At 41.7% G+C, this 266,361-nt stretch overlaps 3 protein-coding genes across 4 annotated transcripts; 2 read left to right on the top strand and 1 right to left on the bottom strand.

Annotated features, from left to right (window-relative positions):
• Positions 1-54,930: 54,930 nt before the first annotated feature.
• Positions 54,931-111,407, top strand: LOC134397854 (collagen alpha-6(VI) chain-like). Its single transcript, XM_063124843.1, has 37 exons — positions 54,931-55,021; positions 56,724-57,374; positions 59,456-60,076; positions 62,795-63,355; positions 64,423-64,986; positions 66,296-66,871; positions 68,509-69,066; positions 69,710-70,059; positions 70,354-70,432; positions 71,651-71,796; positions 71,985-72,077; positions 73,809-73,862; positions 73,945-74,016; positions 74,114-74,140; positions 75,440-75,484; positions 75,568-75,621; positions 77,744-77,806; positions 79,511-79,576; positions 80,487-80,540; positions 84,183-84,218; positions 86,905-86,967; positions 88,197-88,259; positions 89,311-89,373; positions 91,025-91,087; positions 92,226-92,276; positions 94,751-94,786; positions 95,895-95,957; positions 97,407-97,469; positions 98,987-99,022; positions 99,285-99,321; positions 101,303-101,314; positions 101,822-102,315; positions 103,609-103,705; positions 103,803-104,474; positions 106,489-106,585; positions 108,954-109,062; positions 110,982-111,407. Exons 1-37 carry the CDS (start codon positions 54,946-54,948, stop codon positions 110,994-110,996), a joined length of 6,780 nt encoding a protein of 2,259 aa, XP_062980913.1. The 5' UTR covers positions 54,931-54,945; the 3' UTR covers positions 110,997-111,407.
• Positions 111,408-126,448: 15,041 nt separating this feature from the next.
• On the top strand, positions 126,449-196,413 carry LOC134397680 (collagen alpha-6(VI) chain-like). 2 transcript variants are annotated; one of them, XM_063124553.1, is made up of 38 exons: positions 126,449-126,611; positions 134,383-134,478; positions 136,481-137,131; positions 140,593-141,213; positions 142,878-143,438; positions 145,103-145,660; positions 147,575-148,150; positions 153,239-153,808; positions 156,224-156,567; positions 156,801-156,879; positions 158,812-158,957; positions 159,116-159,208; positions 160,127-160,180; positions 160,262-160,333; positions 160,435-160,461; positions 161,672-161,716; positions 161,802-161,855; positions 162,727-162,789; positions 163,875-163,940; positions 165,556-165,609; positions 168,218-168,253; positions 168,867-168,929; positions 170,238-170,300; positions 172,674-172,736; positions 173,899-173,961; positions 174,974-175,024; positions 177,269-177,304; positions 178,508-178,570; positions 181,490-181,552; positions 183,637-183,672; positions 183,769-183,805; positions 187,058-187,069; positions 188,852-189,345; positions 190,572-190,668; positions 190,766-191,437; positions 192,275-192,368; positions 193,510-193,623; positions 196,324-196,413. In XM_063124553.1, the coding sequence occupies exons 1-37, from the start codon at positions 126,593-126,595 to the stop codon at positions 193,592-193,594; spliced, it is 6,777 nt and encodes a 2,258-aa protein (XP_062980623.1). In that variant the 5' UTR covers positions 126,449-126,592; the 3' UTR covers positions 193,595-193,623; positions 196,324-196,413. The 2 variants fall into 2 exon arrangements, with proteins under 2 accessions (XP_062980623.1, XP_062980615.1); XM_063124545.1 differs by lacking the exon at positions 196,324-196,413 and adding an exon at positions 195,509-195,912.
• Positions 196,414-196,472: 59 nt separating this feature from the next.
• Positions 196,473-226,897, bottom strand: PIK3R4 (phosphoinositide-3-kinase regulatory subunit 4). Its single transcript, XM_063124567.1, has 20 exons — positions 226,816-226,897; positions 222,991-223,753; positions 220,479-220,612; positions 219,739-220,321; positions 218,340-218,474; positions 217,223-217,444; positions 216,447-216,620; positions 215,491-215,636; positions 214,017-214,220; positions 212,022-212,223; positions 210,776-210,975; positions 208,241-208,451; positions 205,863-206,028; positions 204,274-204,438; positions 203,176-203,387; positions 202,476-202,607; positions 200,982-201,082; positions 199,766-199,854; positions 197,765-197,873; positions 196,473-197,058 (listed from the first exon to the last, which is right to left on the bottom strand). The coding sequence occupies exons 2-20, from the start codon at positions 223,718-223,720 to the stop codon at positions 196,888-196,890; spliced, it is 4,086 nt and encodes a 1,361-aa protein (XP_062980637.1). The 5' UTR covers positions 223,721-223,753; positions 226,816-226,897; the 3' UTR covers positions 196,473-196,887.
• Between the last annotated feature and the right edge of the window lie 39,464 nt (positions 226,898-266,361).

The following is a 266,361-nucleotide window of genomic DNA, read 5'->3' as shown; positions in this document are numbered from 1 at the left end:
ATTATCCTTCCCTCCCAGTGAGCAATGATCCCAATCAGAGTCATGCACACTTACTCTAGGCAGGTCTAAGGTAGGCACGGTAGGGGTCCCGCCAAAGGGCCCATACCCCAGCAGGGGCTGATTGCCAAGACCTCCCTGGACTTGCTCTTCCTCTTCACCATTGCGACCTGCCTTGCTTGTTCACCTGCCTCTCACCTGGTGGTGAGAAGGAAGAGCAGTAGATGCTACGTCCTACTTCCTCACTGGATTTCTACTTGTCAAGCAAGTAAGTGTAGCAATGATGTGTAAGAGGAAAAGGAGCAATAGCAGCTGGTGACAATAGCAGTGAGAAGTGTCATGCCTGCCTCACCTTGAGGAGATTCCTCCGAGGATGAAGAGGGAGAGAGCCAGCTCATTATGCCACAACCAGAAGCACAGGGAGGGGTGGAAGCTCCTACCGACAGCGTTTCTGAGGTTTCTCAATTGCAGGAGGCAGAAAAACAGCCTGGCATATCTAGCTACAATCCTGAGATGCCTCTATTGGAGGAGGCAGAGCTGGACATAATTCAGTCAGTGCAATGGAGAAGAAGCAAATGGCAGGAACAGCGAAGGGAGAAAAGCCAATCACAGCAGGATAGAGCACTTAAGTACCATACACAGCCTTAATGGCCCAGCTGTGCTAGTTAACAGCAAGCTATAAATCAGACCAGGCCCAGGCACAACTTGCTGAAGGCAAACTGTCTGTTTCCTTGGCTTCCTGACTTCATTGCATCAAGACTCAGATTCCTGGACCCTCGGCAATGTTTCTGATACTGTTTTTAGGACAATTCCTATCTGGTTTTGGCGCTTGGCTCCATGACCCCTTGGCAACAGACTACAGGCTGACCTGACCACGCTTCTGCTTTTCACTACACTACTGGAAATTCACTTAGAGGAACTTGACTGCCTGCTCTGCAAACCCTACTTAGGGTACTTACCATCTGTAAACAGGACAAGAAGATAGATTCACTGAGGAAGGGAGAGCTGAGGGTGTCTTGCCCAAAGGTCATCAAAACCTGAGGGCAGCACGGACTCTAGCATACAAAAAAAACCAAGAGAGATGTCAGCTTCATTCTACACTATTAACTGTCCGGACTAGCTAGGAGGCCTCCTAGGGGAAGCAGTGCTCGCTGTCTGTTCTGGGTTCCCTCAGGCAAAACAGATGTTGGATCAGGACCTTGGATTTCATTCCATTTCATTTATTACATTTCTATACCGTCCAATCACCAAGACTCTCTGGGCAGTTTACAAAGATTAAAAACAATTAAAAATAGTGGTGGAAAATCCCACCCATGCTGCCTGGAGGGAGGGAGGGAAGAAGCCCTTCTGCTTTCAATGGGGAAGACTGGTTTGCTCTCAAGTGTGGCCCCAATTCTACATAGAAATGAACTCAACTGCCTTTGTGAGCATGTGGGGAGCGGCACTGGAGTCAAGGGAGCTGCAACCCCTCAGCCCCGATCCTAGTGTCTAGTGGGGCTCTGAGGAAGGGAGTGGGGGGCTAGTAAAGGGGATATTCAGAGTCACGTGATGAGGGGAGGGGATCTCACCCACATAAGAAGGCCCTGCCGGGAGGCCCTGCCATAAGGAAAGAAGGGAAGCAAGCCTTGGGAGACCCAAGCTTGTGCTGTCTGCGTCACAACTCGGTCAGGAGGGAAGGAGTAAGCGAGCCTGCTGCCCGGCCACCACCATACCTATTATTTTGTGCCCCAATGGCCTCCTCCTTGTCCGCTGCTGCTGCTGCTGCTGCCATCTCCTCCTCATCCACTGCTGCCTCCTCATCCATCTGCCGCCTCATCTTCGAAGAAGCCACCTCCGTTGCCATTGCTTCTTCATAGCTGCTGCCGCCTCGTCCTCCTTCTTGCTGAAGTTGCTGCCACCCACTCGCCTCTGTCACTTTATGCTGGACTGGCGCAAAAGCACCCCTGCCTTCGTCTCAAATTTCACGAGACTCCAGGGATGTGGAAGTCTCGTGAGAGTTAGGACTTCCTGGGGAATGACAAGTTGGAACAACGCTTGAGAGGCCAGAACGGCGCTTGTGAGCCGGAACAACAAACGAACCTGAGCTGCCCCAGGCAACATACTGCCACTGGCATCATCTTCAGAGAAGGAGCCAGTCGGCTCCTCAGAAAACCCTGGCACTGCCCATGATGGTCTGGGACTGCCAGGGGTGATGTCTTCAAATCTGTCTCCTGGAGAGGCAGAGAGCTCAGCTTCTGATGCAGAGGGGGATGCTCAGCATCTGAGAACCCCGGCGGCCTGGCAAAGGAGTGACACTTTCTGAAGAGGACTACTTATGAGTTGGGCTCTTCTCCTGAGGATGATATCTGACAAACTGCTAGTATGATGCAGCTGAATGCTGGGTGGGGCTTTAATAGTTCTAGCTATGCCTGCTCTCGTTCGTAACTTGGAAACAGCATCTTCTCTTCAGCTCCAGTCTCTGGTATCTTGTTTTCTCCCTGACTTTGCTGTGCATTTGGACCTTCATGCTACTGAGCCATGGACTTACACCTGACCCTTCCTGTCTTTCTGCTTGATTGGTCTCCCAGCTTTTGACCTTGGCTGTGCCTCAGTCCACTTTCTGGAAGGAAAAAACCCCTACTGGGGTGACCATATGGAAAGGAGGACAGGACTCCTGTATTTTTAACAGTTGTTTAGAAAAGGGAATTTTAGCAGGAGTCATTTGTTTGCATGCAGCACCTGGTTAAATTCCCTCTTCATCACTCCCTCTTGAACGGTTACAAAAGAGGGCTGGGCTCCTGCAGCTTTAACTGTTGTGATGAAGAGGGAATTTCACCAGGTGCTGCATGCATACAAATGACACCTGCTGAAATCCCCTTTTCTATACAACTGTTAGAGATACAGGAGCCCTGTTCTCCTTTCCATAGGGTCACTCTACCCTACGTGCTTGACCATTTGCACCTGCAAAATTGACTTCTCTGTTGTATACATTCACACATTTTCTTGCTTAGCAAAGAGGCAAGGGCTCAGTTTAGAGCAGGACAGGTGATGATGTGGTCTGGAATCCCCCCCCCTAAAATTCTGTGAATGAGGCAGGACTTTTGCATGTTAAAGACCCCATCTGGAAGCCACCCACTATTCTCTTAAGTAGTATAATAATACTATTCCAATACCATATTACAGCTTTCTCTTCCTCACCTATTCCTTGCAAGGCACCTACTTCTGCTTTTCTTTCCTCTCTTATCTTTTTTCCTTCCTTCCTTTCTTCTGCCCTCTATCCTGCCCTCTTTCTCTGTTCATTCCTGTTGTCCTTCTGCCCTTCTTGTTCTTTCTTGTCTTTTCTTTACTTCCTACACTAAGAAAATGCTTTGTGGGGATTAATGCTCATGAACTGGGAACTAAGGCTGCACCAGCCATGTGTGCTATTGGGGTTGGGTGGGGATCGGGCGAGAGAGGGGTGAAGCTCATAAAAAACAAAACAGAAAAACAAGCAAGTAGCCTTCTAATTTAGATGCACTTACCAAGTGAATCTTATCATAAGTCCAACAAATGAGGAGAAACCAGGAAGATAAAAGGCCTGTGCCATGAGAGAGCAAGTAAATAAACTGGAGGAGATCTCTGGATGAACTGACTTTGAAGGGGAGAGAGAACTGACAAGCACCTTTCCCCTTGGAATAGTTGCTGTTGCATGTTGCTGGAAAATGCTACCCTTTAAAACAGCACTATACCCATGAATACAACTCATATCATTTCTCAAGTTACAGGAACAAAAAGGATATCCTGGAGCTATAGAACAGGAAGTATTGTACTTTTAAAATATTAAAATGGGGAGGGGGGGGGAAACAGTTTTGTCTCCGATTCACCTCACTGTTTTTTCTTTGATTTAATGTTTTTGGTAACTGTATATGCAAAAGAATGGAAAAGAAATGTTGAGAGCGGCTGAATGGTCCTCTTGTGGTGGTTAAGTAGTCATTTGGCCGACAGTTACGTGAGAAAGGACACAGAGATCTTGTTTTGGGAATAATAGTAGACCCCAATTCAGATATCCTTATGTGATGCAGAAGGCTGCAAGTATGTTGCTGTGTGTTCAAAGAGCTCCCTCAGCAAAATGATAGTTCATACTGTCCTGGCCTGGGCTGAACACTTTTTTGGATGTGGGGCAGCATCTAATTGAATGATCCATGAACTGTTTCCATATACAGACACTCCCCACTCTTATTGGATTGAAGAAACTATGGGCTGATTTCACATTTTCCTCCTTGTGTTTGGATATACATAACTGGACACAAATGGTAGCCACTTATGAATGGCAGCATGTGCATACAAATGACCACAGAGTCCATTATCCCTGCCCCTGCTGACTGCTCTCATGTGCTTAAATATGTGCTTCATTAACATGACCAGTCTGCATTTTATACCTGGGTATCCATTCTTGAGTATAGAAAGTTAAGTGCAAATTGGCCCTATCTCTATTTGTGATAGACTCAGATATATTTTTATATTTATTATAGAGCTACTGAATGGACCCAGCTTCACATGGGTTGGAATTGGCTTTAGATTGATTCAGAGAAGCGTTCAAGCAAACTTACACAGCTGTCACAGTTGGAGACATTCTGCCTGTCCCTCTTGAGTGAAGGCATGCCTGCTGGCACCCCTAGGCAAGGCCTCTGCCATAACCCAACCTAAAGGCCCCTGAGAGAGGGGTCTGTCATTCCATCCCCCTTAGACAGTGATGCCCCACAGTAGAGAGGAGGAGGCAGGTCTATAACTGGGGCCTCAGCTAGACCAGGCCTTATCCCGGGATGAGCCCCGGGATCGTCCCTGTGAGTCCAGATGATGCACAGGGGATCCTGGGATCAGGGAGGGATCATCCCTGATAGAGCCCTCCCCTTTGAGACCGCTTTTTCCACGGTCTCGGGCTGAGCCTGAGACCGCGGAACATGTGGCCTGTTTCTGCGGTTTGACCCGGCTCCGCACGATTATTTGCACAGAGCCAGGAGCTGCGCCCATCAGGGTTAGGGTGGGGGGAGCGGGGAAACGAAATTAAATTTTAAAAAACCCTTACCTTCAGTGCACGAGCATTCGTGTGCGCCACCTTCTTTTTAAAAAATGGCAGGCATGACGCCTCTCTTCCTGAGGTCGTCGTGCCTCACGTGTAAATGGAGGACAGATCTCGTGTTAATCACAATGCGAGATCTTCCCTCCTCCATCGCGGAACAAAAGGTAGGTCTAGCTAAGGCCTCAGTTTATTAATCTCCCCTGGTTTCAGATTGTGCTTGTTCTTTTTCACTCTCTCTCTCCATACTTCAACTCCCCCCCCCAACAATATTTGGGCCTTTTTTAATGTCTTAAAAACATAAAAAACCTTGATGTTGTATGGTTAAAATCTGCTGCAGTGCTGAAATGATGTGAAGTTTGGCTGAGATTGTTTAAATCGTATTGAAATAGTACAGTTTTTGCATCCATAAAAACTAATACTTCCTTTTATACAGGGAGAGAAGAAAAGAAATACTTGTAACATCACATCAAAATATGTATACATTTGATATTAAAATATTTATTGATGTTAAGCAGAGCTTTAATAGCTTAATAAGAAATAGAAATTTCTTTTTCTTAAACTTCCACTCTTAATACCTTAAAAAGGAGAGACCTCCCTAAAATTTATGGAGGGGTATTTGCCCATTGATCACAGTATGCAGACAAGGGTGATTTATCCAACTCACCCCACCACATGGTTTTCTGGATGGGGCCAAGCACCATCTGGCCTCAGCCTGGTTACAAGTCTGGTGAACCTGCTACTGATGGAAATTGAAAATCTGGAAAACATTTCTAGTGTGCAGTATGTTGTAGATACAAGTCCTTTCTGAGCCAAATATTGCTCCAGCTGCTTGGCTGAATTTGTCCCTTCTTCCTTAGAAATGTGTGTTCTGTTTAGCTATGTTGCCACAGACTCTCTGAAGAGTTTATCCTTTGTGTCATTGTTTCGTGGAAAGAAGAGGTTCAGAAAAATCAACTTTCCCCAATGAATCCTTAAAGCTTTCTGTAGAGCTGACTGTGCAGTGAACCCTGTCTGGGAGTGGGGCATGGATTTCCCGAGAAATTCTCTCAGTCCTGTCTTGAAAAGGACTTGGCTCTCCCTCCAGACACTAAGCTGAAGTTCAGAGATATGTTAAGCTCACAGAAGCATGTAGTAAAAGAACAACAACAATAAATGCATTAATAATGTTCATGCATAAAGCACCCGGTCCTGAATGCACGTGCCTTATCTGTGGTCAGTGGAATATAAATAAAAAATTAAGTTGCATTGACCATATGAATTGTCTCAACATCAGTTGTCTCATCATGTCACTTGATGGCCTGTAAACTGCCTTCATTGAGAAGTATTTGCGACAGCAGTTTCACTTAATGTTGGGTGACCATACCATGAAAAGGAGGACAGGGCTCCTGTAACTTTAACAGTTGTATTAAAAGGGAATTTCAGCAGGTGTCATTTGTATATATGGAGAACCTGGTGAAATTTCCTCTTCATCACACTGGTTAAAGCTGCAGGTGTCCTGCCCTCTTTTAAATCTGGTGATTCTAGTATCACTCATGCAGCTTTAACTGGTGATATGTGGATAAAAAGTAAACAAATGATACCAGGGAGTATGGTGTCTGCTGTGGCTGTTAGTACCACTTACAAGGAAGTGGATTAAACTATTTAACTTCATAGCCTGAGGTGGGGGGAAGGCAGGAGAATTTGTCTCAGCCTAATTACACTTATCTATAAGGGCACATCAAGAGGGTTCCTTCTTGAACTCACCACGGAGGCAGAAGCATGGAAACTGCCTCCAAGAAAGGCAGGTATTTTCCCCCCATTGGAAGAAGAATATCCAGCCCCACTTTCCTAGCCCAAGGATCTGTCCAGCACAAGTGTGGCACATCTGTACTGTGTGGACTGGATATACCGAAATACCCTACCAGAAACTAGAGCTATTGGACATAAGGCAATAATTTAAAATATCACTTTTGGTTATTGTAATGATATTGGGGCAGCAGACCATTAAGACATAAGCCCTATTTTGTCTGCTGACTGGAGCTTTTTTGTCTTTTCATTTCTAGATGGATGATCCTGGGCAATCTCAGATCATTAACATTCCTAGCAAGAGAGACTACAGGCCATTTGTTATGATGTAAAGTAAAATCTACTTATTATACTAGAAGACAGTTATATTTTATAATATTGGACAGTAAGCCTGACAGGGCTTGGCAGATGTCTCTAAGGTTTTAAGGAATCTCTACTGGAGTGTCTGTTTCTGGTCGGATTTTTATTTATTTTTAGGAAGTAGGAGTACCTAAATGAAGTGCACTTTCTCTTAAATTTTACATAAGTAGCAAATCATACAGAGATTACCCAACCTTTCACCACCATCATCACCACTTCAGAAAAGTTTCCCCCCTCAAAACACATTCAAATGCAAAACAAGACAAAAGAAAAAGTGGTGTAAAGTTGATATCCTATAATGGCAGAGGACATGAAGTGTTTGTACAGGAAAATCATGGCAGTCTTGCTCTATTGTATGTAAAACACCCTGTTAAATATTCAATTAGAACTGGAAAGGACAAGTTAGTATGATGGAATGCAGAGGCAAATTTATTGGTTACTTACTATTTATGAGCACTTTCAGCCCAAGCGAAACACGTTTATGTCCCATAATTTCAATGAGGAGAAATGATAAAATGATCTCCTTTAAACCCATAAGATATAAAGGAATGATTGGCTGTGTTGTGATCCTTGTGACTACAAATTTAAAATACTATCCATCATCTGAAGCTTCCCTGAAGGAATGTAAATTAACTGTTCTTTGGGGCCATGGCCAACATTTTCGTGGGAACATCTATGTTTCACTAGTAGCATGGGAGCCATTACAGTGCAGCTCCTTCCTGCACCCAAGGTAGGTAGGATCATAGAATAGCAGAGTTGGAAGGGGCCTACAAGGCCATCTAGTCCAACCCCCTGCTCAGTTCCCAGAGACTAGAGCAACATAGGGGGAAATTGCCACCCAGCCCAGGAGCTGGCAGGTTGGACCATACTCAGAATGAAGCTGGGAAAGGGCAGGGTTGATAAGGCACCATGGGGATTTGAATAGGGCAAAAGAAGCTGAAGCAGGAAGCAGACTGAAGAAGAAACCAGGCTGAAAGTTGTGATAGTCCAGAGAAAGGAAGGAAGGAGGTTTAACTAACTAGGAGGCTTAAAGAAGAAATAAGCAGAGGAACAAGAATGAAAAGATGGAGTGGGGCGAGGTGGAAGCAAAGTGGAGCTGGCTTGAGGAACATGCCTTAGAGAAGGAGAGGCAACCTCAAGTAAAGAAGCACCATCAGCCTGCCTTGGTTTAGATTGGGCAAGATCTAAATTCTGCCCATACATAGCTGGGATCGCAGCTATGTATGGGCAGGATGAGGAAAAAGGATATTCCATTCTAACACTGAAGCAAGAGGGCAGTTATTGAGCTCAGCTAGAGACAAAATTGTGTAACATTAACCTCCTCCATCCCAGCCACCATTTCGAAAGAGCTCTTCCTAGTGAATACCTGTCTACTGGGTGAAGATCTTCAATACCATGGGCAAGAGTGATAAATTTAAGTTGGGAAGCTAGACACAGCAGTGCGGGATAACTATTTATGTCTATCAATAAAGAAGGTGTAAACTTTTCATTTCATTTGTGTTAGCATATCATAGAAATAATGGACCATGGAGGGGGTGTTGAGGTGCCGCTTCTCCCAGAACACATCATAGGCCAAACCGCTTTCTCTCTGGACTGGTGTGCCTGGGAATGGAAAGCTCTCTGCAGTAACTGGTTTTCCTGGGAGTTCTTACCTTCCTATTTCTCCTCCCCTTCCCTTTCCTTTCACCAATGCTCCCATGTTAGGCCCATCCATTTTCTCTGTGGTTCTTCTCCCCTGGGCAGCTGGTGGGGAGGTAAGGGCAGAAGAAAGCCCCCAGGGTTTCATAAGCTAGCATGACAGAAATTGCCAAACTTGGATTGAGCAAACTGTCGGGCAAGCATACAATGTATCATTAAAATAAACACTTTCAGTTCAAATCTAAATGCAATTTAAACTGCAGGAACAGCTGTGATAATATACACAGCTTAATTTAATTACTTGTAAACTTCCTACATATGTTTCTACATTAATTCTTAAAGAATGCAAATGTGAAATTGTTGAACTTCTAACAAAAATATGCAACTTGTCCTTAAGATTGCCCTGTGTATCTCAGTACTAGAAGATGTCCTATGTAACACCAGTTTTTAAAAAGGGATCCAGGATTAGTCCAAGAAATGACAAGCTGGCTAGCATATTATTGCCTGTTCCAGTTAAATTAGTGGACGCCGCTGTTAAGTCCAACTGAAGAAGAATTAACATGGTTTCTACAAAGGAATGTCCTGTATCTCTAAACTTTGATTGTTCTTTAAGAGTGTCAACAAGTACCGGGTCCAAATGGGATCCATCCTACAGTTCTTAAAGAATTAAAATGTGAAATTGCTGATCTTATAACAAAAATATGTCCCTAAGATCAACCTCTGTATTGGAGGATTAAAGAATGTCCAATTTAATACCAACTTTTAAAAAGGGATTCAGGAGGACCTGGGAAATTAAAGTCTAGTTAGCTTAACATCTGTACCAGGTAAATTGGTGGAAAGCATTGTTAAAGATAAAGATATCAAGCATATAGAAGGACAAGTCTGACAGAAAAAGTATCAACATAGCTTCCTCAAAAGTAAGTCCTGTCTCTCTAACTTTTGACATTTCTTTGAAAGTGTCAACAAGAGCATTGATAGGAAAGACATTGTGTATCTGGTCTTTCAAAAGACTTTTGACAAAGTCCCTAACCAAAGACTCCTGAGCGAACTTAGAAGTCATAGAATAAGAAAAGCGCTTTTCTTATGGATCAATAAGCCCGATCCCCGCCCATCCAGAATGGCTTGGGGGGGGGTTGTGAGGGGGAAAAGGAGCCACAAATAGGAACGTATGCATGTGCGGCACATGTTCAGCATTGTGCGGGGGCAGAGCCAAGGCTATAAAAGGATCGCTTCACGTGCTTCCCAGCCTCTTGAGATTTGTTGTGATTTAAAATTCTTGGTGCTGTTTCCCACTGTGGTGGCAGTCTGCCTTTGGGCAGAGCTTCTCTCCAACTCAGCAGTCCATTTCTGGTCACAATCCACGTCGTGAATTCCTTGACATCTAGGAATCCTCGTGTAATGCACCTACTGAGGGCCATGACTTCACACTGCCTACAATACAATCTTACCTTTTTTGCATGACACGTACCGGGGCTGGATAATGGAATCACCAACGCTTTGTCTCGTAACCAGATTTCCAGATTCCGGGCATTGGCCCCTATGGCCAGGTTGCATTCAGATCCCATGCCCAGTTTGCTCTGAGATCTTGGAGAGGTGAGGCAGCAGAAGCCATTATGAAATCGGTGGCTCCCAGCACGCAAGCAACCTACGAGAGGGCAGGTAGGGAGTTCAGCATTTTTAGAACTGAGTGGCAGCTCCCAGCCCTCTGGCCCATCCCCTTGACTCCCAAATTGTATCTGAAGTGTAAATAAGGGCTGGATCTACACTACTGCTTTAAAGCACTTTAAAGCGCTTTATAACAGTTTTAAAAATGGTATATGGAGTGTGTCCTGGGCCCAAAGAGTTGTCAAAATTGTTATAAAGTGCTTTAAAGTGCTTTAAAGCAAGGCAGGATCTACACTACTGCTTTAAAACGGTTTATAACAGTAGTGACAATTGTTGGGGCCCAGGACACATGCCATGTACAGTTTTCAAACCGTTTTCAAAGTGTCATATCCTGCTTGGTGTAGATCTGACCTCTGTCTTTAGTTCATGCAGGCTTTTAAAAAACACTGCCTTCAAAGGTATATGCATGGTAGCCTTCAGAGTCAAGGTAAGATTATTTTTTTCTCGAGTGAGCATCTTTTGGGAGTGTTGTTTTAGATTATGCCATTTTGTAAGAGCTAATTAGGTATGTTTTTTATCCCCCAGTTTTTTTTTTGGAGACAGGAGGGAACGCCAAGTCCCCCGTCTTTTCTGGTGCATCTTCGAAGATTTATAGGAGCCAGTTTTTGGTAAAATAATTACTATTAGGTCAAATTCTTGGACTATAGGTGGGGATAGTACTAACAGGTATTTGGCAACCAATATTTTTGGTTTTGTTTCTGCTTTTCAGGTCCTATTGGTATTTGGGGCCAAAAAAGAGAGAAGTTTTTAAAAATCTGTTTAATCCCCCCCCCACACACACACACACTGTTGAAGACCATGTTGGTCAAAACGCATTTGAGATTATTGTTTGTTATATGTTTGTGGACCATTCTGTTCAAATTTTAAGTGTATATATTTGTTTTATGATTAAATATATTTTCTATGGAAACACGATTTTATTTTAACATTTCAATTTTACACATGGTTTCTAATCAGTTTCCTTAAACCTATTTTGTTCTTTGGATTGTTATTGGTTTAAGATAACACTTTTTTTTTTATCAGTTTCATGTACAAAACTTACACAAAATACATATAATTATACAGAAACTCAAAAAAACCCAACCCAACAATAACCATAGTATCAGGATGGTGGAATAGTACTATTTCATTAAAAGTTTGTAGCAAGCACTAGCAGGTGAACAAAAACTGCCCCCCTTATCTGTAATCTGAAAATCCTGATCAGAAAGAAGGACAGAAAGATAAAATTAATTTGATCTACCTGGCATTTTTTATAAAATTTGTGTAATAAAAACTGTGGGTTTTTTTTCAATAGAAGGAACAATATAACATGCCCAACAGTTTTCACTTCCCCTCCATCTCAGGGGCATGTACCTTTTCAATATCCTCCCACTAAAAGCATAGATAGTAAAATATTACATTGAGTTGTAAAGGCTTTTCTAGCATGGGAGATTGTTACATTGGCCAGATAATTTGCAGGCCCAAGTATGTTACTCCCAGAGAAGTGATATTTTGTGAAAGTACTTAAATAGTTCTGTTTCCAGTATTCGTTGTTTAATAGTAACTTTAGCTTCCAAATATCCAAGAGCTATTAAACTGCCACTTGTAAACCCACAAGTCAGCAATTTATCTGTCAACAACCTTCTCCATGTTGACTAAAAAGCATCTGTTAGGGTCAATGCAGGCATTATAGACAAAAAACCAAATTTGAGCCAAACATTTATCAAACAAATCCAGGCCCCAGGCCCCCATAGAAATTAGTTCCGCCTCCAGGTGCAAGGCTGGATTAGAAACACAGCATGGGACTCCACAAATTGCTCTCAGGAATTTGATTTGAATTACTTCAAAATGCCCATAATTATCATAAGTACATGGCTTAGATCCATACAATATCTGAGGTACAACCTTAGCTACAAATACCTGAATAGCCAAAGGAATGGAGGGGTCTCATTTAGCATTGAATAATTTAAGAAAAACTGAAACACTCCTCTGTGCATTTGCAGTGGCGTTTTTTATTTGCACTTTTCCAGGAACTGGAAGAGTGAAAAACTACTCCCAAGTACTATAGCTTGTCACCTGTTCAATAAGAGTTCCATTAATCTGCCATCAATATTTAACCGTCCTTCCAAAAAGATCATAATTTTAGTTTTGTTATAATTGATAAAAGCTCATTGCTACAGCAAGTGGCGAGTGTTCTTAGTAAACATCTCAAGTCAAGATAATCGCACCGCATCATCAACATAAAGAAAAACTGATGGAGCTATCATGTCCAGTTTAGAGGGAGGAAGCTGTTATTGTCTTAACCATCAAATTAACATAAAAAAATGAATAATTAAGAAGCTAAAATTACTCCATTGAAAGTTGGAAAAGGTCAGAAAGGTTCTCTATATGATCACAGGTTACCTGCAACCGAGTATTTTCATGCAGGCTATGGATAAGCATTAAGAGTTGACTGATCTTAGGGACATATTATGTATTTTTGTCAGAAGATCAGCAATTTCACATTTTAGTTCTTTAAGAATGTTATGATAGATATCATCTGGACCCAGTGATTTGATAGCTTACAATTTGTCAATAAGGTGAAGAACTTCATCTCTTGTCACCACTGTATGCCTCTGGTCCCCTGACCCCCTTCCTGGAAACAGCAGTTTAGGCATGGTTCTCGGCAATAAAGACAGATGAAATAATTCATTCAGATTTTTCTGCAGTACTGTCCTCCTTTAGTACTTTGTTAACTCTGCTGTCATCCAATGGTACACTTGCCTTCCTTTCCTACTTCTGATGTATTTAAAGATTTATTATTGGCCTTGATGTTTTTTGGATATGCTTTTCAAAATACTTCTTTGCATCTCTTATCCGTTTGCATTTCCTTTGTGCAAATTTGTGTTCCTTTTCGTTCTTATTTAGGCAAGATTTTTGTTCTTATTTAGGCAAGATTAAATCCAGGGTCACCTCCCCTCTGGTTGATTCCATGGCCAACTGTTCTATGGCACAGTTGTTTAGGGGACCAAGAAATTTAACCTCTTTGTCGTGACTGGAACATGTGTTTATTCAGTCAATGTGAGGGTGATTGAAGTCACCCTTACTACCACACTTCCTCATTTGGATGATTATACCCTACAAGTCAGTTCCCTAATGCATGTTTGAGATTGGTAAGTCTGTGGTGCTTAGAATGTTGACCTGAGTGGGTAGAGTTAGAATGTCTGAGGAAGGGAGAAGAGTGATATATAAAAGAATGAGGGGATTGAGAGAGACTTTTTAAGTACTCTTTAGAGTCTTTAGCCTTTATTATTATTATTATTTAGCTCTCTGTGTGTAGAGTACTATTGTTCTAGAGAGTTTGAGGTTCAGTATAGAGAGTGGTGTCTTTTGAGTGGGGTGTGCAGATAGACAGTTTGTGTAAAATAAACAGTACTGATAATAAAATTCAAGAGTGAATGTGTGTGTGACAGGAAAGCGTGTATATGAATGGGTGAAAAGATTGGATGAGAAATTTCAAAAAGGTTTTTAAATGTTTTATTTTGAAACAAAGCTTGTGAACTTTTAAAATAAATTTTAATTATTTTGTTTTAACTACCACAAAAATCCCACGTGTCTGTTTGGCATTTATCATCTGAAGTTTATTCATTTAACACCCACTCTGACAATAATTCATCTCAGCACATATAATTCACAGTGCATTATTTTATTATTGAAAGCCTTCTACATTTAACCCCTTTCTCCACATAGTTTGGAGAAAGGCGGTGTTTGTCCTCAGGCATATCAAGCGGTGGTGCTTAGCTTGAGCAGCAAGTGTCCGCAGCCGAGCCTGTTGTTCAGAGTCTGTGTCATAGCAGAGCGCCACCCCTCAATTTCATTTTCCATCTCAAGATCATCCTGAGCATTCTGGTCAGGGAGACAATAAAAGTTGAGAATAGCATAGGGCTGTTATTTTCCCTGGCGTTAGTACTTGTACAGCTACAAATAAATTCTGCAATCTGGATGTTAAAAAACGATTATCACTAAATATCAAACTATTTCTGTCATGTCTTGTATAATTGTAAATCTAAACAAAGCAATATGGCTATACATGTAACAACACTGTCTACCCCCATCCCTGGTTTATATAGATACAGATGATATAGATATAGATATCTTGTGCCAAATGGAATAAACAAGATTTACAATCAGCCAAATATTTTCTCAACTTTTCCACATTTTGAAACCCACAAGCTTGTCTATAATCCTTCCAAACTAAAATAAAGGAACAGCACGTTACCTAAAATAAACACATTTTATTAATTCTGGCCTGTCTCTGCTTAGTAATTTTAAAATCTGTGCCGGAATTTAATGGTCCTAATTGTTTAACAGCCATTATCTAACATCTGGCTCTGTAGCTTTTTTCCAACATCTGGCTGCTGCCGGTAAATAAAAAATTAAATCTGAATTCATTTCATCTAACTATGTCTTGAATATAAACTAATATCAACATCTCAGAAGAGTATAGAAGGGAATACACGTTAATTAAAATGTACAATTGTTCTAAATGTATATACATTCCCACTACATAGATGCATAAGTTTCCTTAGCATCATAGCCTTTCCAACATTTTGCTTGTTTTTGCTTTCAGAAACATTTTGGGCTCATCTACACCTGCAGCCCTTTGGGGAGTGGGGAGGGACAATCGTGTATTGTATTATTGTATTTATATCCCGCCTTTTTTTTCCTCCAAGGAACCCAAGGCGGCATACATAATCCTCCTCCTCTCCATTTTATCCTCACAACAACAACCCTGTGAGGTGGGTTGGGCTGAGAATCTGTGACTGGCCCAAAGTCACCCAGTGAGCTTCCATGGCTGAGTGGGGACTACAACCCGGATCTCCCAATTCTCAGTCCAACACTTTAGCCACTACACCACACTGGCTCCTGGAGTTTTCCACTTCTAGGATCGTCCCTCAGGGGCCACATGCTAGCAAGTTGTTCCAGAAGTAAAGAGGGACGGTCTGGGGCAACTTTTTTTTTTTTTTAAAAAAAAAGAGGAGACATTTTCACAATTGCGAAACACATCCTTCATCAGGAGCTACATGTAAAACAAGTATAACTACAAATTAGACCAGTGGTTCTCAACCTTCCTAATGCCGCAACCCTTTAATACAGTTCCTCATGTTGTGGTGACCCCCAACCATAAAATTATTTTCGTTCTTTTCTACACGATCCATTGTCATGGGATGGTTTGCTAATGAAAATAATACATAACAATAGCTTTAATAATACAAAAGATGATACATGACATAGTTCAGTCAATACAGTTTCCTAAGACCAGAAATATGTGTTTTCCGATTGTCTTAGGCGACCCCTGTGAAAGGGTCGTTCGACCCCCAAAGGGGTCCCGACCCACAGGTTGAGAACCGCTGAATTAGACAAACAAAAACTTAAAGATGAAACATTAAACAGTTTAAGATTAAACACTGAACAACACCCATATCAAATAATGAATGACCTTTTTAAAAACCTTTGCTAACATCAAACACTAGGGTGTAGAGGGCCAGGGAGGGGTGATCCTGGACTTACCTATTTCCGGGATCATCGCCCTCTGTCTACACATGGAGCATGACGTCCTGGGAAGACGGAGGATGTTGTGCCTGCCATTTTGTTTATTTTTTTATATCGAAAAAGAGCGCAGAAGCACTCCTGCACAAAGTTAAGTTTTTTAAAAAATTAAAAAATAGTCCTACTCCCCCCACCCCACCCCTGATGGGCACAGAGCTCCTGAGGAGCTCTGTGCCCAGTTCCTGGCTATTCACAGTTACTCACGAGGAGACGGGATGAAAACAGGATACCCAGCCACACATCCCGTGGTCTTGGGATCATTCTGGGACCATGGGAAAAATCAAGATAGAAGGGTAGAGTGATATCCCAGGGAAAGGGAGGGATCATCCCTCCCTGCCCCTGGGATCCCCTGTGCTTCATGTGGACAGGGCGATATCCCTGGGATATCGCCCTGTCTCGCCATGCCCTAGTACTAAACATTTGCCCATTCACCTGGAAATACAGCAAATGAACTAACCTGAGGAGAAAAGCACTTGGCTGTGATTTCACAAACCTTAGCACAATAATCAAAACAATAAAAACAATAAAACCTTAATGCAAAATAAAGTTGTTCTTGGCTTGCTGTGCGTCCCCCCAAGCTCTGTAGTATCTCAAAGAATCTCCTCCTTCTACTCGGAAGCCAAGGTTAGTTGAGAGCAATTTAAGTTGGCTTCTGAGTAGAAGGAGGAGATTCTTTGAGATACTACAGAGCTCGGTGGGGACGCGCAACAAGCCAAGAACTGCTGTCTTTTGTGTTAAGGTTTTGTTTTTTTGATTATTGTGCTAAGGTTAGTGAAATCACGGTCAAATGCCTTTTCCCTCAGGTTAGTTTGTTTGCTATGTTTTCAGGTGAATGGGTAAATGTTTGGTTCTAGTGTTTGATCTTAGCAAAGGGTTTTAAAAAGGTCATTCCTCATCTGATATGGGTGTTGTTCAGTGTTTAATCTTAAATTGTTTAATGTTTCATCTATAAGTTGTTATTTGTCTAATTTGTAGTTATATTTGTTTTACATGTAGCTCCTCAGGAAAGATGTGTTTCCAAAATGCATAGAGCAGATTGAAGAACTCATTAGACATTAAAGAAAAATATTGTTTTATAGCATCAGAGCTTGGCTCTCTTTTTTCTCCTTGGTTCACTGAGAATGACATTGCTTAAAACGGTGCTACAGTTTGCGCAAGCCAAAGTTGAAAAAGCCACATTCAGAGCAGTGTTAGTGCACTATGCAACACAGAGAACAATCACAGGCTTTACTTATAATGTTTTGTTTTGTAGCAGTTCCTATGTTTTGGTAAGCATTAGTTATTTTAGAATACTCATCATTTTTATCTTTAAAAATAATAAAGAAAAGTTATAAATAAAAAGGTTTCCAGCTGACTTCTTACAGCGTACTGCTTGGCTTTGTAATTATTTATGTAGTGTGTATAATGTTTACAGTATTCGAAGTGCTCAATGGCCTCAAAGAAAAGCTGTGTTCCACTGATTATTACCTACTACAAATGACATCAAAAAGGAAATTGAAAAAGAAACATACTTTAAAGCTAATTGAAGGAAGCTCATGTTTGTAGTTAATACCCAAATAACCTGTAGAACCTTATTTATTTATTTATTTATTTATTTATTTATTTATTTATAATATTTGTATACTGCTCCACATCCAAGATTTTGGAGCAGTGAACAGCAGAGAGGATTTTTTAAAAAAATAAACTTGAAGAAAGGTTACAGACACTTGTTTTTGCCAACCCAGCGCACTGCATAGTGCAGACAGTGGGCTCATCTACACCAAGCAGAATATTCCACTATGAAAGCAGTATGAAAGAGGTATATAAAAGGCAGGAGCCACACTATTGCTTTATAGCGGTATTGAAGTGCGCTGCAGGATCTACACTACTGCTTTATAGTGGTACTGAAGTGCACTGACAACTGTTGGGGCCCAGGACACATCTACACCAAGCAGGATATAACACTATGAAAGTGGTATGAAAGTGGTACATGGTATATGTCAATGGGCCCCAACAGTTGTCAGTGCACTTCAATACCGCTATAAAGCCGTAGTGTGGCTCTTGCTTTTTATATACGGCTTTCATACGACTTTCATAGTGGAATATCCTGCTTGGTGTAGATGAGCTCACCCTCAGCTTCGCTTCATGCTCCCCTCAGCTTGGCACTCTGTGTGACCTCCCAGCCTGTCCACCCCTAAGGCCAGCCCTGAAAATAAGCCTTTTCTATTGTTATGCATAGCAAAAGAGAATGATAACCCAATCGTCTGGGCATATTATCAGAGATATTCTTCTACTGGAGACCCCCATTCTTTCCCCATCTATTTAATATACATGATTTCCTTAGGTCCAATTTCAAGAAGAATTTTACAAATGAGGATCTACACTAGAGCCCGTTTCATGCATGAGGCACTGCTGTGCTGATATTTTCTTCAAAACTCACTGTGCTCTGGGGGGCACACACTAATGAATACAACACAGTATCCACAGTGATTATAACATGATCAAGTGCTATGTACATACAGTAGAAATGAATAGTGTTCTAGGAGTTCAAAAGGTGATGTGGGTTCTATAATTTGTGTTGAACTGATTAATGCATCTTCTACAAGGGGTTTTGCTTTGGTTTACGCTATCATCCTATGTCCACTTACATGGGAGTAAGGCTTACTCAACTTAATGAGAATTACATCTCAGTAGACATTTTATAATGGATGTTATTTCTCTATCCTGAATAGGGTCAGCTAACTTCTGCTGATAAAGGTTTTTTTTAAAAGCCGCTTAGGAAATAACTTAGAATCCTCTGATTTGAATTCACAGAGGAATAGAAGTTCTTATAAAAGAGTATCAGTTCTGTCAATTTTTCATTATGGATGTGAGTTATCACTCTGATTCAAGGCATAGTTCTGTTTTCCTTCTTGTGTGAAACAATCGTGACTAACCTTATATGGCTTATTGTGAATAACCTTGTAAGTAACCTTATCTGGTTTATTCCCTTTTTTTTTTTCAAAGTCTCTCTCTTCCAAAAACAACAAAAGTTGCTCAATTTTAAAAGCCCTATGTATTTCTTGGCTTTTCATAGCAACGTCCCGTTTTTCCACAGTTTCTCTTGTTTTATCTCTTTTATGTTTCTTCTTAAACTGTTCAATTCCTGAAGTATCTTAACTTCTTAATCTTTTTCTTTTCTTTTCTTCTGCATGTTTTTATAAAAGGGCCCCTTTCTAGCCTTCCTTATATCCAAAACTGTGTTCAAATCCAGATCTCTTGTGACATTACTTATTAATTAACTTTAAAGAATTATATTTATTTGCCTCAAAATATAATTTACATTATCTTCTGATCTTGTTACAATTCCCACATCTTATCATAATAATTTCTTTTCTCATTTAAATTTGTATTAATTTCACTAAATAATTATTATGGTCTGAAAGGTTTTGATCAGGTCTTCATCATTTGACATTTAATGGAAAAACAAAAGAAATCTCAATTAGCAAAGCCATGGCAAAGGGATTCACAGCATCCAGCTACAAGAATGCTTTTAAAAAAAAATTAAGTTGGCATAGATAATACTTACTTGAGTTCCAGCTCCAGTGACAAATTCCACACACATTGAGGGTGTGTGAATATTAATTTATGTTTTTAAATACAATTCTCTCTCCCCACCCGATTTTTCAAGGTTCAATGTAAGCACCACGGTCAATATTTTTCTTATTGCAGAATTTCTGTTCCTGCACTCCTGTTCATACATTTCTTCTACAATCTTTCTTCTTACTCTTTAAATTTATGTCCATCCCAGGCATCTTTCACAGAGGCTTTGAGAACAAACTGCCCTCTGAGGTAAAGCAGCAGGGTATGTGCTCTGGGGCACGCTGGGCTCATCTGAGCCTCCCTGAGCCTTACCTGCCACACCAGGGGTGACACTGGCAGATTTCAACAAAATCCAGAAGTCAGAAGCCCAACTCTTTGTAAGGCCCAGGCCACAGCCAGACCTAAAGTTTATCCTGGGATCATCCAGGGTTCGCCCCTGCCTGAGCACTGGATCCCCTGTGTGTCACCTAGATGAACAGGTTTGACCCCTGGACAATCCAGGGATAAACCATTGGCGTGCGCACAGGGGATTCAGAGGGTTCAATTGAACCCCCTAATGTGCTGCCACCGCCATGTTGTTTCCCCCGTCCCTGCTGAGCAAGCCGCCCTCCACCCCCGCCCGCTGCTGCTCCCAGAGCCACTCTAGCAGCTCTCTAGGGAGAAACGACTGGGCGGGCGAGAGATCCGCCCCTGCGCCTGCCCAGCCGAGCAAAGCAGGGAGGGACGCTTGGGGGGAGGGGCGGCTCCACTCGACACATGTTCATTCAGGCTTCCGGAACGCGCCCGGAAGCTGCTCGCCCCTCCCACAGCTGCAATAGCCGAGGAACACGAGGCGACAGGCGAGGCGAGGGCAGCCAGGAGCACCACGAAGCTACAGGCGAGTTCGTGAAAGTAAGCTATTTTCTTGGTCTGCTAATAGTAGCCATTGGTCCCCCTCACTTTGCCCGTGCCAAAGTAGCTCTGAGTCTAGGATTTCAGGCCCTCGCAGCCTCCTGCGCTTTGTCTCGGCTGGTGTAGGCCGAGAGCCCGGCCATGAGGCGCGGCAGTGGATGGGCCCACCCTCCGACAGCCCAATGTCACCTGGCAGCTCTGGGTTGCGCTGGTTGGGCTAGCAAGCCGGTCCTGGCTCCACTCTGCGAGCGTACCCGCCGCAGGCCGGGGGGAGAAGAAATAGAGTGGGCCGGGATGAAGCGGTGGAAGGCTTCCCGTTGAAGGCGAAGGAGGTAGGCCGTAGGCGAGGCGGTGCCCGGATGCAGGAGAGGAGGCGGGCCGGCTCCCTCACTGCACGTGTTCGTGCCGGAGCAGCTGCGCCCGTTTATGTGGCTCTGGCGCGAGCGGCTGGCAAGGCGGTTCCAGCCCCTCACTCCGGCCGCGACTCCTCTCACGTGGAAGGCTGTCCGCGCCTCGTGGCACGGCAAAGGAGCTTGGGCAGGCCGGGGAAGAGGGGCCGAAAGGTGTGGCCCGATGGAGGCCAAGCAAGGGAGAGAAAAGCCTACTCTAAGGTAAGGGACTCTCTCCCACGTGGGGCTTCCTCCTCCTCTGCCGCAGGGAGAGAGAGGGCTCGGATGAGGAAGTTGAGTAGGCCGATGGAAGCCGAGGAAGGGAGCGAAGCCTACTCTAAGGTAATGGGCTCTCTGCTAGGCTGTCCCGGGTGAGCTGGGCCCACTGAAACAAAAAAGGGGGGGCTCCGCTCCCACCCCAACCTCCAAACCTGTGGGCCAAAGCCCGTCTTTGTCTGAGTTCAGAATGATCCAGTTCTCAATGGGGAGATTCCCAGCTGCTGTTGATCAGCTCGGGATTCTAATACTGAGCGCGCTTACACCCGAGTAAATCCTGTTGAACCCAATTGGGCTTCTAAGTAGACAAAACAAAGTTGGCAATTTTTCGGGGGGAGGGGGTGAAAATAGCTCCCCTCGCCTAGGGCACCAAATAGTCTGGCACCGGCCCTGGGTTAGGGTGAAGCCACTCGGGTCCGTTTGCTCCGTGGTGATTGGGGTGTCTCCCGCTCCTCCCCATTGCCTCAGCACAGAGCGGCCACTATTATCAGCTCAGCCAGCAGCAGCTAGAGGAGGAAGCAGGAGCCGAGCGCGGTAGGGGCGAGAAGGTTTTCTCTCGTGTTGTGCTGGATGGGGAGAGGGAGGCTGGCGAGCGGGCGGAGGCATGTAGGGCGCACTGCGTTGGGGTGACTGGCTGGGTGGGTGTCGTGCTGGAGGCAAGTGTCACAATTTTGAAGCTGGAGTCTTCATCGTGTGTGTGTGTGTGTGTGTGTGTGTGTGTGTGTTAGCCAGCTGAAGCCCTTGGCCCAATTTCCTTTCCCTTCACAAGGCACGGAGGAACAGCAATCTGTCGCCACATACGTAAAACACACACACTGCAGCTTCCCTGGGGGTTGCTCCCTGCCCTGGCCCTGCCCGGGCCTCACCTATCTCCAGCCTCGGCGCACACCGCACACGGCTTCCCTGGGAGTTGCTCCCTGTACGGGCCTCGCGCCGGATGCCTCGCCTAACTCCAGCCTCAGTGCATGCTGCACACGGCTTCCCCGGAGATTGCTCCCTCCCTGCCCTGGCTTCGAACGCCTCATGTTTTCCTAGCCTCGGTGTGTGCTACATGTGGCCTGCCGGGGATTGCTTCCTGCGGGGGCTCAAGTGCCCCTCCTCTCTCCAGCTGCGCTGCACGAGGCTTGATGGGGTTGTTCCCTGCCCAGACCTCGCACCCCATCTTTCTCCAGCTGTTGCAATGCCCTCCTGCCCTGGCCTCAAGTGCAAATCCTTTTTCCAGATCCAGTTGCAATGTGCGTGCGTGCGTGCACGTGGCTTTATTTGTCTGCCCTGGGCTTTTTCATAACCTGCCAGGCATCCCCTTTCTCCCACCCCCCTTCCACCTACATAGGGAGTGACTGGGTGATCACTTACTTGTAGGGTGACCATATGAAAAGGAGGACAGGGCTCCTGTATTTTTAACAGTAATATAGAAAAGGGAATTTCAGCAGGTGTGAATTGAAGAGGCTGAAATTCCCTCTTCATCACAACACTTAAAGCTGCAGAAGCCCTGCCCTCTTTTGTATCTGGCCACTCTACTATAGCTAGTGTAGCTTTAACTGTTGTGATGAAGAGAGAATTTCACCCTCTTCAATTGACAGCTGCTGAAATTCCCTTTTCTACAGTACTGTTAAAGTTACAGGAGCCCTGTCCTCCTTTTCATATGGTCACCCTACTTACTTGCATAAAAATTTCCATTGGGTTCAGCTGTTTTTGCTAAAGTTGTTAAAGCCAAATGAACATTTTAGTTGCTTTTTTCTACACTGTTCCTAGCTCTACAATATTTATTTATTTTCAGAAAAAGGGCCTTTGGAGAAAAGGGAGTTGCAAGCCTGAGCACTCGGGACCATCAAGTGTAGCAACCTGTGCACTGAAATAGTGGGGTACAGTAGCAAATTTTAAATATGGATCGGTTTGTGGTTAAGATAAAGAAAGGAGCAGACAAACTGAACTATAATGAATGTGCTGATACTAGTGCAAATAGCTCTGACTCCTCACTGAAGAACTTACATGAAGATGAAGTTATTGCTGCCACTAGTTCTAGTGTGTGCAATGAACTGAGTAATGAACAACAGAAACAGACTTTGTCTGTTAGTTCAGGTCAGTGTAGTTCCTCTTCAAAGCCATCAGACATTTCACCTGATGACCCAGCCTGTGATGTTCCAAAAAACAGATTAGAACGCCAGTCCCGATTATCTAGAGGTCCTTATCAGCCTAAATTGAGCATATTTCCTAAAACTGAAATGGCAAAAAGTAAAAGAAGTTTTCATTCTGATTGGTATGAAAAGTATAGTTGGCTAGAATACAGCCCATCAAAGGATGCAGCATTTTGTTTTTTCTGCCGTTGCTTCTCCTCTAATATGCCAACAAACAAAGGTCACCCTGATTTAGCATTTATTCGTAAGGGCTTCAGAAGTTGGCATAAGGCTAGCAAAACTTTTAAAAACCACCAACTTTCAAAATCTCATGTGTTGAGCTTTTCTTCATGGTCAACTTTTAATGAAGGGAAACCTATTGATGCATTGTTGGATGAGGGCAAGCAGGCTTATCTGACTAAGCAAGAAGAAGAACGCTGCCATAACCGAAGAATAATGGAGCGTCTGATTGACATTGTTCTGTGTTTGGCAAAAGGTGGGAGACCATTCAGGGGTCACAATGAAAAAGCTGACAGTGCTGAAAAAGGCTTATTTCTAGATCTTGTCACTATGCTCCAAAAATATGATCCCGTAATGGCAGAGCATGTGCAACATTCTCCTCGAAATGCTACCTATCTGAGCAATCGCATCCAAAATGATTTAATTGTGGCCTGTCACAATGTTGTGCAACAACAAATTATTTCTTCACTAAATGGAAAAATGGTTTCAATAATTGCCGACGACACTACTGACTGTGGACACCATGAACAGATGTCCATTGTGGTGCGATATTTCGACAATGAAAAACATGGTCCAGTTGAACGTTTTGTATCTGTTCAGAGATTATTAGCAGTTGATGCTCAATCTGTTTTTGACCAGTTAGATCAGGTCCTTGGCATTCTTAAAATTGGCTGGTCTTCAGTGATGTCTGTCTGTTTTGATGGTGCATCTACTATGTCTGGATGTACTGCAGGAGTTCAAATGAAATGTAAACATCGAAACAGTGAAATACTCTATGTTCACTGCTATGCACATTGCTTGAACCTCGTCCTAGTAGATGCATGCACTTCAAGTCAACAAAACAGAACTGTGTTTAATTTTTTTGGTGTTATTCAGACTCTTTATGCTTTCATGGAGGGGAGTGCTGTGCGACATGCAGTATTGGAGAAAATTGCACAAGACGTAGGATCCCAGTTGAAAACTTTGAAGTCACTGTCAAACACAAGATGGGCATGCAGAGCAGAAGCAGTGGCTGCTGTAAAACAAAACTACCCCGTCATTTTACAAGCTTTAAAAGAGATAAATGAAACAACTCGCCTTGCTGACGCTAAAATAAAAGCCAAGGGCCTTATCCATGAACTAAATTCATTCAAGTTCATCTTTGCCCTTCATATGATGCACCCTATTCTCCAGATGGTGGTAAAAGTGAGTAAGGCTCTTCAGGCTCCAGAACTCAACCTACTGACTGCAATGACAGGGGTGAAAAGTTTGCGTAACTCTTTGGCTGCGATGAGAAGTGACCCAGAACATTTTAAATCTATTTTCAATGACAGCGTGAAAATATGTGAAGAGCGTGATATATCTATTCCCCCAGTTAAGAAGAGAAGAATATCTACTCGGATTGATGACATGTTTGAGTCCCAGCATCACTTTGATACAAAAGAGGAGGAGGAAAGAATAACTTCCTTTTACCCACTCCTAGACTCAATGATTACTTGCATTGACCAGCGATTTGAACAGGAGACTTGTGAAATTGTGACTGCAGTGGGAAAGCTGTTGAGCTTAGACATTGGCAGGGATGATATTAGAATCATTTCCAAAAAATTTAAAGTGTCCTTGGATGAGTTGGAAGCTGAAGTCAGACTGCTTCGGGGTTATGAAGGATCTGTTCCTAAAGGTAGCACTACAAACACCACCAGAGAATGGCTTGATTGGCTAAAGGAATTGGATCGGTCTTCCATGTTCCAGGCCTTTTACAAATGTATTCAATGTTTTGTAATCTTGCCTGTTACAAGCTGTTCATGTGAAAGAGCATTTTCGAAACTAACACATGTAAAAACCAAACTAAGAACTACAATGTCCCAACAGCGACTCGACTCACTCATGATTTTGTACATTGAACAAGAATTGGTTTTGTCAGTTAATTATAATGATGTTATTGAGGAATTTAAGTCCATAACACCTGGTGAGCGACGCCTCCTTCTTTAGGACAAGAAGATCAAGAAACTTGAATCTGTTTTAGTAAGTTTGGATTAGGTCATTATCTGATTAAATTTAAAGATGGTGAAAATTGACTGTATCTTTATATATGCCTGGTTATTACTACAGCAAAAAAAAGTATTCAGAGTCTCTGTTTCAAAATGTGTATTTTTAAAGTACATATTACTTGTTAATAACAAAAATACAGTTTACTTCAGTTTTCGTTTATTTCGTTTGTTTGATGAGTGAAAAAAGTCCTTTATTACTGTATGTTCAATCAATGTTTACCTTAAAAAAAACAACCCCTGGCTGAACCCCCAAATGAAATGTGCTGCGCACGCCTATGGGATAAACCTTAGGTCTAGCTATGGCCCAATAATATCTGGTAGTGTTACAACAAAACCCAGATTGCCAGGGTATTTTTCGGAGACCTGCTGAGCCCTGAGTGGGCTCTTTATATCCATACTAGTTATTATAAGAACTTTGGTGCCTGAGTTTGCTTCTTTTCCTCTTCCCTACCCACCCCTTGTTCCTTTTCTATCATATCTTTTAGACTGTAAGCCTGAGGGCAGAGATTGTTTTGTTTTCATTGATCGCAGGTAAGCATCTATGAAAATCCTTTCGGCTGATATGTGTTATTTAAAAAAGTGCTTTAAATTAGGGATGGGTGTTAAATATCATAACTGCTCAAGCAATGACATTCCAAACATTTAACAGTTAAAACAGTTAACGCGCTTTATAACTGTTATAAAGCACTTTAAAGCAGTAGTGTAGATCCGGCCCTAATTTCCTTGAATGAGTTCAAATCTCCAGGGCCTGATGAATTGCATCCTAGAGTAATGAAGGAGCTAGCGGAAGAACTCTCAGAACCTTTGTCTATTATCTTTGCAAAATCGTGGAAGACGGGTGAGGTGCCGGACGACTGGAGGAGGGCTAACGTTCTCCCTGTCTTCAAAAAGGGCAAAAAGGAGAAACCTGTGAACTACAGACCAGTCAGTCTGACATCCATCCCTGGGAAAATTCTGGAGCAGATTATAAAGAAGTCAATCTGTAAACACCTTGAAATCAATGCAGTGATTACTAGAAGCCAACATGGATTTGTCAGGAACAAATCCTGTCAGACTAATTTGATCTCATTTTTTGATTGGGTAACCTCCCTTGTGGACTGTGGGAATGCTGTGGACGTCATATATCTTGACTTCAGCAAAGCTTTTGACAAAGTGCCCCATGATATTCTGATTAACAAACTAGCTAAAAGTGGGCTAGATGGAACAACTATTAGGTGGATTCACAGTTGGCAACAGAATTGGACTCAAAGAGTACTTATCAATGGAACCTTCTCAAACTGGGGAGAGGCATTGAGTGGGGTACCGCAGGGCTCAGTCCTGGGCCCAGTGCTCTTCAACATTTTTATTAATGATTTGGACAAGGAGGTGCAGGGAACGCTTATCAAATTTGCAGATGACACAAAATTGGGTGGGAGAGCTAATACCCTGGAAGACAGAAACAAACTTCAAAGTGGTCTTGATAGGCTGGAGTGCTGGGCTGAAAACAACAGAATGAAATTTAATAGGGATAAATGCCAAGTTCTACATTTAGGAAATAGAAACCAAATGCACAGTTACAACATGGGGGATACTTGGCTCAGCAATACTACAAACGAGAAGGATCTTGGAATTGTTGTAGATCACAAGCTGAATATGAGCCAACAGTGCAATATGGCTGCAAGAAAGGCCAATGCTATTTTGGGCTGCTTTAATAGAAGTATAGCTTCCAAATCACGTGAGGTACTGGTTCCTCTCTATTCGGCCCTGGTTAGGCCAAGTCCGGTCGACCACCTGTGTGCTTGACCCTTGCCCCTCATGGCTCATTACTTCAAATAAGGAGGGGATCGCCGGCTGGGTCCAGGAGGTTGTAAATGCCTCCTTGAGAGAGGGAGTGGTGCCGGCCTCTTTAAAGGAGGCGGTAATTAGACCACTCCTGAAGAAGCCTAATCTGGACCCGGAGGATGTTAACAACTACAGGCCGGTGGCTAATATCCCTTTCCTGGGCAAGGTGCTTGAGCGGGTGGTTGCAGGACAACTCAAGGCACTCTTGAATGAAACGGATTATCTAGATCCATTTCAATCGGGTTTCAGGCCTGGTTTTGGAACGGAAACTGCCTTGGTCGCCCTGTGGGATGACCTCTGTCGGGAGAGAGACAGGGGGAGTTGCAGAAATTGGTCTGTGGTTCAGTCTGATGCTTTCTTTTTCTCAGAAACTACAACAGTTTTAAATAGTCACTGCAGTTTTCAACTGTCACCACTATGTCCCACTGCCATTTTTTCTTCCTCTTTTCAGTCGAACCACACTACAGGGATAGTTGGGACTCAAGGTGGGAATCTACACTATTGTTATTATAACGCTATGAATCAGCAACTGTGACGCAAAGCATCACATGACCCTCTCTATCTTCAGTTGTAAATGAGCTATACTTACCTCTTTGATTTCGTTGTCCCCGTTCGTTGTTGCTCAGTACTAGCGCTTATTTAGAAAGCATGTGCCCTGTTCTAACGACTTGAGTGATCAGCCAATTGCTACCCTGGGGGCATTTCCACATGTTGAATTGAGTGATCAGCCAGTTGCTACCCTGGGGGCATTTCCATTTCCGGTACCCGCCTTTAGTAACCGTTCTACTGAGCGTTTTGCCTCGTGGATGACTGCACTAGTCGATCCTATCCTCCTCAGTGATTATTGTTGTTTGATGGAGGGGGCATGAACGTCAGGTTTGTATTGCCTGGAGTCTATATATTGATGTTTTCTGAAGCTTTTTTAATGTGTTTTAATTTTAATAATTTCCTTTATGTTGCTTTCCATTGTTCCCCTTTTTTTTCTCATTTCATTTAAAAATTTCTAAGAATGTACTACCTCTCTGCTGCATACTGTTTTGTTCTGTAAGTGTGCTTTAAAACAATTCTTATAATTCGTCTTTCCTCTAACGTTGTTCCCTGCCTTGATGCAAACTGAGAGGTGGGTAAGAAAACTGGGCTAGGCTGGTTTGTGTCCCAATGATGTGCTGATACCCCATCCATATGTTACCAATCCCACGTTGGTGCCATATATACAACCATATCTACAGCATTCCCGAGCAACCATTCATGGAGGGGGTCACAGAAGCGGACGCTTGCGTCTCGTAACACCTGCTGAGAAACTGAGATGGGTTTCCCAGCTTGGAAACCATCCAACATACTTGGTTTCAAATCCCAATTGTGGGAATGAAGAGAAATCACAGGAAACAGGCAATATTCCCAAGACTTCCTTTGCTTACAAATTGCAGGATCTTTTTGGTGTTTGCTCCCTTTGGCTAGGAAATCTGAAGACTCAACCTCCCTCAACTTTCCCCACCAGCAGCTATTCCCACAGGCTGACCTCAGAGAGAGAGAGAGAGAGAGAGAAGGGAGAAACAAGGACATTCCACCAGCCCTGCTGAAAAATTCATTTTTCCTCTTCCCTCCACATTCGTCTTTCCTCTAACGTTGTTCCCTGCCTTGATGCAAACTGAGAGGTGGGTAAGAAAACTGGGCTAGGCTGGTTGTTCCCTGCCATGATCCAAATGGAAAAATTAATTGATGAGCATCATTATCATGATGATAAACTGGGCTAGGCTGGTTTGTGTCCCAATGATGTGCTGATACCATATGTACAACCCCATCCATATGGTACCAATCCCAGGTTGGTGCCATATATACAACCATATCTACAGCATTCCCGAGCAACCATTCATGGAGGGGGTCACAGAAGCAGATGCTTGCGTCTCGTGACACCTGCTGAGAAACTGAGATGGGTTTCCCAGCTTGGAAGCCATCCTACATACTTGGTTTCAAATCCCAATTGTGGGAATAAAGCATTTGCCTGGCATATCCAGGCGGGGGGTGGGGGGTGGAGGGGGGAACCAACTGCTGTTTTGCAAAACAAAAGCAACCACATTCAGAAACCTAGCATAGCTGAATATGGCAGCCATCATTGAAGATCATAGAGACAGAGTTTTCAGTCCCTAAAATTCCCACCACTGGCAATTCAAATTATGAGCATGAGCAAATGAGTTAACAAAGGGGGACAGGAAGGGAAGAAAAAAGGAAGTGGGCGGAGCAAACTCAGAAGCTCGCCTAAACACAGAAGAGGCAGGAACCAGCTACAACGGAAGAACAAACAGTGTGCCCTGGTTTAATGAATTAATGACGTAAAGGGAAAACGTAAGTAACGCTAGATCCCCATAGTGTGGCCCGTGATTATCAAAACCGACACAGATAGCAATGACAATAGCCACGTTATTAGACCAGTGTAGATCCGCCCAAGGTCGCTCCCTGTACATCATGGTCCCAATCCTACTCTTACCTACCCAATGCTAGGGTGACCATATTTTGGAAACCAAAAAGGAGGACAAAATGGCTGCCCCCAAAGGGGTGTGCCCACCAACATGTCCAGCTCCAGAGGGGCGTGCCCACCAACATGTCCAGCCCCCAAAGGGGTGTGCCCACCAACATGTCCAGCCCCCAAAGGGGCGTGCCCACCCAAACATGGCCTTGGTCACATGTCTGATTTTACAGTACACAATTAAGACAAATCTGTTCCACATAACATCTTAATGTTAAATTCACTGAAATAAAGCACAAGTGAGACATTCAAAGTATCCAAAATTAACTTCACTCAGTCCTACTTTTGTAGTTTTTGCTGTACTTTGATGCTTTTGCTATACTCTGTGTGATATGGTCTCCCCTTCCCTCAAATATCTTTTCTGACTGCAAAGACCATAGTCTCACCTTTCTTAACATTTAACAATCACAACATCTTAAATCTCTTAGGTTTAAAATTCATCTGAATAAGGCTGCCAGAAGATATTAGTCTTTATGGCTGTCTTAAACTCAGATAGAGTATTAAGCTGATGAATCTCCTCCAGCAGGCTATTCCACAGTCTGGGGGCAGCAGAAGAAAAGGTCCCCTGGGTGCCCTTTATCACAATGGATGCCCATTATCACAATGCTAGACAAAGATCTTTCCCTCCCTTTATCCAAATATATCCTGAATTTTCACTGTCTCAGTGTGCAGAGAACAGAAATCCTAATGAGGGACCCAAAGAAAACCCATTGATTTCAATAAAGCTTACTCCCAGATAAATGAATATAGGATTGTAGCCTCTTCACATCTGTTCACCTTACTCTAGCAAGTGCAAGCCCCTCCTGTCAAGGACAGCTATGCACTCACAGAACCTGGCCTCCTGGATCATGCATCCAGCAGGTGCTCTGAAGAAAGATGGTTTCAGAGCCTAGGAGATCCTGACACACTCAGACAAGTCAAGCCAAGCTACACTATGCTGGGACAGAACAATTCTGGGACAAGACAATACTTTGAAAATTACCAGACCTAACGTCATAAACAAAAAAGAAAAACACACCTACCTCATTGACATAGCAATAACTAATGGCAAAAGTGTTGCAGAAAAGGAAGAGGAAAAGAGAGAGAGAGAGGTATACACCACTACGTATGGAAATTAAAGAACTGTGGCAGTAAAGAAAAAGTTACAATTATTTTGTTAGTCACATCAGTAGCCAGCATCACATCATTTTAAAAAAAAAATCTTACAGAACACCTGCAGAAACTGGGCCTACCAAAATACATCCACACCAACATCCAGAAAGCAGTCATACTTAAAATATGTTCAATAGTCAGGGAATTTCTGAATCAGTAAAAGACAGCATGACTTGGCAAAGCCCATCTTGTTCATCTAGAAAAAAAACCAACATGAGCAAGAAAAGAGAGATAATAATTATAGCAACCCTGTTAATTTTTAAAAAGATTTTTATTTTTAAGAAGGATGAACAATTATCAGCAATTGTTACAAAATCTACGTCATGCCAAGTATTTCAAACAAATTGGAAAGGAAGATCTATGGGTCAAATAGATTATTAAAAAACAAATTACTATCTTTTAGCACTAGAGACCCACTTTTTCCTTTGTACTACAGAGCAAGTAGGCACAACTAACTCAAGCAAGTGAGCCAAACCACATGCCACAGAGGATGGCTAAAAACTACTATCACTGTTGAGAAATAATTTCCTTCATGATTCAAAATTTCTGATACCAAGTTTGATGACCCAGCAAAGGTTTTAGGAAATCTTGCTGATATCGGCATAGATTGTGATATTTTGCTGGTCAGAATTTTCCTCAGTAGAACTCCAATGGAAATGCCTTAATGGGAGACTTTCCAGTGAGATACTGTGGCAAGGTAGTTGTAAAGCCGAGGCCATACATATTTACTCAAAATTAAGTCCCACATAATTCATTGAGATTTAAGGCTCTTAAACACAAATCTTCAATTTCAAAGCTTGCATCCATTTCTAGTTTCATTTAGTTTAAGGCTTCAGAAATGCTTTTTTCTAATGCTTTTAAAATTAGTTGTAAACAAATCTACCATGTTTTTCTTGAATATTTAAACCCTATGCAAAAAACAAAAATAAAACCCTGTGGATTCTAACAAGACTTATACATTCAAAAATACTAAGAGTCTTTCTGGTGGACCTTGAATTTCTTGAAGGGGAATAAGAGGTAAACTGCCCGCTGATTGCTCCCACCCCAACACAGAGATACAGAGAAGAACACGCAATCAGAGCAGGCTAGGAAGTTGGACACTTAGCATTAAGTCTCCATGAGAGAAATGAGGAACTGTGTTTGACTTGTAACACAAACACACACATACCATATGACTTAATGCACCAGTCTTCCCCAGCCCATCTTGGCTGGCAATGATGGGAGTTGTAGTCCAACACATGTTGAAGGCACTGGGTTTGGGAACACGTAATACACAGTTGGGGTAACTGGACCCCCTGCCCAGATTATTTAACCTTTTAGGAAGGCAGTAAACACATTTTTTCTCCCCTACACACTCATCTCTCTCTCTGTCTCTTCCCCTAATTTTCTCTCCCCCTCCTAAATTCTGTGTCTGTGTGTCCCCTAATATATATATATTATAAAATCAGAAAATAGCTTTAAAAAAAATAAATAAAGAAAAGTCCAACTCATCTGGGCAGCATCAGGTTGGGTGGGGGCTGGATGGATGGAGAGAAAGAGAGAAGGGAGGAAAGGGAAAGAGAGATCTGTTCCTGCCTTGGAGTGAAAAGGAAGGTGTGTGTGTCGGGGAGAGAGAGAGAGAGAGAGGCAGCGGCAGCAGCAATCGCCCCAACTGACTTTTGCAGCGTCAAAGGCAAAAAGGCAAAATATTCAGAGGAAAAGGGGAGGGGGAGAAATAAAGAGAGAGCATCCTCCGTCACTTGGCATCGCTTACCTCCGCCAGGCTCCGCGTCTGCAGCCACGAGGGAGCAGGAAAGGGCTGCTCTTGCTCTCCCAGCCAACCGGCCGGAGCTGTTGCTACATTTCTAAGCCAGCTCCAGGAATTGAGAAACTCTCGAGAGGGGGTTGGGCTGCCGCTGGCCGAGTCTTCCTCCCGGTCTGCTTGCATCCAGACCAAGGCTGCGCTGTGGAGGGGGTGAGGGACGCATTCCTGGAAGCAGTCCCTCTGCAGTCCTTGTTTGTTTGTTCGTTTGTTTGCCGCCTTGGTTGCTGCTGATGTCCCCCTTCACTGCCTTGGTCATGCTGCCATCGCGCCAGCACAGCAGAAGGGGTAGAGAAGCCCTGGGGGGAGGCGGGGGCTGGGAGACGGCACCCCAGAAGTCCCAGGATCGTGTCCTCCAACTCCTCCCCCCAGGGCCAATTGCAACCTTCTGCTGCGCTGCCGCCATCGCAGCAGAATGGGTAGAGGAGCCCTGGGGGGAGGCGGGGGCTGGGAGATGGCGTCCTGGAAGTCCCAGGATCGTGTCCTCCAACTCTTCCTCCCAGGGCCGATTGCAGCGTTCTGCTGCGCTTCCACCAGCGCAGCAGAAGGGGTAGAGCGGCCCTGGGGGCAGGAAGGAGCTGGGAGACAGTGTCCCAGAAGTCCCAGGATGGTGTCCTCCAACTCCTCCCCCCAGAGCCGATTGCAGCCTTCTGCTGTGCTGCCGCCTTCTCCAATCGAGGCCCAGATGGATGAGGTGGGCGTGGCTTATGCCGGGCGTTTCCGCGTTTTGGAAATGTGCGGTTTAAGGCCCTCCAGGCTTCCATTGGGGCCTCTCCTTGGTCGCTGTAGTGACGACAACCTAGGAGAGGCCCCGATGGAAGCCTGGAGGGCCTTTAAAGCACATTTTTTCCCCGGGCAAAAGGGGGGAAATGGGCATTTCCGGCCAGACCCAGATTTGTCCCCTGTTTTCCTGGCGTGTCCGGGCAGATCCGGACGTTTGGTCACCCTGCCCAATGCTGCTCTTTTTAAGGAGGGGAAACAGACTTACTTAATTTAGACTTACTAGACTTACTAGGAGGAGGGCTTTCTCTGCTGTAGCACCCTGGGTGTGGAATGAGCTCCCCAGAGAGGTTCGCTTGGTGCCTACACTGTTTTCCTTCTGTCGCCAGCTAAAGACCTTTTTATTTTCTCAGTATTTTAACACTTAATTTAACTTAAATTTATTTATTTATTGCACTTATATACCGCTCCCATAGCCAGGGCTCTCTGGGCGGTTTACACTTTGCTATTTTAATCTCATATTTTAACCTATATCAAATTTTGCTGTGTGGTTTTATCCTGGTTGTGCTTTTTACACTGTATTTTGTATTTGTGTTTTTAAATTGTTGGTTGTTTTTATGTTCTTCATGGTTTTAATTTTTGTGAACCGCCCAGAGAGAGCTTTGGCTATTGGGCAGTATAAAATGTAATAAATAAATAAATTTCACGCATTTAGCATCATGTCAGTTTTTGACCCATAGTCAGACATCTATATCCTAGTGGCAGTGGGAGTACTTAAACCTCATGTAATTTTGTAAATTTTCTGTCACTGATAATTGACAACTAATGCATATTTTCAGCTCTCTTTAGATTTGTGATTCAAATGACACAATGTGCTTAGAAATAGCTATTTAGAGAACTGAAAATGGTTTGGAAAAGGTGTTGCTCTTCTGGTATACCACATGTTTCTTTTGCTCCATAGTTGCTTCTGGCCAAAGAGGTTTTACAGGATATTAAAGAAAAAACCTGCCTTGTTTGGTAGACCTTGTTCTCCACAAGTGAAAGTGGGTTGAGTGAACACACCAGGAGCATCCCAGCAGTCCAGAAACACAACACATGATGGCATTGGATGGTCTATAATTCCATGTGTTTACCTACTGCTTTAGTATTTCTCAGTTTACCATTTCCCTGTCCTTATGCAAAGTGCCGCTGTCCTACTGGCCAATGGGAGCAGCCATCTTTTCCCCCCTACATTTCATAGGACTGAAAAATGGGTCCTTCATTGATTGAAGTGGCATCAAAGCTTGTTCTGTAAACTAAGGGCCTTGTTAGACGAGGCCTTAGCGCGCTGTGAGGCCCGGTTTCCCTGCTGTGCGTCCAGATGACGCACAGGGGAATCCGGGGTCAGGCCGTGCTGAAGCCTCCCCTAACGCGCCATAAGCGAAGTCGCTTATGGCGCGCCTTTTCCGCAGCCCCGGCCTGAGGCCGGGGCTGCGGAATGTCTAGCAAGGTCCATGGCTTTTTGCAGCTACTCGCGAGTAGCTGCAAAAAGTCACGGACTGGGCACAGCACTCATATGAGCGCTGTGCCCATCAGGCCAGGGGGATCCCGGGGGGGAGAAAGGGGGCTTATTTAAGGGGGCAGGGGGCTTAATTAAAAGGGGGGGCCTAATTTTAAAAAAACCACCTACCTTCTCCGGAGTCTTCGGGGCGCACGTGGCCCCTTTAACAACAAAAAAATGGCCGACGCTGCAGGGCTTCCGCAGTCCCTGCGCTTCGTGCGTCTAGGAGGCAGGTCGGCGCGCGCTAAAGTTAGCACGCCGTCGCCCCGCCTCCCTGCCGGCTTATCTGGCTGGGTCTAGCAAGGCCCTCAGAGTGCCATCAGACGAGTGTTTTATCGTATGCTCGCTACTGCCCACTTATGGATGTTCGCGCTTCCTTTAGATGATGATGTCTGATTCCCGCGTGCCTCCTGCTCATTTTTCTGTCACAAAATTGACCCCTTTTAATCCATCCTTTATTTTTAAAACAGAATGTGTCTCCATTTCCTGCTGTGTGCAGGAGAAGTGGCACACTATAAACAGGCCCTGAATGGGCCATGTGGTTGTTGCTGCTTCCTCTTTCTCTCCCTGTGTAAAGAGACTGTCGCTATTGTGGGACAGCAGCAGGAGGCCATAGCAATGGTAGGGAAATGCAAAAATGACCGTTCTGCCATGCCCGGCACAGCCTGGTCATGGGGAGAGGATTGTGGGCAGTGAAAGGAAGGAGACATGCCCAATTATCATTGGGCAACTGGGTTTGGCGCCACAGGGATGGGAGGGGTTTATGACAAGCCAAAACCAGGCACTTACCCCTCCCAATTCCACTGACACTTTAAGAGAGAGAGAGAGAAGTTTTACCCTTTGCTACCATGTCATAATTATGACCCCCCCTAAAATTACTAGGATTTGCCCTCAACCCCAAAGTGAGACACATCTTTGCTTATCTTTTTTGCCCCCAATCCCCTCAAAAGTGCAAGAGAGCGAGCAAGAGAGCAGGGGAAAGTAATTCTGCCCAGCTGTACTTTTAATACAATAAACAGCAATTATTTAAAGTCAATGATCTGTCGATTAGGTTCAAAGATTGATGACTTGGATTTCCTGTTCATTTTCATGGTGCCAGAATAGTCTGGTTCCTATTTCAGTATTTTTTGGCAACTCTTTCATGATTTCATTCCTTATCTTTCATTCACCCAAAATATCCCAAGAGGGCAAAAAACCTATTCCTCCAATATTTTCATGCTTCTATTTCACAGTTCATTCCAAATTCTTATGTTCAGAGCTTTGCACCAAGAATACAAGATTTATAGTGTACAATGCTATAATCTAATTAGTTGCTTCCCATGTTTTGATTGACCACTTGGTGTAAACAAGTTCGAGCAGCCCTGTAACCAGGGTGGGGAAATGGGTGCACACACAGACAGACACAGACACACACACACACACACACACACACACACACACACACCCTACCTCGTAGAGCTATACTTCCCTCCACTCTGGATTTTTCTTTTTTGGAAATTGTCTTTTTACTTCATGACATAATGGACAATGACAGACTCCTCTTAAAGAGACAACTTGCTTTAAGGACAGGAGCAATTTAAGAATAGGCCCCTCTGAAAAATGCAATGAATAAGGCAAGGGGCGTGTGCACAACAAAAGCCTCATTAGGCTTTCTCTGACTGAGGGCTCATCTACACCAAGCAGGATATTGCAGTATGAAAGCGGTATATAAAAGGCAGGAGCCGCACTACTGCTTTATAGCGGTATTGAGATGCACTGACAACTGTTGGGGCCCATGTACTGCTTTCATGCTGCTTTCGTAGTGTTTATTTATTTATTTATTTTATTTATTTATTACATTTTTATACCGCCCAATAGCCGAAGCTCTCTGGGCGGTGTTATATCCTGCTTGGTGTAGATGTGTCATTGGCCCATTATCAGTGCACTTCAGTACCACTATAAAGCAGTAGTGTGGCTCCTGCCTTTTATAAACCGCTTTCATACCACTTTCATAGTGCAATATCCTGCTTGGTGGGAATCTGCACTGGTGTTATTCTAACGTTTTGAATGGGTTACTGTGACGCATAGCGTCACGTGACCCTGGGTCTCCCACGTTGTAAATGAGTCGTACTTACAGGTTCTGTTTCTTAGTTCCTGCGTGGCTGCAGATTCATGTGCCTCCTTATACCGGTAATTCTCTTCTCGCAACCCAGAGCTGCTGAGTTTGCTCCGCCCACTTCCTGTTCTCCTTCCTTCGCCCCCTTTGCTATTTTATCTGCTACAGCAGATAAATCACACCAGCCTTATACTGTGCAATCACTGACAATTGTATGCAAAGGACTCAGAAGTTTTCCACCTTAGAATCTGCTTTTATTGTGAAGTACTCCCATGCATCCTGCCTTAAAATTTGAATCAAATTGGGTCATCGGTTGATTTTTTATGATTTTTTAAAAAAACATTTCCCCCCTCTTTGCAAAGGAGCTGTAGCTCCCTGCAGGAAAATTAACAAGGTCCAAAGTCCAAAACTCATGACCAGCAGGGCTTAAATGTGGCTGCTGCTAAAACTTTTCAATTTGGTCTCCCATCCTAATCCTGACCAGACCCAACCCAGCTTAGCTTCAGCAAAGTGGCTGGCTTCTGTGTATTCAGGCAATTCCCTGGGACTTGTATTAAGATGTTTTGGGAGGGAGTGAGTTTGTGTTTGCTTATAACTTGCCCTGCACTGCTGACTAGGAATGAGGCAGGCAGTGGGCGGAGCAAACCCAGCAAGGAAAGGATTTAACAATGTGCCCTGCAGTAACGTTTCAGCTACAGAGAACCACGTTAGAAAGGGACACTACCAACGTTATAAGACTAGTGTAGATCTGGCCTTGGTGTAGATGAGCCCTGAGAGTGGATTTTTTTGATGATCATAATCACCTTAGAATTACTTAAGTGATCCTGAAAAAAACAGTTTGTATATTAACATGAGCCTTGAAGAGTTACAAATTAAAACTTTGTATTATGAATTAGAGTTACTCCTTGGACTTTGCTCTGCTTTTCCGTTTCAGTTCTCTGCCCAGGTGCAAGGCGGGTGAGCATCCATGGTGAACACAAGAGTCACCAGTGTTATGCCACAAGACAACTTGTTGTAAACAACCTATGCAGAAGTTATTATAACCCTTTGAAGAAGGCCTAACAACAAAGAAAGAGGCTGAAACATGACTGGCTTTTCATCAATAAAATGTTTACTGCAGCCTGAGGCAATTCTCTCTTTTTCTGTTCACTACCCAGCCAGCAATAAAGATGCATGTTTGTTTGCCTCCACTAAAGGAAGAAGTATCAGTTAGTTTATTTTGCGCTTACGATGATGAGTATAGCTGTTTAAAATATACAAGCAGAGAGGAAGCAAATATGCTTTGACAGTTTGCAGCACAGCCAATAATCCTGTCTCAGATTCAACTTCTAGGGGTCAGGGGGCTGCATGGTCCGCCCAGGGGGCACATCCCTGTCCCCCAAATTTGGAGGTGTGGCAGCAGTGGGGGGAAAGGGGCTACTTTGCTTCAAAATAGCCCCTTTTTGCTGCTGTTGAACTACCAAAGTTTGGTGGCAAACCACAAATATGTGCTATTAAAAGAAGGCCTTTTCCTTCTCCCCGCCATTGAATTTTAGCAGTGTGTGTGATGGTAGGGATACAGAAAAGGGCACATGCAGCTGTGGGTTACTTGTGGCCTACCCTTACTCTAAGGGAATAACTGCACTCCAAGTAGGGCTATCCATCACAGGGAAATCCAGTCCTTTTTGAGCCTGACGAATCTCTGCAATAGACCTAGTTCTGCTAGCATTGACAACCGAGCCATGGGAAGGTTCCAAAACCCTGGGAACTTTGCTGGGGCTTTCTGTGCAAAATCATGGGCCAATTGGTGCAAAATGGCAGCCGTAAATAGTGAAAGTTGTGCAAAACAAACCCAGAATATAAATTAGACCATTTATGGCCACTATTTTGCAGAAATTGTGCTTTTTACAGCTGCCGTTTTGCACATGTCGAGATTTGTGTAGAAACGAACCCAAAAAAATCCATGCTGAGATGGGCCAACCCACAGATGATCAAGCTGGAGTCCTGAGGGCTAAGCTGGCAAAAATGACATGAGCTCCACCCCACAACTGGATTCCTCTGACCTCCCTAACTACCCTCAGCCAGTTGACACCTCTCTCAGCTTTTTGAGGGCCAAAATAGACATTGCTTTAAATCCATATATAACAGTGATGTATTTTAAATTTTTGGTCTAAAGCAGGTGCAGTGGGCAAAGCTGGATCAGGACCCTAGCATGCTGGGCCCCCTGCACCTACTTTAGAGTTAAAAAAAAAGTGTAGCTCCTAGATGCATATGTAAATGTCTGTTTTGGGCCTCACTCTCTGTCTCTGCCCAAATTCAAACTGCAAAAGCTCCTAGTTGCCTCTGTGACACTCATCCGAGATCTGTTGGGTATTACCTTCCAAATGTTACAGCAATTAAGAAAAATCAGGCTGTTTGTTAAGTGCCTTGTAAGGTGAAACTATAATGATTCTCTTGCGTATAAGACCTACAATGTACATAACAGTGGATTCAACCCAGATCTAGGTGTGTGCAACAGGACTTCTCTACCCTGAGGACCCTGCTGAATGGGGTAGGCTGTGGTATGGGGCACTGCTGAACCCAGAATTCAACAACCCATACCACAGGTTAGCATTCTGTGCAAACCAGGCTGATGACCTACACACCCAATGGAATTAATTGTTAATTTTGGGTTGGATCCAAATTTATGCTGAATTAATTGTACTGATAGAAGTGGATTTCCCACTTCCTCCTTCCTATGGCAGCCCCTCCAACACTCTAAAAATGCTGCATAGTGGCTCAGAGGACCCTCTGTTGAATGAGGTAGACTGTGGTAGGAGGGCAGAGGAGTGCAAAGGGTTTTCCCCCCAAAATGGGCAAAAGCGCTTTCTGCCAGCCCTCTTGTACCCACCTAAATCTAAACCCAGTATCCCCACCCCTGCAAATTCCATTAGAAAGCTACTCCCTTCCAAATATTTATCTATTTAAAATGTTTCTTAGCCACCATTCAGGGCAGAGACCCTCACAAGTCAGCATACAACAAAATAGATAGTATAATCTTACTCATGCCATTGGTCTCCCTTTTAAAAACTTGACAGATATATGCTCCAGTGCAGGACAGGAGGATCACACCACTCCAAAGAATAACTCCTAACAGTTGAAACAAAACAAAACAAAAGATTAACAAAATCAAACTGGCCTGCTGTCCTCCCTGTTGTTTTTGTTGTTGATGATGATGTTACACATGATTTAATTTGTATTCCATTCTGGAGTTGTTAAGTTAAACACAGGACTTTTTATTCTGGTTGGACTTTCATATTGTGTTTTTATGTTATGGTTTAGGTTTTATACTTTAAATTGTACTTGATGGTTTTAGTTTTTGTGAACCGCCCAGAGAGCTTTGGCTATTGAGCGGTATAGAAATGCAATAAATAAATAAATAACTGCCAAAGGGTGGTTTCTTTAAAATAAATAAATAAATAAATCACAAAATGCTTTGGAAAATGGGTAAGGGGAAAGAAAGACGGAGGAGGAAATTCATCATGTCACAAGCAATATCCAGTAGAGGCCCAAGAAACCCAGGCAGGATCTACACTACTGCTTTAAAATGGTTTATAACAGTAGTGACAACTGTTGAGGCCCAGGACACACTCCACATACAGTTCTCAAAACATTTTCAAAGTGTCATAGCCTGCTTGGTGTAGATCTGGTCCCAGACCAAAACTAGAAATTATGGAGCACACAAGGCTGCTACCAAAAGCACCGCCCCTATGTCTCCTGCCTACCTAAGTATTATGACAAAATGTCTGACTTAACATGATTGCTGTGTTTGAGCTTCCTGTCCTTGCGAGAAATAGCCAATAAAGTTGATATGGGGAACAGAAAGCTGACCATGTGATGTCGTCACATGGCACATTTCGTAATAGTAAATGTTACAAGGAGAATGACAAGTAAGGAGATGACATGAAGCTGCAGGTTTAAGTGGCCTCCGTGTATCCTCCATAATGTCTAGGTGCAGCCTAACCCAGCCACATTCTGTGACAATTACGGTGAAACTAGCACATTTTCTAAAGTATACATCAAAGGTGAGCAACATGGAGCCCTATGGCTGCATGCAGCCCTTGGCCTAATTTCATATTGTTTGAAGCCCTGAATGTGATTGTGAGCAAATGCCCTCCGGTGAAAAGTACGGAAATTGCCTGCCGTGTGCTCTGACATGTACCAGACTTGCACAATTCCCCCAGTTCAATTTCATGCAAATTTCCCCCTGGAAGCCCTACTTTAGTCTATGGAGGAAATTTGGCACAAATTTCACATTCGATCTCGGTTTAATTTGCCCAATTTCCCCATTCGCGCACAGTGAACAGTGATCACAATCCCAAACAGGAATTGTGGAGGGGATGAGCAGCAAGATGATGTTCAGAGAATATGAGTGATTTCAAACATCGCTCGTTCCTCCTTCCCTTCTAGTCAGACTTATTTCAAGAGTTCTCTTCAAGTGATCAGTTCAGACCTTTGCCAAGGGGTCCAGTTCTAGGCACCACACTTCCAGAAGGATGCAGAGAAGCTGGAGTGTGTTCAGAGGAAGGCAACCAGGATGATCAGGGGTCTGGAAACAAAGCCCTATGAAGAGAGACTGAAAGAACTGGGCATGTTTAGCCTGGAGAAGAGAAGATTGAGGGGAGACATGATAGCACTCTTCAAATACTTGAAAGGTTGTCACACAGAGGAGGGCCAGGATCTCTTCTCGATCCTCCCAGAGTGCAGGACATGGAATAATGGGCTCAAGTTACAGGAGGCCAGATTCCGGCTGGACATCAGGAAAAACTTACTGTTAGAGCAGTTCGACAATGGAACCAGTTACATAGGGAGACCGTGGGCTCTCCCACTCTAGAGGCATTCAAGAGGCAGCTGGGGGGATTCTACACATAGTACTAAGGGCGCTTCCATGCGCCCCCAGTGCGGCCCCAAAGCGATTGTGTAACTTGCCTGGAGAAGAGACGAGGAAGAGGCGTCCTTGCCGCCGCCGCCGCCACCCACCTACTTCCTCGCCGGCCGGGACGGAGAGCTCAGTGGAAGAAGGCGGGGTGGAGAGCATCTTCCACTCTCCACCCCGCCTTCTTCCGCCGAGCTCTCCGACCCGGCCGGGTCGGAGGTAGGTGGGTGGCGGTGGCGGCGGCAGCAAGGACGCCTCTTCTTCGTCTCTTCTCCAGGCAAGTTACACGATCGCTTTGGGGCCGCACTGGGGGCGCATGGAAGCGCCCTCAGTACTACGTGTGGAATCCCCCCTGGACAGCCATCTGTCAGGTATGCTTTAAGGTGGATTCCTGCTCTGAGCAGGGGGTTGGACTTGATGGCCTTTTAGGCCCCTTCCAACTCTACTATTCTATGATTCTATGAGTCCCTCACCTGCCAGGTGAGGAGGAAGAGAAGGGGAGAGAGAGAGAGAAGGGGATGCTCATGCCCACATTTGGCTCTGATTTTGCTCATTGGTGTCTTTCCCACTGCCATCCTGCACACAGATTACTCTCCAGGAAATACAGCTCTCAACAAAAAAACAGGCTGCCCACACCTTTTATAAATATTGTTCTTTGTGTTCTGAGAAAATATGCTATGCCTTCGATCTTAAGGCAAGATATGAAGTTGCCATATGTTTTTGCTTCATTTTTTTATTTAAACATGTTTTTGCTACATTTTTCTCCCAATATTAGTGAATGTGATGAACTGCCAGTTTCTCTAGATGCTCCTTTGGGAAGAGCCATTGCCAGTGGGTTGCTGTAACTTGGCTAGTAAAACTGAGCTTGCGATAAGGCGGGGTGGAGGGCTAACAGATGTCAGAGAGTGAAGGAGAGGCGATATTAGCATCCTGACTAGCATTACAAACCATAGCAAACAAAGCCCTCTTCTTTCTGGCTATAAGCAGCATAATTGGGAGCAGCAGAGGGAGGGGACAATGTCACCTCTGAAAATGAAAGTAATTTTTAGTCTGGGGGCGGAAGAGGGCCCCACAGGCAGAATGCCATGAGCAATACAAGCTCTGTCTTTGCCACATTGGCTTTTGCCAGTGGATTCGGAACTGATGATGTAGTGGAAAAATGCACAGTGGGTTGGGGTTGATGCTGCTGACTTTGTGTAGCTTGGGACCCATTTCCAGGGAATTTACTCTGCTACATTGTTGCCTGCTGACAAGATTTATGGGATGCTGCTGACAGAGCTGTTCATAAAAAGCAGCCGTCTTTCTTGAGCCATTTTACAGGAGGTGAAATTATGAGCATCTTGTGAATTGGTAAGTGTCTTCATTTGTTGAAATGAAAGGTTGATGCAATTATTACTTAGATGACTTTGTCCCAGTTGTAAGTTATTGTTTGATAACTTTCATAAAGTGTAGTTGCTAAAAGGACATTTTCTAGAAGAGGATGATGTATTTGTGGAATGGTATATCAAATGATGGAGATTTGGAGGTATTGGTATTTAGTTCCAAATGTTGCAGACTATGGGTTATGAATTTAATTTTAGCTATTAATTCCCAATAGTGGTAATATTTGTGTCAATGATAAATACATCATTCTTTTGACATTATCGCCCTTTTCTGCTACCATGCTTTTTCCTTTCCCCCCATATCTTTCTCCTTCATTATTATTTTTAAAAACCTATACACACATTTGAATTACTTACTTGTTAATTTCTGAAAGTGACCATCTTTATTTTAAGGATAAATACATAATTCTTTTGACAGTATAACACTGTTCTACCACTATGTCCATTCCTTTACTTTTTCCTCACACCTCTCCTAAATATTTCATTTGCTTTCACACATACAGGAAAAGTATTAATTAAGTTAAATACCTTACAGCCCAATCCCATGAATGTCTGTTCAGAATCAAAGCAATGTTGAATTCAGTGAAACCCTCTCAGGTGACTGGTTATGGGATTGCAGACTTAGCGTTGTTGGGATGCTGTTTTTTTATTAGAAAATTCAGTGTGCAATGCTATACCCACTTACATAGGACTAAGTCCCATTCAACTCAATAGAACTTACTTCAGAGTAGACACATATAGGATTGTGCTGTTAACTCTTTCCAAATTACATCACTTGAAGCTACTAATCTTTGGCTGAAATGAGTTCAGTGTCACAGCAATCTCTGCACTGAAATGGCGGGATATCTCTACATTTTCCAGACTCTTAGTGGGGGAAATCAGCCTCTTGTTGGAACACAGCATAAGCGTGACAAAAATGTAGTTTTTTTATGTATGAATTTGCTTCTACCAAGCTTGTAGGCATGATTGATGCACATTTGTTCAGCAGTTATTGAAACTGCTGCAAAAGTATTAGTGGATGTTAGATTTTATTTTCCTTAATGTTCCTTACAATACAATCCTATACACGCCTACTCAGAAGTAAGTCATATTGAGTTCTAAAATGTTTATTCCTGGGTAAGGGTGTATAGGATTGTGGCCTTATCTTATGATCTCATTCCTTTTAAGCAAAGGCGAGCAAACTAGGCAAGCAGCAAAACATCCTCAAAAGTAGAGATGCCTGAAGAATCCACTTTTTGTGCACCACCCAGGCTAGTATGCAGACCAGAAAGACAATTGTCATTCAGATAGCCATCAAAATTCTTTGAATTTTGTGATACAGTTATCGGCTCGAAATTTGAGCATGTTAGGCCCTTTCTACACCTAAGGGCCTTTTGGGAGGGAGGGGGGACGATCCTGGACTTACCTGCTTCCAGGATTGTCTCTGGGCAACTAAATGGAAGCGCATCATCCTGGAAGGGAAGAGGGACGTCACGCCCGTCGCATCCACCATTAAAAAAAAAAAAAAAAACAGGAGCCAGAGCGCACTTGTGCTCCAGCAAAAAAGTTTTTTTAAAAAAGCCACAACCCTGCTGCACCCCACCCTTGATGTCCCTGGACTCCCTCAGGCCCAGCTCCTTCCTTCTGCTGACCCCCAGGGAGGAGGGAAGAAGTCAGGATGGGCGGCCACACCACCCGCAAGTAAAACTGAGGTCCTGGTTATCCCAGGAAAATGGAGGGATCATCCCTGCCTGCTCCCACAATCCTCTGTGCATCATTTGGATGCACAAGGATGATCCAAGGATGATCCCAGGGGGAAAGGCAGGTGTAGAAAGGGCCTTAGTAGCAAAATAAAAGCATTTGATTATTTTACAGTGCAGTACTATCCATGTAAAGTCTGATTGAGTTCAAGAAGTCTTAGGCCATGGCTAGACCAGACCTATAACCTGGGATCATCCCAGGATCATCCCTGTGTGTCCACATGATCCCTCCCGGGATTTCACCCTACCCTTTAATTCCGCTTTTTCCACGGTCTCGGGATGATCCTGAGACCACAGAATGTGTGGGCAGATGTCGCGGGTTGTCCTGGCTCCTTGTGAGTAACCACAAGGAGCCAGGACCCATCAGGGGTGGGGTGGGGGGAGGGGAGGATTTTTTGTTTTGTTTTTTAAAAAACACTCACCGGTTTTTGGATGAGCGCTCATACGCTCCGTCTCCTTTAAAAAAAATGGCAACCATGATGTTGCGCACTGCATGTAAACGAGGGCAAAGATCTCACAATCATAAAATTGTGAGATTGTCACCCTCCGACACCTTCATCTAGCCATGGCCTTACTGCCAGGAAGCTGGGTATAAGATTGCAGCCCTAGAGTTTAATAAACACATTTCCCCCTTTTTGGGGGGATGTAAGCATAAGTTCTAGCATTCAGTGACCACAGTGGCCAAATTAAAGGCCACAAACAGGACATGAAGGTTACAATCCTCCCTCATTGTTTGCCCTCCTAGGAACTGGCAATCAGTACTGATATGGCATCCTTCCCAATCTGCCTCTTTCCAGATATGCTGGACTGCACCTCTCCTAACTCCAAATCAGCGTGGCCAATGGGGATTATGGGAGTTGTAGCTCAACACCTCAGGAGGGCACCGCGTTGAGGTGTATGTCAGCCTGCAGAGACATCAATAAACCTACCATCATTTTGTCTGTCCTGAATCTAGTCCCCATTAATTTTATCGGTTGACCCCAGGTTCAAATATTATGGAATAGAGAGCAAAAGTGATCTCTCTCCACTTTCTCATCATAATATATAATTTTATAAATCTTTAGTGTGTCACCCCTTCCCCATTTTTCTTAACTTTAGTCTTTTCTTAAAGGAAATGCCCTCCAACCTCCTGTTCATTTTGATTTCCATTCTCTGCATCTTTTCCAGCTCTATGCTATCCTTTCAGAGGTGGGGTAATCAATAATATACAGTATCCCAAATGCAGCAGCAGCAGCTGCATCTTTTCATAGAAGCAATTATATTATTATTATTATTATTATTATTATTATTATTATTATTATTATTATTAGCATTTTAAATATTTTGAACATATAATATCTGATCCATCAATATTTAGCCATGATTAATTCCATTTGGGTAAAATCCAAAGTAAGTCCTACTTCAAGTAGACCTATTGAAATGAACGAGACTTAGTTATAACTACTTTTAGAATGTTTTAAGGATGTTTTAATCATGTATACTGTGTTTTTAATCAGTTTTTATGTGTTTTATATTCACTGTTGTTCCCCGCCTTGATCCAAGTGGAGAGGCGGGTAAGAAATATATTATTATTATTATTATTATTATTATTATTATTATTATTATTGCTGCTCTAAGTAGAACTGATGTTGGATTTTACTCACTGAAGCCATCAGAAGTTAGTCACAATCAACTTTAGCTGGATTGGAACCACCTGAGTAGTAGCATTCAACTTCATTAGTTTTATTTCAGCTAAGATATATTGAAGACAGGCCAGGCTCAAACTATTGCAGTGCCTCAGGCTTTCCCACTAGCATGTACTGATTACTGATGGTGCTATAGAGATGTTTTTTAAAAATAAAAATAAATAGGCAGTTGCTTTTAAAATGCTGAAAATGTATTTGTTCCAGAAAACACATTAACAAGAATTTTGTTTTGAGAAGACTGGGGGATTTGTGGGTTGCTGGGTGATTCTAACAACAACAGTAATAGGATCTGCCATTAGAACAATATTTATTTATTTATTTATTTAAGGATTTTTATGCCGCCATTCAGCCAAAAAAGGCTCTCACGGCGGCTTACAAAAGTATTTCTTGACAGTCCCTGCCCACAGGCTTACAATCTAAAAGACATGACACAAAAGGAAAGGGGATTGGGAGGGAGGAGGAGGAGGAGGGGGAAAAGGAAAGCAAATTCAGGCACTACAATCTTAGTTGGAAAGTTCAGCAGTTACAGTTGGTAGCAGGAGGGAGGGGTCTCTCAGCTGGAGCTGGACCCAGGCACGGTGGAGAGGTGCCTGGCTGCTGCTTCCTCCCTCACTGGTGGCCTCTGCAGAGACAGTTGGTAGCAGGAGGGAGGGGGCTCTCAGCTGGAGCTGGACCCAGACACGGTGGAGAGGTGCCTGGCTGCTGCTTCCTCCTTCACTGGTGGCCTCTGCAGAGACAGTTGGTAGCAGGAGGGAGGGGGCACTCAGCTGGAGCTGGACCCAGGCACGGTGGAGAGGTGCCTGGCTGCTGCTTCCTCCCTCACTGGTGGCCTCTCCAGAGACAGTTGGTAGCAGGAGGGAGGGGGCACTCAGCTGGAGCTGGACCCAGGCACGGTGGAGAGGTGCCTGGCTGCTGCTTCCTCCCTCACTGGTGGCCTCTGCAGAGACAGTTGGTAGCAGGAGGGAGGGGGCTCTCAGCTGGAGCTGGACCCAGGCACAGTGGAGAGGAGCCTGGCTGCTGCTTCCTCCTTCACTGGTGGCCTCTCCAGAGACAGTTGGTAGCAGGAGGGAGGGGGCTCTCAGCTGGAGCTGGACCCAGGCACAGTGGAGAGGTGCCTGGCTGCTGCTTCCTCCTTCACTGGTGGCCTCTCCAGAGACAGTTGGTAGCAGGAGGGAGGGGGCACTCAGCTGGAGCTGGACCCAGGCACGGTGGAGAGGTGCCTGGCTGCTGCTTCCTCCCTCACTGGTGGCCTCTGCAGAGACAGTTGGTAGCAGGAGGGAGGGGGCTCTCAGCTGGAGCTGGACCCAGGCACGGTGGAGAGGTGCCTGGCTGCTGCTTCCTCCCTCACTGGTGGCCTCTACAGAGACAGTTGGTAGCAGGAGGGAGGGGGCTCTCAGCTGGAGCTGGACCCAGGCACGGTGGAGAGGTGCCTGGCTGCTGCTTCCTCCCTCACTGGTGGCCTCTACAGAGACAGTTGGTAGCAGGAGGGAGGGCGCTCTCAGCTGGAGCTGGACCCAGGCACGGTGGAGAGGTGCCTGGCTGCTGCTTCCTCCCTCACTGGTGGCATCTGCAGAGACAGTTGGTAGCAGGAGGGAGGGGGCTCTCAGCTGGAGCTGGACCCAGGCACGGTGGAGAGATGCCTGGTTGCTGCTTCCTCCCTCACTATGTAATTTTAATTATGTGGAATAGTAATATGAATTATGATCTATGTTCTGTTTGTACATACACTTCATGTTTAAGTTTATATTTGTATCTGGAAAATTGATTACATGTTAATTTACAAAAAACACACACTATTGGGCTTGATTCAGATTTTATCATACTTAAAGCTCCATCCATCAAGCGTTTTACTGCACGCTCGTTACTGGGCACGCACGGATTACTCAGATGACGTCATCTGCCTCTCGCGCGTCTTCTGCCCGTTCTGGCCTTTGTTGCACCACAACCACCCCACCCCAGAGAAAGTCCGGTTGCTGCCCTCTTCTACTGGACTGACCAGGGGAGGATCTACACTACTGCTTTAAAGCGCTTTATAACAGTTTTGACAACTGTTTGGGCCCAGGACACACTGCATATACAGTTTTCAAAACGTTTTCAAAGTGCTTTAAAGCGCTTTAAAAGCAGTAGTGTAGATACCCCCCCGGGCCTCATTACTTTCTGATTTCAGGAAGCGACGTCGGAACGGCAACAGAGAAGCAACTGGAGTTGCGCGTTTGACCTAGATGTGATGGGGCTTTTAGGCAGAGCCACTGAAAACAATGGGTATTTGGTTGATCAAAACTAACCCAATAGAACTAAGTTCATTTATTGCCACCAGTCTGCTCTAAATATGACTAAAACTGGATCCAACCCATAAGCGGCAAAAGAACTCTAAGGGCCTTGCTAGACCAGGGTTTAGCCCGGTACGTGCCCCAGGCCGGCCCCTGTGCATCCAGATGACGCACAGGGGATCCCGGGCTCAGGCAGAGGTAACCCTCCCTTGGCCCGGGATAACTGGCACTGCTTCTGGCCCGGTATTTTCCGCGGTCTCGGGCTGAGCCCGAGACCATAGGCATGTAGCCCATTCTGCCGCTTTTCCTGGCTACCGCGTTTACTTGAGAGCAGCCAGGAAAAGCACCGGAGGCGTGCAGCACACCGCAGGAGCGCTGCAGCCATCAGGGCAGGATGGGGAGATTTATTTATTTATTTATTTATTACATTTTTATACCACCCAATAGCCGAAGCTCTCTTGGCGGTTCACAAAATTAAAACCATAATAAAACAACCAACAGGTTAAAAGCACAAATACAAAAAATACAGTATAAAAAGCACAACCAGGATAAAACCATGCAGCAAAATTGATATAAGATTAAAATACCAAGTTAGAACAGTAAAATTTAAATTTAAGTTAAAATTAAGTTTTAAAATACTGAGAGAATAAAAAGGTCTTCAGCTGGCGATGAAAGGAGTACAGTGTAGGCACCAGGCGGACCTCTCTGGGGGAAACGGAGCTGGGGGGGTTGGGGATCGGACATGGCGGGAGGGGGGCATCGAACATGGTTGGCGGGTGATCGGACATGGCGGGCGGGCATCGGACATCACGGGCGGGGGAAGGAGAACGGGGCCAGGGGGGAGATCGCGGATGGGGGGGAAGGAGAACGGGGCCAGGGGGGAGATCGCGGACGGGGGGGGAAGGAGAACGGGGCCAGGGGGGAGATCGCGGATGGGGGGGAAGGAGAACGGGGCCAGGGGAGAGATCGCGGATGGGGGAAGGAGAACGGGGCCAGGGGGGAGATTGCGGACAGTGGGGAAGGAGAACGGGGCCAGGGGGGGAGATCGCGGATGGGGGCAAGGAGATTTTTTTTAAAAAATAACACCCTACCGTTCCTGGCTCCTGCGCTGCTGCCGCCACTTTAAAAGTAAACAAAAATGGTGGCCGCGACGGCTCTCCTCCAGAGCTCATCGTGGCTCGCGTGTGAATAAGGGTGAGATCTTGCGTTATTCATAACGCAAGGTCTCCCCTCCTCCCCCCCGGATTTTCCACCAGGTCTAGTAAAGGGTTTGACCACAACAGTGCCCTTTTTGTATTCCATTGCTTTTGTTTCTCCTTTTCCTTTGGCTCTCATTCTTGGGATGTAATCCAAGCAACATGAAGATCATGGCAGGAACATTAGTATGTCCGATTGTAATGGCCCTGCAGTACAAAACCCTTCAGTCACACTTTGTCAAGCGCCCACATGGAACCAGATGCGGACTTGTCCAAGTAATATATTTATTGGCATAAGAATACATTACAATGTCAGATGCTATGAGTATTAACCGTGGAAATGCAGTTTAACACTGACAGGTGGGGGGGGCATGAGGGACTTCAAAATGTGTGGGGGTGAGGTGGGACCTGGGACACCAGGAGAAATCTGTAGCAGTTCTTTTAATCCAGAGCTAGAGCCAGATCAGCATTTAACACCTTGAAAACGTTTGGGAAACTGTATATGGAGTGTGTCCTGAGCCCCAACTGTTGCCACTGCTGTTATAAACTATTTTAAAACAGTAGTGTAGATCCTGCCTAGGTATGAGATCCTGTCTTGCTGTTCCTCCAAAACAATCAAGAAATTGCTGCAATGGAAGAGAGATGTTGTTTCGCCCTGTTCTAATCCACAGCTGCAGGGCTTTTCTCTGAAGCTGTTCCTTCCATCCAGCTAGATTTGCAGATAGATGCTGCTATTGCCAGAACACCTCTCCCTCAAGACAGCTCAGATATCCTTGCATCTTAACTTCCCCCTTTCCTACAGCTCTGGTGACCTGGCCTCTAGCTGCTCATCAGGTAGTCAGTTGCCCAGCTTTCCTACAAAGGGCTGATTGTGTAAGTCAGGCATGTAAGGAACAAGAGAATTAAGATGACAGAGTTAAGACAAAGAAGGGGGACCATGGGCATGTCTGCCAGTGTGGTGTGAGAGTCAGTGTGGTGTAGTGGCTAAAGTGTTGGACTGGGATTCAGGAGATCCAGGTTCTAGTCCCCAGTCAGCCATGGAAACCTACTGGGCAACTTTGGGCCAGTCACAGCTTCTGAGCCCAACCTACCTCACAGGGGTGTTGTTGTGAGAATAAAATGGAGAGGAAGAGGATTATGTACGCTGCCTTGGGTTCCTTGGTGGAAAAAAGGCAGGTGATAAATAAAATAATAAATAAATAAATACACCACAAGGGTGTAGGGGGAGGATTGCAGACTTACTGGTATCCACCATCCTCCCTGGGTGTTTGGACAGCCATGCAACATCCCGGAAGGACATCGCGGCCGCCATTTTAAAAGAACACACATGAGAGGAGCGCACTCATGCTCAAGCGCCAAAAGTAAGGGGGGGGGGAAACTGACCTCGCTCCCCTCCTCCCATCCCCAATGGGTATGGACTGCCGCTGTGCAGCTCTGTGCCCATTTTATACCCTTGTGAGGAGGACAAGACAACTTGGGAGCAGCAGCCACATGGCTGCGCTCCACAGGATGGTCCTGGAACCGCAGAAAAGTTGGGTTTTCCACAGTTCCTGATATCCCGGTGTGTGTGTGTGTGTGTAAGTCCTTGCTAGTCTCAGGTTGCCCCCAGAATCCCCTGTGTGTCATGTGGATTTATTTATTTATTTATTTATTATTATTATTTATTTATTACATTTTTATACCGCCCAATAGCCGAAGCTCTCTGGGTGGTTCACAAAAATTAAAACCACAGTAAAACACCCAACAGGTTAAAACACAATTACGAAATACAGTATAAAAAGCGCAACCAGGATGCATGTGGATGCATAGGTATGACCCAAGGACTACCCTGGGATATAGGCATGGTGTAGACATGCCCTATTTCTGTTTTTAAAATATCCCTTTTCCTGGTCTACAAATTCCCATAAATAGAGCACAGATGCACATCAGGATCTTTGCACACAAATGTTTTCAGTTGAGTTAACGGGAGTACTAAAAGGCTGCATAAGTTTAGAAGAGGGCTTGAGTTTATAAAACTTGAGAAACACCTTCATGGGTGAAGAGGTTTCATTATGCCGTTTTTGTTGTCCCTGTTCCCATTTTATGGAAAGCAAGGACAGAAAGCACACATCTGCAGGAACATCTGTGGCTTGCAAACAGCCTTTCCTGCAGAATGAAAACTGGCTTGAGTGAGGGGCTTTCAGTTTCAAAGAAATCTAATTAAAATTTGGCAAAAGAAAAAAATAATCTTCACATCTGACATGACATCATATTTTGAAGCTGGTGATCAAATGATTACCGTCAAGGGGATGTTTATGGATGAATTTCAAACTGAAATGTGTATGTTTGAAACAGTCGCTGGATATATACATTTTGAAGGTGGTGAAGGGAGAGAAAGAACATGACAGAACATGAGCCAGGTCAAAAGAATGTTAGGGTAAATAGAGTTTAAGCCTAACAAGGATGAGGGAAATGGAGAACAAGTTTTTAATTTGTCAAATTGTGGGAGAAATTCTGTTTCTTCCATGCTGTCATAATGGGCTTCTTCTTTGTTTACATGAATGACATGTGTGATAGTCCTGAGGTGAGAAGAAGGACTCATACTGTAAAATGAGTATATATGGTTTCTAAGTTCTGAATTTACATCTGTTTTCCCATCCCAGGGGAAACAATGGCATCTACTAATTATAGCCCATGGACCAAGAAAGACAAAGGGCAGAGATAGAGGGCAATGTATGTGACCACCACCAGTAGAATCGGCCTGTAAGCCAGGGGAATAGTATAATAATGGTGGTATGAAAGGAGAGCAGCAAGCCTGTTGTGATCAAGGGAGTGGCCTACTAGCTTGGTCAGGAAATGGAGGCAGAGAAGAATGCCAGTGGCCTGGGGCCTGAGAAAAGCAACAAATGGTGCCCCTGTCCTCCTGGTCCCCCCACCCCACAAGGGTACATAATACTTAAGGATGGACAAATCATTTTTGCACTTGTGGCATAATGTTAGGCTGACCATGGACAGGGCTCCTGTATCTTTAACAGTTGTGCTGAAAAGGGAATTTCAGCAGGTATCATTTGTATGCATGCAGCACCTGGTGAAATTCCCTCTTCATCCCAACAGTTAAAGTTGCAGGAACCCTGCCCTCTTTTGTATCTGGTCATGCTAGGCAGGGCTCCTGCATCTTTAACTGTTGTGATGAAGAGGAAATTTCACCAGGTTCTCCATATATACAAATGACACCTGCTGAAATTCCTTTTCAATACAAGTGTTAAAGATACAGGAGCCCTGTCCTCCTTTTCATATGGTCACCCTAATGTAACTAAAAATTTACTTCCTTTTCATGACACCACAAACCAGCTGTCTGAGGTGGCTGCCTCAGTCTGCCTAATGGTAGGGCCAGTACTGCAATGGCCCTCATGTTCAGAAGAGGTGGTAGAAGAGCAGGCCCACTAAGAGCAAAAGAATGGGCATGTCCTGAAGCAAAAAGGACAGAAGAAGTATAAAGGAGAGAGTACAGCTACCACAATCAAGAGGAGCTGCTGTGATGAATACATTATTTTCCCCTACTTAGTGACTTTAGTTGAACCTCTGGGTCCAGCTGACCACAAATACTTCACCTGCACTAAACCTTGACAGAAAGATTTGTCTGATTGTCATCACATTCTCGGATTCCATCCTTCTCATCAGAAGGTCGAAACAATACATCCTGATTGTCTTCTATTTCTTTTCATAAATCTAAGTGCAGTAAAAAAAATATATCACAGATTCTATGTCACTGGGCTCTGTTTTTATTGTTCTTTTTGTCTGCACAGTTGATCACATTATAAAATCAGCAAACAAAAAGGGATGCTAAAATGTACCAGATACTGGTGAGGATCCAAAGTACTGCACAATTAGTTCTGAACACTCAAAGCTTGTGTTTCTTAAATCATGCCACATGGCAAATTGCTTTTGAAATTGAGGGGAATCTCCAAAACAGCTTCTAAGGCCATGGCTAGACCAGGCCTATATCCCGGGATCGTCCCGGGATCATCCTTGTCCATCCAAATGATACACAGGGGATCCCAGGAGCAGGCAGGGACAACCGCTCCATTTGCCTGGGATAATCCTTAGGTTTAGCTAAGGCCTAAGATGTATGGGAGCTTGATCTTGATGTTCAAAGGTGGAAAAATATTTTAAGCCACTAGTTAAGCTCATGCCCCTGAGACTGCCTAAAGTGCCCCTTTGGATCCCAGTTATTATGTCATTTTAGCTTAATCGGTACTGGCTTGTCTACTTCAATGTGTATGTTTTCAGTTGTTGAATTCTCATCAGTTTCTTGTGGCTGAAAAGAGCCCATCTCACTGAATAAGATTTGCTTCCCAGAAGCCATTTCAACCCCACCCTCATTTTAGAGTCAGAAACAGGTAAGTTGTATCCTGTTGAAAGTCTTGGAGGCTATACATAACTGAATACTAAAAGAGTGTTAACTGGTTTCCTAAACCATTTGTAACCTGGTGAATGCATTTCATTTGAATGTATAGAGAAGTGGTATTTTTGGTGACAAAAGAATGGAACTTTTATATGTATATTTATTTCTAGATCTATTTCTTGGACCATCCATGTACAATCTGAAGATGTTTCTGACTTTGTTCCTCATTATTCTTGGGATACAGACTTCTCTTACACTGAAACCCGGTACTTCCGTATCCTTTAAAAATGATCATATTTTTCATTTCAATATGGGTTGTTCCATTGATGTGATCGTAATGTAGATTGTAAGCCCCCTCTGTTGCAGTCATGATTTTTTTAGCAGGTGAAACTTTATAAAACTCTACAGCTGTTGTTGATATTACCAATATTATTGTCAGCATTTAATTATTATTAGTGAGACAGGGATTCAGAAATTTGATCCTGTGACACATATCATTTCCAGAAGGAGACAAAACCAAACCAGTTTCAATTGAAAGTTATGTAAATGACATAATGATCACAGGGGAATATGATGCATCCTATATTTATTTATTTATTTATTTATTACATTTTTATACCGCCCAATAGCCGAAGCTCTCTGGGCGGTTCACAAAAATTAAAACCATCATAAAACAACCAACAAGTTAAAAATACAAATACAAAATACAATATAAAAAGCACAACCAGGATAAAACCACGCAGCAAAATTGATATAAGGTTAAAATACAGAGTTAAAACAGTATAATTTAAATTTAAGTTAAAATTAAGTGTTAAAATACTGAGTGAATAAAAAGGTCTTCAGCTGGCGACGAAAGGAGTACAGTGTAGGCGCCAGGCGGACCTCTCTGGGGAGCTCATTCCACAACCGGGGTGCCACAGCGGAGAAAGCCCTCCTCCTAGTAGCCACCTGCCTCACTTCCTTTGGCAGGGGCTCACGGAGAAGGGCCCCTGTAGATGATCTTAAGGTCCAGGTAGGTACATATGGGAGGAGGCGTTCCTTCAAATAACCTGGCCCCAAACCGTTTAGGGCTTTAAATGTCAATACCAGTACTTTGAATCGGGCCCGGACCTGGACTGGCAGCCAATGAAGTTGTAAAAGGACTGGCGTAATGTGATCTCGCCAGCCAGTCCCTGTTAGTAAACGGGCTGCCCTGTTTTGTACCAGCTGAAGCTTCCGGACCGTTTTCAAAGGCAGCCCCACGTATAACGCATTGCAGTAATCTTTAATATTTAATATTAAATATTAAAATTTAATATTTTAAATACATAAAATATTATGTATTTAGTTAATCTATTTTCATACTTCCTTCAATCCTATTTCTAGGAGAAGTCTCAAGAAGAAGCAAATTAATTTCAATTAATTACAAAGTATAAAGCTAAAAAAACCCACAAGATCACAAAAACAGAACAAAACATATTTCTGTATATATGTATTTGTAGATATGATAGGCATATCTGTTTACACAGGCTTTCTCTGACTCATAATGGATTATACACCCCATGAATTCCTTGTAATGTTTTTAGTGTATTTTATTTGTTTGTTTAATCTTTCATGGTTTCTATATTGGTTTTTCATCGCATTTTATATATGTATGAATTGTGAACCTCTTAGAAATCTTAGAATATTACGCATTATAATAAAAGTAGAATAAATAAATAAAATCATTTGTATAGATTTCCCCCCTTTACATCTTTATATGAACATTTCCACTTAACATTGTTTGTATTGCCTGAGTATGTTTTCATTGTTTTTACTGCTGTTTTTATTGTATTCTTACTGTTCTAATTGTGTGTTTTTACAGTTCTTTATATCATACCAGTTTTATGTGTATTATTGTTCCATGCTTCTGCCCTGAAAGGCACCCAAGAAATATTTTATAAAAACATAAATAAATAATGCACTAACTTTCTTTTCCTGCTTTTGCAGCCTCTGAGTCTGCAGACATTGTCCTTTTGATTGACAGCTCCGATGCCGTTGGCAGAAGGGCTTTTCCCTCTGTGAAATCGTTTGTGAACAGAATAATCAGCAGTCTTCCAATAGGCCCGAACAAATATCGTGTTGCACTTGTGCAATACAGTGACGATGTGCACATTGAAGTTCAGCTGGATGACTTTAAAGCAAGGAACCCCATGTTGACCCACATTAAAAAGAGCTTTACATTCAGGGGTGGATCTTTAAGAACCGGGAATGCCATACAAACGGTCCGTGAGACTTTTTTCAAAACCCCAAGAAAAGACAGAAACCAGATTTTGGTGGTCTCAACCTCAGGGCGGTCAGAAGATGCTGTGGAAGATGCTGCAAAGGTATTACAGGATGAGGGGATAAAGGTCATAGCTTTGGGAACACAGGATGCATCTCTGCAAGAGCTGGAAGCAATGGCTACCCACCCCTTCTACTATTATTTTGATACACCGAGGGATCTCCTAATGTTTTCCGCAAACATGTCTGATGTCATTAGAAATGCCATAGAAGTGGATATTAGCATGTTCATCTCAACGACTTCTCCACCTAGCACGGCCATCTCAACGACTGCTCCTCCTAGTCTAGTATTAAACGGAACAGCTTGGCCTTTAGCAGGTAAGGTAAACAATGCAGTAGAAAACCAGAAATATGAGCTGATGAATGAGTGAAAAAGCCCCTTCATCCCCAGTTGCTGAAATCTGCCAAATCTGGTGTGTTGCAGTTTGGATTATTGTGCATGGGATGGTGGAAGAATCCACATGCCAAATTATTTAACTTATCAGGTGCTTCCAGAAGAAGAGTTCCTGGCATTAGCAATGAAAAGGTTTGTGCAGCTATTTTGTCTTTTCTTTCTTAACGGATTATCTGCAATAAGAGAAAAGATGGAAGAAGCTGTGGGAAAACACAGGAGGGCTACAAATTGAAGATGACATCTGGACCCCCCTTGAAAAACAACAATCTAAATTAGGCAGCATGATGGAGCCACAAAAGCCTTCTCTGGAAGCACCCAACATCACCCATCATTTAGACATCTCTCCCCTCTGACAGATTTGCACTTGGCGTGTTACAATATGGGTTAGTGGGCTTGTGATGGTGCCAAAATAACCACCCAATTGTTCTGGCCACATTACTGGCAAATCTCTCCTGAAACTAATGTGGAAAAGTCAGGACATCCTCATTTAGCTCTTTCTATGGACACCAGAAGCTAAGCTTGCTTTGGTGACTGTGATCTCACAGATACACAGGTAAAGGATGAACCAAGGAGGCTTGGGACATTGCAATATATTATGATAAAGTAGATTCCTGATTCAAGAGCCCTTCTTACATTTGCTTGCAGTGTGGTACTCTCTTGGGCTGAGAAAGTAACATCAACAGAAGTCCGTGTAAGACATAAATGCCATGATGCCATTTCATGCATGCTCTCTCATGCTTCCTTTGATACTTTTGTCATTGATGACCAAAATATTTATTCTACATTTGTCTAGCTGTTTGTTGCCATCAGGTGGCTAATTCAAATTATGATATGAAAAATGCAGCTTTTTGCTGCATTTACACAAACACAAGCAAAATGCCCACAACATTTTTCTGGTACCATGGCCCTTCAGTTAGGCCATGGGTGAGTGAGTTGCAGTCTCAAGTTCCCCTCCCAGTTCCTTATGATTTTGCAGCACCTTCCTTTATCTTGCCTTATATTTCCCCCAGTAATCCTCAAACCCCTGTGTTCTCCACCATTTTCATTTGGGGCCTTAAGTTGATCTTGCCTCACTAGCCTTATCTTCATTCCAGCTTCCTCCACATCCCTGCCTAGATCATCCACTTCCTCCATTCCTTCTTCCTCCAGCATCCTTGCATTCTTATGTCCCTTCTTACAACCCCCTATCTCCTCCTCTTCATAGAATCATAGTGACTTCACTTCTGTCCTACTCAGCTGTAGATAATCCCTATGGCCATATTGCTGTACACATTCCCAAACTGGTCCAGGAGGAGAAGTTGGATGATGATGATGATGATGATGATGATGATGATGATGATGATGAATTTGTTGTTGTTGTTGTTGTTATTTTGAGACACCTTATAGCTTAGGGTGACCATATGAAAAGGAGGACAGGGCTCCTGTATCTTTAACAGTTGTATTGAAAAAGGAATTTCAGTAGGGGTCATTTGTACATATGGGGAACCTGGGGAAATGTCCTCTTCATCACAACAGTTAAAGCTGCAGGAGCTATACTAGAGTGACCAGTTTTAAAAGAGGGCAGGGCACCTGCAGCTTTAACTGTTGTGATGAAGAGGAAATTTCACCAGGTTCTCCATATATACAAGTGACACCTGCTGAAATTCCCTTTTCTATGCAACTGTTAAAGATACAGGAGCCCTGTCCTCCTTTTCATATGGTCACCCTATTATAGCTGAAGCACTCAGCACAACATATATAATAAAAACAAATGAAATTAAACTAGTGATAAAACAAAGAATTTTAAAAACAGTAACATTAATTTAAAATAGTTTTTAAATGAGAGATAAATATCAAAGCAGCTATTTTAAAATGCATATTTAAACATGGCATTAAAAATAAAGCATAGATGGATGCACAAATAAACAAGTGTGGAATGTGATGTGCTTGCCTGAAAAGCTTTATCAAATAAATGGCTGAAAAAAGCTGGCATTGCTAATATTCTCTCTCTGTGTTTTCCTCCTAGATCCAGCTTGTCTTGATTATTCAGTTGCAGATGTCGTATTTGTGTTCGATGAGAGCGTTTCAAGCACAAACACTAAACATATTGTATCATTCTTAGAAAACACGATAAAGTCTCTTGATATGAAAAAAGAATGCACAAGAATTGGCTTAGTGGCATACAGCTCTGAGCCAAAAGTAATATCTTCTCTGAGCACCGAAACAGAGGAAAGTGATATTCTGAAGGTAATTCAGGGCTTTTCCCCCAAACCAGGAAAAGCTCACCTGGGTGCTGCCCTTAATTTTACCAGGAAAGAAGTCTTTACTGAGGCTGCTGGAAGTAGAAAGACTTTAGGAGTGGAACAAGTAGTCACCATCATCACCCACAGACCCTCCGATGACAACTTAACTGATGCAGCTTCTCTCCTTAAAAGGGCTGGTGTGACAGTATTTGCCATAAGCATTGAAGGGGCGAATACCACCCAGTTAGCTCAGATAACATCACATCCACCAGGAAAGAATGTCATAAAACTGGACAAATTTTCAGACCTGCCAAAGCAATCCGAAACATTTAAGAAGAAACTCTTCAATGAAATATTCAACAAGCTCTTTGTCCAATCTACAAAAAAAGTGCAGCTCAAAGCAGGTAAAGCCTTTGATGTAATCCAGTTTGCGTAGAACCTGCTTAAATCTTTCCGCTTCTTGTTTTGATTTTGCAAAGACCACTCAGCTCTGACCAGCTTGTGAAAATGTTTTGTTTCTTACCACTCTCTCTCTCAGCCTCATCACACACACACACACACACACACACCCATTACAATAGGGATAACTTAACTTACAGGGTTGAAAGCACTAGACAAATGATGCTGATTCTGTTGATGTAACAGACACGCCAAACTAGACGCTTTTGACAAGTTGTCTTTTTCTTTCACAGCAGCTGTAGGGAGAGGTCCATTGGGATTGGGTACACTATGCATGAGGTAGTGGTGGGGTCCTAACAAATTTTGCCTCCCTGAAGCTGCTATTCTGGTCATGGGAAGCTGCCAATGGCACCAATAACCATTATTTTGTTTTACCAATATATAGGTAAGGAAAGGCAGCCTGTCACAGCTGCCCCAGGACATTTTGCCACCTGAGGTAGACCAGCAAATGCTGTCCAGCTGTCACTCCTGCTGCTGCTGCTTCTCCTCCCAACCTCCCCTCCTCCAGTCCTGAGCATATAACCATTATGCTCCCCATTACCTCACTCTGCTAAAGGATGCTAAAGTATTTGCCACAGCCAAGTATTTGACAGAGCTCATCGCTCCTATGGTTCTTCAAGGCCATCTTTCTCCATCCCCGTGTAGGGTATATCTTCATGTGTTACATCACTGTCTCTTATGTCCAGGCACTGTGTAGAACAAGAAGGTTGGCAACCCCACAGAGGAACAACTGTTATTAGGGTGGCCACATGTGAATTGCAAAAAAAACCAAAAAAAACAAAAAACGACATGCATCACAAAAAAGAGGACACCCATTTGCATAACATTTGCATGTGCTAATTAATATGTATTGATATAAATTTAGACCTAATTATTATAATTTAAATGGAAATACAGTACATTTCACCATACTGTGGAAGACTGTGACAAGCGGACTATGTGCCTTGTTCAGTCTGCTGCCCAGGTGCTGTTGATGGGCAACTTCAAGGCCCCTGGGCTCTTTCTCCTGAGCATTCTTGATCTTTAAACCCGACTGGACAGCCCTTTAAATAGCCTTCAAGTAGAGGATGGTCTTCTGGCAGCCATTCAAATAGGAGACTGTCATCTTCTATGACAGCCTCATTTGTGGTCTGCCTCGCCCCCTGTTGGAGGGCTGCCTGTGGAGAGCCAAGGCAGATATGCTGCTGCCACATAGTAGGCTGTTTGTGAGCAAGTTACTGAGGGAGTGTGCTGCCACCAAGTTGCTCTGCCATGGAGATACTTAGCTTCCCTCCATGTAGCATGTTGAAGCGTCCTCTTGATCCCACCATGGCCACTTTCATTTCCCCCCCATTCCGCCCACTTCTGCCTCCACCACAAGTTGAGTTATGTCGGTGATGGGGTTATGCCAGGGTAGGGACACCTGAGCCAGAGCATCCCCAAGATCCAGCCATGCAGAGGACTTGTTTGGAATCACAAAACTCTCCAGCTACACCAAGCAGAATATTGCACTATGAAAGCGGTATATAAAAGGCATGAGCCACACCAAGTAGAATACAGTGGTATGAAAGCGGTATATGGCATGTATCAATGGGCCCCAACAGTTGTCAGTGCACTTCAATTCAGCTATAAAGCAGTAGTGTGGCTCCTGCCTTTCCTTCTTCTCACATCAGTCCGTTGGTTTCTGTTCACCACTCTGCTGCTAAGATCATCTTCTTAGCTCGCCGCTCTGACCATGTAACTCCACTTCTGAAATCTCTTCATTGGCTTCCAATTCACTTCAGAATCCAATATAAACTTCTCCTGTTGACCTACAAAGCTTTTCACTGTCTAGCTCCTTCCTATCTCTCCTCTCTCATCTCACACTATTGCCCCGCTCATGCTCTTCGCTCCTCTGATGCCATGTTTCTCGCCTGCCCAAGGGTCTCTACTTCCCTTGCTCGGCTTCGTCCATTTTCTTCTGCTGCCCCTTATGCCTGGAACGCTCTTCCAGAACATTTGAGAACTACAAGTTCAATCGCAGCTTTTAAAGCTCAGCTAAAAACTTTTCTTTTTCCTAAAGCTTTTAAAACTTGATTTTGTTCTGACTTTATACTGTTAGTTTTACCCTACCCAGTGCCTGTTTGCCCTACCCTGTGCCTGTGCATTCTCTTCCCCTCCTTATTGTTTTATTATGATTTTATTAGAATGTAAGCCTATGCGGCAGGGTCTTGCTATTTACTGTTTTACTCTGTACAGCACCATGTACATTGATGGTGCTATATAAATAATAATAATAATAATAATAATAATAATAATAATAATAATGTACCCCTTTCATACTGCTTTCATGGTGCAATATCCTGCTTGGTGTTGATCAGGCAATAAACTGAGTATAGATTATGCTGCCAATTTACTAGCTTGCTGGCTGCCAGTCATAACATCGCAGGAACTTAATGATATGTCTTGGAGGAACTGTCTAAGAAAACTTACGGTCCACTTAATAGTTCCCTTTAATGCCTCTTTATATGACTCCTTTTCAACAACATTCTGATGTCAAGCTCTCCTGGTGCTACAAACATTCTACTCTACCTGTATCTGGCCCTCCTATATTGTTGACCACTTTGTTGCATTTCCTCATGCTTATCTTTTATCATGCTTATTATCAGTGCCTAATGTCATATAAAATCTCTCTGTTCTTGTAGGATGTGTAAGCACAGAAAAGGCTGATATTTATTTTCTCATTGATGGTTCTACAAGCATCGATTGGAATGATTTTGATGAAATGAAGACTTTTTTAAAGGAAGTGGTTAAGCTCTTTACTGTAGGACCTGATCATGTTCGATTTGGAGTTGTGCAATATTCAAATCATTATAGAACCGAATTTGAACTTGATGAGAACACTAAAAGCAGCAATTTAGAGAAAGCCATTAATAATATAAAGCAATTGATAGGAGATACATATACGGGAAAGGCTATAAGTTCCATGCAGCCATTGTTTGAAAAGGCAAGAAAGCAGCGTGACAGCAAAGTGCCCTGCTATCTCATTGTGCTGACGGATGGAGAGGCACATGACGGTGTACTGGAACCTGCCAGGAAGCTAAGGAATGAAGACGTCATCATCTATGCTATTGGTGTGAAAGAAGCCAATAAAACACAGTTGAATGAGATTGCAGGCTCAACGTCCAGGGTTTACTTTGTGCATCAGTTTGACTCCTTGAAAGATATAAAAAATGAGGTTGTTCAAGACTTATGCTCTGAAGAAGGTAAGAGAAATTCCCTTGGTAATTCTTCCTGTAAATTTATTTATTTATTTATTGCATTTCTGTATCGCCCAATAGCCGAAACTCTCTGGGCGGTTCACAAAAATTAAAACCATGAGGACTATTCAAAGTACAAACAACAGTATAAAAACACAGTGTAAAAGTACAATATCAAAGCACAGCCAGGATAAAACCAAACAGCAATGCAGAGATTTTTAGCGTCATCACACCAGCGTTATACGTGCAATCACTGTGAATTGTGTGCAAAGGACTACGAAGTTTTCCACCTTATAATCTGCTTTGATTGTGAAGTACTCCCATGCATCCTGCTTTAATTGTGCTTCTTAGCCAAAAGAAGTGTCGTATTTTAGTACCCCTTTAAGAGGAAATAGTTTCTTGTTTTCTGAGCGGCCACTGGAGGATGACTTGATATTTTTAAACTTCAAATTAAACAAATACTTACATCTACTTAAGTTTTAAAGATAAAGACATCAAAATTGGCACAATAATAGATATTATGGAGGGCTTTCAGCATACCAAATTTGAATTGGATTGGGTCATCTGTTGATTTTTTAAATCATTTTTTTTACATTTCCCCCCCTTAAACCTTTTTCCTGTTATGCAGAGGATCTTAGGAGCGCTGACGCCCGGGGTGTGATTTAGCTAACAACAACAACAATGACAGCTTTATACTATGGGGATAATTCGAGGGAAACGGGTACATGGGATGACGCTCTAATACAGATTTAAAATGCAGATTTAAAACAGAACTTTAGTTTCATAGATGAATGTATTAAACAAATCCAAGCAAACTTTGATGTTTCCATTAACATCTATTGCTTTCCAAGCCCATATTTACAATTACTAGGGCATCATGAAGGAAACATAAAGTTCCAACCTTTTTATTTTTCTTGTTACATTAACGCTGTGGTGAAGGGGATATTTACAGGGAGGATGAGAGCAGCTGGATGGATTCAGGATGGATTCTTAGATTTTCCTAAGATATTTCTGATGGACTCATTTAAGTGTATTAGTGTATAAACTGAATAATAATGTTTTTTCTCCTGTAGCCTGTAAAGAAATGAAGGCTGACATCATGTTCCTAATGGACAGCTCTGGTAGCATAGGCCCTGACAACTTTGAGAAAATGAAAGACTTCATGAAGATGCTGGTGAACAAAACTGACGTTGGTCCCGACCGTGTGCAGATTGGTGTTGCCCAGTTCAGTGACATAAATAAAGGAGAGTTCCCACTCAACAAGTATTATGCAAAAACTGACATCAATGAGGCCATTGGGAGACTGTCTCTCATAGGTGAAACTACGCTTACTGGAGGAGCACTGAGATTTGTTTCTGAATATTTTGAACCTGCCAAAGGGGCACGGCCTTCTGTCAACAAAATTCTCATCCTGATCACAGATGGGGAAGCACAAGATGAAGTCAGAACTCCAGCTGCAGCCCTGAGAGAGAACGGGATAATTATCTATTCAGTTGGAATATTTAATTCCAATAAAACACAACTGGAAGAGATAAGTGGGAAACCTGAGATGGTGTTTTATGTGGAAAACTTTGATATTCTGAAGCAGATAGAAAATGACATTATTTTTGGCATTTGCAGTCCATATGAACCTGAAGGTTAGTACTGCTTCTCTTGCTCCTATGCACTGTGTGTGTGTATTCTGCTCAATGAAAAAAAACCATAAGTGGTGTTTTAATGAGCCAGAAGAAAAGAGAAATTACACAAGCAGAAATATTTCAGTTTACGATTATTTTAGCAATGGACAAATTGTTGCAGGGATTGTACAACAACTACCAAATTTTATGGAAATTTTATTCCACAGTTCAGCCTACCAAGATGCTAATTCTTATTAGTCCTTCAAATGCTTTCTTCTGTAATTATGTTCAACCCCACCACTTCCATGACAGTTCAGCAAGTGAGGATCAATATTTGTCCATCTTGTTTTGTCTTGTACCAGTTCATTTATTTAAAAGAACACATTCATTCTCCCATCGTTGCGTGATCATCCCTTTTGCCACTCATTTCAATAATGACATGAGTGGCCTTGTTTCAATAATGAAATGTTTCAATAACAGCCTTGTTGCTTTGCTGTTATGACCCTTTACCTCCTACCCTACCTGCCCCCTCTCTTTCTATTTATTTAAAAGAGTTGGAGGCAGTTTGATGGAGAGTTCGCTGCTAATGTTTTGTGCACTCATCCAATGTCAGATTCTGGCAAGCAGGTTGGCAGGATTTTGTACTAGGTCAAAAACCTGTATTACCAGAGGTGACTGTAGGTGTTTCAGTTGGGGCTTTTACTGTCCAGTCACACTGCATCATTCATAAAATGTTATGGGGAATAACATATATTGGCCTAGTTCAGACAACACGCTAAACCATGCTGCTTAACCACAAAATGGTTAACGGAATCCATTGACCTTAATGCATTCCATTAACCATTTTGTGGTTAAGCAGCATGGTTTAGCATGTTGTCTGCACCAGGCCATTGTCATCTTCCAGTTGTAACCCTCCTGTGTTTTCAGACCACTTCTTACATCTTTTTTCTTACCAGAAAAAAAAGTAAAATGGGTGCTAGTGCTAGTCCTATGTATGGAAACACCCAGTGGAATAAAAAAATATGGTTATAACTCATGGGAAGTAAAACTCTTAACTTCTTTAAATTGTCTTTAAAAATGTTGGTACACAGCCTTCAATTTAAACAAATTTTGTTGGTTAGCAGCGTACAAACAAACGTTGACCATTTTGGGTGGTCCACAACAACCAACCCATTCCTAAAAAATACTGCACGATTAAGAAACGATACATACTTTATATTGTAAAGAGAAATGAATTTGCAAAGGGATATTTGAATATGAACAAACTGATTAATTATGTTTATATCGTCTCAGTTTCATTAATGATGTTTATATCTTGTTTCCTTTCCAGTGTGCAAAAGGATAGAACGTTTAGATGTTGTATTTGTAATTGATAGTTCTGGAAGCATAGGTGACACAGACTATAAGCTCATGAAGGACTTCATGATTGGCATTGTGAATAAATCAGATGTTGGTGAGGACTACGTTCAGTTTGGAGCTATGAAGTATTCAGATAATCCACAAACTCTGTTCCACCTTAATACTCATAGTAAAAAATCAGCAGTCATTGATGCTATCCAGCATGACGCCCATTTAGGAGGCAACACATACACAGCCGAGGCTCTTCAACACTCAGAAGGTCTGTTCACTGCGGTGCACGGCAGCCGCAAACGCAAAGGTGTCCCCCAAGTTCTTATGATCATAACTGATGGTGATTCCCATGATAAGGAACACCTTCATAAAATATCACAGAAACTCAGAGACAATGGAATTATTATCTATGCCATTGGGATAAAAGGAGCAAAGAGTGATGAACTTCTAACCATGGCTGGATCAAAAGAATACATGTTTTATGTGGATGAATTTGATGGGCTACAAAACATATCCAAGACATTATCAGATGAACTATGTAATATTTCAAAGCCAGGTAAAGTATTGACTCATTCTCCTGCTGTGTTCATGCTTTTTTCCCCAATAACAAGTATAGAATAACCTAATAGTTGTACTGTGGATAAAGGTTGTGGTCCCAGAAGCACTGGGGAAATTAGAGAATTTTTTCCTTTCAGTGTGTGTGGTTTTGATCCTAACCAGCACTGTACATACTTACTAAAAATTTTTAAAACACACACACACGAACACACACAATAATAATAATAATAATAATAATAATAATAATAATAATAATAAATAATTTATTACTTACCTGCCTCTCCCTTTAGATCGAGGTAGTGAACAACATTAGTACAACAATACAATATAAATCAAATACATAAAATTAATTAAAAGAGCATATAAAACCAATACAAAATAACAATCAACACATCTTTAAAAATTCTTAGGTTTCAAATTCATCTGGGTAGGCCTGTCAGAAAAGGCTAGTCTTTAAAGCTGTCTTAAATTTACAGAGACAGTTAAGTTGAAGAATCTCCTCTGGCAGGCCATTCCACAATCTGGGGGTGACAGAAGAGAAGGTCCTCTGGGTAACAGTTGTCAACCTAGTTTTGGCTGACTGAAGTGAGTTCTCCCCAGAGGACCTGAGTGTGTGGGGTGGACTGTATGGGAGAAGATGAACAATAAGCTTCAGCTTCATGCTATGCAATTAATGTAATGTTTGACCCTAATTGCCAGTTTAAGACCTCTTTATTTACCAAGGTTTTTAATTGAATTGTGGTCCTGCTGTACTATTGGATTTATCAGTTCTATTCATCACAGCTTGATTTTTGTCTGACGGTTGTAGTCATTGGATTTATTTATTTATTTATTTATTTTAACTTATGATTACATTTTTTGGCTGTTCATTGTTTGTGAGTCACTTTTGAGGTATTCGGGGTGAAAATGACATAAATATTTGAAATAAATAGATCACCAGTTTGATTACCACCTAATGCTCATGCTTGATCCGTATGGGGGAATTTGAAATTTGGCTGTGATTACAGTTTCACATGCAGACTACAAAAAGGTTCCTGCATTTTTTGATCACCATATTCATCCATAGGATATATGGTTGGCACTGGGATGACGGAGACCAGATGTCAGAAGGAATGTGGAAGTGAGGGAGTTCAAAACATTTCAACAACAGTGAACTCTAAAATATCTCTCAACCTAAGATACACCTTTGGAGACTAGTTATCCTAAGAGAGTATCTTTTTCTGTTTCTATAATGCTTACAGGTGTGCAAAGTGCAAGACAAAGGAAAAGCACTGCCACAGCACAATAAAACATCTCAAAGTCCTTGATGCTGTACACTTTTAAGCTCTTAATGTGACTGCTGGACTCCCTTTAATACTGGGGCCAGATCTATATATAACACTTTGAAAGGGGTTTAAAAATTGTATATGGAATGTGTCATTGGCCCTAACAGCTGCTAAAAGCATTATAAAGCATAATAAAGCAGTAGTGTAGATCCTGCCCTGGTTTTTGGTGAAGTCAAATTTATGACCTTTATGAAAAAGCAGTACAATATGACTACAGTAGAACAGCATATTCTTTATTACAGTCATTATTTGCCCTTTCCTAGAATATTAACGCTAAAAAACTTGTTTTATATTTTATTTGCTCCTGCAGAATGTGAACTGGAAGCGGAGATTGTTTTCTTGATTGATGGTTCCAGAAGTGTATCCCAAGATATTTTCAAGAGGGTGAAGGACTTCTTGAAAGAACTGCTTGATTTCATTGGTTATGACAATATAAAAGTTGGCATGGCCCAATTTAGTGACACGTATCAAGAAGAATTCAGCCTGGGTGGTTATCAGAACAAATCTGAACTGAATGATAAAATCTCTAATGTTTCAATGATGAGAGGTAACAAAACTTACATTGGAAAGGCTCTTACTGAAGTGAAGCCCTTCTTCAAATCATCAAGGGACAGAGTACGTCGAAATGTCCACCAGAAGTTGGTATTAGTCACTGATGGAAAATCACATGACAGGGTTGCCGAGCCAGCAAAAGATCTGAGAATGGAAGGTGTGGAGATACATGCGGTTGGAGTGGGAGATATCAATCACATGAAACTTCAACAGATAACCGACTCCGCAGACAGGAAATACACAGTGGCTAATTACACTGAACTATCAAATATTACAAAACGCATAACAAACAACATGTGTGAAGCCCTTAAAGCAAGTAAGTTCCATTCAATAAAACCATTTTAGATCTTTGTTTTTCTATGAGAAAATCCATTTTCATGGTTATCTAATGTAATATGAAAAGTCATTGTGTGTATTAATATCCCAAAACTTTCATTCCTTTCTCTTTACAAAAGCCACCCATCTTCACCCTGCTTCTGTTTTTCCTTATTCACTGTGACACTTAGGTTCTTCAGTTTTATCACATAGTCAAAACATCTTAACCTTCTTTTCATTGTCACTTGGTCCATTGGCTACAATCCAGAGAACCACATGACTAATTCTGCCTGCCCAGAAGAGCCTTGAGCCTCTTCCTTTCTCATCTACAGCAACATAGAATCATAGAATAGTAGAGTTGGAAGGGGCCTACAAGGCCATCGAGTCCAACCCACTGCTCAATGCAGGAATCTACCTTAAAGCATCCCTGACAGATGACTGTCCCGCTGCCTCTTGAATGCCTCTAGTGTGGGAGAGCCCATGACCTCCCTAGGTAATTGGTTCTATTGTCGTACTGCTCTAACAGTCAGGAAGTTTCCCTAATGTCATTGTTAATGTGGCTTTTTACTGCACTCTGTATTTCTTCAACATTTACTTCTACAATTCATTTATGATATTTCCCTCTTTGCATTTCCCTAAAACAGCATGTTTTGTGGAAGTTGTTATGGGATTTGACATTTCATCTCAGAAAGCAGGAGACCGTTTATTCAATAAACAACGCCTTTTGGAGGCCTACCTTCCTGATATTTTAAAGCGCTTTACATCTTCAAGTACTGTGAGCTGCAATAAAGGAACAGAAACACAGTTCAGTGTGGCAATCCCAATAGAAAATACAGACCATCCTCCTTTGGCAACTCTCCAAGTTGACCATGAAAAAATCCTAGGGAACCTCAAAAACGTTGTGATCAATGGTCCTTCTCATCTCAATGTCCAGTTCTTGGACACACTTTGGGGAAAAAATCAAAATCTGACTGATAATAAAAACCGAAGCAAGGTAATTTATTCTCTTGCCCAATAGATTGTATTAAAATACAGCATGATACCATACCGTACACCTACCAACTAACTTGTAATAATCTGAATCTCATTCATTGTGAGTCTCCTTTCTGGTCCATGTGTTACCTTAGCTAAACCTTTTTTCTATTTCTCAAAAGTGTGATCATTCTTTCACTCTTGTTATGCATCAGACTATTTGATGAATGAAATTGCACCATACTACATATATTTTGGTTCCTGTTTTGTCATATAATGCCAATATTTTAGTCTCACCTTCCTAATCCTCTTTTAGGTGTTTCTTCTTTTCTCTGATGGCTTGGATGATGATGAAAAAGCACTTGAACAAAAATCTGAAGAATTGAGAAAACGAGGTACACTATAGCACTTCAAAATATGATAATTTTCATTCCAGTGAGTTATTGCTATAATAACAACTACTACTACAACTTTCATTTATATCCCAACATTCTTCTTTGATGGAACTCAAGATGGCATACATGCGGTTCCCAGGACGTCTGCTATCCTGGTACTACTAGACCGAAGCTTTAGCTTCAGCAAGGCTTCTGAATCATGTGCCTTCATAGAATCATAGAATAGTAGAGTTGGAAGGGGCCTATAAGGCCATTGAGTCCAACCCCTTGCTCAGTGCAGGAATCCACCTTAAAGTATCCCTGACAGATGGTTGTCCAGCTTCCTCTTGAATGCCTCTAGAGTGGGAGAGCCCATGACCTCTCTAGGTAACTGGTTCCACTGTCATACTGCTCTAACAGTCAGGAAGTTTTTCCTGATGTCCAGCCGGAATCTGGCTTCCTGTAATTTGAGCCCATTATTACGTGTCCTGCACTATGGGATGATCGAGAAGAGATCCTGGTCCTCCTCTGTGTGACAACCTTTTCAGACCATCTCTAGGGTACTTTAACCATTTCAGAAAAAAAAGCCTTGAATATAAAGAATCCTTTCTATTCAAGGAAATGAACACGGGACCCCTCGGGGTAATAACAAGTTATTATCAAGGGATTGCACTTCATGGGCAGTAAGTAAAATTTGCCTCACATTCCCAGCAATGGTGCTGCTTTTGAAAGCCAGCACAAGTTCTAGTACACTGTCACAGTTTATTCATATCAATACCCCCAATCAATTCCATTATTTGTATCAAAAATGCCTCAGATAGTGGGAGATATTGGGCTCAGATTTTGGGTGCTAAAATGTTTGGTCAAATTAATACAAGTTGGGTGATAAGTTTTGTTGCCTTCATCTCTTATGAAGTGGTATGAAGATATTAATATTTGGAAGGGATTTGCATATTTTCACTAAGTGCAAATTTGCACAAATGTGAATTTGCTCAATTTCAGGAACTTAGAAAAAATCTGATTCTGTCAATGAGGGGATGACACCTGGCAATCTGCTAAATGCAGACAGAACAGATTTTACAAAATCCATACTTCCCTGTACACACTCTTCATTTAATTATCCATACCATGATATCTGATTCATTCCTTCAGTGTGAGGAAATGAACAATAATGTGAAAAATCATAGTCTGAGAAATAAATATTTAAAAAATATTTATGATCATCAATGTTTCAAATAGGACTGAATGGAATAATAACCGTTGTCCTGGAAGGAGCCACCAACTTTGATGAACTTCTGTCTATTGAATTTGGAAAGGGATTTGGATATAATGATCAATTAACTATTGGTACACACAATCTTGCCAGCAGGCTGTTTGAGTATGTGGTAAGTTCATAAGGGAAGGACCAATGTCTTAGATTTCAAGGTCTAAAGCCCCATCCTTTTGCAACACTATACCAGCATATACAGTAGGTAATACATGGGGTACAGTGATTACAGTACTTCCTAGTGTGACAGCTATAGGAATTTTCTAAGAACAAGTGTTCTATTAATGGTAATTTCCTCTTTTCAAGGACAAAATTGCTGAGAAAACATGTTGCTGTGTATATTGTAAGTGTGTGGGAGAGGAAGGATCCCCTGGACGAATAGGGAAAATGGGACCTCAGGTAAGGATTTTTGTGCATCATTTAATTCAGGATGCAGTTAAAAATAGGTTGGGTAGAAAAATGCACAGTTTGTTAATTTTAATTTTATTAAAACTTTAATTTTTATTTTATTTTAATCCCCCATAAAGTGTATAAAATTGAACAATATTGCTACGTTACACACAGAGAGAGGAAGAGAGAGAGAGAACTCAAATATTAATCAAATAAGTCAGCAATGCTATACATACCCAGAGGCCATCTGTAAGGCATTAGGAAGTGGCGCAGGGCTGCTCTGCCAGTGGAACTAGAGTGACAAAACTTATTTATTTGAAAATATTTTAATACCACCTGTAATGTGTAACATATTCATGTGATTTGCAATGATTTGCCAACTTAACAGTCTTTCTGAATTTGAAAAAGCTATAAAGACTGATCTCTTCTGGCAGGCAAACCCAGATGAATTTTAAGATGTCTAGCTGTTATTTTAATAATGTATTAGTTTTATATGTTTTTAAACAGTTTAATGTATTTTATAGTATTTTTGTATTTGATGTTGTTCCTTGCCTTGATCCAGAGGGAGAGGTGGGTAATAAATAAATAAATAAATACATTATTATTGTTATTATTATTCTGCAGTGCAAATATAAATTAGGCTAAAACTATCATTTGTCATGTATTTTAACTATCAGCAGCCATGTATTTTAAAAAATCTTCAGATAAGTGTTATAAATCAACAAATGCTGAAGTTATTTTTTTTAAAAAAACACCTCTTCAACATATCCCTAAGCTACTATAGACTCCAACATATAAAATGAGTCTCTGCAGGTGTATGCCATTTTGTGTGTTTGTGACTTTTATACTGTTAGTTTTACTCTACCCTGTGCCTGTTTGGTGCATTCCCTTCCCCTTCTTATTGTTTTATTATGATTTTATTAGAATGTAAGCCTATGCGGCAGGGTTTTTGCTATTTTATTGTTTTACTCTGTACAGCACCATGTACATTGATGGTGCTATATAAATAAATAAATTTTATATAGGGTTAATTAATATATTTTATATTAATATATATTTATATTAATATATAATATTATATTATATTATATTATATTATATTATATTATATTATATTAATTTATATTAATATATATTATATATTAATATATTTTATATATTAATTCACTGCTTTTTAGTTGGTTGCTTTGGAGACTTTCATTTACAAGCTATACATAACTTTGCAGTGTATACAATTGCTTAAGAAGGTCTTTATGCAGGAATTCAGTATCATTGGGCTCAAAAAGATGAAGCAGCGTTACTTTTGGAGCTACTAATGGTCTAACGTGAAAAAAATCCTGAAAGTAATCAGCAACAATGTTACAAAAAATCCCACACTGTAGAACATTCCCACCAAAGATGAATGTATGAGCCAATGTGACCACACTCCTTCCAACAATATTGAATGTTATTTGGAAGTATTAGGTGAAGTCTTGCAGGAGTAATGTATCACATACTCAGAACTTTGTAATGTGCTTCCTTTATATTAGTGCAGATTAGTAAAGATACAAAAGAAGTCCCACTACATTGGTGGGAATTAAGAAAAAAAAGCCCTGGCTGATTTGGAAATGGGAGTTGTAGGATGTTTTCTTCTGTCTAAACATGCATAGGGTTACTCCCTTAGTAAACCTCCAGCCATTCTTCATTGGAATGTGTACACAATTTCAATATTCACCTTTTTATTTACAATTTTATTTTCAGGGATCTACTGGGTTTAATGGCAGTCAGGGACATTTGGGAGAAGATGGAGAGCCAGTAAGTTATATAAACTCAGAACTAATCTTTCAACTTTTGGTAGGATTCTTGTTTCCATTGACTCTTGGTCTTTCTGTCTTAGGGTCCGAGGGGAATCCCTGGTCCAATGGGCCCAAAAGGTCACAATGGAGAAGGAGGTAAAAAAGGACGGAAGGTAAGAAAATGCCTAAACAATCTACTTCAATCTCATCAAGAAACTGATTTTTGTTTTGTTTATGCTATTAAATAAATACCTGTTTTAAATATTTCAGGGGGTGAGAGGCGTAGATGGATACAAGGTACAGTAAGGAAATGCTAAAACCTAATTCTTGCTTTTGGGTAAAAATATTTCTAAACCTATTCCTAGAATAAGAGAGCAGGAAATGTCAGCAAGAGGCAAACTGCACATGATATGCAAATGAGTGTAACAAAGCATAGTGGGAGAGATTTTGAGCTGTATCACAGGAGAGGACGTGCTTAACTTATTCCCCATCAACTGTTCTCTGCCCAACATCCCTACTGATGCTTTCCAGCACATGAAGATTCACCATTTATTATCATAAACATACGTCTGAAAACGTATAGGGGAAAGGCATTCTCTGTTGCCTCCCCTGCTCCCCCATTCTCCCTCTTGTTATTTTTTTCATTGTGGCTTTCTTACACACATCTACACAATACTGTCATGGTGAGGCTATATCCCTCTTGTGCATTTATAACTCCTAGGGCACGCGATGGCCAGGTCTACACCTAGCAGGATATAGCACTATGAAAGTGGTATGAAAATGGTATATAAGAGCCAGGAGCCACACTACTACTTTATAGTGGTATTGAAGTGCACTGACGACTGTTGGGGCCCATTGACTCAAACCTTATTATTATTGTTATTATTTATTTATTTATTTATATAGCACCATCTATGTACATGGTGCTGTACAGAGTAAAACAGTAAATAGCAAGACCCTGCCGCATAGGCTTACATTCTATTAAAATCATAGTAAAGCGATAAGGAGGGGAAGAGAATGCAAACAGGCACAGGGTAGGGTAAAAGTAACAGTATAAAGTCCAAACAGCATCAAGTTTTAAAAGCCTTATACCCCTTTCATACCGGTTTCATACTGCTATATCCTGTTTGGTGAGGCTCCTGCCTCTTATGTACCGCTTTCATACCACTTTTAAAGTGTTATATCCTGCTTGGTGTAGATCTGGCTGATGACATTTGTTGCATTATTTTGGATAATGTGGAATATAAAGCAGGAAATAACACTATTGCCCTTTCTACACCTAAAGATTATCCCAGGAAAACGGAGGGATCGTCCCTGCCTGCTCCCAGGATCCCCTGTATGTCATTTGGATGCACAGGGATGATCCCGGGATGATCCCGGGGGAAAAGGCAGGTGTAGAAACGGCCTATGAAAGCAATATATGCAATGTGTAATGAGTGCCCCAGCAGTTACCAGTGCACTTCAATACTTCTATAAAACAGTAATGTAGATCTAGCGCAGCTGCTGGAGGTGGGAGCCATTTTTGTTTGTCTGCTTATACAGGATGATAATATTGGGTAACAATGTGACTCATATTTCCTGCTTTTTTTCTCTTAGGGAGAGAATGGGATTGATGGGATTGATGGGATTGATGGAGAAGAGGTAAGTTATTTTTCATCTTCTTGTGTTCTACTGCTACCAATTAAAATGTATGAAATAGCTTCCCTCATTTTATCTTCTTCCAGGGATCGGCTGGACTTCCAGGACTCAAAGCAGAAAAGGGGGACCCAGGCCTGGCGGTAACATTTTCAACTCCATTATTCCTTCAAGTTTGATTTTGTGCAGTTAGAATTTCTGTATGTATAAATGAGGATATATATATATATATATATATATATATATATATATATATATATGCACTCAGGGGAGAAGAATGGCTTAGCAAGCACTGGCTGATAAAACATGGTATATGTCCCAGTGGAAACATTGGAGTGTTTTTATTTTGATGTATCTGTAGTAAAATGCTACTATAGGATAGGTGTTTCCCCTAATAAATTAACTATCATGTCCAAATCTCTAATATTTAGGGTGCAATCTTATAGTCTCTGGGAGCACATCCTGGGGTCCATGAGATACAGTAGATCTCCTTTTCAAATTGCAGAGAGGAGATCTGTCCATGGAGGTCCTCTGTGCTCTGCCAGCGTAAGGCAAAAAAACAAAGGTGTCCTCAGAACAAATCAAGGGCAGATTGGGGGGAGGGTTTGGCCCCCTCCTTTCCCAGGTATGCCCCCAGAATGTGGGGTGGGGACTATACCAGCCCGGAGCTGGTATTGATTAAATGCTGCTTTCCCTGTATCCAAAACATTTTTCATAATAAAACATAGCTAACAGAGCAATTCTGACTCACAGATCTGCTGGCTGGAGGATGTTAGGATGAGACAGAAAGATCTCTCTACTATTGAAGGGAAGCTCCACTGTCTAGGGGAGCATGTCCACCTGGTGTCCCTAGAAAGCTCTGTGGGCATAGATCTACCACCATCAGTGTTTCTCTCCAATGGTAGGCTCCCAAAATGGACAAGTTTGAGGCAGCCATGGATCTGCTGCTGTTTCCCCTAAGAGGTCCCAGGATGAAGTCCCTCATGTATGTCAGCCTACAGCCAGAGTAGACATTTTTCCTCCTGCTCAATCTGACAGGAAGGAAAATTTAAAAGGAATTTCTGGAGAAGACAAAAAGGTAAGACTGCTGCCCTGCCACATTCAGTGGTTGGTGCAATCCAGCAGGCGTGGTGGACAAACCATCATTTCACTCCCCACTCCCCCTTAGGATTGCTCTGCAAAACATGACTAATGCTGAAATTGTGAACCCAGCTATAACAATACCAGCTCCATTGCACACCATGAATTATACTTCTATAGAAACCAGCATAGGATTATGCTGCGTCTCTGCAATTAAAAACCTATTGGGGTAGCATGTTCCAGCTACCACCAAATCTCATAGCAGCCAATAAATAATATTCAGTCAGCCATCTGAAATAAATGGGGTTTATAGCCCTTACGGAAGGCCAAAAGAGAAATTAGAAGTTATTGTAGTTAGAAGTGTTTTTAATGCTATGCTTAAAGCTGTGTGTTTTAATATTGTGTTTTTAATATTTATAGTTATTTATTTATTTATTTATTTATTACATTTATATATCACCCCACAGCCGAAGCTCTCTGGGCAGTTTACAACAGTTAAAAACAGTGAGCATAAAAAGTATACAAAATTTAAAACCATCAAGAACATAAAAACAACAGTATAAAAACAATGGTATCCATTTTTTAAAAAAACAACAACAGTTCTGTGGTTAATAAAATACTAAATATTGTATTTTAATATTGTGAACCACTGAGAGATTTCATTATATTCAGCAATATAAAAATGTCACAAATAAATAAAGGGAATCCCTGGCCTCCATCAGCTAATGTAATGGATGCATAAAGAACAGGGCGGTACTAGCGGAACACAGAGATGTGGAGACTCGTGCAGGGAGAGGTGGTCCCTATTGTATATTTGTCCCAGGCCATGACGTGTTAAGGTAAGCAGCATCAGCATCTTGAACTTCTCCCAGGAGTTAAGAAGCACCCAGTCCAGGTTGTGCAATATCAGTTGGTTAGACTCTCATCTCCCAATATTCATTAGGGCAGGATCTACGCTACTTCTTTAAAATGGTTTATAACAGTAGTGACAACTGTTGAGGTCCAGGAGACACTCCATAAAGAGTTTTCAAAACGTTTTCAAAGTGTCATATCCTGTTTGGTGTAGATCTGGCCATAGCAGCAGTAGCAACCATACCAGCTGTCTCTGGGTCATTGATTTTGAGAATCTCAGAAGTAAGACAGCGCTATTTGGGAGATTTTCACATGAGTACCTTCCATCTTCAGGGCAGCTCAGGACCAAGAGGGCTTCCTGGTGACCATGGTCAGAAAGGCTTCCCAGGAGAACCTGTAAGTTTTCCCCGCCCCCTAACAGCATATTAACTAAATCTTATATGTATTGTGATTGCAGCTTCTGATGTACAATGCCCTAAAAAGTGTATCAGCACTTTCTATAGGTTTGTCATAGTTTATTAAATATATAAAGATGGTGAGTGGCATTCAGGGAAATGCCCTTGTTATCTCTGGTCTGAAATCAGAGATAATATGGGAATTCCTCTCCCTTGCTTCCTCTCCAAACTTTGGGTCATGGCTTGGAGAGGCATGGGGGAGCAACCTGTGGAGTGTGCCCAACACTCCACAGGCCAGATTGGGCACCTCCATGGGCCAGAGGATGCCCTCCTTGCTGTAAAGTTATTACCCCAAAGGCCCATGTTATTACCCAAAAGGCCAAATTGGGGACTGAGAATAAGAGATAGTGGCTTAACAAAAGCTATTTAGTGTGGCCATCATTGAAGTGACATTTCAATAAGGAACTTCATACCTCAAGCTTAGCTCCCGCTCTTAGCCGCCACACTAAACCAGCTTCTCCACAAAAAAATGCTGATATCACTTTGTGACTGGGGTGTTTTAACTAGTCAACGGTTGGTTATTTAACCCACCTTTGGTTATCATCTTGTGTGGTGGGATTTTTTTAACCAACAGTTGTTTGTTTGGCTGAAATTGTTGGATCCTGGAATGGATCCTGGTTATGTTTTCCATTGATTTGTTAATTGCTGAGGATCTGGAGGAACAGAAGACTCAGCAGAAACTTAAAGGTCAACTCTACACCTGGACATTGAGTGTCATAATTGAATAATTGTCTAACTGATTGTCTTCAATTAAGACAATCTGTACAATTAACCTGTACAATGAGTTGCATCATTGTACAGGTTGTCTATAAAAGTAAATGTATTTTCATGTGCAAGTAGAAGGTATAACTTCCATGTCCCTCATGTGAGCTGTATTGACTGATCGTTAGTAAGTATTTGTATCTGTACTGCCATAACTAAATTATATATTTATTTGCCAGTAAAAAGGTTTATTTTAACCTACATAAATCTCTGTCTTAATTCACGTCTTTGCTGACTTGGCTGAGAACTACTGTAATCTCTGCTAGTCTCTGTAGGGCCCAGACAGAGACTTAACACAAAAGGTTATGTGCCAGAAACCCAGTCTGTGCAATAACTAAACAGCTTCTAAAGCCATAACTCAACAGAAATAACCCACATAAAGAACCAACACTGTGCAGAGTTGGCTATTTGAACCACCATTGGTTACCATGTTGCGTGGCAGGCACGTTGGTTATTTCATTGGCCACCTTTGGTTATTTTCATTGGCCACTGAGGCCATAGCTAGACCTAAGGTTTATCCCTGGATCGTCCAGGGGCCAAACCTGTTCATCTAGGGGACACACAGGGGATCCAGTGCTCAGGCAGGGGCGGACCCTGGATGATCCCAGGATAAGCCTTAGGTCTAGCTGTGGCCTGAGTTGCAAAGCAAGAGCAGTCAAAGCTGTGGCTCTAGTCCAGCTGGCAGGATAAACAATATTCTTGCACGTGTAAATATTCTTGTATATGTAAAGTATCTGTATGCATCTCAAAGAATTAAAAACTACAAGAGTAGATATATCAAACATTTGTCGGTTGATGAACTATAGCATATTATTAAATAATCTGAGCAAATCTTGATTTTGTTTTCATGAAAGCAAACTGTAATTTTGTTTTACTTCTTTAGGGTAATTTTGGAGTGGACAATGTCATAAAAGGAGCAGTTGGCCCCAAAGGGACGCAAGGGAGCGTGGTAACTATTGCTGATTATGGCTTTGTTTATGGCAGATCTGCTTTCAAGCATTAAAACTGCAATCCTTATGATAAAGTGTTGATAGCATATGAATAGAGCTATACGCATAATAGATAAATTGTGAACATAGCATTAAAAGTGACCACAATGTTTACTAGTTACAGCTCCCAGAGGGCATCAGACAGCCTGACTGCTGACTGATAACACCAGTATGGGGAACACTGATGTGGGTAGCAGGAATCTCAAAGTCCACCATGGCATGAACCATTACCATTGGCTGTTTCTGTGACATTGGTGTGTGGCAGATACGGTAGCTCTCCAGCTGAGCTGGGACCTTGAAGTGATAACCCAGGACTCCTGTTCTATGGCAGTTAGCTTTGGGGTTGGGGATGGAAAGCCCCTAAATGGAGACAATGTGGGGGGGATTCCCACCCCCTAAGGCTAATTGCAGCATTGGGGGTTGGGTGATTTTCATTGGGATTGTGGCTGGGGAAGGAAGGCCTATGAGTTCCTCCCCATTCCACATACTGCAGTCCCAATAAAAATAGTATTAAACTTTAGTATAGTATTAAACATTTTAAAAAATAGTATGGAATTCTAAAAGATCCGGACATTATTTCTTGCTATGCAATTAATCTAATGTGCAGTTTGACCCTAAGACTACTTTCTGTTAGCTGTAGACATCATTTGACAAGCATAGTCATTGAGAATTTAGTTTTTCTGTTTCTCGTTTTTATTCCTACTATTTTATGCATGTATAATCATACCATATTTCTCTCCCTCCAAAATTGTTCTATGAGCAGCTTTCCACATCTGTCCTGGCAGAACTGAGGTGTGAAAAGTTGAAAGGTTAATAAGAACTATAAATTGCTGTTGAATCATAACGTAAAATTAAATTCTCTATCTCCAGGGAGAAAAAGGTTCAAAAGGTTCAGCAGGCGTGAAAGGATCCCAAGGAAACAATGTAAGATGTAGATAAGCTGGCTTTTCTTTATACGATAATAGAATAACAGCAGACCAGGACTTTAGAATCCATGGGTTATATCCAATGTAATAAAATAAATAAATAAATGTTATGGTAGTGGAAAAATTATAAGAATTGGTATTGTTCCGCTAGCAGTTGTACAACTGCTATTAGAACTAGCACAACTAGGGCAAGCAACACACAGGGCTTCTTTAAATTAAGGGGAAATTGCATTGCCTTATCAGGGCTTCGCTTCCTGCTTCTCTTGTTCAATTGTAATGGGCTGCATTACAGAGGCAGAGAGGTGGTCTATAATTGAAAGTTTTCCCACCTCATAGCCTTGAATGGAGCAGTGCTCTCTAGTGGGTGTTTTGTAGTGTAACTTCAGCTTCACACAGAAGGCAAACTCACAATATTTCAGAAGAATTGGGATATCCAGATGTGTATTTTTAATGGGATTACCAGGGGAAGGCACAGAAGATGTGCAGGAGGTTGACAACATTGTCAAAAGGATGCGCAAACTTCCATGAGTGGCCAGTCATGAGTGTGCCTTATTTCACTCGTGTGAGGTATCCCTTAGTCTAATGAAGTCATAATGAGTTGCGAAACACCATTATGTACAATGATTTCTACAACAGCTTATGCAAGTAAAATCAAAGTATTGGATCTGAAAGTATTGGATCTGAAACTTATGCAAGGATAAAAACGGTTTCTGTAAGTGATAGAAGCTTTACGCTAATGGAGTGACACCATTGGGTACAACTCCATAACTTGAATCCATCTAACTATGAGGGAAAACTTGTTTTCTTGTATGCTATTTGCGAAATACTGTCACTTAGAGGGGTCTAACATCATCTAATTGGAAGCATTTCCCCCCACATTGGCTGTATGAATTTGGATGATCTGTTACTACAAAATGGAAAAATCATAAGAATATGGGTGTCTCTCTCCCTTTTACTCATCTTGAGATGCTCACTAGTAAGTATCTTTGGGACATTTTTTTCTTCCTGTATTTTTGGCCCTTGGAGAAAAATTCCTTGGAGGTCAGAATTAATTTGTGTTGCGTTGTCAACATAACTGTGGAGTGGGTTTGTGTGTGTGTGTGTGTTTTGGGTGCAGCAGTCATTAAGGAATAAGACAAATGAAAGAGCATGGCGCCTTGCCCAAAGAAATTCTGTTTTTAGTGCAGTGCTGCCAAAATAGTTTTCCAAACACATCTGTTGTGCTACCGTAGATTAGCAAGGCCAGTGTTTTATTTTCATTCTCCCTTTGGCACAGCAAAATAATGCTCTTACTTAATCAAAGAGAAAACCAAACATGAGTTCCTTCAAAGTTCTGTTTTATGGAATTCTGCACCAGTGGACAGGAAATTGTGTATTAAGTATTTATTTAAAGCTTTTTATTCTGCTCTTTGGCCAAAAAGGCTTCCAGTGTGGCTTACAAATATGAGAAATGAGACAGTGCCTTGCTTCAAGCTTACAATCTAGAAAGAATGGCACAAAAGTGAAGAGAGGGCACTAGATTCTTAGGTATAAAGATAGCAATTACTTAGTAATGATGCCTCCTGTTAGAAAGGCAGTTAACAGAGGAAAACAAAACAAAAGGCCAAACAGAATGAGCAATTTACCAGTCCCACATGCACACAAGCTGTCTTAGAACAATAAATTGAGACCACAACCATCTCCAGTGAAAGAAAGGAAACCGTTTTACTCACAAATATTCTTGCATATATGATGCAGGCAAAGCATAGAGTTCCACAAGGGGGTTGTTTGGTCCGTTTTGTGATCTGTTACATCATCAGGAGCGAGAGATGTGCTCCTAGCAATGGAGGAGGTTAGAGAGAGGGAGGGGGAAGAAAAGGGAAGAGCAAAAGGAAGAAACCACAGGAAACCACATTGTAGGCTATAGAGATCCTAAGGCTAGCTGTGGTCCCATAAATTCTCATAAATTAACTAACTACAATACTGCCCCTTTCAATAACTTGCAGATGAGTTTGCAATATATATAGAAGCTACCATTTTGGTTACATAAGGATCCACATTTAGAGAATGAGATGATGATGATGATGATGATGATGATGATGATGATGATGATGGGCCAGTGTGGTATAGTGGCTAAGGTGTTGGACTGGGAGTCGGGAGATCCGAGTTCTAGTCCTCACTCGCCCATGGAAACCCACTGGGTGACTTTGGGCCAGTCAAAGAGTCTCAGCCCAACCTACCTTGCTTGCAGGGTTGTTGTTGTGAAGATAAAATGGAGAGGAGGAGGATTTTGTATGCCGCCTTGGGTTCCTTGGAGGATAAATGTAATAAATAAATAAATAGATGATGATGATGATGATGATGATGATGATGATGATGATGATGATTAAAAATATTTCTGGGCTGCCTTTCAGTGCAGAGGCCCTTACAAGGCGCCTTACAACAATAAAATACATAAAATAAAAGCAATAAAATATTTAAAATATTAAAAGCAATAAAATATGATTGCAACAAAACAGCAATTAAAGCAATAAAACCCGCAGGAACAACAGTAGCAGCAATAACAACAATAACATCAATAACAATACTCATCATGGGAAGGCCATGGTAGTCGGTATTAGTCGGTATGAGAGCTTTCATTTAGACACAGTTCTGATCCTAGTCCAGATTATTGGCCCCAAAACACATCCAAGTCAGCCACAAGTATGGAGATACTGGGCAGAATCCAACGGGGTGCTTATGCCCCACTGATTCCTTTATGCCCCACTGATTCCTTTCCAAAAGTGGTTATGTCCCTCCAATTCCATTGTGCAATCAGGACCCACCACTTACTCAAAGAAGATTTAGCACTTCATAGGGGAAGTTCCGAAATGACAGCAATTCTTGTTTCTGGGAGGAGGAAAGTCCACACTGTGAATTCCACTGACCTGCCTCATTCCAGAAATGAGTGTTTCTTGTTTTAGGTTGCCTTGGAAGCACTAAATCACCATTGCTCAAACAGTGAGGGCTGCTTGCACAACAGAATTGGCAGGGAATAGGAGAACTGGCAGGGGCATAAGGGACATGGATTCTTCCATAATGTTTTCCCACTCTACTTGGGCCTCAGTCAGCAAAACTCAGTTTTTGATTGCTGGTTGAGGGGCTAATAAAATAACAATTGCTGAGAGGGGGTAAAGATATGACTAGTTGATACTAATTGTGTTCATGTTTGGAGGTAGGGATTGCGCAAAGTAAATCTATGCAAGTCAAACATCACTTGTTGTTTTTCTGGAATTCCACGAGTTGAAGTGATTGATGAGAAGACTCCAATATTCCTATGCCAGATTATTATAGTATGGCACCAGGGAGTATGAGCCGAATTCTGAAGTAATGGAATAATACACAACAATAAATAATTGATTGTATCTTCTGAGTAATAAGCCCCACTAGAAAAGCATAGTGCCTTTTGTATACTATTAATTTCATCACATTAATTTCCTTAGTTACTCGTCCACTGTCATGAAGAGCTCTGTCAAAAATAGACATTGAAATGGATTGTGAAAAATGAAGTGGTTAATTACTCAATAGCCAGAAAAAAGAAAAAGAAAAAATCATTGCAAATGTTCTTTAAACATGAAACAAATTTAGGAGTTGTAAGTAACAATTATTCCTTTTGTTACAGGGAGCTGAGGGACGAAGAGGACCTCCAGGCCCACTGGTATGTCTTTCTTAATTTCTCAAGTTTACAGTACATCTAATATGGGGTACTCCAGTCAGGGACAACTGACTTTCTGGATGAGTCGGGACAGCCTGGAAAGAAAGATAGGAGCAGGTTGATGAGAAATGAACATTCTTACACTACCATAATCCTGTCTGGAAGTGTAACTCTGGGGCAGGTAGTGAAAATGTTGGGCTTAGACCACTGAAATGTGTATGGCAGTGGGTGGTCCACTGGGTAAAAGCAGAGAGAAGGAATAAAGAGTCCCATCTGATGAGCATTTTATTACACGCTTGTTACTGGGTACTCACAGATTTTTTGCAGGTCCCTCCCATGATGTTGTCTGTCTCCTGTGCGCCTTCCACCCCTTCTTGCCTTCCTTGTGCAACAAAAAAACTCTCCACAAAGTTTTTTGTTAAATATATTTTAAACCTGGAAGTTGCTGCTCTCTCCTGCTGCGTGTAGGAGAAACAGCACGATTAGAACAACCAACTAAATGGGCCTCGTGCTTGTTATTTACTTCCTCTTTTGAAAGAGGAAGTAACAGAGCAATGAAACACGGGCAGAGAAGCGATGGCAGGGAGTGTGTGTGTGTCCCCCCCACATGTGATGGACCTCAAAGAGAGGTGGATCTTGTAATACTTTTCCATGAATTGGCTCCAGACAAAAGCATGCATAATAGGATTGGAGGGAACTGGTTTACCCACACCCCAAAAAGGGATGCTGCTGGAATGGATGGCCAGTGGCTCATGTAGGCTGGCTTGCCTTGCCTCATAGGGCATATCTACACCATACTTTTATCCTGCAATCATCCCTAGATCATCCCTGTGCATCCAAATGATGCACAGGGGATCCTGGGAGCAAGCAGGGATGACCCCTTCATTTTGTCCATGGTCCCAGGACCATACCGAGGACTGCAGGCAGTGTGGCACCCGCTCCTGACTTCTCTCTTCCTCCCTGCAAGTAGCGGGGCTCTTAAAACAGGCACGGAGCTGCACGGGGGCAGTCCATGTGCATCAGGGGGGATGCGGGGAACAGTTCAAAGGGTTGGCTTTGTTTGTTTTTAATTTACAGGTGCCGGAGGGCAATTGCGCGACGGGCTCCTCTTCATTAAAAAAAAAAAAAAAAAAGTTGGCTGTGACGTCCCTCTTCCCTTCCAGGACATTTGTGGTCCTGGAATCTACATGCTGGGGGAGGATCGCAGAAGCAGGGCAGGATCTACACTACTGCTTTTAAGTGCTTTAAAGCACTTTATAACAGTTTTGACAATTGTTGGGGCCCATGACACACTCCATATACAGTTTTCAAAACATTTTCAAAGTGCTTTAAAGCAGGGGTCCCCAACCCCAGTCTGCAGACCAGTACCAGTCCGTAGCCTGTTAGGAACCGGGCCGTGCAGGTGAGCTGCTTTCACCCACCCACCCCCACCCCCACCCCAGCGCCATCTCGCCTGCCCTGCCTAAGCGAAGCTAGGATGCTGGGGTGGGGGTGGGCGGCATCAGAACAGTGTGCCCGGCCAGAAGCCACTCTGGGAGAGCGACTTCTGGGCGCACCGTTCCGAAGCTGCCCACCCGCGCCAGCATCCTGGCTTCACTTCAGCTGGGTGCCCACACAGCCGAAGCAAAGCCACGCATGCACGCCCCACTCCAGCATCTCTCAGAGCCGCTGTGGGAGAGCGGCTTCCGGGTGCAGCGGTGGGGGTGGGGAGGCTGCTGCAGCTCCACTCCTCCCTCTCGGGGACCAGGCGGGTGCGACCCTGGCCACCGCCGCTGCTTGCTGGCAGGAGCAAGCCTTGTGCGTGGATGGGCTGGAGGCACACGGCGCCATAGGCACTCCGAACACGGAGCAAGTTGCAGCTTGGGCTGATGCTTGGTGGGAGGAGGAGGGAGGGAGGGTGGGTGCAGCTGGAAAGGAAAGGGGCGCCCCACCCCTTGGTGCCTCCCTAACCCCTCAACACCCCCTCAGTCCGTGGAAAAATTGTCTTCCACGAAACCGGTCCCTGGTGCCAAAAAGGTTGGGGACCACTGCTTTAAAGCACTTTAAAGCAGTAGAGTAGATCCCCCAAGTCTGTGATCCTCCCCCTTCCTCCCTCTACACGAGTCCTCAGTCCACCAAGTTAAGCCCATACCTTTTCAGCAGGCTGCAGAGAGGGGGAGGAGAGAGAGGGGAAGTCAGCTTCAGCTAGCCCCATTATGTGAACAGATGACTGATTCAACCATTTTGCAAGAGAGACCATTTTCTTCCTCGTGATCAATAGGAAGCATGTTGGGGTGTTAGGATGGGAAGGCTGTGCATACCTTTCATTTCTCCATCCAGCTCTCCGTCTCCATGCCTTGCAAGTCATTCACCTCTGAGCTTAAATTGCTTGCAACAGGGAGCGAGGGAGGGATAGAGGGGGATATGGAAAATGCAGACAGAACATCCTCCCCTGCTAATGTGTACTCACAATGCCTCTGTTCATGCGGGTGTACACATAGGGGAGGGAGGAAAACAGGGTTCCATTTGGAGCTGTATGAATCCTCCACAGGAGTGTATTATTGTGCCCAAAATATTCTACTGTAGTGAATGAAAAAAATGTGTGTTTATATTCTCTTTTAATTTATAAAAAGCTAAATTTAAAAAAGGAAAAGCATTGGCATGGTTACTTGAGAAAATCATTACCAGCAAGAATTGTGTCTTCACACAGGGGCAGAATGGAATCCTGGGTCCAAATGGTTTGCAAGGAGAGGAAGGATTTCAAGGTCCACAGGTGGATATCAATATTATTCAGTGTGTGTGTGGATGTATATGTGTGTGAAGGGGGCATAATTCAATGTAGAACACATGGTTTGCATGGAGAAAGTCCAAGGTTCAATTCTTCACATTTTGGATCAAGTAGCAAGTGACGGGAAAACCTCTGTCAGATCTTAGAAGTTCCCGTGGGTGACATATATGAACTACCAGCTTGCACATTATCTCCTTTCTCTGATGTAAGAATTATAGGTGCACATAGAAAACTGTTCTTGCAATGGGTAAGGATTTTGCTGGTTTCATAACCTGTCATTTTATAGACTTAGGGGAAAAAACATATTGAGAATTACTTTGCACAAAACTCACCAAGTAATTGCCTATTTATTTACTTTTAATTGATGTGTTTTTAATTTATTTTCTTTGATTGGCTCTTGAAAATGCTCTTACGCCAAATCACCACATTTCTTTTTGCACCTGTGGGCATTTAAAGAGCCACTTGTGTGTGTATGTGACCTTTGCTAGGCCAGGGGTTATCCCGGGCTGATACCCGGGATCGCCCCTGTGCGTCCAAATGATGCACAGGGGATCCCGAGCTCAGGCAGGGATCAGCACTGCCTGTCCCCGGGATATAGCCTACCCCTTTGGGCCCGCTTTTTCCCGCGGTCTTGGGCTGAGCCGGGAGCCGCGCATGGGGTGCAGCGCTCCCCAGGAGCACTGCACCCATCGGGGGCAGGGTGGGGGGAGCAGGGAAACCCTTTTTTTTTAAAAAAAAACACCTTACCTTGGCGCACGAGCGTTCGTGTGCTTTGTTCCTTTAAAAAAATGACAGCCGCAACGGGTCTCTCCTTGAGCTCGTTGCGCCTGACGTGTAGACTAGGGCGACATCCCGCGATACTTGCATCACGTTCTCTCCCCTCCTTCGTTGTGGACTTTCCAGTAGGTCTAGCAAAGGCCTGTGTAAGCATATTCTGAAAAGCCTAACAGTGAGAAAAAATGAAAGTGCATACACACACCTCTAGAGTGTTGCCTGTGCAAGTAACGTGCAAAGAATGGATTCTGGAAGTGACATGTTTGTGTCAGATATACAGATTAGCAAGGTTATTCTTAACACAAAAAAGACATCAATTCTGCCTTCCCACAATGCAAAGTACACATTTTTTTTATTATGAAAATTAACATTTAGTAACATGAAACATCACAGCCTTTGGGTGAATTTACAAGGGTTGTTTAATGTAATGTGTTTTTCAGGGCACAACAGGAATTGCTGGTGTGAAAGGAGAGAAAGGGCGTCCAGGAAATGAAGGCGTTCAGGTAAAATTACCTCATACAGCTTTTATTGACAACTCCAATATTTATTACCTTAAAATAATGCTTCTCAAATGTTTCAAAGTGGGACCTACTTGTAAACTTACTCAAACTTTGGGAACCTATTTGTAAATGAACTCCATTTCCCAGCCCTACCTTCTTTCTTCATAGCATTAGTTAACATCAAACATGTTTATATTTTACATTTTTAATAATCAATATAGCTATATATAGGCAATATGTATTTGAACAGAATTTAACCATGGTATGTGCAGAGGGAGGGAGCAAGCAGGTCTCCCAGAGGTATCATATAACAGTGATGGTGTGCTATCTGACTACTGAAATGGGGGGAAAGCCCTGTAAATGGAGCGAAGAAAGGCCCTTATAGTGTGACCTACCAAGGACATGTTAGGATACACTCATGGGTTGAGTCTCACAGTTCAAGAAGCACTATCTTAATAACCAATGGAAAGGAGTGTAGAGTCTGAGGCCTTAGCTAGACCTAAGGTTTTTCCCAGGGTCATCCCTGCCTGCTCCAGGGATCCCCTGTGTGTTATTTTCATGAACAGGGATGACCCCGGGACAATCCCAGGATAAACTTTAGGTTAGGGTGACCATATGAAAAGGAGGACAGGGCTCCTGTATCTTTAAGAGTTGCATAGAAAAGGGAATTTCAGCAGGTGTCATTTGTATATATGGGGAACCTGTTGAAATTCCCTCTTCATCACAACAGTTAAAGCTGCAGGAGCTATACTAGGGTGACCAGATTTCAAAGCGGGCAGGGCACCTGCAGCTTTAACTGCTGTGATGAAGAGGGAATTTCCCCAGGTTCTCCATATATACAAATGACACCTGCTGAAATTCCCTTTTCTATGCAACTGTTAAAGATACAGGTGCCCTATCCTCCTTTTCATATGGTCACCCTACCTTAGGTCTAGCTAAGGCCTGAGAAGCACAGCAATGAGCACTAGGAAAATCCCCATATGGTTACAGAAAAGAATAAAATGTTTTGTTTATATTTTTTTTAATCAAAATTAAGATTATATTTTGTTTTCAGGGAAGCTTTGGAGTGGCTGGTCCTAAGGGAAATCTAGGGAAACCTGGATCCAGAGGAAGTAAAGTATGCTTTCAAACTTCCATAACTAACTCTTTCCTCACAACATGTAAAGTGGGTCCACCACCTATAAATAATGAAGAGAAAGTTCTTGAATTCAGATTCTCCAGAATCTTCTCCCCCCCACCCACCCACCCACCCCCACACAGAAGAGAACATCTTGGCACTTGGATTAGGGTTGATAACTTTTCTTTTCATTCAGAGCCTCTGGGCCTTTAGGTCTTGCAGAAATCCAGAGGTGGCACTTTTCCCATAGCCGTTTGGAAACAGCAGCTATTGATGACTACATGTAGTGCAGTTGAAGAAGGCACAGAGCTTCTGTTTATTAAAATGGGGCAACCCTAGACATTTTGAGGCCATGGGGGGAACCATTTTTTTCTGGGGCATTTCAAGAGGGGTGGAAAGGAAATGTTAAGGGAATTGAAAAATAGGCAATGCTTTTCTTCTTTTTTTCTTTTTGTGCTCTTTATAGATCTAAAGACACTTTGACCCTGTTCAGAAGACATGCTAAGTCACGGTGGTTAAGCATTTTGAACTAAACATTATGGTTCAGTGTGTTGTGTGAACCATTCCTAACCATGGTGGCTACAACCACAGTATAACACGCTCACTAACTATTTGCTGCAAAAGGGTTAGCAGCCTAACCATGGCTAAGCATGTTGTCTGAACAGGACCTTTGTTGCTTTACGATACCCTTCCCCAACCTTCCAGATATTTTAGACATCAACTCCCATCAGTCTCAGACAGCAATTTGTAATTATTGTCTGAATAGATTAGAACTACATTAAATGAATACAGTAAATGACTTCTACAGCATTTATAGATTCTATAGAACAAAACCCAAACTGTCAAGAATGCACAATGGTGACTCTACTCACCTGTTGGGAAATTGAGCTTAAATGTCTATCAGTAAAATATACTTTAGATCAATAATTTTAATAAGAAATGAAATCAATAATTATGCTGGGATGATTAAAAATATTTTTTACCCATTGCTTCATTATTTTCAGACATTTTACATCTCTAGTCTTTCTATAAAAGTGTTCTTATGACATAGTTGTTAGAATTCATTTTCAAGGGGAGCAAAGCCTGGGTAACAATATATAAATACTTTGTCTTAAATTCTAAAATATTTATTTTCATAATCCAAAGCTGTTCAGTGTTTCCAACTTTTCTGGGGGAAACAAAAACAGTCCTTGGGGAGGGAGGAATTCACATTTCTAGGCAACCTTAATTTTTGTTTGCATGAAGAAATTTGAAAACCACTAAAAACTGTAGATTACTACCACAGGAACATGACAGACTTTATATAGCAGTGGCTGAGTGGTTCATGCAAATATGAATATTTCATAGTACAAACATGAGTATTAGTTAATAGTAAAAGAAAGTCAGTAACTTTGTCTCACAACCTGATAAGGCCCAAATTTCATTCACTACAGACTTGGTTCTTCCCACCACACTTCAAGATGATGATGATGATTAATGTTGAAGTGCTTGTTTTATATGTATTTGAGGATTCTCTCCAAATTATTCTCAAATAATTCTGCATTATTTGAGAATTAATTCTCAACTTATGTTTGTAATTGCAGTAACTGTCAATGTTGGCTTATTCATTTGTTTTCATATCTGATATCATACCCATTTTTTTGGTCAACAGGGAGAAACTGGGGATCATGGAGAGAAAGGAGGAAGAGGCCTCCGTGGTCAGCGAGGAATGAGGGTTTGTCATTTATACTCACCTGACTTACTTTACAATGTTTTGACTGAAAACAGAAACTGCTCCAGGCTCAAAGGGTAATGTGCATTGGCCTATGTGGGTAGGACTGTGCATATACTGAGGCATTAAAGATATATCAAAATTGTGCACCACAAATAGCTGGATTTGGTGACTTGCACTACATATACAGATTGCAATGTCCATGTAATTATAAGCAACCATTGTGGCGTTACACCCCACAAGTCAATTCCAAATGTATGTCTGCAGTTTGTAAGTCTGTGGTTTTTAGAATGTTGGCCTGAGTGGGCGGAGTTAGAATGTCTTGGGAGGGGGGAGGAGTGATATATATAAGGGAATGACTGAGGGGATTGAGAGTTCTTGTTCTTGTCCTTTTCAGGAAAGCTTTTCAGGGAGACTTGTTAGGTACTCTTAGAGTCTGTAGTGCTCTCTGTATTTATGGTACTTAAGTTCTGGGAAATTTGAGAGTCAGTGTAGTGAGTGGTGTCTTTAGAGTGTGGTGTGCACGTAGTGGAAGTATATTAATCAATACTGATAATAAAGAAAGTTCGAGAGTGATTGTGTGAGAAAAAGGAAAGCGCGAATGTGAGAGTGACCGGATTGTATGGAAGGTTTCAAAAAGGTTTTTAAATGTTGTTATTTGAAACAAAGCTTATGAACTTTTAAAAATAAATTTTGTTTTGTTTTTAAACTACCACAAAAATCCCACGTGTCTGTTTGGCATTTATCATCTTAAGTTTACACATATAACACCCACTCTGACAATCATTCACCTAAGCAGATATAACTCACAGCGCATTATTATATATATTAAAATCCTTCTCCATTTTAAACCCCTTTCTCCACATAGTTTGGAGGAAGGTGGGCTTTATCCCTTGCCTCAGGCGTATCAAGCGGTGGTGCTTGGCTTGAGCAGGGAGTAGCCTCGGCTGGGTCTGGTGTTCAGAGCCTGTGTCGCCCCATAAGAAGTGGTGGCAGACAGGAGGTCTGGTGTTCAGAGCCTGTGTCATGGCAACCATTCATAACGGTTCTCTACTGTGTAACTAGAAGGTACTATAAACCAAACAATAAACAAGTATAAATGAAATTCAGTGAGTTCAATAATATTGCTCATATTTTATAGGGGGAAGAAGGAACTGCTGGATATGGCAAACCAGGAATTAAAGGGTCAAAGGTAATTATATAGAAGAATTGTAACTGAAAATCTGAATTTGTTTTTGTCCTATTTAAAAATTACTCCATTTAAGTTATTGGCAGTGCAAATCTATATACCAATACATAAGTGTAAGTCCAATTAAAATCAATAGGAACCTACGGGATGCAAGGAGTTTGGTGTATAAATTCCTGCATAAAATTCCCTTATAACTCAGGGATTCTTATCCAAAAGGGTACAAGTCTTCATTCCAATGATTTCAAAATGATCATGTAAGTTTGGTTAATGGTTGATATCTAAAGGAAATCTTTACATTCCAGTAAGGGAATTCAGTTGGAGCTTTCTTTGATCCTTTCCACCACCACCAACCCCCTGGAGCAGCTGGAGCACTAAAGAGATATGCTGCTTTTTAAACCATGTCTACACGAAGGGTTTGCCCTGGGGTGGCTTCACAGTAGCAGCATGTCATCTATATGACGCAGACATCATTGCGAAGCCATCTGGGGACAAACCCTGGAAACTCCAGTCCAAAAAAGTCAGGCACTTACCCCAACATTTTGGAGTCCATGGTGGAGTCCATGGTGCCCCCTGATTGGTCGCCATCGGTGGCCAAGTGCCTCTAAAAAGCTTTAAAAAAAAACAGGGGAGAAGAGGAATGGGGCCGTTCCTCTCCCCCTTTTTAATTTTTTATTATCTGTATCTGCACAGCTGTGCAGACACAAATAAACAAAGAAAATGGGGGGAATGGGCAGCCAGAGGGAGGAGAGGAGAGGTGGTTCGCCCGGAGTCCCTGCCCCCTCTCCTCGTGTTCTCCCTCTGGCTGCTGTTCCTCCCCCCCACATTTATTTTTATTTTTATTATATGCATCTGTGGAGCTGCGCAGATACAGATAATAAAATTTTAAAAAGGGGGGAGGAACAGCCTATTCCTCTCCTCTCCCTCCCCATTTTTTTTTTTTTTTTAGTTTTAAAGACAGGGAAAGTTCACACTTGTGTTCCTTCCCATGCAGATGTCAGGAAGGAATGCAAATGCGACCCAAGGTGCCTTGTGGCACCAAAGCATTGCCGTAAAGACAGGGGCCAGACTGCAGCTTGCTTCTTCAGGAGTGGGAGCTGCTGCAGAGAAAACGTCAAAGAAAATTTCAGTACTGCATGGATTTTCCTTAGTTGTGCATGGGACTTGTTAGTATTGCAGCTTTTATGTCCACATGTGTTGAACTGAGCATTTTAATTCCTATTTCTTCAGTGTCTAATTCATATGAGATAAGGCAGCTGTCTGTATAATAATAATGTACTGTGGATCAATAGCAAATAATTTCTAGAGCCCAAGCTCTCTGTTTTTACCGTCACCTTGCTTCAATAACTCCTTCTGGAAGGAGTGAGAAATTATTGTTACAAATTTGCCCCACCCATTGATGTGAATGAGGAAGTCTTGCTTGTGTGTACATATTGAACATTGTATGGATCTAAACAGAAAAGAGAAATAAAAAAGATTTTAAAAAACCAGTATTATGTAAGCTACATGTAGAAGAACATTTTTACTCTTCCCTGATTTCATTTTGGAGAGTTGCAAAAATATTTTTGTACAATTACCTGGAAATTATTTCCCCTATTCTTTTCCCTTTTAAACTCCCAGAACCTCCCCCTGTGCCCTAAACCCCATCTAGCTAGTAAACATTAAATATGTAACAATAAAGTACTCAGGTTTTGGTTAGCAGCCAACCCCAAATCCTTTAGCACAGGGGGAAAGCTTTCAGAAGGGTCGGAAAGGGGAGTGAGTGTCCTTTTCCCCTCCCTTCCTGAAATCTGCTTCACACCCTTCTTTCAAACCTGAAACAGAACCACTGACAGGTTTCTCCATACTTGAGGGGCTCCACATGTATGAAGAAAAATACTTTGTACATTTTAAAGAGTGAACCAAATTATCCTAACAAGGATGGATTAAGCCCTTTGCCTTCCAGGAGCCACAGAATATGGAATACTGTTGTCAGGTTTATTTGTTGTAGTTCTAAGTGGGAGTGATTATTTATTTAATTTATTTATTTATTACATTTCTATACCGCCCAATAGCCGGAGCTCTCTGGGCGGTTCACAAAAATTGTGATTAGCCTTCTGGAGTTACTAACATTTACTGAATCTCAGATGCCTGCATCCCCTGACCCTAATTTCTACATCCCCACAGACCGAGATGTGATAAACATTTGAAGGCAGTGACCCCTTTGAAGTTGGAGACTGGGGGATGCTAGTGTTGGAGGAAAAATGTTGTTACAGTCCTAATTAAAGCCTCCCTCAAAAAACGTCTCCAGCTACCTTTTGTTAGCCTATTAATATTTTAGCTACTGGGGTGATTAATTAGCCTACTATACTTAGTGATTATTTTCTTTTATGTCTGATTTTATGTCTCCCTTTTGTTTCCTTAAAGTAAACTTTTCTTGTTTAAAAAAATAGAAATAAGTATTTGTGAGGGTAATTATAACATATATAATTACATTCTAGGGAGAAGAAGGTTTCCCGGGAAGCACTGGAATACAGGTATCCACATGTATATACTCTGAGGGCCAAATCTCACCAAGGGATAAAATATCAATGCAGCCCTTATGGGCATTTCCAGTAATGAATTGAACTGGTTCAGTGCTCTCCAATTTTCAATGCAATGTGTGTGTGTGTGTGTGTGTGTGTGTGTGTGTGTGTGTGTGTATATATATATATATATATATATATATATATATATATGGATTTTGCCATAGAGCAGCAGGGATAGAGTGATGTATGGTGCCAAAGAAGATGATGAAGAGAATTATGTAAGATCTATTGGGTTGGGGAATCATCAGGAACTTTTCGGTGCCAACTGTGGTTGGCCATCTCCAATCATTTGCCTTTACCAAATGAAAAGGAAAACAGCATTTTTATTACATTTATATACCGCCCCATAGCTGAAGCTCTCTGGGTGGTTTACAGAAGTTAAAAACAGTGAACATTAAAAACAAGTATACAAATTTTTAAACCATCAAGAACATAAAAACAACAATATCCCTTTAAAACAACAATTCTGGGGTCAATTAAAAAAAAAACCACAAACTCAGCATATGTTGTTAACTGCCCAGGAAAAGAGAAAAGTCTTGACCTGGTGCCAAAAGGGTAACAATGTAGGCGCCAGGCAAGCCTCATCGGGGAGATCATTCCACAATTGGGGATCCACCACTGAAAAGGCCCTCTCCCTTGTTGCCATCCTCCGAGCTTCCCTCGGAGTAGGGACTCGGAGGAGGACCTTAGATACCCTGCATTTCCTCCCCTTTCAATGGTCCTGTTAACAATCTGAAAGTTTAGCTTCTGGAAAACCTTCCCACTTTACAAACATTATATTTATATATTGCAGTGAGTGCTGTACTGCTGTTCTCTGCTGGAACTGCTAAGCAGTGAGCATTGGTGGGTTTCTTTGCATCATTCAGTTGCAATCTTTATGAATCTATGATTGCAGACTGTCAGTGGAGCTCTTTGTGCACGTGTCAGTTATGTGAGTGTTGTGACTAGGCACACCACGGGAAGATGAATAAGCAGGCTATTTTACTTTTTACATTTTGCACAAATTTATTTCTTTGCCACATTTTGTATCATCCATGCTTTATATTCAACTTAACAGGGTGAACCCGGAGACATGGGCATTCCTGGGGAACATGGACCAAAAGGGAGCAGAGGAAGAACGGTATTGTGAATAGCAATTTATGCAAATACAGTTTTAGTGTTATTGGCTTGATTTATTTATTACCTGTTCTTCCTGTAGTATGGTGTTTATATTTTGCCTTCTGAGAAGACTGAAATAAGTTTTATTCTTCAGTTATGCACTCTCTCCTTAATGGGTTCTCAAGTCTTCAGGAGAATGTGGCTTCTTGACCATTAGATTTCTAAAACCAATAGTATGTTTGTGATTTGTGTGATGGCTCAAAGCAGCTTACATATATTTATAAACTGCAACACCAAAAATAAAAAAGCTAACAAGGGCCAATTGCAAATGCATAGGGATTGAACTCAGAATAGAAACAACTTAGTAAAAAAGAAGGGTTATAAAAAAAATCTGCAGAAGTTCTCATGAAGAGGAAAAGTCTTGTATTATTATTATTATTATTATTATTATTATTATTATTATTATTATTATTATTAATTTACTGATTAAAGAAACTGGAGAGTTGCATGAAGGCTGGTATTTGCAAGAATCCTGATCCATAAGCTTGGTGACACAACTGTATAGATCAACTTTTGTCCATGCACAGATCTGAGACCTTTCAGCAGAGCCTTTCTCCAGATTATTGCAATGGGTGTGAAGGTTAATATAAAGGGCTAAAACTAGGGTGACCATATGGAAAGGAGGACAGGGCTCTTGTATCTTTAACACAACAGTTAAAGCTGCAGGAGCCCTGCCCTCTTTTGTATCTGGTCACTCTAGCTATACTCTTGCAGCTTTAACTGTTGTGATGAAGAGGGAATTTTCATCACAATCATAGAAAAGATTACAAACACAACAATGTACAAAATGGCAGGGCCAGCTTGACTTGGGGGCTACGTAGATGGTCTGAAAGCCTCATGGTGGGTATGCAGTGGCACTCCATTGGTTATACGTGGGGCTTTCCCATGATGCTGTGACTTACCCTGACTTTTTTTTCTGAGACAAAGGCGAGTATGGCATATCTGCCATCTATCCTCACTCCAGAGTCATGGTGGAGGCATTCCCAGGTGGATGATGACCCCTGATTGGTTGCCATCTGCCCAGGTAGAGGGCAGGGGATGGGCCCAGAGGGCCAAAGGCTGCCGGAAACCCCACACTTTCCCTCTGCATCAGGATCAGCCACCACCCCCTACTCTGCAGAGAAAGTGTGGGGTTTTGCTTAAGGCCGCAGCATCAACCTGGTTCTGTATAGACAGCCCCACTGGCTGCAGCTACATGTATAAGCAAGCAACTGGCCACAACTATTCAGCTCTAGCAAAGGGCTGACTATGGAGGCATCCGGGTATGGCAATGGTTTTCAAGAAGCCATTCAATGGTTTTCATATGTGCCATTCTAAATGGCTGCCATTTTTGCCGACCAGAGGCTGTTTTTAGGGAATATGTAAATGTATGGTCTACTATCTTCTTACTGAAATAAATTAATGTTTCCAGGGTACTTCAGGATTGAAAGGTGGACAAGGTGATCCAGGAGCATGGGGTCCTCCAGGGCATCCAGTATGTAGTGATCTCATCATATTTGTGTGTTTTTTTTCTGCATCACAGGGACAACTCTCTTTAATTCCTCAAGAGCTTACATTTCTAATGTGATCATCTTTCCTTCTCAGACCAAAAGCCTATGAAGTTGTCTGAGGTGTTAGTCGACCACCTCATCTTTAAAGATAAGACCACCCCTGATATTTTTTTTAGAATCTGTCCACCTCTCAGAGTCACCAAATATTCCCTTCACACTTACATGGGTGATGAATTGTCCTACAAAAAGGAGTTAATAGTTGGCCCAAGTGAACTTCAAAGATACTCAGTTGGCACTGACTGTACTAGCTTTCAGTGCCAGGTAAAGAGAATTTCATTCTCCTACACTTTTAATAGATGTTTGACTTTATTCTTTCTCTTTCATATTGTTGTCTTTATTTTTGTTGAGTGTTTTTTAAAAATATTTCATTAATTTAATTTTAATTGCTGGATTTAAAATGTCGTATTGTTAGAAGCTTTTGCTGAAAGGTGGCATAAAAGTCTTTTAGATAAAATATAATAATACTATCAATTTTGCCATCATGTTAAATCAATTTTGCCATCATGAAACATCCTCCTGCCAGGCCCTATGGAAATGAATCAGAACTGTGCAGAGGAATGGGATGTGCTTTAGGCCTGTAATGTGTAGATTCTTTGTTCCATTTAGTTCAGTTGGATAAACTGGCAAGCATCCCTGTACTTTGGTTAAATGGTTTGCGGATAAAACTACAAAAAGGCGTTGACACTCATCCATAGATCTTCAGGCTGTGCTATCCATCTTTTAGGGAATGGACACATGAGGATGTGCATTTACCTGATGCTTCATTGTTTTATGTATGCAATATGGCAATTTGTGTAATGAATCCTAATTTTGGCTGATAACCATGTTTTTTCTGTATTTGTTTGTGACATTTGAAACCTCCCACTTGCTTAAAAACATGGTGCCACAATGTGGTTTTCTGATATTTTAACAATGGCTATCTGATTGAGAGAACTCCACATACTCCTTTGCCTTTCATTTTTATCTCCTGCATGAATTCCTTTACACCCTCCTTTTTTGGTATTAAACATAGTGTGGTATTGTGTTAGCATTAAAATTAATGCTAACCACGGTTAGCTCATGATTATTTACTTCGCAATTAATTGAAGACTTTTAAAATCAATCAAATGGTTTTGAAAATTAGTTTGAAACTGGTTTGCAAATCGTCTTTATAACTAACCATGGTTAGCATTAACCTGAGGGGGGGATTTGCATAAATGAGAGAAGAAAAGAGTATAAGGGAGAATACAAGCCTGTGGAAACTCGAGAGCTCTTTACCACAGGTACAATCATAAAAATGCTGCATCTCCATTTGACTCTAACCTAGATGACTTTGGCTAATCTGCGATGGCACCACAGGAAGCCATCAGGTCCTGTTGTGAGAGCCTTATACAGACCTGTGCAGGACAAGGTGACCTTCAGTTCAACATTAAGTTCTCTAATCCCAACCTTAATCTTCTAGGGTGCAAAAGGAGCAAGGGGGCTGCCCTTTTCTTCGGTATGTATAATGGAAATGCATTATTTATGGCACACACACCTTCTCTGAGGAACTCAGGGTGGCATATCTGATTCTCCCCCTTTTTATCCTCACAAGCTTCCTGGCTTGGGGGACTTCAACTTGGGCCTCTTCAGTCTAATTCAACGCCCTCTAACCATTTCAACATACTGGCTCTCATTAACACTATGTCTGTAAAGAAAAAAAATATCTTCATTTATTAAAAATTAATGTTTTCCTTTTCATTTTGCATTATTTTTCCCAGCCCTGCGAAGTCATTAAATATGTGCGTGGACACAGCCGTAAGTACCTAGTTTTTATTTTTGATTCTGAAAGAATCAACCAAAAATGATATCCGGGAAGGAGAGAGAATATTCTATATACAGTAGGAACAGATTAATCTGATGGACATTTAATCTGCAATAACAATAGAGAGTGGTGTTACAATCTTGAATTAGTTCAATTGACAGTTTACAGAATGATCCTCTGCCTAATGCTGGCATAATATAATCTGAACGGCTATGCACCACAGCAGCAAATTCAATGGCAAAAGCACAGCTACAAAAACCAAAGTTACACCAAGTGTCATTTTTCTACAGGATCTCTAGAAACCACCACCATCTTAACCCAGGAGGGTTTAGGAGCAATCATATCCTGTCCAGCATGTATAAATCAAAGATAAGATTGCAGCATTAGTCAGCAGAAGATTCAGTTAATTTATTTGGGGGCTGAATTAAATGAGTACTAATTGGTTTAATTCGTACTAATTAGTACTCATTTGTGAGCATACCTTTTTACATTTGAGGTTCTTCTGGTTGTGGTGTATTACTGTAATAGGAATAATATTTGCTTTTTTATAGCAGTATTTCATTTTAGCAATGACTGGATGCTTTGCTTGTTGAAATATAAGTTATTATAGTTATAGTTCAGAATCTCAGAAAAAATACCTATATTAGGTTCTGGTGATATGCAACTTTGTTTCCATTTTATCAATGGATACATTAATCAGTTAAACAACAGATAATTGTGCAATAAAAAGATATTTCAATCAGTTTGACAGCCCCAAGAAATAGTTCTGTAGCAAAATTTGCAAAAGATCCTTTTTGTATCAAAGATTCTTTTATCCTGTGCAGTGTCTTCATGGGGTATTATCTAATGTTCAAAGGGTTTTTGATTTTTGTGTGTGGGTGTGTAAAATGATCGATTGCTTATGGTGTTTATTTATTAAAAGCTTTTGTATCCTCTTCTTCAACTGAAAAGGCACCTTATGCGATTTAGAAATCAATTAAAATACAAACAAACATTGCCTGTCTTTAGGATTACAATCTTAAAGACACAACACACAAGTATAAAGGGACTGGGAAGAAAGGGGGAGAAGCAAACTCAGAAATGAAATCTTAACAATCAGCCATGATGGAAACAAGATGCTTACTGATAAAAAATAGGCCTCAGTGAGCCTCTGAAAACTCAACTGGTGACCCAGGGCTCATCTACACCAAGCAGGACATTCCACTATGAAAGCAGTATATAAAAGGCAGGAGCCGCACTACTGCTTTATAGCGGTATTGAAGCGCACTGACAACTGTTGGGGACCATTGAGACATACTATATACCGCTTTCATACTGCTATATGCTGCTTGGTGTGGCTCCTGCCTTTTATATACCGCTTTCATAGTGGAATATCTTGCTTGGTGTAGATGAGCCCCAAGTCTTTGGGGAAATGGCTTTAATACAGTCAGTGGATAACCACACATTAACTATATTGCTGAAACTATTATCAACTGGTTCCCATGTGCAATAATTTCTGCTATATTTTTCTATTCTGCAGTCTTGACTAATTGTTGAAAAGTAGGAACTGGAGGTCAACCTCACTATCCAAGTGCACACTGCCTGGTAATAAACAGCACATCGTCTTACAGAGCCTATACTGCATAGGTTGACCATTAAGAGCCAGTGTGGTGTAGTGGCTAAGGTGTTGGACTGGGAGTCGGGAGATCTAGGTTCTGGTCCCCACTCGACCATTGAAACCCACTGGGTGATCTTGGGCCAGTCACAGACTCTCAGCCCAACCTACCTCACAGGGTTGTTGTTGTGAGAATAACATGGAGAGGAGGAGGATTATGTATTCCGCCTTGGGTTCCTTGGAGGAAAAAAAGGCGGGATATAAATGCAACAAATAAATAAATAAAATAATGCCTCTAATAATAGCATGTTCTCTGTTTTAGAGTTTTCAAAATAATATAGTCTGGAATAATATGTCTTTTTCTTCCCCTTTTTTTTTAGCCTGTTGGACAGGTGAGTATTGTTCCTGTTTTTAATTCACTGCTTGTTTTGTAGGCCTCCCTGAACCTTAGTGAAGTGTAGTCAGTGTAGACAATATTGAACTAGATAACCAATCGTCTGATGCAGCATGAGCAGCTTTCTATGTTCCTTCTCAATAATTGATAATAAACATTGCTTGCACAACAGTACTTTGCTTTCTCAACATAATGATATTCTATTTACAGTACTTGAATTAACTAGTTCAATTAATTCTACCCAGTCCTTTTATTTCCCACTGCTTTTAGTGGGAGAGCCAAATCTATGCATCACATTCTATACGTAATTCCTCAGAAATAAGTACCATTTAATTCAGTGGTGTTTCCCCCAGGTAAGTGGGTATAGAACTGCAGCTGAAATCTATACCAATTAAATCAGTCGGGTTTACAATTGCTTATATTTAGCTGGACAGTGCTTCATTATAGTTTGTTTTCTTTAAAAAATATTTGTATGCATTACAAATTAACTGGTTTTGCATTCTAGGAACACCTCAGTGCCCAGTATATCCCACCGAATTACTTTTTGCCTTGGATGTATCCCAAGATACCACGCCCCAGATATTTGAGCAAATGAGAGAGATTGTCATAGCGCTTGTAAACGATACCAACTTCAGAGAGAGCAATTGCCCCGTGGGAGCCAGAGTGGCCGTTGTTTCCTACAACTCCAATACCCACTACCTGATCCGCTTCTCAGATTTCCACCGGAAGAGCCGGTTGCTCCAGGAGCTCAGTGCTCTTTCTTACCAGAGATCAACAAGCAAACGGGACATTGGTGGGTCTATGAGGTTTGTTGCTAGGAATGTCTTCAAGCGAACTCTCCAAGGTGCTAATGTGAGAAAAGTGGCTGTGTTTTTCAGCAACGGCCCATCCGACAATCCAAGTTCTATCGACACAGCAGTCCTGGAATTCAGCGCCTTAGATATCCATCCAGTGGTCGTTGCTTTTAAAAACATTCCTGAAGTCAACCGTGCTTTTGCGGTGAGAAACTCTTGCCTTTTTCTTCTTTGTATTCAGGAGAATTGTCTCAAAATATTTAGAGTTCTTAATGTTAATTATGGTTTACAGATTTGATAAATGTAGTGATTAATGTGGTTTCATTTAGTGAAACCAGATTCTACCAAAAGTGGAGACAATCTTGCCATGTGTGGTCAGGCCTAGAGCACAGCTATCAGAGGGACACTACTAAGCCCTTGATCAACATTCAGCAAATGAACCCAAATTGGGACATTTTCGGTGGGAAAGTTGATCTAAATAGTATTGAATGATCAGTGTGTAGACTAATGACCTTATCATGGCTACACTTATTATTGTGGACTAAAAAGGCTGATCTACAAAGTGCCTCCCCTTTTTTACATCACTTTTGTGCTTCTGGTAAAAAAATGAAATTATCTGCCTTCCCATCCCATACACACATCCCTCCCACACACATATACACACTCAGTTCGGTGCCCCCAACTCAAATATAAGATATGTTAACAGTTGAAACTTCCAGGGTATGGGAATCCAGATCCACCATATTTTAGACCAAATAGGATTTGGCACAATGGGTTGAGCTATTGAATGCTCATGGTAGTGGTCATTTCCTTGCCTTGCTGGCACACTGTGGCAATGTGACAAGGAGCAATGTACGAGATCCACATTCAGGGGCAATATGCAATATGGATAAATATGCAAGGTTTTTTGTACCTGGCTTCTAGTGCATTTTGATGCCCTTAGCATTATGCATTTCATGCGCACTGGATAGGATTATGCTCCTTATTCACTCTGATTATCCTCAATGAAACTCTCAAAGAAGGATTTTAAGACTTGGTTCTAAATCAAAATGCTAGGTTCTAAATCAAAACTCAGAGCAAAGACTATCTGGAACATTTAGAATATTTTTCTTCACTTAAAAGTAACAGGGTTTAATGCCTCGGATGTTATGATGCCATCAGTATGGATTATTGGTTAAACTTTATTGGGCTCTTTGTATAAGATCCCTTTATACAGCAGCCTAAAAGAATAGGATTTTATACTTCGAATGGTCTTAATTTTTGTGAACCATCCAGAGGGCTTCGGCTATTGGGCAGTATAGAAATGTAATAAATAAATAAATAAATAAATACATTTTACAACATTTTACAACATCTACAAATCAGGCACCAATTCCTGGCAAATATTACTTCTCAAAACTCCCACATCAGACTCACCAGTGATGCAAATGGGACCACAAATCTTACCATTTGCCTATTCAGTTAAATGTATATTTAAAAACATGTTCTCTTCTTTTAGATGGATGACACAAGATTGTTCCAGGTTATCAATATTCATCAGGAGAGAGATTACAGTACAGCCTTACAGAGATTACAGTCATGTGTGCTTTGCTACGGTAAGAGCTCGTGAAAAGAACACGAGAACCAGCCCTCCGGTCATGACTTCTCTTTTGTCACATTGTGCCGTTGAAATGATTGTGTATCCATTTGCAGACAAATGCAACCCAGATGAATCTTGCTTCCGTCTTGACCCATCCCCACCGGAGGCCTACATGGATGCAGCTTTCATTCTGGACAGCTCAAGGAAAATAAGCCCTGTTGAATTTCAGAAAATGAAAGATTTCCTGAGCACGGCACTTGACAACTTTGACATTGCTGCTGATCCACAGACCTCTTTAAAGGGTGACAGGGTGGCCGTGGTGAGCCACGCTCCACTGGAATTCAGACCCCAAACACGGAGGAGTCCAGTTAAAACGGAGTTTGACTTTGTGACTTTTAGCAATAAAAGACGGATGAAAAGGCACATCCAGGCGTCTGTCCAGCAGCTGAATGGATCCGCTGCCGTTGGCCATGCCATACAGTGGACAGTCAATAACATATTTTCAGTAACACCCAACCAGAGAAAATACAAAGCTATTTTCATTATATCTGCTGGAGAAACAAGTCAGTGGGACAAGGAGGTGTTGGGCGATGCATCCTTGAGAGCCAAGTGCCGTGGCTATGCGGTCTTCGTGCTCTCACTAGGGGCTGAGTATGATGCCGTAGAACTTGGCCAACTGGCAAGCGTCCCCCTGGAGCAACACTTGGTACAGCTGGGCAGAACCCACAAGGCCAAGCTTGGCTATGCAGTGAATTTTCTGAAGCCCTTCATACGTCTCCTCAAGGGTAAGTTCTTGCACTCTAGCTGACTGCTTTCTTAGTAGAGGGTTTAGAATGTATGCTGAGATGCAGATCTTCTCCTGTGCCTTTTGCATATACGACAGTAAGCTTTTCTTTTCAGGGGTGCCCCCTGAATAGTTTAGGGTGATGATAGATGGTTCAGTTCAACATTTATTCCAACTCTCTTGTGAGACATCTGGTAAACTAGTAAAAATAATACATATATAGAAAGAAAAATGTTGTAATTGAATAATAGGCAAATGAGTGAACTGACATTAAAATATGCTTGGCTTTCATGTCTCTGAGCTAAAGTTAACTTTTCATAATGACAGCATCTATTATTTAAGGTTGTTACAGCATGATCATTTTGTTTAAACATGATACCTGGACAAATGTAGCTGAAGAGTTGACTTGATTTACAGGGTTTGCTAATAGCATTTCTGCCAGTCCCAGTAGAATCTGAGTCATCCTATTCACGAAACACTATAGTGAATGAGCCCATTTCATTACCAGTAAGAGTACAATTTAAAGGCTTTGTTGGAACCTCTGAATTGGTTTTGTCCCATCTTGCACTAGGAGAAATGTGCCACTGAAAGAAGGAAAGGTTCGACCACATATTCAGAACACATGTTAACTTGAGTAAAGCAAGCCTCAAGATTAGGGTCATTATACTTTGGTAAACCTGTGAACAAAACACAGGATAGATAAATTATAGAGCCTTTTGCATGCCCCAGAATCATGAGCATCTTAGGCCTTAGCTAGACTTAAGGTTTATCCCGGGATCATTCCGGGGTTGTCCCTGCCTGCTCCCAGGATATCCTGTGTGTCATTTACATGAACAGGGATGACTCCAGGACGATCCCGAGATAAACCTTAGTCTAGCCTAAGGCCTTACAAGGCCAAATAAAAAGTGTGTGTGTGAATCCCCATAGGTTATTTCATTTTGATTTCCAGTGGCATTTAATCACAAGGCATATCAATATAGTTTGACCTATTTATTAATATTCATGAAGTCACGAAGAGTCGGAAGCAACTGAATGAATAAACAACAACATTTATTGATTTATTTTATTTACAAAATTTGTGCACCACTCCATTTCTAAAACATATTCCAGAGTGGTGATCATAAGAATTAAAACACCACAAGATGGAATAGAGCTGTTTTTAGGAGGCCCCAGAAGCAACACAGTGTTGGCATCTCCCTGGAGGTCAGGGAGTTCCACAGCAAGGCGGCCACCATGCTAAAGGCTCTTTTTCTTGTGGATTCCAGTCGGGTCATATGTGGAACCACCAGGAACATGCCCTCTGGTGACTTTAGTGACCGCGCAGGTTGGTAAAGTAGAAAGCGCTCTCTCGGGTATCCTGATCCCAAGTTGTTTAGGACTTTATACACTAGTAACCTGGCCCGGTAGCAAATAGGCAGCCAGTGCAGTTCTCTCAGCAAAGGAGTTACATGCTGAAAAGGGATAGCTCCTGACAACAGCTGAGCTGCTGTGTTGTGCACTAGCTCCGGTTTCTGGCACAGCCTTAAGGGCAGCCCCACATAGAGCACAGTAACCCAGTCTTGAGGTTACTAACACCTGTACGACTGTGGCCAAGCTATCCCTGTCCAGAAGAGGCCGCACTAGCTAGTGGTACAATGCACACTTTGCATGTAGAAATCCCCAAATTCTGGCATTTAAACAATTATAGCTAGCAAAGGCTGGGAAAAACCTGTGTTTGAGGCCTTAGAGAACCAATGCTATTTGGAGTAGATTGTACTGGGCTAGGGAAACCAGTATAATAACTCCATATATTTTATTTATTTATTAAATTTATATACCGCCCCATAGCCAAAGCTCTCTGGGCGGTTTATTTTGAGAGGGGCTGAGGAGGTGGCTCTAGGTGTCACTGAAACAGTGAAGCCTGTTTCTTTTGGAACAGGAGAAAAGACTTCCTATTCTCCCAATCATAATTGCCAAGTGTGAACAGTTCCATTTTGGGATACCATTTACCATAATTGTATGATTTATTTTGACAGCTGAAATCAACAGCTATCCACAAGCACAGCTCAAGAGAAGTTGTGCAAAAATCAACACACAGAAGCCTATCTATGATCCACAGAAGCAAACAGTCATGTGAGTCTGTTTCCAGAAGTTATTTCCAGAAAATTATAACCTGTGATAGGTGAACAAATACATGAAGTCAAACTCCTATAACGGTGGTGTTTTTTACATGTATACACGGAATATGTTTTTACGGTACGTACTATGTTATCCTTTGAGCTAGGATATCTGGGCTTGAAGTCTGAATCATCTAAGGCCTCATTTGCCTTATGTATGTTGCTACTCCAAGAGGAATAAATCCCCTTTATTCTTACTTAAAGTATACATCTGACACGCAATGCAGCAGCCTGATTAATACCAAAAGCTACTGTTCTAACATGACTTGTTCTTGTCTACTTTGCTACAAAACAAGCTAACCAAGCAACCCTATGGTCTCAGCAAGATGGCAGTCAGTTTACGCACATGTAAGGACAGTGGAACTTAGTTGGGATCCTATATAGTCCCCGTGTAAAAGTTGAGGAGAAAACACAAGTGCAAAAAAGTAAACACAAGCAAAATAGAGCAGTCCTGCCAGCCACACCCCCAGCATTCAGGGCAACACTGAAAATTCCCTCCAGTCATGGGAGTGGCCTGCTGACAATGCTCCCACAGGGGAAGCCAATCTGCACATGAAAATGGGGCAGCAACTGATAACGTCTCCTCATCCCACTGCAGGAGCAGGTCCGAAGGTTCACATGGCAGAGCCATTAGTATTATAGCCTGTATTTCCAGCAGACATCCATCCATGGCATGCTTTTTTTCCAGCACTCATCAGCAGCAATAATATAGACCTTATGTATGCTGGAAAGTCTGGTGTGACTTACAGCGGAGTTGCTTTGTATAGAGAAAGTGTGGTAACAAAGCATTTAGTATTGGAGTCGGTAAACACAGGCTAGAGCCAGTTTAAGAGGTTCAAATCAACTTACTTTATTAGTGCTTTCATACACATCATCAGAGAAAGTGATCTAACACTGTTTAACTAGAGGCACTCGCTAAAGCTGGGTGTGCAAGTGTAAGTAAGTGTAAGTAAGTAGAGGCATGAGATATGGTTACTTGCTTCCGCTCTGGAAAGAGCACATGATGCTTGTTGCAAAGGCAAGGACGAAGAAAGAGGAGGAGGAGGGTGTGTGTGAAAGTGAGTGATCAGGAAAAATGAACTGGTCAAGCTTACAGGGCATTGTCTGTAGACCCCTAGTGTCTGGAAGCATGCAGTTGTTCCTATTATCCAACACTGTAGAGGACATATGAAAAGAGGGAGGTTGTTTTCCCCACATACCACACCCTTGGTTATATGACCCAATCAAGCAATAAATAATTGGGGTTAATTTATAAGCAAAAATATTTAAATAAAAGAATTAACTATAAGTCTCCAATTCCTTTTTTTTAAAAAAACATTTCTCTGCCACTGTTAGTTATGCCTAACACATGAGAAGCCCTAGATTATAAACATATGGCAGCCAAGACACCTGAAGGGAAAACAAGATCAGGGGGCTTTCCTTTCCATTCTTTCAGAAGGAAGATGTGGGCCATCACCATGGCATAAGAGCAGCATTTACGATAACAAGCATCTTTGGCTGGGCTACCGAAATGTGTTTTTCATTTGTTCTGAGATGTCTTGTTTCCCTTGGCTTGTGCATCATTTGAATATGTCCCCTGCATGCCTTGCCAAAAGCTATTCAGCATTGGTAACCATTGGAAGCTACTGCCTTGCAGATATCTTCCCATTTCTGAATCCAGCTCTTAAAAACTGCATGACGTTCAGAATGGTAGCAGGTGTTTACCCTCTTGGATTGTCCCCATGCCAAACATAACTTCCTGTATGCCAGACACAGGAGCCTATTGAATAAAGAAAGCTGGCAAGGGCACAGAAGAGCAGTCTGAATCGTACTAGTCATGGCTCCTGGGACTATGGATGGCCAGTCCTTTTCCCACGTTGCCTTCCCTTGCCAGCACTGCAGGAGAGACAAGGGGAAAGAAGTATCATGTTGCTTCTTTTAAGGATCTATTTTAAGGTGTTTTATTCTGTTTTTATTGTATTTTATCTTGTACACCACTCTGAAATTTTGAATGGGGGGCGGTATATAAATATTGTAAATAAATACATAAATAAATAGCAATGATTGCTATTTATAAATAAATACATAAATAAATACATAAATAAATAACAATGATTGCTATTGTACTGGCTCAGGAGTTCAAGATAAGCTTCAGCTCTGACCTTGCACATGCCCATTTCTTTACACCTAACCCTATAGACTGCATGGATAAAGCATGTGGGCATAGGAACAGCTTCTAGTAAATTGTTGGATAGAATCCTAGTACTTTAAGGCAATTCTGTAATAATCTTAGAACGTTTGTATACACATTGACCCCAGACTGTATTTTGTTACCTTATACCTAGTTCTCCAGGTGTGAAGGCTGTGCCAAGTGGAGATGAGGTTCTAGACGATTTTCTCCCAAGTGATTCTGCATTACCTGAAAATGTAATTGGCAATGCACAGCAGACCTTTGTGAGTAGAATTCCAGAACAGCGTATCTTGCAAAAGATACATTTGAAACATCAAATAGAATTATTCAGTCTCTTGCTGCTGCTGCTTCCGCTGCCATCCTATGCACACTGCTCCACACGTGAGATTCCCCTGCTGACATCCCTCCTCTGTCAGTCCCCCTTCTGTTTGTAGAGAGTTTCCCATGATGAGCATGGACTGGGGCAGGATCTACACTACTGCTTTAAAACGGTTTATAACAGTAGTGACAAGTGTTGGGGCCCAGGACACACTTCATATATAGTTTTCAAATCGTTTTCAAAGTGTCATATCCTGCTTGGTGTAGATCTTGGATCAGGGCCCTAAAGTTATATGGGTAATAATGAATGCAGATAATTGTAGAGTTGATTGTAATACTGGGGGCTATGCAGTTCCTCAAATGATTTCTGCAGATTATACCTCCAGTTATGCCATGTTTATTGGCATAGAAATTCATTGGGCATATAGCAGGGGTGTGCAACCTGTAGCCCTCTTAAGGCCTTCTTTGTGCCCCCACCATGGATTCCCTGACTCTCCCCGCCCCACCCCCCACCAATTCTCCACTCCCTCCTCCAGCAACCTGTATCAGAAACTCTGGATATGTGCCCGTGTGCACATATGTGGCTCCCAACCCCCAAGTCAGTACCACATATGGCCCTCATGGGCAAAAACGTTGTGCACCCTTGGTCTCCAGGCATAATCCACAAGTCTTAGACTGGCCATTAACTATATCAAGGCAGATCTTGATGGATCACCAGTCATAGGGTGTCAACATTGGGTGCCTTATCCCAGTGAACCGTAAAGCTGATTCTTTCCCCAAGAAATATAATAGTTTGCAGGTTGTCAGGGTCATTAGGTATGAAAGAAGTCCAATAAGGACTGTAATATTGGCTGTTGTGAGGTAGGTTAAGAAAGTCCAAGAAGCAAAGCTGGTCCCACTTCCTCTCTGGACTGCTATAATCATTCCAGTTTTCCTTTGTCAAGAGGTTCACCTTTCCTAGCTTGTGACCATCCCATACAATCTTGGTGCATCATCTCACTTATACAGATGCCCAATGTTCTGATTATCACTACAAATGTAAAACATTCCTGATTGACGGGTGTGGGCAGAAAATAGAGCTATCCTAATGTTTTGGAAATCAAAACATTGATTTTGTTTGATTGATTCCTGATCACTGTCCATGCTGATAGGGACTTTTATGAGTTGAACTCCAAAACATCTGGAGATCTACATTCTGCCTGCCCTTGCTGTAGAACAACGTTCCCCAACCTGGTGCCTATCAGATGTGTTGGGTTGCAACTCTCAACATGCTCTAAAAAAAGAGAAGTAGGTGGCCCGAAGTTGTTCATGATCAGTTTTCCACAACCCCACAGTCACCTCTGCATATCATATTGCATATCATAACCTGATGCCCTCCAGATATTTGAGATTACAAGTCCCAGCATTCCTGACCATGGGACATTCTGACTTGCAATGATAGGAGTTGTAGTCCAACACCTTTGGAGGGCACCAGGTTGGATAAGGGCTGCTCTAAACAAAAAAAGAGAAGTAGGTGCCCCTAAGTTGTTTGTCATCAGTTTTCCACAACCCCACAGTCACCTCTGCATATCCTATTCTCCATCCTGTCCTCATGGTTTATCTGCTTTGGGAGAATGAGAATTTCACTGGCACTTTCTGCCTCCTTAGGGAAGATGTGGCGTTAAAGCTTGTTGCACCTGCTTTTTGGTGCTTGGTTGAAATCTGTAGAGCCTTGTTGTTTTGTAAACCATTGTTTTTTTGTTTAATGAATTTTGCCAATTAATCATTCAGATTATGATACAGGCTATCCTGACACAACTCCAGAAATCTAAGAGTGAGATTGAAACTTCTCATTTTCTTTAATGTTCTTTTCTTTCATTTTCAGGTACTTGAACATTAACGAAGTGTTCAGATGGGCAATTAGGCTGAAGAAATAGCCTCTATGGAATCATGCCAAGAAGTATTTTATTGTCATTGGTGCTGATTCATTTGTTTAGAAAACTGAACAATCAAACAAATATCTATAAAAACAGCAAAAGAGTTTTTTAAAAATATTGAAGACAATTTGGATGTTTGGGTGTGTAAAATGACATGTGTGACAGTCTGAAGAATGTATAGATTAGAGGAATTTCATCTGTGGTTCTACCTCCTGAACATTGTGACTTTCATGTAGTAGAAGAAGAGGAAAAATTATGACATATAGAAGGCTAAAAGCCACAATAATGGCGTTCTAGTTTCCCGTTTCCAATGTTTAGCCCAATATATGCATACTGGGTGTGCTACGTTTTGTAGCTGGGAACTTGCTGCTGTGTCCAGTATTATGTTTCCTAAATGATTTTTAAAATGTCCTTGACAACTGTGCTTTCTGTTGATTGTCTAACAATGTTCAGTTACACTAGTGTTGAAAAACTAGCAGTGGAACTTTGCATTCTTGTACTGCTAATTCTGCCACTTAGTGCTAAATCAGGAGGACATGTCATAGTACAAAGTTATGTGGTGCTTTGGACAACAGCCCCTGGGGCTTTGCTTATTTGGACTGTACCACTCCTGGCAGCTGTGTACTAGTTTTCCAAGCTGCAAGGGCAGGGGGAATGCATGCAAACTGTTTGGGCCTTGAAAGTGTCAGATGTGCTGAATCAGCACACTTAAATCCTGCTACTGTCCCCCCCCTCCTAATCTGGAGTGTCTTTCATCCTATCCCAAGTAGGCAAGTACATGTGAATTCTGAATGGGCCTCGAGTAGATACAAGAACATGTGGATATTACTTTCAGAATCAAAGGGGTAATACAGTATGAAATGTATACCTGAACCAGTTCTTGACTTTTGTGCCTTCAGTGATTTTGCTGTAATAAGGTTCTGAGGGGTATCTAAAACTTCCAGAAACAGAATAGAAACTTACCATAAATCTGAAAAGAATAAAGTCGATAACATAACATAAAATAAAAACACCTTTGAATAAAATGTATTTTGCCTTTATAATATTTTTTTCTATACGAATCAGATCTACACCTTGAGTCAAATCATTATGATCCCATCATGGTAAAGCTATGTCCCCTCTTGCACATTTATGCCTCATAGGACACAGAATGACATTTGTTGCATATTTTTGGATAGAAACACAGGAAATAACACCATGAAAGCAGTATGTGCATAATGTGCCCCGTTATCAATGCACTTCAATGCCATGATAAAGCAGTAGTGTAGATTTAGCCTACTCTAGTTGGCATCTCATTGTCACTGTTCTCAGTGCTTCCAGAAAAAAATAATTCTAACGGATAATTGCAATATATTCTTTTCTCTCCGCCATGCAGTGCAGGCTCATGCATATTTACTCAGATGTAGGTCCCACTGTGTTCAATGTGGTTTATTCACTGGCAAGTTGATATAGTATTGCAGCCTTAGGGAACAGTCCTATAAATGTCTACTCTGAAACAGTGATGTGGGTTTTCCAGAAAACTTTGAATTGGGTAATTTATTGGACATTTTTTAGTTTGTACTGGAAAATTCTCATTTGCATCAGGAAATCATGACTGATCTAGTTTAGCATGTTTACTAAATACAAAATAAACAACAGAGCTAAAAAAAAGTGCCCCATGTTAATTTTTGGCTAAATACACCACAAGTACATGACAGGAAATATTGGATTAAAGCATATTATTTAGGCCAATAAGTTATCAGTATTGCTGCACTAAGCATCATGTCCAATATTACTATTTCTGTCTTGCATGTGTTTGTCAAGTCTTATTTTCCTCATTACTCAGGTATACTGTTGGCTGTTACCATCTGGTGGTAAAAGATTAGCAAAACAAATGGTGCTGTCTGGAGAAATATGTCTATTTTGTTCATTTTTAAAAGAGGAATAAGGCACTATCTGAAAACCAAATAAAATCCGATTTTTCAAGTTACTGTGATTCAGCACTGGAAAGCCATGCATCAAGTCAGGCTCTATTCCTGACCTTGCCACAGTATAGTATACTGCTTCCTGCACTTTTAAAATCTATTCAGTGCTGAAAGATGCCTTATTCAGCTGCCAACTTGTCCCAGGCCCCTTCCTATTCTTTCCCAGTAAGATTCACTCTACAGCCAATGACTGCTATATCCTTCTTCTTATATTGATTAAAACAATGGGCTTATTAGTGTATGGAACCATTGCAGGAAGTTCATTAAATTGCTAATGTGCTGTATGTTTACTCAGGAGTAAGTGTCATTAAGTTTAATGGGACTTATTGTCTAATAAGACTACTTAATATACTTATTTGGGGTTGCCTTCAGAAGCTTCAGCTGGTGCAGAATGTGCCATCCTGGTTGCTCAGAAGGGTTAGAGACAATCAGAACACATAATACCAATTATGTACCAGTTGCACTGCCAAAGTAAAAATGCTAGTGACCACCTGTGTAGCCTTAGACAACTTGGGACAGGTTATTTGACAGACCACCTGCATCCATGTAAGCCTGTCTGGGCCCTAACATTGGCCATGGAGGCCCATCTCACTTGCTTCTGTAAGATCTATTAGGCTGATGAGCAAGAAAGACAGGACCTTTTCTGTGATGGCTCCATCCTGATGGAATGCTCTGGCATGAGATGTATGTGTGGCTCCCTCACTTTTAAATGGGCCTTAAAGACTCAGCTGTTCCAAGCACATTATTTTTATAAAGTAAATTGTTATTGCTGCAGCTGTTTAAAATGTTTTATATTATCGTTGTTTTAATTAATGTAATAATGCACAGCTGATACACAAAAGGTGAAGCTTTACTGCTTAAAATTTGTGGAGTCTGTTTCCTGGCTTGGATGGTTGTTTCACAGGCTGTCTGAAAGCCTCAATCATATTACATATGCACTTTTAGAAAGATGTAGCTAGCTAGTATCTTATGTTACAGAGAGGCGGGAGACTAACTTTTGCACAAGACATCAGACTCACATTTTACCAAACAGCAAGCAAATTTAACATGATGGGCAATATTGAGTAACTGCCCTGATTTTTTAAATGCAGAGCACATAGTGGGTTGGATCCATGCTTGGTCATACTTAAGGTAGACTTGTTGAAATCAATGGGACTAACTTAAGTTCAGTGAGTGTACTAATATCTGAATCCAACCCACTGTCATAAAGAGTGTCTCTATTTTAGGGGAAATCAAATTGTTTACCTGAGGCTTTTCTGCTTCCTGGTTCTTTGGCATGATTGTTACGGGCTGCATTAAATGAGAGGAGAAGGGCAACAAGGGGTTTGAATTGAATATTTCCCTGTCATTCAGTTCCATTGAGTTCTATTGAGACAGCACCATCTAGTGGTGGAAAATCCTACTGTTTCCTGGCTATTACTACTTTAAAAGTGGTTCTTTTTATTCTGGGATTTCTAGATGATTCTGTGGGAGATGTCTTGCTTGCTGACGATATCAAGAATTTGACCTGAAAACTTCCATGGGTGGCCAATCATGAGTGTGCAATAAATTGCTTGTTTAGAGTAGGGTGACCATATGACCAGATATGTCTGGGGTTTTGATGGCAAATCCGGTAGGGGGAGGGGAAATCCGGGTTTTCCCCCAAAGAGCAGCTCTAATGGGAATTAACAAAAATGCTTATAACTCTGTCATTTTTTAAGATAAACACATGAAACTTGGCACAATGGTAGCTCTTATGAAGGGCTTTAGTCATACCAAATTTGAAACAGATCCGTTCATCCATTGATTTTTTAGGAATTTTTTAAAAATTGAGGTTTTAAAATTATTATTTTTAAAATCGTCATTTTTAAAGATAAAGAGATGAAACTTTGTACCATGATAGGATTTAGGTAGAGGTTTAGCCACACCAAATTTGAAACAGATCTGTTCATCCATTGATTTTTAGGTATTTTTTTAAAAAATGAGGTTTTAAAATTATTATTTTTAAAACTGTCATTTTTAAAGATAAAGAGCTGAAAGTTGGCACCATGATAGCTTTTAGGTAGAGCTTTAGCCATACTAAATTTGAAACAGGTCTGGGGCCAGTAGCAAACCCTTTTAACAACAACAGCAGCTTGCAATGAGTGAAGATACAGTCAGAAGAGATATTTGAGGGAAGGGGAGAATGTAACACACAGAGTAGAGCAAAAGCTTCAAAGTACAGCAAAACCTACAAAAGTAGGAGTGAGTGAAGTTAATTTCAGATACATTGAATCTCTCACTCGTTCTTTATTTCAGTGATTTTAACATTAAGATGCTATGTAGAACAGATTTGTCTTAACTGTGTGCTGTAAAATCAGACATGTGACCAAGGCTATGTTCGGGTGGACACGCCCCCTTGGTGCTGGACACGCCCCCAGCGACCATGTTGTCCTCCTTTTTGGTTTCCAAAATATGGTCACCCTAGTTTAGAGGCACCCAAACACTGTCAGAAAATAATATGTTCCTGATCTTAAAAACTAGTCAACAATGTGAGGACTTCTATGGTGCATGGAAGTCTGCTTCACATAAAGATATGAAGGTTACAGAGGTAGTATCTTGACCAAACTATATTTTTCCACACAAAGAAGGAACTGTAAAGTCACATTTTCAGCCATTCAGAAAAATCAAAACCTTCCTCTATGCAACACATCACAACTGTCTCCAGAGGTATGCTTTTAAGGAGAATACGTGTGACCTAGGTCCTCCAGAAATATAACTACAATTACCTGGAAAAAAATCCCATATTCATCACAAATGAAAAATATGCTGCCACACTAGCAGAAACTAGAGTGTATCAGTGGAAACCCCAAGTTACATGCTCCATGCAATACATAGCTGGACATACTTGGGATGAATTGTATGGAACAAAATTTTGATTATGTGAACCCACTCTGTGCTTTTATATGGAATTTCAAATTCCAACAGAGATGAATGATAGGCACATGAACATTTCCCCTGGGAGACAAGACAGGTGAACTGAAAGCTGAGGATCTATCAAATTCACTCCAATGTCTGATTCATCTTACAACATCTCATTCTGCATTTAGAGAAGGCTGATCAAATACAAATTGGACCTTGAAGTCTTTAGCCATATTGTTCAATATTTTAAAAGGAAAAACTTAGAAATGATTAAATATTGAACCATAGTTTTAAAAGCTATTGGTTGCTTTTGTATACCAAAGATTGGGCAATTTTTTTTTAAAAAAAATATCTCTCTAGAAGCATCTTTATTAAAAGAGCATAATAACTTGGTGCTGGTGGCTTTGTATCAGGAACATGCATGGGATACTTCGTACCAAGAGCACATCATATATAGGCACCCTTGGCTTCACATTTTGGATTGCCTGGAGCCACGTCTGTGCTGTTGTCATCACTGTCCGTTTGGTTGCTTTCCCCCTCCATGGCCAATTGACACCACTTCCCAGAAAGAGGGGGCAAGCAGGGGCATAAACTATGGGGTGGAGGCAATGCCCCCACCAAGTTTTCCCAGAGGGGGCAATGCCCAACCAGGTACATCAGTATGCTCACAGCCTGGCTGGCAGATTCCTCAGTCAGTCTCCAGTTGTCTGTATTTTTTATGTGTTTGGGGGTCAGTCTAATTTACCCCCAGGCAAACCCTGATTCCTCCTCAGCTGCCCAGCAGATCTCTTTGCAAGACAAAAGCCACTCTTTGTATCTACTGGAAGGTCATGACCATTCTTGGTGATCTGCATTCTAGCAGATCACCAAGAATGGTCATGACCTTCCAGTATATGCAGATACTGAGTCGCAGGTGATGATTTATTGTCATATTAAAGGTTGAAAATGAGTGTTGGATCATTTAAATCAGCTGCTAGGTGATGACTTGGATAGCTGTTTTATTCCATCATCAGATGAAATGTCCTTGGGGCACAGCTTAAATCCTACAGATGAGCTATGCCCTGGAATATAGTTAAATCACTGTATATAAAGAAGTGAATGAGCGTTGCGGTTTGTGCTCAAGGTTAAGCTATTCTCAAATGTAATGCTCAATAGTGCATCAATTATTAACTCAGCACACTAATTAAAAGATGGCACATACTCATTGATAAATGTGTGGATTATGTCCCTTAAAAAAAAGTCTTTGTATCAAGCATTATTACAACTACAATTCCTATCTGCGGGAGTGTAGAAATGGACTGACAAAGCAGGACAGGTACCCAAGAAGAATCATTTACTACAGAATAGGCCTATAGAGAAAGTGCTAGAAATGCCAGTTTTCCATTTCCAATTCCCATATAGGACAGGGCTCCTGCATCTTTAAAGGGAATTTCAGCAGGGGTCATTGTTATGCATGCAGCACCTGGTGAAATTCCCTCTTCATCACAACAGTTAAAGCTGCCGGAGCCCTGCCCTCTTTTGTATCTGGTCACTCTAGCATAGCTATACAAAAGAGGGCAGGGCTCCTACAGCTTTAACCATTGTGATGAAGAGGGAATTTCACCAGGTGCTCCATGCATACAAATGACACCTGATGAAATTCCCTTTTCTATGCAACTTTTAAAGATACAGGAACCCTGTCCTCCTTTTCATATGATCATCCTAATCTAGGGCCTCTATAGTCCATCTCAGAATAGGATCTTTCCTCCTCACAGGCCTTAAGTGGAAGGCCTGTCCTAGAGTATCTGTCATATAATACTAGAAACCAGGTGCACCCAATGAAGCTGAATGGTGGGAGATTCAGGACAGACAAAAGGAAATACTTATTCACATAGTGCATAGTTGAACTATGGCATTTTTCTCCCACACGATCTAGTGATGGCCACCAACTTGGATGGCTTTAAAAGAGGATTAGACAAATTCCTGGAGCATAAGGTTACCAATGCTGTTAATCGTGATCGATACACATTACATCCAGCATCAGAGACAGTATGCTTCTGTATACTAGAATGACCATATGAAAAGGAGGACGGGGTTCCTGTATCTTTAAAAGTTGCATAGAAAAGGGGATTTCATCAGGTGTCATTTGTATGCAAGCAGCACCTGGTGAAATTTCCCCTTCATCACAATGGTTAAAGCTGTAGGAGCCCTGCCCTCTTTTGTATAGCTATACTAAAGTGACCAGATACAAAAAGGGCAGGGCTCCTGCAGCTTTAACCTTTGTGATGCATGCATACAAATGACACCTGATGAAATCTCCTTTTCTATGCAACTGGTAAAGGAGCCCTGTCCTCCTTTTCATATGAATACTAGTTGCTGAGTAAGATGAAGGGGGGGTGCTATTACACTCATTTTTGGCTTGAGAGCCTCCTACAGTCAACTGGTTGGACACTGGGAACAGACTGCTGAACTCGCTAGACCCTTGATTTGATCCAGCACAGCTGTTCTTATGTTCTTACATCCTAGATTTCAGATAATCCACCAGCCTGAAACAATTTCTCACCAGCAACACTGCACTTTAGAATGAGTACAAATCTGGGAACTAGCCAATGAAAATAATCCTGGCATCAAATCTGACCCTATATCTATTCCAATGAAATTATTACAACAACATCATAGGAATGAGAAACTACTGTGGCTCACCATTTCCAGTAAGCCCACTCCACTGAACATTACTGGAAATCACCCCCACCCACAAGTCATTGTTTTAAATTTGCCACCTGATAATGGAGCAGCAAATTTGAGAAGCCAGGTGATCCAACCCTTGACCCTCTTTATTGCTGAAACTGCAAGACTCTTATCTCAGGTTAGCTAAAGCCCGGAACAAGAGAGCTCCTTGGAGAGGCCATCCTATGACCCTTAGATAGAGGCCTACTCTACACCTACAGCCTTTTTGCAATGGCGAGGGACAATTGCAAGGTTTCCTACCTTTGTGATGATCACTCACAAGGCACACATGGGGAAGTTCCCGCAAGTAAAGGAATGCCATTGCAGGACAGCGTGTGTCCCCTGATGGCGCTTCTGCATGTGGATCGGGAGAAGGGGACAGGGATACGTGGCTACGGGGTATTTTTTTATGAATCGGCAGGGATGCGCATGAAAGCAAAATCATAGCTACACATAGAGTGGATATGCAATGCTACGCAGAGATATGTTTGCAGGTTTTTTAAAAATTTTGAAAGCCCATTATGCTTGTGCAACAGATTGTGCAAGCAGTTGGGTGCAAGCAATTGTACAACCCTCGGTGCAATGGGTTGTACAACAGCTCATGCAAGCATAATGCACAACCGTGCTTGCACAAACACAACTTCAGTTGGATTCTACTCTTGAGCATAGTTCAGAACCTCGTTTCTGCTAGTGCAACATTATTTGCACTAATGGAATGCTGTTGTTGGATACCGCCCACTGTGTCTTAGCAGAAACTCTCTATTTGGCCATGCCACCCTGTAGTGTCTACACATAAGAATCATGTGGAACCAGATAATGACATGGTTACTTTATAAAGAAAGACACAGTCAATGTGATGTGGGTCCCAACCACATGCAAGTGGTTGCAAAAGTAATATACAAAATGGGCCTCGGAGTAATATCTTGAAAGAAGAAGCATCCTGAGTGAGTGGGGCTACGAAGGTGTGGTTTGTTAACTCATTTGTTCTTATCTATAACAGCTCTATCAACTTATCAAGATGTACCTTGGCCATATGCCACTATGTTTGAAGCAGCTGCACATATCTACTTTGTGGTGTATACTTGCAATGTATTTGCAGAAGAAGCCACTATCACTCCCTGATAATGAACACAGACTGGAATAGGTACATACGGCCACTTTCAACATGATGTGTGAATATGCCTGGGTTGGCTTTGTGTAGAGGGTGCACTGCAGAGTCTCAGGGCCAATATAAACTGGAGAGTAACAGACATGTGGAATGAAACCTGGATCTGCTGTACTCATGTAGCAAGCGCTTTGAGGTAGAACGAGAATACAATTTTAAAAACAAATGGTGTGCAATGTTGAGTAGTATTGAATCCCCTCCCACAGCCTGTCTCCCTCAGCTGGGCTCTGACATCAGAAGTCCTTGGGTTTTATTTTTGCGAGGCTTAGGCCTAATCTACATCAAGCAGGATGTACTATGAAAGTGGTATATAAAAGGCAGGAGCCACACTACTGCTTTATAGTGGTATTGAAGTGCACTGACAGCTGTTGGGGCCCATTGACACATGCCATATACCACTTTCATAATGCTATATCTTGCTTGGTGTGGCTCCTTCCTTTTATATACCACTTTCATAGTGCTATATCCCTCTTGGTGTAGATTAGGCCCTACAGTAAAAACCCCCCACTAAGATCTGCCATCCATAAACACCAAATATTAAAAGGGGTTGGGATGTGTGGAGTATAAACTGTTGAGGACAGAAAAGGAATGCTGTTTTCCTTCCAGAAAACTGTGAAACAGCTGTAGCAAATTTAGTCAGAAATACATTCTGCAATGTGAACAACCAAGTGTCACTGAACCTTGAAAATTTACAAGCATTTTGTGCCATGAATCCCCCCACCCAAATCTGTAACCTAAACAAAGGAAGGTGGACATAAACACTACAAAAATGGATCTTATACCTGCCCCCCCTCCACAACAATGGAGGCATTGTGGGTAACATGGTGGCTGCCAATGGCAACTCCTCTAAAGTTTGGGTAAGCATGAAAAGTGGGGAAGAAGACAATGTTGCCTTATTTCTTTGTAAGCTCTCTTAACCACAAAATTAAATTAATTCCTGCCCCGCCCCAACCCAAATTTCTTATCTCTTCCTGTCCTTTTGCCAGAACCTAATCGTTATTTTTGAAGGAAAGATTCCCTTTGGAACTTTCAGTTCCATAAATATTTGGAATAATGTCAGCTGCATCCACTCCTTTCACTTGGCCCTTTCAAGGAGATACAGTGTTGAAGCAACAGAGAGTGGTATGTCCAATACATGTAGCAATGTTGACGTAGTATTTTTAAAGGCACACATAGGGTCAGTCATTTTTGAAGATTTAGGCAGGAAAAAAAAGTCCTACAACTCCGAGCATGGCTGGCTGGGGGATGCTTAGGGTGACCATATTTGGGAAACCAAAAAAGAGGACACCTAGAGTGTGTGGGGGAAGCAGCTTTCTGAGTCCTGCAGAAAGTACGTTATTCCCCCGCCACCTTAAAGAACCCGATTGGAGTGGAGGAGGGGAAAGGATTTCATTCTGCACCACCACCATCCACTCCAATTGGGGCCTTTTCTATAATGTCCACGAATGACCCACTTTCCCCTTTAAGACCTCAATTGGAGCTCAGGGTGGGGGAATGATGTGCCTCAAGAAAGCATGTCATTCCCTCCTGCCATGCTAATGGCAACCTTAAAGGGGAAGGTGTGTCATTCCAGGACATTATTGAAAATTATAGAAAATCCCCCCTGACACCATGGAAAGAACAAAAACCAGGACAAATCCGGGGAAATCCTGACAGTTGGTCACCCTAGGGATGCTGGGGGTTGTAAGACTTTTTTCCCCCTGTCTAAACATGCATAGGAGTAAGCCTTTTAAAAAGGCTTTTACTAGAGGCAAAAATAATACTTATTTTTGGTGTCAAAATATATATCATTTGAGGCAAGGATTTCATATTTTTGATGGAAAATGGGTGCACCACCTTTTCAGCCCAGAGGCCATATCAGGTGACTCCTGGAGTGGCAGGGAGGGCACTTATACATTCACATACACACAGTTTTTCTTGTATACATTTCTAATATTAAACCCGCCAGTTTAAGACACATGTTACAAGATGTAGGTGAAAGTCATCAAAAACAAAAGGAAACCCCAAGTAGTACGTGAAAAAAAGGCATGGGGTGGAAACGGAGATATTTCTAGGAATTATTTATTCATATATGCCAACGTATTTCAGACTATTAAAGTCCTTCTTCAGGGGAATTCAAGTAAGAGTTTCAATTTTCTCCAGAGGGAAATTATATCCTATGTATGGCATATACAAATAAATAATTCCTAGAAATATCTCTATTTCCACCCCCTGCCCTTGGATTTTTTTTCACATACAAGATGTAGTTGCCCTGTAAAATGTGAATGAATGAACCATGGCAATTCCAGACTAAACACTTAGTGTAGAAGCTATATAAACTACGAGCGTTACAAACAAACGTTTTATAGCATGTGCATCCACTCATGGATGTTTGTGGGTTCTTTTGATGGCACCGTGCGCCTGCTGTGCTTCTCCCGCTCCTTCTGTGCTTTTTGTCACTGCAAAATACGACCTGGAAAATCAGGATTTTTTGCCACAACTCAGGGCTCCTCTATTCCAGACTGTCTCAGCTTGCGTTGTCTTCCTGAGGTTATGAGTTCCAACCGAAGCGTGGGTGTATGTCGCTGAGCCCCACTGCTCTTTTTCGTCCAACAACCAAGGCTATCACTGGCTTTTATTAATGCTGAACTGAATGTTCTCAGACAAGGGGGAGAGAATTCACTCCCTATTCTGTGCTATGTTTTGCAGTGATAGCAAAAAGAACTCTTCTTGAAGGCCTTCAGAGTAGCCTTCCTATGTGATGTCTGGGGTTGGGGGAAAGCAGCTACTCTCTTTCTACCACCAATAAGTCCCCCCATTTTGCCTGCATTTTCATCCATTCCACCCCCCTAATCATCAAAATGTTCCCACATTTTGCTACCCATGAATGGAGCAATGAAACATTGAGAGGGGAGACTTTCAACTCAGCCCTGCTTTCTATGTTCTCCCAAAAGGGACAGGAAAGTGAAGATTTGAGCCTAATCTACACCAAGCAGGACATTGCACTATGAAAATGATATATAAGAGGCAGGAGCCACACAAAGCAGGATATTGCACTATGAAAGGGGTATGAAAGCAATATATGGTATGTGTCAGTCTAGGGTGACCATATGGAAAGGAGGGCAGGGTTCCTGTGTCTTTAACAGTTGCATAGAAAAGAGAATTTCAGCAGGTGTCATTTGTATGCATGCAGCACCTGGTGAATAGTGGTTTTAATTTTTGTGAACCACCCAGAGAGCTTCGGCTATTGGGAGGTATAGAAATGTAATAAATAAATAAATAAATAAATAAATAACGTCCCTCTTTATCACCACAGTTAAAGCTGCAGGAGCCTTGCCCTCACCTTGCTCTCTTTTGTATCTGATCACTCTAGATACTCCTGCAACTTGAACAGTTGTGTTAAAGAGGGAATTTCAGCAGGTGCTGTATGCATACAAACGACACTTGCTGAAATTCCCTTTTCTCTACTACTGCTAAAGATACAGGAGCACTGTCCTCCTTTTCATATGGTCACCCTACAGAGGGCCACAACAGTTGTCAGTGCACTTCAATACCGCTACAAAGCAGTAGTGTGTCTCCTACCTTTTATATACCGCTTTCATAGTGCAATATCCTGCTTGGTGTAGTTTAGTTTAGGCCAAAGTCAAGATAAAGGCCACCAATGGTAGTGGTTGGCTATAAATATGAATGTGGTTAACAGTTGCCTCTCCTGCCACTGTCATCTTTATTTTATATGCATCTCTCTCTCTCTCTCTCTCTCTCTTCATTGCACGGTAGAAGGTGACCTCTTGTAATTCATATCCCAAACCTTCAAGCCTTTTCCCCCTCTTCTCCATATTCGTGCAGAATGCCAACAATACAATTCAAATGGCAAGTGGTAGGGATATAAGAGTATTTGGTTTTGCTCACAAAACATGTGAGCATGTCCCATTCAAAGTTCTGAATGTGAGCGCAAACAGGTAGCCACTAAAAGCATCAAACGAGTGTTGCATGTGTGCTCACCTTCATCACCTTCCCAATTCCCAGTCTCATTTGCTCAGATTTCCTCAGTAGACTAAATCAGCCCCACTTTCATCTGCAGAGAAAATCTGGACAAATACGGAGAGAACTGCCCAAATCTCCTGTTCAAACCCTGCTCGGTGTGCGTAAGTTTGCCATTTTGCACAGAACAAGCAGTGATCACAAAAGCAAACAGGAATTAGGCATGAGATGAGCGGCAATTTGATGTTCAGAGAATCCTGGTGATCCCAAACATTGCTCATTTGCTCTTCCATAGCAAATGGTGCTAGTCATATAAAAAGAAACTACAAGTGTGGAAGTGTTTCTGGCATTTGGACTGGCACCTTGTAGATAGCATTAAAACAGGGATCTGAAACATTTCCCTCCCAGTGTGTATTTCTATTCATGGTTCCGGCCAGTCAGCCATGCCCTCTTCTGGGATATTACATTCCATTTTTATACACAGTCACACACAGCACACACACAGTCAGGATTTTGTGGCTATTGAGCGTGCACTGTCCTCCCTGAGCTGTTTTGGGAAGGTTCTCACTTAGGTTCCCCTTTTTCTTCTAAAGATTGCTTGTACTTCTGCAAAGCTTGGAGTTCCCCTTCGCGGTGATGTGTTCAAACTTTGGAGAAGGTTCCAAAGTTGGCAGCTCCGATTTCAATAGGGCTGTGAACCCATTCCGGTTTTCAGTCAGAACCAGCCAGAGCTCTAAAGCAGCTATCCAAGATGCTGAATCCTACTCCCAAAATAGGTTCAGCACCTTGGATAGATCAGATGGTTCTAACTAAAACCCAGAATGGAGTCACAGCCCCACCGAAATCAGAACCACCCGTTTCAACTGATTATGTGTGAAGGTCTACCCATGTATACTCTTAATTTATGGATTAAATAACTAAACAGTATCAGTCCACAAAGAAACAGTTGGGGAAATACTTGTTGGGAATGTTTTAAATGACAAATATTTACTGGTTACAAGGCAATTATATTTATTCAAGGGTCAACTTTAGTTTCCTGTTGATTTTTGTGATGCCAAAATATTCTGGCTCCTGTTTCACTGTTCTGTTCCATATCTTTCATTTCACCAAAAGATCTCCCAAGATGGGGAGGGGGGAACCTGTTGTTCTTCAGGATTTAGTAGCAGTTGTCGCTGCTGACTTATTATCCACTGATTGGCCGCTCTGGCAGCAGAATGCCCTTGACCTGATCCAGCAAGCGTCTGCATATATTTAGATTGTTTTGTGAACTGCCCAGAGATCTTTGGCTATTGGGCGGTATAAAAATGCAATCAATCAATCAATGCTTGTTCCAAGAATCCAAGTGTCATTGGGAGTTAGGAAAACAATTTGTTAGGTTATAGAACCTACATATAATTCTGTCTCTATTGTCAAGGGGCAGGGACATGCCAGGAGTATGTCATGAAAAGCCCATCTAATGAAAATGGAAGTGACTGGATGATGGCAGCTGAGGATCACTTCCACCACCACCCCTTCCATCCACCCCCCACCAGCTTCAGCCTGGCAGGACGTAGGAAACACAGAAGTCCCCAATTTGGGGGCCTCCCAGCAGCAACTAGACATAGATTGGGTGGTATATCTGTATATCCCAGATTTAGTCAAAGAGTAGATCCATTGGAATTAATAGGACTTCAGTTAGTCATGACTCCTGATGTATGAGTATTTCATTTTTGCTCACAAAGCTTGTGAGCATACCCTGTGCAAAGCCCTGAAAGTGCATGGGTCCGCTGAAAATGTTTGCAAATTGTCAAACATGTGCTCATGTTCGTCGTGTTCCTGATTCCCAGTTTGATTCGTGCAGATTTCCTAATTTGGGCAATTTCCATCCATAGACTGAATCAGCCCCGCTTTAATCTATGTAGAAAGTTTCCACACATTAGAGAAGACTTACGCAAAACTGCTGTTTGATCACCGCTCAATTTGCACAAATCTCCCATTCATGCAAAGCGAGCAGCGATCACAAATGCGAAAGGAAATCAGGCACAAGACAAGCATTTGGAGAATTGTAGTAATCTTGAATATTGGTCATCCAGCCATTCCTAGTCATGACATTTCAATGTGTCTACTCTAGGTATGACTAAGTCTGGACCCCACCCAAAATGTGCAGAATCTCATTTTTATAGCTATCAAAGAATTTCTAAGAAAATGATCTTTAATTCATGATACAATTGAGCATTACTAGCGGGAAGAGAAATTTACCAAAAGAGAGACGTTACCAGCATCCTGACCAGTCACAAATAAAAACCAGAGGCCAAAATCCTCTTCTAATTTGGTGGTGGTGGGGGGAGTCTGTTGTATCCAAAGAGAGGCAGAGTAAAAATATAAACCCTTTATTTAAAAATATCCGTCACAAGACTAGCAGCACTATTTGTTATTTATTTATTTCATTTTTATACCGCCCAATAGCCGAAGTTCTCTGGGCGTTTCACTAGCAGTATGCCTGATTACATCTCCTAGTTACTCTTCCCAATTTCCTCTAGGCTGCTACCCTTCAGCTGGGTATAAACCCAGATCTCTTAAACATACAATGTCTATACAATCACTATAGAGTCATTCTGAAAATGAAAGCAATCTTTGTTTGAAAAGAGAGAAACAGAAGGATCCAAAAATGCAAACTCCCCCTTTGCCACTTCAGCTTTTGACTGTTTCAGAACTGATGCTGTAGTGGGAAGTATACGGTGGTCTGGGGTTGATGACTATAAGTATCTTGGGATCCTGGCCCAATCAAGTCATTCCAGTAAATTACAGCTCATAGCAGATTAATGGAATGCTGCTGGAAAGGCTGGTCATAAAAGGGCTGGTGCTTCCTAAGACACTTTGCAGAAGATAACACTATGAGTATTCCATGAGCATCTTCATAGTTGGTAAGTGTCTTCATTTGTTGCTTATGACAGCTGTTTTGTTGGTGTTTTGTTCCTCTTTCCTATATTACAATTATTGTTTGATCATGTAACAGTAAATTCTGCCCTGTGATGACAGGGTTGTCTTATATTTGTTCGACTCAGAAAAGTTAGAATTTTCAGTCTTTCTGGAACACAGCGTGTGAATGAGCTTCTTTTAGACTTTAAATAGAATGCAGTTGTGTTCCTTAAGTCACTGACAGTGCTACAAAAGTGTAATGAATACTTGGAGATACATTCCCCCGGAGTGTTCCGAAACATCTCATTTCTTTTCTTTTAAACAAGGGTGAACAAACAAGCAGGAAAGCATCCCTATCAGTTAGAATTTCTTACCTCTTGCAACATTTTTTTCTTTTACTCCAGTATGGTCAGAAGTTTATAGGGACCAGAATATCTAATGAAACTTGAAATCAATAAAATATGTATTCAGAGGATGCAGCAGAAGAAAAGTTAAATACGGTGCAATCCTATGTATGTTTAGACGGGGGTGGGAGTCATACGATTTCCAGCAGGGCTGGCTGGGAATGCTGAAAGTTCTAGGGCATTTTTCCTGGCTAAGTATGCATAGGATTGTGCCTTAAGTCTATCAGAAGGGGAAACTTTTTCCAAACTTTTAATTTTATTTCAAATTTTTAGAAAAAATAATATCTTTCTAAGGTAAAGCAGTGACAAAAGAATCTTAAATGAGTTTGCCATTACATTTGGAACACTCTATCTGTATTTCTTCAAATGACTCTTACAAGACAGTACCTCAGGGGACATGGGGTGGGGGCAAAAACACCCACAGCAAGAAACTCCCCTCCCCCCGCCACCGCCTGCATTTTCGATTCTCAGTGCTAGACTTCTGTGGTTACTTGAAGGAAAAGTACTTCTCCCATATAAATGATAACTGAATCATAAACTGGAAATTAAGATATGACTGCAATAAGAATTGCCTACATGAAAGTTAACTGAAGTAAATCCTGTTGAATAAATCAATGGAACTTACTTCAGAGAAAATATGTTTACGATAGGGCAGTTAAAAGTAAAATATACCATCATTTGTCTTTCAGAAATCTAATACCTGGGACAAAGCTCTCTCCCTGCAAAATGCATTTTGCTCCTTCTCTGCCCCCTGAATATTTTTTGTTTTAGTTCTGTGACAATGTTTACTCCTGTGTACAATGTTTCTGACCAGTGAGTTTATGATTTATAGGGATTATGACACATCTACTATCTTCTCCAAAAAATCCCAGATGTTTTGTTGTTAGAGTAAGTCCAAAATTAAGACAGAGAATCAGAATTTGGTCCATAACTTCATGGATCATCATTTAGCAGTTAAGCTATATGTAGCGAGTATTTCGGAAGATCTCCAAACCCCAGAAGTAAAAACTTGGCAATATAAGAATGTGGGACATTGCTCTTTCACTGTTATCAATCATTGCTTACTCTGTCCCTTTGTACTAATGTGCTCTAATTAGCAAGATTGCTGTACTGACTGGCAGTAATCAGCAGGCGAATAACAAAGGATAAAAATATATAGCTAATGTCTAAGATAAATGCATTATTTGGAATGGCAGGCTGGGGCATCTAGTTGCAGGTACATGTGGGTGCAAACTGCATGTTATGGAGGAGATCCTTGATTTGCTCTCATGATGTTTTTATTATTTTTATTTTTGCTAAAAGAAGCCCTGTGGGAAAGCTGATTTGCATCAGGGACACAGAATATGTGTGGTTATCTCTTTGCCCCTTCCTCAGTTCCCCATTGCAAATCATTCGCACACACACATACATACAGAGGAACTGCAATAAGCCAGAGAAAGAAAAACAAGCAGGTACTCGTTTTGTATCTATTACGTTTCCCACTCTGAGAGGGCATCTATTTTAATCCTCTCCTCTCTGCTGTTTTCCTACTTCCAAATTGTAGCTACATAACTTAGTACTTTTGTATTAATTTCTGGCTTTCCTCAAGCAAGCCTGAAAGTGGCAGCCTAATTGCGGACACATCCTGGAAGAAGCAAATGCAGACCTATCTAAGTCATATGATGATTAGCATCAGAATATGATACTATGTCAGATATCTGGATGAATATCCCTAGAAATCGAGCTGATGCAGATAAACTGTGTGTGTGTGCTCACGTGTGCAAGGCTGAGACAGAGTCTTGTGCAATCCCCTTGCCCCATTCACAGAACTTTATAGGGGGTCCAGACCACAATGTCTTCCGTTTGTAACTCTCACAGGTTTTTTCAGTGCCTCTTCCATCCTTTTTCTTACCAGAAAAGAACTGTTAAGGAGGGAAAGATGAAATAACTGCACAGTGCCTTTTGGTTGGTAGTGATTGTAAAGGTTGAACAAGCCCTTCTGTGACCTGTCCCCACTGTTTTTAGCATGGACCCAAGATCAAGACATCAAAAGACCCACAACTGTGAAGTAGAAGACTTAGGCCTTAGCTAGACCTACCTTTTAATCCAGGACAGAGGAGTGATTATTATCCCGCGATGTGATTATTGTGAGATCCCTCCTCCGTTTACATGTGAGGCGGATGACCTCAGGAGGAGAGGTTTGAGAAAAGATTTGAGAAAAGAAACAAACCCTTGCATCTGATATATATTATATTTTGTAGCTGATGATCAAATTATATAGAAGGGAGGGGGAAGGAATGTAGAACTGAAATATATTTAAAGAAGAAGAAAAAAACATGGCAGATTAGCCACGTCAAAAGAATGTTAGGATAAATAGTGTACAAGCCAAAGAAGGGTGAGAGAAATGATGGACAGTTTTCCGTTTGTTACATTGTAGAAGAAATTATCTCTCTCATGTTGCTCAGATGGATTTCCTCTTTTGTGAATTTTTTTTAGAAAATAGTCAATTTTAGCTTCATTGGAATTGCTGGGAAGACTACTGTCAAACTGCTAACTCACCTGTCCCAAAGCCATATAAAATTATTATTATTATTATTTGTTTATATAGCACCATCAATGTACATGGTGCTGTACAGAGTAAAACAGTAAATAGCAAGACCCTGCCGCATAGGCTTACATTCTAATAAAATCATAATAAAACAATAAGGAGGGGAAGAGAATGCAAACAGGCACAGGGTATTATAAACAGGGTTTATAAAATGCCAATTTGTTAGAAAAATTGTGGATTACAACCCAATTAAATGAAATAAAAAGGCATCCGGATGCAGTTTCAAAAGGAAAGTTTATTTCCACCTCAGAATCAAAAATCTCTTTGTACAAAGGTCCCTCTCTCTTGTCAATGTAAGGGAAAAGGCCCAGAACAGAAGTTTACATTTCATTTTATACAGGGGGGGAAACATTGTTTGCAAATAATTGGTTGCTTGCTCGCTCAGATCGTCGCAGCTGATCCTCCTCCCTGTTTTCTTGACATGCCCAGATGGGTGAGAGACCCTATTGACTTTGCAAACGCCATTATCTCATGATTCCCTTAGTAATGAATCCCGGGACCTTCCTGTCACGTATTCCATTGTCTTTAACTAATCCCTGTCCACCACTCCCTCCCTGGTTCCCCCCCCCCCTCACAATGTCCCCTGGGACATTCCTGTCCCACCTTGCCTACGTGGCAGAACATTTCCTGCTTCACCCTCCCTTCCTTTCGATGGGCAAGCTTCCCACCTCTTATTTCTCTCCCTGGTTTCCCACTGAGCTGTTGGGAAAGGAAGTAAGGGGGGGTGTGAGAAGCGCCTGGAGATTTAACCAGCAGCTAGGGCTCCTCCTTACCCCTGAGTAAGCGACCTTACCCAAATAGGTAAATGGGACTTTTCTCTGCTTCCTGGGAGTAGGGGGGTCTATTCTACTCATCTAAATCACTTAGAAATCACCCAAGGGTGGCATTTTGGGAAAGGGAAATGAGGGATCTTGGAAGAAGGACGGGAGAGAAGAGATGGGTGAAGGGAGTAGTGGGAAATCAGTTATTTTTCCATAATAAAGTGAAGAGATGCATAATGGTAGAAAACCAAGGAGGTTAAGGTGATAGATTTCAACAAAATGTTACAGTAAAATAAGATGAAATATGCAATCAAGACTATAGAGCATTTACAATATACAATACATTACACATTAAAAATACAGTAAAAAAGCCAATAAAGCTTGTGAAGCACTTTTTTTTACTGTATTTTTAAATGTGTAATGTATTGTATATTGTAAGTGCTCTATAGTCTTGATTGTATATTTCATCTTATTTTACTATAGAATTTTGTTGACATCTATCACCTTAACTTCCTTGGTTTTCTAGTATACTGTTTGTGGTTAAGGACAACACCTGTTTTTTGTGCAAGAGATGCATAATGGTACATAATTAAAAAATAATTAGAGGTGTAAACTAGTAATTGTAAGATTAGTACTTAGAGACAAGATACACAAAGATCCAAGCAGGTCACCCATGAATTCTGGGTATCTGATACCAAGAACTAATTGACAAGGAAGTCTAAAGCAGGGGTGCAGAACCCCCAGCCAATGGGCCTAATCTGTGTGCCAAACTCCTCAATCCATTCTGGGGAGCCTCTATGGTTTCCTCCAGAGGGGGGAGCTTGACCTCAAAGCCCTGCCTCCTGGAGGATTTCCCCCTAGAGGTATCACCACTATAAACAGAGATCAGAGATGGGAGGATGTGGGCAACAGGGAATTTAGCCAGCCTTGGGATGAGCAGCTGGTCTCTCCAGTGTCAGCCATCCTTCCTTTGTCCATGTCTCATTGCCCCCAAGGAGGACAATGAGAGGTGTGTGGAGGCACCCAACTCAAACAGTACTGAGAGGAACCACTTCTCCTTGTGCCAGCTGAGTCCATTTGCCATCCTCATCAGGCCAACAAGAGGCATTCTAAGCCAGGGACTCAGGCAGCCAAAACCCGTTCTCAGCACAGATGTCATCCAGCTCCTACACTCCTTGTGTAAACAAAGAAAGTTGACGTCACTCAGGGTCAAGGGCTGTCCCTCACTCAGGGTCAAGGGTTATTTGAGGAATGAAGAGTTATAAAACATAACATTTGGTGTCAAAGCATATCTGAAGAATGTTGCATTAAAAATGTAATTACTTTATTACTCAAGACTGAAAGTACACTTAGAGATTTTTGTTTTCCGGTTAATGGTTGATAATTAATGGGTAATGAATATTGTATTAGGGTAACTCTCAGTGGAGGCCAAATTCATAACAGCTTGTCTGCATAAATTTGGCTTCTGATGGCCTCAAGAATGTGGGAATAAAGTCTGGCATACCAAAATGAATATATCTGATGCCTAAGCTCTCTTTTCCCAACCTAGAGAAAATGGTGGCAACTGCTAATGATAGTCTCTAGGCTTGGAAAGGCAAGGGTTAGACTGAAAGGGTAATGTATATGTCCATGACCAATGGGATAGGCAGGGAATAATGGCAGCAGCAGTTACCACCTTCAGCCATTCCAGAAGTCTGTGCTGTGGGAGATGAGAGGGAGACCAGGGCCATTCCACCAGCCGTGTTGCAAGAATTATTTTTCCCCTTCTTCACTTCCCATTCCTTTCCCCCTGCGTTCTGTGTGTTTTTAAGTTATAACCCGGTGGGACAGGACTGTCTTGCTTAATTGATTGTATATAAGCAGTGCTAAAGTAGGAGCCTTTTTGGCTGAGGAGTGGCATAAGAATACTTGAGATAAACAAATAAACAAATACAACACCACACACACACACACACACACACACACACACACACACACACACACACACAAAACACCAGACAAAACATACACAGCACAGGAAAAAATGCTCCCTGCTGTCCTTTCTAGCCCCTCGTGGGCCTCAAGAGACATTCTTGGAAATAGAGCTGCTGTTAAAGGCAGGCATGATACTTTACAATATGCCACCCTCACAGTTACTTTTTTTTTAATCTTTAAAAATATTATGAGGGGTAGATAGCCTGGAGAGTGCCCTAAGAGGCGTCTGTGGGCAGACTAGTGCTCAAGCATACCACATTGGGAACCCCAGGCTTATGTTCTCCTCTGGGGGTGGGTGGGTTGTCTATATGATGACACATTGGTAGCTGATTCCCTTAAAACCCTGCCGCGTAGCTGCTGTGAGGTGGAATCAATAAAGTCACACAGCAGGAAGGAATGCAGGTTATCTGACCAGGAAAAATCGCAGTGCTGGCAGCCACTTGGCTTGTCAAGTCCTCTGTTCCTGTGCTTAACCTGTAATCGGGCCGATCTACACCAAGCAGGATATAACACTTTTAAAACAGTATGAAAACGGTATATGTAATGTGTCCTGGGCCTAACAGTTGTCATAACCCTTATAAACTGTTATAAGCAGTAGTGTAGATCCTGCCCAGATCCACCCCTAGCAATGCCCACTTGCTTAACCCAAACTGAAGCCACCACTGACAGATGAAGAAACATGGTGACCTCGGAGAAACTGAAAAAATCATGGTACAACGACACCACGAAAAAGCACAGTTTCAGGGGGGAAAGCCCAATGTGGCTGCAAGTTGGTGGCTGTGTCATCTAAACAATGCAGCACCAGACACAATGAGGCATCCAGGATGTATAGACAAGCCCTTGGTTAGTGATTATATTTTCCTTCTTATTAGACAAAATTATAGTCTGCTACTGATTAGACCAAACCTAGCATCCTCCTGATGTCTTGGACTACAACTTCCATCAGCCCAAGCCAGTATGGCCAAAGGTCAAGGAGTTATAGTCCAAAACATGGGTGGGAGGGGGGGCAAACCAGGTTATGTACTCCCTAGATTGGTCCAACTAACCATAAAGACATCACAAGCCTTTTTCCGCTGTGGCACCCCGGTTGTGGAACGAGCTCCCCAGAGAGGTCCGCCTGGCGCCTACACTGTACTGCTTTCGTCGCCAGCTGAAGACCTTTTTATTCACTCAGTATTTTAACACTTAATTTTAACTTAAATTTAAATTTTACTGTTTTAACTCTGTATTTTAATCTTATATCAACTTTGCTGTGTGGTTTTATCCTGGTTGTGCTTTTTATACTGTATTTCGTAATTGTGTTTTAACCTGTTGGGTGTTTTATTGTGGTTTTAATTTTTGTGAACCGCCCAGAGAGCTTTGGCTATTGGACGGTATAAAAATGTAATAAATAAATAAATAATAAATAAGCCCTAAAACTTAATTGAAAGTTTTATCTGTTAGTCATCCTATCCTACTTAAAATATCAAGCTTTTCATCAGCTTAACAGATCTGTGGGTAAATGTGTGGCACTTAATTATGATATTTATCATACAATAGATTCTGCTTGTCTGCTAATTTCTTTGAATAAATAAAAACACAGTTGAGAAAATTTGGGTAGTATGTAATGCTACTCCATTGCCTTTTTTATTTTGTCTTTTGTCTGCATGGTTATTGTAAAGTCAAAAAAAGGAAGGATATATTAATCATGCCAGATACTAGCCTGGATCCAATGAACTTCTGTATGGCCAAAGGGTTTGCATGCACCAGAGAAGTGATGTAGTACAGTAGTTGAGACGCTGAGGCCAGATCTACACCAAGTGGGATATAACACTATGAAAGTGGTTTGAAAGCCATATATGGTATGTGTCAATGGGCCCCAACAGTTGCCAGTACACTTCAATACCGTCCTAAAGCAGTGGTGTAGATCCTGCCTGAGCTACAAATCATCAAACTTGCAGTAAGAAATCAGAATTTAGGTCAATTTCCTCAACTGGAGGATAGCTTTCATTTGAATGTATAAAGAAATGATAGTATTGGTGACAAATGACAGGTTTGTTTTTATTCCTAGATTCATTTCTTGGATCATCTGTGCACAATCTGAAGATGTTTCCGGTTTTGTTCCTTGTTATTCTTCTGGCACAGACTTCTGTGACACACAAACCTGGTATTTCAGTAGCCTTTACCAAAAAAAAAATTTATTTTAAAAAGCAAGAAATTGTTCTTGCTAATGTTAATATGGGTTGTTGCCTAGATGTGGTGGCAGTTTAGACCTGTAGGCTCCTTTGCAAGAGACATTTGAAACTTTACAACATTCCTAGGTTTCAAAACACCACAGGCCAAAAAAAATGTATGGGGAAAAAATTTTTTTTTTGGGGGGGGACATATACTTGTCAGTTTAGCAGAAAGCATGGGAGACTATTTTTATACTAAATGCAATAAAACTAACCCTCTTTCTTTTCTTACTTTGACATGTTCTGAGGTTTTAAGCTGTATTTACTCAGCCCAGCACCTATACTGGAACTGAGCAGGGCTGGATGAAAAAGAGTTAATGCAGAGTGAGCAGGTTTCATTCCCTTCCACATACTCTTGTTTACTATAAAAAGCACCCCCACCTTCTACTTTATATAGGCCCCATTCAGAAGACACCTTAAACCATGTCTTTAACCGTGGTGGTTAAGCCACAAAGCCAGTCCGTGTTCAGAAGACACCTTAAACCATGGCTTTAACCATGGTGAATAAGGCTTTTTGCTTTATTTAGCATGGTTAAAGCCGTGGTTTAAGGTGTCTTCTGAACGGGGCCATAGTCAAAGTAGTGAACAAACCTGGCTTTGCATGGGTTGAAATCACCCTTAGTTTCATATAGTAAAGCCTTCAGGCAATTTTGTACTGCTTTCACATTGTTCCCGCTCCATCTGAGTGAAACAATGCCCTCTACCATTGTGCACCCCTATAGCTCCCCTGTTTAAGGGGTCTGTCCATTCCATTTTTGGTGGGGCTGCCCAACAGCAGTGGGGAGAGGCCAGCCATAAAACTCTGTCATTGGTAATCTCCCTTTGCTTCAAACTATATTGACTATGTACTGGTTAAGGAAGTTTGCCCCTACTGACTGAAGATGTTAGTACAGGTTTCAACCACATGGACACATTTAAAAGGATTAAATTAATTAATGCACTGTGAAAACAAAATAACCCTCAGGTGCATATCCCTATCGTCCCCTTAATATACGCACCAAATTTCAGGTGTCTAGTTTTCACAGTCTTGGTGTGATGGCCCAGACAGACACATCTTTTATAAGTATAGATGTGTAAGCAAATAATAATAATAATAATAATAATAATAATAATAATAATAATAATAATATATTTATTTATTTATTACCCGCCTCTCCCTTTGGATTGAGGCAGGGAACAACATTAGTACAACAAATCAACACATCTTAAAAATTCTTGGTTTCATATTCATCTGGGTAGGCCTGCCGGAAAATTCTAGTCTTTAAAGCTGTCTTAAATTCAGAGAGGGAATTAAGTTCACAAATGTCCTCTGGCAGGCCATTCCACAGTCTGGGGCCGACAGAAGAAAAGGTCTTCTGGGTAGCAGTTGTCAGCCTAGTTTTGGCTGACTGAAGTAAGTTCTCCCCAGAGGACCTGAGTGTTTGGGGAGGACTGTATGGGAGAAGGTGATCCCACAGGTAACCATGTAGGGCTTTAAAGGTAATGACCAACACTTTGTATTTCACCCAGAAATTGATTGGCGGCCAGTGGAGTGATTTTAATGTTGGGGTAATATGCTCATCTCTAGATGTAGATGTTTAATGAATGCATACATGTCTGGCTTGCTCCCAAGAAAAGACAGAATGAAGCTTTCAGAGGTTTCATCGTCCAATGCATAACTATTCCAGAAGTAAATCAAGCAGTTTCACTTCTCTGATATATAAATCAGGACAAAATGTGATTGCAGGGAGACGTGGTGGGTGCCATTCAATATAGATGTATCTCTATCTCAAACATCACACCTAAAACAGAAACATTAAAGAGAATCCATGAAAGATTATATAATGAGTATGTCTAGGTTTTTTTCCTGAATAACTTTAGCTAAACAGTTTTATTTTTATATTATCACTTGTAGTGATAAGTTTATGCACTAACTTTCTTTTCCTGCATTTGCAGCCTCTGAGTCTGCAGACATTGTCCTTTTGATCGACAGCTCCGATGCCGTTGGCAGAAGGGCTTTTTCCTCTGTGAAATCGTTTGTGAACAGAATAATCAGCAGTCTTCCAATAGGCCCGAACAAATATCGTGTTGCACTTGTGCAATACAGCGACGATGTGCACATTGAAGTTCAGCTGGATGACTTTAAAGCAAGGAACCCCATGCTGAACCACATTAAAAAGAGCTTTGCATTCAGGGGTGGATCTTTAAGAACCGGGAATGCCATACAAACGGTCCATGAGACTTTTTTCAAAACCCCAAGAAAAGACAGAAACCAGATTTTGGTGGTCTCAACCTCAGGGCGGTCAGAAGATGCTGTGGAAGATGCTGCAAAGGTATTACAGGATGAGGGGGTAAAGGTCATAGCTTTGGGAACACTGGATGCATCTCTGCAAGAGCTGGAAGCAATGGCTACCCACCCCTTCTACTATTATTTTGATACACCGAGGGATCTCCTAAAGTTTTCCGCAAACATGCCCGATGTCATTAGAAATGCCATAGAAGTGGATATTAGCATTTTCATCTCAACGACTTCTCCACCTAGCACGGTCATCTCAATGACTGCTCCTCCTAGTGTAGTATCACATGGAGCAGCTTGGCCTTTAGCAGGTAAGGTAAACAATGCAGTAGAAAACCAGAAATATGAGCTGATGAATGAATGAAAAAGCCCCTTCATCTTCAGTTACTGAAATCTGCCAAATCTGGTGTGTCTGGGTTACTGTGCGTGTGATGGTGGAGGAATCCACATGCCAAAATCACTTGACACATCTTTTGCAAAGCCCACGTTGAACAGAGTGCAAACAAATTAGGGCATCCTTTTCCCACCTAGTGTCTTCCAGAATTTTTCAACTATGACTCCCAATGTTCCTGACCATCAGCCATACTGGCTGGGGCTGATGGAATTTGAAGTCCGAACATCTGGTGGGCAGCAGGTTGGGGATGGCTGACTTAAGACATCACCCATATGGTTGCTGTTTAGGAAGTGTCACTTTGGTGCAGCTGAGGTCCATCATAAAGTACATGTGAAGGGTGCCACAGCTTTGCACATTACATGGTGAAAAGGAGTTTCATTGTCCAACACCCTTTCTCACATTAGCTTTGTGCCATGGGAGCTGATGCGATACAGCTCTCTTCAGTGCTATGAAGGTAACATCATCAGATGTCCTTCAAATGCCCAAATGCCATGACATTTCATTTGTAGACTTTTACTCTTCCTCTGATATTTCTTGCCGCTCACAACAAAATAAACTTCCCATTCATCCCACTGTGGGTTACCAGATAGACGTGCTTTTTGCTGCATTACAAAAACGCAAAATACTAATAGTGTGCTCTGACAGCAAGATTCAGTTTGTTCATCATCTTGGAAAACAGTCTGATTTGCCTTAGGTTCTTTGGAGGCTGCCTAATTCAATTTGGGGGCCAAATCCAAATCTCAATTTGGAAATCCTAAATTCTTTGTCTCCTTTTGACTATCCCTGGAAACAAAGAAATGACTGTAAGTTTTTTGCTCTGTTGATAGGACTGGATGAAATTTGCACACATATTAGCTCATATGAGGGCATGAAACCTGCCAAATGTCAATTCTATATCCCTTTAAATTGTGATTTTGAACCTGGAAGAATTATAAGAACTAAGAAGTGCCATGCTGGATTAGACCATGGGTCCATCTAGTCCAGCACTCTGTTCACACAGTGGCCAACCAGCCAGCGGCCAAGGAACAACAAAGCAGGACATACATAGTACAACAGCACCCTTCCCACCCATGTTCCCCAGTAACTGGTGCTCACAGGCTTACTACCTTGAATACTCGAGATAGCACACAACCATAAAGGCTAGTAGCCATTGATAACCTTCACCTCCAGGAATTTACCCAATCCCCTTTTAAAGCCATCCAAATTAGTGGCCATCACTTCATCTTGTGGTAGTGAATCCCATAATTCAACTATGCATGGTGTGAAGAAGGACTTCCTTTTATTTGTCCTGAATCTCCCACCGATCAGCTTCATGGAATGACCCTGGGTTCTCGTATTTTGAGAGAGAGAGAAAAATGTCTCCTTATCCACATTCTCCACGCCATGCATAATTTTGTACACCTCTATGTCATTTGCAGGCATAGTTGCCCCTTATGAGGGATTTATGTGCAGGAGTAGCATTTACAATTCGTATGATAATGGTATACAACATAGGGGTGGTGCTAGCTAAGAAGCCTGCAGAATTTTGGAGGAATCGGTTCACTTTTGTCAAATGAGGGACTTCAAATTTGAGGGGGAAGTGATTTGATTTCTCTTTTCCCCCTCCTTTTTTCCCTTTTTGCAATTTATATGAAAACTTCATGCAACATAGAAGTGATCCTAGGCAAGAAATCTGCAACATATCAGAACAATAGGTTCAGAGGTTCAGGAGTTATGATGTATGAAAACAAGTTTAAACCTTTTGGGTTTTCTGGTCAATTAGCACCAGAATGTTCAATTAAATAGGGATGAATGATGGATGTGGAACATACAGTGGCAGAGGTTGACTTGAATATACAGCATTTTTTTCAGCAACCACCCAGTGTTCTACCCTCCTAGGTCTCTCAGGCCTTAGCTATACCTACCTTTTGTTGCGGGGTAGAGGAGGGGAGACCTCACATTGTGAATAACTCGAGATCTCACCCTTGTTTACATGTAAGGTGCGATGATCTCAAGAAGAGAGGCATCGCGCCTGCCATTTTTAATTTTTTTTAAAGGGCTGGCTGTGCACGAGTGCTCAAGCGACTGAAGGTAGTTTTTTTTTAAAAAAATTGATTTCCCCGCTCCCCCCACCCTAGCCCCGATGGGCACAGCGCTCGGCTCTGCGCGAGTAAAGCCGCGGAAACAGGCCACACGCTCGCGGTCTCGGACTCAGCCCGAGACCACAGGGAAAAACAGGGCCAAAGGGTAGGGCTGTATCCCAGGGCCAGGGAGGGATGATCCCTCCCTGATCCCGGGATCCCCTGTGCATCAACTGGATGCAAAGGGATGATCCCGGGGTTCACCCAGGCATAAATGCTGGTCTAGCTAAGGCCTCAGATGCCACAAAAACTCTTTTAATGTGCCTGCTCCTGGAAAAGAGAAATAGCAAAGAGGAACACTGCATCAGTCTTGCAATATATAACTCCAACATCCCTGCCCCCAAAGCACTGGGAGTAGAAAGCCCTGGTAAAACCTTCCACTGGTATTAGAAGCTACAACAATCAGTCGCAAAACTACACCTCCTTCTCTCCCTCTCCCCACCCTAATGTTTTCTTTATATGGAGATCTTCGGATGAAGCGTACCAGTTTTTGCAGACACTACAAATTTTTGCGGACACATTTATATGACTCTCTGGGTTTTTCTACATTAAGAGAAAATCAGGCAGCCTTACCAGGGCTTTGTCTTCTGGAGTCTTTGAGGGTTTACAATGGGCAAAATATACATGTGTGACACCCCTCCCACATTTTTCCCAATTCGTTTGCAGGCATGTTCCATATGTTTCATTTATATAGCCAGTAGATAGCGCTGCGAGATTTCTAAAATGAGGCACAATTCTTCACTTATGCCACCTCTTTAGTTTGTTACTGCATTTTCAGCTTTTATTAAAATAGTGTTTTTTAAATGGAATAACCCTTAAAAACAATGAGAGAGGCACTGGAGGTTGATGAAGTTATGAAAAGGACTGCAAACTTCCGTGAGTTAATAATCACAAGTGCTCAATAAAAGCTTCATGCAAAAAAGCCCTCTGTGTCCTTCTGAATCTGACTCACTTAGAAAGCTTCAAGAACGCTCAGATTTGAATATGGTCTGCTTCAGAGGAGGCCTGCTTTGATTTGAACATCTCCCAAATCATTCTGAACCAACTCAATTTGCATTGGGATTTGGCCACATCTGAAACACACCATTACAAAATATCCACCAAAAGTGTCTACACATGACCTTAAAGTAGTCTCAACTGCCAATCTCAGATTCCTTTCCATGCATGGACTGACAACTGTGGAATATTATACAGGTACTTGCAAAGGTTTATTACAGAAAAAAGAATAACTAATATTGTGTTATTTTTTCCCCTCTAGTTGCAGCATGTCATGACTATTTAGTTGTAGATGTCGTATTTGTGTTGGATGAGAGTATTCCAAGCAGAAATGCTAAAGATATGAAAGCATTCTTAAAAGACACAATAAATTTGCTTGACGTAAGGGATCGATGCACAAGAATTGGCCTAGTGACATACAGCACTGAGCCAAAAATATTATCTTCCCTGAACACCGAAACAGAGAAACTGGATATTCTAAAGAGAATTCAGGACTTTTCCCCCAAAGAAGGGAAAGCTCACCTGGGTGCTGCCCTTAATTTTACCAGGAAAAAACTCTTCACAGCGGCTGAAGGAAGCAGAATGTCTCAAGGAGTGGAACAGTTGGCCACCATCATCACCCACAGACCCTCCAATGATGACATAATAGAGGCCGCTACTCTCCTCCGGCGGTCTGGTGTGACTGTATTTACCATAGGCATAGAAGGGGCGAATACCACCCAGTTAACTCAGATAGCATCATATCCACCAGAACGGTATGTTACAACACATGTCACATTTCCTGATCTTCCAAGTCAGAGTCAGGTTTTTCAAAAGAAACTTTTCAACCGAATACAGGACATACTCCATGTCCAACGTGGAAGAGAAGTACTGCTCGAAACAGGTAAAGTAAGCATAGTCCTTGCTTAAATCTTCCTGCTCTTTGTCTTGTTATTAATAGACTCCACTCAACTCTAACAGACTAACACTGGCCTGTGCACATGATATTAACTTTTTAAATTGACTTTTGCACTTAACACTTGCACTAATGATCTGATCCTACCATTAGGTAGAGTGAGGTGGCTGCGTCAGGCAGCTGATTTTGCTGGCAGTCATGAAAGGGCAGCAACTAGTTATTTATTTAATTTGTTGTTTTTGTATTTTGACTACTAGGGATGGGGAGGAGCACTTTTGGGAGGATTTGCTTGGGTTCAAAAATAATTTAACCAAGGATGTCTTGGGCGAGCCCTACGGCTGTTCTGGGAAATGACCATCCCACATGCTTTCCTGTACATATCAACATCTCAAAATGCTACTTTCTTTTCCATACATAACTAGAGATAAAATAGTTCTAAGTATGTTGTCTTCCTTAAACGACACTCCCAAAAGCTCATCCTCATTTGATTTGTTGTGTCTCATGGGCAGGTTATAGATAAACTGTTCTTCCATAATCATTTAATTTATTTTAGCAGTCCTGGGCCTAATCTACACCAAGCAGGATATTGCACTAAGAAAATGATATATAAGAGGCAGGAGCCACACCAAGCAGGATATAGTTCTATGAAAGTGGTATATGGTATGTGTCATGGGCCCCAACAGTTGTCGGTGCACTTCAATACCGCTCTAAAACAGTAGTGTGGTTCCTGCCTTTTATATACTGCTTTCACACCACTACACCTGCTTGGTGTAGATTAGGCCCTGGGCCCTTCTCAATGGGGATTTAATTCTGTTTCTAATTCATTCTCCATAAGAAGGAATCAGGACAGCTAAAATCTAGGATTTTAGATATAGAATCACCTCAGTTGCATGCTAGTACATCTCCTTTTGGTGGCTTCTTATCCCTAACCTCATGTAGTGAGTTTGTTAATGAGCAGAAATATGGACTTCACGGAGTTCCAAAATTCTGCTACAAGATCTGTGTACAAGATCTAACACAGTGAGTAGACTTTAGCAGGCTTTAGCTGACAAGAGCAGGGCTCAACACATCTTATAGTGGTAGTTTTCCTTTTAAGGGATCTTTTTGACCAGTCAACGCTTTCATCTTGTGGCACTGAAATGGCTGGTATTCCTTGGCTTATAGTTTATGGGTTACTTTATCTTTGCCATTATATGGGTTGCCAGTGGCCAAGAGTGCAAAAGATCTTCCTAGGCTGAGACCTCATGAACCAGACTTACAAGTTTGTTGGCTGCCGGTCATTACATTACAGGTATTTTTAGGTGTGGCTGAGAAGATCTGCCAGGAAAATAATAATAATAATAATAATAATAATAATAATAATAATAATAATAATAATAATAATTCTTACCCGCCTCTCCATTTTGATCTTCAGTCCACTTCACAGTTCAGTTTATTGCCTCCTAGTATGGCTCTTCTTATGTAGTAGACTGGTGTCAAAGGCTCTCTCTGCTATCATTACTAACAGTCTATCCATCAGACTTTTTATATAAAAAGTTCCACCTGCGTCTGGCCCTCTTCTTATATTGTTGACCACTTTGTTGCATCTCCTTGTGCTTATGTTTTGGGTCTATCAGTGCCTAATGCCATATAAAATCTCTCTGTTCTTGTAGGATGTGAGAGCACAGAAAAGGCGGATATTTATTTTCTCATTGACGGTTCTTCAAGCATTAGTTGGGATGATTTTATTGACATGAAGACTTTTCTGCAGGAAGTGGTCCAACTGTTTACTGTAGGGCCTGATCATGTTCGATTTGGAGTTGTGCAATACTCAAACAATTATAGAACAGAATTTGAACTTCACGAGTACACTAAAAGCAGCAATTTAGAGAAAGCCATTAATAATATCAAGCAATTGACAGGAGATACATATACCGGAGCAGCTATACGTTCCATGCAGCCATTGTTTGAAAAGGCAAGAAAGCAGCGTGACAGCAAAGTGCCCTGCTATCTCATTGTGCTGACAGATGGAGAAGCACATGACGGTGTACTGGAACCTGCCAGGAAGTTGAGGAATGAAGATGTCATCATCTATGCTATTGGTGTGAAAGAGGCTAATAAAACACAGTTGTATGAAATCGCTGGCTCAATGTCCAGGGTTTATTTTGGGCACGCATTTGACTCCTTGAAAGATATAAAAAAGGATTTTGGTCAAAACATATGCTATGAAAAAGGTAAGGGAAATACTCCTGATATTTACTCCAATATACAGAATCTTAATTTCACAGGCTAATGCTCTCAAGCAAATATGGGTCCTTGCTGCTGTGCTTCCATGACATCTATTGATTTGGGAGCCAGTTTTTCTAGGCAGAACTGGGAACTATGGGGTTCTGACACATGTAGGGGGATGTCTGGGGCCCTTTATCTAGGTTACCACTTGAGCATTCAAGATGAAATACTATTTCCAGTCTTACTAACCACTCAGAAAATCAGGCGAGTGGTTTATTTAATAAAATGTAAGGGAAAGAAAAAAAAACCCACAAAATGAGACTGAACATGGCTAATATAATTCTTTAACGAAAATATAATCCAAATAAAAATAAAAGAAACTGCAGAAGATTATAAACAGGCATGGGGAAAATATATTTCTATAGCAATAAGCAATCAATATGTGATGCAATTGTTGCATGCAATAAATTAAATATGTATTTGGGGGGGAAAATAAGAAAATAGTGCAATTTCAACTTTCAGTCTGGGCCAACACTTCTGGGATGAAGCTCTGATGCCTCGTGAGACACAAGACTTTTGGGAGAAGCAGGGACATTGGGATTTCCCCAGACATTATTAAAAAATATTAAATTTTACCCCCAGAGTCCCAGGACGTAACAAAAACCAAGGGAAATCTGGGGGAAACTGGATAGTCGGACACCCTTCTTAAGGAATTTTGGGGATACAGCATAAATACCAGGTCAGCTCAGTGACTGCTAGCCTGCCACATCGAGGATGGCAGGAATGGGTCACACTAGTGGTCTGCACCATGGTGGGCCCCTGACCCTGTGCTTTGATACCAATGTCCTGGCTAGCAGGTGAGGAAGGGGAATCAGACAGTAGGAGGATTGTCCAATGACAGTATCCATGCCTTATGCTTCCACCAATCCTATTCAGGCAACATTCAATAAAGTTGTGATCCTTTAATAACCCATAAGTCTGCCTGTCTGGTTTGTTTCTTTCATTTGCCACACAGACTTATTTATATGCTGCACACATTCTCTCGTCGTTTCAGCAACAGGCAAGGACCAGTTTATATTCTCGGGCCTTTTACATTTGCTGTAGACTTTTGTACCCATTTTAGCTCTTACACTTTTGTTTTGGGACTGACATTTATGTCACATCATATTTTGTTATACGGCAATGTCCATGTGGGTCGGGGGATGTTGAGACAATAGCCCATGTTTTACTTTACTGCCACCTGTATAAAGACCTCAGAGTCTCCTTAAGAACTCCACTTATAAAAAAAATTCCCAGGTAGAACAGACAAAGTGTGTTTAGATTATCTTTTCTCAGGCATGAACACTCAAGTTACTGTAAAAGTGGCAAGATTTTGTGCTGCAGCCATCTCACGCCGTAAGGTGGCGAGACAATAATAATATTCACGTACCACATCTGTAATGTAATGTAATGTGTTAAATGTGTTAAATTGTATGGTGTTTGATTGGAGTGCTGGTTGTTATACCGTAATAAACTTATTCATTCATTCATTCATTCATATTTTGTTATATTGCTATTCGTTTGTAATTTCTCTTGTTTTTATTCTGTAAGCCATTCAGAGAATGTATTGTAATAAGGCAGCCTATACATTTTCGTAATTAATAAAAATATTATATATATTTTCCTCTAGCCTGTAAAGAAATGAAGGCTGACATCATGTTCCTAGTGGACAGCTCTGGTAGCATAGGCCCTGACAACTTTGAGAAAATGAAAGACTTCATGAAGATGCTGGTGAACAAAACTGACGTTGGTCCCGACCGTGTGCAGATTGGTGTTGCCCAGTTCAGTGACATAAATAAAGGAGAGTTCCCACTCAACAAGTATTATGCAAAAACTGACATCAATGCGGCCATTGAGAGAATGTCTCTCATAGGTGAAACTACGCTTACTGGAGGAGCACTGAAATTTGTTTCTGATTATTTTGAACCTGCCAAAGGGGCGCGGCCTTCTGTCAACAAGATTCTTATCTTGATCACAGATGGGGAAGCACAAGATGAAGTCAGAGCTCCAGCCGCAGCTCTGAGGAAGATAGGCATCATTATCTATTCAGTTGGAATATTTAATGCCAATAAAACACAACTGGAAGAGATAAGCGGAAAATATGAGCAAGTGTTTTATGTGGAAAACTTTGATATTCTGAAGCAGATAGAAGGCAACATCATATTTGATATATGTGATCCCCAGGAAGGTTAGTCCTGTTTCTTTTCGTCTTGGGAACCTATGCATTGTTGGGGGAGTGAGGGGGGAGTTTTCTGCTCAATAAGTACAGGAAATTTCTGTTCTCTGGGAAGCAATCTTGTTTTGTGATGTTTTCATCAGGGACTTTTACATTATAATTCATACATTCCCAAACCCAAATTGCACAATCAGAAATATAATTCAAGTTTTTAGTTTTAGTAGTGGACAAGGTGATGCAGGCAGGTATTGTACAAAAACAATTGCTGAATTCTGTGAATATGTCAGTGATCACAGAATGGCTAATTCTCCTGTTTGTGGCTCTCAATATCAATTCTTCTAGGTTGTTCAAATGCTATTGTACTAAGACACTGAGCCATAATTCAGGAGGTCCCTGACTTAATTCTCCTCTCTGCCATGGATTCAGTGGATAGCCTTCAGAAAGCCATTTTTGGCCTCAGGCCTCCTATCTGAACTATGGGAATGTTATGGATCTAAGAAGGGGGTGACTTTTCCTACCAACAGACCCTCTCTTCTTTAGAAGTGTTCTCCCTGAAAAGAATTTTGGTAGACTTCCATCAGAGGCTGATCCTCACCTCAGCTTCCTGGGGAGATTCTATGCCATATTGCCAAGGATGCACCCTCACCCCACCACTTTCACCCCAGCTCTAGAAAAAATAAATAAATAGGAAGACACTTTTGCTTTTCTTGCTCAAAACCCAGAATCACAGAACTTTACATATCTTATGAAATATCATAAGAATACAAAAGGGTAACTTAGCAACCATGCCATCTGAGAAAGGTTTTAGTGAGAAATTTCCTTTTTTAAGAATGTAGCCGTATGTCCAAAAGCTTACAGAACATTTATTTGTGGATAAAGGAGGGGGGAAAGGAAATGGGGGGGGAGGGGGATAAGGGAAGTTTTTAAGTAAGAACAAGAGAAGGCAACAATCACACATTGTTGCCTTCCCTTGTTCTTACTTAAAACTTTGTTTTCCATTCAGACAGAATTCTGAATGGAAAACAAAGTCAATGGCCCTGTTCAGAAGACACCTTAAATCATGGCTTTAACCATGACAGACCTCCGTTCTGCTTCTAAGGTATCCAACGGTTTTAACACCGACCCCTCTCCACAAGATTGAAGCTTCGATGGAGCTCCACAGCTCTATTAATTAGGAATAAGAAATGGCAGGGAGAATAGATATGGCCATCTGCAAAAGCTGGGTATTTCACTTTGACAAAAACATCTATTAAATTGGGTATGAAATGTACTTAAGAGATTATGGTGTTTAGCTGGCTTCAGAGAAAGAAGCCATGACAAGTTCAACACACCAAATGTGGTGAACTACAACTCCCATCACCTGTGCCTGTTGCCTTGCTGGCTAGGGCTATGGAATTGTTGTTTCAAATATCTGCTTTGGAGAATATTATTTTAAGTCATAAGCTATTAGGCTTCTTTTACATTGCCCTTGCAACAGAATAGAGAACCATACGAGGGAGGAAAACACTTCTTCTTTGAAGTGGGGTAGGGGGTCTGGGGAGAAATAGGTTAGGAAACATAGCACCAAGTCCAAGAGGTCACCAGCACAGTTAACAAGCAGTGTCAAGGAAGCTATTGTAGAAAAGAGGGCTTCCTTCAGAAAATGGAAGTCTTGCCCAAGTGAGGAAAATAAAAGGGAGCACAAGCTTGCACAAAGTCGATGCAAGCAAACAATAAGAGATGCAAAAAAAGCATTTTGAAGAGCACATCACTAATAATATCAAGGCCAACAATAAAGAATTCTTGTGCATACATTATTTCATAAAGTGAAATGAATTTGCATATATATATGAACAATTTGATTAATTGTGCTTTTATCGTTGCTTGTTTATATGTTTACATGTTCTCAGTTTCATTAATGATGTTTATATCTTGTTTCCTTTCCAGTGTGCAAAAGGATAGAACGTTTAGATGTTGTATTTGTAATTGATAGTTCTGGCAGCATAGGTGACACAGACTATGATCTCATGAAGGATTTCATGATTGGCATTGTGAATAAATCTGAAGTTGACAATGACTATGTTCGGTTTGGAGCTGTGAAGTATTCAGATGATCCACACACGCTGTTCTACCTTAATACCTATAGTAAAAAATCAGCAGTCATTGACGCTATCCAGCGTGACATTCATTTAAGAGGCAGCACTTACACAGCCGAGGCTCTTCAACACTCAGAAGCTCTGTTCACTGAGATGCGTGGCAGCCGCAAATCGAAGGATGTCCCCCAAGTCCTTATGATCATAACTGATGGTGACTCCAATGATAAGGAACACCTTCATGAAATATCACAGAAACTCAGAGACAATGGAATTATTATCTATGCCATTGGGATAAAAGGAGCAAAGAGTGATGAACTTCTGACCATGGCTGGATCAAAAGAATACGTGTTTTATGTGGATGAATTTGATGGGCTACAAAACATATCCAAGACATTATCAGATGAACTATGTAATATTTCAAAGCCAGGTAAAGTACTGACTGATATTTTTTTTGCTGTATTTATTGTTTTTTTAGGTTGAGGCATAGAGCAATCTACCCTAATGTCTGCTGTGTTGGTAGAGTTGGGGTTCTAGAAGTGAGGGGGAAGTGGAAGCATTCTTCAGGACAAATTCTCAGTTTCTCCCTTTGTTCTCAAAAGCTGTATTCTTTTGGTTTCGAAATCATGGGGCAGACTTAGTGTTGGGATAACATCCATTTCCAATTCTACTGGATTGTTGTGTCACCTGAAGCTCTGATCTCCTGTTTTTATTCTCAGGGCAAGTTCAGCCATGTCTCCTCTTTTGAAATCCCTTTTAAATAAGCATTATTTTCCTTTATTTTACTGTTTAGTGTTTTTCCCCACTCAGCTTTTACCCATAGTTTACTTCGACATAAGAATAGATTATTTTTTAGTGTTAAACCCAAACTGAATGGGAATTATTTTTAATCCCACTCAGCAAAACCCACTCACAGAATAATGGGGGGGGATAACAGAGCACAGCACTAACCTATACTCATTAACTGTGGAATAATTTCCTACTAATCTTCTTGTGCCATCTTTTTCAAGAGAGATCAAAATACAATAGAGATCTCTTATCTCTCAACAGTTTGCCTCAGAAAGCTACATTTATCTCCTTGACAGAGGCCATCCTGGAGCGATCCCTGAGATCATCCCTGTGCGTCCACATGACGCACAGGGGATCCCAGGATCAGGGAGGGATGATCCCTCCCTTGCCCCAGGATCTCGCCCTACCCTTTAGGCCTGTTTTTTCCACGGTCTCGGGCTGAGCCTGAAACCACGGAACATGTGGCCGGGCACCGCGGTTTGTCCCAGCTCCTTGCGAGGAGCTGGGGCCCACGCATGGGGCGCAGAGCTCCTCAGGAGCGCTGCACCCATCGGGGGTGGGGTGGGGGAATGGGAAAATGATTATATTTGTAAAAAAAACAACAACCCAGACCTTCTGCACATGAGCGCTCTTTAAAAATTAAAAAATGTTGGGCGCGACGCCTCTCCCTCTGAGGTCGTCGCACGCTGTGTGTAAACAGAGGAGGCGATCTCGCGATAAAAACATTGCGGGATCTTCATTCTTCACCCCTCTGTCAGACAATAACAGGTATGTCTAGCTAAGGCCTTAGACGGGGGCAGATTTTGATCTGAGAGATTAAGCAGCCTCTCTTTATCTACACCTCTTGTGTTCATATTAGAATCCTGCCAAACCAAACCTGCTTCTGGTCAAAAAGAAATGCACAGGAAAATAACACAGAGCTCAGCATAGCATATAGTTTGACTCTCAGTGTACTTTAGGAAGCCCAACCTTTGCAATCTCCATCTCTTCTTGGAGGCTGAAAGGGCAACTTCTCTTCCTGGTATAGTAATGGATAGATCTGTGTCCCCAGATAGCGTCTGTCGAGCTCATGCTGCTGCCTGTAAACCTCACCACTAAAGAGAACAGTGCAGATATCCTGAGGCTCAAGACTTTCAGTCAAAGGCAGGACTGTTTTTGTATGACACATGTATTGAGAACCAGTGTGGTGTAGTGGTTAGAATGTTGGACTGGGACCCGGGAGATCCAGGTTCTAGTCCCCACATGGCCATGAAGCTCACTGGGTGACTTTGGGCCAGTCAGTGACTCTCAGCTTAACCTACTTCACAGGGTAGTATAGCTAGAGTGACAAGATACAAAAGAGGGCAGGAATCCTGCAGCTTTAACTGTTGCGATAAAGATGGAATTTCACCAGGTGCTGCATGTATACAAATGGTATCTGCTGAAATTCCCTTTTCTATACAACTTTTGAAGATACAGGAGCCCTGTCCTCCTTTCCATATCGTCACCCTAGGTTAGGAAAGACTACATCACTCCAGCGTGTCTCTCTCAACCTAAGATGAGCTTTAAGAATGTTGTTGTTATTATTATTATCTCCATACTGCTAAGCAATACGTAAGAAGAGCCATGTTGGATCAGACTAAGGGTTCATCTAGTCCTATATTCTGTTCATGCAGTGGCCAACCAGCTGCCTACACTTCTTGTGCTTAGAGAGTCGTGACTGTGGGGTCATTTTGAGCCTACTCTCAGCTCTCTACATGGTGCGGTCCGCTTGCTATAATTTTTGGAAAAATCAGGTAAAAAAACCGGGAGATTTACCTTTTTGAAGTGCTGAGGGGCAGAGTCAACTCCCGGTCATGATCACATGATCCCAAAGTTGGAGGACGGGATAGGCAAAACGGGATACTTGGGATACTTGGGATACTGGGAACTTCTCTTTCTTAGTCTGAACGGACTTTTCCCAGTGTTTTTTTAAAACAGTAGCCCCACCAAATGCACAAACACAACCTGAAATCATATACTAAGCAAATAAATAACAGATAGGAAACACAGCACTGCTACCCACCCTAACCTTGGTGAACAAATGAATAGATGTGGTGCAAGGGGATGAGGTCCCCTAGGGCATGTGGACGTGCCCAGTGCACAGACACTGTGTCCTGCCCTTGGAGGGTCATCAGAGTCCTCCAAAGGTTAACCAGTGGAGAAGCAAGCTAGCTAATGCCTATCATGAGTTGAAGTGGCAGGTCGCTTCTTAAAGACTGGTCCCTAGACAGGGCCAGTCAAAATTGGCACAGTTCCCCCTCCTCCTGGGCACATTCACTTCCCTCTTACTGGTAAAAGACAGATATAGCCTTTTTTTAAAAAATCTTCTTGTTGTTTATTCAGCAACACTGCTGCTTTTAATTCCACCCCTCCTTTATTTATTTTTTTATTCAATTTTATATTTACACCCCATAGCCCAAGCTCTCCTGGCTTTTCCTCTTCAGTGAAGTCAGGCAGGCTTTCATTGTGGTTCAACTCCTTATTGTTGTTGTTGTTATTATTGTTGCTATTAACATTATTATTTTGTTGTTTAGTAATGTTGTTTAGTAATGGCTGTGATCACAGTGCAGTCGATCAGCTCTGAAGCAAGGATCACAAAGCTTTACTCTTAGCCTCCTAGTTATGGGATGCAAAAGAAAAGGCATCTCTCTGTGCTGCTCCCTCCTCACAGGGATGGTTTGCATTACTGGCTTTGAAACTATCCTTGGCTCACTTCCTTATGCCCCCAGAAATGTCTGCTGCCTGCCTGCCTGCCTTCCCTCCCTCCTCCCCTGCCCACCTCGCAGGGATGGTTTCTGTGTGTCTTGCTTTGACTCAGGGATAAGTCCTTCCTGCGCTCACTTAGACTTTTGGAAGTTCCAAATCAATTTTCAAGTGTGGAAGAAGATTTCATATAGGTTTATCTCTACTCCCCAATTCATGGCATGTTGGGATTTCCTTTGAAATGGCCCCATTGAGCTGTCTGCAGCTTTAAATCCCTGAGATACTGGGGTGTCCGATTTTCAAAATTTCCCCAAAAATCAGGGGATGATGAGATTGGCTTGAGTCTTGGCATGCATGTGTATCCATGGATAAGCTATCATGGTGCTGAACTTGAGGTTTCTAACGTGAAAATTGACGTAGTTCTAGCATGGGACTTGATTTGGGGTGAGTTAAAAGGTTAAAGCCCCACCAAAAATCAGGGGATGATGGGATTTGCTTGAGGCTTAGCATGCATGTGTATACGAGAATAAACTATCATGGTGCCGAGTTTGAGGTTTCTAACGTGAAAATCGACGGAAATATCGAAAGGGGTGTGAATTTGGTTTATGGGTGGTGCGTTAGAGGTTAAAGCCTCGCCAAAAATCAGGGGATGATGGGATTTGCTTGAAACTTGGCATGATTGTGGATCTAGATGGCATCTGTGAGGGTGCCCACTTCAAAAAAAAAAATATCTGTCAAATTGTTGGAGAACAGTCCATGTCTGAAAATGGGTTGTCTGATTTTCAAAAATTCCCCAAAAATCAGGGGACGCTTGGATTGGCTTGAGTCTTGGCATGCATGTGTATACATCCATGAGGTGTCATGGTGCCAAACTTGAGGTTTCTAACTTTAACAGAAAAAAAGTTGTATACTTTTTTGGATTTCAATGCAAGCCTATGGGGGGGGGAAAGTGGAGCTCCGATCCGGATCCGGAGCTCCGCAGCGGAGCGGATTATAGGCGGAGCGGGGCGGAGTGAAGCGGCCCGATCTGCAAATTGCGGATCTGGAAGAGAAGCGGATCGGGGGGTCCATGCACACCCCTATTTGTCAGGGCTAGTAGCCATTGATAGCCTTCTCCAAGAATTTGTCTAAGCCCCTTTTAAAGCCATCCAAATTGATGGGCATCATTACATCTCTTGTTTGCGAATTCCATAGTTTGACTATGCTCTGTGTGAAGAAGCACCAAGTGTGTGATGCAGCACATAGAACTACGAAAACAAGTTCTAGATCTTACACTCAATAGCGGTGTACACTTCTATCCCTTTGACATGACTATTGCCCATATATATATATATATATATATATATATATATATATATATATATATATATATTGTGGTCCGGAATATATTTATCATCACTGTGTAATAACGCATGGTGGTGTCTTTGGGTGCGCATTCCTTAGAAACCCTGTGGCGTTGCAGCTGTGTGGTGGGAACAGCCAATCCCCATTGCATGAGGGAATGCGGGCTTTCCAGAAGCCATTCAGCTCATGGAACATGCTACTGTGCTCTGCCCTGCTTTCCCGTGACCCAAGCAACCTACCACAGGCCTCGATCTGCCTCTAGAATGCTCCCACCGTCAACCTGAAGCAAGGTCACCACCAACAGGTGGTGGAAATGTGCTGACCTTGGTGGAAAGGAAAAAGTCACCATAAGTCTGTGACTTTTTTAAGGAGCAGTTTTGGGGAAAAGCCCCATTGTGGCTGCTTGTTGGCTGCTGCATCATATAATCAACACAGCATCACTGTGCAGCTACCTCAGGGTAAATATTATTATTATTATTATTATTATTATTATTATTATTATTATTATTATTTATATAGCACCATCAATGTACATGGTGCTGTACAGAGTAAAACAGTAAATAGCATATAGAGAGCATATAGAGAGCCCCCAGATATAACTTGTTTGCACTTTGGAGCAATATTAATGCTAAATGGTCAATGCTTTTTCTCTCGCACACAGAATGTGACATCGAAGCAGACATTGTTTTCTTAATGGATGGTTCCAAAACTATACCCGATGAAGAATTCAAGATGATGAAGAAGTTCTTCAAAGAATTGGTTGACCGGATTGGTTATAAGAGCGAAGTACAATTTGGCATGGCTCAGTTCAGTAAATCCTACCAAGAAGAATTCTGTCTGGGCAAATATCAGGACAAATTAGAGCTGATGGATAAAATCAGCAATGTTTCAAAGATGTCTGAGAAAAAAACCTACATTGGAAGTGCTCTCAGGCAAGTGCAGGACATGTTCACATCTCGGAACAGATCAACTAGATCAGCTAGATATGCTAATCAAAAGTTGCTGTTAATCACTGATGGAAAATCAGATGATGATGTTGTTGATCCAGCAGAAATCCTGAGGGGGAAAGGCGTGGAAATATATGCAATAGGAGTCGGTGAGGTTGATGAAATGCAACTTCAACAGATAACTGGCTCCCCAGACAAACGATATGAATTAGATGATTTCAGTGAGCTGTCAAATATTACAAAACAGCTAGCTAAAAAATGGTGTAAAAGAGAAGTTAAAACAAGTAAGTTCAGTTCAATTCATCTATTTTTTAAAAAAATCTTTGTCCTATCTGTCTACTGGTGATACTGCAGATGAAAAGATACATTTCTAGATTGTTAATTATTTTTTTACAGTTTCAAATCCTTCTTAGTACTTCTCAAAGTTCAATTCCCTTTTTTTATAACAGGAGTGTAGAATCCACCCTGCCAGGCTCCTAATCTGGCCTTCGGAGCCTCCTTGGGCTCCTCCAGGGGGCATGGCTTGGCCTCCAAGCCCCACCCCCTGGAGGAATCCCCCATTCCTCAGAGGGAATCCCCACTGTTGTCTCCGATCTGAGATCAAAAATAACAGACATTGGTGGCTGGGTTGCTTTGCATGGCTTCCCCTGACGCATTGCAAAGCAGGGCCTGAGCAGCAGCTGGGTCACTTCATGCAGCATCTCGAGTCTTCCATGTGATTACCAGGCACAGCCAGGGAACTCTGCCTTTCTTGGCATGAGGAGTGCTGGAATGGGCATGGTGATAACAGCAATGGGTGTGGCCATGCTCTGTGACGTCAGTGGCCATTCCTTCCTGAAATCATCTGGCCCACAGAGGGCCTGCTGGGGAGCAATCAAACCCCACTCCATCCCATGAACCTGTTCCGTTTCCCTCTGTTACAACACCAGTCCATCTCGTCGCTACTTCTGTTTTGTACCTGTTCATTACCAAGGTTCTTCACTACTTGATTCTTATCACAGGGCCAAACCATCCTCACTTTCTCTTTGTTGTCACTGGCTACAATGTAGAGAACCATGTGATTAAATGCTGCCTCCTACAAAAGTTACTGATGCTCTTTTCCCCCCAACTACAACACACCTGATCTGCTTTTTGAAACAGGGGGACTTAAAAAATTGTTAGCATTGGCTCCGTTTAGAAGACACTTTAACCACGGCGGTTAAGTCAGAAAGCCAGGCTGTGTTCAGAAGACACCTTAAACCATGGCTTTAACCATGGTGAAAAAGGCTTTCTGGCTTAACCATCATGGTTTAAGCTGTGGTTTAAAGGGTTCTTCTGAATCGGGCCAGTATGGTGCAGTGGGACAGATTGGAACTCTGGTGGAATATCAAAACCTCACTGAGCTTCACAGGCTCTTCTGAGTGTCTAAAGGAGGTTGGTGGGTTGGATCCCACCCCCCTGCGATTCCTCCTTGCATTTTTTAAAGTCCTCTAGTGACATCTATTGCTTTCCTCAGCCTTCTCATTATGAATGTTTAAATCCATCCGTCATTATTAATGCAGAGGGACTCCATCATAAAATACAGCTATCCTGAGCAAACAAGCAAACAGACCACTAATAAAACTTCATAATTAGATTGACGTCCAATTTGTAAAACACACTGAGCTTTAACAGGCAGAAAGGCAATGGCAAAGTAGGCAGCGGCATTTACTGCTCCTCCTCACCACCTCGTTTGTCTGGATCTGAGCAAGAGGCAGGCGAAGAAGCATGTTGCAATGGTGAAGAGGAGCAGCAACTCCAGGGGATGGCTGTCAATGGAACCCAGCAAGTGCCCAACCATGCCTAGCCTTGACATTGGCCCTGCCTATAGTGTCCCCAGCCCTATTTCTATTCATGTTTATTTCTGAATCTTTTGAAATCAGGGCTTCTTCCATGGTTTCTTAATTACAGCTTTAAAATTGATTGTTTCAAATACTAATTTTAAATAAAGAATATGAAATCAACTTGCTTGCACTTCCAGTCTTTGATTCAGATTCTAAAAGACGTGTAGCAGATTCATGGGCAGAGCTGCTTCTTCTTTTTTGGACTGGATCACTCCAAAATGCAGGTGTCCACCGAAACTAACAAAAGAACCCAGGAAAATTAGCTGCAGAACTAAGATGTCCTAGAGAAGGGTTCCAATTTAGCTTTCTCCATTACATGATAATGTTCTATATACAGGGAGCTCACTTGCAGTCCAAGAAAAGCCTTCTACATGTAATCTGCAGTCCAGGCAAAAGCTGCTTCATATGATTCTGATGTTGTTTGTGTAGATCGGTTCTAAGTGTTAGCGTGGTTCCTAAGTTCTGCTGAGTACTATTCTATAACATCCATTTCAATGTACATTCAGGCCTTAGCTAGACCTAAGGTTTATCCCGGGATCATCCCGGGGTCATCCCTGTTCATGTAAGTGACACACAGGCTATCCCGGGAGCAGGCAGGGACGACCCCAGGATAAACCTTAGGTCTAGCTAAGGCCATAGCTAGCCAGGGTGATACCTCTACACATATGTTGAGCCAGTATCACCCAAGAAATCCAGAGGTAACCAATCTCAAGGGGTAAATGGATCAGAATTTGTTTGATTTTCATCACTAATGTGACTCTTTCCTGCTCTCTCTGTTTCTGACATTCTTCAACACTAACATGCAAAATTGATTTCTGATATTTTTTCCTAAAACAGAATGTTTTGTGGATGTGGTTATGGGATTTGATATCTCATCTCAGAGTTCAAGGGACTATTTATTTAATAGTCAACGGCGTTTGGTGGCCAATCTTCCTGATATTTTAAAGCACCTTACATCCTTCAGCACTGTAAGCTGTGGCAAAGAAACAAAAGCACAGTTCAGTGTGGCTATTGCCATGGAAAACACTGACCAACCTGTCTCATCAAGGCTCCAAGTTGACTTTAAAAAAATCCTAGAGGAACTCAGAAATGTTAAAATCGGTGCATCTCATCTCAATGTTGAGTTCTTGGACAGAATTTGGAATAGAGTTATTCAGCATCATGATCAAAACCGAAATCAGGTAATTTATTTTCACACCCAATAAGTAAAATACTGCATAAGTGTGGGGTTGTTGTTTAACAGAAAACCTACTACCCAAGTGAAAATAATTTGAATCTTCTCCGTTTCCATTTCTTCAAGTGTGTGATTATCCTTTCTCAGTGTTTGGTGAATGAGATTGCACCACTCTACCTATTTCATGTTACTGATTTGGCCATATATCATTTCTGTTTTAATCTCACCTACCTGTCTTAGGTGTTACTTCTTTTCTCTGATGGCTTGGATGATGATATCGAAGCACTGGAAAAAAAATCTGAAGAACTTCGACAAAGAGGTACTTCATAGCAGATCAAAATGTGACTATTGGGTTGTATCTAACTGTGTTCTTCCACCAGCAGAACAGATACTGTTGGTGATTAATTTCCCCTCCTCTTGCCCCAACTATGCTCCAGATCTACTGTATAATGTGCCTTCAGATCTTAGCCAAAGTGCTAGAATTATTCATTCATACCCCCTCTTCTGGGAAAATTTCCTTTAAAATCAAGGAGCAGGAAATGAACAGTAGTCTTTTCTATTAATACTTCAGAGTAAACCATCAAGTCATAATCAGTGATGGTGCCAAACGTTGTAATTAGTTGGCTCATTGGTTAAAACTTGTCCATTCATAATGCTCAGCTTTGTAGTTAGCCCTGATCAATATATTGTGTCGGCAGTGTTTAAATGAGTCCAGCTGGTAAAGGGACGAGAACAAACAGACACACAGACATAGCTGGGATAATAAATTGGCCACAACTTTTATTAACTCACTTGAATAGGCATGGTGGCAGCATAGGGTGAGGATCCTGTAATCGGCCATCCTGCCTGCTGACTGATTCCTCTGGCTTGCATGCCAGGAGCGCTGGTGGTGGATGGAAGGGTCAGGGGCACACCCCGACACAGACTGCTAATGTGAACCCCTTTCCACCACCACAGACATGGCCAGCTTGCAGCCTCCATGCTGGTCTTGTCTTGGTGCCATGTCTCCGAGATCCTTTACAGGAATCCTCACTGTGGGGGAGCAGGGAGCCCAATCCTGCTTCCCCTCACCAGTGGATCCAGCCCAATGCCTATCATGCCTATGTAAGTTGCGACAAATGTTATCAAGAATTTACTGATAGTCCAGATCAACTTATTTACAATGGAATTAATCTTGCAATGGGGAAGGCAAAAACAAACAAAACCCTGCACAGTCTTTTCCAATTGGTGTGCAGGTAAAATTCCCTCCCAGCCCCATTAATTGTGGACTACTTCTGCCACTGCAAGACATCTTACTACCGGGAGCAGGTCCGCAACTGCAATCCTGGAGCCGCACAGGAGGTCTGCCTTTGGGAGCCTCAGGCTGAACTGGAGGCAGAAGAAAGGAGAGTTCTCACTCTGCTGGGTCCGCCTCTTTGGCCCCGCCCCATCATCATGCTGATTGGCTCAGCAGTCCTGTCCTGGGAAGAAGATGCTGCTGCTGCTGCTGCTAAAGCTGTACCACTGCTCTTTACCAGCTCTTCGCTGCCAGCCTGCTCACCCCCACAATTCACTGCCCCCGGTTAAGGGCGGGAACTTGGCTTATCATTTCACTATTAGGTTAGGAATTGATTGCAAACTTCGAAGCATGCTCAGTAAAGTAGTAAACAGATTCCCCCTAAATTTCCAGTCTTGCTACCACCTAAACCACCCCAAAACGTACTTGAGGCAGTCTCCTTAACTGCTTCCCTTGTTGTCATTGCTGCTGCAACTCTGGCTCTGAGGAAGAAGGACCGTCTTCATATGGGTGATCAGTAAAGTGATGATATATGACCCTTGAGGCGATGACGCTCCTGAGAATCAGGGGGTTGCTCCATCCTTTCTCCATGCAACCACCTTCCCTGAGGCTGAGGCTCCTGGCGGGAGTCCCTGGTCTGGGGTCTCCTTGGCTTCTGGGGCCTCTAGCTCTTCCTCTGAGGAGGACTCCTCTAGTAGGGGCATGACACTGTTGGCGCTTTGACTCAGATTCCGAGTTTCACTATCTCAGAATGTTGTGTGACCATTTGCTTCCATTAGCTCTTACAAAGTGACGTCCAGTTATTCCCCAGCCAGAGCTGTGCAAAAATAAACTGTGCAAACAAGACATTCTTTGCCCTCTTCATTTTATTTCCCACATGATTACCTGAATTAAATTCACAGTGTTTTCACTAACTGAAAAATGAGGGAAATGAAATAAAATAGGGATTTTTTAATCAATTCATCTTCTAAATAGGACTCGATGGATTGATCACCGTTGCCTTGGAAGGAGCCACCAACTTCGATAAACTTCATCACATTGAATTTGGAAAAGGATTTGGATATAATTATCCATTAACTATTGGCATACAAAATATTGCCAAAAGGTTACATGAGTATATGGTAAGTTTATCAGAGAAATATCAAGACCTTAAAACCCTCTACTGTGGGTGCTGGCAAAGGTCATCACATGGGCTGCAGTAGCTGCAGTGCTCAGCAACATCAAGGAGAACGGATTTTCTAAAGACCACGTATTTGACCTATTGTGATTTCCTTCCAAGGTCACAATTGCTGAGAGAAAATGCTGCTGTGTGCTTTGTAGGTGTGCAGGGATGGAGGGACCCACAGGGCCAAGAGGCAAAAAAGGACCTCTGGTAAGGATATTTTTGTGCTGTTTGAGATCGCATTTAAATGTATGTTGGGTAGAACAATGCACAGCTGATAGCTCCATGAGGATTTCAAGCACTTTTTTTCCTTTCCTTTTAATTTTCCATGATGGGCCACACTAAACCATGGTTAAGCCACTAACCCTTTTGCAGCAAGTGGTTAGTGAGCATGTTTTAAAAATTAATTAAATCATGGGATAAACCAACCTGATTCAAACTTGGCATGCTGAAAGTCCTCCTTAAGGGCTATCACTGTGCCAATTTTGATCTCTTTATCTTTAAAACTTACGCAGAGGTAAGCATTTTGGTTACCTTGGAGCAAAGGAGGGGACCTGAGCTCCTTCACAAAAGAAATTGAAATGATTGTTCATCTGCCCACCCTTTGAAATGAGCAAAACAAACCTTCACTCCCCCTCCCTGTAAACCTTTCCCAAGGGGTGGGGCTTGAGATTTCACCGATATAGTAGCACTCCAGGTCAAAAGATACATGAGCTGAAAGAGCGCAACAATGCACAGATGTGAAAGTGCCCCAGTGCTCAACTTGCTGAAGAAATGGAGGTGGAAACCTCAGATGAAAACTGCATAAAAAAGGAGGTATGCTGGAGCCCTGGATCTATGCAATACAGCTTTCCACCCTACAAGGACATTTTGATCAGCTGTTTTTCAGCATGCTATAATAAATAGTGATAATGCACAAGAAACTGTGCCATATTTTGGGGGGGAACCAAAATATTCCAAATTGAACTTATATTAATGTATCTGTCTGTTGGTTCTAAGCTTTTTCTAAGCAGACAACTGAATAAAAGGTGCCATTATCACTTTGTATTAAGGTGTTCAGCTGAATGTGTTTCTAAATTCAAGGCAGAATTTCATTAACCAACTTTTCAAATACAATTTCATTTTCAGGGACATGCTGGTATTGATGGCAGTCCGGGACATCCCGGAGAAGATGGGGAGCCAGTAAGTTCTATAATCTTTGGAATTCTTTATCAGTTCTATGTAAGATATGTATATTTGCATTGATTGTCACTCTTTTTTTAGGGTGCCAGGGGAACTGTTGGACCAGAGGGAGAACAAGGTGTTATGGGATGCCAAGGCAATCATGGGCAGAAGGTAAGAATACATCAAAACCATCAACTTCAGCCTCATCAAGATATTGGATTCCTTTTTCTTTGCCTCATTAAATAAAACATCTGCCCTTTTAAACATTGCAGGGGCTAAGAGGACTAACTGGAGAAACGGTACAGTAATGCAATGTTTACTTTCTACAAAGTCTTGGTTATTGCTTTTGTGTTATAAGATTGATGAAATGACTCCTAGAATAAGAAAGTGGGGGGAAGAAAAAAAATTGTTAGTAAGTGGCAAGCTACAGAAAACATGCAAATGTATGCAACAAAAACTCAATGTATTTATGCATTTACTGTTGATGAAGAGCAGAAAAGTGACTGACTTCCTTCTAAATGGGAGAGATAAACTACTTATCTACAAAGTAGCTATCTTTGCTGTAATGTTTGTCAAACAAAGAGCTAATTTGTTAAAAGTGGACATAGTTAATTGTTACACAGATACACTCTCCCACTCTCAAAATACTAGAACCCGGAGTAAGTCTCTCTCTTCTGTTCAATGGGGTTTACTCAAAGGTAAGCATGCACCGGATTTTAGTATGACTTGGATGTAAATGCAGTTGAAATCAATGGGATTTACTCTTGAGTAAGGGAATCAAGCCCAGGCAATAAATGAGCTCCATTGAACACACGCACACCTCCGATTTTGCCTTAATCCACCCCTGCACAGAATCGGAGAGGTGTGTATGCATTAATGGGAAGGAATGACTGGGGGGTGGGGTGGAATTTAAAATTCCTAAAAAAAAATCAAGGGATGAACCAACCTGATTCAAACTTGGCAGGCCTAAAGCCCTAATTAAGAGCTTTCAAGGTCCCTAGTTTCACCTCATTTCACCTAGTTTATCTTTAAAAACGACACAGCTGTAAGCATTTTGGTTAATTCCCATAGGAACTCTAATGAGTGAGAGGGGAAGGCTGTCACTTGCTCACAATGTCCAACGACAAGAACCAATGAACTAGAGGGGGAAGCAGAAGGGGTGGGTTGGGCACAATAGCAGTGGGAGAGCAAACAAGTGAAAAGAGAGTTCACCGGTATAGCAATGATTGTGAAAGGGAGGAGCGCTTGCTGAGCTTATGCAACCAAGGTAAAAAACACAGAGGCAAACCAGGGGGGAAAGTAGGTGTGATGGAGCTCAGAATGGAAGTGGGCATAATCCTCTCCATCACCCCACCCCACCCCACCCCAAACACATACGCTTTAATTGAAAATCCATGTCTTTGGGCAGCTGCTGGACTTGACATAGATTCTAATGTTCAGTGGACTGCTTACACAAGATGACTATACTGGTAACAATGGAATTCATATTTTCTGATTTTGTTCTCTCAGGGAGAGAATGGGATTGATACAGTTGATGGAATTGATGGAGAAGAGGTAAGTCTTTTTGCATTTTCTTGTGTCCGAGTGCTACCTTTTTAAATGCACAAAATAATTTCTCTTTTTTTATATATTCTCAAAGGGAGCGCGTGGATTACCAGGACTAAAGGGAGAAAATGGCGACCCAGGCCAGCTGGTATTATTTTAGATTCCATTTTTCTTTTCTTTTTTTACATTTGAATTTGAGCAGAGTTGGAAAGATAGTATAAGATAGAGAAATGTTTCACATATTTTTCAAAGGACAGGAATGGTTTAGCAAGCACTGGCTGGTAAAAGATCTAGGATATGTGTTTCTTGAAACCAGGGCCAGCCCTACCTTTAGACAAAGTGAAACTGTCACCTCAAGCAATGGATGCCTGGGGAACAGTGGTTGGAGCTCCCACAACCCCTCCTCTTCCAGGCATTCCCATCCTCATAAGTTGGTGTCCTGGCTGTGTGATCGCGAGATCCTCCCCTCGGGCTACAAGCGGTGCACAATGTCCCCAGAGGATGTTGTGGCCGCCATTTTTTAATTATTATTTTTAATTGAAAAGGAGTGCATGAGCTCTCAAACCGCAAAAGTAAGTTTTTTTAAAAAAAAACACCTTGTGGTCCCCACCCCACCCCCAATGGGCCCTGTGCCTGGATCCCGGGTCCTTGCGATTACTTGCGAGGAGCCGGGCCGCACCTCCTGTGGTCTTGGGATCGTCCCAAGACCGCAGGAAAAACCAGGATAGAAGGGTAGGGCAATATCCCAGGGAAAGGGAGGGATCATCCCTCCCTGGTACCGGGGTCCCCTGTGCATCATATGGACGCACAGGAACGATCCCGGGGTGATCCCCGGGATATCACCCTGTCTAGCCATGCCCTAAGAAAACGCTCCACAGCCTTGGAGGCCACTGCTTACTTTGTGTGACAAATGCATACAGAGGAGGGACTGAATCCAGATAGGCATGGATTTTGAGCACTTAATGTACTGAGACAAGTCCATTTGCAAGATTTTTCACCCAACGGTCTTACATTTTCAGGGCAGCCCAGGACCAAGGGGACTTCCTGGTGATGATGGTCAAAAAGGCTTCCAAGGAGATCCTGTAAGTTTTCTTCAGGCCTCTCCCATTGTGGTTTGAATTCTCAGCCAGGTGTTATCCCTTTTCTCTTCTCCATGGTGAGGTGGGCTTTGGTGCCTTTGGGAAGGAGGAAGGAGTAGCAGCCAGCAAGAGTGTAAAGTCGAATGCTTGGAGAGGCCCTCTGTGGTGTTCTGATCATGCAGCTTTAACTTCCAAGGAGTATAAATGCTTTTCAGGGTGAGTACCAGGCTGCTCACCCATCTCTAGGTTGCTGGCAATGATGATGGGTCAATGCTTAATTTCTAAAGAAAGAGATTCTTAGGCTTTTATCTGTGTAGGATGTGCCATCATTCTGTAAATGCTGCTTCTTAATTCTAGGGCCTAATCTACACCAAGCAGGATATAGCACTATGAAAGTGGTATGAAAGCAGTATATGGTCTGTGTCAATGGGCCCCAACAATTGTCAGTGCACTTCAATACTGATATAAAGCAGTAGTGTGGCTCCTGCCTTTTATATACCACTTTCATACCACTTTCATAGTGCAATATCCTGCTTGGTGTAGATTAGGCCAACGTGTGTGGGGAAGCTGCAATTACTAAGAGATGAAGAAAGGCACTCTGCATATGCTCTGAGGCTTGTTATTTCTGCTTAAAAAAACGGAAGCATAGATTCATTGACTGATCTCAGGTTATTACTGTGCCTCGGTATCCTTCAAATGTAAATAGTGACCAATAAATCAGTGCTATGTAACTGTGTATTATATGACTTGCTATATAGTGTGTGGCTTGCCTTACTGCCTTCATCACTTGGAGCCATCTGCTTGCATGTAGTTTTAATTCTTGCTTTCTGCTTATAACACATTTGAGTCTAGATTGTAACCATTGTCTCTCCAGGTCATACTGTGAGCTGCATATTCTGGCTCCATCCCATCCATTCATGCACAAGAAGGACTCTTTTCCCATTCGAGTGTTATGTGTGGTTACAGTATTCTTGTATGTAAAAAGTAGCAGCACGTTTTTCAAGAGATTAGCACAGACAGAGATCTCAATTAGAGTGATATTTGACTTTGTTTTCATGTAAAGATACCTTTTAAAAACTATTATTTAGGGTAATCCCGGAGCGGACAATTACGTAAGAGGAAGTCCTGGCCTCAAGGGGACACGAGGGAGGAAGGTAAGTATGATTTTGCTTACAACTTACTTGTTTTCAAACATTAAATCCTTAAATAAGGCACTGATGGCTTGTGAATTAGACTGAAAGCTTACTAGATAAATCCTTGCGATGAGTTATTTAATTCATTAATAACAGGTTTAAAATTCTAGGACTGTAGAGAAGCAGGGATTTGCCACAAAAATTGTGGAATTGACTCAGTAATACAAGGAGGAATAGTTTCACTTAGCTTCACTGAACCATTTCACTTTTTTGAGTATTTCAGAATTAATTGGGTTGCAGGGAATAGTAAACTGTGACTTCTTATTTTTATCTGGACTACTTCAGCCACTGCCCTTTCTTTGGACAAATCTTTAACATTTCACCTCTTCAATCAAATGAGCTCCTGAAAGAACAATTTCCCAACTCTGTAAAAGTTGTATGTTTTCTGCGGAGATTCAACTGCTATCTACTATAATGGTGGCTCACAGTGAGCCATTTCTATGGCAGCAGCCATTTTGAACCCCGCCCCCCCACCCCCAAATAAAAAAGATCCTTGGAACAGGACTTTCTTGGGGAAACAAAATGACTGCTGCTTCTATTCTTTTCCTCCAAAAGACACCCCCCTCGAAGTAGAACCAAAAAGAAACCACTAATTTTCAAGTGGATAAAATGGCTGAGAAGTGGTCCTTGTCAATTAAAATGTGTATTTTCAAAGAGTTTAACTGGAAGTATACCTGGTAAAAGATTGTTGCATGTGGATAGTGTAAGTAATCTACCCTTATAGCTTGACTAAGGCAAGTCATCTAAGATAATTATCTAAACAGCTAGCACAATAATTGGCAAAAAGCACCATTTTCTCCATGTGATCATGAACAGGAAACCTGTCGTGAAGGAGGTGAAAAAATTGCAAGCAAGCTAGATGGTGTAAATGTATGCATTTAGTTGAATTATCAACTGACGAACCTATTGCCTGCTATGCTTGCCTCCATTGGTTAGAACAGCGGTTCTCAACCTGTGGGTCGGGACCCCTTTGGGGGTCGAATGACCCTTTCACAGGGGTCGCCTAAGACCATCGGAAAACACATATTTCCGATGGTCTTAGGAAACTGTATTGACTGAACTATGTCATGTATCATCTTTTGTATTATTAAAGCTATTGTTATGTATTATTTTCATTAGCAAACCATCCCATGACAATGGATCGTGTAGGGAAGAACAAAAATAATTTTATGGTTGGGGGTCACCACAACATGAGGAACTGTATTAAAGGGTCGCAGCATTAGGAAGGTTGAGAACCACTGGGTTAGAACTTTAATCAATAGTAAAATCATAAATATGTGATAGTTAAATATGTGATGGCTATTTCATATATTCTGCCTATCATTTGATAGCCGTAGTTGTCATGTGACAAACACAGTCATTGTGATTTGACCCCATTCTTCTGTTTCCATGGTGTGTTTTTTTGGTACTCTTTTAGGGAAGGGAACATATTATTGTCCCTTCCACCCCTACTTCAAAGTGAGTACTCTTTCTACATCTGTCCAGGTGAAACTAAGACATGTCAAAAAACAGAAAGGTTAAGAAATATAATAATTGCTGTTGACTAATAATATCACATTAAATTCTCCATTCACAGGGAGAAAGAGGACCAGAAGGTTCACCCGGCTTTGTGGGATCCCAAGGAAACAAAGTAAGAATTAATATAGATGAAAACATTAAACATTAATATGGCTTCCCTTAGTAAAGAAAATAATAGGAGAATTCCAAGTTAGATATTGACTGTAGAACCCATAACTTCGGTCTAACTGTGAAGAACAATTTTTCTAGTAGAACATTTGCAAAATAATGATAATGACAGATCCAATGAAGAAAATTCAGTACCATGTTGTCTTTATGAATTGGCAACTTCTGCAAAGGGGAAATCTTTGTTTCATTAACACTTTGGGATGCTCATCAATATGTATTTTGGAGGCAGTTCCTCCTCTTCCTTCTCAGCTTTTCTAATCCTAGCGGAGTTGAACAGTTTGTTGGGGTAGAGTAATCAGGCAGAAAGACAGATTAAAGAGGATGGAGTCTTGCCCAAGGCATTCAGTTCCTAATGCTGTGCTGCCAAAATAATTTTAGAGCATGCATCTGTTGTACTACTGTAAACTGGGAAAGCCAAGATTTTATTTTCAGCGTCCTTTTGGCACAGCAAGATAGTCTTCTTGCACAATGGGAATGAGGAGAGGACACAAACAATTCTTGTAAAGTTTTTCAACATCTATCCCACAGCAGTGGATAGAAACTATGGCCTTTTCTATTGTCTTATAGTCAATTCAATCTTATTTCTCTTTTAGTCATAGACCACAACAGAAAACGGAATGCAGGATAAAAAGTTATGAACTAATAAAATAACAAATTATCACAACAGAAAAAAACCCAGTTCGGTTTATTTTTGTTACAGCAATTGTGATGCCAGTTCATGTCTCAACAAAAATAGCACATGACTGAGATCAGTGCGATGCCGTCTGGGTGATTTTGACTACATGCCCCATAATCCTTGACCATTGACAATTATGGCTGAGGCAGATGGAAGTTGTAGTACAAAACATCTGAAGTGAACTACATTGGGAAATGCTTATTTAGATAATACCAAAATAGAAATTCCTTATTTGAACTGAATAATCCTTTTGAGCAAATATCCTTAGGACTGCACTCTTCATTGCCTCTATTGAAATGCATTTGGAAACTATGACAGACACTCAACGAATAGGCATTGTCCATACCTTTGCATATATACATTAAGCTTCATACTTAAAAATACACCTACTCATATTTGGAGGGGGAAAACTGATATGTATTGACTAGTATGGTTAATATAGGTGCTACAGTGAGGTCTTTCTATTCAGTTAGACCTCTTATTGTCACCTTTTGTGAGGCAGGGAATTGCTCAGATATTGGCCTAATCTACACCAAGCAGGATATTGTCATAAGAAAGCGGTATATAAAAGGCAGGAGCTGGGGGCGGGGAATACAAAAAAATCACAGTGATTATTTTTAAATAGGAAAGAAAGCTAAGGCATTTAAGTAATACATAATTTCTGTCACAGGGTGCTGAGGGTCAAAGAGGACGTCCTGGCCCAGCTTTATAGTGGAATTGAAGTGCACTGTCGGGTCCCACTGACACATACCATATACTGCTTTCATAGTGCTATATCCTGCTTGGTGTGGCTCCTGACTTTTATATGCTGCTTTCATAGTGTTATATCCTGCTTGGTGTAGATTAGGCTGTTAAGATATTCAGCAACAATAAGAACGTAAGAGGAATCCTACTAGTCCAGCATTCTGTTCCCACAGTGCCCAACCAGGTGCTTATGGGAAGCCTGCTTTTGTTTCCTCATAATGCCTCTTGACGTTTTGCTTCTTTTAAAACCTATTTTAAAGTGTTTTATTCTGTTTTTATTTTATTTTATCCTGTACACCGCTCCAGAATTTTGAATGGGGAGCTGTAAATAAATATTATAAATAAATAAATAATAAATATTGGAAGTAATATATAGCCATCACTAGCAACCGATAGCCATATCAGTTTATAGGCATCACATTGACAGGATGTCTCTGGGAACCCAAGCACAGACCCTCTCAAAGGGGTCACTTGCATTGCTCGCAGACGGAAGAAGATTACAGCCAGAGCCATCACAAAAAAGACCCGAAAAATCCAATTCTTTTGACTGTGACAAAACTTGTCGCCACTTCCTGCTGTGTGCAGCACAGGGCTGCATGGTCATTGCTTGCTTCCCCTTTCTTCCCTGTGTGAAGAAAGGGGAAGCTGTTCATCCCTATTATGCGACAGGAGCAGGAGGCAAAGCGACGGTAGGGAAATGCGATTCCCACCCCTACCCTCGTCTGATGATGCTCTAAGTCAAGGACCACAGGTTGCCCACCCCTCTTTTACTTGATTGATGAAAAGACATTCCTATGCCAAACATTTGTAGAAAGCACCACAATTTGAATCAAATTCTGAAGCGATAAAATAAGATGTTCGATAAACAATGATGTTATCCTCTGAGTAACCACAAGTATTACTAGAAATACACGGGACTGGTAGGATCAGTATAATTAATTTCCTTACTTGCTTCTCCATGGCCGTGAATAGTTCTGTCACGTATACACACTAAAATGCATAGAAAAACAGTGAAGTAACTGATCTGCCAGTTGACTGGAGGAGGGGGGGAATACAAAAAAATCACAGTGATTATTTTTAAATATGAAAGAAAGCTAAGGCATTTAAGTAATACACATTATTTCTGACACAGGGTGCTGATGGTCAGAGAGGACGTCCTGGCCCAGCGGTATGTTTTCTTCATTTTACAAGTTTACAGTAAGACTGATATGGGGCATTCCATACAGGAACAGCCTGGTGGGAAGCAGAGGAGCAGGTTAGTGGGGTATGGAGCTACCTGGCCTTCTCACATTACCACAATCTTGCATGAAAATGTATTGATATGGCAGTTTGTGACAACTTAGGGAAGATTTGTCAGAGTGTATGGTGGTAGGTGACTTCCCGTCTTCCCCCTGACAAGACACAGCATTCTCCTTTAAGACTTCCCCTAACAGCAATGACTACAGAAAGAAAATGTGCAGCCTTTGCCAATATCTGTCTTGACTACAAAGCGGACAGATTACAGTCTCATGGACAGACCTCCACAGGTATTGCTGTAAGATCGGACCCAAATATCGTGCTCTTAGCATAACAAAGGGCATTTGTTATGTGTCGGCCAATGAGCAAAGGAGCAGAGTGCTCTGCTGAGCCCTGTTTCAATTCTCAGCAGGATTGTGCCTGCTGTAATTTGATCTAAATGAGAATAAAGACTCCAAGTGATTAAAATCTGCCAAAAGTAATACACTCTAAAAGAGAGAAAGCGAGAGGAAATAATTAACAGCAAGAATTGTGTCTTCATACAGGGGTCAAAAGGAACTCCTGGTCCAGATGGTAGGGTAGGAGATAGAGGATTTCTAGGTCCACAGGTGAGTATTAATACTATTCTTTCTCAGTGTGTGTGTGTGTGTGTGTGTGTGTGTGTGTGTGTGTATGTATGTACATGTGAAAAGATACGGATGCATACAAATATATAGGGCATCTCTACATTAAGGGGAAAAAACCACATCCTTACCAGCCTTTTTCTCTCTCGGGTCTTTCCATGTTTAGTATGGGCTTCTTTAGATGGCAACCACCTGGTGTGTAATTGAAAACTTCCCATCTGGGCAATGCTCCATAAAGTTCAATGAAGCAGTGTCATCTAGTGGTAGAATTAATCCCATGGTTATTTCAAATATTGCATTAGCTCCATTTTTTAAAAACAACAACAAGATCACCAGGGTAAAGCATTGGAGACGTCCTGAAGGTTGACAGAATCATGCAAAGGACCCACAAACTTCTGTGAGTGGCCAATCATGAGTGTGCAATAAATTGCTCATGTTGAGAAGCTCATAGTGTGCTTTTCTTGCACAGTATACATGAACTTATTTTGCAAATATCAGAACTACTTTGGAACAGTTCCCACGCATGAGCCAATACCTCATATATATATATTGGCAAACTTCCACAGTGCATTAATCAGCTATCTGCATCCATGATATCAGAACATCTCACTGCTTGGTGAAGTAGGGAATATATAACAATATCTTACTGGATAGTAACTGTCAGGATCAGGCCTATTCTACCTTGTATGGGGAAAGAGGTTTCAGGCTATCAATCGGAATCAGATTCTGAACAAGAAGAAACAAGACTAGAAATTTACCAGCCAACACAGGAAGCAGGGGAAGTGATTCAGGAACCAGGGATGAATCTTCACTGGGCTTTATCAGAGAGAATGCTAAAAACTTAGTCTGTGGGAACTCGGCTTCCTTAGAGAAGTGAGAGACTTCAGAGTTGGCTGATCCCAGAGTCCGCTGCAAGGTCAAGCTGGTGGAGCTGAAAGCAGGGGAGAGGCAATCAGTTTGGCTAGCTTCTTGCCAAACACTTCTTCAGAAGAATCCTCCCTGAAGCAAAAGTGGCTCAGGGGAAAACGTTCCCTTTTGTTGAAAGGACAATTGCCTAGTTTAGTCAGCCAAGTTTTAGCCTAGAGGAAAGCTCCTAGTGTTTACATTCCCTTCAGGTGCAAAGAGCTGCTTATTTGATGAATAAAGTTTTGTGCATTACTTGGCAGATCTCTTTATTGTCTCATATCACAGCGGGAGAGCATGAAATCATGACAGTAACATGTGAACTGGCCTACTGCTCACTCTTTTTGAATGAATTAACAATATTTATATTGATGTAATCTGATTTTTCAGGGGGCAGAAGGAGCAAAAGGTGTGAAAGGAGAGAAAGGAATTGCAGGAAGTGTCGGTCTTCAGGTAAAATTACCTCTTGCAACTTTTATTTCGATCACCAATATTCATTGTTTTAATAACCAATGGAAGGGTGTACTAAGAGGTTGAGAGGAGATTCCACTCAGTGGAAAGTGCATGCTACTGAAAAGCTCTCATTCAATACCTGTATTTGCAGATCTTGCAAAACTATGGCTTAGGCCTTAGCTAGACCTACCAGGCTAGAGGAGGGAAGATCCCGTGATGCAACTATCACGGGATCTCACCCTCATTCACACGCGAGGCGCGACGAGCTCTGGAGGAGAGCTGTCACGCCCGCCATTTTTTAAAAAAAGTTTTAAAGGGCCAGCAGTGCAGGAGCGCTCCAGCGACGGCAGGTAGGGGTTTGGGTTTTTTTTAAAAAAAAAATCCCCGCTCCCCCCTGCCACCGATTTCCCCACCCTGGCCGTGATCCCCCCCGCCAGCGATCTCCAATCCCCCCGCCTGCGATCTCCGATCCCTCCATCCCCCCTGCCTCCGTTTCCCCCCATCCCCCCTGTCTCTGTTCCCCCCACCCACCCATCTCCACACCCTGCCCTGATGGCCGCAGTGCTCCTGCGGAGCGCTGCGCACCGTCCACCACTTTTCCCGGCTACTTGCAAGTAAATGCGGTAGCCGGGAATAGCGGCAGAACGGGCTACACGCCCGCGGTCTCAGGCTCACAGAACCACAGAAACATGCATATAGACATTCAAAAATATCCCCAAACTGCACTAAATAGCAATAATAAATTAATAAATAGGAAAATTATCTTGGAATTCTGTACTCCAAAATAATGTGCAATGACCATCTTCATATAAAGTTATAATTTGATGGATTAAATTGCCCTCTTATACAATATTAGCTTTGCAAAAAGAGAAAAAAGAGGTTATAAAGCATATTTCTTAAATCAATCTGAAATACTAGGTGATTCTGACATTGTCCATTGTTTGGAAATTGATATCCTGACCACCAATAGAAATTATTATATTACTTATACATCTACAGGTTCAATTTTGTGTTTCAAATAACAGATAAAATTGTTTTAGTTTTTTGCTGATAGCTGATATCCTGTCATCTGATGGATTGTAATGATAATTTCACTCCAGAATTGTTTACTTCTTAGCCAAACCCAAAATATTAGGGATGTGCTCCGCTTCTAATCGGACCGGAGAAGCAGTAGCGGAGCGGGGGGCTTCGCCTGCCCTTAAGGCGGAGGCGAAGAGGATTGGGGGGCCGGCGGAGCGTGGCGAAGAGGATCGAGGTGAAGGCGGATCCTTCGCCTCGATCCAGAGCTCCGCCGGAAAGGTAAGTGGGGTTTGAACCGCGGGGTCAATTGAAGATGGCGACGGACCGCGGACGGAGGCAGGTAAGGCCCCCTCCCCCTTGGTCCCTTACCGGGCTCTGCCGCCGTCGCCGAATGGGCGGCGATGGCGGCAGGGCCCGGTAACCCCCCCGCCCTCCTCTCCCTTACCTGCCTCCGTCCGCGGTCCGTCAGCGTCTCCAATTGAGCCCGTGGTTCCAGCAGGAAGTCTGGGCTGCACTTGCGGCCCAGACTTCCTGGTGGAACCACGGGCTCAATTGAAGACGGCGACGGACCACGGACGAAGGCAGGTAAGGCCCCCCTCCTCCTTACCGGGCTGTGCCGCCGTCGCCGCATGGACGGCGATGGCGGCAGGGCCCAGTAACCCCCCCCCTATGGGGGGGACCGGAGCTCCGATCCGGATCTGGAGCTCCGAGCGGAGCGGAGTGGGCACAGGCGGAGTGGGGGCGGGGCGGAGTGGGCCGATCCGAAAATGGCGGATCTTAAAGTGAAGCGGAGTGGGGGGTCCGTGCACACCCCTACAAAATATGCGTATAAGACCTCAGCTCGGAGCCTGATACTTCCAGCATTCATCTAGGATATTAAGATACATTTTACTTAACTTGTGAGGAGTGAGGCCAAATGTAGACCAAGCAGGATCTGACACTATGAAAGCGGTTTGGAAACAGTAAATGGAATGTGTCACGGGCCCCAACGTTAGAGCACTTCAATACCATTATAAAGCAGTACTGTAGATCTTGCCTCAGAAACCATTGAAAAATGACTTGAAAGAAAATGTCCTTCGATTTTATACTCATTAAATTACCTGGCATATTATTAAAGATCCAAGTCTATTCTTGTTCCTGAATTTGTGTACTCAAATCTTCGTCCCATTTTTAAACAAAAAATCCTCTTTTGAATATGGTTCAATAATAAAATATAATTGAAGAATGGTATAGGTGAGGGGTTTTTCAACATGAATGCAGCCAGTCTTCAGACATTACCAAAAAAAAGGGACGTGTTTGGTTTACTTTTAACAAAATTATATTTTTGTTTATATAAATTTCTTTTGTTTTTAGGGAAACTTTGGAGAGAAAGGCTCTACTGGAAATCTAGGAAAACCTGGAACTACAGGAAATAAAGTAAGCTTTCAAACGTCTGTCTTTAACCTTTCTGCACAACCCACAAATGACAAAGACAAAGTCTCAAAGCCTGATTCCTTAGAATCTGTTATTTTTTCCAAAGGAAAATTCTTAGCACTTAGATTATGGTGTTCACCTTCTTTAGTGACTAAAGCCCTGTGGAAGCAGCCTGCTCATGTGAGGATTAAAAATGGGGAAGGAATGGGGGCCTACACACAAGCCCTGCCCAAAATGTCCCCATCTTTGCCTGCTCAGTTTCCAACCTTCCTGCGTTGAAGGAGAAATTCTGAAGGGGATTTCAACTCATGAGGAGAAGCCTCCGCGCAGACAGGAATCCTGATAAAACCCACAAAAAACAAAAATGAGAAAGGTAGCCATGTTGGCCATTAGATAAAGTTAAAAATCCATATAGTTAATACCTTTATTAGGCCAACTCAATGATCACAAAAATGTCCTGATCTCTTAGCAAAATTTTACTAAAGGCAGGTTAGGTAGGGTGACCATATGGAAAGGAGGACAGGGCTCCTGTTTCTTTAACAGTTGAATAGAAAAAGAATTTCAGCCGATGTCATTTGTGTGCACACAGTACCTGGTGAAATTCCCTCTTTATTACAACAGTTAAAGCTGCAGAAGCCTTGCTCTCTTTTGTATCTGGTCACTCTAGTATAGCTCACATGCTTGGTGCTTCTTCACACAGAGCATAGTCAAACTATGGAATTCACTACCAAGAGATGTAGTGATGGCCACCAATTTGGGTGGCTTTAAAAGGGGGTTGGATAAATTCCTGGAGGAGAAGGCTATCAATGGCTACTAGCCCTGATGGTTGTGTGCTACCTCCAGTATCCAAGACAGTAAGCCTGTGTGCACCAGTTGCTGTGGAACATGGGTGGGAGGCTGCTGTTATGTGTCCTGCTCTGTTGGTCCCTGGTCAACAGCTGGTTGGCCACTGTGGGAACAGAGTGCTGGACTAGATGGACCCTTGGTCTGATCCAGCATCAGGGCACTTCTTAGGTTCTTGGCTATATTTGGGAATTGTGACCACTTGTATTATTAAAGGTTTAATTACCTTTCCATTGAAGTTTTTCACCGTTCTACCTCAGTAACTATGTTAGCTTATTCATTCATTTTTCTCATCTGCTACTAAGCTCATTTCATTCAATAGGGAGAACCTGGGAATCCTGGTACCCCAGGAGCAACAGGCCACGCTGGTCGTCGGGGATTGAGGGTTTGTAATTTATGTTCCCCTTACTCACTCGTTCCATGGAATGAATCTTCCCCAAGCTCAAAGGGTAATGTGAAATGGCCCCTATTGGCAGGGCTGTGTGTATTCTGAGTGATATATTTATAAAAAAAATCAAAATTCTACACCACTTTTCTGGGCAGCCCAGCATCAAGGTGGGGTATGTGAAGAGCGATTAGGAAGGGGATTTAAAATGGCTACTCATCGTGGACTTTCCAGGGTCAGTGGCAGTATGCCAGAATAACACTTTCTGGGAAGCAGCAGCACCAGGGCCATGTCTTGACAGAGGCACATTGGCGCCTTGAGCCCTCAAACTCCCATGTTTGCGCTCCTTCACATTGTCCCCACATGAAGGAGAGGGTGCAAGGGTTGTAATGAGGGGAGGGAGGAGCCTCTCTGCTGAACCACCAGATGGGTGCCACTGTGCTTCGGCGCACCCCTCCCTGGTCAAGTGCTTTCTAGCTCCAAGCATATATCTAAGAGGCACGGTCCCACCCCGGTTCCACCCTCCCTTTACATTGGACCATTTAAAAAAAAACCCACAAATCTCATGCATCTCTGGCTTCATGTGAGAAGTGAGGTGTGTGTGTGTGTGTGACTCTACTTTGTGAAAGGGTGCTCTCTCCAAGGCCACGGCTCTGCCTGGAGGACACGTGGAGGCAGGCCATTTGGCTCACTGGCCCGCCCCCCAGCCCCTGTCCAGCCAATGCAACAAGTGGGGAAAAGTTGGGGTAAGTCGCCAACATTTTTAATTTGGAACTTCAGGGGAAAGCCCTGGGATGGCTCTGCAATGGTTGCTGCATCATATAAATGACCTAGCGCCACTGGAGATCCATCCCGGGGCAAACCCCTCGTCAAGACAAGCCCCAAGAAGTAGTTGCCTCCATGCTTTCCTCACGGATTTCCCAAAGGGTAGTGGAAAAAAGGATGCTAAAGTAGATGGAGCTGTGGTTTTATCCAGCAGGGCTTTTCTTATGGCCTTGCTTATCTGTCCTAGGGGGAAGAAGGGACTCCTGCAACTGGCAGATCGGGAAAGAGAGGACCAAAGGTAATTCTTTCTTTCTTTTTAAATTGATACTGAAAATGTAGTCTTGCTTTCATGCTATTTAGAACTTACTCCAGGTTAGGTACTGGGAATCAAATCTGTATGTCACTCCATGTGTTTAGGTCCCATTAGAACCCATAGGCGGGGGTGGGGGGCATATCAGTGTTCAAGATTGCTGCCTTGCATTGCTGCCTTGCATTGTACATTTCTGTGCCAGGTTCCATTTTTAATATGACTTCCACATGCTAATCTAAACAGGTATGAGTTCCAGAGATTTGTTAACTGAGAAGATATTTAGTTAGTGACTAATATCTAAAGGAGTTCTTTACATGTTTGTAAGGCCCTTTCTACACCTCCCGGTGGGGGAGGATCTTGCGATATTCTGCTTGTGAGATCCTCCCCTAAGTCCACACGAATGCGCAACATCCCGGGAGGAAGGAGGGATGTTGCGCCCGCCATTTTCTTTTCTTTTTAAACAGACATGAGCGCACTTGTGCTCCAACAAAAATGTAAGTAAAAAACCCCCTGCTCCCACTCCCCCACCACCCCCGATGGGTATGGAGTGCCTGAAGAGCTCTGTGCCCTGTGCCCGTTTCCCACCTCCTCGCGTTTTCTCCCGAGGAGGTGGGACAAAGCAGGGGCAGGTGGCCACATACCTCTTGCAGTCTCGGGACGATCCCGAGACCGCAAGAAGAATTGGGTTTTAACAGGGGTTACACGTGGGAAAACCCGTGCTCGTCCCCACCCCACCCCCGGGAATCCCTGTGTGTCATTTGGATGCGCATGACTCAGCCATGACCAGCCTGGATTTCCGGGCTGGTGTAGAAAGGGCCTAAGATAACCATATGAGCACTTGAAGCTTTCTTTGGGTGTGTGTTTTTTCTGGAGCAGCTCCCACTACCAAAGAGGCCTGCTGCTTTTTAAAATGAACTGTGGCTTGCTTCTTCAGGAGTGAGAGCTGCTGCATAGCAAACTTCAGAGAAAATATGGCCATGCAAGCATTTTTCTTCTTTGGATTGTGGCTATTACATTCACACTTTAGTGCACTTCCTGATTCATTACATACTTTAATGTCATCTTTCCTCACAACATGAAGTAAGGCAGACCATCTGTATCTATCTATCTATCTATTAATTGCAGTGTTTCGAGACCAAATTATTCCCACTGTCCAATGTCACCACTCATTTCATGAGTCATCACCTTAAAGCACTATCTCTTTTGGAGTGTAAGCCTACTAATGTGGAAACTTATTTGTACAAAATTGCTCACCCTTTGAAGTTAATGGGGGGGGGAAATAGAAGAGGTTTTCCTGATCCAAGGGTCGACGTATCTCTTCAGGAGGTTCAGGTTGCTCTGCTCTGATTTTGAGTGTCATCAGACGAGCATTTTATAGCATGCTCATTACTGGCCACTCAAGGTTTTTCACAGGAGCCTTTCTGACTCCTTCTGATCTTCTTTCTGCAACAAAATAAATCCGATTTTTTTTGGGAAGCAAAATATGCTGCCATTTTCTACTGTGTGCAGGAAAACCAGCACAATAAAAATGCCCACTGAATGGCCCATGTGGTCATTGTTTACTTTCTCTTTCTTCCCCATGTGAAGGAAGAGGAAGTATTGTGGGACAGAAGTTGAAGGTAAGGAAACATGATTTTCCCCCGTCTGATGACACTACTTGGTTTGGAAACATCTCAAAATATTATCCACACTTATGGTTAAAATATGAATGGGACTTTAAGTAGACACAACTAACTTAAGTCCCATTGATTTGAATGGGTATACTCTGAGTATGACTAAGTTTGTATTCAACCCTATATCATTATGCCAAGCATTTGGGAATTAGCTGGAACAGGGTTTTACTGTTGTTTTTGTAACTAAAATGCACCCACCCACTTTTTATGTTGTGTAAACCACTTTGTGAACATTTTGTTGAAAGACGGTCTAGAAATATTGCAAATAAATAACATGCATTTAGGATTCTCGCCAAATAAACTATGTTTGCTTGGAATTGATTAACAGCCACTGGTTATTATAACAAGTGCAGCACACTTTTTGTAGTCTGTGAATATTTTTGCTAGGGTGGGGTGATTAACTAGTCTGTAGTTATTATTTACTTATACACCCTACTTTATGTACGTCTTCTGTTTTCCAGAAAGTACATTGTTCCTTGTTTTAAAAACAGCAACAAAAAACAAACACCAGCTAAAGTATCTATGATGGTAATTGTAACATATATTATTTAAATTATAGGGACAAGAAGGTTGTCCAGGAGACTTTGGAATGCAGGTATCCATGCACATCTATTCTGAGGGTAACTCAGTGGGTACAATAGTTATTGTCATTTCTGGTAATAAATTTGTGCCTTACAAAGTGTGTGTGTGTGAAAATAATTTTGGAGAGTTAATCACATCTATTGTTGAGATTCTGAAGCAGCCCCATTGCTTGTTGAAGTCCGATGAAAGTTGAAGCTTGCATTTGCTGAACTCCCTGGAAAGGGTTGTTCAGTTTCTATAATAACTTGCAGTCTTAAGAAGCTGGCTGGGGGATTATGGGAATTGTAGTCTAACACTTCTGGGGGACAACAGGTTAGGGAGGGATGCCCTTTACCTTTTTCCTTTCACAACTTTTCCTTTCACTTCCCAACATCCTTTCCTTTCCTTTCCCCGCTTTTCCAGTCTGTTACCCTCCAGATGTGTGGAGCTACAACTCCCATCTTTCCTGGCCATTGGTCATGCTGACTGAGGATGATGTGAGTTGTAGTTCAACACATCTGGAGTGTGGCCAGTTCGGGAAATGCTTGTTTTGTTTTGCTTCTACTTCGATGCAAGTGTGTGGCATATACTGTATGTATAGATAAGAGAGAGGGGGAGAATTTACATAGTTATCAAAGTCAGTAAGAAAAGATTTAGGTCTGCCATTTTAAGTTTCAAAAAAAGGATGTTAGGTATTTATTTGGAGAGTAGCATAGGGTGACCATATGGAAAGGAGGACAGGGCTCCTGTATCTTTAGCAGTTGGATAGAAAATGGAATTTCAGCAGGTGTCATTTGTATATATGTACAACCTGGTGAGATTCCCTCTTCATCACAACAGTTAAAGCTTCAGGAGCCCTGCCCTCTCTTGTATCTGGTCAAAAGGGCAGAATTCCTGTAGCTTTAACTGTTGTGATGAAGAGGGAATTTCACCAGGTTCTTCTCTGTGCCACTGTTTTTTGTGCAACTGTTAAAGATACAGGAGCCCTGCCCTTCTTTTCATATGGTCACCCTAGGGTAGCAGAATTCCATAGGACAGTGGGTACCAAATGCATCCCCTGCACCAATCAGCTGCCATCTTAGTGAATCTATGATTGCACACATTCCATATTACCTCTAACTAGTTTGTTTGTGCATCAGCATTAAGAGCACTTGCCATGGAAGAGTGAATGAGCAGGAACATTTATTTTTTGAATTCTTTACCATTTTACCTATTTGCTTTATATTCAATTCAACAGGGTGATTTGGGAGATATAGGAAATCCTGGAGAACCTGGACCCAAAGGGCATAAAGGAAGAATGGTATTGTCAACAGCTATTTGTTTAGTTATTACCCACGATTCCTGTAGTTTAGTGTATACTAGGGGTGTGCACGGACCCCCCGCTCCGCTTCACTTGCAGATCCGCCATTTTCCAGATCGGGCCGCTCCGCCCCGCCCCCGCTCCGCCCACTTCCGCTCCGCTCCGCTCGGAGCTCCGGATCCGGATCCGGAGCTCCGTTTTTCCCCCCCCATAGGCTTGCATTGAAAGCTAAAAAATTATACAACTTTTTTTCTGTTCAAGTTAGAAACCTCACGTTTGGCACCATGACACCTCATGGGGGTATACACACGCACGCCAAGTTTCAAAGCAATCCCATCATCCCCTGATTTTTGGGGAATTTTTGAAAATCGGGCACCCCATTCACACCCCTTTCCATAGCTCCGTCAATTTGCACGTTAGAAACCTCAAACTCGCCACCATGAAAGCTTATCCAGGGATACATACGCACGCCGAGACTCAAGGCAGTCCCATCATCCCCTGATTTTTGGGGAATTTATGAAAATCCAACACCCCTTTCCATAGCTCCGTCAATTTTGCACGTTAAAAAAAAACCTCAAACGCACCACCATGAAAGCTTATCCAGGGATACATATGCACGCCGAGACTCAAGGCAGTCCCATCATCCCCTGTTTTTTGGCGGGGCTTAAACCTGCAAAATCTGGAACTTCCAAAACTCCAAGTGAGCGCAGGAAGGACTTCTCCCCTGAGTCAAAGCCACACACACACAACATCCCTGCGAGGTGGGCAGGGGAGGAGGGAGGGAAGGCAGGCAGGCATGCAGCTGGCATTTCTGGGGGCATAAGGAAGTGAGCCAAGGATAAGCCAGTAATGCATATAAAATGGAATAAATCAATAAATAAACAAAGGAGGGGTGGAATTAAAAGCAGCAGTGTTGCTGAATAAACAGCAAGAAGATTTTTTAAAAAAAGGCTGTATCTGTCTTTTACCAGCAATAGGGGGACGTGCCCGGGGGAGGGGGAAGCAGCTGCCAGTTCAACTCAAGACAGCTACCAACAGCTCTGAGATTAAGAAGTAAACGCTCACTTCAACTCATAACAGGCATCGCTCCACCACTAAAAAGTGAACATTCACTTCAACTCATGATAGGCATTGCTCCACTGTTTTACTCTCTTTGGAAGGCTCTAATGGCCTTCCAGTGCAGGAGAGAGTGGGAGCACGTCCACAATGAGAAGCCCTAGGGGAGCTCATCCCCTTGCACCACATCTTTTCAGTTGTTCCCCAAAGTTAGGGTGGGGAGCAGTGCTGTGTTTCTATCTCTTATTCTTGGCTTAGTATATGATTTCAGGTTGTGTTTGTGCATTTGGTGGGACTACTGTGTTAAAAAACACGGGGAAAAGCCCGTTCAGATGAAGAAAGAGAAGTTTCCCAGAATCCCAAGTTACCTGTTTTGCCTATGCCCTCCTCTAACTTTGGGATCATCATGACCGGGAGCTGACTCTGCCCCTCAGCCCTTTGAAAAAGGTATTTTTCCCGCCGATTTTTAAAAAACTTCTAGCGCGCGACCCGTACGACGCAGAAAGTTGAGAGTAGTCTCAAAATGACCCCCATCCATGACTCTCTGTGCACAAGAATTTTCAGAACGATAGCTTAAACCCCCCCCAGTTATCCCCGATTCTTTCCCTCAATGCAATCCTATGGGCGAAAAGCCGAAAACGCCGTTTGAGCCGCGCGGTTGACCCGATTTTCAAAAAAATATAGCACGCGACCCACACGACGCAGAGAGGTGAGAGTGGTCTCAAAATGACCCCCATCCACGACTTTCTGAGCACAAGAATTTCCAGAACGATAGCTTCAAAAACAACCTAGTTATGCGCGATTATTTGCCGCAATGCAATCCTATGGCGAAATGTTTTCAAGATGGCGACCGGAGCGCTCCGCCTGAACTAGGAGCTCTGAAAAATGGTCGCTTCTCTTCGCCTTGCTTCTAGGGGTCCGCGGTCCGCTCCTACTCCGCCTCTGGGTAAGGTGGAGCAGGCCAATCCGCTACTGCTTCTACGCTCCTAATCGGAGCGGATCACACCCCTAGTGTATACCTCATTTTGTACTTTCTCAGAAGACTTTTTTTCTTAAGTCACATGTGGGGTTCCCAAAGTTGAGAAACATGATCCTTTGACTTTTAGATTTCTTGTGTCAATAATGTAGCTATGAATATAATGTATTTGATGGCTCAAAGCAGCTTAAAAAATTTAAAGTGGCAACATTATACATAGCAAAACTTTCAAAAGACAATTACTAATCTAAAATAGTTGAAATAGAAAAATAAACACATTAGTCAAACTGTGTGTTATAAGCATTCCATGAAAAAAACGCAAGGGAGGAAAAATCTTGTAGTGCTCTCAAAATAAAAAAACCACCTGTTGTTATTGTTGTTGTTGTTGTTTTAAAAAAACCATGTTCCACAAGCATGAGGCCAAAATTGTAAAACTCATGCTTTATCTCAGTGTGGATCTGAGATCTTTTAAGGGTCTTTCTTCAGATGAAGGCTCATATTATTATTATTATTATTATTATTATTATTATTATTATTATTATTATTATTATTTCTCATACTTATGGAGTCATCAAGCCAGTATCCTTTAAAAAAACACCACCACCACCACAGCAACAGGGTAGTAATCCATAAGAAGTTTATCACCCCTAGTCACCCAGATGTCCAACTGGATTGTGGATTTTCACACAGAGTGGTCCTAGTTGATGCTATTGTCATAGAAAAGTGTGTGTGTGTGTGTGTGTGTAGGAACAACTTGTATTTTTTTAACTGTCGCTCCTGATGCTTAATATTTTGTATCACACCATACTAATTGGCTGTCACTATACATAGATTTATATATGATGTTATATTGCAACTAAAACAAATTAACTATGTAATGTCTTTAGGGTCCTCCAGGACAAGTAGGTGGAAAAGGTGATCCAGGAGCACGGGGAAATCCAGGACGTCCGGTATGTTTTGATCTGATCTATTATTATTTTTATCTGAATCAGAAACAGATAAAAATGTTTTTTTCATTGCTCGGTAGTTGAATTTCTATGTGGTTGTCAATGAGGTTCATCAGATGAGCGTTTTATTGGACGCTTGCTACTGCCCCCTTACTGCCCCCGTTAGATGATGTTGTCTGCCTCCCCCGTGCCTCCCGTTCCTTCTGCTTGTTTTTCTGTCACAAAATAGACCCCTTTTAATCTGTCTTCTTTAAAAAACGAGATGTGCTGCGATCTCCTGTTGTGTGCAGGAAAAGCGGCACAATAAAAACGGCCCCGAATGAGCCAGGTGGTCTTTGTTTACTTCCTCTTTCCCCTCCGGGCAGAAGGAGGAAATAATGAGGAACAAAAGTGGGGGCGGAGGAGCGACGGTAAGGAAATGCGATTTCCCCAATGTGATGACGCTATTTCTGTCCCAGGCAAGAGTATATGAACTAGTCTGAGTTGTTACTCAAACGTGTTCCCATCTGTGAGCAACATGGAGATCTTTCTTGCCAGTGGCTCCCTGCTCAGGGAATCAGTGGGGTATGAGGTGATCAGATGCAAAGGAGGAACAGGGCTCTGGCTCCTGTAGCTTTGCGAGTTCTATAGAAGAGGGCATTTTGACAAGCACAGGTGAGAAAAGGCTGCACTTCTTGGAATCCTTTCCTTCTACATAATGCCTTTAGAAATGCCTTCAAAGAGGCATTTCAGCCTTTTAGAACAGGGAAAAATACTGCACTGAAGCCAGGAAAGCATGAAATGATTGGGGGGAAGAGAGTGATTCTGGGGAAGCCTACCGGGCCTGACTCGAAGGCCAGATTTGGCCCTGAGACAAGGTTCCCCACCCCTGCCCTATAGAACATTAAGGGGACTGTGTAGAAGAACTTCCTCATGAATTGTGCCCTGAGTTTCTAGTGAAGCTTCTCTGTTCCATTTACTTCCATTGGCATGCATTCATGTTCTCTGCTTTCTGGAGGATGTTGGATTCATATGAGCTTCAATCCACAGATCCTTGTGCAATGAAGTAAAGGTTAGGATGTTGGGCTAAGAATGGGGAGTCTCAGGTTCAAATCCTACCTTGGCTAAGAAGCTCACTGCGATATTGGTTATGTCTCAGGTTAACCTCTCTCATGGGTTTGTTGTGATGATAAAGGGGAAGAATCAAGTATTCCACCTTGATCTCCTTGGAGGAAAGGTGGGATATAAATGAAATAAATAAAATTAAATCCATGGCCATGCTGGCTATCTGTCTGGATATGTGCACATAGATCTTCTTCAGTAAGGATTATCATGTGGACCAGTGTTGTTGTTTTAACCCAGCGTAACATTGTTTCACACATGCAGTTTCCATTCAGCATGGCAATCTGAATGATATTGAAGCCTGCTTATGTGTATGGATCAAGTTGATGTTCCTCAAGATTTGGCTAGCAAACGCTTGGAAAGACTTGCTTGCAGAGAACAATTGGTGGTATAAGGAGCCCTCATATAGAAGTAGAGTTTCCTAACATTGTTACATTGTGAGCCCCCTCATGTCTCATGTGCTCCTTCCTCCACTATTTCATTCTTCCTTCCTTTCCCCTCCTTTGTTTTTCCAGGGTTAATCATGCTCTGGTCTGTATTGAGGTTAATACTAACCATGGTTAACTCATAATTATTTGCTCCTCAATTACTTAGGAGTACCTTTTACCATTAATCTTATTGACTAATCAACTAAACATTGTCTCACTACTTTAAGCCAGAATGTGAAGCCAGGCATCATTACAGACAACCCTATACATGTTTAGCATTGGCTCAGTGCAATGATGCAAAATAGGGAGGAAGAGGAACTTGCATGGGCAAGCGAAGGAGACAGAAGGAGGAAATTCAAGATATAGGAGCCTAAGAGCTTACCACTGTTGAGAGCAGTATATATTGCATCTGTTTAGGCCTTTAATTTAGGCTAATCTATTATGGCACCATAGACAAAGCTGGTATTATATCCCAGACGCTTCATAATCAGACCAGTGCAGACAGTTGGATGAGGTGACCTTCAATATACATCTCTGATTCTGATCTTGTTCTTCTAGGGTTTAAAAGGAGCAAGGGGTCCGTCTGTGTTTTCGGTATGTATACCTGGAACGCGGTACATGCTGTCCATTGAGAAATAGACCATTTCAACCGCTAACATGTCTTTCTTTTCATCCCCTCCCTCGGAAAAGCCGTGTGAACTCATTGAATATGTGCGTGAATTGAGCCGTGAGTACCTATTGTTGATTTTTTTATATATACTGAAAAACCAAAAACGTCAGGAGCAAAAGGGATTAGCAAAGGATAAAGAACGTGTTGTACATGGACAGATTAATCTTAATCTGTAATAAGAAAAAATAGTGGGACTGCAAGCTTTAATAACTTGAATTGATAGTTTACAATTCTTGCTACCTTGGCTAATGCTGGAGCAATGCAGGCATAATTCTTTGTACTCACAGCAGCATGGCCAACATCACAAACATAGCTGTAGAAACAAAAGTTTTAGATAGGAGCGGGGGGGACTGTGACAATGGGAACGGCAACAAACATTACACCATTCAAAATTTCAGCCAGCCAGCCAGCCATACCCTCCTCCAGCAGGCCATTCCATTCCTTTCCACAAGTCTCTTTTTTCTTTTTCAACTGCCACTCAACTTTTGTGGCTACTGAGCATGCTCCGGCATCATTGGTTTTCAGAGATTTTGCCTGCTTAGACTTTTTAGAAGATGTTTTATACATCGGCAAACGAGTTCTACTATTTATTTATTACAGTTATACCCCTCCTATCTGTAAAAAAAAAAAAAAAAAAACCGCCCAAGGTAGCTAACAATAAAATCCAGTACACAATAAGCAATATTACAGTAAATACCACAATAAAATTGCATAAAAAATGCAGCCAGTTAAAAACTTAACTAAAGTAATATGTTCACACACACACACACACACACACACACACATACACAAATTAAAAACACAGCAGAAGGGGGAAAGGCGCTCTTGTTCATCTGTGTCCCATCTTGGCTCCATTTCTGTCAGCACTCACTACTTGATTTTACTGTTAGAGGGAGTGATGTAGCAACACCAAGAGGTGTTCCCATATTTATTTATTTATTTATTTATTTATTTATTTATTACATTTTTGTACCGCCCAATAGCCGAAGCTCTCTGGGCGGTTCACAAATATTAAAATCATGAAGAGCATAAAAACAACCAACAATCTAAAAACACAAGTATAAATTACAATATAAAAAGCACAACCAGGATAAAACCACACAGCAAAAATTGATATAGGTTAAAATATGGAATTAAAACAGCAAAGTTTAAATTTAAGTTAAATTAGGTGTTAAAATACTGAGAAAATAAAGTCTTCAGCTGGTGACAGAAGGAGTACACTGTAGGCGCCAAGCGAACCATAGCATCCCTAGAAACTTCCTACCAATCACAACACCTTCCATCTTGTCAAAAGCTGGAAGGTAATGATGGTAATGATGGTAATCAGAAAAGTGGAATTATTATTATTATTATTAATTTCTTACCTGCCTCTCCACTCAGATCGAGGCGGGGAACAACAGTGAATATAAAACATATAAAAACTGATTAAAACATAGTATACATGATTAAAATATCCTTAAAACATCCTAAAAACATTCTAAAATTCTCCTGGATAGGCCTGCTGGAAGAGATCAGTCTTGATAGCTTTCTTGAATGCTAATAGACTGTCAAGTTGACGAGTCTCCTCCAGCAGGCCATTCAACAGAGAAGGTCCTATGGGTAATACCCATCAGCCTAATTTTGGCTGACTGAAGTAGATTCTTCCCAGAGGACCTGAGTGTGCAGGTGGCTTGTACAGGATGATGTCATGCAACCCAGTTCTCACCCCTTCTCAGACATAGTACATAAGCAAGTTGCCAGGGAGAATCCACTGGCCTTCCCATGCCAGAGGACACCAATCGAGCAATAGATTGGAGAGGCGGCATCGCAAGCTCCAGGCTGAAAATTGAGCAGGATGTAAATTCCCTGACAGCCCAATTGCATCCTGCAAACAACGCTTTTGAGATAAGGCCACAAAGAAAAAGGGTGAATTGCCATTCAATCTCAGCAACCAGCCAGCCCCACAGTCTAATGGGGGCTCCTCAGCTAAAGCTTGAGTTGATTAAATGAGGCTAGTCTTAATCTATGAGAGAACATTTTAATTGGTGGGGCTGTAAGTTAGGTACACATTTATTTGTTTCTGACTCTCTTCTGCTTCTGATGTACTATTCCAATAGGGATATAAAACTGAAAATATTAAAATGGGTGGACTGAGTGGTACCTTTTGTTTACTGGACTGTAAGTTCAATTGTACTTAAATATCTCAGAAAGGCACCTATGCTGAGGTCTTGGTATCATGCCAGTTATGCCATTACAATTTTTAATGGAGAATCCTTTGTAGCCAATATTGGGAGAAGAGGCAGAGGACGTCGTGTCCGCCATTTTAAAAAAGTATTTATTGAAGATGAGCGCACGAGCACTCCATCGAAAAGGTGAGGTGTTTTTTTTTAAAAAAAGACCCTGCTCCCCCCTCCCACCCCCAATGGTCACGGAGCTCCTGAAGAGCTCCCTGCCCCCTGCCCGGTTCCTGGCTCCTTGCGTTTACTTGCAAGGAGCCGGGACTAAACCAGGCAGCTGCCCACACGTCCTGCGGTCTTGAGACAATCCCGAGACCACAGGAGAAGTCGGGATTAAAGCCATCCCGGTTATCCCAGTGAAAGGGAGGGATCATCCCTCCCCGCCCCTGGGATCCCCTGTGCAACATGAGGAATGATCCCGGGGCGATCCACGGGATAACCCGTCATGTAGACATGCCTCTGTCTATTCTCTCTCTCTCTCTCTCTCTCTCTCTCTCTCTCTCTCTCTCTCTCTCTCTCTCTCTCACACACACACACACACACACACACACACACACACACACACACACACACACACACACTTGCCACTCAGGGTAATACTTCATGCATCTGTTGAAGTGGACTAAAACACATAAAAGCTTATGCCATAATAAATGTATTAGTCTACTGAGTGCCACAACACTCATTTTTGTTCTCCAATGAAGCATGTAGACTAACACGGCTACTCCTCTGGTAATGTGTATATTATGGTGTGTTTGCCTGGGGATATTATCTAATGTTAGGCTAGCTGCTGCATTCTGCATTCTGCATTCACTGTAGTTTCAGAATTGTTTTCAGAGTCAACCCTATATAAATTTTGCCAGATAATTTCTGTTTATCTTTCTATTCTGTAATCTTAACAAACTGTTAGAACTTAGGAAATGGAGGTCAACCTTATTATCCAAATGCACACATCACAGTAATAAATGGTGCTTCTGGTGGAGGCAATATAGGATATCTGTTAATGCCACTAATAATGGTGCTTTCTGTATTTTAGAGTTTTCAAGATCATAGAATTTTGAATAATATATCTTTCCCTCCTCTTTTTGTTTAGCCTGTTGGACGGGTGAGTATTGCTCCTGTTTTTAATACACAGCTTCTTAGTGAAGATGCACAGGCAGTATACTAAACCAGTGTCAACTTGGTTCTGATACAATTCTGTTCTTATATAAGATGTGATATGGAGCTCAGCCTCCAAGCGGATGGCAAGGTACAATTCTGATAGACCTGCTGCCTTTCCATCCCCACAACACAGTCCACATAACGTAAGCTCAGTTCTGTGCAACAAGACCAAGGCCTTATCTACACCAAGCAGGATATCGCACTATGGAAGTGGTATATAAAAGGCAGGAGCCACACCAAGCAGGATATAGTGGTGTGAAAGCAGTGTATGCTATGTGTCAATGGGGCCCAACAGTTGTCAGTGCACTTCAATACCGCTATAAAGCAGTAGTGTGGCTCCTGCCTTTTATATACCGCTTTCATAGTGCAATATCCTGGTTGGTGTAGATGAGGCCCCCATCTTCTCTTAGGGAGAAAATTAGCTATAGAGTTAGGGTAAAGATACATATTTCCTATAGGTTTGATGACAGTCCATTGCAGGGGGCGAGGAAGTGGTATGGCGACAGATAAAATGGCAGGCTTTACTTAACATATCACTCTGTTTATTTTTAAACGGGTGTCCTCCTGCAAGCAGACGTGCTGGATATCAAAGAAGGGGAAGGGATAGTGCTGGTGTATGTGTGTGGGATCCTTACAGATGGATGGAGCTCCCAAGATATGCAGGCAGATCATGCCATTTGAAAAACAAAAATCCCTGGACCCCCACAAACAAACCCTACTCCAACCTGGCAGGGACCAACGGGTGTATGTGCAGGCTGCTCTCATGGTGTCCGAAGATGTTTGTAGCGGAGAGCCCCATCACATCTAGTCAAATGCGTGGCTCCCGTCGCTTCTTCTGTCGTGGCTTCCTGAAAACAGGAAGTAATTAGCCCCATTCAGTCCGGTAGGAGAGAGCAGCAACCGGACTTAATGAGGGTTTTTTTTGCAGCACAACAATGGTTAGAAGGGGCGGAAGATGGGTGAGAGGCAGACGACGTCTTGTGAGTAATCCGCAAGTGCCCAGTAATGAGCGTGCAATAAAACGCTCGTCGGATGGAGCTTAGAGAGCAGTGTGCAGATATGTGCCCCCAACTGCTGAAGCAGAGAGTTAGGATAAGCCATTTTCTTTCATTCAGTCTGGATGGATGTTGGCCATTTCCCCCTAGGGATGCTTTCAGGACTATCCTTTAGGGAGCTATTAGTACCATTGTGACATCAAAGGCCATTACAACATTCCCCACCCTTACCGCAGACCTATTTGCATGCCTGGCAACCGACCCAGCTGAGCTCACACTAAAGAAAGAGGCGGAGACTGAGGCCCCCATTCAGAAGACACCATAAACCATGGCTTTAACCATGGTGGTTAAGCCAGAAAGCCGGGCTGTGTTCAGAAGACACTTTAAACCACGGCATTCACCATGGTCAATAAAGCAAAAAGCCAGTGTATACCGAGAAAGGAACAGTGTAATAATCCGTTCTGTCATTGTCATGTCCTCATGAGCAATTTTTGGCATTGCTCTGAATGGCAATATTATATTTGCAGAATCAATATTAATTATTTTAAAACCATGGATATGATCAAACTCCCATTTCTTTTAATGGGAGAGCCAAGCCCATCCTTAAATCTCTCACATTTAAATCAATAGTGCTTACAATTGCTTATATTTGGCTGGACAGTGCTTCATTATTATTGTTTTCATTAAAAATGTTTTGTGTGTATTACAAATTAACTTGTTTTGCATTCTAGGAACACGAGAATGCCCAGTATATCCCACTGAATTAGTGTTTGCCTTGGATGTATCCCAAGATACCACGCCCCAGCTATTTGAACGAATGAGAGAGATTGTCATAGGCATTGTGAATGATATCAAATTCAGAGAGAGTAATTGCCCTGTGGGAGCCAGAGTGGCTGTTGTATCCTACAACTCCGATACCCACTACCTGATCCGCTTCTCAGATTTCCACCGGAAGAGCCGGTTGCTCCAGGAGCTCAGGGCTCTTTCTTACCAAAGATCAACAAGCAGACGGGACATTGGTGGGTCTATGAGGTTTGTCGCCAGAAATGCCTTCAAGCGAACTCTCCAAGGTGCTAATGTGAGAAAAGTGGCTGTGTTTTTCAGCAACGGCCCATCCGACAATCCAAGTTCTATCGACACAGCAGTCCTGGAGTTCAGCGCCTTAGATATCCATCCAGTGGTCGTTGCTTTTAAAAACATTCCTGAAGTCAACCGTGCTTTTGCGGTGAGAAACTCCTGCCTTCTTTCTTCTTTGTGTTCAGGAGAATTGTCTCAAAGGATTTAAGCTGCATTGGGCCTGGCATAATCTTCTACATTGCAAAGAAGTTACTTCGCAGATCAATTGGAGTAACTGAGTAGTTAATTTAGCTATACATGAAACCAGTTTCTGCCAAGCAGTGCTGCCCCTTAAGCACAAATTTAGCACTGTGCTACTAGAGGGGGACTGCAAGGCCCTTGTCAGTACTAAGAAAATGAAGGTGTTCTGGAAACTCTGGAGTGGGAAGGCCATTCCCAGTCCCTCCGGCCCCTGAAAATACTACACAGAGCATGAGAGGACCCTACTGAATGGGGTGAACTGTGGTGAAGCTATACCCCCCAAACCAGGCAAAAGCATGCTTCATCAGTGGAAACCTTCCATCAATGGAAGCAGATCTTGGATACAGCCCACTGACTATATAAATCCTCTTTGTATATGAACATGGATTAAATTCAGTTCAACTATTGAGGTAGGACTTATTTAATTTATTTATTTATTTAATTACATTTTTATACCGCCCAATAGCCGAAGCTCTCTGGGCGGTTCACAAAAATTAAAACCACAGTAAAACACCCAACAGGTTAAAACACAATTACGAAATACAGTATAAAAATCTGACTTAATCAGATTGCTTTATGAAAACCAAATCAAGGCAGGAAGCCAGATTCTGGCTGGACATCAGGAAAAACTTCCTGACCGTTAGAGTAGTGCGACAATGGAACCAATTCCCTAGGGAGGTCGTGGGCTCTCCCACCCTAGAGGCATTCAAGAGGCAACTGGGCAGGGATGCTTTAAGGTGGATTTCTGCAATGAGCAGAAAGTATCTACTCAATGGCCTTATAGGCCCCTTCCAACACTACTATTCTATGGCTCTATGACTACCTTGAAGCTTCTAAAATAATTTGCAAGAGCTAAAATTGCAAGTTAGTCACTGAGGTCAAATGTTACGATGCCATTAGTATGGATTATTGTTAAAATGACTTGCTTTGTTAGGAGGTAAAGGGCACTTTATGCAGCAGCCTAAGGGGATATGATTTTACAAGATCCATAAATCAAGCACTAATTTTGGCAAGTTGTTCCACTAAAAAAACAAACAAACAAAAACAGCTTGGATTTACCAGGGATACAAAGAAGACCATGAATCTTTTTGTCTGTCTGCTGAATTGAAAGATTTTTTAATTTTTTTCTTTTAGATGGATGACACAAGATTGTTCCAGGTTATCAGTATTCATCAGGAGAGAGATTATAGTACAGCCTTACAGAGATTACAGTCATGTGTGCTTTGCTACGGTAAGAGCTCGTGAAAAGAACACGAGAACCAGCCCTCCGGTCATGACTTCTCTTTTGTCACATTGTGCCGTTGAAATGATTGTGTATCCATTTGCAGACAAATGCAACCCAGATGAATCTTGCTTCCGTCTTGACCCATCCCCACGGGAGGCCTACATGGATGCGGCTTTCATTCTGGACAGCTCAAGGAAAATAAGCCCTGTTGAATTTCAGAAAATGAAAGATTTCCTGAGCACGGCACTCGACAACTTTGACATTGCTGCTGATCCACAGACCTCTTTAAAGGGTGACAGGGTGGCCGTGGTGAGCCACACTCCACTGGAATTCAGACCCCAAACACGGAGGAGTCCAGTTAAAACGGAGTTTGACTTTGTGACTTTTAGCAATAAAAGACGGATGAAAAGGCACATCCAGGCGTCTGTCCAGCAGCTGAATGGATCCGCTGCCGTTGGCCATGCCATACAGTGGACAGTCAATAACATATTTTCAGTAACACCCAACCAGAGAAAATACAAAGCTATTTTCATTATATCTGCTGGAGAAACAAGTCAGTGGGACAAGGAGGTGTTGGGCGATGCATCCTTGAGAGCCAAGTGCCGTGGCTATGCGGTCTTCGTGCTCTCACTAGGGGCTGAGTATGATGCCGTAGAACTTGGCCAACTGGCAAGCGTCCCCCTGGAGCAACACTTGGTACAGCTGGGCAGAACCCACAAGGCCAAGCTTGGCTATGCAGCGAATTTTCTGAAGCCCTTCGTACGTCTCCTCAAGGGTAAGTTCTCGCACTCTAGCTGACTGCTTTCTTAGTAGAGGGTTTAGAATGTATGCTGAGATGCAGATCTTCTCCTGTGCCTTTTGCATATATGACAGAAGAATGACAACAAGCTTTTCCTTCCAGCGGAGTCCCTGGGTAACATTTGTACGAGGCTAGAGGGCCGGCTGCAGGGGGGGTTTGCTTCCACCAGCCAATTGCACATAAATCTGCATCCAGTTGCTTTCCCCTGAGGTACATGGTACTGAGCTAGATATACCAGTAGAAGGAACTCTGTACCTAAACAGGAGCTGAGGAGTCACTGTCACTGTAAAGCCTGCTTCTGGCACAGGGAAGGGACGAGCCATTTTCCCAACCATGGTTGTCAGGTGTTGGGGTGAGTAAAGTGCAGCTACGTTACAGTTGGTCACGTCCTACTTCATTGTAACTTTTATCAAGACCTCAGATCCTCTCTTATACTCCCACTCATACAAAAAATCCCAGGTAGGCTGGATGAATTCTACCTAGAGTATCTTTTGTCAGACCTGAATTCTCAGGTCACAGCTAAAGTGGCTACATTTTGTGCTGCAGCCATAAACCGTCATAGAGAGGTGATAAATTAACATTGTTAAATGCTCTACAGATGGGTTTGTCATGTTTCTCCTCTGGTGCCTGTATATTTTGACTTTTGATCTCTCAATTTTAACTATTTTGTTGTTGTTTTTAACTGTATTTTATTGTTCATTTGTTCTGACATGCTGGCTCTTTGCCATAATAAACTTGATTGATTGATTGAACTCTCAGTGTAGCTTCACTTCGGGAAACCTTCTGCCATCATTATATTCTCTATCTCGACAGGTGAAATCAACAGCTATCCTCCAGCAGAGCTGAGAGAAAAATGTGCACAAATTGAGCAAGAGAAGCCTTTGAAGGCACAGTTACAAGGTTTGGGGTGAGTTTGTTTCCAGAAATTATTTCTTGCTCTGCTCTGTTTCAAGTAAACATAGCACATGAAGACAAGTATGTATAGTTTTATGGTTTATACATGAATGACGGTTCTATAATTTTATTCAATTCCCCATCTGTAAAAATCTGAATGTCAAAATCACCCATCATACAAGGTTACGACCAGTGAGTGACAGTGGAATAGTCTGCATTAAAAAAAACACATTTTATACAATCTTTATTTATTTGCCATATTTGTACACTGTTCTACATTCAAGATTTCAGAATGGAGAACAGCAGAATGAAAACACCGTGTTAAAATAATTAATATTTAAAAAAGAAACAGAAACAGAGTTCTTATAAAATTGAGTTTCAATACACCCCAACCAGTTTATCAAAACTCTTAATAGACCTGTGTGATGAGGAGCAACCCAAGACATTTTGCTGCAGAGCAGCAAATGGTTCCTTCCCCCATCCCCCAAGTTAAGGTGCAGAGTACCTCAGGCCAATCCAAATTATTTGGGCACTTCAGGCAGAAATCTCACAAGTACCTTGTCCCCTGCCTGGCAGTAAATGCACAGCAGCAATAAACTGAACAACTAAACCATTGACTATCGAGATCACATGTGCTGGGCTGATGGATGCCCTGTCCCCCTTCTTACATTGCCAACGGTTGCCAGGACTCCAGGAGAGCAAGGGAGGCATCCGCACAGGAGCACCGACTGCTGCTGTACAAGCCCAAAGGGGATAGGCTTCACTGGCCCCATTCAGAAGTCACCTTAAACCATGGCTTTAACAATGGCAGCTAAGCCACAAAGCCGGGCTGTGTTCAGAAGACACCTTAAACCATGGCTTTAACCACGGTGAATAAGGCTTTTTGCTTTATTCACCATGGTTAAAGCTGTGGTTTAAGGTGTCTTCTGAACACAGCCCAGCTTTCTGGCTTAACCGCCATGGTTAAAGCCATGGTTTAAGGTGTTTTCTGAATGGGGCGAGAGACTTTCTCAGCAGCCCCAGGTGTGGCCTTGCACCTGTCTGCTTCTTTACATATCCTGGGCACTTCTTGAATGAAACACAGTGTCACAGGAAAAGGCTGCTAATGAAATATTTGTAGGAGTGATTTTACTTTTGTGTTCACTCATACCTAGTTTTGACATTGGTGGGCCAATGTCAAGTGGCGATTATCCTCTCAATGCTGAATCTGTTTTCCTGGAGTCCCAGCCTATCCATTAAGATTCATCAGCAGAGGACATCAAACTGTTGTAAGTAGATTTATCTATATCTATATCTATATCTATATCTATATCTATATCTATACATATATAAGGTATCTTTCAAAAGTACATAAAATGGAGCAATCTAATGAAACGATGCAGACCCTTGCGCCTTCCTCCTTTCCTTCACCCTGTGCACTCTCCTCCGTACAAGGAATTCCCCTGCTCTTGATCTCCCTGCCTCATCCGACTTCCTTTCACATGTGGAGAGCTATGTATGCTGAGCAAAGACTGGATCATGCCCTAAAAGTAATATGGATGATAATGCAGATAAATGGACGTTTAAGACTCAGACGCTAATAAAGGGGGCTGAATGGATCTCAGATCTCTTAAACTGGTTATATGTACATCAAAGCTAGGTCAATCCCCCTAAATTCAAGCGGACTACAGGCACAAATGTCTACCACTGGTGATAATACTGACCACCATAGTGAGAGTCTTTGCATCTGTGCTGCACCTCCACCTAGTGGTCAGTGTGAATATACTCAAGAAGGACACTAATTTCTGTTTCCTTTCCTTCAAGAAATGTGGTTGTCAAAGGAGCCAGAGCCCACAGCAGGCAGCAGTTCTATATTAGAATTGCTGGATCCCAACTAAAGTGGGCCTGTGGCATATGCCGGTACTCTTTCCTTTCCCGTCTTCTCTCTATGCCTAGAAAGCTCACAATGTAGCATGTCCACTATTGCAACTATGAGTTTGATATAATGTTAGTCCTGCTTAGAAATGAATGGGACATCAGTTAGTCTATCTCTGGATACAGCCCAGTATGTGTAAAGTTTCTGGATATGCAGCCATCCCTTCCGTGTTAACAGAGGTCTAGAGGGCCCACGAGTCAGAAGCAGGCTGTGGCCATTAACTAGGTCGGGACACTGATGGCTGGAGAAGAGTGGATGCCTTGGCCCAGGTCCGACTCCAGGTTTTAGACGGTCCTTGGGCAAGACACCCTCAATCCCCACCCCCCAGTGAGTGTCTACTTCTCACTGCAATTGTCACTGGGTACTATTATTATTTATCCTGTTTCTCATCATTGCTACTACTTGCTTGCTTGACAGGCACAGAACCAGGGAGCAAGTAGGACGTAGCCTCTATTGTACGTCCTTCTCTCCATTACCATTCTGTAGTCCAGAGCGAGAGGCAGGTGAACAAGCACATTGCTATGGTGGAAAGGAGGAACAACTCCAGTGGCCCGCTGCTGGGGTATGAGCCATCAGCAGGGGCCCAACCACGCCTACCCTGATCACCGCCCCCGCCTGGGCCCACTGAGCCACAGTGCAGTTTCTTTTCCCAGATAAGTGTCACAGTCAATCAGTCTCCACCATGTACTTCACAGGCTTCTTTTCTGAGGGGGGGGGGGCATTAAGCAGAGCAGTTACTTCTTGGATTGGATCCAGGTTTACACTGAATCAACTGCACAGATGGAAGTGGACTTCGCTGCCCTCTCCTTTCCACAGTAGCCTCTCCAGCCCCCTGAAAATGGACAGGGAGGCAGGGGGATCCCCCAAAATTGGGGGCAAGGACTTTCTACGAGCAGAGCTCTTCCACTCACAGAAGGCAGATCCTGGATCCAACCCCTGTCTATTCTGCTACCAGCATCCCAGTTTTCTCCTGCCAAGAGTTTCACCCTTATTGGGCCAACTTTAGATCTTGTATCCCTGTATATCTTCCTGCTTCTGAAAAGAAATAACTCGCTCTGATTATCACTACCAATGAAAAGTCCTTATATAGTCCTGGATATAGATGCAAATATAATCTGCTGAGCCTATGACCTCTATTTAGCCAGTTAGCCATTAATTTGCTACAATAAAGGTTGCCATGACCCAACTACTAGGAACTTAGGAGTGTGATTTTCTCACTTTCTTCATTTTGCTTTCAGGTACTTGGAAATTAACAACATCATTCAACTTAGTAATTATACTGAAGAAAGACAATTCTGCACAAGCTTGTCAAACAGTACTGTCCCACACTATTTTTCTTGTTTTACCCAATAACTCTGAGGAGTCCATTGATTCTTTTGATTAAAAAAATTCAAAGGCAAATAAATTTCCATTAAAAAAAGTTGCCTTTTTTTTTAAAAAAAACAACAACCATGAGATCACTCATTACATTTAGGGAAGATGAAAACTGATGTTTCTGCCAAGACAGGTTAAAAATTAAGTACGCTTTGATGCAAAAATGTTGTCCTTGAAAAACCTAGATTTCTAAATACAACCTATGAGCTGGTTGAATTAGGTCCTCAATATATAGCATTGGGCAAAAGGCGGGATACAAATAAATTATTATTATTATTATTATTATTATTATTATTATTATTATTATTATTATTACTAATAATGTTATATATAAAAACCATGGCCACATTGTGGTTCTCTATGGAATCAGCATTGTGGTGAGAATATTGGATGTAGCTCATGTGGATATAGGCTTTTACATGTGACTTCAATTCAACTCACTTGAATTGAAGTCACAATATCCCTGTAACATTTAAAGGACACCACAGAAATGTGGGATTTAAGCTATGCAAGGACTGAAGCACATGTAACACTGCAAAGTCCTGTCCCAATAATTTTTTTGGTACAGCATGCTGTTTTGAGTCTTTGGTCTGCCAAAAAGCTTTGGGTGGCAACGGATGCTGTACGCCATTGCAATTTGATTGGTTTTTTTGGTTTTGTTTTGTTTTGTTTTGTACAGGAATAAATCCTCTGATCTATATGGCAAGATGCAGTATGTGAAAAAGCCTCAACACATCACTAGAACAGAGATCCTCACCTATGCTCTCAGAGTGGACTAGATAAACAATAGTATTGCTTTTTATTATTACTACAACTCTGACACAGAGGAATGATCCAAACTCTTTATTTTTCAGTATTACGTGTACATGAGTTTGAATATACATGAACAAAAGTGCAACAATCTTGTTTTATCACTCTTTCAGTATGTAAAAAAAAATCAGTTTATATAAATATTGTTGATGAGGAATATAAGCGCTGTTTTCATGTTTATAAACAAATTCTTCCAAAGAATACCATGGTTAAGTACAATTTCTTCATTTTAACTCCTTTTCTACTTTAATACAATGGCAGGTTCTGGAAGGGCCACTAATATTGGTGACAAATGTTGACAAAAGACTAGTCACCTTCGTGAGCTTTACAGTCCACCATCTTATGATCTGGAAGCAATTCTTCAATGAAACTCCATTTCATACTATTTATCTTTATTACAAGTATTTACAGTACATAGAAGTCAGTGCAACTTTTATTTCCACACTTTGACAATGCCATCTCGTGAGGCAGTAACTATAAACCCTTGAGTGGTCTGGAAAGTAGCTATGTCTGTAATAATGTCATGGTGTCCAACTGGCAAAGACTCTGGGCCCTTCCGAGGGGTTTCATCAGTGGGACCCACCTTTGGCTTGTTTTGAATTTCCTGATAAGGAAGGAAAAAAGGATGAAATATAGACAGCCAAAAAACTCGTTTTCAGGTGGTTTCCCATTCTGCTCCCAATAAGTGTACTTTGCCTGCACTTTATTTTGGAACTAGAAAATCGTTAATGTATTCAGTGCTGTTGAATTTGCTATGTGGAATATCAATGCACACACATTGATATGGTTAGGGTTGTCATTAGTGATAGTGGCACAACTCCTACTTGAAGAGGCATGTGAAGGAAACAAACAGAAATTTCCTTTGATGCTCTACCAAAATGCTGCAACACTAATTTATTATAATTATTCCTCCAAGCAGCTCAGGGCAGTAAACATGTCTCTGCCACTTTCCATTTTAGAATTAAATCCAATGAGAGGTAGGTTAGGATGAGGGAGAGTGACAAGCTCAAGGTCACCCAGTGAGCATCATGGATAACTGGGGACTTAATGCGGCGTTAAGTCAAAATGCACAGGAATTAGCAGTTGAAAGCCACATTCTTGCACTGATGATGGTGCAGTTTGGACTTGGGGGAGAAGAGGAGACATGCAATTGGTGGACATCTTGCAAGTGTGAGGTGTAAAAAAAACCACCCTCCACCAGGAACTTCTATTCCTGACCAATTAAAACATACATATACTAAAATAAAAAGGCCACAAATAAAGGCAAGAATATGTAGAAATTACTTGGATGGAAATATGAAGCAATGTACCTGAACTACTTCTGTGCCTTCAATGATCTTTCTATAATAGGATACAGATGGGCTGCTAGGAATTCCAGCAACAATGTAGGACCTCTCAGGGTATGCTAAATCCCAGAATCTGAAAAAAATTAAAGCCAAAGACATAAAAATTAAAGCCTTTACATAGAATCTTTTCAGCTTTTAAAATAAAGTTTTCTTAAAAGCTGCTATCATAATCACAGGCGTACAGGTTACACCACGTGTTGGTCCAGCCTGGCATCTAGCCATCACTACTGGTCAGATCTCAGTGGTTCTGGAATATTTAAATTCTAAAATGTACTTGCAATTAACTCTGTTTCCAAGCCTTGCAACCTGATCCTCAGCATGTTTACTCAGAAGTAAGTTGTGCAAAGTTCAATAAGGCCTTAAGTAAAATTGCAGCCTGTTGAAGGTATCTCTGTAGGTGCACTAAACATCATACTCAATAGTTCAGGGGTGCAGAGCCTTCAGCCCTCTTGGCCCTGCAACCTCCACTCCCTACATAGGCCCAACTCTTCGTGGGGCTTGGGGAAAGGCATCCCCATGGTTATCTCCAAATACAGATCAGAGCTAACAGCACAGATTACCCAGGGAGATGAGGAGAGGAATCCTGGCTATTATCGTTTTAGAATGTTTTAAAGATGTTTTAATCATGTATGGTATGTTTTTAATCAATTTTTAATGTGTATTTTATATCATTTTTTATACTGTTTGTTTTATACTTTGAATGGTTTTAGTTTTTGTGAACTGCCCAAGGGAGCTTCGGCTGTTAGGCGGTATAAAAATGCAATAAATAATAATAATAATAAATAATAATCTCTAATCACAGGCATGGAGTGAAGCCAAGCCAGAGGAGCTGCAGGGACTCATCTGGTTCGGCTTTGCCCCATTCCGCCTCCTTCCCCCCGTAGTGACAGGGATTCATCTGGTTCAGCCATGCCCACATGAAACCATATGGCTTGCAGAAGGCTGGGTGGGGTCATCCAGCAAGGAGACAGTGCGCAATGGAGTGTGTGTTTGTGCTGGCCTGAGAGGTGCCCAGAAGTGATAAGGGAGGAAATGCTTCTCACTGCTTTTGAGTGCCTCCCAGGCTGGCATGAGAAGAGGGGTTGTTCCTTTACATCAGGATAGACAGAATTGTTCGCTCACATTCACAAGTGTCAAGTAAACACTCCTGCCACTTCCAAACACCTCCCAGGCCAACACAGAGTAAGTGAATGACCTTGCAAATTAGCCCATCATTATCAAGGTGCCACTGGTGATTATTATATGGTACACGTTCTCTTCCTGTACTTTTTGCATTCAATCCCCTATGACAACACAGTATACATCCCCCTCCTCCAAACATGTGTACATAAAATCGCAACTTGAGGTTAACACATCATACATCTGACAGTGTCCAAGGAAGCTTATGGAAAAATGCATTTGTTAGGGCTTTTCTACATGAGGCTTTTAACCTGCCACTTTACCAAGGCTTCTGCTTCTGGATTCTCTGTGGGATTAAGATCGGCTCCTTTACACATGTCTTTTTTCCAGGGAGGTTTCTTTCTCTGCCTTTCTATATGTTCCATTACACAGCCGTTAGGTGGTACTGTGTATAGCAGAATTGCACCAATACATCAGGGTTTCATGCCACCAGAGACATACCAGATTTTCCTCATTAGAAAAACACACACACTAATGGTTGCAAGCAACAGGAGAGGCCCTGGAGGATGACAACATCTCGTAGAGCACTCACAAACTACCATGAGGGAAGAATCATGGATGCACAATAAATGCCTCATGTAGAAAGGATCTTAGTCTTTAAGGTGCTATAAGAGTATTTTGTTGTTTTCCTTGTACAGTGTAATTCACAAAACTTGTTAAACAAGATTACTCAAACTTAGTTTAACGCGCTGATCCTAAATATCTGAACCAGCATATCTACACCTTTAAACCCACACACACCATTGCCAAAGGGTGCCATTTTATAAATATTTCTGGGATGTTTACCTTATCTTCATGTCTGAACCTGCTGTCAATAATATAGGATTTCCATCTGCTGGACTGCAGTATATTCCATGAACACTATGAGGTGAAGGCTAATAGGTGGAAAAGCAAATAATTTAAAAATATATACCCTGCTGGTAAAATATTTCCACTTTTTTAAAAAAACCTCATTATTTTAATTAACAATTGCGTCAGCAAGACACTAAATCTGAACACACTTATACAGCTGTGGGATCTAATGGATTCAATGGGACTTCAAAACGTATGTTACCCTAATACAGCAGTGTTGTTGTTTTAAGAAAATAAAAAATTTGTATCCAAAAATTTAAGTTTGGTTACTTAATTAATTTATATCTTGCCTCATAAAAAAAATTGAGGCAGCTTACCAGTTATAAAAAAAAACATTAAATCACTGATAAACAGCAAAATATAGCAAGAATGAAAACCTCAACTGAATATTAAGCTAAAGTCTTAAAACCTCAACTGAATATTAAGCTAAAGTCTTAAAACAGCAGATAAAATGCTAATGTGTATTATTATTATTATTATTATTATTATTATTATTATTATTATTATTATTTATATAGCACCTTATGCACATACATGGGATTATGTAAATATCTAAAAGCAACAATCAATAAAAACAGAAATCTGAATTAGAAGTTCTGGGCAAATAAAACAATTTTTACCTGGAGCCTAAAATTCAAAAGTTTGGACTTAAGAGAGGATATTCTGGAACCAGGAGGCCACCGCCAAGAAGGTTTCTGGTAGCCCCCAAAGGACAGTCTCTCCAGATGATTTCAAATCATCTTGTACAGGAGCAGGTATCCTGCTCCTAACTAATGCAGAGTTTAACACCAGCCCTTTGAGTTGTACCCTGAAACACACAGGAATCCAGTGAAGCTCTTTTAGAACTAGTGGATATGCTCTGTATAACTGGTTATACCAGCTTTCCCCAACCTGGAGCCCTCCAGTTGTTTTGGACTACAACTCCTAGCATTCCAGACCATTGGCCATGCTGGCTAGGGCTGGTGGAAGTTGAAATCCAAAACATTTGGAGGGCACGAGATTGGGATAAGCTGTGTTATATTGATGATGTTTCTCTGCTCTATTGAAAACGTAAACGTTGGCATCATTACATGCATTTACCTGCACTAAGAGCAGACGTCTACACAGAATGGCAATATTCTGCCCCAAATTCAAAAGCACAATGCCATACCTGCAATTCCGAAAGAGGGGGGGCACTGCTGGCCCATAATGTGAAGCGTCTGTCACCGGTTTCCATATCCCACATGGAGACTTCATTATTGCCTTGAACAGCTATGGAAAAAGCCATTGGCAAGAGTGAAGAACTAAAAGTACGGTACAGGGGGGCACTTTACTTTTTTGGCTTTGCTCTACTGTTCTACAGTATATAAAGAAGGATGGCAAAGGGAGTTTACAGCAGTCATTAAAATCTTTTCTTGTGAAAATGGTCCCTTGGTAACCCATGGAATGGTCTCTCGCGTCCCATGTCCTTGTTCTGGCCTATCCTTTTAGCAGAGACGCACATGTACGCACACACACCAGTGATCTATATACGGATCTTTGGGGGAGGCAGTACAGAGCCTTCTCTGGACCCCTTGCCCTAGTGATCCTGATGCAGGTCACTCTTTCTTCATTGCCAGCAGTGGCAAGAAAAGTGTACTATATGAGGAACTCTGCGGAAGGGAAGGGAGAGTACAGGCGGTGGGCTGCCGGTTGTGCACAGCCACAGCTGCTCTGCAACTACTGGCAGAGGGGCCGCGCTCTCCACTTGAACTGAGCTGCCCCACATTCTGACTCTTCCCCAGCGGGCTTCTGTGCGAATTTCCCCCTTGGAGTCCACACATTTCTTAAAATGAAACCTGCAGATGCTACCAAAGCACAGGCCCCTAAAGTGGGAAATGCCATTTTAAAACCAATATTAAATGCTCATAGAAACAAGCCTCTTTCAGTCATTCCCTCCATGTTTGACATCCAGAGGTTAGGACCAGTGGGCCCACTAATATTGGAGTCAAGGCCAGGTGCGCACAGCCCTGCTGCTTCCACCACGTGCATGAAAGGAATGACTGGAAATTATTATTATTATTATTATTATTATTATTATTATTATTATTATTATTTATTTATATAGCACCATCAATGTACATGGTGCTGTACAGAGTAAAACAGTAAATAGCAAGACCCTGCCGCATAGGCTTACAATCTAATAAAATCATAGTAAAACAATAAGGAGGGGAAGAGAATGCAAACAGGTACAGGGTAGGGTAAGCAGGCACAGGGTAGGGAAAAACTAACAGTAGAAAGTAACAGTAGAAGTCTGCACAACATCAAGTTTTAAAAGCTTTAGGAAAAAGAAAAGTTTTTAGCTGAGCTTTAAAAGCTGCGATTGAACTTGTAATTCACAAATGTTCTGGAAGAGCGTTCCAGGCGTAAGGGGCAGCCGAAGAAAATGGACGAAGCCGAGCAAGGGAAGTAGAGGCCCTTGGGCAGGCGAGAAACATGGCATCAGAGGAGCGGAGAGCACGAGCGGGGCAATAGTGTGAGATGAGAGAGGAGAGATAGGAAGGAGCTAGACCGTGAAAAGCTTTGAAGGTTAACAGGAGAAGTTTATATTGGAAATGTTTATAGAGATTGATAAAAGTCCTAAATGTTGCAAGTACTCTGATAAAAGAAAGAGGATATATTGTACCTGCCACCACCCACGACTGGGAGAGGGGATGCATAAGTAGGCGTCTAATCCGTGCCCTGGAAGGATGCGAATGGCTGGAGATTGGTAACTGGAACCTCATATCCCAACATGCCATGGTACCGCTGCTTGTACCTTATGGAGAAAAACATAATCACTATTAGCAGTTTGAGATGCAATCCTATGCCTGTTTAGATAGAAAAAAAGTTCTACAATCCTCAGCAGTCCCCAGCCAACAATGCTGGGGATTGTAGGACTGCTTTCTGTCTAAACGTGCATAGGATTATGTCCTTGATGACACTGAAGTAATGTCTTCAGCAACCCTGATTGTACATACATCAATATGTCTCAAAGATATATTTCCCTACTACTAATCATTTATACCCTTTTCTATCATTTGCAAAGAGCTTTCGTCTATACTGCATTTGCTCTCTTAAAAGCCCCATGACTTCTCTGTTACAAATGGAAAACCAAGCCTGAAAGAACATGATTTGCCCACACTATGTCCACAGCAGAAGTGGGAGTTGAGCCCAGATCCGCCCAGCTCTCCAGGAACATGCCTAGATGAGCCTCCCTGAAAGCAAGCATATTTGCTATCATTCCCCCAAATGGCAATTCTATTTGCACAATTCTAAGTACAGATAATTAAATACCTCTCATTATTTAACAACGACACCCCGCTCCGGTCAAAGTGTTATCTTACCAATACAGAGCCAGCACTGATGTATGTCAACAGCAAAGGAGGTTATAAGTCCCAATCGTAAATCATGTTTTAGTGTCCAGGCGTTATTGGAGGACCGCAAGTCCCATCCCACTAAGGAACCGTTCACCGTGGCGTAAGCTAACACTGACTGGGCTCCTGAATTAAAATGATGCATGTCTACCACACAGCCATCATCCTTCTGATCTAAAAACCTTAACAGAGTAAAGAAAGCAAACTGGGTATCATTCATTGACATGTTGCATGGTCTGCATCTTTGAGGACTTCCTCTCTTTCCTACAGCCTTCTGCCATGCTGTATTCTGGGTGATATGCAGTTTGCGGGAACTGCCAATTCTGGATCCGATTGGAGATTCTCTTCCTAGCTCTAGGAGGCATTTGTTTACTGTTTCCCAAGCATTTTTCACAAGTCGTGGAAGGCAATGACCTTCCTGGCAGGAAAAGAGAAAGGGTGGTGGGGCCATGAGCAAATGCTCTCTTAAAGCAATATGTGCCTATTTTCCTCAATGTCTACAATAAGCTCAATAGGTGTAGCAACCTGCTACAGCTCATGGCCCTATACATACAGGAGAATGAAGCAGAACCCTGAAGTGTTTACAGTGGAGGGTATTAATTCAGGCAATAGAGTGGGCCATTATTCAATGCTCCCTCATGTTAAAATAATTCCAGTGAAAGAAAAATCCTGCTATACCAGGGGAAAAGGTAGCCCAGCTCACATGCTACATGCTAGTTGCAAAGGCTGTTTTATACTTTGAATGGTTTTAATTTTTGTGAACCGCCCAGAGAGCTCCGGCTATTGGGCGGTATAGAAACGTAATAAATAAATAAATAATTTTTGTTTGTTTGATTTAACATAAGGGAGTAGTCAACATTTGATCCTACAGGTCTCTACAATCCATTCTACCACTTCAGTACTCTAGCAATTCATTCTGCTGCAAGTGTAGACCAAGCCAGTGTCACCTCACTCCACTGTGCAACTTTTACACGTATCTTATGCTTGAGCAGAAAGGGATTATTAATGAGAACATGCTACCAAGCACAACAGATATCCAACGGGAAATATCAAAGGAATGATACACACCTGCTTTGTATTGGATGAATTTTAGGAGATTTGGGTAGTTTTGACGCTTCAATCCCAAGAAGTTGGATGGCTCCATTATCTGAAGCTATAGCCAAGTAGTGAGAACCCTGGCAAAAAGTAAGTGTCATGACACGCCCTCCAATCCGAGAATATGTCAAAATTGATCTGTGGTGAGAAATGGAAAGAAACAATTTTCAAAGGTTGTTTTCTAACAATTTCAAAAATCCACTCAGGCCCAATAAAATATTCCAACGGAAACAGTACAAAGTGAGTTGCTTACATTTCATTTATCACAGGTTTTTTCCAGGATAATGGCATTCACTCTTAAGAGATCCCTACTCTCATCACATATCTACAATTCCCAGGATGTCTTGGGCTAGAAATGGCAAGCTGGGTCATATGATTTAAGATCAGTGGTGCTTGGAGAGGCTTGCCTCCTCCCATATGTACCTGCCCAGACCCTAAGGTCATCCTCAGGGGTCCTTCTCCGCGAGCCCCTGCCAAAGGAAGTGAGGCAGGTGGCTACCAGGAGGAGGGCCTTCTCTGCTGTGGCACCCCGGCTGTGGAATGAGTTCCCTAAGGAGGTTCGCTTGGCACCTACATTATATGCTTTTAGACGCCAGGTGAAGACCTTTTTATTCTCCCAGCATTTTAGCAGTCTATAAATAAATTTTAACTTGGTGTTTTAAATTTGTAATTTTGCATTGCTGCTGTTTTTATCTGGTTGAGCTTTTATATTGTATTTTATATTGTGGTTTTATACTGTTTTATACTTTGAATGTTTTTAATTTTTGTGAACCGCCCAGAGACCTCTGGCTATTGGGCGGTATGGAAATGTAACAAATAAATAAATAAATAAATTGTTGTAGAGAATGTTTAAGCAGTATGTCTGTTGTAGCTCCTTTGGTTAGGTTAGAACTGCCTTCATCTGGAAATACGATTTCATAGATTTTACTTTTTATAGTCTAGGAACATAAAGAACTGGTCCTAGCAAATCAGAGCTCCAGACACACCATCGCCACCTGGAACCAAGCTCTGCTCCCTTCCCAGCATAACCCCACCCTGCAGCACCTTTTCCATTAGTCACCATGGAAAGCTGGTGCTGGTGCTCAAGGGGAGGAGCTTTATGGTGTGGTATGTGCCTTTCGATTGTTTCTTAACAGATTTAAAGGACTGGACCTAAATTTAATCATACTTAAAGTAGGTTCCTCGAAATCAACAGGATTTCAGTTAGTTATCCAACCCTATGTTTATCACATCATTTTCTATTCATTTGGACTGTTTGATCTCCCAGTCCAAGGAACTGCCTTAGACTGTGACCCTAATAGACAGGACTATTTGCATTTAGAAAAGCCACTGCAAGTTGTTCTGAACCCATGGGAAAGAGCAACATATATGTCATAATATAGGGATATATAAATCCAAGGAAATCTTATTTTAAAATGCTGTACACTACTCCTTTAGTCACACACTTGTAACAAAACCATTTGAAGATCTCCAAATACTGTAGATATGTTCTTAACTTTATAACCCAGATGGTACCTACATAGTTCTACCAGCGCACAAGCCGGCCATCTCTCCCACATTACCTAGTGGTAGTAGTTTTGCCTTCCATTTTCTGACTGTTCCAGATTTTCACTGTTCCATCATTTGAGCATGTGGCAAAAATTGAATGTTCATCAGAGACTCTAATGCGGTTCACTGCGGACTTATGCTCATGAAGGTGAGCAACCAGAAGCCCTTTAGGATGCCAACCTAAGGAAAAGCAACAAAAATATTTTCCCATCTAGCAAGATCATAATGGGATACCCTAACCCTACCCTCCACTGAACCTGGGAAATTGTCATGGGGGCAGCAAAACCAAACACCAAAAGCACCATTCACATCCATGTATCACCTAACACTGTTCCACTGATGCTGAAAGTTATTACAATGAGAGTTATAAGCCAACAAATCTAATTTTTCTCTCGAGCAAATTCTGTAATGCTACACTCAATGGAACCTTAAACGTGGCAATATGCTACACTGTACATAAACAAACAGTTATATACAAAGATGTACAGTTATGCACCATTTTAAAGAGATGAAAGTAATTGGAGGAGAATTTTTTATCCACCAAGAACACCAGTTCTGGTGGCTGGACATGGAGCATTTTGAATTTAAAACAAAAGCCAAAGCTCCATGTGGCTTCAATATGGCCATAGAATATGGTGCAGCAGGGCCTTTATCCCACACTTTTCAAATGCTAGTGAGCTACTTGCACAGAGTTCCATGCTCACATTAACACTTGGCAGAGTTTTAGATCAGCCACTTTCCCTGTTCCAGTGATTTGCTGCAGACCCAAAAGGCTCTCACACTTTCAAGCGTTTCCCCATTCACACCAATGGAAGGAAGACAATATGCATAGGCCTTGCTTTTTCTTTTCTCCATTAATATCAATGGTAAAACTCAGACACGCAAGAGCTCCATTTGCATAATGCACAGGGCTCCAAAGGATGGCAACTGTGTGTTATCCAATTACTTCTTTACTGCGATCCATAGATCCATGAAAAAACAAGAATCAAACAGGAAACATCATACAGTTAGAGCTACTATCAACTTTCATCTAATACACAGAGAGCTCTAATCCTGGCCACCACTGTAAGAAGTTTAGCAACAGCCAAAGTTACTTTTGAGGACTTATCATCCAACAGAAACTTAACATAAAATTTGTCTGAACTTCTGGACAGTTTACTCAACAATGGGGTGATCATAAGATGGCGGGCCTGATGATAAAAGCTACAGGACAGAAGTATGCTCCATCGTCTCCACTTCCATATTCCTACAGAGGCACCGTCGTTCCTGATAAGGGACACCAGCATATCTGCCCCGTATGTTATCCAAGATACGTATACATGCGTAGCAATCACTAGATCAGGGTAAGCAGGTTAAAGATATCAAAGCTAAAAGGAAATAGAAGATGCACTTCTGACACTGTACTATTTACTAATGCATTTTTGTTAATAAAAAGTAGCGGCGTTACTTTTGAACGGACTAAAGCTTATTTAAGTGTTTCAGATAAATAAAAAAAGATTAAAGGGCAAATAAAATGTTTCTATTTATGCAATGCATTTTTCTGCTCTAGAAAACGAATTATCAACTGTCAAGTCGGTCAACATTTTGCAAACTATTTGCTTTAAAAATGCCAGATGCTGTATGTAGATACTAGAGATAAATGTCATGCAGTATAAACATTAACATGTTTCTTGCTCTCTTCAGTCACAGATGGAAACTATGAGTACAAGGCAAACCACCCAAAGGGGCGGGGGGGGGGAGAGAAAATAGCATCTTTTCTTTGTAATGCTCCCTTATTTTTCCACCACTTGTTCTGTCTTTTCCTGACCACAAAAAAATCAACTAAGGAGAGACAGTCAGAATGGGTGCCTTCTGATAGGTAGCACTAGGAGCCCTTACTGGGAAGCACCGAGACCTTTAAAAACCTTTCTACGAGGATGCGCTTCAATGTCAAATTCATCACTGAGTGGAGAAAATCTCTGAAGGCCAACTTTGAATGACCTTACCCTTCTCTCCCCTGGAAATTGTCATAACGTAGCTTGTAGCTTTTATATATTTTAGCTTTATTGACCAGATAAACAGGTTTATAAATGCATAGAAACCTTGAAAGACGTCCAGTAATTTAATTAGAAACATCAAGTTGTTGGTTTTTTAAAATTTCATAATCACCATCTAACCAAACTGAGTTCTAAACTATTTTCATATAGCACTGGAACTGGCAGTATGTGACAAGAAATAATGCTCCACAAACTGGAGCCACTAAGAGGACGCCATAAATAGATTTCCCTCTTTCTCCCACCCCCTGATCTAAATGTTGTGCCAGTAGACCTTGGTGTCTGCAGGACTGAAACTGCATTTTGGAGTTACCCTCATAGCAGCACTGGCCTTTTGTCAAGAGTAGGCCAAGTATCACCTGGAGGTGGCGGCTTGCTCTCCCATTCAGCATTCTCCATCATCTGCTTGGCAATTCTTTCTGCATTGCATTGCTCACGCTTCTGTTGGATCAGTTGCTGAAGTTCTGTTTTGCAAGTCGTTATGCGCAACTGGTACGTGGAAGGTGAAGCTATACTGCTTAGAACTTGTATTGCTGGTTTTCTGGCTTGGACAGCTGCTCCATCTGTGGCCTGAAAGTCATAAATCATGTTCCATAGTCACGTTTAGAAGTTTTGTGGTCAGTGTTTTCGGTTTCAAAGAGCAGGGAGATGTCTTCTTTCTTATCATTCTAAACTAACTTTTGCATCTACTTAAATCAAACTCACATTTCACTAAACAGCAAGCAATTGGGTCAATTTGAGGTATCCATGATGGTTACTAACTTTAGAACTTCTAAGCATGGCAAAGTCTGAATTCAACCCATGGTATGCTACTAGTAGTATTAACTCTTTTCTTGGAAATGTGTACACAACCTGAACAATATATATACATACACACACACACCTGTCTTTTTACCATATATGGCATTCAAAGCAGCTGAACAATTCATTAAAACACAATCAACTGTAATTACAAACAGCAGATAGAAATACCAAAAGAAACATGCCACCGTAATTACTAAAATGTAACAGAATGCAACGGATAAATATCCAGCAGCCAATGAGCCAAGACAAGCATGGTGGGGGGAAATGTAGCAAATTAACCAATCCCAAAGTCCAGATAAACAAGATATACTTTGCTTAGCACTTAAAGGTTAGCAAAGCAGCACCAATCAGAGTGCAGCCATCGAAAACCCTCCCTCTGGTAGCCAGAACTCAGAAGGTGACAGCACTCAGAGAAGAGCCTCCAATGATGACCTCAGGCAGGTTATATGGGAGCAGTTGGTCCTTCTATGTCTCAGTCCAGTTAGCATTTTCAAGATCAAAATGTGCAATTTCAATTATACCCTGATACAAACGGGGAGCATCTTCAAGTGGAAATCTAACATGTTCACACACCAGTAAGTCCCCATCAAAAATCAGGTTCTGAACCAGTCAAAACCTCCAAAGACATTTTCAAAGGCAGCCCCACATATAACATATGACAGTCACCAAACCTGGATATTACATGGACAACCTGAATGAACCTTCTTCTACTCAAATGTGCAAGACGTTTTCGCTGTATAGCGTTGCTGCATGTATTCATGGCATCAAAACCTTCCTCTACACAATGTGTCCCAACGGCACCCAGAGGGCTGTTTATATGGAGAACACCTGGGCTCTCTGTAAATAGTAGCAATAGTCCCTTGGAGGAAATCCCCATGATCACAGTGATTGAAAAATGTGGTGTCACCACCACAGGAACAGCCACTGGAAAACTGTGACTTGATCAATAGCAGGCCCAGGTAACATGCAATGCTTTTAATGCTATTGCTCTCTCGGGATGCATTGCTTGCAAGAAGATTGCTTGCAGGAAGATTTGGACCAGCTCTAAGATTCTTTATGGCGCTATAAATTCCATTGGTCAGGTGGCTACCAGGAGGAGGGCCTTCTCTGCTGTGGCACCCCGGCTGTGGAATGAGCTCCCTAAGGAGGTTCGCTTGGCACCTACATTATACGCTCTTAGACGCCAGGTGAAGACCTTTTTATTCTCCCAGCATTTTAACAGTCTATACATAAATTTTAACTTGGTGTTTTAAATTTGTAATTTTGCATTGCTGCTGTTTTTATCTGGTTGAGCTTTTATATTGTATTTTATATTGTGGTTTTATACTGTTTTATACTTTGAATGGTTTTAATTTTTGTGAACCGCCCAGAGAGCTCTGGCGATTGGGTGGTATAGAAATGTAATAAATAAATAAATAAATAATAAGAACACTAATATCATTCAACAGTATCATTTACTCCTGAGACACAAGACAGGTGAAGCAAAAGTTCTGGATTGTGCCAGTTGTTGCCGGCTCTCCAACCCACTTTACCATCCATTTCACCCAGTGACATCAGATTCAGGGATGGGTGAGAGTTCAGAGGTTGCCATTTCAGGACAGGTAACCATGTAAAAAACAACAATACCCAGATGCCGAGTCTTTTCAATACACAACTCACTCTTTTTGGGGGAAAGGAAAACCTCATGAATGACTTGAGGGTAGAGTCAGAAAAGCATTCCAAGACATTAAAAGCAAGGATGGGGAACTTCTTTCAGCCCAAAGGCTGAATTCAATTTCGGAGAAGCTCTCAGTGGGCCACATTCGAGTGGTGGGCAAGGCAAAATGGGCAGGGTCAAAATCCAACCCGTACATCCCAGACATGTTCCAATTTAAAGCTCTTACAGCCAGTAACTCAGCCTTAGGAGAGAAATTTCAACCTTTTAGAATGGGGAGAAACTGCACAAAAGGTAGGAAACCGCCATAATGAATGGTGGTTGGGGGGAAGGGGGTGGGGTCAAGGAAAGGGTGTGTGGCCCCCTACACTAAAGGCAGCTCTTCCAGTTCTAAGGATTGGGGTAAAATGCTAATCTTAAAATCCTGAAAAAATACCTGCGGAGAGGATGACAAATGGACACAAATGCCGGCTGAGGACTCTGACCGAAGAGGTTTCCCAGTCTGGATGGCTTCTTGATCTGCAGCTTGGCTGTGGCCTTTGGTAATTGGTTGGGTTATGTTTGAAGGTTCCAAAGAGCCAAACATACTCTTCCATTCTTCATTCACATTGGAATCTTGTTTTACATGTTTTCTAGCTAAAATCAGCAATTCCCAAAAGAAGGAGCATTATAAGACGAAACGTGACTATTCTAACAAATCATTGAGAATGGTCACAACCCAAGCAGTATAAAACAGATACTGAATTACCCATCTTGATTCATTTGGACCACATGTTAAAGTGGAACAACTGAGTGCTGAATTATATAAATCATCTGCTAGATCATCATCTGGGTGAATCATCATTTCAACCAATCATCAGACTAAATAAACTTAATATCCAGCTTAATCCCCACAGATGACCCAAGTCTTCTAAAATCTCAAACCATAAGAAAGGCTTATGAAATGAATGAACAGTGTGGTTTGTGTTTAAGATTAAGCTAGTCTCAGGATTAAGGAAGAAAGTGATATATAATTTGACAAAACGGATTACAGCTGGCATGAAATACGATCACATTTCTCACGACATAGCAAAGCATCAGCTACATGTTGAAGAATGACAATCCTGGGGGTGGGGGGGGCAGGGAGGGGGAGGAATCATTTATTTCAAAGATTGCTTTTTGGATCACTTAAGGAAGCACATCCAAAAAGCACATATAGAGTGAGTTATATCCAAAGGCTACTATTAAAAAAGGCAAGGTGGATAGACAGGCCAATACATACAGCAACTTCATTTCAAGACATTGGGCCAGATCCAAATTGAGAATCATGCAAGTAGGCGCGAGGAAACAGACTTCCCTGCTCTCTCCTCTCCACCGCAGTCCCTCCAGCTCCCTGAAAAGGCTACACCAAGGGTTGAGAGGCACTGCTGAATGGGTGGTGGTCAGGGGCTGAGGGACAACCCTGAAAATCAAATGCCTCGGCCCAATTTTCAGAGGTCTCCTGCATCACAGCCTACTCCATTCAGCAGGGCCTCCGAAGTGGGAGGAAGGGGCTAGGAAGTCTGCTTTCTCCAGCCCAGTTGCATGTTCCTAAATCTGAAGCCAAGCCATCGTGTGGCTAAAGAAATCATCCACATCGATACATATTTCACTCCTCCAATTATTTAAAACCCAGTATATATGAACTGCAAGATTATACTAACCACGTTTGTCATCAGACTCCTGCTTCATTTTGACAAGATCGACTTGTCTCCCAATTATCCCCAGAGCCCCCAAGTCGATCACTCCTTTCTGGGTGCTGTCATGAAGATGGCTCTGGTCCACTATGTTGGCCTTGGCTTTATTGGACTTTAACATGAAGTCTCTTAAGGCTAGCAGCTTGTCTTCTTCTTCCTCGGTCATCCCCTATCCCAAAAGCAAAACAAGAAACAGATAGTTGAATTTATACATTTATACAAAAGCAAGACAAGTACAGATTTCACAGAGCGTGTAGCAACTGGGGTCAAGCTGGATTGGAGTATAAACTGTTACATTTACAGAATTACTCAGGAACTGATTGGCTACTGCGGGCTATCACTGTACTGTTTCTAAACTGGCCTAGTGGGATGGTCTGTTGGGGATCCTCCAGAAACGAACACTTTCTGGAAATCAAGCTGATCTGAATTCTGAAAGAGCCCTTGCTGAACGAGAAGCAAAAATAAAGAACACGGCCATCAGTAATCAGAATAATTTAGGGGCAACAGAGTGCATAACAATGTCCCAAGTCAAAATCCCTGCTCAACCACGAAGGACGCCATGTGGCCACTGGCAAGTTATCATCTCTTGGGTAGTCTAACCTACCTTACAGAGTTGTTAGGAGGATTAATAGATGAACAAATAAGCAAGGTTAAGAACTGTAAAGTGCTTTTGTCCTGTACTAAACGCTAAGAAATCATAGACTTGTACTGGCACAGTACTTAATACATCATACTTGTCTTCAAATGGGAAGTTTTCATAAAATAATTCATAGGGCTGCAAGCTTTAAAAATCAGTAGATTAGTCACTGAAGCTTTGATCCCAAATTACACAACGCCATGCATCCTAATTGAAGATCAAGATCAAGATGCATAGGCATGCTGGCTCCCTTTTACCTTTGCAAAATTTACTGGAAAAGGAATGGAAAAATTGCTTTTCCTTCTAGTTGATATTCTAAACTAGTAGGTATTTGATATTTCAAGGTGAAACCACTAAGATTGTCCTCCTAGAAATAAGAACGTCAGACCACTGGAACTGACAGAACTCAATTGAAATGACTATCGATACAACTTTTTATATCTGGATCTTCAACTAATGAAATATGAACTTGTGCCCTTTTTGAAGCCATCTTTGCTCTGGTAAGCTACTGTAACAATGAATCATTTATATTACTGGGGCCCCACATTTATTTATTTTATCTGTGTGCATGTATGACTAAAAATTTATTTCCGAGTTAAGGAAAATTATGCCCTTCTTCCAATATCCTCCAAAAATACTGAGGTTTTGGTAATCAATTACAAACAAAAATGCTAAGACGTTTTTGATCAACTGGCAGCTCTAACCATTTCCCTTTGAGTTAGCAAACAACCTTTCTTTAAATTGGTCTAGAAATTATGCCATGGTAAATTTCTTCCTCGCACACAGCCATATGATCTAGCAGAACGTACCACATTACTGTTGCTACCACCCAATGAGTTTATTCTCCCCTGCCAGCAATACCTTCGACATGGAACAGAGGTGAGGATATTCATTCTGCAATGGCCCTGACTCACACTGCATATTCTACCACACTGCGCAATTAGTTTAAACTTTTTTTTAAAGGCATCCATAGAGGTTACAGAGTAACCAAAAAGGTTGCAATTACAACTGGAGGGGAGCAATGGAGCTATAGGAAAGTGATGAAAAATTAAGAGGAACATTCAGGTGAACATATTGACTAAGAGCCCACAACCATAAATTGTGTGTTTTTCTCGGCACTTGAAATTCTCCAGTATAAACCTGACTCTAAGAGTGCTGTAGAGGTCTTGAGTTCTTTCACTGCTCAGATTAATTTCAATGTGGGGTGTACTGGAGGAGTTACCAGTGCCATGGTTATACTTTCACATTGTACAGATACTACCACAATACATATTCCCGCTTGATTGTGGATCCTCAGCAGCGTCACTATAGCAGTAAGTAATTACTTGGGAAAGTAGCTTCTTCAGCAGTTGTGCAATTGCTGGATCTTCCGGGGGTGGGCAATCAGGAAGAGTTCCATTCCTTTTCTTTTGACGAAGTTGCAGAGTTTTGAACAGGCTTCCTATGTCCTTTGATCGTAGAGCATAATCAAATATAGAACGGCTTACAGGCTCTTTGAGGACACTCAGAAGCACTATTTCTTTATCTATCTGCAATTCAGGAAATGGAACAAGAACGTAATCGGAGAGCCATAGAAGCGCAATTTAGTCATCTTGTAAAAAATATATTAGTTCACTTTGTTCACAGAGACAGGTTTGGAAACAGGAAGGGACTGGCTTCCAAAAGTGCAAAAATAATAATAATTACAAATCTAACTAAGAACCATATATATTTCTTCCTATTCGAATTGCTTTGAAATAACTATTTTAGACAACATTCAACATCTGCTTTTTCTAAAGCATTTTGCATATTAGAAAATGCTAAGAAATTGTAACCAAGTGTCCCTTCACAACAATCTTATGAGGTATTATTATTATTATATTTATTTGGATCCCGCCTTTTGCCCAATACTGGGCCTCAAGGCAGTCAAGGTAGGTAGCTATTATTTTCATTTAGTAATGGGAAATGGAAGCAGAGAGTTCACCAGAATTTTCCCAAGGCCTGTTTGGACTAGTTGGGCTGTTTTACTAAAGTGTTTTTCAAACTGGACATGCATTTTTGATATGGCATTATTTGTTCTTGCTAGCAGCATATTACATGGTAGAACCTAGAAAAGATGGGTTTGTAAATAGCAGTATTTCTGTATAGTGTGGAAGAGTTGGATTGCACATTACATTGCCACAGATATGTCATAGAAAACAACATTCCTGTGGCAAGTTTGCCCCTCCCGATTGTAACTACTTAATCAGTAGAAATACTTATTAAGCAATGTAGATTGCTATGTTCCATGTTGCCCCACATCCACCAATAGCATGGAGCACGGATGGGGGAACTCAAAACATGATTCGCTGCTGCACCATGTGACAACCCCTGCTACTCAATACAGCAGACAGAGGCAAGATACAACATAGAGATTCTAGTTTTGACAGCACCTTCTTGACTGACCTACCATCTAACTGAGCTCTGATAGTCAAGGCATGAAGATGTTTTAAGCTAAATCCTTTAAGGCTCTTTGCATACTGCAATTTATTTATTTATTTATTTATTTATTTATTGCATTTATATACCACCCCATAGCTGAAGCTCTCTGGGAAGTTTACAAAAGTTTTAAACAGTACACATTAAAACAAATATACAAAGTTTAAAAACATAATAAGCATAAAAACACAGTATCCTTATAAAAACAGCTATTCTGGGGTCCGTTAAAAACAAACAAACTCAAACTGCTGTTAAATGCCTGGGAGAAGAGAAAGGTCTTAACCTGGCATCAAAAAGATAACAATTCTAAAGGAGTGAATACACATGCAGTTGATTCATTACCTGTATTATTGGCTGGGTGATAAAAGGGTGCAGATAAGGCATGAGTTTGCAATAAACATCAGCAATATTCAAATGCTGTGCTACAACAGTTATAAATCCTACTGCTCCATAACATATCCAGAGATTAGGATGGCACAGAAATGGTGCTGTGGGAGAAACCAGATTTTAATAGATATGGTGCAAACAATTCAAAAGATAGGACAGATGCAATCTCTCTCTCAATCTCTCTCACTCACACACACACACCAATTTCAGACCAAAGTCCAAATGCATTCCAACATAAAAGAATGAAATTTTATCTAGAATCCCTTTATGTCACGATCTTGCTTTATGGCAGAGTATTACACTGGACATTTGGTCCATTCTAATCCGCATTTCTATTGCTTTTACTCTAAACTGCTTTCCCAACTAGGTGCTCTCCAGATATTTTGGATTACAGTTCCCAGCATTCCCAGCCAGCTGCAGTCCAACACATTTGGGGGGCACCACATTGGGGAACACTGTCCATAACTGCTGCAAACCACCCTTGCAAATATATATTGGAAAGGCAGTCAGTGACTCCCATGTATATAGGAACTTTCTCCAGAAGGAGAGAGAGAAAGTTCCACCAACAGTCAGCTGGTGTTGCTCAAACTGTGAAGCCCACTATGTTTTTCTGGCTGCTCCTATTGCTAGAAGCTCAGATAGCAGTTTGGCTTCCTTATTGTTTCTTTACGGCTTTCTAAGGCCACAATCATAAACACAGTTATTTTGAAATAAGCCCTATTACTTCTAAACAAACATGCATAAAATAGGAACAGTTCCATAAGTGCTCCATTAATGGACACAAATCGACAACTGATTCAAGCTATTTTGATTATGATCTAGTCACATGCTGGATAACTGTACAGGCAGTGAACCATATGTCAAACCAAGGTTGTTACAGTGGAAAATTGCTTCCAGGAAGGCTGGCTTACCAATATCACAGGCAAATTCATATATATGTGGCTTCTGCAGAAGCCCTAATTGGCACATACAGGTAAGGGCATTGAGGGCCTTATATATGACGAATTCTTCAGCATCACTGAGCCCCTGCTGGAGCAGAGGCTTTAAGATTGAGGAGCTTTGCCAGCCAACATAAGCAGCAACACCTAAAATCCAGGCAGAATAAAAACACATATTACTATTCCTAAAAGCTAAATCAACCCAAGAAGAAAAGTCAACATAAAGAAAGGGTTAAAAAGTGGAAACAGGGCGGGGGGGACGGGACCTCATAATAAATAGGGCTTAATTTGAGCTATGGATCACACCCAGCACCAGTGTTGGTGCAACAGCAGGGCTCATTCTACATAGATAACCCATAATTAAGTTTCGGAATTCATCACTAAGGGATATTGATTCCATTTGCAGATTATAATAACCCAGTTTTGTGTTTTTTTAAATCAAAGTTTTTGAAAATGTGGCAGTGTGCTAGTAGTACATGTTGCCTGATCTCTCTTGTTGCAAGTGGGAGCAGCTCAACCACCCATAGACCATACATCTGTGGTTTGTTAAGAGCTATGTGCAAACCTGGAACTCTGGCTTGTCTCTCCCTTGACAAGCCAGAGATATAACTCAACAACAAACTGTGGATATATTTCTTTGCTTTGTTGTTGGAGAGGCAATCCCTTAAACCCCTTTAATTTCTCAATTAAAATCAAAGAAATCCTCATTTAGTTCAATGAAAAGATGTTCTTTGTTACTAAGCACATACCCACTATGCTGTCAAAAAAAGCTCCCCGTAGATGCCAATCATTCTTATCATTAAGAAAGGTGATCATATGGGACAGCAGAACATCATTGGCTTTTTGACGTCCAAAGAAGACACAAAGGCGAGTGATTCCATTTTCCATCAAGGTCTGTTTCACAATGTTTTCTGGATCGCTCAACAAAGTAACAACTTTCTGCTGGACCATTTCATGCAAGGCCTGAAGTTCTGCAAGAGTACCACATAAACAGAGTTAAGGAAAACCTGAGTGTGCATGTGCACGCCTGTGAAAAGTGCTTCACATTACATAGATTTGCACTCAGTAATCTTCTGTTTGTCTTTATTTTTGAATTCTGTAACATATATATATAATTAATTTTCACCAGTTAGCCATGGTTGCCAAATTGTGGCATGGGTACCACTAGTGGCAGATGCAATTAGGGATGTCACAGGAGTCCAACTGGCTCAAGGGTTGGTGATTTCTTGTCGGCTCTGCCCCCAGTCTGGAGTCCACAGACCCCCACACTTGCCCAATTCGACACACACTGACTCGGACAAGTGTGGTGGTCCCTGCTGGAGTACCAAGTTGCAAAATGGTGGCTCAGCCTTTTCTATAAAGAGCCATTTTGCACAAATGATGGTCGTAAGGGGTCCATTTATGTAAAACTACAGACGTAAATGGTCCAGGCTGGTTCACATATAATGACAGCCCATCAATTTAACAACCTATGGGTTGTCATGCATATGAGAGAGAGAGAGAGAGAGAGAGAGAGAGAGAGAGAGAGAGAGAGAGAGAGAGAGAGAGAGAGAGAGAGAAGCGCACTGCCTCTTACATGCCTGCCACTTCTGCTTTTATTTTACAACCCATGATTGGCACTTTGGTAGGTTGTTGAGGGTGACGTCTGAACCCAGACTGATGGGTTATTTAGGGGGTAAAAAAAATCCAGTGGTTAACCCATGGTTTATTGTTGGGTTAGCTGCTGGGTTGTTTAAATAAAAAAACTCACAATCCAATCCTATGTATGCTTATTTGGAAATAAGTGGCATTATATTCAAGGCGGCTTACTCCTAAATAAGTGTGCATATAAACCTGTTTAAAATAAAGACGTGTGAGGTAAATCACCAGTGTCATAGTTTTCACTAGGGTGTGTTGCATCATCTGCTTCTTCACTGTTTGGTTCATTTTCCATGTTCAGGTTTTTCAACTGGACTAATTCCAAGAATCTCAGAGCAGTTTCAGCCAACAGTGCTATGTTCTCTGAAAAGATTTAAAAAATAATAATCCATTTGCCTTGAAAACTAACTTAAAGCCATAAGCCCTGACAATAGTTAACCACACTGAATACATGTTTAAAATGTGAACTGTCACAGAATAAATGCATGCTTAATCATAGCTACAGAAAGCCAAGCCAAAGTCTGGCAGCTCTCCCAGGCTTGAACTTGATAGAATTGCTTCCCTTAGAAATGTACCAGTTTTAGGGGAGTCACCAAGAATGCCCTCTTTACATGTCTGCGCAATATGGAGTTTGTTGCCACCATCATGTCCTGTTTGTGAGTTTTGAGGGGCACTTGGCTGACCACTAGCAGAAACAGAATACTGGACTAGATACATTTTCTTCAGATCCAGCAAAGTAATTATCATTCTTTCATTCTTATGTCATAAACATGTAGAACAGGCACACTCATGCTGTTGTTTTAAAGAGATAAATGGGACAGTGTGTTCTTGTTGTGGAAATTATGGCCAAATTACTGATTTTTTTAAAAAAAATCCCAAATTCTAACACAAGGAAAATCAAATTCAACACCTGATGAAAATTTGCATACATTAGCATAGCCTTCCCCACCTGCTGTCTTTCACATGTTTTGGACTTCAACTCCCATCAGCCTTAACAAGCATGGTCAGGAATCCTGGGAGTTCCAATCAGAACATCTGGAAAGCACCAGGTTGGAGAAGACTAAGGGCATGTCTACACCTAAAGGTGTAGTGGGAGGGAGGGGGAGGATCACGGACTTATCTGCTTCTGTGATCCTCCCTCAGCATCTGTAAGTCTGCGTGACATCTCAGAAGGGCAGAGAGATGTCTTCACCCCTTTTTTTAAGAGGAGCCACACACAGCAATTTTTTTTTAAAAAAAAAACCCTGCCAAACTCCTCATCCAACCCTCCCCACCATCCCAGGTATGGCAAAATTTCTGCCACCCCACCCCCATGGGCACGGAACCACCCCGCACAGCTCCGTGTCCATTTGAGCACCTGGGAGGCCACGCCACACCAGCTGCGATCCTCGGGGTTGTCCTGGGACCACAGGAAAACCGGAAAATCCCGTTTCAATTATCCCGGAGAAAGTCTGTGGTCATCCCCAGTTGACCCTGGGATCCCCTGTGCACCATTTGGACACACAGGGACAACCCCGGGATAAATGAATCATGCAGACATGCCCCAAGTGTCATCTTTAATCCAGCTATATGATTTTTGAAAAGAAATACAACTGACATTCAAGTAATTTCCCCCTCCTCTTCTTACCAGCATAAGCCAGTCGGACAATAGTGGCTTCATCTTGGGCCAAGTGTGCAATTCCTGGCAAGATGTACTCTGGGTAGATATTTATATCATTACGTGGAACTTCTTTGACAAGAGCAAGAACTTTAGTGAGTGTCCTAACAGCTTCTGCCCTCACCCTGGGCACAGAGTCATTGCTGAAATGCAAGAGATAAGGTGTGATACGATCCAGCAGGATTTCCACGCTTAACCTGGGCGCCAAATGGAGAATCAGCTCCAAGGCAGCCAGCTTAGAATCACAATATTTGAGAGTCTGTAGGCATGAAGTTATCACGGACACCAAAATGACTAGCCCATTTTCCTTCGTCTCTCCTTCTGCTTTTTCTGTCTGGTCGTGTCCGCAGAGATTGTGAATGATATTGTCCAGATCTTTACGTATAACAAGGATCCGCTCATCTGCAGATACAAAAGTTTCCTTGGCAAACTGCGCCATGTAAGGCTGGAGAAAAGTGTAAAATATTTCAGGAAATGCATTGTTACGTTGTTGTTTCAAGTAGTCTTCAGCTGCCAAACGTTTTTCTGGCTCACATTGGATCATTTGAGTAACCTAAAGACAGAAGAGGGCAAAAAGATCAGAGCAAAGGGGAAGAAGAGTGGAGAAAGGGTAATGTTTACTGTTAAGTAATGTTTAGTGTTAAGTAATGTTTACTGTTAAGTGGGTATGGAAAATACCACAAGCCTCTGTAAAGAGAGTAGTTATTTACCAGTTCTCTGATACTGCGGTCTTCAATTTTATTCAAGACTTGTTCAGGGGCAAAGAGGCCATTTCTATAAGCCAAAAGTTGTGATAAGTCAAACAGAGGTACACCTTCTGTAAAGAGCTCAGCTATTACACAGCCTGGAAAATACAAAATTATGAATTAGGTATCTCTTGTCTTGCCTACTCTTAACTAAAATCAGTTGCATCTCACAACTACTAAGTGAACTGAAAGCCTTGCCTTTGCAGCACAAAGCATTCTGTCTTATGAAAGGTTGTTCTCCACTCCTCATTCCCATCTGTAGAAGTTTAGATATACCTTGTTTTTTAATTCCCTGCCTACATAAGGCTCCTCCTCCATATCTAAGAGCCAAGCAGAAGAACCATGTGCTGCAGCTTGTGCTAGATTGTGCCACTTTAGACTGCTGGTGGGAATATTGCATGTTTGAATGTTCCTAATATGAAAAAAAACCCACCCATTTTGCATAAAGAAAACCAGCATGTCACAGAGATGGCTAGACAAGAAGCTCTCTGTCACATACTACTTTTAACATGCAGTATTTGTTAAATATGAGTAAGCATTCAAACATATGATTACCCCCTCCAACTGCAGTGGTTCATTGCATCACATCAATATCCTGGTCATGTGAGTCTAGCTCTTCGGCTGTCACCTTCTGACAGGCATTGCATTCCTTTGAAAGCTCCAACACTTGAGAAGAAGAGAGATCATCTTTCCCCACCTCCAGCTTCAAGTCCTCAGTGACCCAGTTACCAATGTAGAACCATAATCCGCCACCCAAAAGCTGGCAAAGATAAGGTCAGGAGGCTGATGAAGACTTCAGTTTGAAATGCAGCACAGGAGTATACTTTTCTTTAATGCTGCATATATATATATATATATATAGAAACCTCTTCCAATGGGGGAAAGGAGCATCAATCATATTTTCCCTCTGGTGTCCAAAGGACCTCAAGAAACCATCATACATATATGAAATACATACAAGAAATGCAATCCAGGAGTCAGAGATACACATTACACACACACACACACACGAGAGAGAGAGAGAGAGAGAGAGAGAGAGTCATCCTCCGCTGATAACATTGAAATGAACCCACATCACTCTCTGCCAGCTGGAGGAAATTGTGCCACCAATATATTGTATCAGGAAAGGTAGCAGTTAAATATGTTGCTCTTCTAAAGATGCGCCTGGAAAGTCTGTTTCTTCATGCTTCAATTAGCCATTGGATTTCTCAACTAAACCAGTCCATTTTGTTGCCTAAAGAAGCAACTAAAGATTGCCCGATAACCAACATGATGATGCCCACATGATCTACGCGAAACCCAGTTTAAGCAACAAACTTGCAAACAGATCCACACAGACAGAATCCCAGAAGTGCCATGGTCTACTCACTTGAGTATGGTGTCTAACCTCTAATCAGATGAAAAATAAAACTGTAAGAAAATATTTACTCCCCCTCTCCCAACAAAAAAAAAAAATCATTGTGGATCATGATTATTACATGCTAGCAAGACATCTTATCATTTTACTCTTTATGTATGTAGGGATGGCTCACATGACCAAAATGCCCAGTATGGTTTGTGAACCAAATGTACAGGAGACACCACTGGAAGACCAGGATGCAATTGGAACCAGAATTCTGAAACCAGCTCTCAGATGAACAGAAAATAAAGAGATGCCACTCTTATTCAGTGTACTTCACAAGTCTAGACTAAGAGAATAACTCTCCTGGGACAGACCCATTTTAGAATGCAGATGTGAGAATGGCATGTTCAATTGCTCTGAGTAAAAAAATATGCTTGCATGTGGACTACTAGTAAATGTAGGAGAAGACAAAGCTAGAGGTCTTCATCCTTACTTGCTAGTTTTCTATGTGCAAGGATATGTTTTAAAACACACAGAGGACCTTATAAAGGCACAATTCTTCCATGTACATTCTGAAGAGGTACAATCACAGAGAGATGTTTTATATGTTATACCTTAAAGTATAATTTGACTGAACAACCAAATCCAGGGCTTCAATGTTTCAAAGACCTCTTGGGCCAGCTAGACATTATACCTGTTAAATCATAGGGTGACATTAGGATTCAGATGTGATGGTTTTCCTCAAGGTAGATGATGAAAATTACCATAAAAGCTATTAAGGTTGCAATCCTATGCATGATTAGATAGACAAAACTTCCTACAACCCACACCATGGCTGGCTGGGGAATGCTGGGAGTTGTAGGACATTTTTTCCATCTAACATGCATAGGATTGTGCCCTAACTCACTCTGGAGTGAACTTGCATAGTTTCACTATAGATCTCATACATATGTTGAAGAAAGCTCATTGGTGATTTTAGTGGATCCCAAGATTCCACAAAACATCGCCCCCACCACTACCACCACTTCTTCCCAAGAAATCAGAGTCTGATACTTTTCAACACTAATTTTCAGAAGTTGAAATATTTGCTACTCTTTCCTCATGCGTGGCGTTTACTTCATTGCTTCAAAGTACCTGCAGAAAAGATGTCCATTGCACGTTTCAGTTCCCCCCTGCTCCGTTGATTACTGTTGGCCAAGTCTACCAGGGGAGTAGAAGGATCTCTCATGTTCTCCAGTTCTGTAGCAAACATGCTGCCATCAACGAAGCGCTCTGGAGCAATGTAACATGTCCTCCTCCGAGATGTATCAAAGAAATAATTGAAATCTGCAGGGTTGTCTTCAGGAAGGTAGGTTGGTTTGAAACTTGCAAAATCTGTTAGAAGGACCCAGTTCCAGCTGGTCACCATGACGTTTTCTGTTTTGATGTCCCCATGACGGACCCCAGATCTGTGTGCTTGGTCTACCGCAGTCAAGATCTGGAAGGCTATCCACCTCTTCTCAATGTTGTTTAGGAATGGCCGAGTACTAATACGATCATAGAGATTATCTCGAACATACTGCCTAAAAAGCATGGCTGCTTTTTCGGTCAGTGTAGTCTTCTGAAAGGGAAGACAGTTTTGTGCAGAATGCAGCCTTATTTTCAGCTCCTCCAGCTCCTGCTTGTAACTAGTTAATGGTAAAGTTGGATCTTGAATGGCAAACACCTTAACAACCACCAGACCTTCCCTGTGCTTGGCTCGGGCAACTTTAAAAAACCGAGTACTGCCCAGGCTTTTATCATACTCAAAGTCATGAATGTCTGAGAAATAGCTGTCAACCGAAAGGATCTGAGAAGGGGCAATACCAGCCAACTGGTTCCCCATGGCAGCACCTTAACTTCTACGTCACAACTCCACCTAAAAGAGAAAAGAGTTATTTGTTCATCTTGAGTGCGTTGTTCCTCTCAAAATATCTACGTGTAGCTACTTACAAATGACACACAATACAGCGTTTCTTTTTGAAACACACATTACTATCGTAAGTGGCTGCATTTTTAATACTTCATAAAGAATTTCTTTGTTGTTTTATTAATGCTACTGAACTGAGCCCATGTTTGTAATGTGGTTTTAAATATTAATTTAAAAGTGTAGCACAGGGGTGGGGGTGTTTTACCCTAAGAAAAGTCAGTATAAACCTTGTAGCCAAATCCTGCACACAAAGTCTGCTTTGCTTAAACTTCATGGCCATTATATTAGGCTCAAGCACCTTAACTGCTGCTTCATGAATCTATAAGCAGGTTACAAATCTATGATCGTGATAGATTTCTTAAACTGGGCTTTTATCCTTAAGAAAGAAGTTGATATAAACATATTATGCATTTACTTATCCAAGTATAGCTTGCCCTTCCAATGTAGACACAATACTCAGACCAACTTGCAACAGATTAAAAACAACTACAATAGCGGAGGGGCTGTTTTATAGGCATTCACATTTCTATATTTCTCTTGCCAAAAAACCCCACCATAAAATAAAAGAGCGATAGTTACTCCATACGTTGTAATGGTTCCCTGTACTAATTAGAATAATTTGAATTATAAAATGTATTATCTCTAATAACTAAGCAGCCCGAATACCACTAATTCTGCTGGCTCCTTCAAAAAATTACCATCCTTGATACTGAGAATTTCTCTCTTCCTACAAAATTCCACAATCGCTCTAAAAATTTCATTTTCATTTGTGCAGTCCAACTAACATCAGTCGGACTATGTGCCAAAGATGTGTTAGCAAAGTCAAAGCAGCCAAAATACCACTAGCATTATAAGCCAAAAGGAAGGATGGCCATCTGTATAATGGTTGCCTAGAACCATCTTTCAGCTAAGGAAGTGCCTCCACCATTTTTAGAATGCCAAATATTTGTACAAATTCTACTAGTTTTCAAAGGTTCTCCCAGGCCTCATCTACACCAAGCAGGATATAGCACTATGAAAGCAGTATATGGAATGTGTCAATGGGCCCCAACAATTGTCAGTGCACTTCAATACCACTATAAAGGCATAGTGTGGCTCCTACCTTTTATATACCACTTTCATAGTGGAATATCCTGCTTGGTGTAAATGAGGCTCCCGATGATGGGCCACAAAACAAGGCGTGTGAGGCCACAATAGGCCATGGATCTGCTGTCCTTCAAGGAAGCCCCGGGATTACCCACGGAGGTGGTATCACTAATTACACATTACCTTGGGAACAATGAGTGTGGGTGGGTGTGGGGAGCAATTAAAAACACAAACCACTTGCCAAAGAGGGGAAGAAAGGTCAGGCCTGCCCACACACAATTCCTGCCATAAGACAACAGGGCTTTTGAAATGGTAGACAATCCACCACTTTCCCAACCACATTTAGGATTGCATTCTTAGTTAATTGACATAAAGTCCCATTGGTTTTAATGGGAATGTCAGTCATGACTAACTTGTCCCATTGGTTTTAATGGGACCTAAGTTCAGCTAATTTAATCTGAATCCAACTCAAAGTACTTTTTAAGACTGCTTCTCATGTTACAAAACTAGTGGGCACACTAACCCAGAGTGATACACATTCTTTTTATTACATGTGCACACATTTTGTTTATGCACTGTAAGGGATCCAGTACCAACTGCATTGGTATGTACACACATTTTTTTAAATGACATGTAGGACTAACCTATTATGGGTTATACTGCAGGTGACCCATATTCAAGTATGCACTTTTTGGTTTTGAACATCCTTCTGCATGGGGATGCATTCATGGTGACTTACACATTACAAATTGTCATGTAACTGTCATGAGGGAGTGGGGAAGCCTACTATTTGGCTAGAGAACAAATTCCATCTCCACCACATATATTGATCCAAAACCGCAATCCTATGCAAGTTTAGAAAGACAAACATCCTACAATTCCCAGCATTCCCCAGCCAGCAACATTGGCTGGAGAACACTGGGAGTTGTAGGACTTTAGTGCATAAATCATGCCCTAAGGGCTCTGTACTTTAGAAATCCAAGTTTAAAATACATACAATAAGGGTTGTGCTGAGGGAGAGGTAAAAAGCTCCTTTTTAGTAGAATAACAAGCAACAGAACAATAAATATTTCAAAGGTTGATGGCAGATGTCTTTCTTCAAACTGCATTAATCAAGGATTCTGAAATAATAGTATTTCTTCAGAAATTCTATTTCACAAAGCAATATACCTAAAACACTGCATGCCTTTCCCCTATCATGATGGTCTTGGCTAAGTTCTACCACGCCAAATTCCCACAAAACTTGCACCCTTCTCATCCTTTCTTTCCAGGACTTATTACCTAGACATGGCCACACGCACATTCTACAGCAGGGTTTCTCTGCCTTGAACGATTGTGCTTCAGGCTGAAATCCAACTAGTAAAGCCAATAGCACCATCTTGTTGAGAAAGAAATTGAACTAATGTACTCTACTTGGCACTGTTAAAGGCACAGGAGCCCTACATGGGGAGGGGGGAATGTGGAAGTAGGCAGGCAGTTGTTCGTCTGTCCCTTTCTCCCTCCCTCTGCCTAACGTATTTCCTCCTTTGCTGGGTCATATCAAAATCTGGGGCTTGGGCAGAACATGGCATCAATTGGGGTAGGACTTCATGAAGTGTCCTCAGAAAATGGAACGCTGCCTGGAGCTGCGAGGTTCCTCTGGCGAAAGGGACATAGAATCATAGAATAGTGGAATTGGAAGGGGCCTACAAGGCCATCGAGTCCACCCCCTTTGCTCAGTGCAGGCATCTACCTTAAAGCACCCCAGCGAAGGAGAACGGGACGCCCTAAATGCGGGACGCCGTCCTCAGTTTCCCAATTCATAAACACGCCTGGACGAGCCCGCCTCCTCTCGACCGGTGTGACCAGAGCGGAGGCGAGCGCGCAAGTCTCCCCGCCCGCGTCCTTCCACCCCTGCCACGCGCGGCCTCCCCTGCGTGACTCACCACGACCTGGCTCTCCTCCTGGGCTGAGCTAGAAGCAGTCCAGCCTGGGGAAACCAGGGCCGGGATTGCCCCCGGAGCCTGGGCTGCTCTGTAACACGGAACCGGTAAGCAGTACACAAGAGGAAGGAGGCGGTGTTGTGAGCTCATATCCTGGCGCGGAGGAGGAGGAGGAAAGCAGCCCGGGAGGGACGGAGGCCGGCTGGCCGGCCAGGCGGGGTGGGAGTCAGTCAGTCTGCGAGCTCCGTCCCCGCCTCTCGGAGCTGCTTGGTTAGGAAGTGCACCGAAGAGGCTTTCCAGGAGCAGCCGGCGGCGGGAGGCAGCTCACAAGGAGGCTTCTGATAGAGAAGACAGGGAAAATCTAATTATTATTTTTAAAGTAAAAGAAAAAGGATTGGGGGTCGGAGTGACTAGCCGCTGCATCTTGGCTGCTGTCCCAAATTTGCTCCTATATACACACACACGTTAAGTTTATTTTATTTATGTATTTTATTCTATTATCGCCCAAGAGCCAAAGTCCTTTAGGCGGTTGGCAACCATTAAAACCATAAAATACAACGTAGGGTACAATATAAACGACGGTATAAAATAAAAGTAAAAACCAAAATAAAACCTACCAGTGATACAAAGATTTAAAATACAAGAGGAAATGAATGACTAAAATGTTTACATCCCACTTTTCCTTCAAGGAGCTCGAGATTACACCCCACCCCATTTTATACTCACAACAACCCTGAGAGGTAGGTCAAACTGAGAGGGTGTGACTGGGCTGTGAGCACCAGCAATTTGGGATCTCCCTGGTCTAAGGCCCCACTATTCTATGCTACACTGAGACTCTCATTACTACTGTTTCTTTATGTATCTAATCACCTGGATGATTCCCAATGCTAGCTTCTTTTGGAAGAAACTAAACCTGGCCACATCATGATGCTCCCTAATGCTGTACCTGTAGTTCTTCCCCTACTTGAGGCATCACCTTAAACAAGAGGTAGTCACACTTATAAATTGCCTCTGGGAAAAGCAGACCAGAATGACTGGACAACAAACAGTCCTCATCAGACTCATGACTAGATTGACAGCCTCTGAGCTAAACCAGACTTTCGGAGACCAGAGTGTGATGAAACAGTCAACAGAAGTAAAAGCACATTGTTTTAATATTGGCCACAAGATGGCTCTATTTTCCTAAAATGGTAAAGGCACCTACATTTAGCCTGTATAATAAGTGCCTGTCCCATGAGGTGTTGCTTTGTTAAATGGCACTATGCAGAAATTCTTATCAAAGTATTTTGGGCAAGTCATTAATTCATTTCATTTATTTCTTTTCTATAGCACAAAGCGCCAAAACTCTCTGGGAGGTTCACAAAAAATGTCAACCCAAAATTATAACAATACAAAAATAATGTAAAATACTTAATGTACAATTTTTAAAAAACATTTTAAACCACTAAAAATAAGATACTGGGACCTGATAAGATAAGTGACATTAAAGACCCCATCATATGCCATGAAATGCCTGGGGGTAGAGGAAAGGCTTAACCCAGTGCTGAAAAGACAACAAAGTTGGCAGCAGGGAGAGCATTCTGCAATTGGGAGGCTACCACCGAGAAGGCCTTTTCTCTTGTCATCCTCTGAGCATCCTTCAGGACCTCAGATGTGTCCAGGTAGGTTCATATCAGGAGAGACACTCTGTTTGGTGTTGCAGTCCTGAGCTGTATAAGGCTTTATAGGTTGAAACCAGTACCTTGAATTGGGCTCAGAAACATATAGGCAGTCAGTGTAAACAGGCCAGAATAGATATCCTATGTTCAGAACATTTGGTTCCTGCTATTGATCTAGCTAAAATTAGGACAAATATCTGAAAAGATAGTGATTTGTATAATACAAATTTCAACAGTGCTATAAATGGGTGGCAGAGCATGCTTAATTTGCCTGTATAGGTCCTTCAATTACCTAAAGGAAACATAATATTTGTTGTTAGCATCTAACCAAAATGCAATTATGTAAACTGCCAATGAAATTTTTATTTATTTTTATTTATTTTATTTATTACATTTTTATACCGCCCAATAGCCGAAGCTCTCTGGGCGGTTCACAAAAAATTAAAACCATGAAGAGCATAATAAAACAACCCACAATAAGTTTTCATACACACAAAAAGTCATGATTCAATTACAACCGTTTCCCGTTGTTTCTACATTGCTATAGATTCCTGGTTTGTCAAAGAGAACTTGGATAGTGCTAATTGTTTCCATACTAACCCTTTTATCTGGATTTGGCCATTGTTTGTTCAGTTTTTTCCAAGAAGCTAGATAACATCAGAGTTGCATTCTATTGTTTTTCATATTGTCCTACCATCTTTTTATAACAATATCTACACATACATAGTTTAATGCTGTTGTATTTTATGGTTTTAAGTCTTGTTTGGCGAACTGCCCAGAGAGCTTCAGCTACTGGGCAGTATAGAAATGTAATAAATAAAGTAAAATAAATAAATAAATAAATAAATAAATGTTAAAGAACAGAGTTGGATCCAGGATTGGTCTTCCATTAATGGAAAGGCTCCCCTCCTGGAAGGTGCTTATGGCTGCCTGATTTTCAGGAATCTACCCTTACTCTACACACTACAGCTCACCCCTCACCTATGTCCCCCAACTCTCTGAGTACCATTTTCAGGAAGCTGGATGGGCAACTGTGGAGAGGAAGGAGTGGGGAAGTCTACTTCCACCAGCCCATTTACATGAAGCTGACTCTGGATCCAATCCCTGGTTTGTGGCAGTTCTTCTGATTTTTCAATAAACTGGCTGCACCAGCTTACCTTTCCTAGCTCTACTGTCATTACATGCCCTGCAGTACATTACTTTTCAACAACTGGAATACGTTTATTTCTCATATTGATTGTTAAACTAATACAGAAGCATTTAAAAAAAATCATTTCCATTTTTTGCTACATGCATACAGGCTGCCTGTAGCATTCTTGCCTGAACCACCCACCATAGCACTGTAAGATCCAGTACCCTCAGGGCACCTTTAAACTGCACCTACTTGTAGTATTGGCTTTGATGCCAGCAGCACTGGCTTCAGTCCAGAGATAGCAGCAGCTGTACAAAATGAACCTACGTTTGGGATTTCAGGAACATATTTTCAGCTGTCTTGCAAACGACATTGGGGGTATCTTAAGATAGCCTGGAGTAGGCCCTCTACTATTTGCTGCCACCCCCACCCCACCCCACCCCAAATAACTGTACCCTTCTCTGATTTTTTTTATATTGCTTAAAATTCCTTCTGTCTAAACATGCATAGGATTTCATCCTTAGGATCTCACTGTAATGCTGCAATGTTAGGTTAGCAATGTATCGGCCATTTGTAACTTTCCTGTGCAGATTGACATTGTGAGATTGTAGCAGGAAAGGCAGTGCTATATTAAATACCATGCTGAACCATTATTTGATTTGAGCTGATTGTGAAAGATCACTGCTTCATCAGCACCAAGGCAGCCTAATGTTAAAAGAACTGTCCTCAAATGAATTTTGTTTCATAGTATTTTAAAACCTAGATACAGATTGGAGCTGCTTTAAACCACAACAAATTGGGGAAAATGTTTGCTAATTGAAGATTGCAATGCCAAAGACACTCTTGACTTTAATGGAGCTTCTGAATAAACAAATTTAGGGTACAATCCTATGCATGTTTAGACAGAAACATGGCTGGCTAAGGAGACTGACTATGATCTGCAGAACAATGTTCTTTTAACAGACTTCCCCAAACTGCTGCCCTCCAGATGTGTTGAACTACAACTCAAAGAATTCCTCAGCCAGCATTCCGGAAGTTGTAGTCCAACACATCTGGAGGGCAGTAGTTAGGGAAGGTTGGTTTAGAGTCATACTTTATTGTGCAATCCTATACATGCCTAAGTGGATACAAGATTGCAACACTACAGCCTGAATGAGTAATTTACCAGAGATGGTTGGGTTTTTTGGGGTCTCACTGAAAAATGGGCCCATGGAAAACTGATCACCACTTTAACTAACTTATTACCTTGGACATCTACATATTTTATTTATTTGTTATATTTAGTTGCTTTATAAAACACAATTATCTTAAGTATCATACAAGAGAAAACAAAAAGAATAAAAATACGACAATTAGCAATAATATCCAAACCCAGCATAAAAGAATAAAACAAATACCAGCACCATTAAAAGTCAACAAATCACTTTATTTATTTATTTATTTATTTATTTATTTGCATTTATATACCGCCCCATAGCCAAAGCTCTTTGGGCGGTTTACATAGATTACAAATTGAACATTTAAAAACTAATATACAAAATTTAAAACAATAAAAAGCATAAAGACAGACTACATACCAACTATTCAGGGGTCAGTTTAAAAACTCAACATATGCTGTTAAATGCCTGGGAGAAGAGAAATGTCTTGACCTGGTGCCGAAAAGCTAACAATGTTGGTGCCAGACGTGCCTCGTCAGGGACATCGTTCCATAGTTTGGGGGCCACCACTGAAAAGGCTCTCTCCCTTGTTGTCATCGTCCGAGCTTCCCTTGGAGTAGGCACTCGGAGGAGGACCTTAGATGTTGAGTGTGTGTGGTGTACATAAAAGAGGTAAAATCAAATCAGTAAAGGTAAAAACTATCATCAACAGAGACTAAGGCCACAGCTAGTCCTAAGGTTTGTCCTGGGATCATCCAGGGTTTGCCCCTGCCTGAGCACTGGATCCCCTGTGTGTCACCTAGATGAACAGGTTTGACCCCTGGACGATCCAGGGATAAACCTTAGGTCTAGCTATGGCCTGAGTATAATTTTCTTAACATAATATGTTGAAAACCTGGGAAAATATCAGCCAGGTGCTGAAACAATGTTAAAGCAGGCACTTGGTGAGCCAATCTCAGGAGAGCATTCCGTAATTGGGGGGGGGGGGGTGTCGCACTGCTAAAAAGGCTCTCTTGTAGCCGTTTTCTGGATTTCAGATTGAGGAGGCTTTTGTAGAAGGGCCTCCTCTGATTATCTTAGGACACAGGTTGGTACATATGGGGAGAGGTGTTCCTTTAAAGTGTTCCTAAAGGCCTCATCACAGTTAGGGGTGATGGTTACTCTTAGTTTGCACTAAGCAGAAATACAGGTTAATTCATTTTGCTCCTGGTCTCTTTAACCTTTGTATTCCTTCCCACACAGAATATTTGCATTCCTTCCCACACAGTCAAATCTCCTCTCCTACTTCATCTTTTCCAGTAATGAATAAAAGAGTGGCAGTCGTGGCTACTGAAGCAAACAAGGAATGACACTCCTGATTTTAAGGAGTGTCTTGAGGTAGATGTTAGGCAAATTGAAAACTGCAGCAGAAAAGCACCACCAGTCTTGTGTTGTTTTCCCAACCAGGAATCTGGGCACGGAGACCAGGAAAGAGTTGTCAGTCTGGATTTTTCTTTACTCTCCCCTGAATCTCAGATAGCACCTGGATTCTCCAGAGCAGAGGTGGGAAACATGTGGCCCTGCAGTTATTGTTGGTTTCCAATCTCCATCAGCCCCAGTCAGCAAGGCAAATGATCCGGGATGTTGGGAGTTATACTCCAACAGCATCTGGAGGGACACACGTTCCCCACTTCTGTGAGAGATATCTGCAACATATAAATAATTACAAAATTAATCCTGAGCATTCAGTTGCATTTTGCCCCTGGCTTGTGGGATAGTATTAAATGTGTTTTGTTTTGGACAGCTAGGGCAGCCATCTCCAACCTGACGCCTTCCAATTGTTCTGGGCTACAATTCCTAGGATTCCCGAGCACTGGCCATGCTGGCTGGGGTTGATGGGAGGTGAAGTCCCAAACATGTAGAAGTTGGGGAAGATTGGACTAGAAGTGGGCCTGCTTTAGCCTGAGGCTTGGCAAACATCCTGAATTTTTCTTGATATGTCTCTCTTACTACATGGAAATTGCAAAGGGCATTTTGCCTCTGCCTTCATGAAACAACACTAAAATTTCCTACAAAGGATACTTACTTAGGAGTAGCCATACTTTAAGTTCACAGATTACAGCCTTTAGTAGAAACCTGTGACTGTCCTTTAGGGGTGCCTCCCTTATGAGAGTAACAAAGGCAGATACAAAGGGAACAGTGTCTTAAGAAGAATAGAAAGTAGATGACTACTGTGACACACCTTTTAAATAGAGCATACCAAATATCATATTTAGCTAAAGTCTCTTGGCTGTCTGTTTCTCAGTTTGTCTATAATAATACATTACACAAGACACTATTTGAATTTCACAGATTTGTGAAACAAATAAATGTCCACCTTGATCAGAATGTCAATTCCATCTTAAAGTGGCTCCCTGTTGCTTTCTGTACCCCAGTAACATCAGTTCTTAAATATGGGAGAATCTGAAGGTGTTTTAATGTCATTTGTGAAAACACTGTTTGTTTCTTATTAGGCCAGAGAATTAAATACTACTTCTGAAGATAGATGCTGCATGCTCAGAGCAATTAGAGCAGGTTCTTTACTGTGGTATCAACGGAGGCAGCTTTGCAACTTGTATTTCAGGCACGCAAACCACCAAGTCAAATGATAGATTGGGGAGCTGTTTCCTATCTTGCCAACCTTCATTTTTGTTCCACCTCTTATGAATCAAATGGGCGGTCTACCTTTAAAAGAAGCAGCAGAATATATACATGTATTTGTAAATATATTCACTTACCAAAAAACAAACAAACCCAATTTACATATTTTTTTCAAATAGTTGCACCAAGAATGGTGAGAGAAGGAAAGTATATTAGTTACTTTATGGGTATTAGCCAAGAGCGCTCATTAGCTTTCTCATGGTTCAAACTCATGATGAAAATCTGACCTGCATTTTTCACACTGAAAATGTATGTGCTTGGAAGGCAGCAAAAAATGCTCTCAACCCATTGGTACCACTTTTAAATGAATATATATATATATATCATCATTCTAACCTAGTATTACTATGCAGTAGTATGCAGAGTATTGACAAATGAATAATTCTGCACTGCTTACTTCAAAAAGAGAGTGTGAAGTTTTTCTCATCTGTTTATCTAGGTTGCACATTTCTTCTTATCTCCAAATTTCTCATGTGAAATGTGCTAATTGAACTGCAGTGAGTGTTCTTTTTAGAAGGCAGTAAGCTGTAGTTTACTATATTTCAGTGTATGCTGCAGACAACACACACCATAAAGTTTGCTTTTCAGGGTGTAGAGATATTTTGAACTTGTCACCCATCTGGGGAAAAATGGTGTTTGGGAGGTCACTGCATTTCATAAAAACCAGGGCAGCACCGTGCACACGTCTCTTTTAAGTGGGCCCCATGAGGCTTGAACTGAACATGTATTAATAATTCAAAGGATTGTATGAAAATTATTTTCCACGCCTGTCAGAGTGCCTCTTAACGGTTCTTAATTACTTATCATTTGATTGTCTCCCATCTCATTTCCAGTGGCTCATGTTGACAGCAAGCTTAATTGCTTATGCATATAAGAAGAAAATGGAGAGATTGAGTGTGCCATGTTTACCCAGACATGTTGAATAATTACTTTCAGTGACAAGAGACATTTTCACTTTTAATTTTATTAGCAGCGTGCGATTCTTCATTTTATTCCAAAGAAAATATTTAGATAAATTGCCCTTTCTTATTTGCTCACCAGACTTTCGGGCAAGAATTCCCCAGCTCTGTCTGGAAGTGCCAGGGATTAAACCTGGAACCCCCTGCATGCAAAGCATGTGTGGTGCCATTCAGCTACTGCCCACCACCCGACTAGCTGCTGGCTTATGCTCAACTGGGTAGCTTGCAGGTTTTGCTATGCCCATACCATGATATCTTATCCGTGGAGAAGTAAACATTCGCAGATTGCTGAGCAGAGCAAGCTGATGTGAAACTTGCATTTCCTGTGACTTTCTCTGTAGCTGTGTGTAATGTCTGTAACACCAGCATCATAAGTGACAGGAGCATTCTGAACAATCTCATTTGCTTCTCTGCTTTATTTCCCCTGCAACAGCCCTGTCCTGGCTAATCCAGTTAATATCGGTGCCGGTATGAGAATGCGTTTCATCTTTCATGGGTGGTTGTTTTTAATCATTGTATTCCTCAAAGGCTAATGAGCAGCCTAACAGTGCTGGAAATGGATCTAAATAACTGCTAGGTTTCGGTTCACATTTGGACAATGCCCCCCCCTCCGCCCCACACACAGCCCTGTTAGGGGGATCCCTGGTCCCATTATTCATTGCATGAAATGGAACACCCAAATGGGGCTTTGATCGTCTTTAAAAATGCAGAGTTAGACATGGTTGTTTTGGGTTGCACCAGCAGCCTTGTTGCAAGCTGAAATCAGTTAGCACTTAGCAGAGGCTAATCCAATTAAGGGTGCAAGCCTATGCATGTTTAGACAGAAAAAAGTCCTGCAATTCCCAGTATTCCCCAGCAAACATTTATTGTTGTTGTTGTTGTTAACGTTAACCCCCATCATACCCAGCTAGCATGCCCACTGACCAACTTGGCTGGGATGATGGGATTGATAGTGCAACACATCTAGAGGTCTCCAGATTGGGCAAGGTTATCATAGTGCAAACCTGTAAATCCAATATTATGGTGTCTACATACACAGTTCTATCCAGTGACAATGGATCACCTGGAGGTAATTTTTACTTATCATAGGTAATCATGCTTTTTGTTTTTCCTGAATCATTATTTAAAAGTCTATGTTAAACCTGAACTGAAATAGAATGTCCTGCTTCCAATTCTTAGTTCACCATTAAGGTTCTGTGTTCATTTGCCTGAAATTAATTCCTGTTGAGTTCAGTCATATTTATTTTCAAGCAAACCTGCATAGGATTGAGTAGCATGGCTGCAATTCTAAGTACAGTTGCTAGAAATTAAGTCTCATTTCACTTGCTTCCAAGTATGCATCCATGCATTGGATCAAGTTGCATTAAAATAAGTGGTTTGTTGTCGTTGTTTTAAATACAGAAGTGTAATCACCTGCCACCACTCCAAACAAACCTTCTTTGTGACTTTTTCGGCAATTGTGGTAACCAATTCGTTTTATAAAAACAAAATGTACAAGCAGAACACAGCACAGCAGGGTATTCACATGCCTAGATAAGTACAGAGTTTCAAATTCATAGGTACATTAATGCAATAGACATAAATAGGTTTATTATTAGGAAATCAGATTGAGTTCAAAGTACAAAAGAAAAGAAGATATATCTAAATCTGCTTTAATAGGACTGTTTAATAGGAATGATATGAAGGGACAAGGAGGATACATGCTTTAATCATGCAGTCACACATATTGGAACAGCTCTAGAAAAGCCATGTGTCATTTAAGCTGGCATTCAGTGTGTGGTGTGTGTAAGCAGAATGAAAAGAGAAAATGTCAAACGTTTGCCTCATTTTATAATCTAACCAATCAGCATTAGACACACCCAAATGCAAAAGAGGACAATGTTCCTGCACCATTAATAGGTGTGTAGAAACTGATGCCCAACCCTACCGTTAGGCAGAATGAGGCAGCTGCTTCAGGCAGCAGATTTGGGATGTCATGAAAAGACAGCAAATCTTTAGTTATTTACTTTCTTATTATTGTATTTCTACTGCCAGAGATGGGGCGAGGTGCTTATGGGATTCTCTGCTCCATGTACCAATCTAACTTGCATGGCTTTGGGCACACTAACTTGAGTGGGGGGGGGGGGAAGAGGGCACCATTTGTTTAGGGCCATCCCTGCACCTGCTGAAATTCCCTCTTCTACATAAGTTTGGAAGGTGCAGCAGCCCTGTTCTCTTCAGTGTCACCTTAAGGTATTTTGGTGCTCTTGGTGAAGTACAATTTTGGTCCTTTCCCACCCACTGTTAGTTCTGCTTCCCTGGTATAATGTCTTCCATAAGCTATATTTTCCCTGACCTTTTTTTGTGTTGCACAGCAGAGGGTAGGTTCTACAGGAAGTATACTTCTCTGACATCGTGGTACTTATGATTAAGTAACGTGTTTGGAGTTGGGATGACAGAGTGGTCATGCTTGAAAAGAATTAACAGCCATAATCAAATTGAAGGGCAGCCTTTATTTTTGCACATAAATCATTGAGATTGTGCTAGCAGCATACCCATGGAGAGTCCATAAGACTGCACTGGCAGAAAATAATATAATGTGCTTTATTTTAATGTCAGTTTGAAGGTTATTTAAAGTAGAATCAAAGGGAAATGATACAGATTCAGCTCCCATGAGAGAGCTAATGAAAAATTGCATTGGGACAACAAGAGTGAAATGTTACCTTGTGTGAACTCTGCATGGGAGAGATATGGGGCGGTGGGGTGGCAGGGCAAGAAAAGCAGCCTATCATAGAGTAATGTAAATAAAATATATTTGATGAAATGCCTAAGGAAAAATAAAGTAGAAAGAAAAATTTACTGATTTTTTATTTTATTTTTTTATTTATTTATTACATTTTTATACCGCCCAATAGCTGAAGCTCTCTGGGCGGTTCACAAAAATTAAAACCATCATAAAACAACCAACAGGTTAAAAACACAAATACAAAATACAGTATAAAAAGCACAACCAGGATAAAACCATGCAGCAAAATCGATATAAGGTTAAAATACAGAGTTAAAACAGTATAATTTAAATTTAAGTTAAAATTAAGTGTTAAAATACTGAGTGAATAAAAAGGTCTTCAGCTGGCAACGGAAGGAGTACAGTGTAGGCGCCAGGCGGACCTCTCTGGGGAGCTCATTCCACAACCGGGGTGCCACAGCGGAGAAAGCCCTCCTCCTAGTAGCCACCTGCCTCACTTCCTTTGGCAGGGGCTCACGGAGAAGGGCCCCTGTAGATGATCTTAAGGTCCGGGTAGGTACATATGGGAGGAGGCGTTCCTTCAAATAACCTGGCCCCAAACCGTTTAGGGCTTTAAATGTCAATACCAGCACTTTGAATCGGGCCCGGACCTGGACTGGCAGCCAATGAAGTTGTAAAAAGACTGGCGTAATGTGATCTCGCCAGCCAGTCCCTGTTAGTAAACAGGCTGCCCTGTTTTGTACCAGCTGAAGCTTCCGGACCGTTTTCAAAGGCAGCCCCACGTATAACGCATTGCAGTAATCCAAACGAGAGGTTATCAGAGCATGGATAACTGTAGCTAGGCTATCACTGTCCAGATAAGGGCGCAGTTGGTATATCAGCCTAAGCTGATAAAAGATGCTCTTTGCCACTGAGTTCACCTGTGCCTCAAGTGACAGTTCTGGATCGAAGAGCACCCCCAAACTACGGACCCGATCCTTTAGGGAGAGTGCAAACCCGTCCAGGACAGGGCAAACATCACCTCGCCGGACAAATGAACCACCCGCTAACAGTACTGATATATAAAATGTGTTGTAAGACTACAGAAGAACAGCTCCCTAAGAATGGTCTCAGTCAGGAGGGCTAAAATACAGCCATTCCTATGACTTGTAGAGAGCTTCCCCAACTCAAACAACAGGGGGGCTTCAAGAAATAGAACAGTTTTATAGGATCAAATAGGAGGTTTCTAAATCTCTTTTCTCAGGACTGCTCCTTCCAATGAGCACACTCAAATATGGAAACAAAGGCTTGGTTTTCATGTAGTGAGAAGTCACTGTGGGTGATCCTATATGAGGCTTCTCGTTGCAGTGGCCATTTTGAATACTCAAGGTGTGGCAGGGGCAAGCCATAGCTTCTCATTAAGTGCGAACCCAGTAAGGGTGGGTGGGTTGTTGGGTGTTTGACAAGCCACTCAACTAGAAAAGAGCTCATGGGTTCTGATTAGCTTATCAAGTACCCCAACAACCCACCCTTGTCAGGTTCACACATGATGAGAAGTCATGATGGTGGATCACTAACCTGGCATTCACAGGTACTACAATCTACTATGGCTAATAAGTCATGGGGACCTACAGTGATTGTGTGAACCAAGTCAAACTATCTTCCACCTACCCTCCTGCAACTAGACTCACATAACAACTCCTCCCAGGTAATACAGTATCCCTCAATCAGGGTAAGTATAATGCACTGCCCTCTGTTTGGACATGCAGGGATTTATTGAACATGCAGACTGGTATAGCATCTGGGGTGTGGTGGCACCTTAATTCACACACACCCTCCTAAAGTAAGCCAAAAGGAGAAAACTCCAGCACCTTTAATTGTTGTGTAGAAGAGGGAATTTCAGCAGGACATGCTCCCCCCTGAACCTTTGTCTTCCACAGAACTCTTAAAGATGCAGGAGTCCTGCCTTCTTTTTCTCTGGGCCACCCTAATTCCCAATGAATACCAAGTCACATGAATTCATCACTAGGGTGACCATATGACTGGATTTGCCCGGGTTTTTGATGGCAGATCCGGGTGGGGGGAGGGGAAATCCGGGTTTTCCCCCAAAGAGCAGCTCTAATGGGAATTAACATAAATGTCATTTTTTAAGATAAAGACTTGAAACTTGGCACAATGGTAGCTCTTAGGAAGGGCTTTAGTCATACCAAATTTGAAAGAGATCCGTTCATCCATTGATTTTTTTAGGAATTTTTTAAAAATTGAGGTTTTTAAATTATTATTTTTTAAAATCGTCATTTTTAAAGTTAAAGAGATGAAACTTTGTACCATGATAGGGTTTAGGTAGAGCTTTAGCCATACCAAATTTGAAACAGATCTGGGGCCAGTAGCATAAGATACAGTCAGAAAAGATATTTGAGGGAAGGGGAGGATGTAACACACAGAGTATAGCAAAAGCTGCAAAGTACAGCAAAACCTACAAAAGTAGGAGTGAGTGAAGTTAATTTCAGATACATTGAATCTCTCACTTGTTCTTTATTTCAGTGATTTTAACATTAAGATGTTATGTAGAACAGATTTGTCTTAAATGTGTGCTGTAAAATCAGACATGTGACCAAGGCTATGTTCGGGTGGGCATGCCCCCTTGGTACTGGACACGCCCCCTTGGGGGTGACCATGTTGTCCTCCTTTTTGGTTTCCAAAATATGGTCACCCTATTCATCACTATCTCCATCTTTCTTTTGTCTCTCCACAGGCTATCTTGCAGCCCTGCAACTTGCAGTTGACCAGGATGTTCTCACACCCAATGCCATGCTTACAATGGCCTGGTTCAGACAACATGCTAAACCATGCTGCTTAACCACAAAATGGTTAATGGGATGCATTGACCTTAATGCGTTAACCATTTTGTGGTTAAACAGCATGGTTTAGCGTGTTGTCTGAACCAGGCCTATAAGTGAGACCACAACAACAGTGGAGATTAGTCTGAAGCTAGCTGTTCCTCTGTGTATGAATGACTGCAATTTTACAAATGCAGAGCACCTAACATGGAGGCATGGTAATGGAGAAAGGCGCTCCTGTTGCACCTCTGTCTTTCATGTAGTCATTGAACAGGCAGAGGCGCTGCGCAAACTAAAAGGTTGACTGGGAATGTTTTCCACCTGTGTCTCTGATCTTGTAATAGTTACCGTATTTCTTCGATTGTAAGACACACACTAATTTCAGTACCACCAACAGGGAAAAAAACCCTAAGACACACCCGCGATTCTAAGACGCACCCCATTTTTAGAGATGTTTATATGGGATAAAAAGTGTGTCTTCGAATCGAAGAAATAGGGTAGCAAGTCCTCCACCTCCACCCCACTGTTACCTTGGGAGTCTTCACGCTGGGAGACACATAACAGGAGGTAGGGCAGAGGATTCTCCACTCCACTACTCTGCTTAGGCTGGGTATTAGAATCTTGCCCTCTTACCTTGCAAGTGAAGCACCTATAAAGGTGTCTGCTGATAGGGGAATTCATGTGCCACTAATTTATTTCATTTTTATCTGACCCTTCTTCCAAGAATCTCACGACAGCAAATGTGACCCTCCTCCGTTTTACTCACAACAACCCTGTGAAGTTAGGATAAAAGTTAAGTAGTTGATGTGATCAGTCAAGCTACGATCCTATGTACAGCTACCTGGGAGTAAGCACCAGTAAATATCATGGGGCTTACTTTTAAGTAGATATGCATAGGATTGCACTATAGGTGAGTTTTATGGCTGAACAAAGAATTTGAACTCTCTCTGATCGAAGTATTTCACTATATCTTTTATCCCTTAGTGACACCTCTTCTTTAGCTATTCTTCTATAGTTATATGCTACTGAGAAGAATATATGGGCCTTTTTCAAAGCAGCAGCAGCAGCAGCAGCTGGTAACAACATTCTGCTCCTAGAATAACTTTTGTAGATGATGATCAAAGTAAATCGATGAACAGATTGTTATATGAATAGAAATAAACCTGGGCTTGCAGGTAGAAAAACTATCTTTTGTCTCATTAAAAAAAGAAAGAAGACAGTGCAGGAAGCTTTGTATAGAAACACTGAAGTATGCGTTTCACAATAAGTTTGAAAAGTATCTCTGCTTTAACAAAAATCTGTTTTTTAAAAAATAATAATAGTAATAATAAAAATGCTTACTGACTAAGTGAAATGCAATACCTTAACTGCAAAGCTTTTGTTCTCATTGTTATCACAGATATTCATACTGGTTTCTATTATAAATCTCCTGTGGATTGCCACCTTCTCTCTCTCTCTCTCTCTCTCTCTTTACTTTTTGCGTGTGACAGAGCTGTTGTGCTATAATTCTGCAGGTGCACGTGTATCCCTGTGCAAGGAAAACTGTATCTGTTGATCTCCTGCAGGTGTTAAAAGAGAGATTTACATTCTCTCCTCCTTCATTTGAAATAAGAACTGCCAGGGGAACACCCTTTACAGCCTATGTTTGTCTAGTGTATAACTATGTGTGAAATTATTAATAACTGACATAATTAAATGATGCACATTCCTTAGTAATGGCAACTGATTATGGCTTGAGGAAGCATTTGTTGTACCCCCAAGGTTTGGTAAGTGGGGAGGGGGGCTAAAAAGTGCCCACCCAGATGGAAATATTTTTTTAAAAATCAACAACAACCCAATCAGATGTGATAACACCAAGATATCAAGAATTGGCTCAAGCCACTGATGACTGTGCCCAGATGTCATAGTGAACAATGTTGGAAAGAAGGAAAGAGGCAGGCTGTGGTTGCCATGGGAACCAAAGAATTTTGAGGGAGAGGCCATCTAAAAGAGAACCCAAGGAGAGGGGGATGCAAATCTGGCAGGTTGCATTCTTCTATCCAGGTTCCTGCTGTCCACAAATACCTTAGGGAATGTTCCTCGCCTGTTCCTCTTGCAGCTGTCTCCTCCTCTCTCTCTCCCCTTCCTGCACTTCAGCACACCTTGAGTCCTGCTCATTACTCCAAGTGGGAAAGGGAGTGGATGATAGGACCATGGAACAAATGGATGGGGAAAGTGGGCTGTATTGGGAAGCTAGAGGCTCCCCATGCTGCAAACACACATGTAAGGTGTGAGTCCCATTCAGCAAGACTTAGCACCAAACTAGTCCTGTAGACATGACATAAACTGTGTGAATGCTTTTAATATGCATGTTTTTTGTGATGTAAATAGACCCAAGGGAAGCCTGAGCATGGCCATCCCTCTGAAATGGGTTTAAATTTGTAGAGTTACATATCTCTTTCAATCTTCATCCCTACAGAACCACATATCTCTTTCGATCTTCATCCTAACAATGCCCACTTGGAAGCCAGTCCTTGGAGTGGTGAGAGCTCCAGGGAAGCAAGCATTATCCAGGGTTTGGGTTTCTTTTGAATGCGATTTTAGAGGATTTTGTGTGTGTGTGGTATATGCAGGATCGCATTTACAGCTAAGTGTAGGGGGGAACAAGAGGGGAGGAATGGGGTGCTCCCTCCCTGCTGGGTTTTTGAAAAACCCCTCCTTTAATTTTTTTTTCTTAACAAGGCTCTGCAGAGGCGCAAAGCCTTGCTTCAAGCTAAAAAAAGTCAGAGTAAGTACCCAACGTTTTAGTGCAGAGCTTCGAGGCTTTGCCCCTGGATTGCTTCAGCATGGCAGCTGCATCATGTAGATCACCTGCCACCACTCCGAAGCAATCCAGGGGCAAAGCGCCCATGTAGACAAGCCGTTCCTAGGGAAGCTTTTTTTAACCCAGAACTAAGTTCTCTGGCTCCATGCCTGATCTTGTTTGAGTCTCTCCCAGCTACAACTTCCAGGAGAGAAGGGAAAAGATGGGGGAAGAGGCATCTTTCCAGATTTTTGCTGGGGATTTGCCAAGCTATACCTGTTCAACCAGTTGTGGCTTCCACAAGTCTGATCCGAAATTAACAAGATAAAAATTCAACAGAGATAAATGCAAAGTCTTCTATTAGAATGTAAGCCTATGTGGCAGGGTTTTGCTATTTTATTGTTTTACTCTGTACAACACCATGTACATTGATGGTGCTATATAAAGTAATAATAATAATAATAATAATAATAATAATAATAATAATAATAATTCTATTTGGGTACAAAAACTGCCCATGAGTATAGGATGGATCACAAGCTCAATATAAGTCTTAATGGATCACAAGCTGAATATGAGCCAACAGTATGATGTGGCTGCTAAAAAGGCTAATGCAGTCTTAGCTTGCATTAACAGAAGCAAAGTGTTTAGATCATAAGAACAATCAATTCTATTCTGCATTTGGAGTACTGTGTCCAGTTTTCGCCACGTTTTAAGAACACTGACAAACTAGAGCAAGTCCAGAGAAGAGTGACCAGGATGGTGAAGGGGCTGGAAACCAGTCCTATGAGGAAGAGCTGGGTTGTTTAGCCTGGAGAAGAGAAGATTGAAGGAAGACATGACAGGAGTCTTCAGATATCTGAAAGCTTTCATGTAGAACACAGAGCAATGTTATTCTCTGTTGCTCCAGAAAGTAGGATTAGAACCAATTGGTGGGAAATTACAGATTGCGGCTAAACAAGAATTTTCCTAACAGTGACAGCCTATGGAGACTGCCCTGGAAGGGAGAAGTATTTAAGTAGAGGCTGTTTGGCCAGCTATCATGGATGTTGTAGATGCATCCTGCATTAAAGAGCCAGCATTGAGCAGGGAGCTGGACTCGATAATCTCTAAGGTAACTTCCAACTCTATGATTCTATTCAGGGTCCCTCAAAGGTCATTTAGATCACCTCCAATCTTATTACAACATCATATGATAAGATTGGGTGTAACCTTGGGATTTCAGCAATTTATCTTTTTCACTGGGATCTGGCTTTGTGTTAAGGCTGCAAAATTGTACACATTTGCTTGCAAGTAAGCTCTATCGAACTCAGGAATTTTGAGTAACTCTGTACAATACTGGATTGTGTGTTCTTAAAGTCTGGCTTCAAATGAGAAACACTTTTTTTTTACTTAACTGGTTTTACTTACAGCATTAGTAAAATGTACTCACTAACATAGGAGAAAGAACCTGTTTGAATGCCTATCAGTAATGCTGCTATTAACTAGTTCTACCCTATCCCTTTAAAAGCATTTAGAAAAATCCAGGAGTTAGGTAGACAGCCTGTTCTGGTTGGGTAGCCCTCCTACTGATGAAGAAGATATGTAGTTTGGGAGTGATCCGTGATTCAAAGTTGTCACTGGAGGCCCAGTTGGCTTCAGTGGTGAGGAGTGTTCATGGCCAGCTATAGCTGGTTTGCCAACTATGACTGTTCCTGGACCAGGATAATCTGGCAACAGTAGTCCATGCTCTGAAACTTCCCTACTGGACTACTGCAATGATCTCTTCATGGGGCTTCCCTTGAAGAACATCTGGAAGCCGCAGCTGGAGCAGAATGCTGCTTTCCATGTGCTGACATATTATACCAACTTTGAAATCATTGCCAGTGAGTTACTGGGCTCAATTCAAGATGTTACTACACAAGCCCTTAATTGCTCAGGACCTAGGTACCTGAAGACTGCCTTCCCCAGTATGGATCAACCTGGGATTTAAGCTCAACTGGGGAATCTTTGCTTGTGGCACCCTTGAAAAATGTAGCTTGTGGCAGAGCCTCCTTCTCCTGCATGTGGCAGAGTCTTCTCAGTGCTGGCACCTCAACTGTGGAATTCCCTTCCAGTAGAGATTCGGTTGCCATTCAGCCAGCAGTTAAAGACCTATTTTATTTGTACAAGATTTTGGGGTATAGGCAAGTGTTATATCTGTTTTCTAGTGTTGCTGTGATGGTTTTATTTTATTTTATTGTGTATTTGTAATTTTAGAGTTTTGTTTTTAATGGTGTTCAGAAGTTGTATTTATATGGGTTGTTAGCCATCCTGGGATTCTTGTTGGTTTAAAAATCAAACACTCACGTATTTGTTTGGCCCTAATAAAATAAGTAAATACTCACTGCTCTCTGTACCTGTTTGTTTGTTTGTTTGTTTGTTTAAAAAAGAAGTTAGCAATGTGGGGTCCAATAGTTTTTGGAATATGGTATCAATTATAACTTTTTTTTTAATACTAACCTGGAATTGTTTTAGAATGAAAATGTACCTTTATTTCTAGGTAGGATTTGAAAGGGCTCCATTGGACCCCAATAACACACTAGCTGCATTCAGACAACATGATAGTCAATGGTGGGGCAATAATCCACACAACATACACTGTGCTGTGCATTAGGATCAGCGTTGAGTTGACTCACTCATCCCACACCCTCTCTTTCATCTCAGTCCTTCCACTAGTATCCCATCAGCCATTGCTGCGAAAAATCTATTCTGCCAGCTGGATTAGAGTGGTAGCCACCGGTTTGACCACTCTTGTCTTGTGACTCTGTGGCTGATGAAATTACCAATGGTGCCTGAAGAAATTACCAATGGTGCCCTCCACACAACACAATAACCAATGGTGGTTCAAATAGCCAACTCTGTATAGCATTGCACACAACCCATGGTGGGTCAAATAATCAACCATAGTCTATTTAAACCACCATTGGTTATTGTGTTATCTGAAACCAGTCACTGACACCTGTTGATACTGTTGAAATAAATGGTGGATAATTAAATGTCTGTTTTTGGGTGCTTCCAGACTTAACATATCCTAGCACTACTAATAAAAAGACATTGTGCATCAATTTCATCTTTTCCTGGTTAGTGGATTTTCTGTGGTATTAAAAAAAATATGGAATAATCATTGGGAAAACACAGGAGGGTTATCAATGGAAAAGATGTTGCATGGACCACCCCCTGTAAAACGTAATTGTACAACAAAATTCTTGTCTGGGTGCATCCATGTCATTGGTACTGTATCTTTCTCTTTGATAGCATCTTCTCTGACCCTTAAGAGAGGTGGGAGGAAGAAGTTTTAATTAACCAAGGTGGCTGGGGCTGTCACTTCAAGAATTGGATGTCTTTGCGGGAAGAGTTACCTTGGAAGATAATGGTACAGAATGCTGCTTGGAAGATAATGATGATGCATCTTAAGAGACAGGAGTTCAAGAATGGGGCAAGTATTTATAGGCTGCATGTAACTTCCAAAGATAGTAGTAAAGGCATCAGCCTTGTGCTGTGAAAATCTTAGTATTAATGTTTTGTTGAACAGTGGGCCTTTTAGCAGGTCACAACAACCCAGGATTTTTTAACAACCTGGGTTGTTGTGAACGAGTGAATATACAGTGTTCAACACCTGATTGCTCCTGCTGTGAGTTGGCACTGCTAAACAACCTCAGAACAACAAAATGCTCTTTCCTTGGATCGTTTGTTGTGACGTGAGAGCTAGGAACTCTGGCTTGTCTCTCCCCTGAAAAGCCTGAAAAATAAGCCGTGGGCTGTTTTCCCGCTTGCTGTAGGAGCGATCAAACAGTGTGCACCAACACGTTCACTCGTTCACAACAACCGAGGGGTTTTTGGTGTGTGTGTGTTTTTTAAATAAAAAATCTGGGTTGCTGTGACATGAGAACAAGGACAGCATGTTTGCAACCCTCACTGCTACAGGGATGAGTCCAAATAGCAGCACTTTTTAGCAATCTGACAAGCTTTCTTATTTAAGGATCCCACTTTCTAAACAGGAGTGGTGTAGAAAAAGTACACAACACTTCACCCACCTCAGGGATGATGAATATATGCAAATTTCATTCATTACAGACAACTTAAACATGCAGGTTATCTGTATTGCTGAATACCACTCTTGGTGTCGAACAAGTTGTCTTCCTCTCTATTAGCATATTTTAAAATCCTTGTCGGTAGTAGAACTGCATTGTGGAATAGCAAATAGCTATATGTTTTCTGGGCTGCTGGATTAACATCTCAGAATTAAGGGATACTCTAGATAATGTGCTCCAAATAAAAGCCATCTGTTCTATCTATGGTGATGTAAACTGAAAAAAGAGACATATCTCTACAGAGTACTTTCCAGTGAGACTTCAAAATTTGAAGCATGAAATCCTATAGGTTTCCAGAATGAGAGGTACTGGCCATTGCTGAAAACCTTAATTAGCTTTTTCATTAAACAGTTCAGAGACCGTAACTGCATATAGCCAAGAGTTGAGTAGGCTAGTCCGAAGTTAGAGAATGATTGATTCCATGACCGTAGCTCAAGAGTCTCATTTAAATAGGGCAAGATTTTAATTTAGATAAAAAGGTAAAAAGCTGAAGCATGTCTCTTGAAAGCGCCAAGTCAATTGCAGAAGCAGAGTTTGTTTTGAGATATGGCTAGCAAATGGGACACCAAATTATCAATAATATTATACGACTCTAAAATGAAAAAAGGGGCTGTTTTGAATGCGTACCATCATCACAGTTTGTGAAACAGCTGTAACAGCTTGTGTTTCGCTTGATTAAAAGGACCTCAATAGATCAAAATAAGTTGGTGGTAAGATTAGATGTATGGCAAAACAAAAAGAATTAAGTGAGTTCTAACTGCATACAAATATTGGTGTTTACACTATTCAAGTTAAGCACAGTTTATGATTGTTGTCATAGGGAGAAGAAATGTGTTTGGTTTCCAGCTAGGTTGCACTTGGATCTTAGGCCATAGCTAGACCAGGCCTATATCCCGGGATCATCCCTGTGCATGTAAATGACACACAGGGGATCCCGGAAGCAGGCAGGGATGACCCCTCCATTTGCCTGGGATAATCTTTGTTAATCTATTTTAACCTGGGGATGCTTTACCAACTGTCATTAGACAGGCTCCCACAGTTCTGACATTTAGACATCTAATGTGAAACAGCATTAACTGGGGATTTAAATCCAGCTCTTCCTCGTGCAAGTAAAACATTCTGTCTACTAAACCACAGTGGCTTCATTGAGTATTTATAATTTTTTCACAACAGTTCATTGGAACAGGAAATGCAGAATTCATATAAATTATTCTTTATACAGGGGGGGAACCCAAGGTTTGCTCTAGCATACTGTTCGTTTGTTTTCAGGTATTCACCCAACATTCTATGAAATATTCAAGTCTGTTTAAAATCAGAATAAAAACAAAAACAATACGCAATATTAAAAAGCCAAAACCTCAATAAAACAAGTCGTTGATATGTTGAAGTTCAGCAGGTTTCCCCTGGGCTGGCTCATAATTATGACATAAATTATTTTTTTATGTTGCTCCATGTTGCCTGTCTTGTGCAGCAAATTCACTGGCACAAGCGCACAGGCAAGTTTGACTGAATGGATGGGCTTCATGCCAAAGGGAGGACAAATTGCTCTTCTCCGGCTGATGATCTGCCTCTGCTAAAGCTAGATCACCTTGCAATGGTGGCGGGCTGCCATGCAAGCAGATGGGCTGAAGTATAAGCAGCCAAGCTGTCACTTAGGAATATAAAGTGCATTGACTAAGGGCAGGATTCCAGGCATTAAGGACCAGAATGGCTGCTAGTGCCGGGTTTTTACGCCTCTGGTGAAAGAAGCAGCATGCCACTGATGGTAGAATGCTGGATTAATTCCGAAAGCCAGACACAATTTCCTGTAAACATTAAGGAAGTCACCTGGTAGATAAGCAACCAACCTAGTAAAACGGGATAACATCTTTCAAGCCAGGCTTTATGAGTAAAAAAATGAAGCACCACGGATTTATAATATCTTCTTTGGCATTCACAGGCAGGCAAAATGTTACGGTATAGTCAGCGCAGAGCAGGGATGGGGCAGTGGAGGGGCAGGGCGGGGAGACAGTAAACAACAATAAATCTAACCATAAAAAATGCAATACAAAATTAATCAGCAGTAAAACCGCACACTCTGCAGTGTGCTACCGACCACAACTAGCTGGAAAGCCTATGTGGGAAAGCCTATGTGGAGAGATTGAGTTTTAAGAAGATGTCTAAATGTCAGAACTGTGGGGGCCTGTCTAATGACAGTTGGTAAAGCATCCCAGAGGTTAAAATAGATTAACAAAGCCAAACCTTTCCCTCCCCTCCCATTGTTTTAAATTCTTAGTGGCCATCCCACATCTTATCCTTGTGAACACTTCAGCATGCGTCCCAGGCTTCAAGACAAATCATGCTCCTAATGAGGAAACTTCAATAATGTGCTGAACCCTTTCCAAAAGTAATGTGATGTTCACAGATGTCTCCTATGGGGTGACAATAAAACCATTGTAACAATTTCCAGAGAGAACAGTTTCCATGTTAGTTTGTTGCACCAAAAGCAACAAGGAGTCTTGTGGCACCTTAAAGATGAACAGATTTATTATGGCATATGCTTTTGTGGTCTACAGCCCACTTCCATCAGATATGTGAAATGTTATTTTGAGTTCCAAGTATATATTTATAGACACACATGCATGCGTACATGTATACACACACACACACAGAGTTACGAATAGGGATAGGGATGTATGGATGTTGTAAAATCTGTTCTATCTGTATTTTGTGGAATGTCAGGTGCCTTTCGTTCCATCATCTTCTTATTGATGTAATTGGTTTATTTCCAACTTCCCAAATTTGTGCAATGTGCAATTTATCCCCCAAAATGTGCCAGTCCCCCCCCAATGTGCATTTTCACACTTTAGCCCATGGGGGAAATAAAAAATATGTAAAAATATTACATAAAAATATGTAAATTAAAAAAAAAACACTGGCCAAAAATGCCTGGGTGAAATATTTTTACATTTTTTTTTATTTTACATATTTTTACATATTTTTCTAAATTTGCATTAAAAAGAAACAGACCACAAATCCGTTGAATCCCCAGGACTCAGGAAAAGCTGTTCCGTTGCAGAATCTATGGGTCAGTTTCATAGAAGTCTGAACTCATTTGACTCCGTTGCAGATTTCTCTGACATCCTTAGGTGGAGATACTGTAAGCAATGAGGTCAGAGGGAATTGAAATGCAAAAAGGACAGGCATGATACTTGACTTAGACTATTGTTACTCTGACTTAAACAGGCAGACAAAATTTCACCATAAAGCGAAAGGGCAAATTTAAATGGACTGTTTTAGAAATGTTGTTGTTGTTGTTGTTTATTCGTTCAGTCGTTTCCGACTCTTCGTGACTTCATGGACCAGCCCACGCCAGAGCTTTCAACATGCCTGGTCCCTACAGCTTAATCTGTGCTGCCTACCATACCCTGACATTCACCGGGTTGAAGAAGGTTGTTCTAACGTCTGCAGGCAAATAAAAACTCCTGTAAAAGAGTATTTATTATTAAAATCTAAAGGAACATCTCCTCCCACATGTACCTATGTGGACCCTTAGGAGATCTTCAGAAGCCCTCTTCTGGGTGCCCCTGCCAATGAAAGCTAGACAGGTGGCTATAAGAGAGAGAGAGAGAGAGCCTTCTCAGTCATGGTACCACACTTATGGAATGAACTCTCCAAAGAGGTTCGCCTGGCACCTGCTTTGTTATCTTTTTTCGTGCCACACGTTTTTTTTTCCCACCCAGGCATTTTTAGAGACCCAATTTTATATTTTGATGGCTGCCTTATCAATTCCTGTGCTGTTGATTGTTTTGTATGATATTGTATTTCACTCTTTTAAATGTGTGTAGTGTGCTTTATATTTTAACTGTTCTATGGCATTTTAGTTTTTTAACTGTTTATAATACGCCCAGACAACATTAGTTATCGGGTGGGTTAGAAATGTAATAAATAAATAAAATATTGCTTTTCTTCTTTCTGATCAGCAGTTTGGCCTGCGGATCATATCTAATTGGAACAAAATGGCACCATCGTTTTTGGTAGATATTAGTTGGACAAGGGCGAATAATAAATATGGGGACATGTCCTGCTCTGCCCTAAAATCTCAATTCATCTGCCCTAGAATCATATACTTTGCCAGTCATCATCATCATCATAAGTTTATTGTGCTAGCCAAAGGCCACGACAAATATATCCATTGAAGAACATACAACTATAGAAGTACACAATAGTTTTGAATACAGACAATTTGCTATGACTAAAGCTCTCATTTCGCTCAGCACTCTGAGCCTACCTTGGCAGTTTATAGCAATTTTATCTAGTTCTCTCTTCCTAATCTTTTTCACTGAAGAATCATATACACTAAATCATGTCAGCCATTAAAAAAAAAATCCCAAAACAAACAAACCCTAATTGCTGGACATCAGGGCTTCACTGGAGGACTGGCTTCAAAAGTTGGTTTCAGAGTCTGTCCCAGTGTCCAGTCCAGGAGCATGTGATATCTTAGAAAATGAGTTCCTCTGAGCATGTTCAGAATGCATTTTCCTTCTCAGCTATGTGGGACTGATATGCTCCTAAGATTAGGAGGCAGGAATATGACTTCCAGGAAGGGTTGAACCCCCTAATACTTTTTGTTAGAAATGCACCATTGCTAGGTGTGGAGTTGAACAAAGAGAAGAGACCAGTTGTATGGCAGGAGCAAAGTTTCTTGCTAAGCATTTAAATGTATAATACAGGTGGTTCTCTGGTTAAACTGTTCAGAGTAATTGTTCCACTCATCTCCCCACCCTGCCTTCCATATTCATGTGTGTGTGTGCGTGCGTGTGTGTGTGTGTGTGTGTGTGTGCACGTGCGTGCATGCGTGTGCGCGCGTGTGCACATGCACTTCACATGTCTGCTGTTTGCCAGCACATTTTTTTAAAAACTACTATCTATTCATCCGGCCACAATCGTGCAGCTACCAGCTCTAGGAAAAGACAGATTTGCTTCTATATTTATCAGTGATGTGCAGCATCTTATTTTGGAAGTAAGAAGACTTTTGAGATCTTTACTTTTTGGTAGTATACATATCCTTACATATTTTGATATTGAGTTTATCATCAGCCTGTTATATTTTCATTGTTTGCTTTCGCTTTAAGAGCTCTAGAGTTTCTTAATCAGAGTTGTAGACTTCACACACTTTTTGCATTTTATTTTTGTCGAGGCTCTCGCTTGGGAGGCTTCTCCCTTGTACCTGTATGTGTAATTATTCATTCTGCTTGGCTTATTAGCTATGTAACATTTCTATACATCCCATTGTTAACTGCCTAGCAACTCTGCATAATAATGAAGTCATTTCTTTGGCACAGATCCACACAACCCAATTCTCCAATGGCACGGAGTGTGAGATCAAATCTTTCAGCTGGGTGAAAATGTATTCGGCAAGGTGAACCTCAACTTCTTTGCTGAGGCTCAAACGAGCCTAAACGGCATTAAGGTTTCACCTTCTTGTTTTTGAAGGTTGTTCAGTAAAGAAGAACTTTGCAGAAGTTGCTCATAGTTTTATTTATTTATTTATTGCATTTATATACCGCCCCATAGCCGAAGCTCTCTGGGTGGTTTACAAAAGTTAAAAACAGTAAACATTAAAATACAAAGTTTAAAAACATAAAAAGCATAAAAAACAACAGTATCCTTATAAAAACAGCTATTCTGGGGTCTGTTAAAAACAAACTCAGCATATGTTGTTAAATGCTGTTAGTTTTGTATAGAGAGATTTTTTTCAAAAAAAAATGGACTGCTTCATCATGCAGAAATTACTTAGCACTTCTGAGAACTTCCCCAGAAATTCTTCCTGGTCTATGCCATTGTTGTACATTTTGCTTCCAAGATTAGGCATTTATTGACGTTCTGTGCTTGAGCTTTCTCGAGTTGTACAGCAGTAAAGTTTTGTATATTGCAGCCTTCCCCAATGTGGTGCCCAGATGTTTTGCACTACATCTCCCATCACCCTAGACTAATGACCATTCTGGCTGGGACTGATGGGAGTTATAGCGTGAAACATCTGGACAGTACCACATTGGGGAAGGTTGGTGTATAGCAATCTGCTGAAGATCTCTGTGGGTCGACAGGAGAAAGAAACTGCTGCTTGTACCAGATCAAATTATTGTACTGGGTGTTTCACTTTTTAGCAGTGCACTGCTAACAAGAACCAGTTTAGCTACTTTAAAAAGAAATCACTTCATGGATATTAATTGTATCTGTCCTATGACCCTTCCATAGGGAGTTCACTTCATAGAACTGAGGAACTTGTAGTAGTTCCCACCCCAACTAAATGTGTATACAGTAGTTACTCAGAGTTAGTATGCAACAGCTAACCTGCTGAGCAACTGAGTCTTAGAAGAACCAGTCTGACAACCAAATGACATCTTTAAAAGTCCACACGGGGTGTGGACTGGAGCACAAAACTTGGATTATGCAATGCAGTTGCTTGGAGGATAAAATGTTTGGAAATGGTCCTTGAGTTAAAAACATAAGAGCCATGCTGGAAACCCACAAGTAGGACACAAGTGCAATAGCACCCTCCAGTTCACAGCAACTGGTGTACATGGGAATTCTCTCTCTCATACTGGTGGCAATATATTAGGGTGACCATATGAAAAGGAGGACTGGGCTCCCATATCTTTAACAGTTGCAAAGAAAAGGGAATTTCAACAGGTGTCATTTGTATATATGGGGAACCTGGTGAAATTTCCTCTTCATCACAATGGTTAAAGCTGCAGGTGCCCTGCCCCCTATCTGGTCACTCTAGTATAGCTCCTGCAGCTTTAACTGTTGTGAGGAAGAGGGAATTTCACCAGGTTCTCCATATATACAAATGACACCTGTTGAAATTCCCTTTTCAATACAACTGTTAAAAATACAGGAGCCCTGTCCTCCTTTTCATATGGTCACCCTACAATATATAGCTGTCATGACCATTGATAGCCTCCTCCTCCAGGAATCCTCTTTTAAAGCCATACAAGTTGGTGGCCATCACTACATCTTGTGGTAGAGAATTCCATAGTTTTACTATGTGCTGTGTATGAACATGTATTTCCTTTTATCTGTCCTGAGTCTCCCACCAGAAGACCCAGGTTTTAGTGTAATGGGAGAGAGAGAGAAAGTCCCTTTCCACTTTCTCCACGCCGTGCACAATTTTGTACACCTTTATCATCTCTTCCTGTGCTCATATTTTTTCTAAGCTAAATAATCCCAGATGTTGTAACCTTTCCTCAAAGGGAGTTGCTGCAGCCTTGGAACTATCAGCAATGTTATAATAAACAGCTGTTCCTACCTAGTTGTTAAGGTCTATTTTCCATATATCTCACATCTCTCTGTACCAGTCAAGCCTAGTACTTCACGGAGCAGACAACTGCAAAAAACCTTGTTAAAAGTGAGTACTGATTTTTATTTGTGTAACATAGATGATTCTTTGCTGTTTGTTATACTTTGTATAGTCACACTTACAGGCTGAATAATGATGTATTTTAACTTTTTGTTTTTAATTTGAATGTCTCTTTATATGTTTTGTTTTAAGCTGTTTTCTATCAAAATATGTATTTCAAGGCATAGTTACTTGGAAAATGCTTTCTATTGTAAATATTTTGTTACAAAAGATTTCTTTGTTTTCAGATAAGCCCTGAGGAAGGACGCATTGCGTCCGAAACGCGTAGGCACTTCGTACTTTCATTAAACTTCTTTACAAATAATATTTTGCAGAAGATATCCTTGGTTCCGTCCCTGCCTTTGGCTTGTTTTTCACTCCCTCACGGGGTTTTCCTTCTTTTTCCGCACTCCTAATTACAGATCAGTTATGATTAAGTTTATTTATTTATTTATTTATTTATTACATTTATATACCGCCCCACAGCCAAAGCTCTCTGGGCGGTTCACAAAAGCTAAAAACAGCAAACATTAAAAAAAGTATACAAAACTTAAAAACCATCAGAGACATAAAAACAACAGTATAAAACCAGCATTGGTCCCAATATAGATCCTCATGGGACCCCACTGTATACCTCTCTTAACTCCAAGAATTGATGATTTATTCCTACTCTCTCTGTGACCAATTCATAGAACGTCATTTTCTCTTATTCCATGACAGCTAAGTTTGCTCAGGAGTCTTTGTTGAGGGGTTTTGTCAAAAGCCTTTTAGAAGTCCAAGAAAACAATGTCTACTAGACCACTCCTGTCCAGATGTTTATTGACACTCTCAAAGGACTATGAAACATTACTGAGGCAGGACATTTCTTTTCAGAAGTTATGATGATTCTTTATCAGATTCTTTTTCTGCTGGACTTGTCCTGTGTGTTTGCTAATTTTATCTTTAACAATACTTTCCTCTAATTTACCTGGAACAGGCATTAAGTTAATCTGTCTGTAATTACCTTTATCTCCACGGATCCCTTTTAAAAATTAGTATTATATTGGAACCTTCCAGTTCTCCAATGCAGAGGCTGATCTTAGAGATATGTTAGATATTTTTCTTAGAAGAACAGCATTTTGTATTTGAGATCTGGTATTTGCTAGCTTTTAATTTGTCTATAAAGTCTAGACCTTCATCTCTTGTCACCGCTTTTCGCTTCAGTTCCTCAGCCTCCCTTCCTGAAAATAGTAATTCAGGCACAGGTATCTGCTCTGTGGCCTAATCTTCATCTGCCAATGTTTTGCAATGGAAAAGGGATAATTGTGAGGTTTCCTGCCTCCGTGATCGTCCCTCATGAGGCACATTGCAGGAGGATGTGTGCCCTGTGATGGCACTTCCAAAGGTGTATCGGGAGAACTGGGTGGGACTGGACAGATGGGTACAGGGCATGATTTTTTTAAAAAACAACTCCTCTGAGATGCACACCAGCGCAAATACACAGAAACACAGGGGGGATAGATACTGTGTTGAAGAAGCGTTCTTGCACATTGATATGGTTGTGTTAAAAAAATATACACACGGTCAGCGCCAAAACACGCTGATAGCCAATCAAAAATGGCTGAAAATGGCGGCTTCCCACTCCTACACATGTCCCAAACCACTGGACACATCCCTGGCAGTGGGTTGGCTGCTTGCTGACCCAGGAGCTTGCGCCGAACAGCCATAGCTTTAGGAAGGTGGGCACACCTGCCGTGGACTTTGAGATCATAGCGAGAGAGCCCAGAAAACCCATGGCAAAAGCAGTCAGTGATATTCCTGAATAACTGAGGGGTCGTCACTAGATCACCACGGGAATAGGTGAACATCATGTGGTGCAGTAGGGATGACCTCGATATTATTCCGGAATAAACGGCTGGAGTAGATTAGGCCTATGACTTCTGCAATGAAGACAGATGAGAAGAGCTCATTTACCTTCAGAGGTTCCTATGTCCTGCTGGGCTGAAGCGTATTTATTTATTTATTTATTACCTTTCTATACCGCCCAATAGCCGAAGCTCTCTGGGCGGTTCACAAAAATTAAAACCATAGTAAAACAACCAACAGGTTAAAAGCAGAAATACACAATACAATATAAAAAGCAAAACCAGAATAAAAACCACACAGCAAAATTAATATAAAATTAAAATACAGTGTTAAAACAGTAAAATTTAAATTTAAGTTAAAATTAAGTGTTAAAATACTGAGAGAATAAAAAGGTCTTCAGCTGGCGACGAAAGGAGTACAGTGTAGGCGCCAGGCGGACCTCTCTGGGGAGCTCATTCCACAACTTGGGTGCCACAGGTTGGGAGGAGTGGCAGAAGCGATCTTTGCCTCTCTGCTCTCTGGTTGCCTGTATTTTCACTAGACAGGCTGTTTAGCTGTCTAGCAATGGTGCTTTGGAGGGGAAGGGACGAAGGCTGGAGGAGGTTCAAGATAACTTGTATCCTGGCCTCTCCAGTCTCCACCCCTCCCCACCGACAGGAACACCCCCCTTTCCTCCTTCTCTGAGGTTGCTTTTCTGACCTCAGAGAAATAGCCAGCACAGTTCTTTCCGTGCCAACTACGAGGGGGTCTGGGGTTGCGTCTCCGACTTCTTCTGAGGTCAGAGCACTGCTTCTGACCTCAGAGGGGTTTCTCATACTATGTACATTGATGGTGCTATATAAATAAATGATAATAATAATACTATCCTTTGTCCTTGAGATGCTTGCCCAGGGACCATATGATTGCTTTCTCCAGATATCGAGAAATTTACTCTCCTTGTTGTGATTGGAACATGCATTTATCCAATCAATGTGTGTTGAATAAGGGTAGTTATTATTACAGATACTATTACAGTTGTTGTTGGTTAACACTGAGCTCTTCCTGTCAGGTGATGATCAACAGTCACAAGGGAGAGTGATCCATGATAGTAGGGGGTTTCACATGAATCTGGGCACTACACTTTAAGAAGGATATAGAACCTGGGAACTACAGACCAGCCAGTCTGACATCCATTCCTGGGAAATTTTTGGAGCAGATTATAAACAAGTCAGTCTATAAGCACCTTGAAAACAATGCAGTGATTACTAGAAGCCAGCATGGATTTGTCAAGGACAAGTCCTGTCAGACTAATCTGATCTCATGTTTTGATCAGATAACCTCCCTTGTGGACTGTGGAAATGCTGTGGACATTATATATCTTGACTTCAGCAAAGCTTTTGACGAAGTGGCTCATGATATTCTGATTAACAAACTAGCTAAAAGTGGGCTAGATGGAACAACTATTAAGTGGATCAACAGTTGGCTACAGAATTGGACTCAAAGAGTGCTTATCAACAGTACCTTCTCAAACTGTGGGGAGGTAACGAGTGGGGAACCGCAGGGCTCAGTCCTGGGCCCAGTGCTCTTCAACATTTTTATTTATGATTTGGACAAGGAGGTGCAGGGAATACTTATCAAATTTGCAGATGACCCACAATTGGGTAGGATAGCTAATACCCTGGAAGACAGAAGCAAACTTCAAAGTGATCTTGACAGGCTGGAGTGCTGGGCTGAAAACAACAGAATGAAATTTAATAGGAATAAATGCCAAGTTCTACATCTAGGAAAAAGAAAACAAATACACAGTTAGAAGATGGGGAACACTTGGCTCAGCAACACTACAAGTGAGAAAGATCTTGGAATTGTTGTAGATCACAAGCTGAATATCAGCCAACAGTGATGTGGCTGCAAAAAAGCAAATGCTATTTTGGGCTGCATTAATAGAAGTATAGCTACAAAATCTTGCAAGGTACTGGTTCCTCTCTATTCGGCACTGGTTAGACCTCATCTTGAGTATTGTGTTTAGTTCTGGGCACCACACTTCAAAAAGGATGCAGACAAGCTGGAGTGTGTTCAGAGGAGGGCAGTGAGGATGATCAGGGGTCTGGAAACAAAGCCCTATGAGGAGAGACTGAAAGAACTGGGCATGTTTAGCCTGGAGAAGAAAAGACTGAGGGGAGACATGATAGCACTCTTCCAATACTTGAAAAGTTGTCACACAGAGGAGAGCCAGGATCTTTTCTTGATCCTCCCAGAGTGCAGGACACAGAATAATGGGCTCAAGATACAGGAAGCCAGATTCCAGCTGGACATCAGGAAAAATTTCCTGACTGTTAGAGCAGTACGACAATGGAACCAATTACCTAGGGAGGTCATGGACTCTCCCACACTAGAGGTATTCTAGAGGCAGCTGGACAGCCATCTGTCAGGGATACTTTAAGGTGGATTCCTGCATTTAGCAAGGGGTTGAACTCGATGGCCTTATAGGCCCCTTCTAACTCTACTATTCTATGATACTATGAAATTGGAATGGGTTCAGAGGAGGGCAGTGATGATGGTCAGGGATATAGAAAACATGTCCTTTATGAAAAGTTGGGTGTTTTTCCTGGAAGAAAAACCCAGCCTGCTCACATCCCTGAGTGAGCAGGCTACCCAGTTTACTGTTTAGTTATTGTATTGTGATAAAGGAAGTTACATTGAAAGCTTATGCCAATCTAGTGTGCAGTGCTATGTAGAATTCCTTCACGTTTTGTACTTTAAACATTTTATACTGACAATGCATTTTAACCTAACATATATGTAAACCTTAGGTTACTTGATGAAGATCTGACCCATCAGCAGAGTAGCAATGTTAATATCCTGCTATTCCAGCCATCAGCTTCAGTACTACTTCAGAAGATGGGTTTGTGAGTCCAACAGATAATTGGACTTGAAAGTTTAGACCATATCTGTGAAATATTTTAATTTGGATGGAGCCATATTCTAATTCTATCCTCTGAACCCACACTGGCAACTATTAGTCAGAAAATGGTCTTTCCTTAAAGTGAGCTGAGATATTCTTAACTCACAGTACGCTTTCATCTCTGAAACCCAAGGAAAATGTTCTAGAAAGAGCATAGCTGAATCAATTTAAAAACTATCCTTGTAAACTGACAGTTGAGATATGACAAGGTGTGTGTGTGTGTGTGTGTGTGTGTGTGTGTGTGTGTGTGTGTGTGTGTGTGTGTGCAAAGTGTCTCCTCTAAGCTGATGGAGAGAAGGCAGAATGATTGTCTTCAACACCTTTGTTTGCAAAAAGAATCGTATAATGTGGTGTATGCATATGGATTATAACAAAGACTGCATTACCAAATGCTGCAGTGACACACCATCTAATTCTCTAATAGCTGAATGCATTCCCCGCCCCCAAGGTTGACCAGAAATGGACTTCGAGGTTGAATTTGTAATGGGAAAATAAATCTTTCTTTCATCTAATGATTTTAGCATTGTGGCTAAAATAATTGGAATACTGCATTGTTGGACATTTACTTTATACAAGAATGAAGATAATAGCAGTATAACATATGAAATCATATGATCAGCAATTTCTACCACTCTTGGAATCTGGAGTAAAATGGACCAGTAAACAAAGAGCTACCCTGCTCAGTTTGCAAAAAAAGAAAAGCACAATAATCCATTTAAAAACAAAAATGTAGGTAAACATATGGTGAAGTAGCTTTCTGCTTCAAGATAAAATATGAAAATGGTGTGCTTCCTACACTTGGGGGGGGGGGGGGAAGCCTGCACAGTAGATGCTCTTGGAAGAGATTTTTTTTTGTGGCAAATACACATTAGCATCCTTGCACAAGGGGAGCTTGCATTTTAATATGAAAAAACTGAATGCAAACTTGTCAATTTAATAATGTACCTTACAAATAACATATTATTCATGCTAGCAACTAAATTCTTAAGGAATAAATCTGATTTTTTAAATATATATATATATATATATATATATATATATATATATAGACATAAATCCACATAAGCCCCAGGTTAGACATTTTTGGGTTGTAATTAGAAATAAACATTAGACAACATGCTAAACCATGGATAGGCCACGTAGCCTTTTGTAGCAAATGGTTAGTGGACATCTTTAAACTGTGGTTATGTAGCCACTATGGTTAGGAATGGTTCACATGACATGCTAAGCTATAAGGTTTAGTTCAAAATGCTTAACCACTGTGGCGTAGTGTGTCAAATGAACAGGATCTGAGTCAACTCTTGCCTCTCCCAGCCCCAGCTGATCTATAGCAGTTGAAGCGTAATGGGCATGCGATCCTTAAGGCATGTACAGATGGGCTCTTTGGTTTTGTGTTGTCTGTTTTATTTTTTGCCTGAACATTACCTGTGGTCGGGTTTGAATTAGTTAATGCCTTTGTAGCAGTCTGTTCATACATAAGCAAACATTTCCATTTCTTAAACATTTCCAATGTGGTTAAATTGATGTCTCTTTATTATTTGTATTCTGTAAAATGCTGTTCCCTTTCAGAAAATGGCACAAAATGCATTGTGCAAATATCACAGCTGTCAGAAGACAATCACATTTATTTCCTATTTTACGGAAATAATGTTCTTACATAAATACAGCCTGCAGTTTGTCCACGCATACATCACCTTCAAGGCCATTTGTAATATCCTCAGAGAGGTGTCTTTGATGACATTTAGCTTCAGATGGTTTGAAGTGTGTCACTTCATCTCCTCTTGGGGAAAATGGCAGCACCAGAAGTACATTCCTTTTGTCTTCCAGGGCAGCACTGGCTTCTGATTACAATTCATAGTGTTGTTTTTGGCATTCTCTCTTGGACTTGGCCCACATAGGCAAGCAAATCACTTTTCTCTTTTACCCTTTCAAATAGCCTGGGTCGAGAGAAATGTAGGGATGTTTGAACAATAGCTAAAAGATTACTATACTGCAATCCTAGCAGCATTTCTGGAAGTGCCATGATCATGAACCTTTGGTAGCAGTGTCAAGGGTAGGCATAACATAAGAACAAAAGAAGAGCTTGCTGGATCAGAACAAGGGTCCATCTAGTCCAGCATTTTGTTCATACAGTAGCTAACCAGCTGTCAACCAGGGACCCACAAGCAGGACACAGTGCAACCGCACTCTCCCACCCATGTTCCCTAGCAACTCAGATACTGGAGGTAGCACATAGCCATCAGGACTAGTAGCTAGCTACTGATAGCCTTCTTCTCCAAAATTTATCCACCCCCCCTTTTAAAACCATCCAAATTGGTGGCCATCAGATCTTGTGGTAGTGAATTCCATAGTTCAACTATGTACTGTGTGAAGAACTTCCTTTTATCTGACCTGAATCTCCCAGCAATAAGATTCATGGGATGACCTTGGGTCCTAGTATTATAAGAGGAGAAAAATGCCTGTCCACTTACTCTACACCATGCATGATTTTGTCCATCTCCATCATGTCTCTTCTTACCCTCCTTTCTCCCCCACCCCAAGTTAAACAGTCCCAGCTGTAACCTTTCCTAAAAAGGGTGATGCTCCAGCCCCTTGATAATTTTAGTTCCCCTTTTCAGCAGTTTTTCCAGCTCTACAATATCTTTTTTTTAGGTGTGGTGATCAGAACTGTACACAGTATTCTAAGTGGTCACACCATAGATTTGTATAAAGGCAATATGATACTGGTAGTTTTATTCTCAATTCTGTTTTCAGTTACGCTTAACATGGAGTTTGCCTTCTTTACAGCAGCTGCACACTGGATTGACATTTTAATTGAGCTGTCCACCATAACCTAAAGATCTCTTTCTTGTTCGGTCACCGCCAGCTCAGATCCCATCAGGTTATACTTGAAGTTGGGATTTTTTTGCCCCAACATGCATCATTTTAGGCATCCACATTTGCCATTTGGATGCCCATTCTCCCAAGTTGGAGAGATCCTTTTGGAGCTCCTCACAATCCCTTTTTATTTTAACCACCTTAAATAATTTGGTTTCACTGGCAAACTTCACTGTTCACTCCTAATTCCAGATCATTTATGAACAAGTTGAAAAGCATTGGTCCCATTATTGATCCCTGTGGGTTGTGTACCTGCGAAGGGCCCACACCTCGGCAGGGGCCTGCTGACAAGAGTCTCCTGGAGTCTCCTTCATTTTCAGCATTGCAACCTGCTTATTCACCTGCCTCTTGACCTGGCCCAGGCAATGGTGGTGTTGAGAAGGCGAAGCAGTAGATATTATTGCCTACGTGTTCACCATCTCTCTGCTTGTCAAGCAAGTAAGTGGAAGCAACGATGAGAAAAGATGAGGAGCAATAGAACCTAGTGGCAATGGTGGTGAGAAAGAAGGGGGTTTCATTGAGGTTGTCTTGACCAAGGGCCCTCAAAAACCTGTGGCCAACACTTGTATCAGCACCTCATAGTGTGCAGGTATTTGTTACAAAAAATAATAATCTTATTTTTTATCGTTTAAAAGTTATTGTATCTCCATTTCATGTTCTCTTGTCCGTTGCAATTTCTCTCTCTCAAAATAATAGTAATTATTATTTCTTACCAGCCTCTCCCTTTGGATCGAGGCAGGGAACAACATTAGTACAACAATGCAATATAAATATATAAAATTAATTAAAAGCATATAAAACCAATACAATATCAAAATAACAATCAACACATCTTAAAAATTCTTAGTTTAAAATTCATCTGGGTATGCCTGCCAGAAAAGGCTAGTCTTTAAAGCTGTCTTAAACTCAGAGGAGAGAGAGAGAGATAAGTTGACGAATCTCCAGCAGGCCCTTCCACAGTTTGGGGGTGACAGAAGAAAACGTCCTCTGGGTAACAGTTGCTAGCCTAGTTTTGGTTGACTGAAGTAAGTTCTTCCCATGGGACCCGAGTGTGCGGGGCAGATTGTACGGGAGAAGGTGATGCCGCAGGTAACCTGGCCCCAAACCATGTAGGGCTTTAAGGGTAATGACCAACCCTTTGGACTTTGCCCGGAAACTAATTGGCAGCCAGTGAAATTATTTTAATGTTGGGGTAATGAGCAATGGATAAAATACAGAGGATCCTCAAAACTTTATATAGATTCAGTTGAAAATGGAAATGGATGCAACCATATTTTTTTCCTGATTTTATAACATTCATTTTAATTAAACATTTTAAATCAAATTAAAGGCTCAAAATTTCTTCAAGCTATACTGATATACATCTACAAATGGTGTAAACGAGTTTTGTTTTGTAAATGTTACGACTGCTTTCTTATCAAAAGTGTTCTTCAATTCTCACTGGCATTTCCACAGCTCTTGCAGAACTTCTTTGAAATGAGCAGCTACAAAGAGTCTTAAAGACTTACTGTTGAGTCTTTCATATGCCAATTAGGCCTTAATCACCTCACATTCTTATTTTAATTATTCTGTTGGGAGACAAAGAATGGACATTTACTCACTTCTTGTAGAATTTTTAAAATCCTAATATAGTTAACATAAGATCAAAGTAAGGCTTTTGTGAATTCTCTTTAACATCTGCAAAAGACAGAGTTCAATGTAGTCTGAAATGTATGTGCAAGTTTTATCAATAAACCAGTTGAAACTTCTCTAGAACAACCCATACAACTTTTTATTTTATTTTAGCATTTTTGGTAGACTCAATCCAGGTTGCTCTTCAGCCAATGGCGAATTGTACACCCATATTACAGCTTGCTTCTGAACAAGTGCACTACTCCAATTACTAGATTCTATGGATCAAGTTGATTCACAAATGACCATGTTGAAAGTATCACATTACTTGTCCCTTTGTTTGAGCCTAATTGATCACTTTAGGTTTCACCTTGGGGTATCCAATGCTTGGAGTGGTATGTGTTCCTTAGCCCCTTTGCAGCAAGATAGTGTATCTGTATAAGGAAAGGAACCTCTCATGCATGCACCGAGTCATTACTGACTCTTGGAGGGACGCCAGCTTTCACTGTTTTCTTGGCAGGCTTTATAGTGGGGTGGTTTGTCATTGCCTTCCCTGGCTGTGATTACCTTTCCCCCAGCTAACTGGGTACTCATTTTACCAACCTCGGGAGGATGGAAGGCTGAGTTGACCGAAGCTGGCTGCCTGAAACCAGCTTCTGCTGGGATCGAACTCAGGCCGTGGGGAGTTTAGGCTGAAGAACTGCTGCTTTACCGCTCTGTGCCAAACGAGGCTATATCTGCATAAAGGTTTGATTATTATTCCAATTTTACACCTTTCTGAGTATAGATAGCAGGCTGAATCCAGATTTAGTCATATGTAGACTAGACCAATTGAAATCATTGGAACCTGAGGTAATTATAATTAAATAGTCACATTGATTTCAGTAGATTTACTGTAAGTATGACTAAATCTGGATCCATTTCATCTTTATTTCCCAGCTTGTTTCCTTAATATTGGCAAGTTTGGCTGCAGATGATTCTGCTCTGTACTGCTAAATCCTTTACTTCTGAATTGTTCAAATTGATTTTGCCTTTTAGTTTTTCTATAAAACAGATATGGAGGTTCTTTGTATGCCTTGTAAGACTTGAATTTAAAACTTTAAAGTGAACACTACACACTATGATTAGGGCACTAGGTTGTGCTGAATGTCTAGTTGATATTATAGTGCAATACTCTGTTCTCTAAGACAAATTCTAGACAGTACTTTTATTATGGCTTGTTTGCACATTAAAACAAGTGCTGAAAACTGGACAAGCAAATGTACTTGGACTTACATGTTTTTACATAATATAAATTTGCAAAAAGGAAGTTTGCACGTTTGATTTTGCTTCAATTATATAGCATGCAAACGTAGCCCTTAATCATCAGCAGCAAGAAAATAAATATTCATGATACCTGAAATCAGTCGCATTTATTGTGGCATGAGAATTAGTCATAGTAATTGTGTTATACAAAATTTCATGAATGCCCTTAAACCCTAGTCTTAAATATGCTAATAAATCTCATAAAAGCATTGGTGAGTTAATTACAGGAGTTCTATAAACAATGTAAGGCTAAACAAATGACTACACACTGAATTACTGGTTGTGGTAAGAGCAACATAGCCACTGCAAAACTAGCCCTTGTAATTTACCATGTTTCTGAAGTGTTGTAATTTGGTTACTTTCTGCATGATACTAAGGCTTAATGTTGGAGTAGCTACCTTATGAAAATGTCCACCTTTAAAAACTATGTTTAATGTTCATACAAGATCTTGTGTCTTAAATGTCATCTCAAACGTTTCTAATATAGCACAAATGGGAAATTAAAACATGTACACTTACTGTAGGTTGCAGTAGCTCACTGCAGTGGGAGGAACTCGGCAAGAATCAAATGATGATTGGCTGTCCCACCCCATTAACATGAAAATGTACATAGAATGCACATGGTTTTTCATCTAAACCATAGAAAACTGGAATTTGTTCCCTATGTCATGCAAATCAGTGAACTTCAGGAATGCTAGAACTTCATGTTCTTGCAAAATTATTGGACATGGTACCAACACAAATGAGGATTCTTCTAGCTGGCTGGAGGATATGTTTCAGTATTGGCAATACATCTAGTAGATGGTAAAAAACCTGTGCCAGGGAATTCAGTGCGTTTATAATCATAGTAGACATGGAATGCATGTATGTCTGGCTGGATTATAAGGTCCTTTGGGGTCTGGTCAGCAACAAGGCAATTAATTCATGCCCACTCAAATGAGGCATGGTCGGAGGATGGCGTATTGAGTGGCAGTGCTAGTTAGTGGATCAACGGCAAATTTTCCTTACTCACCAGCAGCTTTGAATTACATTTGTGAAGTGTGCTTCTCAGGAGTTCTTAACATTTGCAGTTTTCTGAAATCCTCAAAGCAGCAGCCTTCGTTTTCTAAGGTGGAGCTCTGATGGCTTCGAGGAGTGGGGTGGGGAACGAGCATCCTTTTCAAAACGGCCCCCTTGCAACCTACCTTACCCTTGGATTCGATAAGCAAAGCGGCGTCTTTGTTTTCTATTTCCATAGGGTTTGTCCTATTAGACTGTAGCGGCAAAAAGAAGAGTCTCACCTTAAAGACCCAACACATGTATTTATTCTGGCATAAGCTTTCGTGGTCACTATCCTTTTCATTAGATGCACTTGTTTTCTATATGGCGATTGCCAGAGGATCACGAGAGGGTGTGATGGGTGGTGACTGTGTATGCGCGCGTTCACTCGACGGCCCTTTTTCAACCCAATCCTATGCATGTTTACCTGGAGGTAAGTCCCATTGAATAAAGTGCTCGCAAAGCGAAGGGAAAAAAAGAGTGGGGGGGGGGAGCCTGGAGCCTCGGTTGCGTTCAGAGACCAACTCC

This window comes from Elgaria multicarinata, chromosome 1 (genome assembly GCF_023053635.1).
Source record: "Elgaria multicarinata webbii isolate HBS135686 ecotype San Diego chromosome 1, rElgMul1.1.pri, whole genome shotgun sequence".
In the NCBI taxonomy this organism is placed as follows: domain Eukaryota; kingdom Metazoa; phylum Chordata; class Lepidosauria; order Squamata; family Anguidae; genus Elgaria; species Elgaria multicarinata.
Note: the sequence above shows the minus strand (reverse complement) of the source record. Positions and strands in the feature narration are given on the sequence as shown.

Excerpts from the sequence above, each read along its gene's own strand:
- PIK3R4 (XM_063124567.1), bottom strand. The coding sequence starts at position 223,720 with ATGGGGAACCAGTTGGCTGGTATTGCCCCTTCTCAGATCCTTTCGGTT. Across the intron at positions 218,475-219,738 it reads TGTCCGACTGGCTTATGCTG|AGAACATAGCACTGTTGGCT; the intron begins GTAAGAAGAGGA and ends AAATCTTTTCAG. Across the intron at positions 216,621-217,222 it reads TTTTTTTGACAGCATAGTGG|GTGTTGCTGCTTATGTTGGC; the intron begins GTATGTGCTTAG and ends CCTGGATTTTAG.
- LOC134397854 (XM_063124843.1), top strand. The coding sequence starts at position 54,946 with ATGTACAATCTGAAGATGTTTCTGACTTTGTTCCTCATTATTCTTGGG. Across the intron at positions 69,067-69,709 it reads GTGTGAAGCCCTTAAAGCAA|CATGTTTTGTGGAAGTTGTT; the intron begins GTAAGTTCCATT and ends TCCCTAAAACAG. Across the intron at positions 102,316-103,608 it reads AAGTCAACCGTGCTTTTGCG|ATGGATGACACAAGATTGTT; the intron begins GTGAGAAACTCT and ends CTCTTCTTTTAG.
- LOC134397680 (XM_063124553.1), top strand. Across the intron at positions 143,439-145,102 it reads AAACATATGCTATGAAAAAG|CCTGTAAAGAAATGAAGGCT; the intron begins GTAAGGGAAATA and ends ATTTTCCTCTAG. Across the intron at positions 181,553-183,636 it reads GGGGAAATCCAGGACGTCCG|GGTTTAAAAGGAGCAAGGGG; the intron begins GTATGTTTTGAT and ends TTGTTCTTCTAG.